Source organism: Vicugna pacos, chromosome 6, assembly GCF_048564905.1.
Source record: "Vicugna pacos chromosome 6, VicPac4, whole genome shotgun sequence".
Taxonomy (NCBI): domain Eukaryota; kingdom Metazoa; phylum Chordata; class Mammalia; order Artiodactyla; family Camelidae; genus Vicugna; species Vicugna pacos.
The window spans coordinates 57739680-58028037 of record NC_132992.1 but is presented as its reverse complement, the minus strand read 5'-3'; the positions used below and the strand labels follow the sequence as shown (position 1 = coordinate 58028037).

Here is a 288358-nt window from a genome sequence, read left to right as displayed (position 1 = left end):
GGAGAACCAGAAGACAGGTACTTGACAATATTCCTTTAATGCTTTTCCTATTCCTTGATGCATTGTCTTCTTGTGGAAGTATCAATATTGTGTGTAGACAAGGGGAAATGCATCATCCTCAAACTGTAATGAATCTAAAATGAAAGCAAGCCACACAGTTGGCCAACACTGCTTTAAAATTGCACATCAAGAACACTCCCAGTGACAAACACTTTCAAGGCAAACAAACCAAACAGAAATTAAAAAATCTCTGTGGGGTATAAATATGTAATTACACTCACACAGGGAGCATTTTATCAGGTAAACCATCCCACTTTGTTAATTGAAATGCTCCAGCACTGGGCTTTTTTGACAAAGCGCCTGCACATGTATGGGGCGGGTGCGGACGTGCTGCTTCACCGGCTCTTCCTGGCTGGGGCTAACTGCCTCAAAGCCGTCTCCCATGCAGCTGGGAGGTCAGTTCTTAAGCCTTGCTTTGGTTTGTTTGCTTCTGTTTCCATCTAGCTGACTGTCACCAGGATGCAAACTGGTTCGGAATTCTAAATATCTATCTGAAACACAGCTATGTTCAAAATCAAGACTAATATTTTACTTTTATATAGCTCGTTTGAAATACATAGATGAGTAATCCTCTATGGTAATTAAGAAATGTTAAGACAACCAAATAGAGAGTCTCCAGGAATATACGTTAGTGTGGGGAAGAATGTCAGGCTAGAATTCCTGCTCCTGTGAATTCAGGCCCCTCTCCAGCCAGATACGTGGCCATAAGCCATCAAGACATTGCCATTATCAAAAATAAATGTTGGTTTATGATTGCTGAAAATCCCTTACCACTCCAAAAAAGCCTATGATTCATTATCTAAGAGTACTGCCTTTTCTTGAGGGTTGTTTTGATTTTTTGAGAAGTTGGGTTATTAACTCAGTGACATCTTTAGGTGTTTAGTTTAGTTTTTCAAAAAAGCAGTTTAAGTGTTGGAAAAGTCCCCCAAATGAGGCTCCATCTCCCTCCTCTGGGTGTCTGGTGCTCTGGCCTTTCTTTAAGCCCCATTTTGGCCACTGCTGTGCCACAGGTGCCAGAGGCACTGCTGCAGATTTACTGGGCGACCTCAGTGCCCTCCCTGTGAACATGCTGCCAGGGTCATCTGCAAAGGGGGAGATGCAGGGTGGTGTCTGGGAGAGGCAGGAGTAGAAATCCAAGTCCCAACACCTCGTGCTTACAGTATAGGTAGAACCCTCTCTGGATTTTCCAGTTCCCAGATCTAATATATTAGCTTTCCAGGACTACTGTAACTAATCACCACAAGCTTGGTGGCATAAAATAACAAATATATTCTCTCACAGTCCTGGAAGCCAGAGGTCTGAAATCAAGGGCAGCACTTCCTTAAAAGGCTCTAGGGAGATTCTGTTCCTTGCCTTTTCCAGCTTCTGGTGGCTCTAGGCATCTTTCCTCTGGCTTACTATTCCCCAGCCCCCACTTACATTGCCTCCTCCTCTTCTGCCTCTCTGTATCTTCTCTTTCTTTTTTTTTTTTTTTTTTGTCTCTTATGAGGTCACTTGTCATCAGATTTAGGGTCCACCCTAGTAATCCAGGATCATCTCATCTCAAGATCTTTAACTTAATTACATCTGCACAGATCCTTTTTCCAAATAAGGTAACATTCATAGGTTCTGGGGATTTGGATGTGGGTGTATCTTTTTAGGGCCACCATTCAACCTACTATACATTAATCTCTGTCTCAAGATTTCTAAATCAATGGCATAGGAAGTCTGGGTCTAGTGATTAAACACATACATAAATGATTATCATATGACTCACCCCCAAATCACCTTAGCCTGTAATTTACTTATGAGGAACTGTTGGAAAGTGGCAGGAATAAGACATGAATGCATTTAAGATTTAATGAGGGTCAGAGGAGAGGACAGGCATTAAGTCTGGAACTGAGCACCTTATGATCTCTGCAAGGCACCATGGGTACCACAAAGATGTACAGAGATAACCCTACCCTTGAGCAACTCACAGTGCAACAGACGAAAAGGCAACAGAATGAGGGACATGGGAAAAAAGGAAGGTGAGATACAGTTCCTAATGAGATAGGCTAGTAATTAGGTTTTCCTCCAGCCCACAAATGTTTCTTCTGAAGCACGCTTTAGAAAAGCATCACTTTTCATGGGAGGTGAGTGAGGAGAGGGGCAACTAGAGCACATCTTCTCCCCTCTAAAGATGATCCAATCAGATCCTGTCACAAATGGAGTTCCCTGTGGAACCAAATCTGAAATGGAGATTAGCGTGCAGGATGTTTACTAGGAGTGCTCTTGGGATTAGCACCTGGGGAAGGGAAGGGCAAGGGTTGTACAGAGGGCAAAGCGGATCTGTGACACAGACTCACTCAAGGTCTCAGTTGACCTCCAGGGAGCTCTGGAGCGAGGGTGTTCCTTCAGAGTTGCCTCTGGATGGGGCAGGGCCTTTGAACTACACATCTGTACTGCCCATGTAAAGAAGCTCTCTTCAGCCAGGATATTCCCAGAGAGGTCTGACAACTAAGGACTACGTCCCAGCAACCAGGGAATTCAGTTCTGCAGTCCTGAAGGAGGACGTGGGCTGGCACGTCATGGCGTCCACTGCAGAAGTTTGCTCAGGCTTGCCAGCTCCAAGCTCCACGGCGCCATTCCACAAGCTTCACAAGTTTTTGAAGATGAATCTTACCCCCAAAGTTGGCCCTTTCCACATAAGTTCTTCTGTCTGGTTACATTCATAAGTTGTTACTGAAGAAGAGAGGAGGACCAGCGCTGTAGAACAGAGCTAAGACCAGACAAAGGGATCCAGGGAAAAGAAGCTTGAGAAGCTCTCGATTTCTCACTGCACACGTCTGAGGCAGTGCTGTCCCTGCTGTGCAAGGAGCAGGGCAGTGTGTCTGGGCGGCTCCACAGTTATAGGTTATTTTCTTTGTGTTTCTTTTTCTGTCTAGATAAATGGGCATACAATTGAGAAGTTCCCTCAATCCAGAGAGAAGGAGGAGAATTCTAATAAGCAGTCCTGTCTGTGTATCACAGTGTAGTGGGAAGAACATGGGGTGTGAGTTCAGGTGGACCACCCGTAAATGTTCATCCCTTTCATCCACCCTGTCTTAGCTCTGTTTTATGGGAGCCTAACTTCTGCTCCTCCAGGCTCCCAGCATAAGCTCTTGAAGTTTCCAGTTTTATACTTTGTAGAGTCTGCACTGTTTCAGGACAACCTATGTACTCCTTTGTCTGCCAGACTGCCTGGCTCTGCGTCCATATCCTCATCTCCTGGTGCTGCGGTTTATACACTGAGTGATCATAGGCAAATTAGCTCACCCCTCTGACCGAGCTCCTTCTTGGAAAATGGTGATACAATTGTTGTACTTTATACATTATATATACATACACACACATACATATAGTTACATTATATATTAATAGATGTTAATATATTGTTAGACACTTAGTACAATTCCTGGCTCAAAGTAAGTGCCCCACATTAGCAATCATTAATGTCAGTTTCACTTTCACAATCATCAGGTTGTCCTTGGGTATCATCCTCTGTGAGGCTGACAGTTGAGGTCCTTGTTCCCTCATCTTTTCACATTCTTTGTCATTACCTCTTCTCAGGCTAGCTTTTCCACCCTCCTTTGTAAAGAACCCTCAGCGTGTAGCCCTCTTCCCCACCTCTGCACTCCTGCAGGGCTTCTCCCCTGGATTCCAGAACTTATCTCCAGGGTTGTGTCATAAGTCATCATGCTGCACGTGCATTTTTGTTCTCTCCATGATCAAGGAACATGATCATTGTCAGGTTGGAAGGGAGATCAAATATTGGCCATGATGAACTGAAACCCATGATATGGAGATGACACTAAAGAACAGGTAGCCGTCTGCAGGAAAGCAAGTCTCCCAGCCTGGATGAATTATGTACAACAACAACAGCTCTGCTCTCTGTGTCATTCCCTTCCTTGCTTTTTCCATCAGAGCATCCCACCTCCTGGACAGAATTTTCCAGGGATTTTTTGTTGTTTCCCTCCTTCTCTTCTTTTCACTCAAGGTCCCTTTGTCCCCCAGCCCCCTCCCTTCTTTCCTCATTTCTTTCTTTCACAGATATTTATTGAGTGACTCCCATGTGCAGGGTACTGAAGACCTGTTGGTGAGCAGAACCAACTGGTGAGTAAGGCACTTAATAGTTCAACAGGGAAGACAAAAGTAGGCAACTGCAAAGATCTAGGACATGTGCTTTGAAAGGAGGTTTGGGAGGGCAAGGGAGTACATGGCTGGACACTTGTGGCTCCTCCCAGGTTTAGGAGGTTGTCTCAGAAACACCCTTTGGCCTGTACATAGAAAATGATGAAGGAGAAAAACTGGAGACACAGTGGGTGGAGATAAAGGGAACTTCTCCAGGACTCTTCCTGGCTTCTGTTTTCTTATTCCTGAGCTTCCTTCTACCACTTTCAACTGCTTGGTACCGGCCTTTGACTCATTCAATAAGTATCCATTAAATGACTGTTGTGTATCAGGTACTGCAGTAGGAGCAGAGAACAGACTGGTAAATAAGACAGAATCAGTTCCCTGACCTCATGTAGCTGCCAGTTCTATCCTAGGGACTTGAGTTTTGTGATTTATAGGACAGTATGCAAGCTCCAAACATTTCACAGGTATTAAGTGATTCAATCCATGTGCTAGCCCTATATGGTAAGTACCACTTTTGTCCTCCTTTTATAGGTTAGAAGACTGAGGCACAAAGGGGTCCCATCACTTGCTCAAGGTCTCATAACTAGCTTGAATCTGGACTCTGCCAGACACAAGCTACCTATAGCTTATGTGACCTTGGCCACGTTATTAGTTGTGTGACCTTGACCATGTTATTCAATCTTCACAACAATCTTATAAGGTAGGGATTATTATCACCCACATTTTATAGGGAGAAAACTGAGGTACAAAAAGATTAAGTTAGTCAAACCATCTAGAACACTTAGCTTGCTGCCTAGCAATGGCCACTATTACTGTGGTTATTGAGAAAAAAAGTTGGGGAAGTGGAGAGGTTATAGAAGTCTAGAGATGAGCAAATGTGGTTCCAAATTTTTATAATTGTATGACTCTACCACCGTATCCTGATGAGCTGACATAGGTCCTGGGTATGATTCTGTTACTTTTGGCTGAAAGAATTAGCCATGAATCATTTAAAAGATAGTGTTGAACACTTCTCCCTTTCTCACATAGCATTAGGTATGTTAGTTAGACATGGCTTGACAGCAGCATATAAAGGAAGACAATGTAGAGATTTTGACTGACAGTAGGCATCATATTTTAGTTTGCTCAGGCTGCCATCACAAAATACCACAGACTGAGTGGCTTAAATGACAGACGTTTATTTTCTCAAAGTTCTGGAGGCTGAAAGTCCGTAATCCAGGTGCCAGCAAACAGTTTCTGGTGAGACCTTTATTTCTGGCTTGCAAGTGGCTACCTTCTCATCCTCACATTGCCTTTCCTCTGTGGCATGGAGAGAGAGAGAGAGAAAGAAAGAGAGAGATTGAGAGTCTGTCTTCCTCTTCTCATAAAGACACCAATCCTATCACATTAGGGCCTAACCCCTGTGACCTCATTTAACATTAATTATCTCTTCGAATATGTCACATTGGGGGATGATGGCTTCAATATATGAATTTTGGAGGGACTTAATGCAGTCCATTGCATGCAACATTAGCCATCAGTGTGATGTGGCTGCAGAACACATCAGCCTATATATGACATTCATAGTGCCCCCAAACATTGTTTCATCTCATTTGGTTATGGGCACCTTGCTTTAAGATGGAAAATAAATGTTAGTAAGCATGTACTACATTTGATACTTTATATGGTCCTCATGACAACCTTTTAAGTTGTTGGTATTATGACTCCCACTTGAAAAAACAGATGAGCAATCTGTTACTCAAAATGACACTAGTTGTGGTACCAAGGCTGGCCAGCTAAAGGAGTTGGGGAAGCTAGGATTTGAACCTAAAAGAGAGCTATGGGGGTAAGGGTGTCTTGAAAAGAGAAACTATGAGAAAAGGTTGAAGATATTGCAGATGATTATCCTAGGAAAAGCGAATTTTAATAGGCTCTTTCAGTGTGATTCCAGTGCATAAATGAATTGATGGAAATTACAAGAAGAAGGTTTGGATTTAATATATGTAAAAAATATATATATTTTTTAGTGCTACAACTCTCCAAAAGAGGTTATTTTAGGAGCTGCTCACTATTGGAGGTGACCTAAAGTTAGAAGCTCTTGTTGTGGGAGGCAGGTGAATTGGAATGGGGAATGGGCTTATATGTTATCCATTATTCCAAGTTTGGTGAAATGTTCTTTTACTGTAGAACGAATTTCACAAGATCAGTTTTAGTATATGAAATTCTAAATACTTTAACCTTTGGGCAGTAGAGTGTTTCAAGAAATCTATCTGATGCATAATTGTTGCTAACTGATTTCTAAATGTTTTTATATGTGACAATGCAGTCAATGCAATAGGAATCTATTTGAATTAAGTTATTAGAATTAAAAAAACAAAACACATGAGAGCCATTTCTCTTTATGACAGCTGGCAACCATCTCCCAAGAATGCCCTTGTAATTACATTTAGAGTTGCTTATCTAGGGCACATCAAAGAATTAGATGCCAGTGGTCATTGCACTAATGAAATGCTTATCTTCTTCTGCTCATCATGCTGAAGAGCTTTTAGGAATGGCTGATATTTAGACTCTTCTTCCATTATTAATTAATTGAATGGGAATCAGGGCTCCCAAGCTCTATTAAATGAAGCAAGACTTAGATTAATTCTGTTTCCATACAATAAGTATGTTTGAAAGCTAACAATTTTCAATGTGATCATTAAATAGATTCAGGTTGGGATGCATCAAAGAATGGCACGCCTCCCTTCAGAGAAGCCTGTTTTGTAAATAGTAGAAGCAAAAAGTGCCTTGAGACCTTGTTTTCTTAGAGAACCTGAAATTAAACTTACATCATAGCCTTTACAATAATTATCTTCTATAAACCTGAAACGTATTTGAATTATTACAATTCTCCAGATACACTTACACTTCATATTCTAATTGTGAATGTGTTTAGGACTGACAGCTCTTGGTTAAAATCCATTGTGAAGCAAAATACTTTTGGCTGCTTTGGCTGTCCCACCCACCCAAATGTTTCTGGCAAATAAGCTCAATGAGCAAAAGCTAACATCCCCCCAAATCTCCTGGCCTATGGAAACTTCAGCCAAAACTTTATTTGTCTTTAGTATCCAAATAAACACTGGCTTTACTAAGAAAGATCACAGCAAGCTTTCCTAATTGGAGAGCATTGGCAAATAAAATATAATTTTCAACTGAAATGGAAGATGGTTGGAACACTAAAAGACACTTGGATGAAGCAAAACTTTTAATTATTCAAAGAAAATTTTGGCTTCACATGGCCTTTCAGTGTGTTTGGGACCTTGAGACCAACTTTTGCTTTCTTAGCTCTGCTTTATTATGTGTCAGAAAATTCCAGCCTCCTTTCTGAACCTGCATCTCAAGCCTCCTTTCCCTGCCCGTCAGCCCATTTCTTTATGTAAAAGAAAGCTTCAAACACCTTGTCTAGGAAAACACTGCATGGATTGCTCTGCATGGGAACTAATTATTTTAAGCCACATTTGTTTGTTGTGTTTTGCCTGCTGGGGTGAGCCTTGCTTTCCAAGCAAGTTGCCACAGGCCAGCTTTTGCTCGGAACTCAAATACGTGTTGGTTCCACCTTAAACTGAAGATTTAGTGAGGGGAACATGTTTGTGCATTTAGTGTTACCACCACAATGCAAACCACACATGATGTCAGAGTTTGACAGTTTTCTTTGAAGAAGCTAACCTTTGACTGAACTTAAAGGGAAAAATTTATACTCAATTGAGTAACTTGATGCTGACTAGCGTGGTGAGAATATCACTGACTTGTGAATAATTTGAGTGATGCTGGAGGGCTCTGTGTTTTACTTTCACAAACTCTCAGGTTGGGTCAAGTGTATAGGCTGATTACTGCCTGGTCAGGAGGCAGTGAAACCTGATATACACATACACCTGCAATTTGGTAGACTCCAGGCATAATCTTTACAAGCAAATTGCTTCTTCAGAACTGTTGTGTGAAATGGCTTTTATCTACCTTTCTTTTGGGATGTTGGGCTGAGTGAGAAATCCATAATTGTGGTGTTCTGTTTGGATAGCCTGTGGACCATGTCTATGAAGTAAGCAGTTGTGTTGTGACTTTTGAGGGGCTCTGAAACTTCCTTTGTGTTCCCAGTTCCCTGAAAACATATCCCTCGCTAATCCTGTGAGGGCCTGAAATATTTCAATTTACGACTTTCAAGATTGAAATGAATCTTCTGCCATGAGAAGCAGAAGGTCATGTACTGACACTGAGGAATCTCAGTGAAGGGATCTCCTCTATAACAGCTTCAGTCAGGTACCCAAATTTCTTATGCTGTTCTTATGATCTGAAAGAGGAATCATATCCAAGGAAGCCAACTATTCAGAGCAATTGTTGCTACTGTTCCCGAAGTTGCCCATGGCAGACATTATCAATCAATCTTGATCCTCTTTCCAGTTGCGCTAGACCCATTCTAAAAGGCTTTAGAATCCTTTCTAAGACAATTCTCTATGCAGCCACTAGCCATCCTTTGGTGTCAGGGAAGAGAAGAGACTCGTTTTCCATTCTGGTTTCATGACGAGTCCTTCTCCTACATCTGTTTTTCAGCCATGCATCCAGTAGGCCTAGAGAGAAGGTTCACAGGACATGTGGATTTCCCTTTCAGTATTTTTCTGACTAAAGTTTTGTTTCTTTTTTATATAGTCATTATCATAATATATATACCAATTTTCTGTTCTATTTTTATTTATTATAAAAAGTATATTTTAAAGTTATAAACACTCAGTACACATGATGTTAAATGGATGCATAATATTTCATTTAATTGGTATTATTATTTTTCATAACTATTTCCTTATGTTGAACGTTAGTTTCCTTCTGGTGCTTTGCTCTTATAAATAATATGTTATTTGACACAACATTGTAAAATGATTATAAATCAATAAAAAATGTTTAAAAAAATAAAATAAAATAAACAGCATTAGAAATAAAAAATAATAATATGTTATGAATATGACAGAATTAACTTTTACGTATAGAGATCTTGCCACATTTGGGATTATTTCCTTAGGTTCTCAAAAGTGGATTATTGGATCATGAGCATTTTAAGACATTTGATAGATTACCCAGCTGCTTTCCAGTGGACTATATCAATTTATACTCCCAAATACTATTTCACCTAACCCCTGCCAATTTTGCATATATTTTAAAATTTATAGGGAACACTGGTCATAGCATTTAAGTTCTTTTCCAGGATTCCTGGCATCTGCTTTGTGGTAATGTTTGCTCACTATTCTGCTGCCAAGCTCTGTCTTCTGCTCGGGAGCTGTTAAGGTTGCCCAGGTCCTTTGAGATATTTATAGCTCTACCCAAGTTCCCTAGGCATTGACCTGTGGAATTCCCCTGTTGCATTTGCCAGAGATTGTAGTTCTCTGGGCAGTATTTATAATTAACAGCTTGGTTCTCTGCTCCCAGCCTCCTCTGTTCAAACCCCTAATAGTGAAAACAACACCCACTCTGCTGTTACTGAGCACTAGTTTTGCACTGGGCATGAGTCTAAGCACTCCACATGTAACATCTCATTTAGTCCTCATTGCATCACACTGAGATGGGTGTTATCATTCCCACTTTACAAATGAGTGGCTGGTTGAAATTTATTGAGCTCGGTAACATCCTTAATAATACTCAAGTGCTGAGTAGCTGAGATTTGTTGTCTTTAAAAAAAACTATTATAGTACAGTCAGTTACAATGTGTCAATTTCTGGTGTACAGCATAATGTTTAAGTATACACATACATTAATATATTTGTTTTCATATTCTTTTTTATTATTGGTTACTATAAGATATTGAATGTAGTTCCTTGTTCTATACCGTATGGTATTTTTCTGTCTCTTTCTGGCTTGCTTCATTTAGAATGATGATCTCCAGTTCCATCCATGTTGCTGCAAATAGCATTATTTCATTCTTTTTTATGTCTGAGTAGTATTTTGTTGTATAAATATACCACAGCTTCTTTATCCAGTCATCTGTCAGTGGACATTTAGATTGTTTCCTTGTCTTGGCTATTGTGTATAGTGCTGCTATGAGCATTAGGGTGCATATATCTTTTCAAGTCTGAGTTCCCTCTGGATATATGCCCAGGAGTGGGATTGCTGGATCATATGGTAAGTCTATTTTTAGTGTTTTGAGGGATCTCCATACTGTTTTCGATAATGAGTAGCTGAGATTTGAGTGGAAGCTCTATCTTATTTCCCATTCTAAGTTTTTAACTATTCTGTATAGTGCCTCTAAGCCCCTGAGCTGCCATTTCTAGGCTCAGTCCATCCTTTAGCTCTAGAACCAGTCCAATTCTGAACTGAGGGAAATGAAGGAACTCTAGCCTAGCATCTGAAGTCACTCTTGCTGCCATATCATTTCTAATCTTACACTTGATTCACACTGAATGGACTTCTGCTCTGTGTTAGGCTGAAAAGACTTCAGTGGGACTAGGGCTAATGAGAACATTCATTAAAAGTGAGCCTTTGCAAACATGGAGAGAAAGTTCTCTCAGGGTAGTGACATATTTTAGATCTTCCTCCTGCTGAATAGTAAAATCTGACCTCACTTCAGCTTCTGTTTTGCCTTTTTCTTGTGACCAAATCTCTACTTTGTTTTCAATTCCAATGACAATGCTCTTGCCTCAGTTTCTCATGACTGATTCCTGGTCCTGATAAATTTCCCATTAGCTTAGTTTCTATAAGATTTGCAAAGGAACAATAAGTTCTGGCTATTGTGTATTGTCAGGAAAGGGGAGAATACAAGTATAAAAGAGGGTTTTGAAATAAGGGGTGCAATTTCACTGACGGGTATTTTTTACCCGTCACTCAGGACTCAGTATTATGTCAAGTACTTGTGGAGCTAGTCTGAGAGTTTTCTGGGATAGTTCCTTAACACCTGCATTTGAGGATGGCTTCTGAAATAAGATGGAGATGTCAGAACTTCCTTGACCTAGAAGAAGGGGCCAGGAGGCTCAAGGACATGAGGATTTTAGTATAGATTTGTGGCGTAACTGACAACCTATCAGCTGACTGTTATTGTAATATGTATAGACTCTGTATAATATATATGTATGTATATGTGTGTGCACTCACACACCTAATGAATGTAATGACCATGCTGTAAAGCATACATTCAAGGCCCTGGAGATTGCAAACATGCCTTCCATTTAAAGCAGTGTGTTACATTTATGCTGATTTAATCATTAACATTAGTAAGAGGCCAATTATACTGCTCAAGAGTAAGATGTTTTATGAGAAAATGACAAAAAGATACATGTAATCATTGCAATGCCAGTTTACCATCAGATAGGATGTGCAATAATCCCTTTAGCAAGCTTAAGCTTTTACATATTAATGGCAATACTGGAGAGCAGGAAGAGGCCTTTTACAGCATCGCTGAGGCCCTTATAATAAAGAAATTTTGCTGCCTTTGCTGCGTGTCCTGATTACTGGTATGTGCTGGGAGAATAATGCTGTTTCGTGGGCTCTTCCCTCCCCACTACTGGGGCCTGCAGTGGTTTTTTTTTAAAAGCAATGCTGTATAGCGATTAATAATGAGGAGGGGAAAAATTCATTTAGACGTTTGGCAACATATTTGTGGCACGCAGTATGAGTCTCATATAGAGTAGATTTGCCCTGCAGAGAAACGCTAGCAATGCTTTATTCTTAAACATACGATTAACCAGCTGCCAGAGACAATAGAACATTTAAAACTCCTATTCCAATGACTGTTACCATCTATAGGTCTCAGATCTACTAAAATGTATTTAAAAATGAACTGCAGGGCACCAAAGTGTGTTTCCTCAAGTGTAAAACAAAGGGTTTGGGTTAGATTATGGCCACAACGATCCCATTCTGGGCTGCAGTACTTCAAAATGTAAAGGCAAATAAAGCGGCCAAGAAAAGCAACCTGTTGAATTAGGGGAGTGAAGAAGAAATTAAAGAAAACAAATCAGTAATAAGTCCAAAGGAAAATGTCTTTCTTGGTTAAACAATTAAGGCTACTACTCTCATCCTTTCTGAGGATGCGCTGAGGAAAAATCTGAATATACTCATTCTTGGGTATGTGCTGGACAAAACAACCGCCTTTTCTTTTGAGCTTAAAAATGGTAGAGAAGACAACCCAAATGTCAATCAAGAGTGAGTGGGGTAACTGAATGTGGAAGGCTACTCAATAATGAGGAGTAAGGAGCAACACAGATAAATCTCACGAACGCAACACTGAGCAAAAGGAAGCCATGAAGGAATACCTACTTTACGATTCTGCTTGTTACAGTTCAGAAACGGGGACAGCTGGGCTCTGTTGTTCAGGATACAGACATAGGTGGTGGAGTTCTAGGGGAGAAATAAGGCAATGAGCCCCACGGTGCTCAGAATGGAGATTCCCTCTGGGGGCTGCTGGGAGGGGTTGTGATTGGGGAAGGAAGGGTCCACAGGCTGCCAGAGATCCCTGACGCTGCTTTCCCTGACCTGGATGGTGGGCACATGACTTTTGCTTCATGATGTCTGTGAAACTCTATAAATATATTTTATGCACTTTTCTATAGGTACATTGTTTTACCAAAGTACAAAATACAGAGGAAAATAGGCTTTAAAATATCCCATGCATTACCCAGAGCTATCTAATTTTAATATTAAAATACTAAATAAATAGGACCCTACAGATAAAAGTGGAGTCTCCCCTGTGTACTTTCTGGTCCCACGTTCCTATCCCTTCATTTGAAGCAACTACAACATGAACTTGGTGTGTATTCTTTCAGTCCTTGTTTTTATAATTTTCTATACATGTGTTTCCATAAATAACAAATTCCCATGTGTATTTTTGAAATTTACATTAATTCCTTGATGCATGTATTATTCTGCCAACTTGCTGTTTACACTTGACCTTGTTTGTGAGATCCATCTATGGGCAAATATGATGATAATGATGGTATCCAGCACACTGGGTTGTTATGAGGTTGAAATGAGTTAATATAAAAACATCTGGCATATTGTAAGGGCTATATGAGCTTACATAAATAATCTAGTTAATTTATTCATTGACTAATCTAATTAAATTTACCTGCCATAAAAAGTGCCATCATTTCTTCATCCATTTATTTACCTATTTCTCACTGATGGTCATTTAGGTTTTTCCAGTATTTAGAATTATAAACAAGGCTGTAATAAATAGCTATATTCCTGCCTTTAGAAAACATCTCTTTGGCATCCCCCCCAGACCTTTAGGGGCCTGTGTGTTTTCTCGTTATGATTGGTAAGAATGGGAATGAAGCTGCAGAAAAGAGCAAGGCATCACGTCTTTGGAATTCAAGGCAGTTATTAAAGCTTAGAGCTTTTCAGGATGAAACTCCGGAGCAGTTGGGGGCGGAGGGGAATCACTAACTACTGGCACTTAGTGTTAAATATTTTGCCCGCTTTATTTCATTGGTATAGATAGCAAATATTGTCTCCATTTTTTAGATGAGAAAACTGAGGCTTGACTGGTTAAAGGACATGGTTAAGATTACACAGTCTGTAAGGGGAGGAGCTGGCATTCAAAAGAAGTAATAAAAAATGGGAGGAATAATGGTCAGGGAAAATAGGTTAACAGTTTACCTCAGAAGTGGGAGTTAAAGAGGATAACTGGATGCACCCCAAAGACTGCTGTCTTGTAAAAACCCTATCACACTTCGGCCCAGGCCCAGGCAGGATTTCTCCTTCCAGATGACCATGCGCCTTGTTCTGCACCTTTGTCTCACTCTGCGCTTTGCAAAGGCCCAAATGGTGCTGGGTGCTTTTAAGTGGGTGGTGAGGGGAGAAGAACTGGGGTGGGAGAGTAGAAAGGGATATGCTACAGAGATGATTATTGAAAGTTGACAGCTGCCAAACACACTGTGTCCCTGGCAACACCTGTTGAGTCAGCCGCTGTGGTGGAGAGTCAGATGAAGAAAGACAGCTGCATACATGCCAACAGCAGCAGGACGCTGTGCTGGGCTCGTGCTCTGCCAGCAGAAGATGTGCCAAACTCGCTGGCCCAGTTTCAAATGGCTGGGTGTCGACTCAGTTTGCCAACAAATAAGCCCAGGGAATATATTTGCATGAACACTGCTCGGCCACCTCCCCCTGCTCCCACCTCCCCTGTCCCTCCCCCGCCGCACAGAACATAGTTCCTCTTTCCGGAATGTCATCTTCAGGCTGCTTTTCAGAACCTGTATTTCAGTGGAACATGAGGTAAGCCAGATGCTGTCCTGAATTGCCTCGAAGGAAGCCAGCATCAGCAGTTGAGAGCAAGACAAAAACTGCATTTCAGGTTTTTGGCAGTTGGCTAGAAAAATATGCTGTAATTTTAATTTTTTTGTGTGAAAAGAAAGAATAGATGGGGTTTTACATTTTATCTCATGCAAACATTATGCTCACCCAGACCCTTCCTTTATTTGAGCATCTTGAAATTTGGGGAATTCTCAGCTAAGCTAAAAGAGTTTCACCGTTGCAGTGGGTTGTAGGAAAGTTTGGTTCCGCCTACAAAATTGCTTCCTAAAATGGAGAAGTGTCAGATACGTCTAATTTCTTCTTATCTTTTCTCAAGACTCCAGGGATACCCTTGAGAAGTAAGAAGTCTCAGATCTGGATGAGGGGTTTTTTCTCTGCACAGACCACCTTTTGTGATTTAGAAAAAAAACATATATATATATATTTGATAGCACGTATCATTTCAGCCCCTTCATGCCAGCATGCAGGAGAGGTGGTGAGAGAGAAAGCCCTAAGGAAGAGAGAAGCTTTGTGGATTACTGTTTTTGATAGCCTTTCTCCCAGAGGTCTTAATGAGTAACTAGACCTCAAATGATAGAAATTACCCTATTCTTCATCTTTTTGACCTTCTAACATTGTGTGTGTGTGCACACACACCCACACCCACCTTTGTTTTTATTCAGGAGTTATTTATCACAAAAATTTCATAATTATTGTTTTGAATCTTAAGGTATTTGCAAAAAATTCTATTTTCAAATCTATTTCTAGTTTTTTAATAAATGTTCTATTTTTCCAATTATACTTTTAATACTATATGTCATTGAACAATTTTTTAAAATTTATTTTTTGTATATTTTTCTTGTTGTTGAAGTATAGTCAGTTTACAATGTGTTCATTTCTGGTATACAGCTAAATGCTTTAGTCATACATGAACATACATATATTCATTTTCATAGTCTTTGTCACCATAAGTTACTACAAGATACTGAATGTAGTTTCCTGTGCTATACAGTATGAACTTGTTTATCTACTTTAAATATATATATATATGTGTATATATATATGTATATATATATGTGTGTATATATATATATATATATAAGTTAGTATCTGCAAATCTCAAACTCCCAATTTATCCCTTTCCACCCCCTTTCCCCACTGGTAACCATAAATTTGTTTTCTATGTCTGTGAGTAACACTTCTTGATAAAAGTTTCACTTCATTTCAGTGTAGTGTTTGTGAAGGAAGATCATTAATCCTCTTGATTCCTTTCTCTCTTAACGATGATAAATCTTTCTGAATAACTTTCAGTTGAAATAATTAAGTAATGTCAGAAATTCCCAGTTAAGTAACATATTTTCAGTCAAAAAATTTGTCTTAGGAATATATCTCCCATGTATACTTACATACGTCCATAAAGGATATTGATTACAGATTTATTTCAAATAATAGCAAAAGAATTGGCAAACCCTTAAGGATCATCTATAGGGCATATCTCATTGATAGCATATCCATAAAGGAGCATTATTCAGCCATTCAGAAGCGTGAATTAGCTCCACCTACAAAGACATGGGCTAACCTTTAAGACATATCAGGGGCGAAAAGTGAGGTGTAGAATAATGTATGTTGTATGCTATCATTTGTGTAAGGATAGAAAAGAAATACACCCATATGCATAGATACGTTTATCTATACATAGACTATGTCTGGAGGATAAATAAGAAGGGCTGAACGGTGGTACTCTGGGAACGGGAGCCAGGTGATCTGACACTCAGATTTTACTGTGTATTGTTTCATGCTGTATGAATTTTTTTCTATTATTGTGTACATGTGCCACCTTTTCAAATGTATTTTAAAAAGAGCATTAATCAAATATTTATTTCTCACAAAGCTCTGAAGTTGAGTGCTAGGTATTTAATTTCTCAGTTCTTCTTGGTTTCAGTGTGTGGGTTTGATGTCTCACACCACTATTTGGGACCATTATTACAGATTGCTAACTTGATTAGTTGAATTCAAGTGTCTAGTGACTAATTAGAAAATGTGACTGAATGTAGTCAAAAGATCTATTATGAGTTTAAATTGAGACAAGGTTCTTTTTCTTCCTCAGCCACATAAATCAGCTCAGATGAATTATTGCTCACCATGAATGAAATAAGACTGCTTTTAAGGACTTAATTGCCATAATTCTGAAATAGCACTTGTAGCCCCAGTCCTTTGTATTGCATTTTGGTGCCTTCAGCATTATTCTTGTATATTCATATTCACATGATTCCATTTATAATAAATAATGGGAAGAACTAGTGAAAATTTTCATGGATCCAAGAATATACTTGAAATGTTCATCTACCTTCCCTTGAAAATGCTCTCTCTCTTGACAACATGTCAAAGAAATACATAGAGAAAGGAAATTTTTGCCTAAAATTCTGGTACTGCTCTTGAATGAAAGAATGTCAGACTTTAAATCAGAAGTGAGTTTGTTCTCCTTGGGAAATTTGAAGTCAGAACATCTGAGTTTCCGTCAAATTAACCTCCTGCATCTCCTCATCTCAATACAGTATAATATGAGTGACACAGTGCTCATCGTGTAGGATTAGTCAGAGAAGCAAATGAGCAGTGGGTCATGAAAGAACGCTTAGAAACTGGGATGTTCTAGTAGTTATTTTTATTGAATATCACATTCATTTTGGGTAAGAATAAAGTGGATTTTGTTTCAGAGTTCTTTGCTGAACCTGATTTTTGTACAGTGTTTGGAATGAACATTGTCAGCATATTCAAGTTATGTGCCTGCAATTTCCAAGGGCAGCCTCCCCAAAGAAGACTGACTCTACGGCAGCATCCAACCAGAGTGAGCCTACAGTGAGACACAAGGCCCACGTTTGGGGCAGGTAACTCTGAGACCATAGGACTCAGCCAATTCTCATGGGTTTAAGTGTACATGAGGGCAGAATCCTGGAAAGTGCAAACACATTTTATGAGATGACAACTTTACACTTACATAATCTTAAATTCATGCAAAGAATTTTGATTTGGACACTTTGAGTAAGATATAAATGGGGTTCATTGATTGTGTTTCTCAGAAATAAGAGAGCAAGCATTTTGACCCACTAAGTACTGCCCTTTAATTTCACTTGTTTTGAATGTTTTATTTGATAAACTCATTCCTTCTCTGTATTTCTCTTCATTGATAGGCAATATTTCCTGTTGAGAATTTGACTTCAGATGTAGTGATTTTAAGCTAGAAGACAGCACCTGGGTACTATACCTCACCTTTCAGAACAATGGTTTTAAAACATGTATGTTTTTAAAGAGACAGAACATTTTGTTCAAAGGAAATAGTAGATATCCAGTATTTTTTTTTTTTTTGTAAAAGGGCAAAGTAGAGCTGAAGTGAGAGAGAGAGAGAGAGAGAAAGGATATGGAGTCTAACTTGCTAAACTGCCCCTTCTCCAGTGCTCTCTTGCGACAATTTCCATTAGTGGCCGGTGAAATCAAATGAGTATTCTCATGATGTGGGATCCTTATGCTGAGGCTGAACTGTAATAATGAGTTAGATCATGTTCAGCTCTATATCTTGTACAGATATAAAAAAGAGCTGAGTGGAAGTTCAGGGACAGAATGGTTCCCCTGGGATTTCTCTTATGGCTGTCCGGTCATTATGAGTCATGCCAGGATTACAGAGTTTGGGATTTGAAGACATATATAATAGAAAATATAATAAAAGAAGTTGCAATGGCAGGCTCGAGAGACATGCTCACAGCAAAAAAAAAGGGATTGTTTGGTAAAATAGTTAATTTCTGAACTTCTGTGTACAAAGGTGAAGTGAAAGTCACTCTACATGGAAAAGCACTTTGGTATGTTCAGTTTCTCCTGGAGCTAAATACTCTCTTTTAGAGCCTATGTTTCAATTTTATCTGCATGTGATTGTATAATGACCTTCCTTGTTGGCTATGAGTCATTCAGCTCCTCACTTTGGCATAATATAACAGAATAGCTATTTATCCTAAAATGTATATTAAATTTTTTTTGTCCACACTCCTCTGCTCAAATAAATTCAGATAGGTATGGAATGAAAGGCAATTTACATATGGCATTGTTAGCCTCCAGCATCAAGGAAAAGCATTGAAATTTTTATTTCGCAAAGAGAAACCTATAGAACTATTGAAAGTCTTCTTGTTTGTTAAAGGAAAAGCAGAGTTCATTTCGTACCTCTGCTGATAGAGGACTATGTATGTCTTGGCATATTTAACGTGAAAAAGAGAGCCCATCAAGTGGCAACTTTTATTCAGTTTAGACAAGGTGTTGGGGATTATCTCTTAAAAGCTTTTCATCCTAGGAAGGCTTCCTACAAACTTGGTTCAAATATCTTCACTTACTAGTTATATCTTTATTCTAATCATTTTGTTCTTTGCATATCCTTAGAACTTTTGTGTTTAGTTATATTTTACATCTTATCTTTTTTTGCTTTTGTTAATATGTTGCTTCAAATTTTTAAGGTGTCTTATGTGTGCACATTTTCTCTCTACAACTAGACCACAAATTCCATGAAGGCAGGGACTTCTTCAGTGTCTTCAAAGAATATCAAGTCCAGTCTTCTGCACCAGATGATCTGTGTACAAGAAATGCATGTTCATTGCCACTTGACACCCTTTAACTTCTTAACGTGTGAACACTACCTAACTAACTCAGTTGGCTTACACTCAGGGAAGACAGACTAATTTACTAGTCTGGATAAGCAACATTCAATAGGAAGGTAAATCTGTTGCTACAAAAATAATATTAATTGCATATAAAAGCAAAATGTAAGTGATTTTTGTATTATCCATGCTCTGCGGTCCTTAGAAATCAATATCATCTGATTAAAATTATATTCATTATAAAGAAGCAATATTTTATTTTTTATCATTTTCTGCTTATTTTTACAGTTGGTTTACAATGTTGTGTTAATTTCTGGTGTACAGCATAGTGATTCATTTATACATATATGTATCCTTTTCATATTCTTTTCTTTTACAGGCTATTTTAAGGTATTGAATATTGTTCCCTGTGCCATACAGTAGGACCTTGTTGTTTATCTATTTTATATATAGTAGTTAGTATCTGCAAGTCCTGAAGTCTCAATTTATCCCTCCACCTCACCTCCCTTTCCCCTTTGGTAACCGTAAGTTTGTTTTCTATGTCTATGAGTCTGTTTCTGTTTTGTAGATAAGTTCATTTGTGTCATTTTTAAAAAAATTCCACATATAAGTGAGATCATATGGTATTTTTAAAGAAGTAACATTTTAAATAGAACCATGAAACACCCATGACTTCAGAACTGTTAAATGGTCTTGTCTCAGGACAGATTGTCTGGTTTGGTATACCTTTATGCATTTCTGTAAAGTACATTCATTATTCTTTTATTTGTATTCTGATAAATCCAGAGGGCTTTAAAGTGGCTAAGTGTGGTTTTAGAATAGGCATTATGCGTATGGTTATTTTCAATTCATGTTTTGGTATTGTTACATTTGGCTGTAATACATAAAAGAAGTTGTCCTTGGGTTTAAAATCAAGAAGAAGAATTCTACCTTCCTGTGTTGAAGTTTGTCAGACCTGTGGTCTTACTTAGCCTCCCTCTCAGCAGCAGGTACCAACAAGGACGTACAACGGACGGCACATTCAGATCTTAGTTTGCATCCTGGGCTACCCAGCTACGTACCCACGTAGCCTGAGAAAGTTTCCTAACATCTCTAATCCTCAACTTCCTCATCTATAAAATGACGATAATAGAGATCATGAGGATTAAATAAGATACTTTGTATTTTATTATGTCAAATATTTAGTACAGTTGCATGTATAGATTTGTGTAACCACCACCACAATCAATATGTAGAACTGTTCCATCACCCTTTATAGTCACACCCACTCTTCTTCTCCACCACCATTTCTAACCCATGACAACCTCTCCTCTCTTCTCCATCTCTATAATTTTGTCATGTTGAGAATTTTATGTAAATGGAATCATTTGTGAGCCTTGAGACTGACTTTTCTCTTTTGAAATGCCTTTGAGATCCAGTCAGGATGTTTTCTTCATTGTGCAGTGGTCGTTCATTGATTTTCTTCCTCCTGCTGCTGACAAATCCTGCTAATTTCCCTTTGGAGGATCACCCTGCCCCTATTCTCAGTTCCTTCACCATCATAAGCTCCTGGGGCTGTCACATAACCAAAACCTGTTCTCAGGTCACTCTCATTGTGATGGGGAAGGAGCAGTAATGGAGACAGGTATTATGCTCTCTGCAATACACTATATTAAGTCTTCCAGCCGTGACAGTACAGAGAAAGAGGGTGAGAATAACAAAATTCTAACGTGAAGTTTGGAAAGCCTTCTCAGAGGAGGGGTTTTTTTGGTTGAGTCTTGAAGGCTGAGTAATATTTTTCTAGCAGAGAAAGTAGAGAGGGTGCTGAAACACCATCATTGCCAGTGAAAGATTAAGAACATATACACCCATATGTTAAAAGATATAAAAATATGAAGATTATGCATACCATTATCTGAAAATACCACTGTGAGTGAGAACTCAAAGAACTTATGAACTAAGCATATATGCTGCTATTCAGTTTAGAAAGATAATTATTTAGCTAAGATTATCTGGTTTGATTAAAGGCTATTAACAAATAAAATTGTGTTTGGATTTGAGAAGTGTTCAAATTTCATGAAACATACATATTAAGAAGTTCAAATTCTTTTTAAAAAGATATCTTAGTAAAACTTGAAAGATGTATTTGAACAATTTGAAGTATAAAGTGAAGGATAATTGAATTTACCTATTTACAGGTCTTTTTTTCTGACCCGTTTGGTTTTTAGACATAGTCCATCCATCACACTTTCTCTCCATCAGCCTTGGTGTATAAATAGAAACTTTGCAGAGAAGGTTTACAGCAATCACTTGGCAAAATAGTAATAGAAAGCTCTCTGCATATTAACTGACATTCTTCTATTCAGTTGCTGAAGCGTTTATTTTGGATTGACCCACTCACCATTCAGCCTCCTCTTCGTGTGCTTTCCTACAGTGCTGAAGCTGGAGATCTGTAAACTACATTCCCTAGACCTCCTTGCAGCTAGAGGTGCAAATGTAATTTGATTTCACCAATTCGGTATGTTTACCAAAGACTGAATTAAGAAGAATTAACAGATTTACTGCTTTAGGCTGTTCCTAGAAACTCAGCCTAGAATCTCTCTTTGGCCATCCCATCCATCACATAGGCCATGCTGTACAGTGTAAGAAGTCCATTTCTGCCTCAGTCAACCCAAGTAGATTGTGTTCTCTGTAACTGAACCCTCACTATTAATGCCACCTTTGGTCAAAGTTTCTGGATTTGATTTTTTAAAATATAATAATCACTTAAGCATGAATTTATGTATTAAAATAGAATTTGGTGCTGAGCAACCCCCCCAAAATTTTTACTTTGAAATAAAGTACATTGCTTTTTTTCTTCGTTCAAAATGGAAATCGTTTTATAGCTTTATTTCTGATTATAAAATGAACTTGTACACATAAAAAGTATGTTAGGCAATAGTAAAAAGAATAAGAAAAACAGCAAATATTTTACAAATATTTTACCTGAGATAATCATCATTCTTTTTCTGTGCTTGGGCATACATAACACACATATTTTATAAAATCAATAACATGATAAAAATATTGCTCTGTAATATGCCTTTCACCTGATAGATTGTGAACATATTTTCATGTCAAATCTACATATTAATATCAAAAACTGATATTAAATTCTTAGTAGACATTGTCTGTGTTTCCCATATATATTTATAACCCACCCCCTATTTTGAATATCATTCACCAACATGAATGCCACCAACAGTGGTTGTAAATGGTCTGACAGTCTAATGAGGGAAAACCAGAATCTCACTTTGTTTGTTGTTTTCTTCCTCTCCTCGTTAAAAAAAAGAACAGAAAAAGCTATTTCTTTAGTTGCTTATATATTTTTTTCTTCTCCCTATTTTATATTTTTGGCATCTTTAATTCAGAATTATTATCCAGACATCTTCCTTATCATGATGTTAAACGTAGATATGGATTTAAAAACTGCCATTTTTCTTCAGGTGTTTTGAAATGTTGTTTCTGAAGCTGAAGCTGTCAGACGGCACGTGTCCTGTGCCCTCTGCCATTTCTGCAGCATCTGTGACAATGACCCTCTAGGATGTCGAGGGGCCAGTGTCACGGCTTTAAACATTCAGGCTCACGGAGGAGAGCCCCCTGGCACTGTATACGGTTTTGCGGTGTAAGTTATCAGAGCTTATTTGATTGTTACCTCTGGATTCACGGAGTCTCTCTTCAAACAGCCACAGGGCTCATTGCTATTATTAATCTGTCTCTGTTGCCAGACTCAGAGCTTCAGAGTAAGAAAATATTATCTGAGCAAATATTTAAGCAGAATTCTCTACACTGTTATGCTTCATTAGAGAACAGTTTTCATTTGGTTTGTTCTGGAGTAAAGAGAAATGCTCCAAATCAATACACTCTCCAGTTTTCCCAGCTTTTTTTTTTTTTTTTTTTTTTTTTTTTGCCTGTAGTAGGAAGGCAAGTGCTTCTTGGGAAGAAAGGTTTCTGATGATGAGCCCTCCTCTTTTGTCCATGCCCCACAGAATTTTGTCTGTGGCAGGAGAACACTATGACAGGAATGGACAAAACAAAGAATGTTTGTGTACACCCTGGTGCAAAGTGGTTACATGTGAGGGAGTGACACACTCCTACCAGTTGTGGAAACATATGTCTTGAATTGGCTCACTCAGCGTTCCGCCTCCTTCTTGTGTGCCTTCCTGTGCTGTAAAGTTTTCGAGTATTTGGCTTAGTTGGAAAGCATTAGCGTGTCATCTGTTCAGTATTCTAAGGTAACATGGTGCCTGCACTCTGACCCTTACACATTGTAAGGTCTTTCTTTCCTCTTCTGCTTCAGTTGTCCCCTCCTCACTCCTCGGTCGAACTTACATGCACCAGGGTAAAGTGACTGCAAGTGAAACAAAAAACTTAATATTAAAATTATTGATCTGGGTAACTAGTGTAGTTAAACAAACTAGTGTGATTTATTCAGAGAAGAACCCCTGAAAATCGATGTTCCGAAAGTATCTAATTACTGATATTTTGGAGGGTGTTGAGGAACGTGACTTTCTGGTGTGGTTCACGTTGGCTTAGGTGATTTTAGGAAATTTTCATGTTTTCTCTTCAAAGCTGTTGCTTGAAGAGCAGTGTCTTCCAGCGGGTGTTGTTTGTTAACTGCCTCTCAGTGTTGTTGATAGCAACTTTGTGGGTGGAAGAAATGTTGATGAGTTTTGGGGAGTCCTGGAATGGCAAACCTTTCAAACTCCTATTCGTTTCACCTCGGGTAAGGAAAATTCGGAGCCAGTAAGCCAGATTCCTTTTCCCCTAAGAACTTTCTCCCTTATGTTTTTATAACCATGCCCACTGACAAATGCCTATTGCAAGCTCCTTCCATCTTATTTTATATTAAAGCTTTGTGGAATGAAGGCCATGGAATCCTGTTCTCAGCTTCCAGAAAGGCTACACTCTCAGTGTCCGTGGGCAGATGAATCAGTTCTATTATTTAGTAACTTCAGTCAAATTTGTGGCATGTTTGTGTAACAAACTGCTTGAGAATATGATGGAGTTGGGTCATGTGGATGCTTTTTCAACATATATATTGAATAAAAAAACACAATTTATTATTTTGGATCACAGAATTGTATTTAGAATTATAGATAAAAATATCAAACTTTTATCTAATATTTTAAAATAGACATTTTATTATATTAAGAAAAAACATCTAGCTCTATCTTGTTATTTCTTTATCACAAAGAAGAGAGATGTGAAATCCGTATTTAAAAGGCTACAGAACATTGTGCATTTAAAGTACTCAGCAAGTTATTCCCTAAAGCACTCCATGTGATATGTAAATCTTTCGATCTTTCCCAAAATGCATGAATACTATAAAGAATAATGAGTACAAGCTTGGAAAATACAATATTGACTGTCAGTGTAGTGCACTTAGCCACAATTATTATTTGCACGGCTTTGGCAGCATAACTGGAGGGGATACTTCTGTGAATATGTTAAGTACATGCCAGTGTCTGCAAAAGAAGATTGAACTTTTTAAGAAGGCTTCTTTTTCCCTTTCCCCTTCCACTAGTTATTCTTTTTTCAAAACCAATTTTTCAAGATGGAAGGAATCTTTGGGAAAGTGTGGAATCAACTAGAGTTTAAAAGGAGAAGGCCTGCCACCCTGTTGTCATTAATTACCATATAGTGGATGAAATAACTTGGCTTTGGAAAGTATCACTGTATGATACCCTGCAGAAAGAATATTTAAGTCATAGTAAGCTGTTCTTTATAGAAATATTGATTTAAAACTTAGTTCAGCAGTTAAAATGGATTTTTTCCTTCAGTTTTCTTTAGAAATCACAGAATTTTTTGAACTTGTTCAATAGGACTAACTTGAAACAAATAGGCCACAATTTTTTTAATGTATCAGTTAAAAATTTTATATTTGGATTCACTTGGTTTCAGTCAAAGTAAGAGCAATTTTGTTACCGTGGCTTGTTTTGTTTATGATATCATAGGACCTGGTTAGATAATCCAGTCTGAAGAGTGCAGAGCTGCTAGCTACGGATAAATGGCTCACTGGCAGAGGCCATGGGCCACATGATTTGGGAGTAGTTGATGTACCAAGGGAAGAAAAATTGATTTCCATGATGAGATGTGTGATCTTAAGGTGTTAGTGTCTCAATCTATACAGGGACTTAAATGCATACAACTCTTCTTGGATGCATGGAACTCTATTTAGCTGTTTGGCTATATTAAACATTTTAAACTTCAGTTTTGAAGAGTATATGAATATTATGGTAGCTCACAGAGAAAAAAATGTGACAATGAGTATGTATATGTCCATGTATGACTTAAAAATTGTGCTGAACACTGGAATTTGACACAACATTGTAAAATGATTATAAATCAATAAAAAAAGTTAAAAAATAAAGTGAAAAAAATATATGAATAGATTTTGATTCTGAAATTTGTATGGAAATGCAAAGAAACTAGAATATCTAATAGGATGTTAAAACAAAGTACAAATTTGGAGGGCTTTGCTATCTGGCTTTATTACTTGTTATGAAGCTACAGTAATTGCAATGTGTGGTGTTGGCATACACAGAGATAAACTAGGCAATGGAACTGAATACAGAGCCCAAACTTACTGTTCGTTCGTTTGTTTGTTCTTTCTTTTCTTGCTTGCTTTCTTTCTTTCTTTCTTTCTTTCTTTCTTTCTTCCTTCCTTCCTTCCTTCCTTCCTTCCTTCCTTCCTTTTACTTCCTTCCTTCCTTCCTTCCCTTCTTTTTATTTTTTTAATTTTATTTTTGATAAAGTCACCAAAGTAATCCAATGAGGGAAGAAAGTCTTTTCAATAAATGGTGCTGGGACAACTGGATATCCATAAGGGAAAATTAAAAAAGAAACTTGATCTTACATCACATCACACAGAAAAATCAATTCAAGGTGGATCGTATACTTAAATGTAAGAGCTAGGACTCCAAAGATTTTTAGAGTATAGGATAATATTTTTGCAGTCTGAGGGTAGGCAAATGCTTCTTAGGACACAGAAAGCGCAAACGATATAAAGAAAAATCTGACAGATTAGATTTCACCAAATTTATAAATCTCCTCTTCAAAAGGCATCATTAAGAAAAGGAACCAGAAATCACAGATGAGAAAATATTTACAAAATACATATCTGAATCTGGGTGGTGGGTGTGTAGCTACTCACTGTTTAATCCTTTCAACTTTTCTGTATGTTTGAAAATTTTCATAGTAGAATGTTAAGGGAAAGTATATGAGTAGATTTCACGAGTGTAGACTACACTTTATTTTGTATTCATTTAATATTTAGGAGAAAGATTATGCAGATTGAGCTGTTTTCTCATTTATCTCATTCAGCTGATGAACATTTGAAGTATAATGACAAGTAAGACGGTCAGAAAAAACAATATAACCTAGTAAGTTTAAACGCATAGGAAAGGTTCAGCCCTCTAAGCCAATGATTTCAAACTTGGCCAACTGGATTGCATGAGGAAACTTATGAAAATATAGACCCCATGGCCGCACTCAGATTATGGCATGTCTGAGAGTGAGGACAGAATTTTGTTGTTCTAATAGCACCTGGATAATTCTGGTGCAGCTCAGGTGCTGGGAATCTGCTGTGGACAGAGGATCAAACAATGGGCATGTTTCACAGTGCATTTCGCTTGCATGTTCTGGGGGAAACAACTTCCAGGGTCCTGAAAATTCCAGAAGGGGCACGTCTGCTTCTTGGTCTGGCATCCTGAAAACTGCTAACACGGCACCCTGTAAAAATCAAGGTCCAGCACCACAAAGCATTTGAAAAGAAAAACCTTGAGAAATCTTCTTCCTTCATCCAACATTGAAGAACCGAGTGCTCAGAGAGGCCCCGAGACACCCAGTAAGTTCACAGACAAGCCAGGCCTGGGACCCAAGTCAGCACCTTCCAGGCAGTGCTCTCTTTGTGTCACTGGATTTTCAAAGTTCTCATTAAGGAGAAATTTTTTTATTTCACCCTTCTGTTCTTACAAAAGAAATATAGTGTTTTTAAATGCACCAAATATAAATACCTGCTCAGATTATCCCATTACATCCTAAATTTTTAACTTTTCAAAAATTGAGAAATAATAGGCATGTAACATTGTATTAGCTTCAGGTGTACAACATAATGATTCACTATTTGTGTATATACTGCGAAAAGATCACCACAATAAGCCTAGTTAACTCAAATTTTAACTTTTAAAGAAATGGCCAATCTGTCATTGGTGTATGTGGTTCAGTTATGAAATAATCCAGATGACTATTTTATGCTAGATCAAACCTCCACTTACTTACTTAGGGTCTCAGTTACGTCCTTTCTCTCTTTGGTCACCAGATTTTTGAGCCTTTCATGGATCATTCATTTCCTTCGGCATACAGACATTTCATCCATTAAAAAAAAAAACTCTCTCTCTTGTTCCCACTTTTCTGCTCTTCACAACAAAACTTCTTGAAAAAGTTGCCTATACTCATTATCATCAATTTCTCTCCTTTCCACCTCTTTGAACCCACTTTTCTTAGGCATTTTGCTCCCACCTGTCCACTAGGATCACTTCTAACTGGGTCACCAGTGACCTTCACATTGCTAGACCCATTGGTAAATCATCAGGGTTCGCCTCACTTGGCCAGTCCGTGGCATTAGATCTTATTGATCCACCTTCCTCACTGACTTCCAAGACTCTCCTGGTTTTTCAGTATCTCTCTAGCCCCTCTTCTTCTTAGTATGCTCTATTATTTCCTTATTATCTCTCAATTCCTACAACATCTTCATTTGTATGTCTAATAGACTCCTTAAACTTAATGTGGTTAAACTTGAAGGGTACTCATGCTGGGACCCTTCAAACTCATTTCTCCAGTCTCCTGTTAATGACAACCAGACCCTCCTGGTTGCTCAGGACTTCCTTGATTCTTTTCTTTCTCTTACACCACACATTTGATCTGTCAGCAAAGACAGCTCTACCCTAAAAAAAAAAAAAAAAAAATCTATCTAGGAGCCTATGGCTTCTCAGTAGCCTACTGCAGCCTAGTGCAAGTCATCAGCATCTCTTGCCTAGAGTATTGCACCAGCAATGACTGACCTCTCTGCCTCCACCCAATGCCCTGCCTCAGCCTGAGTGAGTCTATTAAAAGACAAAGTCAGCTCATGTTGTCCCTCCATGCAAAACCTTTCTATGGATCTCCCATCTCACTCAGAATAATGGCCGATATTCTTACAATTACCCGAAGCCCCCTGCCTTTTCTGACCCCTGTTCTCTCTCTGACCTCATCTCCTATTTCTCTCCCCCTTCTGCCCTAGCCACACTGGAGTTCTCACTGTTTCTTGAAAACACCAAGCCCTCATTAGCCTCAGGACCTTTGCACTTTCGTCTAATCTTCCTGGAATGTTCTCCCTGACCATTCACTGAATTTGCTCCTTCACCTCCTCTAAGTCTCTACTCAGTGTCATCTTCTTGGCCACATTACATAAAATATCAACACCCCCCACCCCCGACTATATTCTTTTCACTTGCTTATTTTTCTACTTAAAATGTATCAATATTTAATATACTTTTTATGTATTTAAGTTGCTTACTATCTGTCTTTCCAAGCAGAATTTAAGTTGCTTGAGAGCAGGAAGGGTTTTTTGTCTGTTTTGTTCACAAATTAATCCCCAACACCCAGAAAAGTGCCTGGCACATAGTAGGCACTTAACAAATTATTGGTGGATGAATAAATGATTTGGACTAGCTTCTGTTTACTGTGAATTTCCTCTGTCCCTGGTAGTAATTCCCTCAATGGCATTATTTAGTTTGTTTCCATTGGTTCCATTTTAAGGTTGAGCAAACTAAGACATAGGGAGGTTAAGCTATATTTCAAGGTCACACAGATACAAGTGGCAGAGTTGAGGCTCAGAAATAGGTCTGAGTCCAAAACGAGAGCTTCTAGCCATTACACACATATGCACCTCAAATAGTCTAAGAAAACTATAATTTCAAAGCTAGACATGAGCTGTATTTATATATAATTATCCTAGCCTTAAAAAATGTTATGATTAACACTTGTGGATGGTACATTCATTACCTTAGACTATCAAGTACTATGGCAAATGAAAAGAGTTTCCCCAAAAGCTAAGAGCAAATTTTCTCAATTCTTATTTCTACTGTTTGTCCTAGGCTTATGGGGGTAAAAAGATGAATGAGACTGATTCTGTCTTCATGTGAACTTATGGCACAATTACCCATTATTTCTTAGAAGTAACCCAAAAGGCTAATGGTGTAAAGGGTCCAGGGAATGGATCAAGGGAAAAGTTCCAAATGGGACTTTTTTTTTAAAACAAATGAGACTTTTAGTAAACAGCATTTATATACTTATAACTTCAATTATAAACCTGTTTTATAACTACATCTGCTCAAATGTGATAACTGATTTATTTGTGTTTCTTCCAGTGATTCTGCGTAACCTTAAAGGAACAGCTCTCCTGGTTCTCAGGCCTTTGGACTTGGACTGGAATTGCACCACTGGCTCTCCTGGGTCTCCGCCTTGCAGATGGCAGAGTGTGGGACTTCTTAGCCTCCATAATCAGGTGAGATAATTCCTATAATAAATCTCCTTTTATGCGTATGTACATATTTATATGTGTGTGTTTGTGTGTGTGTGTGTCTGTCTGTGTGTGTGTCTGTGTGTGTGTGTTTGTGTCTGTGTGTGTATGTGAGTGTGTGTGTGTGTTTGTATCCTATTGGTTTTGTTTCTCTGGAGAACCTGAACTAATATAACCACTTTGAGTGACCACATTTTCAGCAAACATGTTCGTTCATTCATTCATTCAGTAAACCTGCTTGAAACCCACTATGTGCCAAGTTCTGGAGTAGATCTGAGATACTAAGATGATTTAAAAATAATAATCCCAATGCTCAAGGCATTTACAGCTAATTAGGAGAAACAGAAAACTATGTAAACAAATAATTGCTCTACCATGAGATAACCACTGAGAAGACAGATGTGCAAAGCACCCAGGTGGTGCAAGGGAGGGTGTGATCTGCTCCGTCTAGAGGGATGCAGGCAGGACAGCCAAGAGGAGAGTGTGAGTTCGTTCCTAGTGTACAGAGCAGAGTGGGCATTCCTGGTGATGCTGACAACGTGGGCAAAGGCACCTACACTTGAGACACCAAGACAAGCAGCTCACCCTATCTGGAGCGAGGCTGGAAGCGGGAACTGCTTCCTGGGCAGTGATGAGAGATCAGTGGCCAGGAGGCGCATGCACTTTATTGAGAGCTTTGGGCTTTGCTCTGTTGGAAGCACCTCAGTTTTCTTAAGTGGAGGACCATGAGAGAGAACATTTCATATTAGAAAAATTAGCCTGTGGCAATGTGGAGTGGCCTGAAGCTGAGAAGCTGATGAACCAGGATCCAGGGAGTCCAGTTTGGAAACTTAACAAGGGACTTGATGTGTGGAGATGAGGGCAGACAAGCAGTAGTAAGCAGGACGGGACACAGTTGACACTTAAAAGGCAAGATTTAGCTGAGGAGGAGATTTAGAGTGGGGGCGGGGGGCTGATGGAGGAGGAGGAGTGAAGACTACCCCCTAGGCTTCTCGCATGGATGAGTAATGGTACGAACGATTCACTAAGAAGGAAATAGAGGGGAGGGATACTTTTGAAGGGAACTTTGAAAGCTGAGTCTTGCTTGTTTTGAGTTTGAGATTTCTAGGGGGGAAACAGCTGGAAATAACCAACTGACAGTTCTCTATGTAAGTCATAAGCATGAATAAAATCCCCCAGAGTGTGTGAATACATTAGTAAAAGAGTAAAGGTCAGAGTCCTTAGAAACACCCACATTTAAAACTCAGATAGATGGAAGGATGTGTAGAAAATGGTCTGATTCTGGAGAAGCCGATTAGAAATGAGCAACGCCGCGGAAACAGGGGAGGCCGTGCACCGGCCACGTCTGTCTTTGTGGCTGCAGCCTTGCTGTGTCTGCAGCCTCTTTCATTTATTTCTCTTTAAACTAGGAGCACAGAGAAAACTTAGATATTAAGCTTCAAGGCAGGGGCCACATGACTGGGGTTTAGCGTCTTGGTTTAGTTGCCACAGTCAAGTAATTTCTATTCTTTAAAATGTCGGGTCAAAACCCTGAAGCTGGGTCTCATAACGGGAACACCAGGTCAGCAGCATATGCTGGTCTTTTGAGTGTTTGTGAGTTTCTGTTTCAGGGATCCATTTGTGTATAGTTTTGCACCATGCAACATCCTGACCCTGACGTCAGAAAGGAAGAGAGACAATTTAAAGGATGCTTATATCAAATCATTTGAATATTTAAAAAGATAAAAAATGCATCTATTGCTGCAGCCTCAGGGCATGAGAAAGCCTTTGTGCTGATTCGTTTTGTTACTTAAGAAAAATGCCTCATTACTGCAGCAAATGCCACATCATAAGCTCTTTCTTGTGTTTGCAAGATGCAGAACCCTTTCTTGAAGAAATACAAAGAAATCTTGTGCATTTCTGTATATCACAATGTTTCCAGGAGTCAACTTTCTTTGAGACGATGTCTTCTTGTTTTGAATGACGGCCCATAATTACATCAACAAACAACACTATTCACTGTAGCAACAAAACAGATGGATACTCAGATACAGCCACTGGAAAATCAAAAAGACCAAGGTACGAGTTTCTCTGTGTTTTTGCTTTTTTTAAAATTTGAGTTTGTTTATTATTATAGTTGTTGTTATTATTATTATTATTATTTGTTGCTGTTGATGACTCTGATGCCATTTGAACCTGAATTTGGAAATCCTCAATAAAAGAGTAACTTTTAAAGGCCAAATTATTCTTCCTGGATAATTGACCCTGTTTTAATTTAGTCAATAATTACAATGTTATTTAGGAATAATTACTTTTTTCAGATTCAGGTTTGAATGAGCAAAGTTTGGAAAAAGACCAGATGTTGGAAAGTTGAGAGTAAGAGTTGTAATTTACACTTCATCGTTAAGGTTAGGAAGGAAAATATTCTGGATAAATTCATGTTTTGCTTATTCAAACACAACAATTAAGGAAAAGAGCTGCTTTCCTTGAGAGTAGTCATGCTTTGATCTAATCTCATCTTTTCGGATATATTCGAGAAGTTCAGCCCATTTGACAATGGTATTAGTTAGGATAGAGGTTAAGTTGCTTTAACAAAGCAACCTTGGATACAGTGGTTTAAAGAAGACAGTTCTAGGGAGGATATTCCATGGTGGCAGGAAATCAGGACCCACATAGTCAATCAGGAACCCATCTTGTTGCTTTGTCATCCCTTAGGGCATTGTGCTTGTCCGAATAATCAAAGCTGGCTTTGCTTAATGAAAGCATGAGCACAGTCACATCCATGTCCCAGCTTGTGGGGATAGGAAAGAGAGGTGCATCGGGACAAGTGGCTTGTCTTTAAAGCTGGAGGTCCCAAAAGTTGCACACATCCCATTGGCCTGAACTTAGTCACATAATCACACTCAGATGCAAGGGAGGCTGAAAATATAGTCTCTAGCTGGGCGTCCACATGCCTAGTTTAAATTCCAGTGCTGCGGAAAGAGGAGAGAATAGGTTTTGGTGGGCGATCAGGGGTTTTCTGGTCTCTGTGAGGCACTTGGACAGAAACATTATAATGCTGAGCTTGGATGCAGTAACTTCAAAAGGCAGGACTCATGGTTCAAACAATGGTTAATGTGTGCTAAAGATCATATTGCCGAATAAGGGAACTAGAATGCAGTCTATTCCAAATGGATATTTTTGGGAGAGGCAGTAATGCAGAAAGATAGTAAAAGGCCCAGAGCTTAAATAAACACATTTGAATAGGAGGCGATGTGTGGCAAGACAAATGAAAATCAGCTGATTTACCATGCCTCTATCCAAACGAAAATAAGGTCACCCCTGATTCTGAGAAGTTCGTACAGAAACGGAAAGAATTCTAATTAGGATTAAGAACATTATCTCTCTCCAAATGTCTGCAAGCGTACAATACTGTTCTGTCCATGGCTATACCTATAATTTTGCAATATGACTTTTTTAAAAGGAGGAGATAATTTGGTAAACTGATAACTAATTTAGATAGCGCTAATTGTATTGGGTGGAAGATGATTAGGAGAGTTATAAAAGAAACCTCAAGTGTGCTCTGCATGGGCTATTATTGAAAACATGAACATTGTGTAAAGCTGTTATCCCTTCCACAAAAGAGAGATGACTCCTGGATGTGTTTGTATTACACAACAGAATCAGAAGAGGAGGAGCCAGGGGTAGGGGTGGAGGCTTAGTGGTTATGCGAATTTTGGTATACTCTGGAATCCGTCTTTAATTCCCTTCTGTGAATGGTGTATGTGCACATGTACACACATGACCTAAGTGTACGACCACATCACTTGGCTTTATAATCACAAACTATACTTTGCAAGTGGATTACCAATACAAATTTACCTCCTTTTCAGTTAAATGCAAATGGCCTTGGATATGAAGGAAGCTCTTCTTATTTTAGCTGTGCACACGGTTTGCTGCCTCAAAACATTATGGGACTTAGACACCTCTTCCTGTGGAATGGTTGTTATCATTGAAACAGTTTCTGGAGGGTTAGTCAAATATTTGTTTCCAATTTTACATGAATATAGTGTGCTAATCTCCACAAGTATGGTGTCTACAGAGAAGCTGTTTAATGTTATTTGGAGCAACGATCCTTTTTTTTTCTTCGTGTCGTGATAGTCAACAGGGATGATGTAACTACCCCATGAGCCTTCAGTCAAGCAAAAGGCATGTCTTTTATGAAATGCAACAAACATCCTTCCACTTCCGAATCCAAGTCAAGCAACCCACTGGAGCTTGTTGCCTTCTGTCCTTTCCCTCCCCACCTGCTGGTCAAGTCTCCACTCTTCTGTGCCTTTCTTCGTGCCATGGGAAGATGAGCCTCATGGACCACATCTCCTGAGCTCCCTTGCTGGAGGACTTATCATTAGTTTTGCTCAATCTTTGGAGATTGAGGGGCGAGAGTAAAGGTTTGAGCAGTTTTTCCTGGCTCCCGCCTTCATTCCACACTGTATCGCAGGCACAGCTGGTTCTCTTTGTGTCCACAGCTCTCCCTGGGGGGCTCTTCTCTGCTCTTTCATCTCATTCTGTTCCAGTAGCCTGATTTCTTCTTCTCGTCCCGTCAGTTTAGAGGTGATAACAGCTTCCCACTATAGCTAGTGCCTGGGACCCCAAGATCTGTTGTTTATTCCCTCAACCCAGCCCACGCCTCCCTAAGTAATACTTTCCTTCAGGTTTCTTCATTTAATCCGCCCGAGGTGAATTCTGTTTCCTGCCACAACCATGACAGGGAAGGCAGCTGATAAACCTTTGTGTTGATATACATTCAACAGGTTCTGGAAAGAGTTATCTATGCCCACTCTGTCTAATTTCCTTTCTTTACTTTTCTCTTGAATTCATTCTAACACGTCAGTGCCCCCATCACTCTACCATATCTGCCCTTGTCAAAGTCACCAACAACGTTAAAAACAACCCAATGATCAAGTTCTTAGCCCTCATCTTAATACCTCAGCAGCACTGGGCTCAGCTGACCCATCTCCCCTCCTTGAAATCATTTATTCTGTTGGCTCACTGGACATCATGCTCTGCTGACTTTCCTAACACCTCATCAGCCAGTCTTTTTCAGCCCCTTTTGCTGGTTCCTCCTTGTGACGAGCCTGGATAGCTGCTTACCAAACATGCTTTCTGTTTTTCATGAGCACCTATTAGACTGCATTTCTGAATCTCACTGGCAATTTGAAGGGCCCATGAGTACCGCTTCTAAGTGTGGTTCCTCAAAGTTTGCCATGCACCATCCTCCGTGTTCCTTGCTTCCCCTTTGCATGATGCAGACACTCATCATGACCACAGAAACTGTGTGTCAAAGATTTAAGAGCCACAGAATTGAAGGAGAGTCACCTACCAATCAGGACACCCACTTTGGACTTTATGTGAGTGACAAATACACTTCTATTATGTTTGAATCATTATTCATTTCTGGTTTTGCTGGTTACAGCAAGTAGTCATATCCGGACTAATTTGCTCCTTATCGCCCATCCCCTCAAATCTGAATGCCCAGGGCTCAGTCCTTGAATCTCTTCTCTTTCTGCCCTCTTTCCTTTGTGACCTCACACTGTCTCATGTCTTTAAATATCGCCTCCAATTTTGTAAGCTTCGTTCTCCCGGTTGCTCAGATTAAAAAACATTCTTCAGTCCCACATCTGATCAGCCAATAAGTCCTCTTGGCTGTACCTTCAAAATATATCCAGTATCTTTCCCTGTCTCACCGTCTCCACGGGGATCACTCTGGTCAAAAATCTGCATTGGAAATATTACAATAGCCTCTTACTGGTCTTCCTGCTTCTGCGCTTGCCCTTTCCAGTCTGTCCTTATCCTAGATATTAAAATCAGTCAGAATAAAAGTCAGATCATGGCACTCCTGTGCTCAAAACCTTTACAACTTTGCACCCCACTCTGTGGAGTCTTTACAATGGCTTCTAAGACCCTGCAGGAGCAGCCTCTGTGACCTCTCTGATGTTATTTCCTATGGCTCTTTGTCTCAACATCCTTGCCATGCTGGCCTCCTCGCGGCTCCTCCCTGCAAATTCCCACCTCAGAGCCTCTTTTCTTCCTGTTCCCCCCTCCCCTAGATGGTCCCAGGGCCTCCACCTGTCACCCACCGCCTTGACTCAAATAAAATTTTGTCTGTGAAATTCCATGACCACCCATGTAAGTTGCAGCCCTCCCTCACACACTCACTTCTCTCATTTCCTTTTCTTTTTTCTTCATAGCAGTTATCCCCAACATGCATAAAATTTATTTGATTGCCTTGTTTCTTTGGTCTTCCCTCCATAGAATTTAGCTCAGTGCAGGGAGGGATTTTTGTTTGTTTTGTTTCCTGCTATATTTCAATACCTAGAACAGGGCCTGATATACATAGTAGTGCTCAAGAAATATTTGTGGAATGAATGCAAGCATTTTATGCTTTCTTTTTAAACCAAACAGGGAAAAACAAGTTGTTAAGTGCTTCTCAGAAAATAGATCATATGAAGAAGGAAGGAAGGAAGAAGGAAAGAAAAAAAATCTGTGGCTTCACACTCCAACCAAATACACTGTACCATTACCAGCCAGCATTTTCACAGCCCTCAGAATTGAATCCATCCCAATAACCACGCTGACAGGGCCATTCATAGAAAATTGGGGTCCTGAGACCAGCATCCCAAGAACTGTAGCAAGCAGGCACTTGGAGCCGGTGTTGTTAGAGTGATCATAACATGTAAACCAAGCGTGTCTTTATTTTATGTAATATTACTAATTGATAAATGATAAGTGGTTATCATTTTAATGTCTTAAATGTATTTATATTTCTCTTTGTAAAAAATATTATATACACAGAATACATAATTTGGAAAATGTAGAAAGGATAAAGGAAAAAAAGAATGCAAGAGAAAGGGAAAAGTTAGAGAGGAAGGAACACACAGATAGTCACAAAGACATACACAATTAACAGATTATCTCATGACCTACAATCTTTACATTAAAAAGTCATCTTTCAATGACTGGAATGAGTTAAATACATGAGCATGAACCTCAGTGCACATTAACACAAATCACTTACCAAACGCTGAACCAGAGCTGCTCTTATTTCTTGCTGCACACACTTGGCAATCAGTTCACATGATCATAATTATCCTGTCATCATCAGCATTTAACAACAGACCGGGCCACTCAGACATTATAAACAGCCCAATGTGCAGATTTGAGTTGCCCGTTTTCTCAATGTGAAATAACAAGCCCATTTATGTAGCAGTAATGAAACATTTCTTAGTGAAAAACCGTGAGAGATTAAAAATGGTTTTGGCCTTGCCTGTGAGTAATGATGTCACATGAAGCAGTGGGATAATTATTGTGAAGACTTAATTCCCGTGTCATCAGGTATTTATAGATATACAAAGCATTCTACTGATTAAACAGCATTCAAGGTGACTAAACATGAACTGTGATTGACAGTTTACAGCTCAGACAGACTAAAAAGATTAAATAACATTAGAAAGTGGCAGGTGACTTCTCTCCCCTCGGGGCATTTTGCCCTGTGAGAAAACGGCTGAGACTTCTAATAATATTGCTAACAAGTAAGTTCTGAACTGTTTGCTTGCAGCAGTCATATTCTGAGGAGGAATGCAAATCCTGTTATGCATCTTTTTCATCTTGGTGAGGTTGCAATGGCTATAAAAGTTAGATATAAGGTAAAGGGAAGTATAACTTCCCTTGAGACTTAAAATACCCTGAAACATGTCCAACTTCTAGGGGCAGATAATGTTTCAAAGCTGTTGGCCAAGATCAATTTGTTTTCTATCTGATACATTCTCTCTCAGAAATAGAGCCTAGATGATCCCAAATTCAGTTATTTAGAATTTCAGGTAACCAACATTACTTCTCTGTAAAATTTCCCCTGTAGCTGAACCTTCAGTTATATTACATGATTCCTAATTACATACCTGCACGTGCCTTCCCTCAGCCTCTCTCCTTTCTTCTTTCTAGAAGGTTCAGAGGAGTTTTGTTTTTTTACCATCTTCCCTTTAAGCCAGATAACACTACTTCCCAAAAATCATAATCATAAAATGTTACGTGCTTGTCATTCTTTGAACTTTATGAAATGTTTCTTTTTTCTCTTTTATCTCATGGGAATAACAGTACCTCTGGGTAGGGTTATCATGAGAGCTAGGTGAAAGTATGCATGTGAAGTGTTCGGCACAGTGCTGGCCCATAGCATTTGCCAAATAATTGTAAACCATTTAAATGAACTAATTTACTATATTTCATCCTTACAATAGCCTCATAAAGTGATAAAGTAAGCAGTATTTTTTTAATGAGTGCCTTTGAATCTAAGGCACAAAGGTTGAGTGGCTTTCCTAAAGTCAAGAGACTTTTGTGGGATCTGAATTAAAATTAGAATCCATACCTGCTGGTTTCCAACCTTAAGCATGTTTGTTGCCGAGGGCCTTCCAGACCACATCATTGCTCTGGAGAGAGACGGCCCTAGACTCCTCCATGTGTCACTCCTTAAGGCATCATAACTACCAGTAATGCTCCCCAGCTGTGCTCCCTTCAGCTCCTTTGGTCCCCACCCCATATCTCTTCTATTAAGACTGCATTTTGTCTTCATTAAGAACACAAGCTTTGCTTCCTGATGGAGCCGGGTTTGAATCCTGATTCCAGCTCTTAAAAGCTATGTATAAAATGGACAAAGGTTTATAAAGAAAGTGAGATATTGCCTGTGTAGTATGTGGCATATGGAAAGCACTCAGTAAATTATTTTCATTGTTATTATTATTATTACTAAACTCCAAGCACAGCTGTACCTTCCACCATAGCCACGCCTCCTTGGGCTCCAGACAGCCCAGCTCATAGCACAGAACTACACCAAAACTACTGCTGTCCCTGTCGATGAATACCTCCTTCTGACCACCCTGGGGTCTCTCCTGCTTGGGGTCCTGTGCACTCCTTCCTCTCCATGGGATGCTTTCAGTCTTGGCATCAAGCCACTCACCCTGGTGGTTTTCTTCATACACGGCTCCCTCCTCTTCCAATGGCACCACTTCCCACCCTGCATCCCTCCCTTTAGACTGTGCCTGTCCCTGCAAAGTCTTGGACTTACCATCCTCTTCAACTATGCCCTGCAAGGTCATGGTTTTATTTACCCCTCCATATTCACCACCTTGCATTCACCATCTCTGCTTCTAAAGCAATTAATGGTTTGTTTTCCCATATCATATTTTTTTTTCTCTAAAGGCTTGGTAGGAACAGTTGAAGGAATGTGATTAACGTTGTTGGCAGAAAGTGAAAGGGAAAATGCCTGAGCATCTCTTTAGCCGGCCTTTACAAACCTTCAGAGGTGAGGCATGGAACCTCCATGCAGTAGCAATATAAGGGAGCAATTCTTCCACCACCTCCTGTCTTAGCAATCTTTTAAAAGGTTAGCAAATTATGAATAAACAAGGCATCTCCAGCACTAGTGTCCCATTTGGCATCTCAGTAAAGTGGCAATAAACTCCAACTCATATAAATGCTCTGGCCCCACTAGGCACCAAAGAGCAAAAGAAGCTCAGGCATCCTGTCTGAATAACCACTTCTACTGCCACTATCTCAATTCACAGGAAATAGTTAATATAATTTGCTCTTTGCTGGGGGGAGGGTATAGCTCAGTGGTAGAGCACATGCTTAGCATGCACAAGGTCCTGGGTTCAATCCCCAGCACCTCCATTAAAAAATATTAATTTGCTCTTGGCAAATCAGATAGTGCTAAAATAAACCTCTAAAATCTCAAAAAAAAAAATCCTTCTATTCTTGTGGTCTCCTTCACACCCAAGTTCTGTGGTGTATCTCACTGTACAATTGTCACAGCTCTACCACGTGTCACTGATTAGGGTGTTGTGTTGGCCTCAGGCATTCCGAATACCTTGTTGCAAAGGCACAGATACAGCAAAACTATGACCATTGATGCAGAGTGGTTCTAACAAGGAAGAAGTTTGGGGTAAAGGGTGGGAATTCTGGAGCCTCTTTCTCCTTCTCCAATTTAGTGTCTGGAGAGACCCCAGGTATGGTATAGACACGGGTGTCAGTGCCCTTTTACATAGAAAATACTAAAATGAATTCCAAACAATGCTGGAAACAGCTGACCCTTTTAGCACAATGCTTAAATATGCTAGTGCTGAGCCAAGGCAGCATGTGCAGAGTAAATATTTTAATCCCTAATTAATCACTTTGGTTAGATTGGTAAAACACAAGTCTAATGAAAATAATTTGAAATTTCCTTCATGAATAATTGCCTTGTTCGGGGAATTGTGGGAAGAGTCAACTGACTGACCTTCCATTCTTACTCAGCTGTACTGTTCTGAGACTTAATTTGTGTCCTTCAACCTCTTCCAGTCACCATCATGAGATTAGAAATACCTTTCGTGCAGTTTAGCAGCAACTATGCAATATGACAGTTAAGTCGGCAGAGAGGTAAAGAGCCAAGCAACTAACTCCTTGCTTTCTCGCCGTGGAGCTGTACAGGACCCTGTAGAGGGGCGAGTGTCTTCGCAACCCTGCATTCCTTTATTAGGTTGTGAACATGATGGATTGCTCCAGGTTATTGAACTGTTCCTGCTCCTTTTTAATTAAAAACTTGAATAATAAGGTGCCCAGGGTTTGGGCATTTACAGAGGGGAGAGGAAGAATTTTCCAGCTCTGAGTGCTGATGAATGCTACCCTGATTAGCACTGTGCCACCAGATTTAATTACTTCTCTGAGTAAATCAAATCTTTCTTACAGGGCAATGTTCCCGGGTGTGCAGAGACCAAAGGTTAAGCCACCTTACTAGTTACCTGTTCAGACATGTTGGGACCTCTCAGATGTGGGTTGTGAGTGTGCTCTGTTCCATTCCTGTTCCATCCTGCTTGCCTGCCTGTTCCCCTGAACTTCCTCCCTGGTGCCCCTCAACCCCCTTCCAGCAATGAATGTATTGCTTATCTGGTTGGAATGTCACTGGGAGTGATGCCTGGCAATGTGCCACATGGCTGGTGCACTCTGGCTCACGTTGCAATCATTGCTAAAAATTGCCTGGTCCACCAGTCAGTTTGGCCAGTTTTGTGGACTGTCAAGGTCCACCTGGTGAACCATCTGCCACCTCCCCCTGGAGGTTCCTCCTCTCTTTTGTTTTCCAGTCTGGTCCTCCTCCTCTATCTTGCTCTTTTATTTGGAAGATGCAGATATTTGGGGGAATTTTGCTTTGCTTCTCATCATTCAGGAGGACGTGATGTTCTAGGGTTGCTGGGATAAATTTGGATAAGAGCACCTTAACTCTTTGTTGTCCTCTAGTCGCCTTGCACAATGGCCAATTAATGGCTTAAGAAGCTTGGTTATAAGGTAGAAAAATACCATTCAAATGGAGAAGAATGGAGTCAGGCAATTTGTAACCCAGGTGATAATTGAACAAAATTTTGGAGCAGATTTGGTGTCTCTATTCACAAATGGAATTAACCACATCCCATGCCAAAAGGGCCATGGAAGCCCTCCCATTTCACAGGGTCAGAGGCATAAAGAATTGGAAGTCAAACCATTGGCTTTTGATATATTTTTGTCCATTGTGGGTGTGTGGAGGGATCACTGTGCATCTCACAGAATGATTTATGGTTAAGCATGACTAGCTGAACATACTATTGTTCTAGCGATCATCTTTAAAAATAGGTCTAAAGGATTCCTCCCCAGAGATCCTACTGCCAGACCCATGAATCAGAGAGTTGCCAGCAACAAGTCTAATTCTGGGGAAGATGGCAGAGAGAGGACACTGGGCTGCAGAAGGCAAACACTGACTGCTTATCATTGTGCCCAAATTGGGTCCTGCGGCTGACATCTAAAGAGTGCTTGCCCCCCCTCACCAGGGAATGCGTGCTAGAGAGGAGCAGGAGTGACTGGTCACACTTCCAGCGCTCACCTCGGCAGGCAGCGGGACCAGCCGTCATTCCAGCCACACCCCCTGTGCAGGAAGGCGCTCTCCACAGAGCAGACCTGGAGCTGGTTTTGTAATTGTCTTCACTCTTGCTTCTCTTATTTTAATAAGTCAGGTCAGAACCCTCAAAGACCCCATGGTATGAATACAAAACTATCCTTTGGGGTTGTGTGACTCTGTATTTCTAGAGTCACTGGAGAGGACTTGAAGTCTAGAAATGCCCCCCCCGCCCCCAACTTAACCCTACAATGGAGTGTGTTCTAGCCATTACCTGAGAGCCTTTGTTTATAAGTGTTTCATTCATTCAGTGTTAACTAAGTACCAACACCCTGGGGACTGCCCTAATCAAATGTAGCCCCTACTCTATTTAAGTTTTTCTCAGCACTGAAATTTAATTCCATCTGCTTGCCTCTTCAGTTGTTTTAAGATCTATCATTGAGTGACTATTCATTTGACCACTCACACATTTCTGCCTTCCCTCCAGCATTGCTTACTTTAGTCTTAAAGCCCTCTAAATGACTGAACCTGGAAACACAGTGAAACTGAGATGACCTTGGACCACTTTGCAGAGAGGTGGATATGAATATGGATATATGAATAGATAGATAGATAGACGTAGAGATATCTTTTGTTGTGACCTGTTATGTGACACAGAAACATTCAGTTGGAAGAAATGTAAGAAGTTCTGTGAAAGGGTCTTTCTCTCATAGACATTCAGAGGTCTAAGTGACGTACTCGAGGTCACAGATAACTGTTTTAGAGTTGGGACTGGAAAACTGGCTTCTGAACCTTAGTCATCACTGTTTCCAACACACAGTGATCCTTCACCCATATAATTCAGTCTCTATGCCTTGATTCTTCCACTATCCAATCAGTAAGAAAAGGGTGAAATACCAAAAAGATTCAAACATTTTAATAATAATAATTATGATAATAATAATAATAAAGTATTATGAACCCTGCTGATTTCAGCATGCCCAAAATATATTCACGAAACATTGAAACTTTCACCTGCTTTTTCCTTAGGATAACTATTCCAGGCAATAGCCCAGAACTTGGCTGTCATCAGCACTAGAGAGACTGACGCCCTCCCTGTCCCTTCTCCTGCCCTGTTTTAATCACTTTGGTGGTGCTTCTTCATCACCCGAGTTTCTACATTAAGGCTGATTACCTGGCCCAGCACCAGAGCTGCCCCCTGGATGAGGTCAATTCTAGGTCTGAGTTTGGAAGCTAAGAGGTGAGTCCATCTTATTTTCCCTTCAGCCTTTCATAATGACAGTTCCAGATATTACATAGACCCTTTTTACTTTAATAAAGATGCCTAGTCTCCAGAAATCAGCTAATCAAAGCTGAAGCCAACTAGACTTGCTTTTTTGGGCAGACGTCTCATTCACAGAAGCTCCCTTTTCTTTGCTCCTGCCTTAAAGGCAGTTTCTTACTGATTTGTTGCTTGTTTTTTAATCACAGTGGCTAATACATTGTAACTGACTGTATTGCAATTAAAATATATATATATATATATACACACACACATATATATCCAGAGTTCCTAAAAGAATCACATACTGAAAACCTCAAATAGTTCAAGTCTGTGAAAGCAGGTGGCCTTTAACAAAGCAAAGCACACAGCCTGGGCACTTAAGGCACACACCTCCCTACTCTTCATTTTTGTGAGGCATTGTTAAAAGCCAGCTCCACTGGGGAGCTGAGCTCAGGGGGTGGGTATGCTATCAAGGTCACGGAAATTTAGAGTGTGATGGGGAATGGAGGCAGATCGGACGTCAGGCGGTTGGAGGGGAGGGAAGACTACTCCCAGAGTCTGTTTCCCTGGCTTTGTCAGCGCAGTGGAGAGTGGTCGAACTTAGCTGCTTTGTCCTCAGAGCTGCTGCTGGTGGAGCTGATCTCATTGGCTTTCAAATCCTGGGCCCATATGTGTCCCGTCTGGTCCACGACAGTGCCCTTGAGAGTATCATTTTATTTGGAGAGAGAGAGGGGGGAAAGCAGTGCCCTGTACCTGTCTCACCCTAAATGCAATTTGGACTTACGGGGAGGCAGGTTTGTGCTCAAGATGAATAAGAACATTGTAGCAGTTAGGGCAGATCAGTCAGCTGAGACGTACCGTGGGCTCTCTGGCATTGGAAGTAAGAGGCTTAAAGACCATCTTTCAAGGATTCGGAAATGGGGTACCTGTTTTGGATGGAAAGTTGGATAGGTGACTTTTAAGACTCATATAACTGAAAGGATTGTGGTTCCCTATCTTTAGTATCAGTCTATGTCATAGGTTTATGTATATTATTTAATTCCGTTTCCAGATTGGCTCATTAGTGTACCTGAAGGCCAGCTGCAAGGTAAGAATAGCCCACTGCTCCTAGGGTTGATTTCAGGGGCCTCAGGGAGTCTCCACTGATTACAAACAGACAGTTACAGCCTCACGCTTTTATTTAAGGCTGTGTCCCCTCGCCAAAGGCAAAAGCAGTGCATTAAGCATCACCCGTTATCTTGTCTGGCGCACTGAGGCCTCATGATTGCAGAGTTGGGTGTTTGAGAGAGCAAGCTTTGCGATGACGCTTCCTGGGTGGGAATCCCTGTGTGAATTTCAGTGAATCTCGTCTCGCCTATCAAAGGAGGGTAAGAATAATACCTATCTTATTGGGCTGCTGGGAGAATTAAATGACAATACATATCAAATCTTAGACCAGTGTCTGGAAGAAAGTAAGAGATCAGGAAATACCAGCTGTTATTTGCTCCTTGGTTTGAAGGGTTTGATCAGACTCTTTCTTGAGAGTCATTTTGGCTCTGTAGCTGAAGGGGAAGGAGGGATTTTTGCCTTAGGGACTGCGGTTCTTTGAAGGGCTGGAGATGGGGGCCAAGGGAGAGGAAGCTAATGAAAGCGGAAACACAGAGCGCAGGGGACAACACTTGTATTTTGAAGTGTTGCCCAAGAAAGTCTCATCCTGCCTGGTGTCCTGTTTCCATTTTGATGAGTAAACCCCAGGTAAAAAGTTTTGAGGATTCAGTTGCCTATCAGCTCATCAGACCTGAAGTGCATAGGAGACCCACCAGTTTCTGTCTTTCAGCTTTTCCCCTCTCAAGTAAAACATGTCCAGAGAGAATCAGAGTCCCTAAACAGAATCCGTCTACCATAAGGGCCTAATCTACTTCCTGGAAAAATGTCCGCGGATTTTAATTAAGTTCTTCTGAAGACCAGTGAACCTAGAGGGCTTCAGACAAAGGGGGAGAAGCAGCCTGCCAGGCAGTGCGCCTTTCTCCAGCCTCCCAGAGAAAGTAGGGTGAGCATTCCCAACTTTTGTCTTTCCCGTGACTGGGCCCAGCTTCCTCACAAAAGAAAGAACATTCACGTCACGACACGAAGGGAGTCTTTGAAGCCTCCTTCCGAGTGGGTTTTAACAGCCCCGGGACAGCTGCCTCACTGTTAGTAACTCCTCCCACCCGACCCCACCCCACCCTCTGCCTGTCTGTGGTTTAAAAATTAATTCAGAATACATGAGGTCAGCAAAACAAGGGCATTAGATGGTGTCCCCCAGAAATGGACTTCTTGTACTCCGAAAATGTTCTTAGAAGTGCATGTGAGTTTCTTTGCTCTCAAATTAAGGAGGATTAAAGCCGCCAGACAGTTGCTGCTCAGTTCCTTTGGATCATGTGGCCGGGACTGAAAGCCTTAAGTTGCTGGCATGAGCCTAAGTCAGTTGCCTGATCTCCAAATTAATTTTTGAATTAAATGATTGTCCCCCTCCCTTCTTTTGCTTCTAATTGAGACTTCCATTGAAAAATGCTTAGCAAACACATGGAAAAACCCAGAACAAAAGGCTGTTGTGAAATAATGAAATGGGGGTCATTTGAAACAGTTTTAGGTTAGTACTAAAGGTGCAAGTAAATCTTTCTTTTAATCACATTTTTATTAACTAGAAAAATATTTAAAAATAAATTATAAGCATGGTATATGGGTAGAACCTAAAGAATGGTTGGAAAGAGCTTAGATCATTTCATAGTTCACTTGAATGAGCTTCTTCCCAGCGACTCAGAACAAAGGCTTTAAGGCAGAATAGCTTCATGTTTAATTTTGAAATAACAATCGCCTTGTCTTATAGATCTCAAGCAATAGTTTAATGACCTGAACACTTGTAAATGTTTCTATAAGATAAAGTAGAGATAATTTTGAAATCCCCAAGAGAAAGAATCACATACTTGAGAAGAGTGAGGACAGATAAGTGTTTGAATAAGGAAGTGATATTCAGACAGTAAAGGTTTATTTGAAAAAAAAAGACAAATGTTAACTTCAAGGATGTGCAAAAATTTCAGTTCTGCTGAAGGCTTAGGTTCCAAATGTTTCATAAAAAAAATCTTCACACTGAAAAAAAATGCAGTACTGTGTAGTTAGGCATATTTCAAACATTTAAAAAGCCAACTGATCAATAAAAACAGTCTTAAAACCAATAATTATTGGCTGATAGTGAAATAAAAAGGTTGTGCAAATTTATTTAGACCACCCACCATTTAGTCATCAGACTCATGGCAAGACTCTGTATGTGTGAAGAGCACAGGGCTTCTCAGCTTTATCACCCTGAAGACCTTATGGATTGAGAAAAGGTGAAAAAAAAAACAGTTGTGAACAAATACTATTTCTTTTTCTATATATAATTGTCATATTTATTTTTATCATCATTATTACATTTCTGACAAATTTTCTCATGTTTATAAATTCATAGGTCCTTAGAAAAAAGACTACTTCTGGCTTAGGTGCTGGAAAGTTGTCCTCTGGCTCAAGGAATGGAAACGAAATTCTCAGAGATCTCAGGATACGGCTGTTATACCCGTGCCGGGTTAAGCCAGAGCAGCGTTATTAAAGGAGAATCAAGGGTGTGTGAGGGGAAGGGACAAGTCCTCGGAACAGCACTTAAAAACCAGAGCTACTAACTGGACCTGCCTCTTTCAAGATTTTTTAATCTTGAGTTTTAAAATGTTGACTACAGACCCCTCTGTGATTAACTTGTACCCAAACTCTAATAAGTCCTTTTATTTATTTTTAAATTTCTATTTATTATCATATTATTTTATTATTTTTTAGTGGTGAGGGAGGTAATTAGGTTTATTTATTTTTAATGGAGGTACTGGGGATTGAACCCATGGCCTCGTGCATGCTAAGCATGTGCTCTACCACTTGAGCTGTACCCTCCCCTCCAGTAGATCCTTAATGGCTTACTCTTCTTTGTCTTGCCATGTTGAAGTTCTCTCTTTGCTGGTCCAGCTGCAGGGATGATTCCTTACCTGCTCTCCCTGCTTGCAGGAGATGACACTAAAGAGAACCCGAGATGGATGAAGAGATGATGAGAGTAGCCAGTTGCTCTAAGTGAATTTGTTAGTGTTCTGACCTTCATTCATTCACTCAAAAAATATTTACTGCATACCTGGCACGGTTCTAGAGGCTGGGAGTACATTAGGGAACAAGCCAAGTGGGAAATTTGGCCTCCTGGAATTTACACTCTAGGGAGAGTTGGAAGAACAGACAATAAGGAAATAGCGATGTCAGAACGTGATAAGTGCTGCAGAGAAGAGTGAAGCAGAGATGGGGGATGGGGATGCTACAGAGAGGGATGGGGATTGCAGTTTGGAACAGGAAAGTCAGGAAAGGCTCACTGAGAAGTGACTCTTCAGCCAGGGAGTGTGCAGGGCATCCCTGGAGCCATCTGAGGCAGGAGATGTCCAGTCAGAAGGAACGACAAGTGCAGAGACCCTGCAGTGGGGTGTGCCTAGCGTGTCCTAGGAGTTAGCAAGAAAGAGAATCAGGATCTAAATGTGTCTCAGTGGACCAACGCAAACAAGATGGAATTTAACAGAAATGAGCAACGGCAGAGGGATGATAGATGAGGTTAGAGAAGTAAGAGGATTTGTAAGGGGTCTTACAAGTCATAGTGGGGACATTTTCAGTCCCCCTGAGAGAAAGAGCAAAGGAGATTGATCAACCACTATTGACTATTTAACCAAAAAAAAAGAAAAAAAAAAGAAGAAAATGAAAGAAAAGTGAAAAGAAATGAGAAATGTCTGATGTTTAGAAGGTGGAAGTAGTTGAATTCAGCAAATTATAGACCAAGAGCTGGCTTTTAACGTAAAGGATCAGATAGTACATATCTTGAGACAAAGTAGCTTGAGACAGAGGAGAATGACGGAATATTAAAAGGAAGTGCAGGTTACTGAAAGAAACTAGAATGAAGCAGTCAGAGAGAGAGGTAGGAATCAAATATTTCCATGTCTAAAAGGATACCAGGCCAGCAGTGGGTCTGTGGAACGGACACTTGGCTGGCACCTCTTTTTTGAATGGGCAGAGGGTGCCTATTCTCCCTCCTTGGAGGAATTGGAGGAGGATTCTCTACTATCTTACATATTCATATTAGGAAAATTGTCCTTACATCTATCCCCGAATTGTCTTGCTCTCGTGGAAGCCCTGAGGCAGTCACAGTTGACGTGGGAGCTCAATTTTGCAGGTATGCAATGGCTCAGGAATCAGACTTACTCTAATTCTAGGCACTGATTCCTTTTGTGACCCTGGATAACTCACTCTTTAATTGCCTCCACTTCCTCACCAAACAAACAAACAAACAAACAAACAAACAAACAAACAAACCCTGCCAAGGAGGTTCCGGTGCACATTCAGGAAATACTAGACTTCTAGAGCTTGATAAAGCTTCTTTATTTTAATTTTTTTGTATTTCATTTTCTTGCTTCTTAGTGTTTACATGTTTTGCAGAAAGCAGAAGCACCAACATCCTGGGATTCCTATGCAGATGTGATGAAAAGAAATGAATAAAACTACAACTTTATATAAAGAACAGCAGATTAAATAAAGAACTTGAGATTCCGAACAGGAGTTAGCACTCAGCCTCATTCAAAAGGCTGTCCCTCTCGTTTGACATGTGGTTTCTTGTTTTTAGTTTTACATGATGCAAAGTCAAAGGGTAAAATGAAGGTGGAGTCTCATGCAGAGACATAATTCTCAAAATGTTACGTGTAAAACCCAAAGGAAAAGGCAGGGAGCAAATTCCAGGTTTAGTGATAGGAGGAGTGTGCTAGGTCCTGGAATCCAGCTGAGAGATACACCCACAGCAAGGGCTGGGGAGGAAAGCTGTAATGAATGTTGGTTGTAAGTCTTTTTTGGTTGGTAAGGCATTTTTGTAAACTTGAATATGTAGTCTGCATTGTGCTCTAACAGAAACATTATGTGATTCTGAACCCCAGGCTGTGCTTTCTTTGCACTCTGATTCTTAGCTGTGGGATGCTTTGGGCTGGCCTGTTTACTTGGTGACGACTTCCTTCTCTTGCTTCTTCGGGAAGAAACTAAGAAATTGACTGACACCTTTTCTGCACACACAGAATCAACCTGTGGAACAAATAACTTAGAGTCAGGAATGACTGTTTCCCGACGTTACCTAATAATGCTTAACTCACTAGCACTCACACTGGGTATCTTGGCATGTTTATCACAGGCAGGTTAAAAGGAAAAAAAATTAATAATGCTTAACCTAACATTTTGTAGTATTTTGTTGGATTTAGGAAAACCATGGGTGTTGCTACTGTAACACACTGATCTCTTCTAATGTCTTATAGGTAATATGAATTATTACCAAATTTTCTTTGTGGTAGAGTTGTCATCCTTGACAAATTCTTAAATAATCAATGTAGTTCTATGATAAGAACACTCAGTTGGTATAGCATATGCCATTGTTAGATTTAAACATTTTATAACCAGAAGAGATCTTATGTAGTTTCTGTTACAGATAAGGAAACTGAGGCCCAGAGCGGTGAGGCGAGTCCCCTAAGTTTGCCAGTGAGAGTGAGACTTGGAGCTAGAATCCTGAGCTCCTTTCTAACAGGCCAGTGCCCTGTCCACTACACCAGCCCGAGGAAGCTCTGTGTCTCCATCTCCAGGGGCTCATGTGTATATATAAAATGCAGATGGGATGTTAACTGGACTACTGCGATGATCATTTTGCAATACATACAAATATCAAGTCACTGTATTGTATACTTGAAACTAATATAATGTTATATGTCAATTTTGCCTGAATAAAAAATGTTTAAATGCAGGTCAGAAATAGTATTATAATGCCATAGAAAACATTTCTATCAGCCCAGACTTTTGGACTTGTCTATAATCCTATTCTTGTGAGCAGGAAATGCATGTGAATTTGTGGACATCACCTATTTCATTGGTACTCACATGCCCTTGGTTGTAAACTGCATAATTGGGAAATTCTTGTGTATAAGTAGAAAGAAGATGGTATTTCTAAAACTTCTTTATAGTCAGTGTTCAATTCTCCTGGATCATTTTTTGGACTTGCAGTTGTGGCCATGCATGTTTTTTCACCCAGTGTTCTTTGTGCCATCGAGAACATCAGTGACGTGGTATTTCTGGAGAGTGCTCTATTACAGTCTTGGGACTTTTCCCCAAGCCGTGGATACCCATTCTGCAAGTTTTGATGCACAAATCCAGGTAAAGACAGTTGTGTCTCAGCTGCCACTTGGTGATAGCATGTTTAAGATACATTCTGATTTCAGAGATGTGAAAATGCTGAAAAAATTAAAGAAGACAAGAAAGGAAGAGCAGAAAGGAGAAGGAAGAGAGAAGATGGAAGGGGTCTTAGAATGGATGAAGTGTGGCATGTCACTTGGTGTTTGTTCCTAGCATTCCTTCTCTGTTTACTGTATAACTTTATATGTGTGTGCTTGGGAACTGCTGGCAGCCCTGGCCCTTTGAGGAAGGATATTTGCAAAACAAGAGAATTAACAAGGCCCACATTTAGTGGAAGGCAAATCTGAGAGACAGAGAAAGTTTGGATGACATTTGCCCCTGGATACAGCCATACCTGAAGCTAACATTGTACTTCTCATTTAAGTGAGCCAATCAAATACCTTTTAAAGCTTAAACTAGCTTGATGTGGCTTTCTTTTCCTAGCACTCTCAAAGAGTCTTGACTAATACATGGGGCAACCCAATGCATATTTTATAGACTTAAAAGAACATTTAATAGATTTAAAAATTTATAAAACAGAAAAAGGAAGAAAATTGAGTGCAATGTCAGACAATTTTCTTTATTTTGGTCCATGAACATGAATGAAAAAGAATATTGAGGAAACAGAAAAAGAAAGGACCAAGACAAATGACAAAGTTTATTAAATAAAGCTGAAGTTTTGAAATTTAGTCTGTATAGTATACTCAGAAACCAAAATTGTGTTTTCCAGTAGGATGAATCCAGGGCTCCTTCTGCATATGCTGCTGACATGGTGGGTTTAATTGTGTCTCTCTGTGCAACTGAGCATGGACAAAGCTCACAGTCTCCCACAGGATTCTCTCACTGCTACTTCCTGGGATGACACACCTCTGAAACCTATTTGTCATCCCTGGCTAATTCATAGGAAGGAGGGAGCTAATAAATGAAAGGTTGCATTTTTATTTCCCATTCCAATCACGGCACATGACTTAAGAGGAAAGATAAGAATTTAGTTCATCCCTTCCCTTCCACGGAAACTTACTATATGCCCTGCTGGGGTTGCTTGGGTAGGCATGTCTTGAAGGAAAGCTCAGGAGTGGTTGATGGTAATGTGTGTGTGTGATGGTAATGGCTACCACACCAATGTGTGATGGTAGCATGCATGCATGTGTGTGTCTGTGAATGAAGACAGAGGACATTTTTATGACATTGTTCTTTATTAGAAAGGAAGAAGACCATGAATAGTTGTGGTTCACAGTTTAAGATGCTCAGAACATGAAACAGAGGAATAAAAAGAAAATTCAATGAAGGTCATCCAAAGATACAAACTTCTAGTTTTAATATAAGTAAGTACCAGGGATATAATTACAACATAAAGACTATAATTACACTGCTGTTTGGTGTATTTGAGAGTTGTTGAGAGATTAAATCCTTAGAGTTCTTGTCATAAGGAAAAAAACTTTTTTGGGGAGGTATCTATATGAGATGATGGATGTTAACTAAACTTATTGTGGTAGTTATTTCACAATATATGTAAGTCAATTCATTAAATTTGCACAGTGCTGGCTGTCAACTGTATCTCAATAAATCTGGAAAAAAGAGATTTTAAGATATGTATTCATAAATAGAAAGTCAAAATTCTTCGGGCACATGGAAACAAACACAGGCCTATGGGATCAGAACCTACAGGCCCAGGGTATCTTTCTTGTAGAGTTTGGCAAAACTTGATTTTGTTGGTATTCTTTCTATAAAGATTCTACATTAATAGGTATATAAATTCATTGTAGTAATAAAGGCGGGGTAAATAATCATTCCCCTGGAGAAGTGTTCAGGTGTTTGTTTTGTTTTGTTGTTGTTCATATCTGCGATTGGAGGGAATACAAGGAAAGAGAGGAGATGGAAATGGTTCTAGAGGTCATGAGGGAAAAGCAGCCTTTCCTCCGGCCCTTCTGCCGCAGCCCCCCAAGATGGGGCCCAGAGAACAGCCAATTCAGTGCCGAGGAAAAGTTGAACGAACTTCTCTGAATACCCCACCACTGCTTGAATGAACCAAATGTGTCCCAAGCTGATAATAGAGAAACTCCCAGGTTCAGCTTTGAGAGGCCTCAGTTCTTGCCCCATTCACATAAAACAGTTTCTTTTTGCCGGAACACAGTTTCTTTCCTGAGAATGTTTTCAGGGGACATAAAGCACAGAAGGTGTATAATTCCACCGGGTGTCAAAGACGTGGAGCCGGGGTCCCTTCTAGTGGGTGGTAGGTAAGAATTACTAATCCAATCTGCTTGAGTTAACTCAAAACAAGGATTAGTGTAAAGTTCCAGAATATGTTAATCTTCCTTTATAGAAGTAAACTTCAGTGCGGCCACCAACCCCACGGTTTATAGTTCCCGGGAACAGTGAGCCAATTAAACTTGAGAGGAAGGAAAGCTCTTGCCCGAGTTTACTGATTGTTACCTAATACTTTGAGTTCCTTTGATTCTTGATTATTTGGCTGTGTGTCTCAGACGCAGGAAATAAAACATCATTTATTATTCATTAGAAAGTCCCTAAGTACAGTATACCTCCTAATTAAACACGTACTGTTGTGAGCTGGTATTTTTCATCCCCTTCCTTATTAAAGAGGCTGTTTAAAATGGCTTTTGTGTATAGCTGATAGTGCTTTGCCAAACATGTCCATCAATATTAATATACTTTTTTCAAAAACATATTTAGAGCTTACCTGATTAGTGAATGGAACAAATTGTAAGTTATTTGGATTCAGACCCACTTGGTAGAGATTTTCAAATAGACTCTTACTTTCAGATTTAAAACATCATATGAAAGACTAGAAAAATATCACCTCTTCTTCGCCCTTTCAATCTGGCACTGTTACTTGGGGAAAGTTTTTGCATCTAACCTAAAATTGTTGACATTGACTTAACTTTAAGAAGGTTTTGCTATCTGAAAACATTTTGAAATTACTTACTTTTACTTGTTTATTTGTGTGATTCATGATTGGCTTGTTTTATTGAAATACAGGATCAGGAATCAAAGTTGTAGAATATCAATTACTTTGATCATTTGTAGTCAGATATTTATGTAGGAACTACTCCAATAACTAAGCAACAACAACCAACACTTGTTAGACGCTTGCTAGGTACAAAGTACTATACGTATGTATTTCCTTACTTAAGTGATTTATACCAATTTAAAGTTTTAAAATTACTTTGGAATTTGAACTGCATAAAACTAATAGGAATGCACTCACATAACTTCTCAAGTGATTCTGAGTTACAGTATGTGTTAATAAACCTTTTATGACAATTTTTTAAAAAGGCTTAAAACTCTTAATTTCTTAATGAAATTTGGAAGTGGATGAATATGTTTTGGAATTCTATGCCTTTCAAAAGATATTTTCATTATGAATCTAAATTTAAGGTGTCAGATTGTTTAAAACTCATTGTATCGAAACTGTATTATTCAAGTTAAGTAATGACTTGACATCATTACCTGAATTTTATTTTCTGTAGCCAGGTTTCTTGTTTTGTTTTGATTTTCAGCATCAGAAAGTTAGAAAGATGAAAATGGAAAACTCCTTTAGGTTTAAAAAAATCTCGATTTCTCTTTTCTTGTCAGTGCTCGTGTGTGAGCTCCCCACACGTCGACCGCAGCGGTCTCCCACGAACAGGCTGACCTGAATGTGCGTAAAGAACGTGGGCTTTGTGGTTCAGACAGCCTAGCAATATTCTCGAGGAACTGCAAATTGTTTACATTTCAAGTAAGTGAAAGCGTGGGTGGTTTTTTTTTTAATTTTTGAATTTTATTTGCAGTATCAACATGCAAATTTATTTATTATAAATTGAATCTCATTGAAATGAAAATGAAAAGGCAATACTATTTCTTTAAGATGGTTCACTAACCCTGTTCACGCCGAGTCACTGACGCTCAGTAGGAGTTTGCCAACAGCAGTTCTGCTCAACCCTTGATGATTATGGAGGATTTAATTATAATTGAAAATGTAAAAAGAAAAAAAAAGACAAAATCTAATCCAAAAATCAATTTTGCATAGAATTTAATAACACATAAAAGCTCAGAATTCTGTAACTAACACATGAAAACTATCAGCACTAGGAAATAAGGCTTCCGTGCCCAGCATCAAGCCCACACCTGTGTGGGTGCTTCCTGACCTGGCTTCTTTCATCCACTTTTGGACAAAGGAATTGGCCTCACACTGAGGCATGGTAAATACGTTATGAAATAAAGGCGGGCATTATAAACAATAAAACCACGTGAGACAAAGGCAAAAACGGGGCTGCACACAGACACAGTTTCTTCCTCTCCTGCAAAGATCCCCCACATCTGCAGCCTCTAGTTTTTTGGTGCCTTGTCTTGGGCCTGCTGTGAGGTGTATGGGCATAGCCCTCTGTGGTCGCCTACAGAGGGAAAACAGCTCAGTGGTGGTTGAGCTCTGGGTCCTCTGTATCTGCCATCACACTGACAGAAAAAGCTCAGGGAAGAGTGAGTGAAGCATCCTTATTTGGCTTGAATACATGAAGGAAGGGCTCACGAGAGTGAGCCTGCACTCTGTGTTAGACCTGATATAAACCTCTTGATACGTTACAGTAAAAAGTTAGCAAATATTATTTCAAGTGTGGTGTGTGTTTCTATTTTCTTGATGCAATAATTCATGCTCCAAAAAAGTTGATTGCTTGGTTGTTTTTAAAAAATGAACAGTGATAAAATACGGAGGTTTATGAGATGGTGTCCACTTAACTCAAAGAAAAAAAATCCCTGCTAGAATCTGAAGGAAGGATGTCGAAATTGCAGGTGTGGCCTAAGTATCGAACCCAGTTTTCCCATTAGGATTTTGTGCTAGAAGAACAACTTGACTGTTCCCCAGCCAGGCCCCCCTCACTAGGTTCTACTGCAAATAAACAAACAGCCCCCCTCCCCAGTGTCCTGGCTGTCCCCAGGGGAGGGGGCCGGGGCCCATGTGCCTGGGCAGCTGACTCTGCACTTGGGGTAATACTAGTAATAATGTAACTGTATTATGGTGCTGGACTGACGGCAGCAGCAGATCATTTGCTTGAAAACATGACCTTTTAATTTAAACAAAAGGCTCGAAAAAATAAAAGTTGGTCTTAAATGCAGTTTAATCAGTCAGGCGAGAGATGTCTAATGAAGCTGCCAGACGGATTTGTAGCCAGGCTGTCACTTCGGCCATCATGTTTACAGCTCCGGGAGTGAGATTAGCTCCATGTGAAGGCACAAACTCGGTGAAAATTTCTTGTGTCTGGGATGGTTGTAAATTTTAAGAATCTGACAAATTATTTTGTTGCCGTGATGATGGTTTGGAAAACCTGACATGTAAGAATTTAGTTCCTTGAGACCTCCCTTCTTTCCACTAGACCTGGAGAGTATTTTATCTATGCACAAAGTAGCAACCTTTATAAAAAAAAAATATATATATATATATATATATACACACACACACACACATTATATATATACAGAGAGAGAGAATGTATATATATATACATTTATATATACCAAAACATTTGTAAATGGATTTTCACATTTTCTTTGTATGTTATTTCATCCAATACTTTGAAGGAAAAATTGCCATTTGGCCTGCTCTTCAGCTAAAAGTTCTTTCCACAGATTTTTTAATTGAGGAAAAGTCTCCCATGTTCAGCGTGATCATATCATGTCACAGTTATTAATTAGTTCGTCTACTATTTGAATTTTTATTGTATTGTGCCTTTTACTATCAGGGAAGACTTGAGTGTAAGTTTTAAAAAGTCCTTCCTCTGTTGGACGTATTTGCCAAGTACTGGGTATTTAGTGAAACTTGAGGAAGTCGGCATTCTACTGCACTGGCGTGCTTGCTTAGCACTGTGAGACGTGCCAAATCCTAATTCTCTTTTGCAACAAATCTTCACTGAGTGTTCAGCTGAACACATGCAATATAAACTTTTTTATTATTGTTTTTCAGTAATCTTTTTTTTCTAATGTAAAATTAAAGGAAAGGGAATTATCATTCTCTGAAAAAAATAGCGGTTGAGTTTTTTTTTTTTATTGTTGTATGTATTTGCTGAAAACGGCATGCAGTTGTGCATAAATACCAATATTATCCACTTTGTTTCCCGTTAATAATCTAGGGAAGCCTCAGCTTAATCTCTCACTCATTTCATGCCGAAAGCACAAATATATTGCTTTTGTTTTACTGCATGTTTCAATCCATCTGTTGGGAGCCTAGTAAGTCAATATTTATCACATTTATAAATTCTGAATCACTAGGGGAAAAAAAATCACGTGGGGGGAAAAACACACACATCATTCTTTCTTGACTGGTTTAAAGTTTTAAAGTGGTGTCTCCATGATGTTAATTTAGCTCTTTTGAACTAAAATAATGCCGCTTGCATGGTTTTTCATTAAAAAGATTTTTTTAACTCTATGTTTTTCAAAGTTTTTCATTTCCCCAAACCTCTCTATAATTACCTTGTCATGATTATCATTTTCCTTTCACTGTTGCCTTCTATGGAAGCCCCAGGAAAGAGTTCCTAAAAATTAAATTTCATGCTTGCATGTGTTTCTGTGATCTGCAACGTGTATGATCTCTGAGTGGAAAACTTCTCTAAAAATAAATGGATTACCCTTTTTACTACACTGTCTGATGTCTCTTCAACAGATAGCACTGCTTCCTGTGATCTCTAACCCACCACAATTGAACTGACAAGCGTTGAAATGGGAGCCTCACGGTGGCGCCCTCTACCTTTACCGGCCTCTTCTGCAGCAGGGAGCGGCTCACACGACAGAGCGCTGGTTCTCAAACTTGAAGGATGTCCGTACCCCTTTTAAAAGGGTTGGATCATCTTCACACACCCCACAATACACTTTGGGAAACCCTGACTTAAAAGTTAGGATCTTACTCTACATCAGTGTCTTTCACCTGAGAGTTAACAACTGCAAAGAAAAGTTCTGCCTTTATAACTGCGAAAAGGTTGATTCTTTAAACCTTTATTCTGTTATCGAAACAAAACAATTAAAAATATTTTCAGCATCCTAAAAGTCTCGGAATCCCCAAAACATGTCCATGGACCACCTTTTGAAAACCTTCTTTTCCTTTCGCAAGGACATGCGTCACTTGCTGGCAGAAGACAGGTGTTTGACCTTTTATAAACTGCTCTGTAAATATCATCACTGCTTAGTTGGCCAAAGACTAATGTGTTTCCACTAACAAAACTGTCTTTCCAGGGTTGCCGCGCCCTCGAATAATACTTGTTTTTCTACTGCACTTTCTATTGCTGATATGTTTTTAAAGGCAACTAAATTTGTCTAGGGGATTGCACTTTGAGGCAATGCAAGGAATTTTAATTAAGAACAAATGAGAAAGATAAAGCTCCTAATTAAAAAAAAAGTGACAAAGTAGCAGACCTCAAAAATAATAACCAAGTAGATTATCTAATATTTTATACTTTAGAGGTGAACTCTTTCTAAAACATATTTTAAAGCAAATGTTAAAAATAAGTATTGTTTATGGGCTAACAGCTCCTACATTAAATAATATCAACAAACAATAGTTGGCTTTTCTCTCCTCATAGCCATCAACAAACTAGACTTTCTTACAGCAGAATAAATGGTGTCTCTAAAGGACCTATTCTCTCAAAAATGGTGAATTCCAAGGGAATGATGAAGCGATGAAGATTGGCATCCTTGTAATCTAACTCATCTTTTCTTGTTTGTAAGAGAGGAAGGAGACAAACCAACCAATAGTTCTACTAATAAATGAGCTTTGAATCAAATTCTTTATCTAGAAAAATCAGGCTATATTGCTCAAAGGTACTAGGGTCTCCTTGGGTCCTTTACAGTTCTTTGAATTCTAACCAGCTTACAGCCTCAGGTGAGGCTAGCACTGTTGTCTATCTCTGAGCCAACTCACCCACCTCAAAAACAAACATATACTGTGACTCATGTGCCACTGTGGGAACATACCATGAAACCAATAGAAAGACAAATAATAAACATGTCATGCAATAAGCACATGCTATGATGCATCGCTTCAGATTTTCAATAGCTGAGCTTTATTACAATAACCACAACACGAACAGCTTTGGGAAGCAGAACAATAAGGTCAACATAGAGGCCAAAGGAATCCATCACTCAAATGGTCTTCTTTTCAAAACACAGCTATCTGTGTGCAGTTAGAATGAGGTACTTGGCACAGGAAGACTGTGCTTCCCTGTAACTTCAAAGATAAAAATCAAACTAGTAAGGCTGGGTTGAAACTTATTTTGATAGGTCATAGAAGTTTTGTAAGTAAATGTTTTGTTATTAATCCTAGGAAAGATCGCATTTTAATTACCTGGTATGTAGCCAGGCTGTATGTTCTAGATGACCTCAAGTCATCTGTCATAAAAGCCTAAAAGTTAGGAAAATGTGCATTTGCCAAGAGGCTCAATATGCCTCTTATGTAAGAATAAGTAGTGGTTCTTTTATTCAATTATTATTTGCTAGGCTTAAAATACTGTGTCAAAAATATTTTAAAGTTTTTATATAAATTGACAGCTATGTCCCCAGTTTGCCAAAGTAGTATCCTTAATTTTAAATATTCAGCAATTCTCAAAAAAATTAAGCCCTTAGTTATTTCTTTTAGTTTAAAAATACAATGCCATTGGGCTAGTATTATTTCATTAAACTGGAATGTGGCAGCTGAGGATAGATACTTTGTTTTGTTTTCCCATGTATCCTCAGCACCTGACATACAGTAGGTGCTCAATAAACAGTTGTCAAATGAATGAGTGAATTCTAAGCTAAGCTGACAAAAGGCGTACATTTTAGCTAGGTAATTATGTGAAGACAATAATTACAGTTATCATAATAAAAACAGCTTGCCTTTTGATGTTTGCATTCCCCTAAAGATGAACGGTTGGGAGTGGGGGTCCCTAGCCCTTTTTAATATTGTTGCATCGAACAGAAAAACTGATTCTTCTCTGCCTTGGAAAACTTTTTGCTTCTAAAAAGGATCTAATTGAAATGAATGCTCATCAGGGAAATGTCAATTTTTAAGTAAATTGTAAAAAATCCATTTAGTTTTTATGACTGTTGCTTTGGATCTTTCCCATGTTCTATATGGTTGCACATGAAATGAGAGCATGGTTCTACCTATGATGTATGGAAGTACAGTATGTACTCGATGTGGGAGAGTCTAGCTCGGATGTGCTGTGTTAGCTATGTAACATTAGCCTTTAGGTATATGTGGAAGTTTACTGGTAAAAAATAAAGCCTCTACTAGATTTCTAGAGAAGAGTCATCATAATTCTTTTAGAAATTCACTCTATTACAAAATCTAAGCACTCAGATATTTCTAATTTTTCATTTTTCTGTCAAGTAGAAAATCACATGTACTAGGGACAAAAGAATTATTCTCTGTGCTTAAACTATTTGACAGTGCAGTCCAGGCAGAGGAGAGATATTTCATCGACCAGTACTTTTAAGCATTCACTGTGCCCAGACCTGTACAAGGCTCTTTGGGAATTCAAAACAGAGGAAAAGAAAGGATCTGACTTAAGGAACCTGTAGTCAATTGAAGAAGTGAAGCACAGGTGCACGGTGTGTGCGCGTGCACACACACACACACACACACACAAATTAATAAGAGAATAATGAAAAACAACACGTGAATAATAATTGCAAGAGGGCAAGATTAAAAGCTTATATAGAAATTCATAAGTACAAAGTGCCTTCTGAGAGTGGGATTCGTCAGGAAAAGCCCTCTGAAGTAGTGGGATTTGAGTGGAGCTTGTTAAATGCAATACTTTTTGTTGCCTTTCATTCAACAAACATTTGTGAAGTAAGTGCTTCTGTGGGCTGGGTCCTGGGTTTGTTAACATCTGGGATGTCAGGATAAACGAGACAAGGTCGTATTCCCAAGGCTCACTGTTCATTTTGACCTTAGCTCGTGCTGTGTTCTGTATCTATAACATTAGGATTTTACTTGCCTATTTCTAGATCTAGGGACTGCTGTTGACTATCTGGTCACTGCAAAAGCAGGGAGAATAAAAAGGGTAATAATAAAACCTGTTATCTAAGATGTGTCATCAGAGCTAATGTAGAAAGGACACCCAAAAATTCTGTATCAAAAGGAGCACAATTGATATCTCCAGCCCACACGGACTTCTTAAAATCATCTAGCAGTTTGGCCTATTCTGGCAACAAGTATTCAGGTCAGCTGTTCGCTATTTTGCTTACAAAAGAGTTGCCATATTGAACTTTCAATTAGTGGGATTGTTACTAGAGAGACACAAATTTAACAGTTCCCTCCAAATCTCCACGAATGTTTTCAGTCTCTTAGACTTACGATATTGTGTTAAAATATTTTAAATGTTTTCATGAAGTTTTTTTAGCTTTTCTAATTGCTGTATTTTTAAAATGAACATTGACTCTGAAACTGGCCTCTCAGCCTTTGTGAATCCCAGGTTGTAGCTGCCACATTGTCTCTGAGCCCCTTTGTATGTATTTCTGGGCTCCTTGTCCCCCACACACTTCCTAGTTGCTGCCCGCTCACCCTTCTGGTCTTTGTGGTTGCATCCAAATGCTGCGATCTCCTAAACCCCTTTGCCTGGTTCTCCTGGTACATCTATCTTGTATTTCCAAAAACCCATGCTTTACTGTTGCACATCTCAAAATCAGTGCACCCAGTGTGAAATTACCATCTTCTCTGCCAGACATGCTTACTTCTCTGCTCAACCCAACTTTGTCAGTGTAATCCTTCCCAATCTCCCAGCAGCAGGGCACCACACTTTCCTGGTTTTCTTCCCCCTTTCCCAACACTTCTTTCTCAGTCTTTTTTGTGTATTCTCTTCTGCCCACTCACTCCCTGAACAGGAGTGCTCGCCAGGGTTCCGGCTTCTCCTCATCACCCTGCAGGGTCTCCCATAGTGAGCTTTCTTGAGAGTATACCTTCAGACAAGATCCTCAACCCAAAGTGCCCCAAATTGTATTCTTCGTTTGTCCTCAGTGCCATCCTCTCCTCACTCACCACATGCATCTCTACATTCAGCAATTGCAGACACATCCACCTGGCTGGCCGTGACTGAAGTCTGGGGCTCACCCTCGACTCCTTCCACACCCAGTCAATCCTGTTCTTTAGACCTCCTTCATGTCTCAGGAGTCCTTACCCTTATGGCCTTCTTTCAGGCCCTCATCAGTTCTCATCTGGATTTCCAAGACCCCATCTTTGTTAATACTCATAATAGTCCCATTTTCCAGAAGAAAAAACCGAAGCTCAATTAGATTAACTGGTGCTTGTGATGACAATCATTGGTGTCAGAATTTGAACCACAAATTATATTTGCTTGCTACTTGGAGTGTGGTCCAGAGAGCCACAACATCACATCACCTGAGACCTTGCTAGAAATGCTGGATCGCAGGGCTACCCCTGGCCCAGGGGATCAGAATCTGCATTTAACAGCACGCTCGGGTGAGCCACAGAAGCCCTGCTTGTGAAGCCCTCCCTGCTCCAGGCCAGCTGCTGAGAGTAACGTGTGGGTGCCGATAATTAAACCCAACACTTGCCTTCATGTCCCTGTTCTTTAATTCCCTCTCAAATGGACTCATCTGTAGTCTGAGGTGAGGCTTTTCTTTTAAGACAGAAGCATCTCTAACCAACGGCAGTGCCTCTATCTAACACAGCTCAAGAAGGCTTTGGGGACACATGAGAAGAGAAGTGGGGAGCTGGCGTCAGAGCTGCGTGACCCGGAGGACATCTGCTTGCACTAGGATGCCAGCTGCATGCCCAGCACAGTCTTCTACCTGTTCGACCAGGGAAAGGTAAGCAGGAAGGTGTTTCTGAGAGGCTAGCTCATGTGCAGGGAGAGCATAGTCCTTCCCGTGGGTTTCCTGCACTGCCTCATGGCTGAGCCACACTCATTTATAGTCATGAAAAACAGAGGTGGACAATAACTAAGGCTCAAGTGCACAGTCAGTAGATGTGATCACAAGACCCAAGAATTCCTAGCTCTTATTCCCTGGCTCTAGCAACGGGACCACACACGTGAAATCATCTTTTGTACTGATTATTGAGTCCCCCTTTACAAAAGCCTTGCCCTGGGAACCCTTGTCTCCGTTTCTGAGGCCGTGCACGTGGAGGAGACCGGGAGTGCCCCCTCTTCTGCTTGTGGCGGGGAGATCTGCTTTCTGTGTTTGCACTGACATCTGCAGCCTGGTTACTCTTCTCTGATGCCTTGGAACGATACCCAGAGACAGCTATTGTCTTACTGCTTATATAAGAAATTCCTTATCTCGGCTTTACAATTAACACGGAAGTGCTAAATGGCGGTATTGATGAGTGTGGGGAGAGAACCAGAAGTCTGGGGGAAATGTGAATGAGTTTCTTTTTTTTTAAAAGGCAGCCTCAGTGAAATTTATAGCACTGAATCCAATCCCATTAAAATGGGTTGTAAAAAATAAAGTTTCCATGCTGCTAAGAAGCTTTTATGTGGCAGTGGCATCTCGGCAGGCAGCGTATGTGTCTGTGATGCTTCAGTTCCAAATCAAGCTGGTGCAAGGGTAGCCCTCAGATCTGCTGTCTTCACTCCAGAGTCTTCCGAGAGAAACACCCGCCAACTCAATCTCTCTCTGACTAAGAGACACTGGAGCCCTCAGATGGGGAGGCAGGGAAAGTTTAATCAAGCACAGTTTCATAAATACCTGTGACTCATTGTTAAGCTCATGCTGCAGGAAACTGACAGCGGGAACAGACGATGCTGACCTAGTTTGCCAGAACAAAGATAGGATTTACTTTTTTGGTTGTTGTGGATTTCTCTTCTTTATTAAGGGAGAGGAATTTAATGAACATTCGTTCTTAAGGAAACCAAGGCAGATAAGGGAGGGTGGAGCCGGGCCTCCTTTGTCCTCTATCTTCCCTGCCTGGCCGGGCCACCGGGCCTCAGCCGCAACCTTCAAAACCCTTATCTGTCACTGAAGTGGCAGACTTCTTTAACCTCTGACCTAAATTGTGTTTGAACCTTCATCTTGAGGAAGCAAAGTTTTGAACATTAAGCCACTAAAGACTTCAAAAGCCCCTGGATTTATGTCCTGTTCTTTAGCAAGAATTCCAGTACCCTTGTCTTTGACCAGCAAGTAACGTGGAGGCTGCTCCTCCGGGGCTGGTGGGGATGCGCTTGGCGGAGAATAGGTCAGGAGGGGGATCTGCTTTCTGTGTTTGTTTGCTTGGTTTCCTATTTCTAGTGACAGAATAAGTGCGAAGGTAGTTTAAGTCTTTCACTTCTGCCCCCCTGAAAGAACCGATAGGCATTTTGAAAGGAAGTCACGTTAGCATTCTAGGGTCCAAATTTAGAAAGTCTGAAAGCTAAACTACCTGAAGTCTCTTTAGGACAGGTTGCGTTTGAAACAACAATGGCTATTTTAATGGGCTGCCCTCTCTATTCCCTACCAAATTCATGAGGGATTTGCACTTAACTGTGAGCACACCCAGATGAAGATACGCCTCAAAGAGGCAATCAGGAGGGCAAAGTCAGTCTGAGAGGATTAACAGCAGAATAAAACCCAGATTAAATCAAATAACCAAAGAAAAATTAGCAGAAGAACAAGAAAGATTTTAATGCTTGGAACAGGGAAATGCCGGCCTCAGTGCATTGAAAAAGGAGGGCTACCCAGCAGACTTCAATCAAAATCCAAAACTAACTCTGATTTACACTTGTAACTCTTCTGGCCTGCTCTTTAAAAAAATAATTTACATTAGTTTTATTTGCCCTGTCAGTTAAAGTAACCGAGGCTGCCAAAACACTGTCATTTCTTAGAACTGATTACTGCCCCCTTCCCATGGCTGTCATATGTGTCTCAAGTGCATTTGTCTTTGGAATGTTGCTCCTTTATTGCCTTTTGTGGGACCTGTCTTATGTTGGCATTTTTACTGTGGTAGACACACTGCTATATTACAGTAGGCCAAAGGTCATCTACACAGCCATCAAGTCTGAGAATGATTTTTTGGTTAATAAAACTAATTTTCTTAGCTGAGGGCTGCTTCCTGGGAGAAGGATTTATATCTGCCAGACCATATTTTCTAGAAAGTGATAGAATGCCAATCATTAGACTATAATTTACGATGTGCTGGTAGTTTGTCAAAAATCAAATTTTCCTTTTTTTAACATGTGGATTTTGAGTACAATAGGAAATCTGAGGTTACGTGTTAAGTGATATGATGAAGCAAATATGTGTTCTGGGAGAATGTGTAGCAAGTGTTATTTTCCTCCTGGCTCAGAAAGTACCTAGGTAGAGAGAACAGAGGTGAAGCACTGATTAAGGCCCAGGATTTGGAGCCACAGGGATGTGGAACAGAAAACTGCCTTAGCCATCTGCAGTGATCTTAGACCAGTTAATTAACTTCTTTCAGCCTCGGCTTTTTCATCTGTAAAATGGGCGTGACAATAGTGCCTACTGCCTAGATTTATTTAACGGATGAAACAGAATATGCACAAAACATGCTTGACTCTATAAATTATATCAGTCAGGCCATGCTGCTTATACCACCAAACAGCCACATATTCTCACAAGCTTAAAACTACTAAGTATTTCCAGTTTACGCTACATGCCCACTGTTGGTTGGCGAGGTGAGGGCTCTGCTCATGATAGTCATTCAGGGTCCAGGTGTTGGAACCACCATCTTAGACTCTGTTGGTCACATGCAGAGGGCAAAAGAGCACTGAGGGGTTCATGGCAGCAGTAAAAGACTGAGCCTAGAAGTGACACACACCTTATCAAACTCATTGGTCAGAGTCAGTCATATGACCTCACTAACTCACAAAGGGGCCAGGAAGGCATATGCTCAGGAGGCAGAGAGCTGGAAATATTGGGTGAACAGCACTGATGTTTTACATATGTATGTACATGTGTACAAAAAAGTATATATGCATTGTGTGTGTGTGTGTGTGTGTGTGTGTGTAGAGTACCCGATTCTCTCTTTCTACAGGTGAATCAGGGAGAGTTACTCCCTAAGATCAGTATCCAACTAAGGCACCATAATCACATCCTGGGTAACCAGACAAGCCGTAGGAGAGAGGGTCCACCCTCCTGAATGCCCCAGGCAATCTAAGGAAAGGAGTGGAGTCAAAAGGATACAATGCATATGGGCCCCTTTTCAAGGAAAGAGTTTCCCTAATTCTACAGGGAAGAAGCCCTTCCACCATTTCTACCAGATATTTGGAGAAACATTTTTATTTGAAACAATCTTTTCTCTTGGTAAGTCTATGCAGCACACATAAAATAGTTGGCAAGAAAGAGAAGGATTTATATGGGTGAACGTATCCATCCGCCAGAGTGCCCCCTATGGCGGCAGCTTTGGGTAGCAGGGCACGCAGCAGGAGTCAGCGGGCTGGGGCAAGACCCAGGCCTGGTGTGACACTGGGCAAGTCACTTGCGCTCTCAGAGCCTCTGCGTCCTCATGTGACGAGCAAGGATAAGACTTGCTCAGTGGGGGGTTAGGGACACAGCGCAGAGGAGCCACAGTGAGAACTTCGGAAGCACGCTGAGGGCCAGGGCACACGGCCGGCTCTCAAACGTCTTCCTCCCTCCCTCCCGTCATTCATTCCATCCGTCCCTCAGGAACCCCAGATCCTCTCTGCTCACTTCAGAAATAAATGTTCCTCTCGCTTCTGCTCATAACATTGTCTCAGAAGCAGAGTTTCCCAGAGTAACTCTGCCCTGGTTGGTGGTGATGTGCAGCGCGGTAACACCGAGGGCCTCCCGGCAGGCTCGGCAGCGCTCCTGGGCTCTTCCCGTGGGTCAGAGTTGCATTCCCGATGCAGCTGGTGGGGCAGAAGCCATCAGGGAGGCCCCAGCTAACTGACGAGGCTCCAATCTAAGCAGCCGCTGCACTGTGCTCCCCCGGGTCTGAGCCGTGGTGCCTCTCCCAGCACAGCCACTTCCCTCTGAGACCCAAGGGCTTCCTCAGTCTGGGCGCTTGGCAGAATGAGCCTTGGGCTGGGAGTCGGCAGGACCTGGTTTCTGGTCCTGCCTTGGCTGCTGAGTGACCTTGTTCAACCCACTTAACCTCTCTGGTCCTCAATTTCCTTTTGTGCAAAATGTGGGATCTGAATTCTGAGTGGTGGTTTTCAAACTTTCCCCCTCATTTTCAGAGCCAAGGGAAGGCCTGTATCCCCAAGGTAAAACAAGGAACAGCAGAGCTGCACCACACAGTCTCACTCTGCAAAGCTCCCTCAGCCCCAGTGTCCTGCCCATTGGCTTCTGGTGCCTCAAAGCCTCAGAACACTCCCCTATTTATGGAGAAACTTACAAACCTTTATTAGGATGTGAAAGGCTCGCACATTAATCCGTTGTCCCTTTTTAAGGAATCAATCAGCCCCCTCTCTAGAACTTGGGGAACAGAATACAGATATAAAATGTCAGGTTAGAGGGAAACAACTGTCCCAGCTGCTCCTTGGAGCCCTGGGTCTGGGGGAGGATGAGAACAGAGTCTCAATGTGTATCATGTAACTCTGGATCATGTCAAGAAGGCCTCAAAACCAGGGAGTTATGAGAGAGGAGGCCCTTGGTGATGAGGCCCCTGGTGATGTCCACCCACTACAACTTTGCCTGAAGCCAACCAGCCCTTCCCTCGCCTAGCCCTACAGCAGTTATTTTAGGTCCCCATATATAACTCATAATAAGGTAAGAAGGAAGCAAAAGAAACATTGCTGGATTTGTAGCAGGAAGCAGGGGGCATCAGTAAATACCAAATGTGGGGTCTTCTGAGCAGGAGCAGTTACCTCCAGTCTCCACTGCAAGGTGCCCTCTTTGGTGTCCTTAGGGAAGCAGCGGGTGGAGGGGCATGCCAATGGGAACCACATGGAACAGTGAACGTTCTGGAACCCTTCCTACAGACAGCCCTGTGCTGGGCAATTGGCACACGTTATAGTGAAACATTAGCGACCCTCTGAGCAGGGTAGGGGCTGTTACTCTTCCCTCAGCCTGACATCTCTAGATGAAAAAAAAATGTTAAAAATTATGAATTAAGAAAATTCACACAGAGCCAACACTGAAACCTCACATATGTCTAACTGTAGTTCCTGTACTATTTTTTTTTAAATCATTATCTTCTCTTCTTTCCTTTTCACCCTCTCTCCATCTTTCTAATTTAATCACTGCAAGGAAAAAAATAAGGAAAAGAGCATACAGAAACATATGGAATTTCTGTTTTATGACTAATTTGCCATATACACCTGCCCGTGTATCTTCCCTACTTAAACCCATCTTGGCTTTCTAATGCCTGCAGAGAAAAGTCTAGCCCCCATAAGTCTCATTTTCCAAGATCTTTACAGTTGGATGCCGCATCCTTTCCACTTATTTGATGGCCACCACATCACCAAGTGCAGCACCAGCTGGTTTTTGGTTTTTGTTTTGCTATTTCTCAAACATGGCACGTCCATCATGCTTCCGTGCATTTGCTCCTGCTGTTCCTTTTGCCTGGAATTCCCTTTCCTCACTCATTTGTTGATTCCACATATATTGAGCTTCTACTATGTGCCAGGCTCTGGGGCTGCAAAGGTGAATAAATCCAGGTCTCTAACCTTAATTGGCTTACAGTCTGGTGGGACACAGATCGATGGCAGATTTTAATACAGGGGGGTGGGGCACCTTACAGCGGCTCATCATGGTGGAGAGGTGACCGAGATTTTGAGGTTGGGGAGGGAGGTGCAGGGAATGATTTGTGTCAATGGGCTTCTCCAAGGAGGTGATGTGTTAGTTAGGACTTGAAGAATGGAGGAAGGAGGAGGATTTCCTAGATGTGCAGGAAGGAATGAGAGAAAAACAAATGAATATATGAAACTGATTTAAAACTTACAAAAGTGGAATAAGTGAGAACAGGTGGGAGGAATGACCGACGAGGCTGGGGGAGGCTTTGGGGTGACACAGAGGAGTTTAGACTTTTAACTTGAGAACGTGGAGAGCTACTGAAGGATTTCTCTACTTAAGTAGGGAAATAACATTATCATATTTGCAATTTTGATTAAATCAATTTGGGAAGAGTTTATGGAAAACATCCCAAACTTAAATATTTCCAAGACTTTGAACAAAGCTGGTCGAAGGTAAGAAAACACATAGGAAAATTCTTCACATCCTTAAAGAAATATATTTCCTCCCATTTTCTTGGGGACACATAACCCTATTAAATTCTTTCATTTTTTTCCATTTTTAATAGATACAGTAAATTAATTAAAGAAACACTTGACTTTTCTCTTAGCTATAAGAGCTATTTATTAATAGTAGATATTTGGACCAGTGGCAATGCTTTGACTTCTTGGCTGGGAGAGAACATGGGGTGGGAGCTGCAATGAACTTCTGTGAGCAGAGCAGGCCCCATCTAAAGGATGCAGTCCCCAGACATCTGCTTTTCCAAAGAAATCTTAAAGATTCAAATTTTAATGTAAAAATATACTGATTTTAAATACTGGCCAAAAAAAAAAAAAGCAAGCAGGTCAAACTAGGATTGCTAGATTTAGCAAATAAAAGTACAGAACACGTGGTTAAATTTGAGTTCCAGATTTAAAAATGAATAATTTTTAGTAAAAATATATCCTAAATATTGCATGAGACATGCCTGTATTAAAATATGATGTGCTGAAATCAAATTTAAGCGGTGTCAAACACACACATGAATCACATCAGGAATGCGAGCTTCCAGTTGGCGCCCTGCGGTCCAGGTCAGAGGTTCTAGACCACCTGGAGCAGCACCACCTTTTGCAGCAAATAGTTCATGTCATCATCTTTCTTGTGCTGAAAGAAAATTCACAGATGATACAATCTATCACATGTGACATATTTTTAAATTATCATGACGTCCTAATTATAAGATTAAGAAGAAATATAAAGAAAATTATTTCAATAGGCAATTGCATAGACAGCACTACCCTAGTTACTGGGTGGCAAGACATTTGAGAGCTGTGTGGGACATGTGGCTTCCCAGGTATCGCAGGGGACCAAGCTTCCCTGTGTGACTGCCCCACAATTTTTGTGACAACCAAAAATACTGTCCCCCCACCACGTTTCCAGAACGCCCCCTCGGTGGGTGCTATCGCCACCAGTCAGAGAAAGGACTGGCAGTAGGGGAGGGAAAGTCAGGGAAAAGCACGTGAAGTAGGGGGGGCCAGGTAGGAAGCTGTCGCTTTCATCTCAGGGATGAATGTCTGGGGAACCAGCAGGAAGTGGGAGAAAGAAAAGTCGGAGCTAAGTGGCACCATTCAGACAGGCAGGGCATATGGGGTAGGAGTTGATTTTGGAATGAATGGATTCCATTTACTGAGTTTCAGATTTCTGTGGGAGACCTAAGAGGAGCTGTCTTCCAAGTTGCGGAGTCTGTGAGTGTAGAAATCTATGAATGAGCAGCACATCGCCTATACGTTCTGGAGGTCGTGGGAGTGGGTGAGGCCCTTCACAGGGAGACTGCAGAGTAAGAGGTGATGTGGTCCAAGACACAGCCCTGGAGAACACAGCCTTTAGGAGATGTCCCGCCTCCATCATGGAAGTGTAATGGCATTTCCAGAAGGTGGGAAATCCAGGAGAAAATGGTACAATAGAGTGCGTGGGAGTTGAGGTAAGTGGGGCCAACTTTGCAGAGAAAAGACTAATTCTATAGAGAGAAATTCTACAGAGGGACAAACAAGAGGAGAGTTGAACAATATCCAATCATCAGATCCCTGGTGACCCAAGTGACTGCAGTATCAGTGCAGTGCTAGGTGTGGAAGGCTACTTAGAGCTGATGAGGAAATGCAGACAAGACATGCAGACCATTCTTTCAAGTGTCATGGTTATGAAGGAGTATGAGACCCTGCTCGGCTTTTAAGGCCCTCCTTATTCAAGGTCTCTGAAGTTTTCCTTACCTTCTGCATCCTTTAGGATGCTTTTGCTGGTAAATAATACAAAACTGAACTCAAACTGGCTTAAAATGTAAAATCCGTTGGTGACTTAGGTGACTGAAAAAAGTCCAGGGTGGACTTTAGGCATGGTTTGATCAGGGCTTTGGGTTCATTCTCTCAGTTCTTTCCTATGTGTGTTAGATTTGCCCTCAAATTGACTTCCCTATTTAATAAATATGTGTTGGGCACCTGCTGCATGCCAGGTACTGTCCTAGGCCCTTGGAATACTTCACTAAACAAAACTGATTAAATATCCCTGCCCTTTGGAGCACACATTCAAATGAGAGAAGACACACATTTGAAAAAAATGTTTGTGTATTATATATATATATATATATATATATATATATATACACACACACACATACAGACATTTATAAATGTATATATATATACACACGTAAATCATATAGCAAGTTAAATGATGAGATGATGAAGCCTATGGAAAAAGAGAAACATAGCACAGGGTAAAGAGGATTGGGAATGTAAGGGGCTGGGCTGGGCTGGGCTGTAGTTTTTATAAGGTGGTCAGAGAAGACTTCACCAAGAAAATGGCATTTGAGCAAAGATATGACACTAGGAGAGAGTGAGATGTGTGGACAGCTTGGGGAGGAGTGTTCCAGGCGGAAGAAACAACCAGCACAAAGGTCTGGAGCAGGAGCATTGTTCGCAAGTTTGAACAGCATCAGAGTGGCTGGAGTGGAATGAGCAGAGGACCAGCAGCCAGAGACTGGATCGTGGACATAACGGAGGACCAATGCAAGGGCTTTGGCTTTTCATCTGCAGGGCTTTGAGTCAAAGAGCAAATGATCCGACTCAACTTTAAGAGGATCTCTCCAGTTGCTGTGTTGAAAGTAGACTGAAAGGGAGCAAGAGTAGAATCTGGAAATCCAGTTAGGGACTCTTTGAATAACCCAGGCAAGAGATGATACTGGCCAGATCAGACAGCGGTGGAGGTAATGAGATACGGAGAGACTCTGGAAAGAGTTTGAATGTAGAGTAACAGAATTTCCTGACAGATTGGATGTGAGAGATGATAGAAGAGCCAAGAATGATTCCCAGATTTTCGCTGTAAGCCGTTATCTGAGATGGGGAAGACTATGGGTAGAGCAGGTATGGGGAGGAGGATCCAGGCTTGAGTTTTGGATGTGTCGAGTTTTAGAAAAAGTCCATCAACATCCAGGCGTCGATGTTGAGTAGGCAGAGGGATCTGAGTCTGCATTTGGGACTTGGGAGGAAGGAAGGAAGCAAGAGCAGGTAGAGAAGACCAAGGGTTGAGCCACTGGGGCCTCAACACCCAGAGGACTGGGAGAAGAGGGGAACCAGTGGCGGAGACTAAGGAGTCTCGTGATGGAAAGAAAGTGGGAGGAAGGGTGGACTCCGACAGGATCAGTTTCGGTTCCTTGTACCAGTCCCTACAGCCAATGAAAATAACAGAGTCCATTTTTCTGCTCGTTACTCACAAAGGGTCTCAGATTATGCTGAGTGGCTGACACTTGTGAAGACTCACCCCTGGAGCCGAAGTGGGGATTGATCACTTCCAATCCCACCCAAAGGGAAAATTGAATATTGGGAAGCAACCAGTAAAGTGAATCTATCATCTTTCCACACATCCTCCAGGGGGAATTAATCATTTCATCTCATGCACACTCAGAGCCTTCCCTTCAGATGGATAGTTTTATACTATTTTGTTACACAGTTGGCTATGTGTTTACCGATTTCTTCTCAGATTGTTAGCTCCTTGAAGAGAAACTCTTATTCATCTTTGAACCCCTGGGGCCTCGTCCCGGTGAATGTTTGTTGAAGTGAGTTAAATGCGAACGTGTGAAAGAGTGTAGATTTTTGGTCTTCCTGTGGAGTCTCCTGGCTCATCTGAAGCCTTAAAGTTAAAGAAAAAAATTTAAAAGCCTTAGAATCGTTTGATCCACCTGTTATATAAACACAGAGATATTCTCCTGGTGGAAAACTGCTTTCATGAAGTTATTTCCTAACAGTTGTGGCTGCACGATCATTTAGTTCTTCAGTAGCTTTGAGACAGAGAAATCTGAAAGATCTCTTTGGTAATTGAACACAAACACACAGCTGATGGTTGAGTGTTCATGAAAGGTGCCTAAAGGATTTGTAAGGACCTAAAAATTAATTATAAATATGTGTGCATATACATGCACATATGAACATACACACATATGTGAAATACATATATATAGTTTATGAGCAATTAAAACTCCAGTGATAATGTAATTGGCCAAAAGTCTAGTGCACCAAGAAAGTAAAACTCTTAGAAAGAATCCAAACAGATAGGCACATGCTCTGCTATTTAAGGCCTTTTCTATGTGCATATGGTTTTTTTTTGTTGGACATGATTTGTCTCAATCGGTACAGTGAAGTGTATTATTACAGAGTTCTAGTTTGTTCTGTGCTTGGCCACAAGTAAAGCACCCTAGATTTTCTTGAAACAGAATAGAAAAGCCAACATATTTTTCTGTCCAGTATATGAGAGAAAAAAATAGAATGCCAAATGTACAATGTAAACATCCAGAATATTATAAAGTATATTATATCCGTTAAGTCTGTCATCGACTATATCCTTTTTGGAAACATTTTCCATTGTTACCTCCTCCGATAGACATATTAGAATATAATTGTCCACATGGGTATTTTCAGAAATTTAAGCACTAATATAACTTATTTAAATTACAATAGATTCCGAAGGTTTATTTGTTTGCTTGTCTGATTTTAGAAGATGATGAGAGGACCACTGAAACAGTCCTTTTGAATATTTGAAAGCGTTTGAAACAACAAAATATTTGATCCTTATCAAATAAATTGTTAGCACTTAAAAATTCCTTTGGAAGGCAAATTCTTTAGTTCTCATAAAATGCATTGATGGTAAGGATGAAGACTTAAAGAAACACCAGCCACTGCCATGGAATCTGCCAGCTCAACCTGTGCAGGATGCTTGACAGTTCAACTGACAGATTTGCAATTACTAAGCAAGTCACCGATATTTTTAGGCTAGACTCTTTCCAGTGAAATAAAAAAGAGAGCACATCTGAGAAACCAGATAATATAATGAGTAAGACATTTAGTAAATAAGAGCAATTAAAAATCAAAACCAGCACACATCTGAAAAAACAGATAATAGAGCAGGTAAGACATTTGGTAAATATGACCAAATAATGACGCTGTAAAACTTCGACCTGAATCAGCTCTCCAGGATACAATTCTACATCAAGTGATTTCTCCCCTCTCTATGAGGTCTACCTAGATTTTCGAAAAACCAAGGTAAACTCCAGAGGTCACCAAGAAGTTGTTCTCTTGACTGGGGTGAGGCTAGGAATGGAATGAGTTGAGCGTATATGTCCTTTAAGGGGAGAGGGTTTGTGTTGGAGGAGATGTGACTTTCCCTAGCACAGCTCCCTCCTCCACTTCCGATGCGGGGTTGCCCAATAAAGCAGGAGTGGGAAAGCAGAGACTTTCCGTGGAGAGCGAGCAGGACAGGGGCAATGGGAGGCACGAGTTCTCCCATGAAGTATTCTCCCTGTTTGGGTGATGATGGCTTTATGTTGTTGTTATTCTCTGTTCACTTGCAGGGCTCTCAGATCTCTTTCCTTGTGCCCTTGAAAATGGCATTAAATGACCGTGTGCATGTGAGTTTGAGAAAGCGAATGCAATGTCCTATTAATCCATTGAGCTACTTCAACAACTTAAAAATGACCAGAGCGTGGTTGATGACCGCATTGGCCAGTTTGTGAAAGCTTTACAGAAGGGCCACGAAAGTCACCCCATTTAAGGGATCTTCCCTTCTGCGGTCACCCAAACCTCCTCTGCCCAACGACTCAGCAGCCTCCCAGTGGCCCATTGTAGCCACCCTTCCAGGGAACGGGGTCATTTCGGGTGGCGATTGCTGCCTTCTTCTCCCTCCAGGAAGCAACTTCTCTTCATAAGGATTCTTTTTCCCAGCAAGCAAAGATGACCTGGAAATTTGATAGTGCCAGAGTTACCAACTATACTTTCTCAAGAGAGAAATATTACCTTATAGAAACTAGCTTTTATCCCGCTGAGAAGCTGTACTATGCTGTAGGGATTGTCTCTTATTAGAGCCGTGAGAGCTGAAGGCAGCACGTAGGGCTATCTTCCTCACACCAAAAAGGCTGCTGGGATTGTGTATGACCCTGAAAGGAAACTGCAGTGTGACTGAGGGGGGAAATGGGGGGAGACAAAAATGTCAACATGAGCCAATACATTCCTCATGCAGAATGAGCTTGAATACTCTTAAACACACCAGGAGAAAAGTTCTCAAGGTTTAAAACTCCGAGGCGATGGTGGAGTTCTTGGCTAACTTCCTAGAGCATTACTAGGCATTATAAATGTCCTTTGAATCCATGCAGTTTCATAAGAACAAAAAAAATTGTGATGGGGATTTTAGTATTTAATCTTCAGGGGCTCTAAAGCCTTTATTTGCCATTTTCAATAAAAAAACAAACCTTTAACATGTAGAATAGGGCAGAGAGAATCAATTAAATAGTATTCATTGAGTACATACTGTGTGCCGGGGTCCCCGCCTTCATGACTCTTACATTCTAGTAGGAACAGGACAGGAACAGAGCAAGTGTGATGAGCTAAGTCATGCCTAACAAAAGTGTGAGGTTGGAACTGATAGTCTACCAACTCAGAGGGAACTAAGGGCATGTCCTTGTAGGATGTGGGCATCCAGTATGCTGGAGAGAATGCAACCTTAAAAATGCTCATGATTCCTTTTTTTTCCCCTACTAAGCTGCCCTTTGGACAGGAAGTTGGAGGACCCTTATTTCTTCTTAGGAAATCTGAAGGTTTCAGTCATTCTTTTTTTTTTTTTCCTTCAGTGGAGGAGGTAATTAGGTTTATATATGTAGTTATTTAATGGCAGTACTGGGGATTGAACCCAGGACCTTGTGCATGTACTCAACCACTGGGCATACCTTCCACCAAGTCTCAGTCATTCTTATCAACACCTTACAGAGAACGTGTTCTGTGTCTTACAGAGGTTGTTATGTTTTCTTTTTTGGCTTTCAGACATAGTTCTTCCCACAACATCTTCTCGCAGTCTGCTTTACTCTATGATTTTCCTTACCATTTTCGAAAACTTACGTATATGTTAAACTAAGAATTCCCAAATATCTCTTTGTCCTAGTCAGAGATGTAAGAGCTTAATTTTTAAAGAATAAAAATGTTCACATTTGCAAATTTGGACAATGACACCAACCTATCAGCAGAAACATTTTTTTCCTTCACCCGGAAGTCCACGCTAATAATCTTAGCATTTTATTTTTTAATTTTAATAATGGATATTTTCAAATATACACCAAAGTGAAGAGGTGGTCTATTGAACCCCAATGCATGCCTCATTTAAGCTTCAAAATTTTTGTCAATTTTATTTTATCAATATAGCTTCCTCCATCACACACAGGTATTTTTTTTTAAATTCTGGCGTATTTAAAATCAAATTTCAGACATTATATAATGTCACTCACCTCAGTATTCATATCTAACAGATAAGGATATTTTAAATATAACACACTATTTCCACAACTAACAAAATTAACAAAAACTCTTTGGTTTCATGTAACATGGCCCGTAATCTAAAAAACGACTTTTGTTTGTTCAAATCAGGATCCAAAAAAGGACCGTATATCATACTTAGTTACTATATTTCTCAAATTTTTTTTAATCTCTAGTGCATCCCTTCCCCTTTTATTCTTACCATTTAGTTTTGAAAGGACCAGGTTGTCTAACCTGTTGATTGCCCTGCTCTCTGAACTGAGCTACTAGCCTCCTCGTGGCTCAGCTTATTTGCCCATCGCCTGCCTTTCTGTAAACTGGTAGATCTATAAGCTTGACCAGATTTAGGCTCTTCCTCCTCTCCATCCCTTCTGTCCTCCCTCCCTCCTTCCCGTCTTTCCTTCTGGCGAGAAAACTCATGAGTGGTGCCCTGCACCTCCAGCTGCATCACATCACAAGACACTGCATGGCTAGTGATCCTTCTTTCTTGATGCTGAGGGTAATCTGAGGGCCCAGGTTCTGTCAGATTGATGCATCCATTATAAAGTTCCCATCAACTTTTCACCTAATCATTTGACATTCATTGATGACCTTCACATAGATCTATTAGTTTCTCATGAGTGAATTTCAATTACAATATTAAATTATATCAACCACAATTTTAATCTCAATGTCAGCAAACTTTTGTAATAGTAATATGCTAAATTGTACTGTATTGCATTTTTAAACTGTTTAAAATGATGATATATGTTCATTACAGAAAATATGAAGTATAAATTTAAAAATAAAAATCACACAAAATCTTTCAACCAAGAGACAATCATACTTATGGCTTGGTGTATTATTTTTTGATCCTTTTTTCAGACAGCATATTTAATCAAAGTTGGGACCACAGCATATTCTATTTTATAACTTATTTTTTGCTCTTATTAATCCATTTTGGACATCTTTTCATATTTAATAATGCAGATGAATATGTTTACATCTACTCCATGTGTAAATTTTCTTAACATATATTCTTATAAATGAAATCTTTAGCATACAACATATTAAAAAATAAAAGGTTTTTACATATATTTCGAAAACTCCAGCTAGAATTTTTCTACTTTTAATGATCATAAGTACTAATTTCCTTTCATCTTTGGTAACACTGAACATTATAATTTTTTAGATTTTTTGCTAATTTGATATAAAAACTATTATCTCCCCAGTGTATGTCTTTGATTAATTACTAGAGAGATTGAAAATTATTTATATGTCATTTTAAAAATATTTTTCTTCCACAAATTTTCTGTTTCTCTCTTCTGTCAATTCTCCTATTAGCATGTTTGTACTTTTCCTAATAAATTATACTGATGTCAGATTAATCATTTATCTGTAGTATTTTCAGATATATTTTCTCAGTTTTCCATTTTCTTTTTTGTTTGTAACTTTTTATATGTTCAGAAGTTAAAATTTATGTTGCCAAACTTATCTATTTTTTTTTCCTTTGTGATTTCTTCCATGGCTTTAATCTTTAGTAAATCCTCCTCTCGAGAGCTTTTTAAATATTTGCCCATATTTTCTTGAACAGCTTTTGTTTTTTGTTTTCATATTTTACCTTCAACCTCTTAAACTATCTTGAATTTATTTTGATTATAATGTGATGAAAGGCTCTAATTGAATTCCCTCTCCTACCCAAATTTTTAACCATTTCCCCCAACTCCATCGTTTGTTTGAATAGCCTACTCCTTCCCCATGTGCTTTTTTATGCATTAATTTCTGTTTCTGGATTCTACTTTCTATACTGTTGACCTGTCATAATTCTTGCAATAATAACACACTGTTTCAAATGTTGCAGCTTGTTGTATGTTTTGACATCTGAAGGACTTCCTTTTCATTATAGCTGCTTTCTTAGCTTTAATATCTAAATGCTGTCTGGCCCTAGTTTCCAGGCCTGTGTGTCTACGTGTCTATTCAACAGCTCCCCTCACATGTGCAGTAAACATCCATCCATTCAACAATATTTATTGAGCCCCCACTCTATTCCCGGCACTGTTTTAGAAACTTGGGATAAGTTGGTGAATCACACAGTGTCTGAGTCTCACGACAACTCTGTGAAGTGGCTCCAATGGTTATTTCCATTCTATATGTGAAGACAGTCATGCACAGAGGCACTGAGTGGCTTAGGTTCATGCAGCTGGTAAGTGGTGAATCTGGGAATCAAACTGAGGCTGCCTGGACCAGAAGCTGTGCCTGTAACCACTTTCTCCAATGCAACACGTGCAAAACAAAGCTCTTGATTTATCCAGCAAATCTACTTGCTAGACTTTCCCCGATACAAAATGACTATTGCATGAGTCAAAACCTAAGACTTGTTCATGACTTCTTTGTCCTGTCTCTTCATATTTAGTTTATTGGCAAGTGATAACAACTTTACCTGAAAAATGTATCCCTGATTCAACCACTTTGCACCAATTCTATTTCTAGTTCATTTTCTTCTCTTACTGTATTTTCTTGAGCCTCCAAAACAATTTTGGGTGAAAATGGTGATAGTTGTTTTCCTTATTTTAATAGGATTGTCTTTTAAGCTTTAGATTTTTATTCTTATAAGCAACATACTGTTGTATTTTGTTTTTCCACCAAATCTAATATTATGTAATCCAAGCAAATTGCCTAATGTAATGCCTGATACATTTTGGGTTCTCAGAAAAGTTAGCTACTATTATTAATAGAATCTAAGTTTATAGCTTCATTGTCAATTTCAACTGTATGCAGGCAGAGGGTACTTTTTTGCCTCACTAGCACCAAGGGTTAGATGCTTGATCTTTTATGAAAGTCTAATTAAACAGAACAAGAAAGTGATAAATGAAATCTCAACACACAATTGAGGGGTGAAACATGACTTGTTCACTGTCAGAGTCAGATTCTATAATGGGAATCAAGGTGCTGCTTTCAGTGTTTCTTTCTCTTGACCCAAGAATTTACTTGACTCCATTAGTTGCATTCTTGATTGATTTCCAATGAGGTGACCAACTTATAATAGGTTTTGAGTGAATTGAATAAAACTATGATGAAGAGCCTAGATATTATTTCTCTTTTGAATCCTATTTAGTAGCAGAAAGCATGTTTACTTGTCCACTGAGCAATGGATTTGACCACTAATTAAGAAGCAGCTCCAGGAATCTTATTTTGCAGAAACCTTCAGCATTTTGGTGGCATTAAGGCAAGCTCTTCTTTTCACTGGCTTTACAAGTCCTTCAGGTGAACCTTCCACCTGGAGTCCGCTTGAACACTCAGCAAGGCATTGGTGTGAAAGTACTAGCATGTAGTATGTGATCCAATTAAAATAATACCGAATAGAAACGGTAACATGAAGATTTCTCTATTATTCAAGCCTTCCCCCTCTCCCTGTCACTACTCACCCACACAAGCTTTCCAACATGGAATACAACTTTTGTGTCTGCATAGAAACATTACTTCTTTTAATCAACTAACAATCAAAGAAACTTCTTGTTGATTAGCTGAACATCTTTCCCCCTTTTCTCTCATCTTCTGCCCTTTGTCTCATATGTTTTTCTCTTCTGTCACAGGCACACAGGACTTGGACAGGCCTTTATCTATTCACACAAAAGAAAATTAAAAGAAAAAGAATGAGGAGGAGAAAGAATAAGGAAATGGGTAAGGGTAACGAGAAAAAAGGAGAAGAAGTGGGCAGGGGGTGGGGAGAAGAAAGCTTTATCATCAAGCTTATTATGCCCATAATGGTAAGTTTTTATTTAAGAGAACATGCTAAAATTTCAGAACTAGTTTATGCTCTGAATAACATAGCTTATTTGCCTTCTTGTTTATTTGTGTGTCTGTGACTTTAGATAGATAAAGGGAGGGAATGCCCACATAATGAAGGGCATTAAGAAGGACATGATTAAAGAGTCAGAGAGCAGTCTAGGCTTTTTTCCTCCTCTTGAAGAGTCGCAGCTTTTGCTAAGGACCTAAAGTTAAACACATTAGCTTTCTTCATGGGAACCTAAATAGAATCTTGGCTTTATTTTTTAATCTTAGAGCTTTAAAATAAGTGTAAAAAAGACTTATTTTCCCATTTCTGGGAAAATTATATTATCAAAATTTATTTGGAAAGACTCTCAAACTTTGTGCAATTTTAATGTAATGAATAGAAAATGAAATATAATTTTGGACTGCAACTGATTTTGACAAGGAATAAGATATATTTTACCCCATAATATGTGAGTGTTTTATTTCTGTTTCTTGTACTGATTAGTCTTTTTATTTTGAGGGAGTGCAATATTTAAAGGAATATGTGGATAAACTCTAGTCTCAAATTTTGTTTATATTTCATGAAAAAGTAAGTACAGGATTTAGAAATCCAGAGGGGAGAATGCCAGTAGCCAGGCTGTTTTTAATTCATATGCTTACTGATGTCATGCAGTTCCTCAGGTGTGGGGAAAGCTTAAAGTAAGCCAACATTAAGAACTAGATGTCGGTGTGCCAACAGTTGGGATTGGACTATGCACTACAGGAATATGTATTGTCTGGCATACCAGGAAATGCTTTGCTACTAGTGTCATGTTTAAGTGAGCAAAAACATTTATTTCAGCAAAAATTTAGATCAAGTTTCTGCAAACTTTTCTGTAAAAAGCAAAACAGTATGTACTTTAAACTTTGTAAGCCGTATAGACTCTTTTGCAACTACTCAGCTCTACTCAGGTGGAAAGGCAGCCATAGGCAATACATAAATAAATGAGCACAGTTGTGTTCCAATAAAACTTTATTTACAAAAATAGGAAGCAAACCAGATTTGGGCCATAGTTTGCTGATCCCTGGCTTAGACAATCATTTGTCAATAGCCAAAAATTGAAGAAGGCACTTTTTTTGGTAAATCCCCCTACCATGAAAATTTTAATAACCCTTATATCCATCTCTTCATCAACTTAATACTTTTAATTTTATGTTTATGAATATTTAGGCTTATTTTAGCAGCTGTGGAAAAATGTATTAGCTTTGGTATTGTGATGTTTAGAAATCTATATAAAAGTTTTACTCTGGCTCATCAGAAATTTTCCAATCAGGCAGCAATGCTCTTTTCTCCAAGGCTGAATTTCATCTCCATAGGACTCCATCTTTAAGTGTCTAAGTTTTATTAACTCCAACCTCTTCCTTTCATTTCCCCAGCCCTAGAAGAAGTGGTAGCTGCTTCCTGCTGTTGCTATGTCTATGAGAATACATAGTTGTCTTTTTTTTAAACTGTTTAGTTACCAAGTTAATTATTTTGTATAGCTAATGATTCTTTGAATTAAATTCTCTCTGTTCAAATACTAATGTGGTTTTTGTCTCCTGAGTGGACCCTGACTGATGTATATCCTGAAATGAAACTCAGTTCAGTCATTGGGAAATTATTAAATAATTCAGAACAACTTGGGTATGTGAATCCACTTTTTCAGCTGTAAATTTTGTGAAATCTAAAAACAGATCAAATATTTCCAATTAAATTAGTATCAAATTGAAATGTGCTGGAAGTATAAAAAGAATGTAAAATATCTCCTTTTTAATTTTTAATAGTGATTACATGTCAAAATAATAAACTTCTGCATATTTTAGTTTAAATAAAATATACTGTTAAATTGCTTTTACCTGTTTTTTACTTTTCTAAATGTGCCTATAGAAAATTCTCAGTTATATATTTGGCTCTTGTGATATTTCAGTTAGACAGTGCTGTTCTATGTTTTCTACATTTTTGTCATGTTTTCCATGAGGATGAGAGTCCAAGGGAGGGCAAAAGGACTGCCGGAAGACTGAGGGAGGACAAAAGGGAAATTTTAATTTTAATTTAAAAATGTACCTCAAGGTCACAATGCTTGAGCCTAGTTTTCAAGGATAAATTACATTTTAGCATATTGTAGAGGGTCTTCCAAATTGTCCTTTTGTGCAATAATTTAATTCTGTTCTATATTGTCTATAACATTTGGGCCATTGGCTAGAGTTTCTTTAAATATTTTTCAATTGAATACATTAATTTCTTCTGCAACAGGATTTGACTGTGTAAGGCTTTGGAAAGATATATTTTTTTGGTTCAACATTTTAAAAAAGTATATCCTGGTTTGGGAAAAAAAAAAAAGACAACTAGTCTTCATTTCATTTAAAACCAAACAGTTATATTGAACTTTTGATACAACAAACCCAAATGCATAAATGGCATAAGCGTTGTGACTGTGTTGGATTCATCAATATTCATTTAACAAGGGAAACAAATTAAAAGTTAAGAAGGAGAATTTCAATAGCTTTTGGACGTGGAAATCAGTGGTGGCAAACGTAATTGATTTAGAGCATCATGTGGTGGTGTTACCTCAGAAGCGGAGGGTTTGGCCCCGAAAATGGGGCTGTAACTGGAACTCAGCATTTTCCCCAGGAATTTGGGTATGAGATCTAGTCTTTGGGGGCTGAATATGAAACAAATAGGATTGAAGTGAACTCTGTCTTCAAGAAGTGTTAGTCCACAGCCCTTTGTTTTTTGGAGAACTGCTCCTTCTCTCTCCTATGTGGTTCTGGTGGCAGAGTTGCCGGATAAAATAAAACAGAATGCCCAGCTAAATTTGAATTTCAGAAAAACAATAAATAAATGGGCCAACGCTATCTGCCAGACTGTTGACCTACTTCTGGTTTCATTGGAGGGCATGTGACTGAGGACTGGCCAATCACAGTCTCCCTGCCCCACCCCGTTTACACTGATGTTGTTCCAAATAGGGCCAGTTAGAGCCTTTGCATGTGATTTGATATAAGGAGTCTGGGAGAGAGATGGTGTCTTTTCCTTTTGGGTTGTAAGCTACACGGATTTGAGCCATGGGTGGACAGCAGTCCTTTTTTCCTGACATTTGGAGAGAGCCTACTGTGGTAGGTAAAAAGAATGCTAAGTACAAAGAGCCAGGAGATGAAGACAGAGGGAAAGTGCTCTATTTTTCCTGTTTGGAGGTATGCTGGGTATTTTGTACCAAGGTTTGATAGTGATTAAGTGCTCTTCCCCTGCCAATATTAGATAACTCAAATTGCAAGTTCTTACTTTACAACACACATTAAATAAGGCCAGCATCTTGGCCACAGTGCCACTATAAACATATATTTTCTTTTATGTTTGACGTTATTTCAAGTTCTTGTGGGAAAGGTGGTGGTGTCTGGATGTGATACATCTCAGAACACTCATTTTTTGATAATAAATCTATGGTATTGCTGCCATGAACACTTTGAAAGCACAGACTGTGAGTTTTCCTTCCTTCAAAGAGTACTTATAAGAATGCAGTGTAAATGCGTATTTTTTCCTACTCCATTACCATTCCATTCATTTTCTAAGACTGTCCTGTCATTAAGCAGTACTTGCAAACATTAATTTATGAGCTTCTATTTCTAGGATCCTGAAGACACGATGCTACTCATGCTGCCCTCAGAGAAAGGAGTGGACCCCTAACTCCAGCTCAGATTCCAGAAGTGCACTGTGGCAAGGGCAAGACCGGCTGTTTAATCAGTGGAAAATGATGCAAAAAAATGTATTAAAAAATATATATATGGCTTAAGAATTTCAAGACGGCAACAGTAGAGTGGTAAACCAAGCTTGGGGTCCATGTAAATGTAAGGTCCTGAGTAATAGCCCAGGTCACAGACCCTGAAGCCAGCCTTACCTGAGAGTCATAGTTAATCTCTTGATGCCTTAAATTCCTTATCTTATACTGTGAGGCAATACTGGCTTTTTAGTGTAACAAATGAGTTATTTGTGAAATTTGTGACGCTCCAGACACATAGTGGATTCTAAACAGAGTAAGCTGCTGTCTGACTACATTGTATGTGGTAGCCAGGAGTGAGGTCTGGAGTCAACTGGACATGGCCTCAAAGCCTAGCTCTGCCAGTTTCTTGGGCCAATTACCTAATGTCTCTAAAGCTCCAGTTCCTCACCTATAAAGAGGAGAGAGTTAATGCATCTACTCCTGAAAGATTATTTTGAGGACTAGGTGAAACAACACATTTAAAGCATTTAGCACAATTCCTGGCACACACGGCCACTAAGTACTAGCCACTGCGGCTTTGAGCCAGGTGCCGTGCTAAATATTTCACATCTACCAGTGTATTTAATCCTTACAACACCTGGAAATTTAGATGTCATTACTTTTAGTCAGTTGAAGCTGGGGAGGTGAAGTCCCTTTCCACATTGTTACTATGTAGTGAGGCCATAATCGAGACCCTAGGTTTCTCCAATTCCAAAACCCCTGTGCAGACTGTCTTTAGTGGTACAGTTTTCCCTCTCCCCATTCACTCCCAAGTCCTGCTTACTGTCTGCCTGCCTTCCTGGAGCTGCCGGTGGTGAGGGAATGATGTGGCACACATAAGGAAGTTTTAAAAATTAATATACTTGAAATGCCAATGTAAGATTCCTCTCCATGTGTCTGTCTGTCTGAGTATCTGCCCATCTTGCTTATGAAAAGCAAAGAGGAGTGCTAGGCACAAAAGCAATGACAGATTTAATGAGACAGAACTCTTGAAGACTGTGTGAGATACAAAGATGTTTATCAAGCTCAGCCAGAGCTGGGTTTGCTTACCCCTAATTATATGTTCTTCATTTGGGTGCTTCTGAAACAATACTCTGAAGGGCCTTTTATGTTGCTTTTCTTTTCATTGAGTAATTACCATTTTTCTTTTGAATGGCTGCCGCTAGTTTCTTATGCAAGACTGAGGTAACACTAGTCACACCCACACCGAGCCTCAACACAAAAGCAGTAAAAATTGCAGTAAGGCTAGGATCAGTCTCTGCTTGTCCAGTCTTTGTTTTCTCAGGGTGTTGCTGTTTTATTTTGCTTTCGTCCTGGTGCTGGAGTTTGGCCTTAAATTCTAAGCCTGAGGAGAGTAAGGTGGAGGGGAAATGCTTTGGCTTTGCCGTCTCTATAAACCGGAAAATGAACTCTAAGGCTGCGTGGAAATACCTAGGTGATCAGTACTTTCTAGGACTTTTTCTAGATCAGGATTTTTTCTCTTGTTCTGAAACGAGTTAAAATATACGGTGATAGCATATACAGGAGAGTTAAAATAAACTTGCTGTTTGAATTGTCAATTAATTAACAGCAGGCCTTTTTATTAAACTAGGATTGGAGAGAGGCTTATGCCTAAATTTATCATTGCTAAATTAAATAGAATGATAAACTAAGCAAAGTCACTGTCATCTATTTCACTCTTTCCCTTGCAATGCTTCTCGCTTCCTTTCTCTCTTTTCTTCCCCCTATCGTCCTCCAAAGCATATATTCTGTGTGTTTAACAGGCACAGTTCAGAGAGTTTAGAAAAAGCTATGTTAGTAATAAAAACAGCTTTTGTTGAGTGCTTCTATGTGCTGGTCAGGTGCTAGATGCTTTATATTCACTAGCTCATTTAATTCTCCCAGTAAGCCTATGAGATACAGGCTACTATTATCCTACTACTGTTTTTGTCTAAGTCACACAACAGGTAGGTGCAAGAGTCATTATGCTGAACCAGTTTCCTTAAGGAGGGATGCCATACTCACCTCTACCGACCCCAGGATAAGTAGGTTACTGCACAGCTTCTCAGAGCCTTTAGTGTGCTGCCGTGCCGTGTGAATCTCCCAGATGAGACTAGAGTATCCTGTGGCTCCCTATTTATTTGTCTCCCTCTCATTTGGGGGGTGGGGGTGGAGGCTCTTGAGCAGTCAGAATTCTGCAGAACACATTTTGGGAAATATTAGCCAAGACATTTGTATTTTAATTAAGAACCTGGAAGACCAAAATGACTTCAGGAACAATTCTAATAGTATTTTAGAGACCTACAAAATAAGAAAAAGATGGGTGAATAGGACCTTTTAGTTGCCCTGGAAATGACATTTGGTACATGCTCAATAGTTCTTCTTACTTACAAGACTGGTTTTTTGAATGTTGTTTTTCTGTTAACAAAAATAATAAACATAACAAGGTTACTTTAAGGATGAGGTAAGTTGAATGGTAGAAAACATTTAAAAGATTTGAAAGTGAAAAATGATCAGTCACACAGTCATGAATTTCAACCAACTTGCTTAGTCCTTACTCTGTCAAACTCAGTGCTCCTCTGGGTCATCTACAGAGTTGAATTAAGATACCGAGCTTGTTCCCAAGCCCAGAAGGATGTGCTGTTCTCAAATCCCTTTTGTTTACAGGAAACGTAAACCCACTCAAACTAGTACAAATAAAGGGCGGCTTATTGTAAAGACCCAGTTCTCATAGAATCCAGGATAGGAAATAAAGCTGAGTTTTATTTAAAAATAAATAATTATTTAAAAATAAAAGTGGCACTTTAGCTCCTGGAAGGACCTCTGGAATGAAGTCTGTTCTCTCTCCCTTGGGGCTGCTGGATCTCTTGCCTTTATTTCTCTCTGGCATTTTCTCCAGAGCTTTTGCCTGCTCCTCCCTATTGATTGACTGACAGTGTCTATTCATCTCACATGTGGCAAAACACGGCCACCCCTCCCGTGTCTGCATGGCCTTCCAGTGCTGGCAGCTAATCTTTTCAGCCCTTGATTCCAATTCACAAAATTAAAAATTTGACCGACTCCCCTTACTTAGATGTCTTACCTCAGTCATGACTGTGGCCATAGGATGGGCTCATATAACTTGTGGCCCCTCCAAGCAGGGACCCTGCCATGAGAAGCAATGATAGATCTGTCTCCTACAAGTATTTAAAGAAACAGACAGTAAGACTGAGAGTTATTGAAGAGTAAGTCTAATTTTTCTCTCATTTCATTATATTTTTATGGGTCTTCATAGAAAATAGCATTTTAGTACATCTAGAGTACATTTTAAAAAACAGTGCATCTATTCTTTTCAAAGAAAGATAAGACTTGACAAAATTAGCAGTTACTTATCACTCTGGGACTTTTAAGGCACAGCCCTCACCCTCAATTCAGAGCTTGTTTAGGATATATATGTCTATTCTGTGGAGCTGAGTCCAATCCTTAACTAGACCACAGGTGAGTCTCTTTGGATTCCTCCTCTAAAAGCTCAGAAATCTAACGTATTGGAAGGAACCTCAGAAATATCAAACTGAATCACTCTTTTAAGATATACTTAAGGATAGTTGTATGACAAGGCATTTTCCAGAAGTTGTTGGTAAATGTTCAGGAAGTCATGAGGACTAGACATCCCAGGACTGCCTAAGGCTCCCAGGATGAGGGATGATAGCAGTCAACCTAAGCCTAGTTGTAACCAACTGGTCTACCCAATATTCTGGTGTGTTATGAAGAGAGTAAAGGCTGATTTAATTTTTGATACATTTTGGCTGTACTTCTTTTTCACTGATGTAATACAAATGATTATTAACAACAAGTTACTAGAGAAGTAGGCAGCATTTTACTGCTGGATAACATCTTTGATCCTAGTTCTTTTGTGGCCTTCAAAGGGTCACTCTGAAGTGGAAAATGGAAAATTAAATTTTAAAAATCAATTCCATTTACAATAATGTCCAAAACCAAAAACTACTTACAAATAAAATTATCAGAAGATATGTAAGACCTCTGCACTAAAAACTGCAGAATATTACTGAGAAAAAAATTTTAAGTCCTAAATAAATGGAAATATACCATTGTCATGAATTGAAAGCCTTAGTATTCTTAGGATGTCAGTTTATTAATATCCAAACTGATTAATAGACTGAAAACTGAAATACTAACCAAAATCCCAGTAGGCGATCACAGAAATTGGAGAGCTGATGTTAAAATGTACAACAAAATGCAAGTGTCTTGGAATAACCAAAGCAATTTTTTCTTTAAAGAACAAAATGAGAGGCTATCACTACCTTATTTCAACTTACTATAAAATTATAAAAATCAATTCAGCATAGTATTGATGAAAGGATACATGCATATATCAATAGAATAGGACAGAGAGTCAGAAATGGACCTATATATATATAGTTAATTGATGTTTCAACAAAGATGCCAGGAAAATTCAACAGAGAGAGGAAAAGTCCTTTTTAGCAAATGGTGCTGGAATAATTGGATATCTGTATGGGGGAAAAAAACACAGATTTTTATCTTATACCATACACTAAAATTAACTCAGAATGGGTCACAGACCTAAAAGGCAAAAACATAAATCTCCTGAAACAACATATGAAGAAAAAAAAAATCTTTGAAAACTTTGAACAGGCAAATATTTCTTAGCCACAAAAAGATACACTCCATAAAACAGAATTGATAAAGTGAACTTTGTCAAAAATCAAAAAGTTTTGTTCCAAATACACCATTAAATAAACAAAAAGGCAAGACACAGAATAGGGGAAAATATTCAATAGGTAGGTAAACAGAGATCGGTAGATAGATGATTGATAGATGAATGGATAGATAGATAGGAAGATAGATAGATAGAGCTGAGTAAAGATTGTACCCAGGATACATAAAGAACACTTGCAGGTCAACAAAACCAAAAAAAATTTTTTTAATGGGCAAAAAATTTGAACACTTCACAAAATAAGATACAAGAATGGTAAATAAGCATATCGCTTACCATAGAGAAATGCAAATTAAAACCACAAGGAGATACTGCTATGTGTTCATTAGAGCAGCTGAAATGAAAAAGATGGACAGTATCAAGTGCGGAGGAGGATGTGAGACAATGGGAACTCTCATACACCGCTGCCGGGGCTGTAAAGGAGTGCAATTCCTTTAGAAAACTTTTGGACAGTTTTTAAAAAGTAAACCACACACCTACCACATGACTGAGTGATTCTACTCGGTGTTTACCCAAAGGTAATGAAAACACATGTCCGCACAAAGACTTTTATGTGGATGCTCATTGCATCTTTATTCACAATAGCCACAAGCTAGAAATGATCCAAATATCCATTAACTGGGAAATGGATAAACAAAATGTGGTTCATCTAAACAGAGGAATCCTACATAGTGATAAAAAGAAATGAGCCACTGATGAGCACGACAAAGGTGGACGAATCTCAAAATTCTTATGCTAAGTCCAAAACGCCTGATCCAATAATGTTTATAATGAGTGACTCCATTTAAATAAAACTCTAGAAAATGCAAAGTGTGTTATAGTGACACAAACCACATCAGCAGTCCTCTCCAGTGGTTGCCCAGGGCCGAGGGTAGAAGGAGAGATCAAGTGTAAATGAAGAGCCACAAGGAGACACTTGAGGTGGATGGAAGTCATCTGTATCTTGCTTGGGCCGATGGGTTCACTATGTACATATGTCAAAAGTCATTGATTTGTACACTTTAAAAGAATGCAATGTATTTTCTGTCAGTTACTCCTCAATACTTTCAAAAAAAATAAATGAAAGTACTGTTTGATTCTTTTTCAACCTGTCATGATTTTTGATAGTCTTTTATTGTTGACTCCAACTTTCAATTTTTAAAACATTATATAACTTTATTTTGTACTCTATGTCTGATAAATTCTGATCATTTAGTCCTAGAAGATCTAAGGCCACTGATTGTATCCAGTGACTCTCACTTATAGAGGATTATTTTCTTGTGTCGGTGATTTTTGACTGGAAGTTTATATTTCATTCATCTTAATCCCTTGAAAACCTGGGGGGTCTAACCTGATGGTGCTTTACTCCAGACAGGATTAGGGTTTGCTTTTACAGGAAGCCACAGGTACTCTGAGCTCAGAGCACACCAGCTTCGTTCCAGGGTTCCCGGCTTAGCAGTGGGACTCAGGTCCAGCCACCTCCCTTGTCTCCTGCCCAGAGTTGAGCCTGCGGCAATCCTGCCAGTAGAGAAACCTCACATGATCTTTCTACCCAAAGGCTCCAGTTCCAACTCATGGATTTTTCCCATCTCCAACCCCCAGAGGTTTCCGTCACTCCCTACAAGCTCAGTTATAATATGTCAAGTATGGTACGCGTGGAATTCGTTGTTTTACAGCAAAAGGAGCCCTCAGTGGGTGGGTCTGTTACACTGCTGGAAGGGCACGGCATGTTTACACTTCTCTTTTAGAGTCTCAAAGAAAAGGGAAATAAGCCCTAAACAGTAATAGCCTTGCCTTTTAAGGGTTTTGAACTAAAAATTGGTGAGAAAATACGCATCATGTCCCGAAACCCAGGATCTTTCTCTATATCCGATTATGGACAGCCAAGCTAAGTGCTCCTTACAATAGCTAGCTATTTCGTGCCAAGGCTGAGGAGAGAAATGTTTGGGGCAAAGATAACAAGACAACTCTGTGGAGAGCATCAGAGAGAACCACCGGATGTAAAAACCTCGCGTATCATATCAAACGTAACCCAAATAACTTAGAAAGGGGACAACTATGGCCTTTCCCAATCATTAATACTCCTTTTTTTCCCCCTCTGAATTTTTACCCAGACTATATTTTATTTATCCTTAGGAATTAAGTTATAGTAATTTTAATTATTTGGATCTTGAATATTCACTCTATTTTGAATATAATCAACTACTTAAAATGACTAACTCCCCCACGGGGGTTTTTGAGGTTGATAGTGGTGGAGAACTGTGTCTAATTCAAGATTCCAGTTTCCGTCTCTCTTTACATAAGAAATTGTGTAAAAAGTTCATTGAGTGTTTTAATTAGCATGCAAGCTGAGTCTTAAATCCAAAGGAGAACCTAATACTACTTTTAATTGCATCCAACACAAGGTGATAAAAGAACACAATTTTGGAATAGTACAGGGTAAAAGACTTTTATTATTCTTATTTGCAGTAATAATGTAGTCATTTATTAGAAACCCATCGTGTGCCAGGAGCCAAAGGAACATTTTCTTTTTTCTGATGAACATGCTGCCACAGTGGAGGATTGTAGCAGTTTATTGTTCTGGTTTATGATCTTGGTCTGAATTCAGAATAAAGCGGCAACCTGCCAGCTTCAGACCGTCATATACTTTCTTTGTAACCTGCATGGGTCGCAGTGATGTAAGTTCATTTTTTTTCTTAGTTTTAAGTATGTAACTAACCTGCTCAAAAACATTGATTAGGTTAGCCAATCAGGACACAGAAATTAAGGGAATGCCTCGTCCTGCTCTGTTTTACTGAATGAACTTGACGGAATCGCTTGGAGACCGAATTCTTCCTGGTTACAGTATGCATCACTTACAAATATTGTCTGGTGGGTCTCCTTGGCTGGGGAAGCGGGGGTGGTAATGACGAGAGCCACAGCCCAATCCCAGCAAGCCTCCTCGGGCTTTGCACTAAACTTTGGGACGTGACAGGACCCGGCAAAAATGGAAATACCTCCCCTGACATTTTTGCTCATGTTTTCTAAATTCACTTTCAGATAAGGGCAGTGAGTTTGCTAGAGTGGGAAGTGCTGACAGACAAAGTGTCGTCTCCTACAAAATTCTTCCTGGCACTCTAATTATCCTTTCCTTCTCTACTTCAGTATCACATGTAGCCATGTGTAGAATCATAAAATAATTATGCAGTGTACAAGCTTTCTGGGAGCATGTACCACTGTTTCCCTAATTCTTTATCTCTCCCATTGATCGTGGCGTGTGTGCATTGATCCAAGTCGGCCATCTGGTTAGGCAAGATAAGCGTGCTAGTGTCTTTGCATTGCACTGTCACTAGGGGAGGGGGCACATTTTGGCTGTAGGGAATTACGGGGGCAGGATTAGCCCTCTTCCTATGAGGAAACTGAATTTTAAATGCAGTGTTGCAGCTGCATGGACCATGTTGCTAACTTCTGTTTTTGCTATGAACTGGGTAGATTTTTCCTTCTTGTTCATATTGTCTCCAAAGGTATAGCAATGCCTTATATTAAATGGGGGTGGGGGGCAGGGTTGAGAGAAGATTCATTTTTAGCACATGTTAGACTTGTAAGTAACTGATAAATTACAGGACTTCTAAATGGTAAAACTGCTTTCAAATGACCACAAAAGGCTGCTGGATAAGAACCATTTTAAACCAAGACTCGGGGTTCCCCCACCCCAGCCCACAAACAAAATGATTTTAGAAAGGGAAGAAATATTTGTACCAGTCTTCGCAAAAGAAAAATACAAAGGAAACTGGGGGGAAAAAAAAAGATGCGTGAATCATAGCAGAAGGAATTGCTGCTTGAAGCCCAGAACCGGGCTTTGGGATATCCTTTCCATTTGTTTATCTCTCTCTTTCACGTACCGAAATTAATGTTTGCCTCAAGTTTATGACCACTGGGATTGACTGAATTTGCTACTTAATTCAAAGAGACTTTTTTCCAGCCCTGTTGGCCACTGTTGTTTTTAAAATTTGATTGCCGCCATTGTTGTCTCATAGTCTGCAAATGTGTGGAAGACTCAAAAGCTTTTCCTCTAAAATTGAACAATTCTGTCAAAAAAGATTAGTTCTATTTTGTCTGCTGGGTGCTGACTATTCATGAATGTAAAGAGAGAGGGCTTGGGTGTCATACTAAGTTGCTAAGGTGGCTGGATTTCGGCTATTGACTTAAGGATACCAAACTGCAGTCCACAAAAGAGCAGCCAGAAGGAGAGGGGAGAGCTGGCCTGCCATGTGTTTGAGCTATACCTTCTTTAGCTGCCCATTTATTTCTTTTGTTGCCAGAACTTTTATTGTCATACAGTTGAAAAAAATGTTAGACACAAGCTTCAGGCAGCACCAAGCAGAAAAAGGGATTAGCATATCACTAGGATCATCTTACACTGAACCAAATTCTTTTCAGGATGTATAATTAGCGAATACAGTCCTTTGGGGGGGGGGCGGGGCGGGGGAAGCCTATGGACGGAAAAAATGAGCTCAGATCTTTGGCTAGAATATTAGAGGAAATAAAAGACAGTTGCCAATTTCAGAGAGATGTATACATATTAACCGTTTCTTTGCAGAACCTTTGCAATTCCCTCAAGAAATTACTGGTTGAATGGGAAAACTTACTATGAATTCCTGTCATTGTCTCAGGTTTTCCGAGAGTGAAATACTGTGTAGTTGAATACACGTTCAAAATTTTACAACAATGAAATCAGATTCAGGATTCAATGAACATAGGAGAACTTTTCTGAACAGAGGCAACTAAAAGGAAATATGTGATTTCTCACACGATGACATTTTTACTCTGCGAAAGGTACTTTGTAGTTAAAAATGTAATTGGGAAACTGAAGGCAGTAAAATGTACATTCTGGGTCTCTTAGTGAATAATTCTGTGGGCTTGCTGAAAGCTGTCTACAATTTCCCTTACAATTCGTGGGTGTTCAGTGTTTATCTGAGAGTAAGAAAATGGACGTCTGGGGTCACTTCCCTTTTATATTCTTCTCTCTTAGAGTTGTGCATGTAAGCAGTTTATATTTTACAGGGAAAGGAAGATCTGCCTAACTTACTCAGATTTCACTGGGTGGATATCTATATTTCCACATATGCAGGGTTTTAGAGAAGCACATATGGAATGGAGGGGGTAAAGAACCTTTTTTCCCAAAAGGATATTTTTAAGAATTAACAGAATATTCAATAAAAGGAAAAATGCTCATCTCCATGTATCTGTTTAAATTTCTTGAACTAGCCGATGTTTTGTTTAACAGATGAGATGTTATGTTGATTTGTGTGCTTCTGGATCCTTAGTTTTGAATTGTTAAATACATCATATTTCCTGTGGATTGGATCACTCTGTCCCACTCCCCTTCTCCAAGTAAAATACCTGCAAAATTATACCCCCAGCCTTGATTCTGGTTCAACTTTATTCCATATTTTCTGAGGACATGCTTAATTTATCCTTGTGGTCATAATTTTTTTAAATTGGCTCCTTTTAACTATTAAGAAAGGCAGTGGACACGTGTGTCCATAGAGAGCAGTTATATCAAGTTCCTCAACCCTTAAGATCCTGGGGGAAGCGTTTCTCTGAGTTCTTCCTTAGAATTAGAGAACTCAGCCCTGGCTCTTTATTTTCGTATTTCTTTTGGCTTGGAATTTTTGGTCAAATGTCTCTCTCTTGTCTAGAAATAAACCATGGACTGATATAGTACAGAAGACTCAATTGTGTTGTCTTCATTTAAAGCAAATCATTTTAGTTTGCTTGGGTTCTGTCTCCATGGAGGACTGTGTGTGGAATTAGCAGCATGACAAGGAAGAAAGAACAAAAATAAAATTGCTGTAAAAAATTGTGAATTAGAGATATCATTCTTCAATCATTTTCTTCACTTATCATGATGATACTTAAAAAAAGCCATTTTTTGCTATTTCAGTATTTGTAATTTTTCATAATTTGTAATATCTGTATTTTTCTCTGCCATTTACTTGTGATCAGAAATGTCAGTGCCTACAAGAAACTAGTGGTGATACAGTTGCTCATAATTTAAGACAGTCTTAAGTCACTAACACTTTGGTGATTTTCTAAAGACACGATTTAATCAAATTTGTGATATGTTGTCCCCAAATCACTTGCGATTTAATTATGCACAGAAATTTTTTTGGTCTTCTACCTGCTTAGAGCACAGCACCTAGGTTCTTCTCGTGCACACACACATTTCGACCCACACAGACTGGAGATTTAAACGTCTTTTCATGAGACCAGCCCTCAGAAACATGGCTCTTGGTCATCCAGACAATAAGAGAATGATGCTTAAATCTAAATTTCCATTTGTTCAAGTCAGAGAAATACAATGTCAAACGAACACAGAACACCTACTGCTGGGTAACCTAAAAGTGCATTCAAGGGCTATTTTCTTAAGGACTTGAGAGCAAAGGCATTGAGGTGTGAAGGGCTTCATGTAGAGCAACATTTGGGTTACTCTGGACGCTGGAGTGGCAAGATGTCAGCAGAGGGCAGGGCAAGGGTGTGACCCCCAGTTACAGCTCAGCACAGGACAGAGATTCACAAAGGTCCTAAAGTGAAGGGAAAGGGAGGTGCTGCAAACTTTCTATTTTAGGTTTTGTGAACACCAAAAACAAAGAAACAACCAGAATATCTTTCTAAATATCAGGTTTGAGCTTTAAAAAAAAAAGTAATTTGTGATTCATCAAAATATATTGATTGCAGATTGACACAACAATGTAGACTGACTATACTTCAAGAAAAAAAGAAAAAGAAAGAAAAAAGAAAAAATATATATTGATTGCTAATCTTAACAGGATCTTTAATAATTTTAGCTCATCAATGTATCACTAGCAATGTGATATTTTTATATAGACTATTGCATATTCTGCCTTGTGTACATAGTGTTATGTTATTAACCTACTTGACCTTTCTATGACATATCAATAATGCCCCTTCTAAAGTTTAACTTCCTGAATGGCAGGAGCCATTTAATATAACATGTCATCAAGTCAGCACCACATATCCATTAAATACCATTAGCTAAATAATTTTGGATCACTATGATTAGAAGGCTTTCAAAGACACAGATAAGATTCTCCAGAATATGGGTATGTTGGGTATATAACTCTAGCCTAACAAATCTTATGCCTTCTAGTAGAAAAGACCGAAGAGTCTTAACATTTTAAACTTACAACAATGCCATGCTTCCCATTTTTAAAATATTTGCTCATTTTAATGTATATAACAAAGATATTTTAAATTGCTTTTGAACCTAGATGCAATATAAATTATTTTTTATTTTTTAAGTGGATCATTTACTCTATGTGACTAACTCAAATGGCTTTTTGACACTGTATATATGTACATAGCTATTAAGAGGAGACTTTCCACTCTTACAAGTAGAAATTGTTACGATAAAGTTAAGAACATGCATATTTTTTATGGTGAAAAGAGCATAGTTCCCTATGAGGCATAGCTCTAAAGGCAGGTGTTATAGTTTATATTAAAAAAAAATAAGGATATTATCATGAGCCATTTGTATCCAACATGTTCTTGTATGTTTTACTGATTGATCTAGAATCTGAAAACAAGAGGCTATTTCATTTTAATGGCTAGTATTTGCTGAGCCTAACCAAGGTCTAGGCACTGTTCTGAGGGCTTTACAATGACCTTATAACTCTAGGAAATGACATTATTGTTATATCATTTTTATAGATGAAGAAACTGAGGTTCAGGGAGGTCGAGTAACATGCTCAAGATCATGCAGCCGGTAAGTGGTGAAGCTGGATTCAAAACCAGGTAATCTGACTCAAATTTGTCTTGACCACACTACACTCGTCTACCACACATTCAACAGAATTGAAATTATCAAGTTATCTCTAGGCTTACAGGGTTACTCCAGTGGGAAGCATCTGCCCAGGGAAACAGAGGAGGATACATGTCAAGTCTACAGGACCAGCAACAGACAACAATTGTCATAAGATCCTAAACTCCAGGTTGGGAGTTGTAATCTAGACCCCTAGATGCATAGGAGGTAAGACTTGGAGAGAAGTTCATAGTTCACTAAGGCTAACACTTCTGTTCTACAAATGAGGGAACTGAGGCCCAAATAGGTGAAATGACTTACACTGTCAGAGACAAAACTGGAACAGGAATTCCCAATCCTGGATTATACGGTGTCTATTTTCAGTTTTTAAAGGAATCTCCATACTGTTTTACATAGTGGTTGCACCAAATTACATTCCCACCAACAGTGTAGGAAGGTTTCCTTTCCTCTACACCCTCTCCAGCATTTATCATTTGTGAACTTTTGAATGATGGCCATTCTGACTGGTATGAGGTGACATCTCATTGTAGTCTTGATTTGCCTTTCTCTGATAATTAGCAATGTTAAGCATCTTTTCATGTGCTTATTGTTCCATGTCTTCATTGGAGAAATATCTTTTTAGGTCTTCTGTCCATTTTTTTTTTGATTGGGTTTTTTGGGGTTTTTTGTTATTGAGTTATATGAGCTGTTTGTATATTCTGAAAATTAAGCCTTTATCAGTCATATTTTTTCCAAATATTTGCTCCTGTATAATCCAGCAATCCCACTCCTGGGCATCTATCCAGAGAAAACTCCAATTCGAAAAGATACATGCCCACCAGTATTCATAGCAGCACTATTTACAATAGCTAACACATGGAAGCAACCTAAATGTCCATCAACAGATGACTGGATAAAGAAGATGTGGTGTATATATACAATGGAATACTACTCAGCCAAAAAAAAGAATGAAATAATGCTACATGCAGCAATGTGGATGAACCTAGAGAATATCATACTAAATGAAGAAAGTCAGACCGAGAAAGACAAATGTCGTAAGATACCACATATATGTGGAATCTAAAAAAAGGACATAAATGTACTTAGTTACAAAACACAAACAGACTCACAGACATGGAAAACAAACTTATGGTTACCGAAGGGAAGTGGAGGGGAGGAGTAAATTGGGAGTTTGGGATTTGCAGATACTAACTACTACACATACAATAAACAACAAGGTCCTACTGTATCGCCCAGGGAATGATACTCTATATCTTGTGATAACCTATAATGAAAAAGAATATGAAAAGGAATGTATCTATAACTGAATCACTATGCTGTACACCAGAAACTAACACAACATTGTAAACAGACTATACTTCATCAACAAGAAAAAAATGTAAGAAAGAAAGTTAAAAAAACAAAAACAAAAACTCCCAGTCCTCTTAAGTCCCAAACCAGGGCTCTTCCCAGTATTCAGAGTCAATAAACTACTCCAGGATTCTTTGGGAAAAGAGCAAAATGGACCAAAAGATATATATGAAGATGATGCCTGCTCCTGCTGGAAAGCATAGGAATTACTGAAATGTCCTAAAGTTGTGAAAGGATGCGTCTATAGGATTGAACAGCTAACAGTTGATATGAACAGTAAAGAAAAAAGACTTCAAATTCAGTTTTAAGGCAATAGTGAAATTGAGAAGGGAGACAAGGACAGGAAATAAATGTTTAAATATGAGCATACTTGGAATTAGAAATTGGATCCCCAAGTGAAGATGCCTTATTGACATGAAGGAGCCTCGGAATGGAAAGGGAGAAGAGATCTGGATCAGAGTCGCAGAGCTGAAAGTCAACAGGACACAAGAACTGGCTGGCATCAGGAGGTCCAACAAATCTTTGCGCGCGTGCACATGCGCGCGCACACACACACACACACAGCATGGGTCTTCGCCTTTTTTTCTTTTTTTTACTCCTTGCCAAAAGACATCTTGTAGGGAAGGGAAATATCACCTTGGTTTTAAGTGAGGTTCTCACTCACACTCATAGAAGTAAATTTGGTCTGGAAAAATCTTCATAACCCTCTCACTAGAATAGATGAATTAATGGTACACAGCATGACAAAGCAGAAAGCAGAACTTTGGAGACAAATCATATGTTTTCTTTTTCCATTTTATAAGTTATCACCACTTTTCAAGGTCATGTTTTTGGGTTAATGATTGCTGCAGGATATTTATTTAAGCACTGTTCTGGAATTCACAGAACCTTTAACTCTAAATCTGCTGCCACTAAATTAGATCTTGTTCAAATAAAGAAGGTTAATTGCAGTACACATTTGTTCCTCATGTTGTCTGTTTTAATTATTACAAAGCTTGTCAAGACAAACAATGGTGCACCATTTTTCACAAAAGATATACCTGAATTATAAAATGCTTAGATCAGGCCTGCACCCATGTGTACATGGCTTCCTAGCCCAACTGTTCCCATGTTAGTTTAGTGACGAAAGTTAGCATTTGCAGAGAAGGAAAGTGAGTTGGTCACCAAAGAAGGAGTTCTGTTTTCACTATTGGGAGAATGTAGTCTTAATTAGGTAAACAAAGAGGTTTTTCATTACATTGTAAACACATTTCACAAAAAGACTCATTTAAGTTTCTTTTTACAGAAACTGGAAAATATTAAGGAAGTTAATTGGAGAACACTCAGATGACAATTAACGAACAGGCACAATTATCTTCTGACTAGTGTGTGGCTTACGGATGTTTTTATCTTTTATGTATGGCGCTGTCTTAAAATGTGGGGAATGCCAACACAAGTAGAGGCAGGCACAGTATTAAACGACACATTTCTCTATTTATATTTAAATAGCCATCTGCATGAAATTATGCACAAATCAAGGAATAATTCCTACCAGAAATTACTGTTTAGAAAATTTTTTTAAAAATCTGAGACATGGTGTACTTTTCATATTAAATTGCCCATTTCCAGAACATCACATACATTTGCACAATGTAAAGATGCCGCCGTGCGAGCCAATACAAATTGCTCACAATGTTAATGAAGATGGATGGGGAAGGCTGAAAACATTCATTTACACGCAAGTGAGGGGGAGAGAACAGCAGTGTTCACAATCTCTACCTTAATTTTTTTGCCCTGATAATATCCAATCGAATGATGGTAACTTTAATAATAGAGCTCTTAGAAAGGTTTTGTGATAAATTCTCATTTTCAGTCTTGAATATGGCCTATTTTTTCCCATTTGGAGTGAAAATTGTGTGTGTGAAGTTCGGAGGCGTACTGCTAAGCTAGGAAAAGGAATCTTACTCTTTGAAGAATGACGAACAGGGTTAACTGACTATACAATTTAAATAACTTTTAAAATTGAAAAGAAGACAAATGCTTCCTTATCCTGGAATGACTGTCTTTACAACTGAAGCTTCCTCACCCCCAGCCCAGATAAACAATCCACCCTTCTCAAAACTCCTTGGCCAAGGGGCACCACTGTTTGAGTCTATGAAGAGCAGGATGTGCTGTAAGGATAGGAAACCTTTTCTAGGACTACAGTATCAGGACATCCCTCAGCCTGTCACTGCCCATCACCCTTTGCCTAAACTATAAGAGGTTGGGGAATGGACATACGTGGAGTATCAGGAGGGGTAGGGGGTACCCCTTACCAGTCAGTGAAGGACAAGCTGGGGATGGTTTGAGACTCAGTGGGACTCCATCTCCAATGTCCCCACCAACTCCCTCCCACCACTCCATATGTACTGTCCTTCCTCAGTCATCCAGGACTCCTTGATCTCTCTGGCCTGCTATTAGACAGTCTTTTGCTTTGAAGGTAGTATCTACATCTTGCAACATACCTCAGGAAAGTGAAGTAAAGGCACAGAGATAAATAGAAAAAACAGAAATAAAGTCACTCAATCAAATATATTAAAAGACTGCCATTCCTCAGAGTCTGAGAGAATTCCTCCTTGAGTTCTCCTTTTTCAGGAACCCATATTTGCTAACTTGTTTGTTTATTTGTTCAATAAATACTTACTGAGGTCAATTCTGTGCTAGACACTGGGAACACCACTGTGGACAAGAGAAGAGCAAGCCATGACATCCCAAAGCTGACAGACCAGTGAGTGATACGTGGTATTAAAGGTGAACATACAAGGGACTTGCACCCAGACTGAGGAGCACGCCCTGGAGGAACGAATATCCAAGCTGAGATGTGACTGATCGAGTACCTACTTTGTGTAAGATTCCATACTACACCCTGAGGGGTGAAAACGCTATGAGTTAGTCTCAACAGCTGTTAGGAAGGGTGCAAATGATAACAAGCAGATACAACAAATGCTGCCAAGAAGGAACAAGAAGCACTCAGGGCAAGGGATCAATTCCAATTTGGAGGAGAGAGAAAACTTTGTGAACAAAATGGCATTTAAGGTTAAGACTGGACATGAATTCAGAAGTAGAATTAAAAGCCAGGAAGTCCAGGCAAAGGAATTTGAGCAAGGCTGCAGAGGTGAGAAATCCTGAGATACGTCTGAGGGACAGAAGTGGTTGTGCTTGGCTGGACTGTGGGAAGAGCAAGAGGGTACGTGCCCAAGGATGTGGGAGAAACAGACCATGCCCTTTGGAGCGTAGGCTGAGGGAGGCACTGGCCTCTGAGTGGTGGCTTCCCAGCCTGGCACCTCTGGAAGGGGAATGAGGTATGTTTGCCCAGGGAACCCATGGGGCTTCAGCCCCTCTATCCCTATAACTGAGGAACAGTGAGGGGTAGGACCGCTCCGGTACCTCACAAATCCTCTGCCAATGAACCAAATTTCTTCATGCAGCTCTGAGGCATGTGCTTAATAAGATCTCATTGCAGAAGGGCTTGAACATGAATTGGGCACCTACTCTGTTCCAGCCTCTGTACAGAGATGAAGAGATACACATAGACCCAGCTCTGGCAGTGCTGATGTTCAGTGAGGGGATATCCGTGACCTGTAAGGAGTTATTTATATAACACAATACAGAAATTTCTTAAAGGAGGTTCTGACAAGGTGTAAAGGGAGCATGAAGGAAGGTGTCTGTGAATAGAATGATGGGTGGAAGTGGGAGTTAAGAACAGGGGGTAACATAGTGCCTGAGGCTTGAAGGTTGAAGAAAAGTTTTTTTGAGTCTACTAGGGTTTTCTTGACACAGGAAGCAATATATCATGAAGGTTTTCCAGAGTAGAGTACCCTCGCTCACTAAGTATATACCTACCTACCTACCTACATACATACATACATAATGTATACATACATACATAGCACTGTCTGGCTATTATAGAGTGTGTGGAGAAGTGATACTGAACTAAAGATCAGGAGCCAAACTTAAATATCCTTATACATTAGAACATTTGGAGTTTAGGCAACAAGAGCCATTGAAAATTCTTGAGCAGGGTGTAATATGATAGAAGGACAAGATGAAGGTGGGGAGGTCAGCAATTATGGTAATCCACCACCTAGTCTAGTTCCTCCAGGGGCCATGTTTTATCAACTTGATAAACTGTATATGGTACCCATTCAGTAAATAGTTGATGAATTGAGTCGAATGCACCTGTGTAGTTGGTACATCAAGACGGAGAGGAGGGGAGAGATGAAAAAGCTATTCAGAAATATAAGGGACAGGAATTTGGATGTAAATGTGAGTAAGACAAATGAGAGTGGAAAGTCTAAGATTATCCCCAGGTGTTCAGCTTTAGATGCTTGGTGGGGCCACCACAAGATAGAGACTGGAGGAAGAGAAAGAAATTTCTCGGGGAAGAGTTCAATCATGAACATGTTGCATTTGAGTGGGCAAGTGGTATAGGATTGTGAGTCCAGAAGACAATCTAGTGTGAGGTCTAGATTTGGAAGTCTCTAGTTTATAGTGTTGGTTGAAGGCACGGGAGTAATCAAAATTGTCCACTTGGTGGGTAAAGTCCAAACAGTGTAGAGAGAGAACCCTGGATAACACTAATGTTTAATGGCAGGTTTCTGAAAAGGAGCAGCCTGGTCTTAGAGTTGAAGTCTGTAGGGACTGAAGACAACTATAACTATGAAGATAAGTTACGGTTCCAGCCGTAAGACTCAGGTCAAAGGACATCCACAGACCTATCGCAATAGTGTTATCTGGATAAGACCACAGACCTTAGAATGTTACGTACTTTCTAAAAATTGAAAAGATGAAATATGGAAATATTTTAGCCACATTTCATAGATTTATAGGCTCCTTTAAGTTATGAGTTAGGATTGTGCTTACTTTTGGTCCCGCTAAACTCCAGCCATACCAAGAGGCTTATAGTTTCCAAATACTACACAGTATCTCTGGGCTTTTGCATATCCTGGGATGCCCCTCTCCTCATCACATCCTGCATCCCTAAAGCTCTCCGGTCTTATTTGCTTAGGGGTTGCCATTTGCCCTTCCATGCCCATCTAAATTGCCCTCTCCTTTGAGCAGCCCTTTATCCCTAATCCCCAGCCTGCCCACTCCTGGATGACTTAGGTGCCTCTCCTCTGGGTTTCCCCTCTGGCCAAAGCACCTTAACACTTTAGGTAGAAATAATTGATTGTTGTGGTCTGCTTCCCCTCCCAGACTATGGCTAGGAAAATGTATTTTGCCATACCTACATCCCCAGCTCTCAGTACATACAATACACAATGTCTCACATAGAGTAGGCATTTGCTCAATACTGTTGAATGGTTAAAGAAATATATCACTATCTCCCCTTCCTTGCTCTCTTTCTGCCTCTTAATTTGTATGCTTTTTAATTTGATGGAGATTGAGAAGGGAGTTTCAAAATTCTCTACGAGCTATGTCAACTTCTCCATTTACAGCCTTTCTCCTTACCCCCTTTGTTTACAAGTCCACCCTCAGCCTGCCAGAGTACCACACTCCTAATGCAACCCCGCTCTATTCAGCAGTCCTAGACAGCATGTATGAGAGAGTCTAAATATCATGTGTGTGATATTTCAGGGGGATGTGGTAGGTGCAGGGAAAGAACTAGTGTCTATTGTTTGCCAAGCAGGAGATCTGAGCTCACATTCAAAGGATCACTAGGTGAGAAAGCCTCCAAAGTGGAGCCTGGATCCCTTGGGGAATCTCTTTAATCCTGGAATCATATGAAGATCCTGAGGCAAAGAATACTCTCCTTTGTTGTTGTTTGTAAGTCGTGGGTGGGCAATGGGGGTGGGGGAGAGAGAGCAAAAGGATGGGGAAGAAGCAGCAAGTTGTGGGCTATTTCTTGTAGCGTAAGTGATAAACAGAGAAATACTAACTGGGGAGATTACAGGAGGGGGCATATCTACTGATGAAAACACCCAAGACAGCCTTCAAAATGAAGTTAGCTATTTAAAGAGAAGAACTAACCACTTCTGGTGAATATGCTTTGACGACCCTTGTGGAACAACTTCTGTTGGTGAGGAGGTCCATTCATACACACTATTGTGTTGCTCTCCAGGCACAACAGACAATACTAGAGGTCAGGAAATCCCTGCTCTTACCCAAAGGACGTGTCCCACCGGAGACTGGGTGGGGTCCTCCAGAGAGAAATCCAGTGGGGACAAACACCATTTTCCAGTTTTTATCAAAGCATGCTTTTCTAAAAAATAATAATGAGTGGCTTATCTTCATGATCATGTGGGCCCTCAGTGGCCAATCAGACGACACTGAAGTTAGCAGGACAAATCTAACCAGCACGGAAGAGGGCAGGGGAGAGAGATGCATTTTAAATAGAAGGAGAGCCGCAGAAAGGAGGCAACTCTGGCCTGGACCAGTTTCACAGCATCTGAAGACAAAATGGCTTGAGGCTTAGGCATTGTTTAAAAGCCATTCCTCAAATTCCTTGTTTACTGTCAGCACAGTGAGTTGTGGACTCTGTGACTTTAGCTATTAATGGGACTAAACACTTATGCCAACAGATTAAGCCTTGCTGAAACATTAAGAAAATTGGCCCAAACAGAGTTTGGATGGATTGTTTAGTGGCTGTTTCTTTTTTTCAGGAGGGAGGGTGACTGTCCCAGGACAATGGCTTTTTGATACCTGTGAAACAGTAGCAGTTGGTGAGGGCCACTGGGTAGATCTTCTGCTAAGGGAAAGAGATTGTTAAAACAGCAAACATTTAATTTTAATCGTTTGGACTGACTACACAAGATATAAATGAGATTTTCTAAAACTAAAACTGACAAATACTTTGAGGCCCACCAAAAGTCTTAGAAAGGTTCTTTTCTGAGTTACAATCAATTTCTAGGAGAAATGGGGAAAAAAAATCACTATTTCTTTCATTGCAAATGAATTCTTTAGGCAGCTGGATGATATCGAAGGTGGGAAAACTTTTCTTTGTTACTCCTGAACCTTTTAAGATTTTTCAAACCTATTTCTTGTCATGGAGAAGAGGAGCAGTGCTTGCACAGTAAATGTATTAAACTTCAAAAACAGTTTTTCAAGTCTTTCAGACACCATAACCCTCTTCATGTAAATTCATATCTTTATTTGACATGTCTTCTTAAGCAAGGATTTTTTTTAAAGGTGGCTTTTATAAATCTTCTTCCAAGAAAGAAGTGAGAACAATTAAATGTTCCATCTTGATTCCAGGCCTTAAACTTACAGTATGGAAGGGACTTTATATTCAGAATTAGAACATTGTTCTATTCTTGTTGTAATCAGAAAAATATATATTAGAATCTTTCAGATTAAGACTTTAGGGGTCAAGATCAAATGGAAAGGTGATTTCGAATTTGGAAACAAAAAGTTTATACTCTGTAGCAGTTATTCTTTGTGTATGTATATCATGAAAAATACACTATTCGCATTTGTTTTCGAGGAAGAAGTAGACTGAATGATGAAAGACTATGTTATATATCTCTCTAACCCTTCCTTACATTTTTTTCCATGGCCAAGGTGCTTATTCCATATTTATTATCATGAGTCACAAATTTCCTTTTGCTAGTAACTTTTTCAATAGGCCCTAAAAGAGAGAAAATAAGGGGGGAAGGGAGGAAGGAAGAGAGGAAGGGAAAGAGAAGGGAAAGAAAAGGGAAGAGAAAAGAGGAGAGAGAAAGGAATCTTCAGTGCTTTCTCTAAATACTAATATTCAGAGAGGTGCTGAGATTTCTGTGATTCCAATGTCTTTGGAAACTTCAAACTTGACTTTGATTAACCATGCTAATAACCAGGGTGCTTCTTTTTAGTTTTACTCCTAATGTCACTTACCAGAGCTGTAAAGACATGCTCATAATATTTGCTTTTCATCTAAATCAAGAAGGCAATGCTAAGCAAAAAAAAAAAAAGTATTTAGCTGTGCATATAGGATTGAAGCGATGATAATCAGGGACCCTGGTAATTGAAGCTTTTGGGGAGGGGATGAGAACCTTTCTTCTGGATCCTTCAGTCTGTTTAATAGGATAAAATTAGCTTGAGTGGTTTGGTGTTTGAAGAGGATATGATGTAATTGGAAGTGCCTCCTGGGTTTGCTGCTGGACAAAGCAATCAGGTGGAGACACGGGAGGGCACGAGAAGCTCTGAAGCACGGATCTCGGCTTCCGCCATCCTAATTAGCCTAAATTAGCCATGCCAGTTTTCTGCTTGCTTTTGAATTTCCCTGCTAATGCTTCTTTCAGGGCTGAAAGAAAAGAAATATGAAATGCCCACCAAGTTCCTATATAACAGACGAATCACTGGGTCTAAAACTGGAGGCTCAGGTTCTATCGTTAAGGCCTTAAAAAATGAGCCACTTACAGGGAATACAAACGGGCTTTGGGCACAAACCGTAGAGACTGGTGGACGCTGCCTCTTGTTCTGTGCAATGAGGAAGTTTACAAAGCATCTGTAAGAAATAGATTATTTTGAGAATTTTCCACACATCACCTGACAGCGCTCACATTGACTGTTTACCTTATGGTGAACTAGGTAGGCCTTTTCACAGCAGATTCGTTTCTTCTCAGATTGAATTTCAAAGTCCGGGAGGGCCAGAAGCATGTGTGTGTGTGTGTGTGTGTGTGTGTGTGTGTGTGTGTGTGAGCTACTGTCATTTAAAATTTTTCACTTCTGACCCCAATTAGTCAACTTTGTGCAAAAAGCTTTGCAGCACATTCAAAGTAGTTTGTACACATCTATTTTAATTAAAGTGGGAGTTGGGTAGAAATAAGTAATATATCGATCTTAAAGTCACGGATTTTAATTTTGCCAATGAATGAATAAAACAAAATATAATGGTACAAATGCTAAAATGCCATTAGTTTTTTTTTTCCTTTTTTGGTAAACCCTGAACATCTAAAGCCAAATGTTCAAAATGAGTGTTAGAAACACAGACATGCATACACAGACACACGAACCATGTGCTTTATTTATTTAATTTGCTATATCAAATGCATACTGAGCCCTGCAGTGTGGAAGGCTCTGTGCTAGGCCCTGCAGGGATGCCTAACACCTCATTGGTATCTGTCAATATTTCTCTGTAGAAAATGGCTAATAAAAGCATTTTCAAAAATTTCAGAGAAAGGCTAGAGAAAGCAGAGGTTGCGTGGATTCAGGTTTTGGAGGGCCTGAAACATATACAATTTGGGACCTTCTTTAGGAAAAAGAATACGCAGTTACAAAGAATTGCTCCCTCTTCCCTCCACTTTTGGAAGGCACCACTGTGGGTTGGGAGTTCTAAAGCTCCACCTTCATTAGCTTCCAGACAAATCTGATCCAGTTAGGACAGCAGCCTTTAGATGTGTCCTCTGTCCTCTTTTCATGCTTAGGAGCCCATCCAATTCCTTCCTCTGCTTCCTTTACAGAAACTCTTTTGACCGTTTCTTAAAGCTCTCTGTGAGCTCTTCAGAGACACAGCTTCATGATTTCAAAATATTAACATTATGCAACTTGGCTTAGTAACTCAGAGAGTGACCAGGAACAACTGGGGACTGCACCGTAGTCGTGGTTTCGTTTGTGTCTGCATCATTAGCAAACAGATCATACGAAACTGGGTGGTGCCCAGGTGGGCAGCTATGATAGATGCGGTGGTGTGCTCTGCAATTCTCCACGGTTCAATGCTGCCCACACTTCCTGTTTGCTGGAGCTCCTCAGGCATTTCTAGGACCCCTTCATCCAGGGACAGGCTCTCAGTATAGGGAATGGAATCACTGAAAGCTTTCAGTTGTGAAATTGTGTGTTTATAAAATGCACAGAAGCCACGTGTTGAGTTAAGATCACATATTGTTCTGAAATACTCAGTAATTTTCAGGCTTCAGTTTAAGAGATGAAATTTTGTTCTCCACATGGTTAAAAAGGAAAAGTTGGGCAGTGCCATGACTTTCTTATCAACCCAATTTGACTCAGTAGTTAGCAGTTTAGGACTCAGGTTTCTGTGACATAACTCCCCCAACCCCCCAGTGCAATATTTTTACTCTATTTGCCCTTGATACAAAGCAACCTTAGCATTGCGCAGCTTGAAAAGGGGGAAGTGTGCAGTTTTTCACACAGGCTTTGTGAAAATTATTAATTGATTCACTTTGAATTCCAATTCTAATTACTGAGGTTGATATACATCTTTTACAACACATCTTTTCATTGACTGTGTTTGGTCTGCACTTTTAGAAGTCCTAAGATAACTGTGCCCATTGCTTCAAGGCTACCAGCAGGATTTTTCTCATGTCTGAAACAAATAACTAGTTCCTAGTTATGTGGTTCATGTGCTATTGTTTAAACATTGATCTTAGGACAAACAAGTTCACAGCAATAGACCATCCGTTCATTCAATTATTCAACAGAATGTCTACATGTGACAGGTACAGTTTTGAAGGTGAAAATATAGAAGTGAACATACTGGAAGAGGTCCTGCCTTCCTGGATTTCTAGACTAGTAAACCAAGGGAAGAAAACAAAAATTGAAAATACCATTGCATGTAATGTTAAAGGCTATGAAAAAAGATCAAGTAAAATCACAACGAGCTACAACTTCACACCTTGTAGGATGTAGTATAATTTTTAAAAGCTGGAAAAGAACAGGTGTTAGTGAGGATATGGAGAAATACATTGCTGGTGAGAATATAAAATGGTGCAGCTGCTATAGAAAAGTTTGGTGGTTTCCCAAAGAGTTAGACACAGAATTAGCATATGACCCAGCAATTCCACACCTAGGTTTCTATCCCAAAGAATAGAAAGCAGGGACTTGAATAGATAATTGTACATCAATGTTCATAGCAACATTATTCACAATATCCCAAAGATGGAAACAACTCAAATCAGATGAATGGATAAACAAAATATTGTATATATATACAATGGAATATTATTCAGCCATAAAAAGAATTACATTTTGATATATTCTACAACATGAATGGACCTAAAAACATTATGCTTAGTGAAATAAGCCAGACACAGAGGGGCAAATATTATATGGTTCCATTTATATGAGGTACCTAGAATAGGCAGATTCATAGAGACAGGAGGTAAAATAGAGGTAACCAGGGGCTGGGAGGAAAGAAGGATAGAAAGAGTTATTATCTAATGGGTAAAAGTTTATGCTGGGGATGATAAAAAAAAAAAAGTTCTGGGAATAGACAGCCATGCTGGCTGTACAACACTGTGATTGTATTTAATGCCATCAAACTGTACACTTAGGAATAGCTAAATGGTCGATATCATGCTGTGTATATTTTACCACAATTTTAAAAAATGATCAGAGAGCTGTGGTAGAGGATGACTGGGGATGGGGGTGGAGGAGCACTTGCTAAGACACTAAGAAGGAGCAAGCTTTTGAGGAAGCAAGGAGGTGAGTATGCCTGGAGCAGAATGCAGGAGGGGACCTGTTGCCAGGAGTGGACTGACCAAGAAGCCAGTAAAATATACACTTCAGGACTCTTCAGTTGGAACGGTCCCTTCAAGGATGCAGTACCTAATTTTATATTTTCGATTTTTAATTCTTCTTAAAGAAGGAACTTTAAATTGTATTAATTTCAGACTCTGCAAAACCTGGAGTGACTCTTGGAGATGAATGATATAAAAATGAGACACAAACATTAACATTAGAAGATGCAGGGTGTCATCATTTATACATTGTTGCTTGAGAAATTAAACTGATATGTTCATTCATATACTCACTCATTATGTTATTCATTCACTTACGTAAGAAACATTTATGAGGCTCCTAACATGCCTACCTGTTGCCAAGCTGCAGGGAAGATGCAAAGAATATGTCCACAGCCCTCAGGTTCAAGATCTAGTGGAGAAAAAAAACACATCAAAGCAATTACAATATAAGGTTTAAAAACATTTCTAAATATTGAGTGTGTCTCATTACCCCACTGGGTTGTAGGTTCTTGGAAAACAGAACATTATATTTTGTAGTTACAAGGAACTTAAAAGATCATTAAGTGAAATCTCTCAATTTACATCCAATAAATTCAGGTTCAGGTGTACTGGGTAAGTTGTCTAAGGCCAAGGAAATACTGCATTTAAGACCCGAGACTAGAAGGCAGCTGTGCCTGACCGCCAGGGCTGGTCTTGTCCCACTCCCTATTCCACACTGCCACTCTTCCTTGGGTTCCTCCCAGGCCTCCTTTGTCCCTTTCATTATGTAAGTGTCTGAATCTAGTGTTCCAAACATGATGCGCACTGATGAAATGGGAACTTGATGCTAATGGGCATGTGCACCTACCATGACAACTCCAGAGTGTCCACCTGGAGGGCCTTTAGGAGTGCAGTCTGCAACTGCTTAGCAGCCACACTGCTCTGACTTGGACAAAATGTTAATTTTGTGTGGCTTGGAGGAGACTGCTATGATAAGTTGGAAACTCCCAAAGCCCCCTGATCTTGTTGCCAATGTCGGACATACAACAGCATCGCTGGCCCGTGTGTTAGCTGACTACTGGGTTTCTCGAACTCTTGGTTTTTTCATGACTAATGTGGATATGGTCATGAGAATTTTGTGGGAAAATATAAGGTAAGCTCTTAGCACAGTGCTAGGCACACAGTAAGTGCACAATCAATGTTAGGTTTTGTCATTAGTGTCATTATCATTAACACTGAAAAATCCTTATGAGTTTCTAAAAGGTGTTTGTATTAGAGTCAATTTTCTAAACCTGAGTTTGAGACTTAACTTCTCTAAAATTTAAGAGGTATATAAAAACTGAAATATCATGCCAACTAATTAAGAAAACTTACAAATAAATATTGACCACTACCCTACTGTCACTACCATTTAAAATCCACTCAAAATCATCATCTCCATTAGAGAGTAACCCCAAAAGTAGAGTAATTGAAAGCCACATTCTTTGGCCCTCCTTGTATAAACTGCTTTTTGCCCCAGGCTGTTTTCAAGGCTGAAACTTTGACTGAAGTGTATAGACAAGAGGCAGTATAATCAAGAAGGCTTGAAAATGATTAAGGTTTTACAGTTAAGATCAGAACTTGAAGCCGTTTGCACTTCACTCTTTAACACTGACAAACTGGTTCATTTCTTTTTATGTGAACAGTTATAACACTGCTCCCTCAGCTAATATAAACTTTTACTCAATGAAAACCAAATATTTCTTGTCATACATGTATTTTTCTACTGAGAAGTATTAGATTTAGGTATATAGAAGTTATAAGATGGTGAACTTTATGGGACCATAGGAAATGCTTGGCTTTATTTCTTTTTGAAAGGGGGAAGGTTACACTGAATCATATTACCTTCCTCCTGTTCATACAAGTCCGCTCTAAAATTTAAGAGGCTTGCTCCTGTGTTTGTGTTTGCCCCTGGAGTACAGGTGAAACTTGAGAAGCATCTCTCTCTCTATGCACTGGAGGAAAAGTCAGTAGAAATATTAACCTGCATCGCTCCACATCTTCACTGGGTTTGAGGAGACAATTACAGGCACTATGCAAAGCTATCTGACATATCTGTAGCTTTTCTTCTCTAAATATTTTCAGATTTTTCCTTTATTCATTTAAAACCTGGGGCTCTATTTGCAGGACAGCATCAATCTGGATAAATCTCTTTTGCAAAAGTTACAGGTGTCATTTTTTTAAAACATAAGATTAAGGTATGAGTTACCAGAACAATTACCAAATTTATATGACCGAAGCTTATCCAAGCTTATTAAGTAAGTAATTGAGTAAAACCAGCCAATAAATGACAATCAGGAGGCAGAAAGAGCAAGGTATTGAAACTCAAACTTCTTTTTGGTGAATTTCATTTTCATTGTTTTAGGTCATTTACAGCAAATTTGGAATTTGCTTCCACAGGTGACATGTAACTTAGAGTCAGTGGAGGTTCCCAACACATAAGATATAAATTCATGGTGATCTCTTTTACATCATTCTGTTTCATATTCTTTACAGCATTTATCATCATCTCATTCCTCTTGGTTTATTTGTTGGTTGGTTATTTGGTTGGTTTGCAGTCTGTTTCCTCACATTAGAAAGGAAGCACCATGAAAAACAAGCGCCTTGCCTATCTTCCTCGCCCTTACGGTCCCGTGAGAGCCTGGCTCACCGTGGGCGTTCCACAAATGTTTGCTGACAGATTCACTGCCTGTGCTCAGTAGAGCTGTGCGTCTCAAATTATGCTCAAGAGGACCAGAGCTTGGGGATTCTAGGGGTGGAGCGAGATTTGTTTCTTTGCTACAGTTGAAGAGTGAAGCTCTTCCTGCTTCTCCATTTCCAGAAAAACAAGAGAGTTAATATATAAAGTTCCACAATTTAAAAGTTTCTCCTTAAATTTTTTATGCCTTATGTCTTTGCTACCTCTTACCTCTTGGCAATCAACATAGTGATAAATAGCAAGCCAATATTTTCAGAGGAATCTGGGAACAGACAATAGCACTAAATTCAACAGTTTCTTAACATATTCATATGCATATTTTGCCACAGTTAAAAAATGGTTAAAAAATATACATACATAGAACTTTTTTAAAAGCTCGGAAGATGGATAATGGTGATAGTTGCATAGCAATATGAAAGTACTTAATGACACTGAACTATACACTTAAAAATGGTAAATTTTGTTATGATATTTTACAATTGAAAAATAGTTAAAAAATACATAGCCAGTGACTAGTGAGTACTTGAAATGTGGCTAGTGCAACTGAGGGACTGAATTTTTTCTTTAATTTATTTTGAATTGACTTATATTTAAATGTAAAGAGTCACATGTGCCTACTGGCTACTGTATTGGACAGTCTAGGGCTAAATGCCTGGATCAATTCAGGTAAATAATGCCATTTGGGAGCTAGTTCTTAAAGTTATCATTCGGATGGGTTTTTCCTTTGTTTTCTGACATTTTATTGTGAAACTGTGAAACACAAAAGTAGGGGGAATAGTATAACGAATATCAATACGCTCATCACCTGGATTTAACAGTTGTTAATATGTTACTCTATTTGCCACAGTGATACTTGAGATCCAGTTACTCTAATGAGTCGGGACCAAAGCTATGGAACTGAGAAGGGCTTGGTCATACACACATCTCTCTGGAGTCAAAAACAATTCCATTAGCACTGCCCTTCCCTACTATTAGAAGTTATATTTCCCCCCATAGTTTCTAGGGTAATTGTGCCAGGAATGCCAATACTGTAATGACTGTTATGTGATTATGATAACATTTATGACTCCTAAGTTGTCTCAGGTTTGAGCTAGGATTGCATTGCTCTTAGATTGTGACTTTTTGTGATACTCATGTATTAATAGTAAAAAGTCACCAGCCACTGAGTGTGTGACACCTGCAATGAGACATAGGTGTCACCCAACAAGTATAGTCAAGATGACAGGTTAACTGGTTTTTAAAATTTTATATGCACTTTAAACATTTTTTCTAAAAATTTTTATATTCACTTTTAATTGGGCTGGGAGGATGGCTATGAAATATGATACCTGTAAGCCACTCTGACCACTGCTTTACCTCATGAGGGTGTTGTGTTTGTATGGGTGATCATCAAGAACAGTGGGCTTCTGGCTTTGCCCTCCTCTTTGGAGGCTATTCATTGTTGGCATGGTGAGAAAGCTGGCTAATCACAAGTCACAATTTGCCACACTAAAATGGGGCAGAAATAAAACAATATTCCAACAAGGCATCTAAAAACTGCAACTCAGAACCACAGGAAAACACACAACTTAACCCAAGTATCTACAGTGAGTCCCGATGTTTTTTATATGGTGACTATGATCCCACTGAGAGAAGGCAGATATAGTAAAATAGACAAACATAGGGGCCCTGGCATGAAACATCTTAGTTTCAAATCCTGGCTTTGCTACATACTGACTGGGGGTCTTGGCCAAGTTACAAAAATTTTTATACCTCAGTTTTCTCATCTGTAAAGTGGAATTGATAGTAGAATTAAATGAGATACTAAGCATAGTGTGTTGCACATATTATATGTTCAGTGTTAAATTACGCAGCAAAATATGACAATATTCACATTTAAAGATTATAGTTCTTAAGGTATGGAAGCAACCTAAGTGTACAACAGATGAATGGACAAAGAAGATGTAGTGCATATATACAATAGAATACTACTCAGCCATAAAAAGAATGAAATTTTACTATTTGCAGCAACATGGATGGCCTTGGAGGGAATTATGCTAAGTGAAATAAGTCAGACAGAGAAAGACAAATACTATATGATATCACTTATATGTGGAATCTAAAAAATACAACAAACTAGCTAATAAAACAAAAAAGAAGCAGATTCACAGATACAGAGAACAAATTAGTGGTTACCAGTGGGGACAGGAAAGTGGGGAGGAGCAATATAGGGGTAGTGGGGAAAAAAAGGGTTATTATGGCATTATATTAAATCATGTGTGAGAAACTTTTGAAAATTGTAAAGCACTATAGAATTTAAAGAGTCTTTCCATCAATAAAAAAATTTAAATAAAATGTCAATATACAAAAAAAAAATGAGATACAAAAAGATAATAGCACTTTGAGAAAAATAACAAATAAGGGCAGTTGAGATTGTTTTTATAACTGCAGTCCTCATGGTCTAAGGAAGCATACATTCCAGAAGGCTGCATGTAAGAAGGAACAAGGAAGGGACAAAAGACATTTGTCAACTGTCTCTACAGTTTTCTAGAAGTTACCACATAGTACGTAATTCTGAAATTCAAAAAAATCTGAAAAACAAAACTTTTTAATATATTTTCAAGAAAAACACATTTCAAGCTAAAACCTGACCTGAATTGACTTGGGACCATGATCTTTATCTATCCCACTTAGAGTAAATCTTAGGCTTTGCAGCAGTTGATGGTGAAGTGCTGCCCTGACTCCAATGGAGATATTCCATAATAAGAAGTACATACTTCATTTCACCTTCAAAATCTGGAAAAATCTGAATTCCAAACCATATCTGGCCCCAAGAATTCAGATTAAGGAATTCTGGACCTCTACTCTGTTTATATTCCATTGGCCAGAACTTAATTATGGGTCCACTATTAACTACAAGGTCACTTGGGAAATGTAGCCTTTATTTTGGGCAGCCCAACAAAAAAATTCTATTACTGTGGAATAAGAAAGATTAGGTATCAGCACCCAGCCAGCAGTCTCTGATGCAATCTCATTTTTTTCCCCCTAAAGCTTTATCCTAAAGCACCCCCACTCAGAACGTCCTGAATAGGATCAGAATAAATAAGAATTGTCCTTTTGGTTTTCTTTAAGTAGCCAGGACTGACTTCAGATGACCCAGTTCTGGCTTCAAAAACTCCAGACATGGCTGGCTACCCATATTCCTATGGAATGCTACCTTGACTTCTTAGACAAATCCACATTTCATAATTCCTCCTTTGTAGAACTACTTCAATCTCACAGATGTTTGTTTCCCTGTCTTCTGGTAAATTCAGGACTAGACTTTTGGTTCTAACTGGCCAGAGCCTCTATGAGTTGGGACCCTCATGACACAGGAGTGAAGGGGGCAGGGCACAATCATGAAGAGAATGTCACAGCAATTGAAGATAGGACATAAACTGGTTAGAATCAACTATGCCCAAGATGGCAGATAATTTGCCTTCCAGTAGACCTTGAGCCTCATTATATACTCATTGCAAAATATTAGCATGCTAAATGACACACCCAGAGGCGCCATGACAGTTCTGAGGCTGGCTATAAAAGGCCAAAAAGTAGGTGATGGCCCAATTCCTAGAAATCCCCACCCTTTCCCCAAAATAGTTGGAAAAAACCTGCCACTTGTTAGCATATGATATTACCAAGCCCATAAAAAATGAATCACCCTTGCACCCTGGGGCCACTCTCACTTTCCTAGAGGACCTCATGCTCTGGGGCAGCCTCACTTGCCTTCTGAGACGGCCTGTACTCTGTCTATGGGGTGTGTGATACCTTCCTGAATAAATCTAATTCCACTTTACTATGGCTCACTCTTGAATTCTTCACTGGGCAAAGCCAAGGACCCTCACTGGACGGGATGCATCTCAGGGACTCGCTGGAGACGTGGGACATGACCAACCTCTTGTGCCCCATTTTCCTGTGACACTCACATGGACTAACTGCCAAGGTCTCTCCACCCTTATCTGGCAGAAGAGGTGGGACATCTCCATAAGAATGTTCAAGAAACAACTTGCAAAAACGAATATCCAGATTCAAACATTATCTGTTTGAATTCATCAAACTCTATCAAATGCAAATTCTACTTCTCTCAAAAAAAATTATTCAAATTCAACTCTGGCACAGAGATAGCATTGTGTTCTAGGAACCATGGAGAATAAACGATGAGCAATTTTCTCTGCTTACTGCAATTGGACACAAAAGGAGGAATTTTCGGTGAGTGTTGAAAGAAAAAAAAACAACTTAAAATTAATTTTATTTTCAACTCAGAGGCTGAAAAACATATTTTAAGAAAATGGATGTGGATAGTATTTGGTAATAACGCAAACCTTGTCATTGGCAAAATCTAATTTTTCCTCTAGTACAAATGAAATGCAAGATGAGTAAGAAAGAGCTAGTCACAAACAATAACAAAAAAAGATTCAGCTTCTGGCTTGGGTGCAGTAAACTATAAAGAGATCAATGTTTTATAGTTGTATGAGAGGCTTCTGGAATCCTACTTTATGTTATACATTCCTCGTCAATACATTCCTATAAGAATGTGCTTTTGAATGTCCAATAGTTAAATCATCATATGAAGATGCCAAACATTAAGTATTTCATGGGTTCTTTTTTAACTTTTTAAATGGCAGTTTGTACAACTGTTCCAGGTAAGTTTAAATAGATAAGTGTTCTGGGGAGTGTCAGTATTATTCACCCTAAAAGCTAAGTGTAACATAAATGGAAAAATAGACTGTACTTTGGGCATTTCATACATTTTAATGACCAGGTACTATTGATTGCTGTGCTTTTTTGCAAGTAAGGGAAAATTCACACATGGAGTTGTGTATTTCCTTGTAATGGAAAGTTATTTTGATCACACCTTACAAGTGATCCATACTGATATTAAGTTTACAGTCTTGGGAGGAGGAGGAAAGAGTGAACTTAATTTGAATTTAGAAAGTCTCTAAATGATAATTGAATCATAAGTCTGGATTATAATTCTAGGAGCAACACTTGACTTGGTCAAAATCACTGTTATGAAGAGATGCAATTTTTACACAGTACTTCACATTGATTAAGTAATGTGTGAAAATGGAAAAAAAAGTATTTGAATCTTAATCACTGTCATTTGCATGAAATAAAAGTCTGTGTCAGGGGAATGCACATTATAATAACTCCTGGGTGTTTTGGTTGCATCAGTGAGCAAAGAAGTTGTATGCATTTTTTTTTGTGCTGATATACAAGAATTCCTTTTATATTTATTGTATCTTTGATTATACAAAAATTCAGCAATATAGGATTTTGGCTGGTGAGAGACGGCAACTGATTAACTACCTTAACAATGGTTGTAATTAAAACAGATGTTTGATAATGCATGCACCCAAATTAAACTGGGAACATTCAAAGAGAGAAAAGAGAAAGAGGAATTTGATATGAACCTCATTCTCAGTCAGGCTTTCCACTATACGGAAAGGCAGCAAATGGGAAATGAACTTCACACAAATTCTTGCAGTTTCTTCTAAATATTTCCCCCCTGCTACTAAACACTTGGGAAGCTTAAAATGCAGTAAACTGAGGGTCTTGCTCATGTGTTCCCTCTCCCCGCAATTATACCTGCGACTGGGCTGCAAATCTATGGATTCTACTTTTCTGCACTGGTGCATATTAATACTTCTAACTTCACTGCCCTCATCAGAGTCCTCAGAGTTCAAAGTGCTTCCAGATCTGGAGCTGGACTCTCTCCTGCCTTCTTCAGACTCTGAATAATTGATATTATCTTTTAATAACCTGAAATCTCCTGCTCGGGTTGACATGCATTCCTACAATGTTGAGTTAATTCTTTCCCCTCTTATTTCTATTGTCTCCTTCTAGTCTGAGGACAATGTGACGTGGGACTAGAGATTTCAGCTTCTGAAACTTCACCTCTGTTTTGTGGAAGAGAAGGAGAACACTAAACAAAACAAGAGTTTTGAGTCCTGAAGATGTAGAAAATTCCAAAAGACAGTAATAATTGTTTGCAAAATATATAATTCTGCTTGTTCAATCAAGGTCAGAGAAAGAAAGTTGCTAGGAAAATCTCTGCCAGATATGGACCGTGTTAAGAGATGGGATGGTAATGGATGCAGCAGTCATCATTAAAACTGAGTAACAGTAAAAATAAATGTAATAACATTAATAATGGTAAATACATACATACATATATATATATTTCACTAACCTGAGTAAAAAATACAAAAATAGTGAAAAAGAGATATCATTACAGTGATAACAGAAGACGGTTGTGAGCTCATCTCACCTTTATAGGAGAAACAAACATTCCTATCAGATTATGGCATCCATAAAATTTCAAATAAACGTGCTAAGTAAGACAAGTGAAGTTATTCTACACTCAAAAATTAACAACCCTCCAAAACACAAGCTTCCTTCTTGACAGTGGCATTCTTTCAGCCTCCCTGTCTAGGAGTTTCCTTTGATTGCTCCTCTTTACCGTATGGTAGATCGCAGACACTCCACAGTCTCGACTGAAAGAAACCATCCCTCTTTCCAATCTCGCAAAACCCACTTCTTCCTTTAAATAGACACTTTTAAAGAAGCACTCCTTCCTTCATAAACCCTCTACCATCAGCCTAGTCAGGCCCTTGCACTTTCAAAGATAATCTCCCCCTTCTCTTCACCTCTCCGGAATCTGTCTGCTCTCCAGGGCTAATTCAGATTCCATGTACTACAGCGTTTCTATGATCACTCCAGGCCACAGAGGTTTCTTCCTTCTCTGTGCTCCTGTTGCATCAAGGGACCACATTCCCAAGTTCAGCACATAATTGTTCTTTATATTAGTTTGTAGTATTCTTCCCTCCCTAGTTGTAAGCTCCTCCACAATGGAAATAATATCTTATCTTCCCTTCTTTCTTCCCACCTTCCTTCCTTCTTTTCTTCAACAAATATGTAGCATTTAGTACCTACACTGTGCCAAGCAGAGCAATTCCTGGGTTTCTCCCACTGCATTGCAGCATTTACCACATAGTAAAGTAGGCATGAATTACATGTGCATACTGTTTGAAGAAATTTATTCAACAGCTCTGTCACCCTGGATGATTTAACTTAACTCATCTGCTCCTTCTTCCCAGCATATATTAACCCATCCTTTTTTTTTCTTTTTAAACCAATTCTTTTTGACAAAAGAATAACTTTCAGTCTCACCACTCAGCCTATTTGGTACTTGCTGATAGAGGGAAGCAGGTTTACACCAGAACAACAAAATCCTCTCCACGAAACCTGTTTCGATACCCGGTTCCACTAAACTTCGTGTATACTGCTGCTCAAATTCCTTGACTTCCTGTGCCATCATGTCCTTTCTAGGAAAGAAAGATAATAACATATTCTATGCCACCCCCAACACTCCCTAGGGTGAGGGTTAATAGGATAATGGCTGTAAAACACTTTAAGCTCATCCAAAGAAAGGTGTCACACTGTATAAAAATGTCAGGAGTTATTATGCAACTAATCAGATTCAAAGTACAGGTTGTAAACGGACCTGTGGAGTGTTGAAATGAAGCCTCAAGGAGGTGTGCTAATGCTCAACTTGCCCCACAGACCCAGGCAGTGCTTCCGGAAATTTCTCTGATATAAATTAACTTCAGAAAATACATTTCAAATCTATTTTTTTTTTAAAGAGGAAGAGGATTATGCCTGCAGAACAAAGATGAACTCATACAGCCAGAATTCAGCTCCCTGATGCTGGTTAGCCTAAATTCATGTAGAGTGAGAGAAGTTCCACAGCAGAAAAGGAATAGGGTTTTGGCTAACCCTCCCTCCACACCAGAGGTTCAAATATATCAGTATGTACATAGAAAGCATTTCCTTCTTAGTAACAAATTATCATTTTGCAAATGAAATTTATGAAATTTTTACAACATGAAATAACTTCGAGAAACTATTTCTCATCCAGTATAATCTCTCTGTCTTGCATATGTTGGATATCTCTTGCACATGTCTTTGTACTGGGCCACCAAGACAGTGCAGACTCATAGAACAGTTCTGATGTTTGCATGTTTCCAGTGTTCAGACTTCTAGATGAACAACTGCTACTGTTACAAAAGATGGTGACAAAGAAGGCTGAGAGAAAGCATTAAACTCCAACATACGATACGAAGATTGACAGAAGGCCAAGCTTACATGCTATAACAATAAATGTCAATGGTATGAACACCTAAAAAAAAATCTAAAGAATAAAGCAAACCCCACACAATATTTATGATCTTGTACTAATGAATTTGAAAATCTGGGTAACATGGATCATTTCCTAAAAATATATAAATCTACTGTAGACTTTATTTTCTTAAAAAGAGATAGAAAACCTATAGAGCTACCATAAAATGGTTAAAAACTACTGTGCAAGGGCCAGGACCAGATGGCTCCCCATGCACTGGTGGGGTTGTTAAGTCATTTAATTGTATCAGATTTTAAGGAAAGAATTATTCTCACAAAGCTGGCACCACAATGATACCAAAGGATCACAAAAATGGCATAGAAAAGAAAACTATAGACTAATCTCATTGTGAATTAGACACAAAATATGAAATAAAATATTAGCATGTTTTACTATATAAATAGTAGAATAAAATAAGAATATATTGAAATCAATTGAGGGTAGTTCCAGACTTCTGGAGGCAGCTCAATAATACAAAATCTACTGAGAGCTTATCATATAAATAAATCAGAGAATTAAAACCACAGAATTAGTTCAATATTTTCCCCACCCCCAAAATGGCTTTTTAAAAGTTCTTAATATTGTGATAATAGAACAAAACTTTTTAAGCCATATATTTAAAAAGATACCTCCTACAAATCTTGTGCATCACAAACTGACAGCCAGCATAACACTTAAAGGAGAAAATCTAGAAGTAGTCTCATTAAAGCCAGGAACCAGACAAGGGTACTTGTTGTCACCACGATTATTTAATGATTGTCCTTGAAGTACCCACCAATGTAATTAGATGAGAAAATGAGACGAGAAGCATAAATATTGGGCAGGAAGAGGTATAAGAATCATTATTTGCAGATTATAAAGATTATAGTCTTGAAAAAAAACCAAGTGAATCAACTGAAAAACTATTAGAAACATGAGAGAATTCAGTAGATTGTCTGGTTTAAAATACAAATATACAAATGTAATAACTTTCTTACTTGCCTGCAATAACTAGTTAGAAAGTATAACAGATTAAGTAGTTTCCCATTCATAAAAGGAGAAATAACAAGAAATGCCTACATGCTTTGTATTAAGGAAATTAATAAAACTTTACAGAAGGACATTGTAAACATGGAAAAAAAAAGAATAGTTTTAAATGTTATTATAGACTAAACTAAGCCATAAGTACAATAACAAAAACAATCAGATTCTAGCAGATCTTTTTTTGAGAAACTTGATAAAAGTAATTCTAAAATTTATTTCTAAATTAATATGAAAATAACCAAGACAGAGCTGAAAATAAGAATGATTATAAAATTAATTTTATTATATATTGATAATTTTATTTATAATATATTACATAATATATAAATTTATAACACATTAATAATTTTAATTTTAAATTAGAAACTAAAAGAATGTGGTACTGGTTCAGCAATAGATCAAAGAAACAGAATAGAAAATCCAGAAATTAATCCAAATTTACAAGGAAAGTAACATATAATATGAGAAAGATAATTTTCTCCTGATAGGCAAAAAGATGAATTGTTCAACAGATTATATTGAGGCATCTGGCTCAGGCTAAATACCAAGGTGTCATTTTGATTGTTCTCTTTCCTTCACTAGCATCCTCTCCATCCACTATGAGTCTTTCTGGCTCTACCTTCAAAACATACCTGAATCCGGTAACTTTTCACCAGCTCTACAGCTACCAGCATCCTCATCTCTTACCCAGATTTCAATAGCTCCCTAATGGATCTTCTGGTTTCTCTCTGGCCCTCCAACAATCTTCTCTACACTGTAGTCAGCGTGGTCTTTTAAAAATGTAAATCAAATGACGTCATTCCCTTCCTCAAGACCTTGAATAGCTTCCCATCAAAGGTAGGAAAAATCTCAACTCCTTCCTTTTGGTAGACATCCCCTGTATGCCTGGCCCCTGCCTGGTTCTCCAACCTCCTCACCCCGCCTCACTCACTCTACTCTAGGCACACTAGCCTTCTAGAACACACTAAAATTTTCCCCACCCCAGATGTTTGCCTTTTCCCCCCTCTCTGCCAGAGTGACTCTTCTCCCAGATCTTCAGATGGCTCACCCTCCACATTTTTCAAGTTTGCCCGCACAAATACCCACTCCATAAAGCCTCAGCATCCTACCTAACACACTCCCTTCCCATAACCCTCTGCTTTATCTTCACTGCATTTATCACTCCCCAAAATTGTTACACGAGATAGCTTTGTTTATCACCTGTCTCCTGCTGCATAACAGGCTCCCGGAGGGCAGAGATTTTGTTCACCACTGTAACCCCAGTGCATAGCACAGTGCCTGGAGCATGGAAGCTGCTTAATAAGTATTTGTCAAATCAATGAATTGCAGAGGGAACAGAGAAAAGTGGATGGAACTGGGTTATTTAGCAGGTAGACTCGATAGGGCTTTGAGACTTACTCAGTAGACGAAATCAGTGAGGGACTTAGGATGATTCTAAGTGTCTGCCCAGGGAATTGAAGAGATACTGCACCATTTGCATGTCAAGAAAGTGAGGATGAGAAGATGGATTACATGTTGAGTTCAGTTTAGGGTCTGAGGTGTTTACGAGACATTCATATAGGATCTCCAGAGGGCAACTGGTAATACTGGTTCACAGTTCAGGAAATCAGAAATAGTTTAGGGTCCATCATTTTTTAAAAATGTATTGAACTTTTTTAAGAGAAAAAAAGGAGAGAAAGGAAAGGTCTGCAAAGAGCAACAACAAAAACTGGGTGAAGATATCGCCAAGCATGTAATTCTCAAGTTACTTTCACTATTTTGACATAGTGGCAGATTTTATTCTCTCATGGATAGCTGAAATAACCCACCAACAGTAAATAAGATTAATTCTCCTAACTATGAATAGACCAGTGAAATGTATCTCAAGAAACAGATGAGTTTATGCCACATGTTAGAACTCTAAATGATAAAGGATATAGTTCAGCTGAGCATCTATTGAATAACTAATTAATGCTGTTTTTCTCTCTTTCCGTGGTAAATATAAGGCATCCACTGAGGGTCGATCACCCTGCAAGTACCTGAGGTAGATGCAAACTAGCAACTACGAGCCCTGCTCTTCATGAACCTGACTGTCCAGTGGGGGAGATGGGTTAAGGTGTTATTTTGACCATTTTGCCTGTTTATTCATTAGAGGTATTTTAGATGGCTAATTCTTTACCAATTTGATGAGGCATGGTCTGGGAAGCACAGTTTTAGTAAAACACCCCAGTTGCTCTTTGGAAAGGAGAATTATCTCAGGAGACATATGTACTCACCTCTAGGTTTGAGACCAAAACAGCTGCTTCTTCAGTCCTATGTCAGCCTCTCGATGGGAGCCCAGACATTCTGCTCACCAGATTATGCTCACACAGGTAATACTCTGTAGAAAAAATTTTAAATACAGAAAAATCTTTTAAAATTTATCTGAATACATTCAGAGGTCATTGTTATTAACATTTTAGCAAATACCCTTCCAGGCAATCACACCCACAAGTATAATACATTTACAGCATGATCAAAACTTACATATTGTTTTTTTCCTTAACAATATAGCATAAGCATCACCCTGTGTCACTAAACATACATTTACATTATTGTTTTAAATGGCCTATATCATTCAATTGACAGATGTCCCAAAATTTATTGAGCTACTCCTCTATTATTGGGTACTTAAAATACTTTATATGATTTACTATTAGATTTGCTGTGGTAAATTTCCTCTTACACTGAGATTTGCCCACTTATACAAATATATTTTCAGAAGGAATTCTTAGGTATGAAAGTGTAGGTTAAAGAAGATATATATATATATATATATATTTTTAAGGGAGAATTGGCAGAACTTACTCTGCATCACAAGGAAAGAGAAAAATCCCTTTTAACATTTGCATTTAGCTTATTTCATCCCAGAGAAGGGGAACCTGATCCATCGATGCTATCTAGATTAGTATTTTACAACAGAACTTTCAGTGATGATGGAAATGTTCCTTATAGGTGCTGTCCAGTATGGTAGATAGTAGCCACGCATGTTTATTGAGCACTTGCAGTGTGGTCAGTGTAACTAAGGAACTGAATTTTTAGTTTTATTTAGTACTAATTAATTCAAATTTATATAGTTACCATATTGGACAACACAAGTCTAAGTAATATACCCCATAGATGTTTTCCTCTATATTCCCTTCAAATTATACAGACATAATTTAAAGAACCTACAATTTGTTTTCACACACATTTTTATGATCTTATCCAATCTTAAGTGCTTGATCATCAGTTTCTATTGACTGAGCTAAAACCTGAAAAAAAAATGATCAAGACTCTTCTACTTTTATTAATCCCAATATTATAACATTAATAGGTAACCCATTTTGACCAGTTGCAAACATCATATAAATTATGTTTTATAATTGCATGTTTTAATTATGTTGGAATATTGCTCCTCTGCCTAATTCATTTGAAATCAATTGCTGTGGTAACTACATATCATGTGCTTGACCATAATAACTACAGGAGAAATGATTAATTTCAAAAGGATTCAGAAGGAAGGCCATGACCTAAATAAACCAGTAATAAATTTGACTGTTTTCTAGCCTAAGAACTCTAGTTGTCATCAAACCACAGGTATTTAGCAGGCATCTCAAGGTCAACTTAAGGGAAATTGCAGTGGCGATATTAAAATTGGAAATAAATTTTAATTTTTTTCTATCTCAAAAAAAAGAGGAAGGAGATACACATCTTAAAGCTTTTGCTCTGTATTGCCACAGTACCATTGTACTGAGTTCTTGACCACTCTTCCTGATCTTGGTTCCATTGGGTACCTTTGTGGGCTTTACCCTAGTTTCTCTGAGAATGGTATAATTCACCTAAAAACAATAGGTATGGATGCATCTTAGGGTAACCAATGAATGCCTGGAAGTTAATCAGCAAAGGTTCTCTTGTTAAATATCTCTTAGGAAATGCAAGGATAACGTCAGTATCAACCTTCCTGGTTGTCTGTTTTTTTCTCCTAGAGACCTAGAAATTTCTCTTTTCAATTCTCCAGTGTTCCATCTCCTACTTAAAGAACTAAACATTGTTTAACCAGAGTACTGTATTTCTCCATCTAACTCTAAATTCCAGTGACTGCTAACTACTCTGCTATCTTCCACATCATTCCATCATTGCTACTCCCACTGCTAATCCAGTGAACCCTTATCTGCTTAGCATGGGCTTCAAAAACCACTTGGAGGTGGCTTTGCCCAAAGAAGGCTGTTCCCCCAAATCAAAACATTCTCATCAGAGCAAAAACCTCAGCAAGTCTCCAAAAATCCCTGAAGACTAAAGACAGCAGTTAAGGCAGAAAGAAGGTAAAAGGATCTCAGATGGTGACAGCCTGTAAGATAGAAATCCAAGAACAAATCTTTCCTATCCCTTGTAGTTTAAAAAATATGCTGCATCTAAAGTGCCTGTATCATTCACTGCGATTGTTCTATCAACAATAATAATAACTAATATTTATTTTGTGTCTACTTTGAGCTAGGCATTATTCTAAGCATTTTAATAAAATGACTCTTTATCTTCACTTAAAAAAAACCAAAAAACCTTACTATTATTGTTCCCAGGAAGGAAACAAGACATACATAGTTTAATTTTCCCAAGAATCCACACCTAGTGAAAGTTACAGAGCTGGACTGAAAATGAAGGTCCCAACACAACCCTTGGAGCCACTTGCCAAAAAAAAAAAAGGTAACAAAATTTCAAATCATATTTGTATAGTTTGGCTGAAGTATTTAGGAAAGAGGCAAGATCAATACTTTATCTATTTGAAGTAATTAAATAAGTATTTTTTCATTTATTCAAAAGCATTTAAGGACCACATATTAAGTTGGAAATATCATGCCTAATATTGTAAGAAATGCAAAAGGGAACTCATTTAAATCATTTAACAGGTTTCTGTGGGGCAATTTTTATCTTCCTTGCACTCTGCTGGCCTCAGGGGATACATCTGTGGTCTTCTCCCTTGAAAAGTTTACAGAGAAGCCCAAGGACAAGTAAGTATCGTAGGGTATGTAGTGGTCCCACAAGGGGACAGTTTATAATTCCACATTAAGAAATAAGATTATTGAGTGGATTGTAGTAACTGTCATGGGAAGGGGGAGATAAGTGCTATTATTCAAAGAAGGGTGAGATGACTTATACAGACTTCAGTATGAATAGTTCATACCAGGTCAGATCTGGGGCTCCAAAGTGGAATGATCAATGAGTATTCTATCTCTTCAAGGGACAGTCATATTTTGGGAGCTAATGAAACAAATGAGAATGATCTTGGATCTGGAAAGGCATGTATTGAATGTAGTGGGCTAGTCTTGCAGTAGTAGTGTGCAGAATGGACTCAGTGGAAGGCTAGAGGTTGAGGGGACCCAGGGTGACAAGCCAGACATGAGCCAGAGATGGGGAATGTGGCAGCAGGGATGAGAGGGAACGGGAGATGAAAAGAACATTGAGAAAGAAGATGTAACACTTCTCGGAGAAACACAGTGGGAAAGCAGAGAGTTTGGAACCAGCCAGAATCAGATGTGCTTCCTAGTCACATGACCTTGGGCAAGCTCCTCAGCTTCCTCTGCTTTTTGTCTATAAAATGAGTATAATAATCACAGGTACTATGTTCATAAGGATTCAGTGAGGCTATAGTAGTTACATTTATTATTGATAACACTTCTCAAACCTCTGTCACCCTCTGTCTCCTCACTCCTTCTCTTCTTGTCAAAGCTCAAGAAATCCTTGGGGAAAAAGCCATAAATAAGGAATCTGTAAACAGATAAAGGTGGTCTGATTTCCCATGAATTGGGTTTGATGAGCACCCAAAAAATATCACTTTCCTTCTCCTCATAAATTTGGAACCAACTTGAAATAGATAAAATACTAAAGCAGACGAAAACCAAAATGTCACCTTTGTCACTGGCAAAGCTGATACTAGAGAATGTGGCTTTTTTACCTGCTCATGATGCTTTCTAGTGCTGAACATGGAGACGAACAGACCTCTACCCACCCCACCCCTGCCCACAGGCACAGCCTGCGCTGGATGGTCAGAGGCCTTCCACTTGGGACAGGCCTCCTGTCACAGGTACTGCAGAGAGAAGGATGGGAGCGTTCTGCATCTGGCCACTCACTACTAAAAGAAGAGGAGAGGAAAGGAAGGAGGTGGGTTTCACAGACTCACTACCAACCACCACTCTGCTTCCCGGAGTGAGAGCACTGCAGACCGAGAGGGTTACAGCTGTGCGGGCCCCTCTGTGTAGAAGGAAACAGCAGCTTTGTTTAGGGAAGACTGCCTTCTATTGGCATCAACCCCATCCTGCTTGCTCTTTCATCTTCTTTTCCTCTGCCTCTCACCTTCTCACTTGGCTCTCGGTACCTCATTCACAGTAAGGCAGAACTGCCTTCTTCCCCAGGGGGTTGGACCCTTAACAGGAATTCAGATCCCTTAAATGAGAGGAATGAAGGTCCTGCAGGGAGTCTGGATGGTAATTGGTGCAGTCAATAAATCCTTTGCAGGGCTCCTGAGAACAGTGCTACCTTGGTGGTAAACTGTTGGCCAATGCTTCCAAGATATTTCACTTTGTCAACCCGGGGCCCAGGATATAGAGTATTTGTCTTTCCTGAACAACTTTTCTATATGCAGAGCTCTCACTTTTCGGGAGCTACGTGACTCTGCTGGGGCTAGCTCTCCCAGAAGCATGTATTTTGCCCAATGATAATATAGCTGGACAACTTCAGAAGGAAAATGAGACATGTGGTTCAACCAACCAAGTGCCTCAGTTTACACCATTACCTGCTGCCCACCTGGTTTTTTCTAATCCCCCTCAAGCAGCTGTCGTGGGGGAGGAAAGCCCTAGTCTTGGACCAGGTCTGGCTCTACCTCTTTCTAGCTGCAGGAACTTAGACACATGATAAGTTCTCTGAGTCTCCATTTCCTCATTAAAAAAATGGGGCTTTACAACCAAGATGTCCTTCAATGGGTGAATGGAGAAACACACTGTTGTATTTCCACACAATGGAATAGTACTCTGTGACAGAGATAATGGACCCATCAAGCTTTGTAAAGACATGGAGGAACCTGAGATGCACAATCACCAAGTGAAAGAAGCTAGTCTGAAAAGGTTTCATATGGTATGATTCCAACTATATGACATTCTGGAAAAGGCAAAACTTATAGAGACAGTTTAAAAAAAAATCAGTTGACAGAGAGAAGGGGAACAGAGAGGGATGAATGAGTGGAGCACAGGGAATTTTTTTAGGGCAGTAAACTATTCTGTATGATACTGCATTAGTAGCTACATGACACTACAAATTAGTCAAGACTTGCAGAACCATGTAACACAAAGAGTGAGCCCTAATACAAATGGACTTTAGCTCATAATTGCGCTTCATATCCACTCATCAATTGTAACCAAGGTATCACACTAATGCAAGATATTAATAATAAGAGAAACTGGGGGGAGGGGTATATATAGGAATTGTGTACTATCTGCACAATTTTTCTGTACAGAAAAAATTTCTCTAATAAACAAAGTCTATTAAATTTTTATAATAGGGCTTTAACATCTACCTCCCAGTGTTGTCAAGAGGACCAAAGATGATGCTCCTGAGAATGCCTGGCACCTAGCAACTCAGCTGTAGTGTCAGCCTGCCAAATGTCCACGGCCCTAGCTGTCCCCCCTTCTCTTTCCTAATTGCTTAGTGGGGGTTACTTTCCCCTTAGTGATCACAACTGGAAGTCTTCACTTTCAGTACCTGGACATCATGATCAGTTCCCCCATAAATCTAGCTGCTTTCCAAAATGCTCATGAAGTTGCTTTTTCCCATTAGGTCAATCTTATCCTGTCTTTTTTTATTAAGCAGCAGGTCTTCTGACCTTAGCAATTCTCATGGCAGCTGCAGTGTAGTGGTGCAGAGCATGGATGCTGGAGCCAGGCTGCCTGCACTTACATTCCAGCTCCACCATCTACTGAGGTGAGGGACCAGGTGAGCTTGTGCAGGGTGTCAGACCTTTCTCTGCTTCTGCTTCCTCATCAGTCAATTAGTGATAAAAATCTGTTAATTAGAGTGATAAAAATAATACATCCTGCACATGTGTTTTGGAAACAATTAAATGAGATGACCTGCAAAGCAACCAAAGCAGTGACTAACATGTAGTAAAAAAAAAAAATTAATGTTATTTTCCTAAATGAGCATTTTACACGTTAAAAGTTTTTTCTTTACGTCCATTGTCCTCTCCATATGGCTTTCCCCACAGTGAGACCTGTGCTTTTGGGAAACAGAAGGTGTGTTCTTCCATCTACTTCCTGAGTAAATCTTGGAATTCTGTCAAGCACAGTGAAGAAGTCTGTATGTGAGTTTTTCAGATCCATGTTGGACTGACCCGATGGCCAGTCCCCTCTTTGGATAAGATCTGGATGAGAAAAACATGAGAACAACCTGGAACTCTAGAACTCCTAGTGTAACTAATAAATGATTGTCCATCTCTGCTAAAATAAAGTACATGTATATTTAACTGGTAATTACATGTTGAATGTATACATAGGGAATGGCCATCCCCTGGCCAGTTCTGCATTTTCAGCATCTTGTTTGGCAATGCAACATGCTTCTGCCCGTCTACATTTTGGAAATGTGCACTGTTTCTCCCCAGGAAGGAAACAAAGATCTTTCAGATGGACAGTGGGATCACTTCTCCCTATCCCCCTTCCCTCTCCGAACTTTGTCTGCAGCCCCTGAGTCCCCCAAATCAAATAGAACTGCCATCCTCAAGAAGTGAGCTACATGAGAAAATACGAGCCCATTCTATTTACATTCAGCACGTCTAGATCAGCAGCTTCATCTGGGACTTAGACCCACGATGCTGGTGATGCAGACAGCCAGATATTTAGTCACATCAAAGCAATTTGCTAATTGCAGATGCTTCCTTTCTGTTTAATGTTTCATGTGCAAGATTAGGTGGTTGATTTAACTGGTTCATAGTGCCTGTTTTATCTCATTAGCTATCTTTAAAGGAAATCAAATCATGTTCTATATAGACAGGGGACATTAATTATCTGGAAAACATAATAGCATAACCTGTATATGAGTGTGAGTATGAAAGAGACGATTTAAATCACTGTTAATTCTCTAGCTTATGAGAACTCGTATAGAGATAAATGTTAACCTACAACAGGGTCTCATATATGAATTAGGTATCTGTGCATGTCAATTATAATATAAGCACTTAACATATCATTATCAATTAAATATGCACAAGCTTTACTTTAGCAGAGATAATCATTTATAAGTTAAACTAGGAGTTCTAGAGCTCCAGGTTATTCTCATGTTTTCCTCATCTCTTTTACCTGTAGTACATTTTCAGCCATAATTCTAGTAAAATGTGCAGATAGCTTTAACTTTGCTCTGACTATCTTTTGCTCCAACTATGTTCCTGGTCTAAGCTTTATTTTCACAGACTCTAACCAACCTTTAATTTAGTCTTCGTATGCAGTTAAAACATTTCAACCTGAGACAAAGCAGCATTATCATATTTGAGAGAAAAAAAGTCATAAAATTTCCAGAGGAAAAAGAATCCACAAAATCTGTACTTTAAACCTTCCTCTGGTAGAAGTGGAAGTGGAGTCTGTGCATGTGTGGGGAAGGGGGTATGTGAGAACTATCTGTACTTTCTGTTCAACATTGCTGTGAACCTAAAACTGTTCTAAAAAAAATTCTAGTTAAAAAAAATTCTCTGTGATATTAGTATCAAAAAACAAATGTACTCAGTGTAGCAAACCAGGGTTTGCATAGGTTTAGCCTGTAATAAGGACTAATGCTTGTACTATTTATACTGCCATGCCACCAGCGTATAGATATCACGATAGCCAATCACGACTCCTTAGGGGATGTTTATCATGTCATTGAGCTTTGAATTCACAGAGCTTTACCAAGCACATCAGCCACTGAGGATTATCGAGGAAGGAATTCTTCATTTAAATGCTCCCCACTATTTTACGTGATAGAGTATAGCAATCTTTATATCATATTGATTTTTTTTTTAGTCTCTGAAAATAAATGAAGACAAGTACAGACAAGAGCTCCATGAGACTCTGCTCTCCTGCTCTCCCTGTAAGTCTCTCACTCCTTTCACCAGAAGAGTGAGTTATTTCTGCAAACTCTCAGGACCTGGTGATCAGATCCCAGGGCTTGAATGTGGATGCGAGGGGACCACTCATGTTTCCCAGTCTTTATCTCAGCAGTGGGCTCAGCACTATATGGGCATTAGCGATGCTGTGGTCCGCCTGAATAGACTTTGTCTACTTTGGTTCATGTTTGTGCCACAAGGATGAAGGCAGGTTACACAGATAATGATATTTTAAATCTGTTGAATAATAGTTAAATAAGCAAGAAACACTAGTATAAAATTTTAAATGTTTATATCTTATAATACATTTTCTTCATGCAACTAAACATAGCTCCTTTTCAGAGATCAAGGTACCCTCGGAAATCACTATTTGATAGGGCCAAGATGCTGATCCTTAGATGGTATAAAGCAATAGAAAATAAATGATGCTCCAAACCATTTACTTATAGAACATATTGAAGTAAAAAAATTATAACTAGTAATATTGTTTTCAATCAGAAAAAAATCAGCTTCCCAGAGTGCACAGGTAATGGCTACACTATAGAGTTGTCTTTTTAACGGAATTTTACCCAAGGAACCGAGCATTCGTTCCCATGAACAACTTCCAAGCAATCACAGATCATTAATCACCTTTTGCTCAGACCGCACATAATGTAACTATTCCCATATAATGTAACTAACTATGCTTGGACTTGGCAGAGCAGATTTTGAAGACCCTAACCTCTTTTAAGAGGAAAATCATTTCTTAAACGCACTGCAGCTCCGTAACTCTCCCAGCCATTTTCTGCACCACAATTTTTCTCATTTTGCTTCCTTTGTGTTCCATTCAAGGTTTTCCTGCACTGAGACAATCTTTTACATTTTTTTCTTCTTCTGCCTGCATCAAAGTTAGGACTTTGTTAGGGATGCTTTGCTATCGGCATCTGTTACCTCTTTTTCTTAGGGGCTAAGGAGGAGGCTGCTGTGTGGCTGAAAAAGACTCTCATTCAGTTTGGAATTGCCTCCCTTTGCTTTCCTGTCACACTGTCAAGCTCAATCAGAACGCAATGAAAGTGATACAGAGGCGAGGCTTTGCTGGCGAGACTTAGAACAAAGACAGCTCCATAGCCTAGTACAGATTTCACATCCAATTTAACTCTTTGGAAAAGGATTTCAGGAAATACATAGTCAAGAGTTGAAAAAATGGAGTTGGGTCTACTATAAAGGCTAAAAGTATTATCCTGGCTTAGATAAGCTACAAAGATAGGTTGATACTATTTTCTAGCATAAACCACATTAGCCGGCATTACACATTGAGCTTTCTTTACTCGTTAAGTTGCAAGGAGATTTGAGAGGAATTTAGCAGCTACATAAAATGACTCTTTCATGATTCTAGCTTTACCAGTCATTTTAGTTGTACAAGGTGCATGAATAGCAAGGACCTAAATCATGTTGTTTAACAAATCTGGTATTAGAGGGTTAGTCTCAGTTTACTTATTAAGAATTTAGTTGAGTAAAGGATTTTAGGACTCAGTTCTTTGTGTAGATGACAATGAACAGGCCAATACTTGTATTTTTGGGGGGGAAACATACGTCAGCTACACGTTTTGAACTGTGCTGTTGGGCCCATAACTAATGTTTTGCATTCAGTGTATTTTTCCACGGGGAACTAACTGTAAAGAAGAAAACTCACTGAGAAGGACATAGGTCAATGGTGACCTCAGTGGCCTCTACCATGACTTCCTTTCTGAAGCCTACTTTCCACTTGTTCTTTATCTTCAAAGAGACTTGGTTTAATTCTCTGAATTTTTCAAATTTAGGTCATGACAAGAAAGAAGTGTTGTTCGATTAGTGATCTGATCTTAAAGAATGATGGCCTTCATTTTTTTCTCAGTGGATTTGAAGCATGCTGAAAACTGGTTTACACAACGCACACCAGTGGTGAATCTCAAATATTCTATACAGCAGCAGTGATGCTAATAATGCAACAGTGAGGAGGATCTCCTGTAGTTTAAATGAACTCTTTTTATCAACTATTCTTTAAAACTGTTATGGTCACAGATATCACTGTCAAAATGCCAATGTTTGTTATTCAGGCAAAAACAGGTATTTTTTGCTTGTTTATGTACTTTTATCTCATTGAAAATAGAAAATATTTAAATAAGTTCATATAAACTTATATATACCTGTTTATATATACTCAGAGAGAGAGGGAGAGTTTGAAATTATTTTATAGACACAATTGCACTTAAGAGGAGAACATTTCAAATAACTGGTACCACATCATCATATTAAAGGAGATATCTCTTTGGAAAATTTTCCATGAACGAGGGATGATTAGAAGCAAGCATATGATAGACACCAACATTTCATCTCTGCGTGCAATTATGATACAAATTAGAAATGCTATTATGCTGGTGCTCCATAATTAAGTAAGCAATTAAAAACAAAACTAGTTCATTAACAAATTGTCATAGCTAGGCCGACAAGTGCCCAATGAGGTCACAGTCACGGCAGTTGCACATGATGACTAAGTTTTCCTGAAAGCAAAATTCCCAACCAACAGCAATGGCTCCATTTCTAATTCATGTGTTATATAAATAGCGATATGTGGTGGAAAAACTGAAATAAATATTGTAGACAAGTGTGGGGAAGAGGAGAGCTCTTTGTGGTAAGCTACCTGTGCCATTTGTTAGAGTATAGTTAGAACGTTACAGTATAGTTGGAGTATAAAATGAAACGTTAGGTTTATTCAAAAATGAAAATAAAATCTCCTTTGATACTTGATATCACTGTGGTTTTTCTCATAAGTCTCTGGCCAGTTGGCTCATTCAATCTCTTTGCTGTTGGGGAACCTATGATTCTATCTTAAGATGGTGAAGATGGTGACTAGAAATTAGCAGTTACTAGTGAAAGCCATGAGATCCAGATATTTGTTTCTATTTTTTAAGTGGCCATCAGTTAATAAGTATTTGCATTAAAAATTTTTTTTTCCCATTATTTCCAATAAAACCAGATAGTGTCACAGGAAAAATTATATCAACAATGAACACGTTTAATAAATAAGAATGGAAAAAAAAGTAAAATGGTTAATCCCTGTACTAATTATTTGTCCCATTTTTGTTAATACAAATTAAATGTTTCACTTGGTTAATGACAAGTGTGATCAAACAGTTCATAAACTGATGGATTGACTTTGAAATGAATTCAGGGGAAAAAAATGACATGATGTGGAGCTGGCAAAGGGCCGCCTCTAGTGGGAACAGATGCCCAACAAATTTGGCGAGTAGTTTTGTTCTCTTCTATCTGTTGCAGTTCACAATCCTAATGAATGTTATGTTTAAATAACATGAATAAAGATAAAGTGAAAATGAATTCAACTCCAGTTTGAGCAGCAGAATAAAAATGAGCAAACTGTATTATCTTCTGCCACCTAATCTGGGTTGAATTTCCTCTGTATCTTTTTTGTTTGTTGAAGAATCCTTTTCTTGAGTCTCCTTGGCCATTGACAAGGTCTTTTGAGATGAATATGAAAAGATAGATTTAAAGGTTAAGGCCAGGGTCAGATGGTTGCAGATGTTTTGTGAGAGATTGTTCGGTTCAGTTTGTGGTACTTCTCCTGACTAAGGTATTTCAAACAGGCAGACTCATGGCCAGCAACTGTCAATGAATGTTGTTTGTCTCACAATTGATCCACGCAAACACAAACACGCAGTAGAAGGAGTGTTTGTTTTTTCTTAGGCGGATAATTTTCTCCCTGCCCAAAGACTTTGTCGGAAGCCAGAGAAGAAGATGGTATTTTTATTTCTAGAAAGTAGGATATTTTAGATTTGGCTCTTCAGATGATCGTCTGAGACCATTTTTCAGGGGACAAAAACAGCACCATGTGACAGAAATTGATTAAACTGTAAAAGGTTGTAAATTTTTTGAAGAGGAAGAGAGAGGAAGTAGAGCTTGGACATAAAAAAACAAATGATAAATGAACTAATCTCTTATCTCTTGAGTTCAAATTCTAATTAACAGACAATGTGAAAATAAAGCGACAGGAATTCATGGAGGTCATGCCAATTGCCATTGGGATATTGCATTACTTGATTGATTTAGATCAAACTGTCTCCCCAGGAGGAAGGTTAGAATAAATAGATACAAATATATATAATGTGTATCTATAAAATGCATGTGTGCAAGGATTTTTATTTACTATTTTCTCAAGTTTATAAACATGATTAAAACTTCTCCCTGGGCCATTTCCCAAGCCTCCCTTGAACGTTTTAACATTACATATGAGCACTGAGATCTGACAGTTGATTGACTAAGGCCAATGGGATGGTTCCTTTCTACAACGTGCAATTCAGAACCTACAAGTTTGGGATAGTTCCATTCTTAGATCTTGTAAAGAAGGCTTTTAGTTCAAGTATATTTTGGAAATTCTATTTAAAAAAAATTCTAGGCTCTTGAAAGATACAAAAAAAATTAAAACTATGAATTTTTCGGTCAATGTACTGATACGAAGCTTTTATAGCTCTTACTTTCCTACCATCTATTCAACATCAGTCACTCTTTACATTTACATTCTTCTGAATATTATACTGTCTAGTGCTACTGGGAAGACCGTGTTTATTATTCTGACTTGATTCTTTGTGAAATAGGTGCTTGATAAGGATTATTTTTTAAAAGACCAAAAGCCCCTCAAGTGATTACCCTCTCAAATTTCTTGTAAAGGAGAACAGATAGTGATCCTCATCATCACTGAAGGCAAATCTAGAATTTTCCAGTGTTTTAAACACTTGCATATCCACAATATAATCAAAGGATATTTTTGGTTTTTGGGGTTTTTATAGCTAATGTGAAAAACTAGGTTTTTTTTTCTTCCTGAGGCCTGTTGCCTCTGTTGAACATTTAGTCACATTTCAAAAAACAGTGAATTTTCTGGTAACTCCTATATATTTGAATCATTTGAGAATGCTGTAGGTTTGCAAAAATTAGGAATAAAAATCATTCTTATGTTTCTTCCTATAATAACGAAAGCATTTGGAAATATAAATAGGAATGTAATTTTCAAATCTACTTCATGCTATCAACACACGCATAAAAGGTATGGAACGTTGTCTTTATAAGGATTCATGTACGTGAGTTTCACTATTTCAGATTGTAAAGTGAAATCATTATCTTTTTACCCAATATTTTCCATTTTGCAACCTTATCCAACTAAACCATTTCACCATAGGACTCAAAGTATTTAAGATTTGAGTGTTATCTGTACAACCTTCCTGAATAAGTGGAATGATATTTGAAATGTATATTTCACTTTTTGGTTTTTGGCTCTCCTGAAGGCAAAAGAAAGAAACATTCAAGGAGCCAAAAAGAGGACCCCACAATAAGAACAACAAAACCTATGTAAAAGTTATGGTTTTTGCAAGTGCTGGTTTAAAAAGCTTTATTTAAAGCTGCTTTGAAATATTTTTGTGATAAACAGAAATCTATATAATTTATTCATATCACAATTTCCTAAAGCACGTTTACGAGGTTTTTTTCTCCTAATGCACACTCTGCCATCATTCTGTTTTTATATATGTTCACTTAAAAAGATTCACCAAACATAAATAAGAACAATCACAGAATTACAGAGTAGGATTACTTCTGGGGAAAAAATTATCAGCAGTTGCATTCTCCTCAGCTATCCTTTTGACTTCATCATTAAGAAAAGTATTCAGGATGTCTAGTGGGTGAAGAGAGCAGAAGTGTGTTTTCATTTTGATATGATAGCTGCATTCAAGTTATTCTCCTCTTTACAATAGATTTTACCTAGCTTTATCTTCATAGGAAGCTGCTTTCAGTTGAAAAGCAGAAGTGAATGGAAGTGTCATGACATAGGATTAACAGTACAACCGGTTAGTAAATCAAATGTTTGAGGTGAAGAAAGTAGAATGTGACATGCATCAGCAGGATAGACTGGCAGGATTTTATGGAGACAAGTGAAAAGAAAAATTTGAATCTTTGGTCGATGCTCCTGATATCTGTCCTATTTTGAAAGCACGTGGTCCATTTAACAAGTCAGTCACTGTAATGAATCTGAGTACAGAGAGGCATTCCCAGCAGTGTTAGTTCATGTTGACGTGATAACCATAGAAGAAACCAGCCCAACTTCTGTTCCCCACTAATTAAAAAAAAAAGAAAAAGAAAAAGAAAAGAAAAAGAAAAATGTTCCTGAGGCTGAAAACCTGTCCAGCATGGTTCACTTTTGAGATGCTAAACCTCACTCTGGGTTCACGTCATAACATTCACATTATTCACTAAAGAATTAACTTATTGTTAAAAAAAATCTTTATACTGCCATTTACATAGATTTTATAAAGTACTCAGCGTTAAGATTTTAAAATTTTGAGAGTGTTCGCCTAATGTTTTAAACAGATGTAAGCAATCCATTTGAAACACTTAAAAATGCACATTTAAGCACATCCACGGATTTCTTTCCTCCTTCTGGTAAGTAACCACACAAATATGTAAAAACTTAAATTGAAATTGGTAATGCTTAAAGATTATCTGCGTAGCTTGGGAGATTATCTAAAAGGTTAATTTAAAGGCTTAATAAGAGATACTTCATGTCATCCTCAGTGTCTTCACATGGAAGATTTAAAAAATTCCACTACTTTGGCATGTACTTCATAATTCCGTATTTTTCAGTCTCTGTTTTTTTTTCACAGCAAGTTTCCCTAAGAATAGGGTTAAACCTGCTACGTGCCTAATTTTTACTTAAAACTGTTTTTTTTTTTAAAAAGCATAATTCACATACCAAAGAATCCCATTAAATACTCACACTTTAATATATGTTCCTCAGAAACAAATGTACAGTTAGATAACACATAAAGAATTATGAATGACTAATTATATTTTGCATATTTACAGCAAAGACAATTAGCAAATAGCTTTTATATGCAAAATAAATGAAAAAGTAATTAAGACGCACTAACTAGAGCAGCAATATCAAGCCTGTTGTCTTGTGATTCATTCCTAACAAACATAATAATTATGCATTCATTGTCATATAATTAAAACAGCTCTGTCCTTTAGAAAAATGGTTATTTACTGTATAATAACATGAAGAGTGGCAGAAGTTCCTCATAATGGTGAGCACGATAATTAAATATTTCTTCTTAGGAAATGCTCACCCAGTTTAGTTTATTATCATCAACTTCTACCAGCAAGCAGCTGTCCCTCAGGAATGCCAAGTGCTCTCTCTCCAGTCTGGGAAAGTTATTTTCCACTTTGTTGGCAAGCCCTTGTCTTTGCCTTGCTGTTGAATTGAGCAGGGATGCATGTAAGCCACTTTTCACCTGTCTAAGGCAGTGCCCGTGGAGGCCATCCTGAGCTCCAGAGGGCTTCAGGAAACAGCTCCTAGGCCTGTCTCTGCGGCTATGTCTGCGTTTGGTGATACTAGTGTGTTATGACTGTTTCTCTGCCAGAATATAGTCTCTTTTTGAAGATGTTACAGGACTTTTACTTTTTAACCACTAAGATAGACCTAAATGTTAACATGAGACTTCAGGCAATGTATTAGTTAATTAATTAACATCCGGTATTTACCATGTCAGATAAACCACCTGCATTTTAGAAATGCAGTGTTAATTTTCAAAATGGTTAAGGTATTTGGTGCTCAGTCTTATTAATGTGATGGAGACTATCCTCTGTATCCTCCACGGATAGACTGTGGGAGCCATTTTGTTTCTCCAAAGCTGAGAACATCTTTATGTTTATGCTCACCGGGTATGTCACTGTTGTTCACCTGTCACATCAGCACAGCACCCAGGTAATGCGATCAGAGATATACATTATTTTGTGACTATTTGGTGTGTTATTTTTATATATTGATGCTATTTATCATGAATATATAGTCAACAAAATTAACTTATTTTATATAATAAAATCATGTCTCCAGTAGGAGTGAAGCGTACAGAGGTATTTGGGAAGAGCAGTATCTTTTATTATCAGTTACTTTTTTTCAGAAAATAGAATAGCAACTTTAAAAATTATTGCTTATAACATCTTCAATATTAGAGATAGATAAATCTTAAGCAGGAAAAATGTATTGATTTATTAATAATTTTTTCTTATTTAAAATGGCCTTTTTATTATCCTTATGACATCATTTTGATAATATTAAATATAAACATCAAGCTCAGAGAGTAAGAAAATAAATGGTTTTGGTTAGGTTTTGTGATTTGACTTTATTAAATATTTGCAGCTAATTATTTTAGCAATTACTGAGCTACCAGTCATTTTTTTATTGAGTTCAGGACACAGGTAGCAAACAGTAAGCGTAATATCTTGTTTTGTTTAATTTAAATAAAAAGCCCTAACTTTATTTTGAACACTTTACCCTGAGCTATTTAGATATTTCTAAATATGCTACACCATAAGCTCATTTGGCACATGACTAAATGGATATGGACCAAGGAGAGCCTAGAGAGGGAATATATGCTCCTTGTGCCCGTGTTACATTTCGGAGAACTTAACCATCGCGTAGAATGCTGAAAAGAAAGAGCTGCCACAAAGTGAAACTGGTTAAGTGTGTTATTAGAGCTCCTGTATACCACCAACAGAATTTGGGACTAGAAAGAAAATAGAATTTGAAATCATAGCAGGGCATTATGAGAGTTGCTTTACCAGTAAAAGGTAGAAAAGAAAAACAATATAGTCCCATCTTAAACTCTAATGCAAAAACAGTGCAGGATTACGCATTACTTGGTACCAGAGGCACCAAGAAAAGTAAAAAATACATATATTTGAGATTTTATAGTTGATCTTTTAAGGCATCCCAGTAATCCCCAAATAATTCTAAGTAGCCATTATAGGGGAAAAAATCATATCTTTCTTCCTCCTTACATTTGTTTTTGGTTTGGTATTGGTTTTAAATTTTTGCTACTTGGACTGTGGAAGAGGCAAGGAACACCATAATTTTTTTCAATTCTTAGTGCTTATTAAAGATGTTCGTGTAACTATATATACATATGTACTTAATCTAACTTAAATTACTCTTACAATATATTGGTAATCTTCCATCTGGAAGGTTTAAAGAATAGTGGGGTTATTCACCATTAGAATAGGAGTATCAGTTTACGTATCTGCCATGACAGATAGTAAAAATGATCAAACATTACATTACTGTGGAAGGGAAGATCCTGGGGGACACTACTTTGTGTCAGTGTTCTACACGGTACATGAGATGCGGCAGCTGATAGACAGGCACACTGAATGAATACTTCCATCGTACATTCAATGGACACGCACCAAGCATCTTTGCCTCTTTTCAAAATAGTGTTGAAGGAGAACTCTCCTTCTGTCTCCCTTTTGGTCATCCTCAACCCACTTCTTGCTTCCCTCCACGATATATAGTCTCAGTTCCCACACGTCTTAGAAAAATATACACAACCCCAGCGGTATGTGTTGTCATGTGTATGATGTATATCCAGTAGAAGCTCAATCATAGTCATTGAATGGCCAAAAAAGGAATGAATAAATAACATAAATATTAATAGCATGTGCTCATGGACAGGTGGAAGCATATCTTTTCAGCAAATGTAAGTATCTTTGCTCTGTCTCATCTTTTGGCCTGTGTGAAATCTGTGATGTAGCCATCTATGTCATGGCAGTTTGAACCTCCATGTGCTAAGTCTCTCTAGGTGGGTATTTTGGAAAATAAATACTCTGTATTTAGGGATAGAAAAATTATCAAAAGGGGAGACTGGAAAAATAATTGTTTCTGCCACAGATACTGACCTTCCATTTGAAATTCCCTTTTGGCTCCTGGGCCAGTCCCTGCTATGACTGTTGACTTAAAGTGTTCCATGTTCTCCCAGATGGCTCATGTAGAGCTGCACTATGCCCTTTGAATCACCATCACTCCCTTATGTGCAGTTAGAACAGTTGTGCTACAAAAAACTTTACTAAGAAGGGCTCAAACGAAATGGAACTTCTTCAAATTGATGGCCTTATGATAAAATTTTCTTTATAAAGAACTTCCTAGATACTTTATTAAATTTAATATAAAAATATTTGTAAGTCTAATATTTACTCATAAGTCTAATAACCTAGAGCAAAAAGAAAGATTTTTATAAGGCTGGTATTCAAAAGCAGAAGAGAAAGATCTTAGGTACAGACAATGAAGATCATCTCAAAATACACTTTCCATCTCACATAAGGCTTAATAAAATGGGTGATGTTCAAGAACATAAAAACATACTGTTTTTATTGCCTGCAACCTTCATTTCTGACTATTGGTTTTCATTGGCTTAATGGCTCTCCTAAGGAATAAATATGAGCAGGTGCAAAGAAAGTAAAAGGAAATCTATTTATAGACTCCAAATGACCCCATGTGATAGAAAATTGGGCCTAGAATCAAACTGGCCTAGAATGTTTGAATGTAAGACAGGTGAGTCCAAGAGATTATATATAAAGTTTTCACGGCTCTCTTTGCCCAATAAATCAGCAAGCATTTTCTGAACTCCCCACTTCTGTGCCTTAAGATCCTCCTGAAACTTTGGTTTAATTTGAAAAACAGCATAGTCAAGTAAATCCTAGAAGCGTTGCATAAATATAAACAAAAAAATATCAAGCTAGAATGCCATGGTGAAATCCAGGGTTAATATGTAGAAACTGAACACAGACCTTTTCATTTTTTTTTTTAATGTTATACGTGTGTTTGTTGGTTTTAGCGGGACAGGATCATGATAATCCGTCTCAAACACAATTGGTGAATAACACATAGGGAAGACAGGTGAGTTTGCCTTTTCTACTGCACATGCTATGGGCCTGTCAAGACAATACCGGCTCCATGCTGAGTACTCGAAAACCCCTTAAATGCGTAGGTTTTGGGATCGGCACTCCCTATTCCTCACTTATGTGCCAGATGCAGGGAGCATGCCCAAAAGAACCTGAGTCTTACCCCGTTGCCCACAAATGAGGCTTGTTTTTCATCATGAGGAAGTAACCCATCAGGACTATTTCAGGCAGGGGAAAGGGCAGTGATGAGGCACGAGGTGTTTGTGGGAAGCGCTGCGAGGATGTTCGAGGAAACCCCTTTCCTACCCACCAAAGGCCCCCCAATGTAGGATGAATCAAATTCCACCAGCTTTAATCTGCCTGTATTATATTTGGATAATAATTCTGAAATGCACATTGATGCTGAAGAAGTCGCTTCTTCAAAACTTTAAGGCAACAATTAAGTATTCCATTGTCATGGCTCAATTAAATGGTTTGGCCTGAGAAAATTGGGGATTGTAAAGTGAGGATGGAATGTGCTTTGATCCTCTTTCCAGGGTTATTGTTTCATTAATAAATGAACATGTCATTTGTCTCACCAGAGGGAGCTCATGCCCTCCAGGCTTTTTTCCCTTTTTTGTTCAGGTTTTATAAAGATGAATTTCCAGTGCTCTGAAATACCGTGGATTAGTAGTTAAGCCTGACAGCACTTCGGGGAGTAGCGAGCTTAAAGTGCCTCACACAGGTCTCCAAAGCACTTGTTTACTAATAGAGGGAATCAGGACCGTCTGCAGCTGCTGATATCGCATTACCATTTGGAAAGACAGTAGCTGAGATAACAAATCACACAGTTTTAATAATTACTCCTGCATTCCCGTTTTTTGTTTCCTGCATAACTGTAAAGGCTGGATTTCTTCCAAATAAACAGATAAAAACAGTATGGAACTTTTATCTTTTAATGATAATGACAACACATCATGTTTCACTAAAAGTTTCCTGCTGAATTTTTTCTGATTTCTAGAGTTTCAATAAAATGTAATTATACTTTATAATTCCACTCTTTTAATCTTCACTTCAAAAACTATTCACAGTGAGCAAGTTTGCCAGGCACCCAGAGTAGGGGACAATCCGCCTGGACTCACCCATGTGGACTCACTCCTGCATTCTGTCTTGGGGTAAACCTGTCATTGAAACTGCATCCTGTACATTGAGCTGCTTTGCATTCAAATTAATAGCTAGTTTAATTTGAATGTAAAATAGCTCCATTTATGCCATCATTAAAAAAAAAGAAGAAGTACGGCATTTGGCAATGAATGGATGTTTAAGATATGATACATTTGCAACATATTTTTAATCCTAAATTGAACCTATATTAGGATGGGGACATTTCAATATCAATAGACAAGTCATAAAAGAAGCCCTTTTAAAAATCTGCATAGTAAATATGTGCTTTAGGGGTCAAAACTACTCCATTGTACAGATACAGTACAGGGTTTAGTTCATATGGTTGGTGCTGGGCATTTTCCGGCAAATCTGTGTATTGTTACATTTCTATAGTCCAAGAATGGCAATTGATTTTTAAAACGCATGCTGCAACTTTATTTGCTCAGTAATTACATGGACTTTATTTGGAGGTCAGTGAAAGAACAACTAAATAGGAAAATGAAGTCTTCCTCCCTTGTGCAATGAAACCATAAAAGTTGGCAGACAGAAAGGAATGCTAAACTTTTTCCCAGAGCTCTGAGTTTGGTTTCCACTGGTCCATGTTCCATTGGGTGATTAGAGAAAGCGTTTTTAAAGCCTTACTTCAGAATGATCTTAATTGGTGCAAGGTTGAGCCCTTTCTAGGAGGGGAGGGAAAAGGTTGAATAGCCTTTTCAAGTCACATGAAAGTTTCTAGGATGAATGTACGATAATTAGATTAATAAGTAGCTTAATTTATCACAGCTGAGGATTTCAACAGCCACACATTAGAGCAAGAAAAAAAGATTAGTGTGATTCTAGCTTGTAAAAAAAAAATTGTACTGAAACTTGATTAACCTTAAACACAAAGTGCCTTTCTTCCTCAGTCTAAATGTCTGCAGGAGGGAGGGTGTGTGGAGTGGGGAAGTGGGAGAGAGGACCTGAAATAATCAGAAAAGTCCTAACTTATTCCTTTCTGTCTCCTAGTTAATGAGCAGTATCAGGATTGCTTGAACCAACTTTTCCCTTTACTGTTTCTTATCCTTAAAATAATGGGTTGGGCATAAGCCTGTAAAATCTTAAATTATGTTGCCCACCCACATCATAGAGATGTCTTTTCTGATGTGCAATTTGTTATAAGCAGATTCTCCTGTCTCTGTTGAAGAAAAAAGAAGTAATGAGGTTGGGAGAAGAATGGGATTTGGAGGAGATCATAATTCTGGTTAATATGTGGTGGGAACATTGAGGCTTAGATTGTTAGATATTTCCAAGAGTTACCTCAAGGCTTTAAAGCCTAAATTTAGTCCCATTATACGTTACCCAAAACAAAGGGCAGCAATAAGTTATGATAAGCAGTATTCCCTGCTAAAACATGCTATCTCACTTCATCAATAAAGACAATTATTATGAAAGCAAGAATAATTGATTTAAAGAAGGTTAAAAAATCAGACAGGAACTGACAAACACACACACACACACACACAAACTGCATCAAATCAGATTATTAGCCATTGAGTAGTTTTTTTCTCCATCTCCTCCACCTATGTACAATAAAGTGTTTTGACAAAAAGTGGAATCTGCTGGACCATCTGATGGTCATATCCAACAGGGGTGGGCTAACATCAGATTTGATTAACCTTCAACTTCCTGACTCCTGTCTAGCTACAAACGAAACTTTGTTGCTCTGTGGAACAAAGCCTTGGGCATCAGCGTCGGATTCGCAGTGGAAGACCCTGGAGTGTGAATCTATGGTACCTGTCAACACTCAACAGTCTTGGTGATTGGAAGGCCAGCTAATGCGAGCCCAGCAGTGGACTGGTGCACGGGGCAGTGCCCCTCTGGCTGTGTGAGAAGGTGTGTAGCTGGATGGGGGCAGACAGTGGTGACACCTTCCAGCTGGAAGGGAAAAATACAAAGCTAATACAACCCCGAGGACAGTGCTACCTCTACCACAGCCAAAACCGCTGTGCCTTTGTCCTCCGTCTCTGAAGCTTACACAGAGGAGTTCTGAAAGAGGTGCAGGTGTGGTCCCAGCTAAATGTTGGAAAGTTACCTGTGGCCCAGCCTGATCAACAAGGGCAACACCAAGGGTGTTCACACACCACCCTGTGTGAGAAGTTCAGTGATGGGCGCCAGAGCCTCAGGTGAGTCCACTCCCACTGCGAGAGTCTTCTCTTCTGCCAGGATGAAAGAGAAGCTTTAAATTTTTTCTTAAATCATGTAATGAAAAACGACATCACATTATTTCAAAATATTGACATTTAAAACATTAATGTAATTATGGACTCTGAATAAACTTGGAAAACTAAGGCACAGTTAAGCCAGCAGCCAGAACCTGAAAGTGTGCTTTTATCTAAAATGGATATCTCATTACTGGTTAACATTATTTGGTTAGGAGGAGATATGACCTCTAATTTGCCTTTAAATGATTAATTTGGTGTTTAAATAAGTGTCTTTTATTTAATAATGTTTTCTTCAACCAATTCACTTATGTCAATAAACTCTTTGTTTAACCTTCTTAAAGGAAACATTTTCTCTGCTCAGAGGCAATTAATGAGCTATCAAATAAATAGTTACAGGAAAATGAACTAAAATTAAGGGCTGCCCAGGATAGCAAATGGGCTTTAATCTATGGAGTGGGGACAGTATATTACTGTCCACTACACCATTGGAAGTGTATCTGTGTAGTCATCCTCCCACCCATCTCCTTTCTGTCAGAGTTCATAGCACAAAACAACTCACATGGTAGAACTCGCCAACTTGGGAACATCCCATACAAACCGAGAGGCATTTTCCCTTGGGTGCTGGTTAAGTTTGGTACAAACAATTCTACATCTTCAACACTGTCATTTTTAATGGAATATTAAGGGAAAAATTTAAATGTATGCCCAACTAATATACATGCTAAAATCAATAATATCAATATTAATTTCAACCAGAGTGGCAAATAGTATCTTTTGCAGTCTTGGGGACATAAAAATGTATCATGGATAACTTAGTTTATCATTTTCCAGCAACTTATTTTAAAACATAGTTTTTCTAGATAGTTATCTCTGGGTTTAAAATGCATTTTGCTTTTTGGGTTGTTAATAGAGTAAAAAGCTGTCAAATTTTGTTTAGTTTTCTACAGAATGTATAAGCAATTTTTTCAAAAAACTTGACCCGTAGTAATAATCATTAACATTCTTTAAAAATTCAGTTTTTTCTAATAGGAGTAAATAAGTCACCAAAAATCTCTCATTCTCAGAAGAGAAGCACACTGAGTGTGGCAGAGTCTATGGGCCCTCTCCTAGTAATTACACTTCCTTTTTCCATAGTTCTAGATTTTTGCCCCAGGGCACACAGCCAACAAAAATACAGATGACGTCTACAATCCTCCTTCTAACTGCTGGCTGCAGCCATAAGACTCGGTTCTGGCCAAGCTGAGGCAAGTGAAAGAGGTGTGGGCAACGTCCTGGTTACGTCCCTAAAGGGTACATCTTCCTTTTCCTCTTTCCCTCTTCAAATCAAAGTAAAAAGAGCCTTTAACAGCTTCCTGGAATGGAGTTGCCATCTCAGCTCAACTTCTGTGTGAGAGAGAAATAGGCCTCTTTCTTGTTTAAAGCTCTGTGTTTTCAGCTAAACCTACATGCTAATACATTGACTAAAACTAGACATGAAACAAATGCAAACTTACGTACTGCCTGTGCCACATTAAACTAACCAATGTCTCTCCTTCTCTTCTCTCTCTCTGTCTCTGCTCTTTAAATTACTCTTCCCTAAAATATACTTTTGAATGAGAGTCCTTCAAAACCTTTTGGATGGCTCCCCACTGCCTTCTGAATTCAGGACAGTCCTCCACTATACATTCAACACTCCAAGCTTCTTCCAGCCTCCGATACTCATATGTTTTCTATGCACATCTCCCTACCTTCTCTGGTCATACTAAAGAGTCACACTGTGGGGGCCACGCCTGTCCTTCCTCTCTGCCAGTGCAAGTCTTACCCACCATGTTATTAAAAATGCAAAAGAGCTATATAAAAAAACTGAGGGCTTGGGAGTCCGAAGGGCCCTGCTGGAAGCCATGGGGTCCTCCTGTGACACCCTGTGACTTTCCCTCATAGCACTTCTCTCAACTTGTTATTGCACATTTGATCACTATCTGTGTCCCCTACTAGACCACAAGCTCCACATGGTTGGGATGATGTCTCTTTGTCTCACCATTTTATCCCTAGGAGTAGCACAGTGCCTGGCAACTGATAGATAATAAACACGTGTTGAGTGAATGGATAAACATCTCTGAATCTGTTTTTTTTAATCTATCAGATGAGGATAATAAATCTAATTCACAGAGTTGTTGCTAGAAATAAATGAGAAATAAAATGAGGTAATATGTGTCAAATGACTGGCCTGTAGCACATGCTCCATAAATGAGAAGCAATATTGTACAGTGAGTCACAGCATGAACTTTGGAGTTAGACCTACCTGGGTATTGCTTTAGCCAGGTACTTGTTGTATGACATTGGACAAGTTATTTATCTTTTCTAGTCTTTCATTTCTTCCTCTGTAAAGCTGATATGAAGTTTACTTGGTATTATTGCTGAATGTATTCAATTTGATCACCTATGTGCTTACCACAATATGTGTTACCTAATAGGCATTCATGAATGGTATCTATTGTTACCTATCACTCATCTAATTGTTCATTTATTTGTCCAACAGATTTTTTATTGACAGCGTACTATATACCAGGCACTGGGCTTTGTGCTGGGAATACAGCGGGGAATAAATCAGAGTGGACATGAGGCCCACCTCATGAAATCTACAGCATGGTGAAACAGACCATTAAATAAATAAACATGCCAGTACATATATAAGTATCGGCTGTGAGTAACTGCTACGGAAGAAAAGGACAGGGTGCTCTGAGAAAGACCCTGGATTTCCAGAAGTAGCTATTCTTCAGGAGCCAGCTCACAAGCAGCTCCATGAAACCTGTCCTTGTCCCTCCCCATTACCCCCAATTATATGGTCTTTCTTCTTCATTTAAACCATGTATCACATCATACTTTTATTATGACATTTGCTTTACTCTTTTACTTGTTTATTTTTACTCATAAGAATAGCTAATGATGACAGCTGATGACAGATGTTCTTATGGGTCTAATTTAAGCCCCTGTCTAATCTTGCTGTCTGGACTAAGAACCTCTGGAAGGTAAGGTCTATGTCTTACCTGCCTCTGTAGAACATATAGATCTGGCAGGGTTTCTGACACAAATTAAGGGCCCCAGGAATGTTTGTGGACTAGAAATAGATTGTAGTATCTCCTTTGACTTCTGAATATGAAAAATTCATCCTAATTCAAATGACTTTCTCTAATCTTTACATGTTAGGCTGTTTCTTTAGTTAGCGAATTGTCATACATCAATTTCTTTAACATATTATAAATGATGAATAAATCAAATGTTTTAGATGAGGCTTGATCCAATGCCTCAAGGACATCCAAAAGACCTGGGTTCTTTCCATCTCTGTGTGTCAGCTTTATCCTACGACTGGCTCCGTTCCTAGTCTCAAGATGGCTGCTCACAGCTTCTGGGGCCATATGCTTTCTTTTTGTGTCACAGAGAGCAACTCTGTTTCAGCATTCCCAGAAAACCCCCTATAATCACTGTGTGGTATGCTCGGTTCACACATCAGAACTTTGCTTCAATCACTGCCGTCAAGAGGATGGGATGTGATGATTGGCTTGGTCCATTCTACCCTTGATTGGGAGGCAGTGGGTCAGCTTCCACAAAATTATATGGATCCCAAAAGGAAACTGGAGACTGTGGGAAGAGGGAAGGGTGAAACGGATGCTGGCAAATCATCTAACACGTGCGGACTATATAAGGCCTTGCTCAGCCTTGGTCTGTGAAGCCTGCCTATTCAGGAGGATAGGACCATTCATTCATCTCAGAAAGAGGAAAAAGACAAAGCATGGACTTTTTCTCTCTCTATTCTGAAAATGGCATCATACTCTGGGGGAAAAAGTGAGCTTTGCTTTTGTATTGGCTTTGTTTAGAGAAAGTGCTATAGTCTAATATAGTCAGTACTTTTAAATAAAATTATTCCTAATCTAAATTTTTTAAATCATTATGAACAAGTGAAGGCCAGGTAACAATGTATACTGTCTTAAGTTATTAAATTTCCTAGTAGAAAGGTTGACATTTTGCCTCATTTTCAAGGAAAAATAACTTGAGAGAACTTTAGACAGAAGCCCCTTCATTTGTCTCCACTTATTTTTGGATCAAGTAAAAGCTGCTGGAGAATCCACTGGATATTGCCTGTTATCTTTTTCTCATTTTTTGTCCTCTCCCTCAGTCTCTCCCCCATCCTTACCCACCACCCCCACTCCCTCCCTCCACACTTTTTCTTCTTTCTTTTTCTGTCCTTTCTCTCTATGTCCTCTCCCTCCACCCTCTTTCATTTTTCCTTCCCTCCTTGGAATTCTCTTTACTCTCTGTCTTCTCTCTTTTTTCTCTCTCCAAATGAGTCCCAGTAGATGGATTAGTTTAGTAGGAGAAACCCAGTTCTCTTTTTCTCCCCAATATCATGGAAACAAGCATGCAAGTGATGGCAGTGATTTAGGGCTGTCTTGGAGGAGAGCTCCTCCCACATCTCTGTGGCCTCCAAACTGCATCAGAGGACAAAGCCCCAGCCATCCGGTAAGAAATGACGCTGGTTTCACCAAAATTGTTCTGCATTAGCCATTAAAAGAGAGAAACTTTAATCTGTTTAATTGTGAGTAATATGGTCTAACTCTTATCTCCCCAATTCTCACACTACCCTTGAGAGCTAAGAAGGCAGCCTGGTTTTCTGAGCCCCATTTCAGTGTTTTGAAGGAACAGTAAGTACAGGCATGAACAGTGTAATAGAATGACAGATTTTTCAGGCCTAGGATATTATTATCTTTACTTTGAGCTGATTTTTCAACTTAGACATTCCTCAGAGTAACATGAAATCTCTTTTCCAGATAACTTTATCCATTAACCATTAGCATTATCAAGAAGGACAGCTCACAAGTAAGAGACGATGATATTAAAGTAAACTGTAGTGACTTCTGCTTATAAAATAAAAGCATTCTGCTTTGGGATAAGCCTAAGGTAAATATAGTCATCAAATACTAAGTTCATTATATATATTTTTTAGAGAAATTGATACCACAAAAAGATTTTATATACAATTTTTAAAATAACTATTTGTAGTTACCAAAATATCTTTGGGAGATAACTTTGAGAATAATAATATGAAAGTTCTTTCAAGATATATAACATGAAAGTTTTGGCCAACATTTTCTAAATAGAGACACATTTTCTAAATTGAGATTACAATTACTAATGATAAAAAAAAAATTCTGTCCTTAGATAATTTAATATCTAGAGCTTGCTTACAAAAGACGGAAGACCAATAAAACTTTGTAATGCTTTTATATCTAATTTTAATAGTTGTTCTCACAATGACAAATATACTGTTTTCTGGTTATGAAAGATTTGCATATAGCCATCATTTAATTTCCTTCAAAGTTCCTTGTGGTTCGGCACAGCCATTGTGGTTATGAACAGTTGTATTAAAGGAAGGATCAATATTGGACTTTAGTCACCATTCAACAAACATGTATTAAGTTCCTGCTCACTTGACAGCATACTCTATATCTGGCACTGGCCTACCTAGTTCCCATCCCTGTGGATCTCACAGCCTCATGAGGAAATAGACATTTATTTAAATAATTAAATTACATATTGCAGGTATGTGCAGTGCACAAGGGGAATATAAGAAGGGAATTAGGCTCTGTGATGGAGTCTGGAAGACTTCATTGAGGAGGTAGCTTTGAGATGGAACTTGAAGAATAAGAACAGAGGCAGTAAGGAAGGTGGCTGTTTCAGTCACGGGAATATCGCATGCCAAGACATGGAGGTATGGTATGATTTAGCCTGCTTAAGAAAACGTAAGTGGTTTATTACTGCCGGATCATAAAAAATGAGAGTAGTACAGAAGATGAGGTGTGATTAGGGCTCTATAGACAAATCAGAAAATTCATTTTATGCCATGCAAAAAAAAATGTCTTTAAAATGTAGCTTTTATTCCATAGACCATAGAGGTTAATTGAAGAATTTCAAGTAACTTGATTAGCTTTTTATTTAGAAAATGTTTATTTTAAAGTGGGAGGGGATACATCTAGAAGTAGAAAAAAACAATCGTTAAGTACTGCAGTAGTCCAGGCAATGGGTACTGGAGACCTGAACCATAAGAAAGGTACTGAGGTTGGGAAAGAAAAGAAAGAGAAAATATGCATTTAGGAAATAGAATCAACAGTAGCTATTGATTGATTAGATGTGAGCAGAAGGGAAAGAGAAAAATCCTTAAATAAAAACTTCTAAATAGCTCTCAGGATTTCTTTGATAATTAGTGATAATTAAACATTTTTTCATGTGGCTATGGGCCATTTGTATTACAGATGGACTTTTGTAAGATATCCTTTTCAAACAGTGTGGTACAACAGAAATACAGAAATAACCTAAATGTCTATCAACAGATGACTGGATAAAGAAGTTGTGGTATATTTATACAATGGAATACTACTCAGCCATAAAAACGACAACAATGCCATTTGCAGCAACATGGATGTCCATGGAGAATGTCATTCTAAGTGAAGTAAGCCAGAAAGAAAAAGAAAAATACACTCATATGTAAAATCTAAAAAAAACCCCAAAAAAACAGAAGAAGAAGACAAACAAACTTAAATATAAAACAGAAACAGACTCAGAGACATAGAATACAAACTTGTGGTTGTCAGAGGGAAAGAGGGTGGGAAGGGGCAAACTGGGAGTTTGAGATTTGTAGATACTGACAGGTATATATAGAATAGATGAACAAGTTTATACTGTACAGCACAGGGAAATATATACAAGATCTTGTAGTAGCTCACGGTGAAAAAGAATATGAAAATGAATATATGTAGACTCATGTATGACTGAAAAATTGTGCTGTACCCCAGAAATTGACACAACATTGTAAACTGACTATAACTCAATTAAAAAATAAAAAATTTTTAAAAGGAAATATAATGTAAGTCAAAAATAAGAGCCACATATATAATTTTATATTTTCTAGCAGCCACATTACAAAATAAATAAATAAATAAATAGTAGAATAAAAACCTAATTACCTCCCCCTATAAAAAAAGAGAGAGAGAGAGAGTAAGTACTGTTTAAGTAGCTATTGATGAAAATGTGGTTGTTTCTAATAGTTTGCTAGTATTCTTAAAGTTTATTGTTTCTCATTTTTAATAGACCATTTTCAACTTTTATTGAAGTTTAATAGGTATATCCACATGATAAGTACACAGCTTGATGAAATCTGTACAACTGAACACACCTAGGTCGGGAAATAGGACATCACCAGTACCTTAGAAGCTCTTCCCACACTGCCACCCCCACAGGATAGTCACCAGTCAAGTTTGTAACGCCACAGATTAGTTTTGTTTATTTTTGTATTTTACATAAATGGAATCATACAACTGGAAAAGGAAGAAAGAAAACTGGTAACTGTATGAAAGAGTACACACAGAAGTTGAGGATCTAGATGACTTTTCCCGCCTGATCCTCCTTGGACTGGGACTTTTGTGCACAGCAGTTTGAAGACTACTGACTTAAGTTACAGAGTATCCACTTAAGATGATCTCAGTATGATTATCACAATAGAAAATTAACATTTAAAACTTTCCTCAGAGAATTCTGTAAAGAAATTAAATATTTATTTGGGTTATGAGGAGAAATTATAAATATTAAATATTAAATAATTTTTAAGTATAAATATGCCAGTCATAAAGTTCTAAGTGCTATGGATACAGGAAACTGAGGAAGACACAGCTGTGAAGACAGAGTTTATTTATAAAGATGTAACATATATTCAAATAATTATAGTATAAGATGGTTTGCAACAAGTTCCTGAAAAAAATGAGTCAGATTTTAAGTTTAGATAATTTTATTATCAAAGTGATAATTTTCTCAGATAGACATATATATTAGTTATCTTTTAAAAGGAGAACTAATTGACTAACATAACTTAAAGATCAAAGGTTGTCTCTGTCAAGCATCAGGTATGAATGGATCTTAAAACATAGATTATCCTTTTGAAAAGTTAAGGAGCTGAAAGAAAGGCTAAGATAAACGTATTGCTTCAGGATATAGAGTACTCAGGGGGAAAAAATTGTGGAGAGATAGTCTTGAACATGTTTTAAAACCAGGGAAATTTGAAGAGCAATTTGACTATATCTACATAGATAAACTTTAAAGGTTACTTCCTGCAACCCAGCAATTCCAACTCTAGGTCCGCACTCCTGTTAAAATCTCACACAGACACAAGAAGACACACAGGCACAGCACACTTCACTGTGCGTTGCTTTATTGCACTTTGTGGATGCTGAGTTTTTAACAAATTGAAGGCTTGTGGCAACCCTGCATTGAGCAAGACTATTGATGTCATTTTTCCAACAGCATCTGCTCAGTTTGTGTCTCTGTGTCACATTTGGTAATTCTTGCAGTATTTCAAACATTTTTGTTATCATTATATTTGTTATGGTGATCTGTCATCAGTGATTTTTTTGATGTTCCGATTGTAATTTTTTTGGGGTGACAGGAACCACACCCACATAAGACAGCAAACTTAATAAAAACTGTGTGTTCTGACTGCTCCACCCACTGGCCATTTCCTCCTCCTCTCTCCCTCTCCACCGGACTCCCTATACCCTGAGACAAAACAATATTGAAATTAGGCCAACTAATAACCCTATAATGATAAACAACAAGTTTATACTGTATAGCACAGGAAACTATATTCAATATCTTGTAGTAGCTTATGGTGAAAAGGAATATGAAAATGAATATATGTGTGTTCCTGTATGACTGAAGTATTGTGCTGACACATTGTAAACTGACTATACTTCAATAAAAATATATTTTTAAAAGAATAACCCTATAATGGCTTTTAAGTGTTCAGGTGAAAGCAAAAGTCACATATCTCACTTAAATCAAAAGCTAGAAATGATTAAGCTTAGTCAGAAAGACATGTTGAAAGCCAAGAAAGGCCAAAAGCTAGGCCTCTTGTACCAGTTAGCCAAGTTGTGAATGCAAAAGCAACATTCTTGGAAGAAATCAAAAGTGCTACTCCAGTGAACACATGAATGATAAGAAAGTGAAACAGCCTTATTGCTATATGGAGAAAGTTCGAGTGATCCGGATAAAAGATCAAACCAGCCACCACATTCCCTGAAATCAAAGCCGAATCCAGAGCAAGGCCTGACTCTCTTCAATTCTATGAAGGCTGAGAGAGGTGAGGAAGGTGCAGAAGAAAAGTTTGAAACTAAGAGGGGTTCATTCATGAGGTTTCGGGAAAGAAGCCATCTCCATAACATCAAAGTGAGAGATAAAGCAACAAGTGCTGATGTAGAAGCTGCAGCCAGTTATCCAGAAGCTCTAGCTCAGATCATTAATAAAGGTGACTACATTAAACAACAGATTTTCAGTGTACATGAAACACCTTATATTAGAAGAAGATGCCATCTAAGACTTTCACAGCTAGAGAGGAGAAGTCAGTGCCTGCCTTCAAGCTTCAAAGGATAGGCCGACTCGCTTGTTAGGGGCTAATCAGCTGGTGACTCTAAGTTGAAGCCAGTACTCACTTACTATTCCAAAATCCTAGGGCCCTTATGAATTATGCTAAATTAATCCTACCCATGCTCTATAAATGGAAAAACAAAGCCTGGATGACAGAATATTACACCATGACTTACTGAATATTTTAAGACCACTGTGGAGATCTACTGCTCAGAAAACTAGATTCCTTTCAAAATAGTACTGCTCACTGACAGGGCACTTGGTCACCCAAGAGCTCTGATGGAGATGGACAGTAATATTAATGTTGTTTTCATGCCTGATAACACAGCATCCATTCTGCAGCCCAGAGATCAAGAAGTAATTTTGAGTTTCAAGTTTTATTATTTAGGAAATACATTTTGTAAGTCTATAGCTGCATTAAGAATGTTCTTAATGATTCCTTTGAGAGATCTGGGCAATGTAAATGGAAAATCTTCTGGAAAGGATTCACCATTCTAGATTCCATTAAGAAAATTTGTGATTCATGGAAAGAAGTTAAAATATCAATATTAACAGAAGTTTGGAAGAAGTTGATTCTAACCCTCATGGATGACTTTGAGGTACCCATGACTTCAGTGGAGGAAGTCACTGCAGATATGGTGGAGATAGAGAAACAGAATTAGATGTGGACTCTGATAAGAATGACCAATAGGCACATGAAAAAATACTCAGTATCACTAATTATCAGAGAAGTGCATATCAAAACTACAATGAGGTATCATCTCACACCAGTCAGAATGACCATCACTCAAAAGTCCACAACTGATAAATGCTGGAGAGGGTGTGGAGAAAAGGGAACCCTCCTACACTGTTGATGAGAATGCAGTTTGGTGCAGCCATTGTGGAAAACAGTATGGAGATTCCTCAAAAGACTAGGAATAGAGTTACCGTATGACCCAGTAATCCCACTCCTGGGCATATATCCAGAAGGAACCATAATTGAAAAAGACACCAGCACCCCAATGCTCATAGCAGCACTATTTACAATAGCCAAGTCATGGAAACAGCCTAAATGTCTATCGACAGATGACTGGATAAAGAACTTGTGATATATTTATACAATGAAATACTATTCGGCCATAAAAAATGACAGCATAATGCCATTTGTAGCAACATGGATGTCCATGGAGAATGTCACTGTAAGTGAAGTAAGCCAGAAAGAGAAAGAAAAATTCCATATGATATCATATGTGGACTAAAAAAAAAAAGAAGAAGAATAGACTCATGGATAGAGAATACAGACTTGTGGTTACCAGGGGGGTAGAGGGTGGGAAGGGATAGACTGGGATTTCAAAATTGTAGAATAGATAAACAAGATTACACTGTATAGCACAGGGAAATATACACAAAATGTTATGATAAATCACAGAGAAAAAAATGTGACAATGAATGTATATATGTCCATGAATGACTGAAAAATTGTGCTGAACACTGGAATTTGACACAACATTGTAAAATGATTATAAATCAATAAAAAATGTTAAAAAAAAAGAAAAAATTAGATTATGGAAAGTACTTCAACTCTTAATTGGAACATGCCTACATGCTGAAATTATTAAGTCCATTAACTCTTACTATTCTTTCAAAATAAATGGCTATTAAATGGCAAAAAAAAAAAGAAGAAGAAGAAGAACATAAATGAACTTAAATATAAAACAGAAACAGACTAACAGACATAGCGAATATAAACTTGTGGTTGCCGGGGTTGGGGGGGGGCAGACTTGGAGTTCGAAATTTGTAGATACTGACAGGTATATATAGAATAGGTAAGCAAGTTTATACTGTTAGCACAGAGAAATAGATTCAATATCTTGTAGTAGCTCATGGTGATAAAGACTATGAAAATGAATATATGTATATTCATGTATGACTGAAAAATTGTGCTGTACACCAGAAATTGATGCAACATTGTAAACTGAATATAACTCAATAAAATTTAAAAAAAGTGGGCTCTGAAGATATGACTGAATTGCTGCAATCTCATAAGACTTGAATGAATGAAGAGCTGCTGCTTTTTTTTTTTAGGTAGTATTTTTTGTTGTTGGAGCTGTTGCTGTTTAATTGAAGTATAGTTGATTTATAATGTTTGTTAGTTTCTGGTGTACAGCATGGTAAAGGAGCTGCTTCCTATGGATGAGTAATGACAATGTTTTCTTGAGATGGAAACTACTCCTGGTGAAGGTATTATGAAGATTGTTGAAATGACAACAAAGGATTTAGAATATTATACAAACTTAGTTGATAAAGCAGTAGCAGAGTATGACAGGATTGACTCCAATTTTGAAAGAAGGTCTACTGTGGGTAAAATGCTATCAAACAGCATTGCATGCTACAGAGAAATCATTTGTGATGGGAAGAGTCAATCGATGTGGCAAATTTCACTGTTGTTTTATTTTAAGAAACTGCCCCAGCCACCCCAACCTTCATCAACCACCACCCTGATCAGTCAGCAGCCATCAACATCGAAGTAAGACCTTCCACCAGCAAAAACACTACGACTCACTGAAGGCTTAGTTGATAGTTAGCATTTTTTAACAATCAGGTATTTTCAAATTAAAGTATGAACATTGCTTTTTTACACATCATGCAATTGCACACTTAATAGACTACAGTACAGTGTAAACATAACTTTTATATGCACTGAGAAAACAAAAGATTTGTGACTCGCCTTATTTCAATATTTGCTTGATTATGGGGATCCGGAACCAAACCTGAAATATCTCCAAGTTGTGCCTGCACAAGGATGTCCCACAACATTGTTTGTAGTAAGAAGCATGAAATTTAGAAACCAGTAGGGGAATGAATAAATAAAATGTGACGTGGGATTTTCATACAGTTGATCACTTTATGCAGAGTATCATAGCAGTTTAATGAACTATATTAAACTCACTTAGTAAATATCTATTGAATGCCTCCTTTATGTCAAATACTGTTCTAGGTTCTGAGGATTCAGTGATGAGCAAGCCAAAAACCATGCCCTTAGGGAGCTTACAACTATATCCACGTGTACCAGCACAGACACAGCAAGAAACATCTTATGGAGGGAAACACATAGGCTGTGAAATAAAAAATACGTAAATTCTTCAATCATGCATTAACAATATTTCTTATGTGTGCACATATGTCAATGTATACTTTAATGATCTTAAAGAACACATGCAAAAATCATAATAGGATTGCTTCTGGGAAGGGAAAGAAAATGATCAACTGAGGATGTAAGTCAAAGGGAACTTCAACATTATGTGTAACTTCTCTTTTTATTAGAAAAAAAGATAAGCCAATGTATCATAATATCAACAATAGTGATTTCTGGTTATTGGAAAAATCCATAGCTGTTATATTAATTTCTGTACTTTACTTTTTACTTTCTTGCAACTAAAGAAATTATGACAAGATAATTTAGAGTTTTAAAGAACAGAAGGTACAATTTATAGAGAAAAGTCCTTAGAGGAGTTGAGTTCAATCTAAAAATAAGAGGAATGCCTCTTCCTCTGAGACAGAAGAGCAGAAGCAGCAATGAATGAAGAAAAATAAAGAAGACTGAGGAAAGAAATAGTTGAAGGAGATTTACAGATGGCCTTGAACTTCTCAGTAAAGCAGAGGCCAGAACATCTTCTGAGGTCAAGGGGAAGGAAGATCAGGCAGTGAGTTCCCAAAATATGAAAAAAGTTTTTAAACAACCCATGTAGGAAACTCCTTAGTGAATCTCCAAGAGATTGATAAAAGGAGTATAGAGCCGTACTAAGAACCAGGTGATAGCATGAATTTAAAGTGAACTGATCAGAATGGTTTCATGTCTTTCTCTAGAAAAAATTAGCAGCCTAGGAAAAAAGAGAGAAATTAATTGACATTGAGGAATAAAATTTAGAGAATGATTTTGTGGATACCTGGTAAAAATGTAAGGGGGGAATGAAGTATGCTAGAATGATAATTAAAGCATCCTTTAAAGCTCTCACCTCACGGGTCAGACCGGACAGAGGTAAAAATGGATCTGGAAGAAGCTTTGGCTTTCTTGGATTTGGGCTTGGCAAGAGCAGTGAACAGACACCAACTATTCTGTCCCTGAGTCATGACAGATTACTAATTGATCTTGGCAACCTTTCTTACCACACCTAGACACGAGCCCAGAACCCTCCTCAATTCAGTATTCCAGGGATCAAGTCCCAATTGCCTAGAGTGGACACACAGTGTGAGACCAACTGGACATGCCTGCACCAGGCAGCAAGCTTTCTGGAGCCATTAAGCATGTCCTCTTTGAATCTCCAAAGGCTATATCTGACACAGAATGAGCTTTTACTCGATAAATAATTGTAGAAAGAAGGAAGGGAGGGAGAAAAGGAGGGAGAGGATAAAAAACAAAGAACAAGTTCAGGAGAAATGAAAGAAAAGAGAAAGTAAAAGAAGGTCAGGTTGGGATCAGGTTGGGGTTCAAAACTGGTGACCTTTAAGGTGCAACTGTTTCAAGTAGTAAAAAATAGCTAAAGGTCTGACTCTTGTAATGAATTAAAAAACAAACAAACAAACAAATAAACAAACATAGTTGTTAAATACTTACTCTAAATTTTCTCCTATGAAATCTTACTCCTCTCCTGCAAACAGTTTCTCTTATAAGGTGGCTTATGAAAGGTGATATAGAATTGCTAAAAGTTAACTTTAGGCAGAGTAGTCTTAAATAAACTTGTTCCATCTAAACATTTAAAAATCAAGAGTTCAGCATGTTTTGTTTTGTCAACATACTACGCATTTTATGAGGAAAAAATGCTTTCTGTCACATTGCTACAGAACCATAGAATTTTTAATTGACAAAAGTAGGGGATTTTTGCGTTAATGTTTTCCATAATTAGCATGGAAAACTTTAGCTAGAATCAGGTACAATATGGAATACAGAGGAAATACTTCTCATTCTTCTGATCCTTAATTTAAAGAGAAAATTGAGGATACCTAGTTGCCTGAATTTTTCACCATTAAAAATTCTGTAATGAATCATGGCTGCAAATGTTTTTAACAATGCTTTCTTACCATTCACCTTAAAATAAAATTAATTAACCGCTTTTCTCTCCAGATCATGACTCAAATTAGTCTAATGTGGTTGTCTCCTAACTAGGTGTTTCATGGGAAGATTGGATGTTTTCCTTTGTTTTTTGTCCAAACTGCCTATACTGAACTGTCATGGGGCAAAACAAGCCAACAAGCTTCTTATAAGCTCCCTCACCTGTAGCAGGACCATAGCTTTGTTTATAGATACCAACTCAACAAGACTTGAGTGTGGCGGTAAATCTTTAGGAAACATGTGTAAAGTATTTAAAATAAAGGTATCTTCATGGTATGTACATACAATGGAATATTATTCAGCCTTTATAAAGGAAGGAAATTCTGACACTTGCAACAACAGGGGTGAACCTTGAAGACATTATGCTAAGTAAAATAAACTAGACACAAAAGGCCACATAATGTATAATTCCACTTATATGAGATACTTAGAGTAGTCGAATTCCTAGAGAAAGAAAGTAGAATGGTGGTTGCCAGGGGCTGGGGAGAAGGGAATAGGGAGCTATTGTTTAATAAACACAGTTTTAGTTTGGGAAGATGAAAAAGTTCTAAAGATGGATCGTGATGATTCACAAATCAATGCAATATGAATGTATTAATGCCACCGAATTATACACCTAAAAATGGTTAAAATGGTAAGCTTTATGTTATACATATATTTAGCATAATAAAAATAAAATAAAGATATCTTCAACTATATTTTCAAAAGCAAAAGAAACTGTGGCTGATTTTGATTCAATGTAATAAAAAGTAACTAGAAAATTTTTTCTCCATGAAAACATTGTTAACCTCAAAATAAATACATTTATTTTAAATGGTCATTATCATCTTGGCCAAAAATTCTTTTTATAAAAGAAACCAGACAGGACATTTAACAAGAAAATGTCATTTGAGTATGAGAGAAAAAGGAAAAACGATGGCATATACCCCACATCTTCAATAATGTTTCCTTCTATGGCCTCAGAAGCTTTGCAGGAACAGATTGAAATCAGATAGGAGCTATGTCATCTTTGGTTTGAGAAGACCTTTTAATTTTATCAACAATTTAAAATGTTCATTTTGGCCAGCAGGAAAAATCCAAAGTAGAAACATTGAAGAGGAGAATTTTTTAATGTGAAGATGGTTAAAATGTATCAGTTCAACATATTCAGTCAAGGCTACAAAAGTGAATTATATTAATGTGTTTGTGACCCCAAACTATTTTCTTGGCCTAAAATTATTCAAAATGTAAAAAGGTTCCACAGGAATGTCAAAGATTACATAGGAAATTGGGAACTGCTCAACCTCCCACTCCACTTGCCACCCGCACAATAAAATAAAATAAAATCCGAGCCCCTGGCTGCACAGTGCCCTCAGTTGCTTTGTTACCCTGGGAAAAGCAGAGCGTCAATAAAAATTATCCTGTAATGAGCAATCCATCTGGCTGCACCTAAAAATGGAATAAAAACGCCACCCTTGACTTTTCCATGGTAGTAAATTAAAGCCTAATGTATAGTTCTAATTGCTAACATTTTCTCTCTAATTATGGTTCAGTTTGGCTAGGATTTCCGACAATCCCCTTGTTCCCCTAAAGCAAACACCAGAGAATGTTCTAACCCCACCAGTGGCATTTATTAATAACCCCCTTGACAGATGAAAAAAAATCATTATTCTATATTAGAGAGGAAAAGATTTTCCCAGCAAAAGCTAATTGATAAAAAAAAAAAATTCACACACTATATAGGAATTAATTTTAGAGAGGGGAAAAATAGAATAGTGTCAAATAAAAACAGACTTATGCATAGTATAATGCTTCCTGGGCATTGTGTGGGGTACCAGCTAGGGGGAAAAACCCTGATAAATATATGAAAACTATCCATGCATTCTTATATACTGGGATGAAGAGATGAGAGGAAGAGAGCTCTCTTGTGAAGGATTCTTACTTTGTGCCTCCATGAAAGAGATGAGATATGATAAGCTGGTTTCTATGGATGGCAAATGCAAACACATACAAAAAAATTGTTGGAAATGTTTCCACATTCTTCTGTTTAATCTCTTTTATTCTAATTTTTATAAAGGCATTATTCCTTTCAAACTAATGTACAAATACATGCTAAATACAAATCAGTATTTATCTATAGGTCTAGTTCTCATCAAACAGTACACAGCTTTCTGAGCAACAATTAATAATTTCAAAATACTAAACAAAAATAAGATATTTCTGATATACTGAGAGGAGGCATGGTAGAAAAAAGAAATATGCTGAAAAAAATTTTTTGTAAGCTACACTCCAGAGTTTGCCAGTAGTAAATAGAAATACAACTTTATAAAGCGAAGCAGTGGTGGACCCCAGCAGATGGGTAGGGAGTTGGGGGAAGAAGCAGAGAAAGCAATGGCCCCTGGTACAAACACAAAGGCACTGTCTACAGAGAACAGAAACCCAAATTAAAACCACCTAAAATCCAATCTGCCTTTTAGCATTATCAAGCACTGACTATTTAAATGACATCAGAAATAAAATATTTCCCTCTGCAAAAATACTGTTTGTTCAAGTTCTAAAAAATTTATGTGGTTACTGTTAAATTTTGCTAAAGTACGTGTACACTTCAAGTTAGCGTATTTTTAGTACTAGGCTTTACAAATATATTCTACACAAAAGTTAATTTGGAAAACTGCCAGATGTACTGTCCTGGACCCACACAAACTCAGCTACACACATTCGTTACTGCAACAGACAAATATGTAGACATAATATTTCCCCTTTTGTCAAAAAATACATGATTGTATTTTAAAACTATTAATCCATTTTTTTCATTTTGTACTGTAATCTGTATTTTATTTATAATTATTTTCCCTTTACTTGCAAAACTATAAATACAAAGTGCTATAAAAGAAAATATTCAGTGTCTGCATTTCTTTTCTGGATATTATTATTCATTCCATTCTGTGATTCTTATAGCAAATAATTTTGTTGTATAAGGCATGGGAAGTGTTAAAAAAATGATCTACTCCAAGGAGGTATCAAATATACTGTGTGCTCTACTGAAGCAAAGAAAATAAATTATATTATCTGAATGATTGGAGGATAAAGTCTTCTGCTTAATCAAATAATTGAGCTAAACCGTTTTCTAGTAGATGGTCAGTTATTATAAAATGATAATTAAAAGCAAAAATCAAATAAAACTGGATTACGTACAAATGAATCATTCTTTGATAATTAAAAAAGTCACTGACTCAAAATTGTCATTGTGATCAATGATAACATCAATTATCATTGTTGTATACGTATGTAGAAATGCTCATTAGTGGAAGCACAGGGTAATACAGTGATTGGTAATAAAACACAAAGAAGTTAAAATGAATGCTTATGGTGAATGACATTTAATTCACACTCCCATCTCTCAAAGAATATAAAAGTCATCTGCAGTTTTCAATCTCAAATAAAATTTCTATGGGCCTGAAGTATAATTTCAAAGAGAACTTTAATTTAAATAAAAAGAGCTGTCACATTTATCATTATCCACACTGAGATATACATGTTTCAGTGAACTAAATAATATTTTAAACTTTAGTATTACAAAAGACTTGGTCCCTCCAAACCAGCTGATTAGATCAGTTCTTTGCTACTCAACTCTTCATTGATCCATGCCATGGTGAAGATTCCTGAAATACTTATAGGCAAGTCTATGAGGCAAAATAATTGCAACATGAAATTTCAGACTACCTGATGGAAAGATATTGGTGCTCTGCCATTCAGAGCCCTTTAAATTTACTTTTCAGTTGTTGCTGAAAAACAGTTACTACAAGTCAAGTGTGGGCTGCAGATCTTGGTCAGGTTTTCATATGAAGGGCTTCTATTTTTCTACTCCAACAGCCTGAGGCACAAATAGGCACCTACAGGTTCATTTGGGCATCAATGGAATGGCAGAAAGCTCAATATTCATGCTGAAGCTCCATTAGCTACACAAAATCTGACATCCTGTCAACACATTGACCCAAATTTGTATATGCAAAGCTTTGCCTTGGCAACCTCCACAGCTATCTAAGGGGATCTCCTCTAAAAGGAAGCCTGCCCTTTGGGGGAGGAGATGCTTCCTTAAAACCTAGTCTTTATCAGTTTTCTCACTTTAAGGGACACTCTTTGCATTTCATCAAGAATTAAAAATGTGAATGAACTGTCACTCGCAGTTTTCCATAAATTGTACCACATGGTTTTTACTGCAACTTGTGCCTGCTGTGGAGAAAAAACCTAAGCCAAACTTAAAATAATCATTCAGTGATTAATAACTGAGCATCAACTATGTCGGGCCCCAAAGTAAGCACTGTGGCTCTAGGAAAAAGTCCACGGTAGGTACCCATGAAGACAAGTTCCTGAGAATAAACATATACACCTAGCTGGTGAGATTACATGTATGTATGCATACAAAATGAAATTATCATGAAAAGTCTACATGTGATAAATTCCAGGTGAGTGGTATAGAAAATAAGTGCTAGACACATTTAGAAAGAAAGAAATCTCTGTAGATTAGGGGAGCAGATGAGCAAGACTGCTTGTCCTAAAATGAGTATTGGAGTAAACTGAACATTAAACTGGCCAGTGCACCATATGAACTATGAAAGCTTTTGAGTTGGACAATAGCAGTACCTCCTTACTATGTCAAGGTATAATATCTTTCTATTCAATGGTAATATTTCAGCATCAAATTATACTCAGTTCCTAGTCCCCTATGATTTCCAAGTTGCTTTCAATTACTTTTCAGATCTCCTGTTATGGAACTCACTGTCCTGCATTTTCCACTCTAATTGTGAATGGTTACTCCACCATCTTACCTTGACACAAAGATGCCAAGGGAATAAATTTTTTGCCTTCTACAAGCGGAGGATGCCTCTTTGTCCATCACTCTGGTGGGCACCCTGGTGGACAAAGGTGGGCATGTTCCCAAATCACTTCTTATTCTACCCCCATCACTATCGCACAGCTTCACACTTGTGAAGTCTGTGCCACTTTGACTGCCATTCGTTCCAATTATCTCTCCATCCCATCCCCTGCCAAACCTTAGTGACTCAGGGAGCCTATTCATTTCTTCAACCTCAGTGACTTTTATTGCTATTCCTTTTTTTTTCCCCTTCATGCAATGATTCCTAATTGTCAGAATCATGTTTATAATTTTTATTATCCTGTCAAGAAAAGACAATTTGGAGCCATTTGCCATCACCAATTATAGGAGTAAGTATCTAAGAGGACAGGGAGAGATAAGTTGAGTATAACAGTATCAAACGTATGATCTCCAAGCACATCTTTTCTGATGTCTGAAACAAATACATACCATAGAGCATTCCTGAACAAATGATTGTGCAATGCTTGTGAAAGTTACTAGTGAAAATTTTGTTATTGTCATATCCTTCTAAGGTGAAAGCTTGGGGACAGTCCCCTCTCCCAAATTTAAAACTCCTGTGTAATTTTTTTTAGTAACAACTTAGTAACTACTAAGACAGAATTAGTGAATATTAAAATAAAATTATTAATTGCTGCTACAAATACAATGGTTTTATTAGTGACTACTAAAATAGAATTTCTTTTCTGTATGTCTAAAGCCATGCATTGATTGAGGTCTCTGGCCACATTTAAGCTGCAGCACAGTGCATGGCAGGAGCAGGGGCTGGGAGAGAGATGGAGGTTGGACTCAGAACATCTAATTCCCAGGATCACTAATGGCACTGTGATTTTTGACAAATCACTGAATTTCTCAGTTTTCCCATCTGTAAAGTAAGGATAATGATACTATTAGCTCAGGATCAATGAATGTTATCAAAGGAGGAAATATGTGAAAATAGTTCATACATTTTAGAAGCACATAGCAAATGCTAGTTGTTATTACTTCACAATGCTTAACTGAATAAAATGTAGCATTAGTGGCTAAGACTGTGGTCTCCGGACCAGACTGCCTGGATTTAAGTCCCACCTTCCTCACTTACTAGATATAAAAGTCCTTTAACTTTTTCAAGCCTCAGATTCCTCCTCTCTAAAGAGGGATAGCACCTATTTATAGTGTGTTGTGAGGCTTAAATAAGTCATACAAAGAACTTGTAACACCTTCTGGAAAATCGTGAAATACTAATAAATGTTTGTTCATTCAATCATTTATTTTTTTAAATTTTTTGTCTTATTTTATTTGGGGGGGGAGGTAATTAGGTATACTTATTTATTTTTAGAAGGGTTACTAGGGATTGAACTGAGGACCTTGTGTATGCTAAGCATGCGCTCTACCAGTTGAGCTATACCCTCCCCTCATTCATTCATTTATTCAACAAATGTTATTGATTGCATACTGTATGCCAGACTTATTCTAGGACTAGGACTACAGTTCAGAATACAGAATCAGAAAAGTTCTCATTCTCATGTGACATATGTCTTAGTTGGGATACATGATCTTAACCAAAAGGCCAAGAAGCGATTATCTTAGTTGGGGTAGACAGGATTTTATTATTATTACAAATAATAAAATACATGAGAAATACACTTGGAGGTAATATATGCTATGATAAAAGGGACAATATAAAAATAAAAAACAAAAAATAGGACAATATGTAACAGAATGACGCAGGATCTCTGCTATTATTAACCAGAAGCTGAGTTATTAATACCACTACCATTACTGCCACAATTCCTTAAATCTGCACTTCTTTCTTATGCATGCACTCCAATTTGGCTTAGAGAGATGCAAACACTTTTAAAGCAATTTCTGTCTCAGTGACACTTAAGAACAATAATATCACCAAATAACACTGGAAATCCAAGCATCATATGATAAAGTAACAGTTTGTAGACACAGAAATGGACAAAGAATTTAACTTTAACCACCTAGGATTTTGAAAGTCAATCTTATATATATCGGACTCTAATGTTTTTCAAGTCAACACATGTTTATTAAGCATTTACTACATGAAAGTCTCTCTCTACAGGAGCCATTAAATGATAGAAGAAAATAATTCCTGTTGTCAAGAACTTAATAGTCAAGTTGGGGGAGAAAAGATAGTAATATATCTAAAGACAAATAACCTAAAAGATTTAAATAATATTTCAAAATAACAATAAAAATCACTAATTACCAAACAAATTATTTGAACAGGTTAGTTCAAAAGGAAGTTCAAAAGACAGAATAACATTTAACTTGGTTAGGCAGGAAAGTTGACATTTGAAAAACTGGGGAGAAGAGAGTATTTTTAGGTGGAGAGAATAGTTTAAACAAATGTGTGTTGACAGTTGAGTGCAAACACATTCCAAGTAGAGTAAGTAAAACAATTTGCCTATCAAAGAATTGAGAAGAAGGGGTAGAAATGTGGCTATAAGACAGATGGTATCAGAACCTAAAGAAAAAGAATATAAATGCAGTCTGAGAAAAAACTGGATCCAGCAAACATCTGCACCTCGGGAATGCTTATTTTGTCTATCTATAATGAAAATTTTAAAAGGAAGCAAAAAGGAAAAGCAAGTAAAGAGGAAGGGAAGGAAAGGAAAAATATATTAGGAAATTATCATACATCATAAGGTAGAAGACTGTGTTGCCGTGAAATGATCATTATGCAGATTTTGCAGAAACCTTGGGTAATGCTTGTAATGTACACATCAAAAACTGCAGTCTGTGGTTCTCTTCTACCAATAAGAACTAGGTCTGTATGCATGTTAATGAAGACACTATTTACAAAGGCCACTAACAGAGTAAAGGGAAACTAACAAGGGATGGTGAGGCACCACTGGGCTAGCATCAGTGAAAAGCCAAAACCACCCTGGACTTGAAGGGGCAAGGGGAGGGACTGAGTATGGGAACCTGGGAAGAACTGCAGTGTAGGAGGGGCTCAGCAACAGAAGCTGTGCCTTAGGTGGAGCAGGCAGCAGGGAAGGTGCCACGACAGTAAATATCCTGTCTTCTCCCTGATCTTCTGCTAATGCCTCCTACTGACTGTCCCCAAAGAGAAGCCACCCAGCAAGGAAGCTTGAAAAATGTAATCCATAGAGCTCAGCCTCCACCTCCCACCTAGGCATGCAGTGAATAAAATGGAGAAAAATGAAGTTAATATGGAAGGGCAAATACATGTGTGTGTACATAAAGTTCTATGTTGTTTTGGGGGTGGAATAGAGGAATTGGGGGGTGGATAATATGAAGGTAAGAAAATCAATTAGCAAGAGACTACAGCAGGGCCACATTACGACATTCATGTGCCCCAGGCACCATTGTCTTTGTGGGACTATTCCTCTATTTTAAGAAAAAATGTTTAAAATTCTGTTTTACAATTGCATCAGTATAAAGACAAATGCAATCCAGGATGGATTATGTCAATTTTTTCCCTTCTGATTTTAAAAGAAATTGAAATATTTTCATGGATGCCTATGTTTCATGGCCCTAGGCATATGCCCACTGGGGCTAGTGGAGAAGTGGGTCCTGGACTGCAGAAGACCAGATGCGAAATGATAAGATCCCACCCAAAGAGTGGAATTAAATGGTATATATATATATATCATGTGGGGTTCTGATAGAAAACAGGAAGGACACAAGATAATTCATGGAGCGCTCACTCACGAAGGAACTATTTGTAATCTGGGAGTGGGATGGGGGTAGGATAGGGGCACCTACCAAGTTCTTGCAGTAATCTAGGGCTAGGAATAACACAGAGCCCCTGCCATGCGCGGGCCTGAAGGGAGTAGGAGAGTGGCTGTTACCAGAGTCTGTTGTGAGGAGAAGGCATCCATAGAAGGAATAGTGACTTTGACTTGAGGGATGAAGTCAGCATTGGGTAACCTTGCAGGGTTGAACTTAGGACTATAAATATGCCATCACCCTTGCCTCTCCATTACCTGAGCCCAACCAGAAGCCAAGGGCATGGGAACCACACATGTTCATTTCTCAGGGAAGCAAGCTTTTGGAAGTGGATGTGCAGGACCAGTTGGAAGCTATGTGACACACGTGGCCTCTCTAGCATGGGGTTAGGCTAGCTTTAGCAGTGGGTCTTGGCATCAGAATCACCTGTTAGATGTGACTGCTAGTCCTTTCCCTAGAGTTTCTGATTCAGTAGGTCTGCAGTGTGGTCTAAGAATTTGCCTTCCTAACAAGTTCCCAGGTGATGCTAATACTGTTGGTCTGAAGAGCACATTTTGAGAACCACTGTCCAGAGTGTTCTCCATGGACCCTTCTGCCCTAAATATTTATGATTTGATCACTGTATCCACAAACATCTAGAACAGTTAATCCCTGAACAACATGAGGTTTGAATTGCATAGTGGGTAGACTTATATGCGGATTTTTAAAATAAATACTACAGTACTACAAGATCTACAACTGGTTGAATCCCAGGATGTAGAACCATGGATAGGGAGGAACTACATATACGGAGGGTGGATCACAAGGTGGATATACTTGGATTTTTCACTGTGGAGGGCCAGTGCCTCTAACTCCTGTGTTGTTCAAAGGTTAACTGTAGTTGGTACTGAATAAATATATGATGAATTAATAAATTACTAATTAACCTAAATAAAACCATAACTACAGCAAATTCTCCTTGACTCAATTTAATCATCTATAAGATACTCAACAATCTCAACAATCTGTGACGTCCACTGAGGTGGCAGCCAAAGGAACACAACGAACATAATAGACCTGAGATTTTGGCAGATATCTTCTAAGTAGGGGCTCTGGGGCCACTTCAGGTCTTCCCACATGTCACAGATGCCTATTTGTCTTGCTAACATGATGGTTCAAATGTTTTCTTCAGTGTGAACAGCATAGTGAACAACTCCATCATCAGTGTTTCCATAGCATATTACATATAATTATTCATCCATCAAATACTAAGTTACAGAGTTGAGGACCATTTCCAATGCTAGCCCCTGCAAAAACAAAGACACACAACTTCAGCCCTCAGAGCTCACAGTCTAATGGGGAAAACAGACATGTACACAGAAAAACCGCAGTGAGTATTATCTTAGAAGTACATTGTGGTAAATACAGAAGTACAAATGGTCGGCCAGGAGCTGGAAGGGGGAGGGACGCAACACTACCTAGGAAAACTGCAGAAGTGAGTGTTTGGTTGGGTATTAAAGGTATTAGAGGGTTTTCAGATCTATAAGTGGAAGAAGAGCATCCAGACTGAAAGTCTATCTTGTGTAAACATGCAGTGTTTGAAAATTAGAGAGAGTTGAGTGTGTATTATTGCCTAGGAAATCCTGCAGAGTAGATGGAGACTGACAAGGTATAAAACTAGAGAGGAAGATTATATAGGGACCCAGGTTGTACACAGTCCCTGAATGACAGCCTCAGAAGAGCTAACTCACTAGTATTCTCCTCCAGGAGCTTTCTATAACCCCCAAGGGGGGATGAACCACCCCTGCCCCAGGCTCCTATAGCACACTCAATGGGACTTACTTCATGAGACTGAAATTATCTGTTCATGTGTTCAACTTTCCTACTAGACCATAAGCTCATCAAAGGCAGACGCACTTTTTCACTTTTGTAGTAGCACATGGTCCGGCATATGGTGAGCAATGAATAAATGTTTGACGAACTGAGGGAGCCTGAGGAGGTCTTTCTACTGTAGGATGGTAGTGAGGGGGTTGCCTGGCTGGTGCATTCAGCCAGGACAGGTGCTGGGATTTTGTTCTCCACCTCTCTTTCTTCTCTTCTACCATTCCACCATGCATCTGGGATCCTACTTGCCTTCTTGAAGGCTTTGAGTATCCCAAGATTTTGGAAGAGGGAGTTTGTCCTCAGGAAATAAACTGAAAGGAATAGCTGTTGTTCTTCCATTTCTTTGGGATTTTGACGTATCAAAAATTACAAACCAGAAAATCTAAGTGCTTCTGTGGTGGGGAGCAGAGAGGTAGGAGAATATTGAAGACCTGAGTAATACAGAGTTTGAGTGATATATAAGATTTTTGAAGCTAAAAAAAAAAAAAGGGAGGAAAACCATTCCCAGTCCCGGGTTAATGCAATCATCCATTTTCTCTGCTCTTCATCCTGGGTTATTATGGGATGCTAAAAACATGCATAATTGTGCTGATTCCTCATTGTAGCTCTACATGTAGAAAGATGCCTGGCACATTTAAACACCAGTTTTTTTTATCTTTGCATTTTTTTTTAAATTGAAGTATAGTCAGTTTACAATGTTACATCAATTTCTGGTGTACAGCATAATGTTTCAGTCACACATATACATATTCGTTTTCATATTCTTTTTCATTATAGGTTACTATAAGATATTGAATATACCTCCCTGTGCTATACAGAAAAAACTTGTGGTTTATCTATTTTATATATAGTAGTTAGTATCTGCAAATCTCGAACTCTCAATTTATCCATTCCCACTGCCTTTCCCCCAAGTAACCATAAATTTGTTTTCTTATGCATGTGATTCTGTTTCTGTTTCATAAATAAGTTCATCTGTTTTTTTTTTTTTTTAAGAGTGATCATATGGTATTTTGCTTTCTCTTTCTGGATTACTTCATTTAGAATGACAGTCTCCAGTTCCATCTATGTTGCTGCAAATGGCAGTATTTTATTCTTTTTTATGGATAAGTAGTATCCCATTGTATAAATATACCACAGCTTCTTTACCCAGTCATCTGTCTATGGACATTTAGGTTGCTTCCATGCATTGGCTATTGTAAATAGTGCTGCTACGAACATTGAAGTGCATGTATCTTTTCAAATTAGAGTTCCTTCCAGATATATGCCCGGGTGTGGGATTGCTGGATCAAACGGTAAGTCTATTTTTATTTTTATGAGGAACCTCCATACTATTTTCCATAATGGCTGCACCAAATTACATTCCCACCAGCAGTGCAGGAGGGTTCTCTTTTCTCCACACCCTCTCCAGCATTTATTGTCTGTGGACTTCTGAATGATGGCCTTTCTGAATGGTGTGAGGTGATACCTCATTGTAGTTTTGATTTGCATTTCTCTGATAATTAGCAATACTGAGCATTTTTTCATGTGCCTCTTGGCCATTTGTATGTCTTCATTGGAGAATTGCTTATTTAGGTCTTCTGCCATTTTTGGATTAGGTTGTTTGGTTTTTTTGTTGTTATTAAGTTATATGAGCTTAAACACCACTTTTAAATGTGAATTGGTTAGTTATAAATCAGCCCAACTCATCTCTCTTCTCCTCACCTACTAAGGACAAGACCCATTTAAGCTCTTTCCTAAGAAAGGTAAGCCATCTCATATATAAAATCAATATAAACAATAAGTGTACATTTTATCTTTTTTTTAGAACTGAATATAACCACATCAACAATGTGCACAAAGTGTTTTAAAAAGCTGAGCTCTCTGAATTCACTTCTGTATAAGTCGTTTAATACTTGTACTCTGCTCGACTATGTTTATATGGGCCATTCATTGCACAAGGGCATCTGGCTGAGGGGACAACTGGGGGCTCAGATCCAGCCCAGATTCTGTACAGCCATGTGCCTATGAACCACACGCACCCAGAAGTCAGCTTTTTTGGTACACACAGCAGTTTATATGGCCTAGCATTGGCGCTCAGCTTACTCTCCCTTTCTTCCTTCCTATGCCCTATTCTCTTATGAAAAAAATGGGCTGAAATCTCAATGATGATACTACCAACACTGTTTTCCTCACTTTTCTGGTACGCTAGTTTCCCTAGAAAATAGTTCTAAGGTAAAAGTCATGATCTAAGGCTTTATTGAGAGGTATAATCCCAGGGCACTGAAAGAGAAGAAAAAGGAGAAGTGAGTCAGAGAAGAAAGAAAAGCAGATGAAACATGGTAAACAGTGAGCTGACCACAGAATCATAAGAAAACCCACGAGTCAATTAATGTTAGAAGAATCTTCCAGGCAGCCTGTGTGGAACTCCCTGCTATTCCCTCTCATGGGTTGAAGTTGGCTCTAAGGGACCAATATATTCTTGAATACTTTACCAGCTCCAGTGGCCATCAGCCAGAAAAGCCAGATCCCCTACTCCAAGATGTGGTGATTTATCTGGGTCTAAAAGTGATGTGAGAAGCCAGAGCCTCTGTGGGTGCAGCAGGGTCAGGTCTGGGCACTGAAGCTGCCATGGCTCCTGCTGGACCAGATGTGGGGGAGGCCAGGCCACAACTGAGGAAATTGTAGAAGGTCTGGCAGTTTGAGAAGATGAGGCAATGGTGACAACAATGGTGGTGGCCAGGTTCCTTAGTAAGTAAGCAGAGGAGGGCCCAGGAAACACAGGCCAGGCAGTTCTAGGGAGGCCCATGAACTGGGTTCAAAACACCTAGAGTCAATGACTATTGCTACAAAAAAAAAAAAAAGAACTAAAATCTTATCCCTTCTCAATGTTTGTTGACATGAAAATAGAGAAAAATTCATGTTTTTGATGATTCAATTCCATAAGAAAAGTTACTCAAGGTAGAAATTTTCATGTTTACATGCACAAGATATCAGTGATGATAAGGATAATGGGTATAGATATGCTGCAGCAGTATGTCCATAGACAATAAAATTGGTTTGTTATGTTCATCCTTTGGGAAATGGAAATAGCTTTGTTTTATAGAATGACAGTCACTGTATTGGGATTTACATGTAGTTGAAATTTATCTGATAACTTAGAACCAGTTTATTTCTAAAATATTATGTGAAGGGAGTTTGTCACATAACGTAATAACTAAAAAACAATAGTTTCCCCAACTCACACGTACATAAAATGGTATCATGTAGAAGTGATGGATATGTTAATTAGCTTGACTGTGATGATCTTTTCACATTGTATATGGGTATCAAACTGTATACCTTAAATATGTACAATCTTCATATGTCAATGATATCTCAATAAAACTGTTTAAATAATACAAATAAAATTTTAAAATTAAAAAACAAGTGTTATATAAAATAGATAAACAAGGTCCTACTGTATAGCACAAAGAACTATATTCAATATCTTGTAATAACCTATAATGAAACAGAATATGAAAAAGAATGTGTACTTATATATGTATAATTGAATCACTATGCTGTATACCAGACACTAACACAAAATTGTAAATCAAGTATATTTCAATTTTTTAAAAATGGTGTTGAATAGACACAGTCTATGTATATATTTCAACATAGGTTAGGATAGGATAGTTAGGATGATGCTTTGTCTACGTGTTATAGCCATGCCTTCCTCAAACAAGATACAAATTTCTTTCTTTTTCCTGTAAAAGTCAAGGTGCAAGCAATTCAAGGCTGGTATGGCAGGTCCTTGGTCATCTGTAACTTGAACTCTTTTCACTTTTCACTCTGCCCACTTTTGCGGCTAGTGACTGCATGGTCCAAGAAGGCAACTCTGCCATCACAACACCTTCTTAGCAATGGTGGGGGGAAGACAAGAAGGGGCACCCTCTTCCTTTAATATCACCTTTTAGAAGTTGAGCACATCATTCTTTTCATAGCCCATTGTCCTAAACCTAGTCATATAGCCACATGTAGTTTTAAGAGAGATGAGGAAACTACTTTTTTCCTGGATAGTCTTGTATCCAGATGAAAATATAGAGCTACTACCATAGAAGAGATCTCACAGGACAATTAGCCTTTGTGCCACAGCATTAGTTTCTTAAAGATCACTCAAAGATCCCAAGAGTAAACTATCAAATTATAACTACCAAATGTGTATCTCATAAAACTCATTTTGCTCACTGATTAAGAAGGGAAAAGCAGTGTTTTAAGTGTCTGCTTTATAATCAGCATTGTCCTGAAGGGTTGTATATAAACACGAATGACTAAACAAACATGAGTAACTAAGACAAATTCAAGGTAGCATATAATCCATTTTACATGGGTGTTACCATGGTAAGAGTTGATGGAGTAGGAACAGTTACCATGGTAAGATAGGACAGAGTAGCAATATGTAACAGTTGGTTATATAGACACCTGTTCTTCAACCTCAAGAAACCCTCCATTCTCCTAACTCTTCTTATATTGTTCTTATACCGGATCCCTGATGCCTAGGTCTTTCCCATCCTTCAAAAGAAAGGCTCAAATGTCATCTCCTAGGAATGAAACTACCACATTAAAAGAAAATACTTTCTAGGAACTGTCTAGTTCCTTGCAGGCAGGGACCTTGTTTGTCTTGTTCATCAGTGTGTCCTGGAGACCTAGAATAGTGCTTGGCACATGGCAAGAATTCATTAATATTTGTTGAATGAATGAATAGGTATATGAGTGAAGGAGTTCCCCTAGAGAAAAATCCCATTGCAATGCAGATGAGTCTGACCGCAAGAATATTGTTTCCAATTCCAACTAGCCTCTCAGTGGTAATCCTTTTTATCCATCTTCAGTCACAATCCTCTTCTAGTCCTCTCAGCAGCAATTCCAAACCATTTTTCCTCCTTGAATCCCCCAGACTAAAAAATACACACATACAGACACAGATACAGACACATACATACAGATACAGACACACACACACACACACCACACACACACACACACACACACACAAAGAAGCCAACAGTCTGGACCCATTCTGGACCATTCAAATATAGCCCTATCCACAGCCATTTCCCAACTTAGACATAAACAAACAAAACTGCCCTCACCCACTCCAGTCTTCAAGCTACTGCCTCTTTCCGTCCCTCACTACCAAGCTTCTCAAAGTAGCCGAGAGTCAATATCTCTCCTTCCTTACCTCCCACGAACTCCTTGCCCAAGGAGACTGTGTTCTGACTCTAGCCTTCTGCACCAAGCAAACAAACATCACTGAGGCACTAGTGTTTCCAAATTCCTATAATCTTACTAGACCTCTTGAGTATTAGTCATTGTCTTCCCTTGACTTCATGACCACTCTCCCCTTGATCTTCTTTTCCTCTGACTTTTTCTTTTCAGCCTCCTTTGCTGACTCTTCTGTCTCCCCAATCATACTGGTATTACCCAAGGTCTTGTTCTCTGCCCTCTTCTGTTCTTATTCTACATTAAATAAATGGAAATAGAATCCCATCCACTTCCATATTTTAGCAACCATACGTATTCTGACAACTCCTAAATATCTGTAGTATGTGAGTTTCAGACATATCTATGTATCAGTCTATCTAGAAAAAGAGATATATTTAACTAATTCACATTTGCACCTGGATATCCTACAGCACTTCAAACTCAACATGTCCTAAATTAAACTTATTATGTTTGTCTATGTGTTATAGCCATGCCTTCCTCATACCATGGCTATAACACATAGACAAACATAATAAGTTTAATTTAGGACATGTTGATATAAATTTATCTTTTATCTGACCCCCAGTCTATGTTCTTTCTTCTTTATTTCTATTTTGACTAATTATCTCACCATCTAACCAGGTGCCCAAACCAGAAAGCTTGAAATCTTCTGTCCTGCACTGGCTGTGTCCTCTTATTCTTATATGCCAGTCTCCCACTCCATTAACAGATTATCAGTCCCTTAAAGTAGGATGTATCCTATTTACTTTTGCATATCCAGGGATAGTAAAGTTACCAAAAGGGGTGGGGGCGGAGAGAGATTACATCCTTTTGATGATCAGTTCTTAAAGATAGTCATTCATTCAAAAATACTTATTTAACACTTAAATATATGAGAAACATTCATGATTTACGTATCACCTCTTTTGTAAATGAATATTCTTCGTCTTAATGACTGTAGCAACTATTTGTAACAGTCTGTAGAAATCCAAACTCAGATCCTTCCAACTTAATACTAACAAACACTATTACTATTTTACAGTAAGGTTAGAGACACAGCCAGCAACCAGAAACTATTCACAGCAAAAATTCTGACTTTACAGCTTACGCATTGTATTGTTTAATTAGAAAGGAGATCTTGAAATACCTGATCCTGCAAAGTACTTCTGTCCACAAAGTGGGCAAAAGGAGGGATTTCTCATTTTGTTCACCAACCCGTAATTTGGTAGGAGGGGCTTGGGCTATTTTAATAATTATTGTAAATTAAATATTTCAACAACTTGAAGTGAGCCCTTAAAAGAATGAAAAAATATGCATAGCTCCCCTCTGCTAAAACTGCAGTGGATGATAGAATTCCTACTGTCTAATCTATAAAAATAAAACCCGAGTTTTCAGCTAATTCTGTTTTCTCAAACACAAAAAACAGTGCCACCCCAGTTAGATGCTGTAACATGCACGTTGACTTCCACTCGCAGCTGTGGCAATTAGAAAGTGTACTTAATGGAGTGTCATGTTAATTGTTTTCAGAGTTAAGCAATTTCTCCATTTAATTGTCAATTGATTAACCTATTGAAATGTTAAGTGACTCAGTTTCCTTCCAGAGTAAACAGTAGCAGCATATGGTGGCTTCATCAGCCGAAGGCAGCACTCATTTGCTTGCATTCAGTGTGCTGGTATTTTTCTACACCTCCCTGAGCTTTTAATTAGATGAGGCAACGTTACACGTATTTGTCTGCTGGAAAGGTTATCAGTGCCATGGCTGACCTGCAGAGGCAAGGTTGAGTCTAGCAGCTTTAATAGAAACGGTTTTCAGCTATGACTGTTGTACTTGATTGCATTGTGATGGTAATTAACTCAAGGCTGCTTTCCTCAGCGTGTGTGTGTGTGTGTGTGTGTGTGTGTGTGTGTCTTCCTGTAGCTCTATGCCATGAGATGTTTCCTCTGTCATATATATGCACTTATTAAGCACTCATTGGATTCTAATAAGCATGCAAATAGTCAAGACTTTCTTTAGGCTAATACCACACTACTCAGATTGTGGTGCCTTTAAACGCGCGCAATGTTTGTTCCCCGCAGCACATTTTGCAGAGAAAAAGCAGCTCCTTTTGGTGGAATTCTGCTCCTTTATTTTCATGGTGTCTCATTCCAGCGGGTCTTTACCACTATAAAGTAAAAATGATTTTGTATTTTTCAATTTAAGCATGTATGAGGCCACAGGCTTGAAGGAGAGACAGATTTGGAAACGTTTTTCCAATGTTCCTCTTAAAGACTGCTGTGTTTTAATGACCAAATTAATATAAGGTCCTGGTGGTGAGCTATTAATTCAGTCTTCTCATCTCTTGCAGGCTGTCTGGGTGCGTGTTGCTTGCGTGTGTGTTTTTACTGTACCACGCTATTGTTTAATTACGAGCCAATCCACAACTGAGCCCGCATTATCATCCTTGATAATGTTGGTAGCAGGCAACTGAGACAAAATGATTACAAACCTATGTTGTGTTCAATGGTTCTTTAGAGGATTTCTCTCTTAATAGTTCTGGCTCATTCATGTTTGATTCAGCACATTTGTTCTTTAAAAAAGGCATATCTTAGAAGAGTTTCAGGGTGGGTTAATAACTCAGCTGAAAATGGCTGCTTGCATTGTAAAAGCTTCTTCCTGCAGTTGCTTGGGGCTTTCTTCAGTTTTGCCGCTCTGCAGCTTCGGCCCAGTTGGTAAACAGCTTAAGTCCAGACATCTTTTCATTCTCCGAGCAGCGGATTGAAATAAAAATGCATATAAGTGGCGACTGACTGGCGCGGGCCTAACAATAGCCTGTAACATTATGCAAGGGTATTTACATAGGAATAAGGCCTTACTGAAGGAGATGGGGCAATTAATGGTGTGGGCCACACATATAAGGAAAGTTTGTCCAATCCTTTCCTCAATAAAGATCTTTTGTAAAGTGCTATGGAAACTCATGGAGGCCCCAAAGAGATTAAGGGGAGGACTTTTCTGGAACTTTAAAAACATATACATATTTTTTAAACTTTCAATTTACTTGCATATATTTATGTAAATTTAAAGTTTCAAAAAGCCAAATTATATTAAATAAATGCACAGAAAAGAACGTGAAATCTTTGTTTTGTTTCCATTATTTTGGGTAGTTTCTCCAACCCTGTAAAAGAAGGCAGTGACACATTTTTTCAGTTCTCCTCCCGTCCTTTACTTTTTTCTTGTGTGTGTGTGTGTGTGATGTGTATTGAGTAGAAAATTGTTCTGACATAAACAAGTTCCTTAGTTCTCTTGTTTCTCTGTGTGTTCGAAATTGAAGCATCATCTTTAAAATATTTGAAAAGTTTTGCCTTACTTCTTATTTCAAGTAATGTGTAAACAAAGGGAAGAAACACTGCCCAGTGGCCAGGCTTAAAGGGAAAATCCTCAAGATTTTCAGGAGTGTCAGGCGGTTTGGCAGGCACAATGAACATGAACCGCCACAAAAACTGGGAGCAACCTGAAAGAAAATGCAAGGGGTGTGTCATAGGAGGATGTGAAAACCTTAATTCCAACCTCGCCCCTTTCAAGGCTATATGTCATAAGAGAATACATATCTTGTCGGTCCAGATAAAAATTAAAAAGTCAAATGCTTAAATTATTTTCATCCCAATACTGTCCCAATATATTGTCATTGATTTTTCTTTTTTTTTTTTGGAAGTGGGAAGTCCTCCACACCCCCACCCCTACCCCACTACCCCAGCAGTAAAAGACAAATCTAGGGTAGCTCTGTCACATGTTTTCCTTCTTATCAGAGGCTCACCATCTGCTTCTGCCCTTGGCCAGCTAGCATTACTGTTGTTACTACTTTGGACCAGAATACTTTTCATAAAGTATCACCAGCATTCTAAAAATTCGAGACAGAAAAATAACACAAGACCTCTTTGCAGGTTTTATGATCACTTAAAGCATTTACTATCTACTCTAAGCAAAGTACTTCAGTTTCTTTTTTCCTATTTATTTGTTTGTTTCTTAATGTTTTATCTCATTCAAATGACATTTTCTAAGAAAGCAGAACTTTGGCAGGGAGTGCTTAAGCTCTGTCCGCACTTACTAGTCAATCTGTTCCTGCTTCCAAAGTTGCTTTTTTATTCCATTTTCTCATTTCTAGTTGGTTCATAAAATTCATGTCCGTATAGGATGAGTGAAATAAAATCTTAATATGATAACACATAAGCTTTGGGTGTCTGTGTGTGTGTGGCATACAGAGAAAGTGATTTCAGCTGCAGCCCTGTCAAGCAGGCAGAAATCAATGCCTCATTCAGGACTATTGATCAGTACTAAATTAATTAGACTCCAAGGCTTATGGCAGTTGATAAGGCAACTTGTTAATTTAGTCAATGATAGTGTTTTCCCTAAAGCAGCAAATACCCTCTTCTTTAGAAAAGGCATTTCTAATACTTGCTGCTAGTTCTTTTTTTTTTTTTTTAATATTATTCATCATTTTTTTTTTTCTGGGAAGGGGGTCTTTAGTGGTACGAGGGTTGGGGGCAGAGATCAACAGGCAAAAGAGTGCTGTAAAAATGTATATGCAGGGGAGTCAGTCTGGAATATTCAGTAACCCACTGCCATCTCTGGTCCCAGCCTAATGTAATTTCAGGATGAAAAGAGTGCAGCCAGATTATAACTCAGGACCCGGATTTCCTGTGGAACTTGGGCCATGTAAGGCCACTCCAACCCCACAAGGATGTTCATTTGGAAGGGGGCTACTTCCTAAACCTGCATTTAGAATTGACTGATACAGATCGCTTTTACTTTTCATTTAAACCTGCAACAGTGATGGTCATAGTCAATAACAAAGCCTTGGGCCCTGTCGGTTACACAAACTGTGAATGGAATGAAGGTATCCCAGAATGCCCTGAACATGGGGCAGTACGTCCTGCTGGCTTGGAAGGACAAAAGGACAAAGCCGGGAGTGTACGGGTCCCACCAACAGCTCTTGGAGGCAACAGCCTGCTATCAGCAGCACTCCAACCCTCTGAGAATGCTAATAAGCTAGTGAAGAGCTCAGCTTTCTTGCCATAATTCTATAGTGTGGTTGAGGACCCCATAGTGCTCCCTAAATAAAGACAACTAATTGAGAATTTTTTGCACATTTTGCCCAGGGGACTTGTTGTTCATTCGATTCTTTGGGGAGAATGTACCCCCACTGACAAGAGGAACTGATTGTTTTGGCAGCCTCATGTTACTCTTCCCCAGGTCTAAGACTGACTTTCGAAGTATGACAAAAATGTTTAATTTTGATTTTTTTTAATTATGCTGCTGGGAATTATTTTCAATCTCAAAGAATAGGCGTTCCAATGTTCATCTAAAAAAAATTCCTGGCAGAGTTTTTTGAATTAAAGGCCTGTTTTTTCTTTTTCTTTTTTTTTTTCTCTTAAATTGTATTTTCTGTGGTGAGGCCTACATTTTTGTGTCTGCAGGTGACACGTTGATTGAAACTAAAATTAATAAATCAGCTGAAAAGCTCACACCTACAGCTCACAGCAGGGCCTGGAAAACACGTTTATAAAGGGAGCTTTATGCCCTCATATAAAGAAGGAATAAATTACAGAAGCACTTGTTGCCCTGGGACTTGATTTTTCTTTGCAATCTGGTATCTTATTTTTGGAGGCTTATTGTTAATCAACAGGTTCCTGGTTGCTTTAGCAGGTGACTTTGCTATTAATCTCTTACTTGACCATTATAGCATATTAATGAGGAGGCTTCTAGATGTGGCTCTATCTTCTGACCAGGGAGCTAGTTTAAAAGCTGCACTTTTTCCTCAATGGCTTGCAGTCAGCCACGTTGAGGACCAAATGCAAAGTAGCATTTTCTACAGCTTGTGTAGTATTAAGGAGTGTTTTACTAACATATGTGTCTTACTGTGCTTTTCTTCTCTCCCACACTTATGCCTTCACCATGGAGGGCAATTATAGAACTTACTGGTCTCTGTTCATTTTTTTTAACAAAATAAAATTATATATAAATAACAAAATGATATCCTTTCTTATTAATGTGCACCCTCCTTTTAATTAAACAATGTCAATGTACTTTGGAGGTGTGTTCGGAATTAAAATGTATGATTTGGGAAGGCAAGAGGTTCAACATTTCTCCCCAGAAATGGATTAATAAATGTCATTACAAGTGCAGGAATTTAACCATCACATTTCCCTTTAAAGTCTGAGGTAATTGGAAATGTTTAAGCTTGACAAAAGAAGGGAGTAAATATACCTATGGGGATAGTTTAGAAATATAAAGAAGAACTGAGGATTTAAGTCTTAAATTTGTGATTACAAGGATTTCCAAAGCACATAATGGTGCAAAACAGCCCAGACAACCCCACGTATGGGAAGAACTGCTTTGTCGCAATCTGCAGATATTTCAAAGGACATCCTCAGGTACAGCATTATTCTTATTATTGTTCATTTCCTTTCAAATCTTCAGGACAATCTGGTCCACACCTCAAGGGTGCATGCTGTCTTTTTTCTAAACCTAAGAAATGTCAAGCTTGTACTTTTCTTATTTTTAGCTTTTTTAAATTAAGGGTTTGGGTCAATTGAAACACATTTGATGTCATTGTCTACCTCATTCTTTCAGACTAAGTCCTGAGGTGTCTCCGTTATGTAGGTTAAGGTCAACACCAACATCTGTTTCAGTAAGGTATTTTCTGATAATGTTTTAGAGGAGAAGGTGAGTTGAGATATTAGTAGAAAGGATGAAAGCTAATCACAGGAATATATGAGAGTGAACATTAACAGAGCCATCAGGTTTGACATTATCTATGAAATGTTCGTCTATAAAAATGCATACTGACAAGGAAGTCATCCGACATATTCTACTGCTGTACTAGTAGGCTACTCCCATGGATGGGAGACACTTGGAAATAGTGCTATCATCGTCAAATTGTTACACAAGTCACACCTGCTGACCGTTTTATAGGGAGCAGGGGAACTTCATCTGCTCCAGATCAATTCTGCTTCCTGGAATCTGGATCCTCATTCTAGATTTTTTTGTTCAGGTCAATAAGCTAGGGAGAACTTTGGTAAGGATGGCCCCCACTTACCTCCAACAACCACAAAAATTAAAACAAAAACAGTTCACTCTGGCTTGTTTATCTTCTAAAACTAAAGAAGAAAAGAAATCTGTTCTACACTAGACAAAAATCTCAGACTTCAGCGACCCAAAATCAACGGCCTTAGGTTCTCACATATGAAGGAGTAGTTGTGTGAGGTGGGTTGAGGGTGGGGGGCAGGGAGGGTAGGAGGGTTCTTGTAAGTGAGGAATAGAAGGAAAAGGAGAAAATAAAACTAATAGGAAAAGATACGAAGTAAGTGGCTGGTGTATTCTAGGATGGTCAGGATAATGTTAATATCTGTAGTACAAATTTCTAGAGAACCAAGTTCCATACATGTCCCAAAGTGCTGTAGGCTGTGGCTGGTCTAGCATGTGTTTATAAAGAAGGACAGTTACTATTAAAGAACTTTCCCCTCCCCCAGTCCTCCCTCAAATACTTCCAGCCAGGGGAGTTTCAGCCCTTTTTGTTTTTTTTTTAAATATTGCAAGATCAGACACATTTCTGCAATGCATATGCAGATTTCACCTCTAGTTACTTTCTCTAATGAGCATTCACTTAATCAATTTGACAGTAGCCTTTATCCCTCCTCCCCTTTTTTCCCCTTCACTTCCACTAAGAAAGTTTTCAGGGAAAAAAAGTGTTAACAGATTCAAGGGGGCACCAGCAATGTGAAATGGTAGCTGGCCAAAATGGGGTGGATTGTGGGGCTTTTCAATGGACCTACTTTCCTACCCACTCCACCCCCCCCACCCTGTCCAGTTCCTGAAAACAGGAAGCAGGTCTGCCAGTCTCATAAGAAAGCATGAATTTTAATAGCCAACAGGAAATTATCTTCCTTTTCTCTTCAAGAATTGAAAACAATTAATCGTTCTTCAACAAAACATTTAAGCATAGTACTTTCTCATAGATTCATGCCCCCGTTCTGCCCAAAGCACTTTTAAAAATGTTTATGCAAGAAACAATCTTGCTATGAAACAAGAGAAACCAATCCACGTTGGTACTATCCTATCAAATTTCCCAACAGGGCACCTTTATCTCATGACCAGTCTTGACCTTGTTCAGTTACCTCTCTGACCTGGGAGCGGGCAGTGTAGGGGCAAAGGCCTGGTGGGATTCAATCTAATGTTGTTCAGTCTTCCCAGGGAATGCATAATGAGACCCAAATCCCAGGAATTCTCAATCATTCTCAACCTCAACCTGAAACTGCTACTGAGAGAAGGATATAACATATGACAACATACAGCCTAGCTGCTGGGATGTAGCAGGTCCTCAAAAGGGGGGGGGGTAATTCCAGCCCCTCTCTTGCCTGCAGGCAGCTGAAGATTTCAGCCCTGGTGCAGCATCCGAGAAGCCTGCTTTACCTCTCATTTGGCCGTTTTCTCCTTCCAATTCCCTCTCCCTCCCTCCAGCAGAATCAGGTCCTTAATCTTGGCCGGTTTTGTAACTCACCCACTTGGCTCCCTTTCACTTTGCCAGGGCCAGAAAAATCACACTAAAGAGAGGAGTGGGGAGGGGGAAGGTAGCCCACCAACCCCTCCCCTCCCCTGTTCTCTGCTTGGTAGATCTAGCTTTGCCTCTCCTGCTAACCCACAGTACCTTTCTCCCCGCACCCGTCCATTAAGTCCTAATAACAGCCAACTGTTCATCTTTTACATTCAAATTGAATAGGATTGTTCTGGTCTCTATCTAGAGGATATGACTTGGGCTTGTTAGGTCACCGACAAACCTTCCTTCTCCTGACCTTTTTGATTAAAGGTGGGAATCTATACAAGCAGCTGCCCACCTTCTCTAACTTGAGTGCCGGTTCTACTCGGCAGGCTGAATCTGTTCTAACCAAGGGGAGCTTCCAGCTAGGAGTCCTCCGAGGTCCGGGAGTGAGTCACACTTTAGAGTTTGCAGCCTGGCTTCAACCAGGGTATCTTGAATTCTAAGGGCTGCACTGACATTTTCAAGAGTCAGTCGACAGCTGAAGAGTCTGCATTATGTCTGAACTCTGCTTCTCTCGTTAAAAAAGCAGAATGGCAGTCTCCATCCCAAGACCTATTGAACCAGAATCTGCATTTTAACAAGATCCCCAGGTGATTCATATGCACATTGCTCTAATCACTGAGGATCTTTGAGAAGGTGGGGGACATAGAGTACCCTTGTGGGTTCCTTCTGTTCGTTTTCTGACTTCTAATCACAATCCCTAGTGAGTCAGGGAGGATGTGGAGTTTGGGTTCGCAGGGAAAGAGAAACAGTGGGAATCAGCAGTTATTATTCCATAATTGCTAACCTGATTTTCTAATATGCTGACTTACAAAATCATTTTGGCACATCCACAATTGGAGATAATTTGGACTTTTACCTAACTCTCCTCCTTCTTTCTCCAATAGCTAGCTGACTGTGCCACCAGCCTGGTGCAGAACTGCAGTGAACCAGGGCAGTAAGTGGAAAAGAGCAAGACCCCAAGGGCAAAGACCAGGATTTACAAAGCTGGTTCTGCTAAAAAGAATGCCTGCGACCTTTGGCAGGTGGTTTAACATTTCTTAGGCTCCAGATGCTGCTCTGTGAAAGGGAGATGATAACTCAAAGGGTTGTTGGGTTGATAAAAGAGGTAAAAAATATATTTTTTAAAAAGCCTGCTACAACGTGGGAGGTTGGTAAATGGGGTTGTAGGGGATGGGGGCTTCCTCCTGGGCTCTCCTGGCAAGGGCTCTGAAGAGCTAGTCAGCAAACAAGGAACTTGGCTGTCTCACCCCAAAAGCAAAGGTCGTCCAACTTGGAAATGAGGTATTTGGAGGTGGGTGAGAATCATGCTCCTTGGCTTGGGGATTATAAATAGTCCCCACTTCCTAAACACGATGTGATTGTGACATTTGGCAAGTGCTGTAGCCTTCCTGAACCATGCACCCCGCTCTGTGAAATGGAGATTATAATGCCTAATAGGATTGTTGAGGTTGGTGAAAGAGGTGGCTTTTACATCCATTATCTCATTGAATCATACCAATGACAGTGAAATGGGCCTTATTTAGTCCCATTTTATAGCTGAAGACACTGAGGTTCAGAGATGTCAAGTAATTAATTTGGTGTCAGGCACCTGGTAAGTGAGAGGCAGGTTTTAAGCCTGGATCTCTCTAATCCAAAACTTATGTCCTTTCCATTGTACTTCCTACACCTTAGGAAGACTGATAAGTAAAAAGGAAAGCAGATGATGGTAAATACTTTCATATTTCTGATCTTTAATAACACTTCAGTTCACATTCCAGGAAGGGCAGTGATTTTCAAACTTCTTAATTCATCTTTTTTAATCTGCCAAAAAATCAGCAACTAGTCATGAGAGGAGAAATTTCCCCCCTACAGGGTGTCAATCTTGGCAGATAATAAAGCAATTCTTTCACCTCTGAAGGATTATCAAGTTGGATGTCCCAGACCTGAGAAGCAGCAAGATTTGGTTCTTTACTCTGCCTCTGAATAGTCAGAGCTTCAGGCTGCAGGGAGAGACAGTCTCCATCAAAGGTTGCCGGAAGCAGATGGTGCTCAGAATTATGGGGATGTTATGAACCAAGGTGAACTGACTCCAGAGTTACACTCTCATTCATGAGAAGGTGAGTCTCCCTAATTCAGAAAGAAGGGGCTTGAGGAATGATGAAAAGTCAAAGTGCATTGCTTGGGAACCAATTGAGGAAGAGAGAGGCAGAGAAAATAGGTGAGGAAAGGGAAGTTTAAAAAAGGTGGTACAAAGAGCAACGAGGGCTTGGTGCCCTTAAAAAAGCACAGACCATCAAAGTCAGGCTGTGATGCTGAACCAGAACTGCAAATTTGCTCCAGCAGCTTTTGATCTGGGCAGGTGGAAAATATATTTCCTGGGCAGTCTGTTAAACACTAGGAGGGTAGCTGTGGCACGTGAAAATGCTTGTGTCTACAAATGAGGTGCTCACACACAGAAAACTTCTTGACACCCTCAAATGGAGTTAGACTTGATAATGAATGCACTTCTCTTTGCATTAGGGGCAGCCTCGTGGGTAGAGTGACCTTCGCTCTTCAGAAACTCAGCCTCTATCCTAGAATTCAGAAGTAGGGATGTGCCTATAGAATAATGTCAAATTAAGAACAGTCTTCAAAATACGTAAGGATCATTATTTGTTTTGAATTAGTGTTATCAAAGTGCCATGTTTTACATAAAATGCAAGAGAAGTATTTTAATTTGATTTACCTATAATATAACGGTAAGATGAGCATTTTAGGGACATTTGTTTTAAAAAAATATTTGCTAAGGTAAGCAACTTCCTTCTCCCTTGCATAGGACTTTTCTTTTAACCATGTATTTCTTGCTCAACAAAAGTGACAGGGAGTCAGATATCTGCTTTCTTAGTAAAAGTAGATATAATTTGAGTGATTAATGAAACCAAGATAGTTTTCCAGTTCAAATAGTCTGAAATTCTAATGTCTGATATTTATAATGAAATATGATCATTCTCTTATTTTTATAGGCAAAAGAAATTCAAACATCCTTTCCTAGTAAAATTCTAAGCATAGCACTATCTCTGCTCCAGGTGAATCAGCAAAGATTCTTAACTCTTCAGGAACAATTTCCAGAAAAGACCAGTCTCTTGGAAGCTGAACCCTGAAAATAAGAACACCTCAAATATTTGTTTCCATATTGTGTGTTGGTGGTGGTGGTGTTTTTCCCCCTCTTCGATTTTCTTTCTCTGAGCCTCTGTCCTTGTCCCAAGAAGCCCACTGGACCGGTGACTCTCTAATCTGTCTGCATCTTGGTTTTATTAGGTGGAGGGCACCAAGTGATAATGTACACACCCCCCCTCGTTTTTTTAAAAAACATGGACAGGTTTGTTTTTCTAACTGTCAGCAATGTTTTGGCTATTTTGAGAATGTAGGACAGGGTTAAGGATTAGTACCAGCATTCTCTTTCTGTGTATCAGAGCCGCTTAGCAGTAATTAATCAGGACATTAGGTTTTGTGCTCTTGGTTCAGGTCATTTGCCTATGAGCTGCTCGAGCCTTTTACAAAGGCATACTGCATATGTTTCTGGGTACCTTTTTGAGAGAAGATTTAAATTGGCCAGATGAATAATACTTTGTTACAAGTGTTTTGCCCTAGGCAAAAAGGTTTTCTTCATATTATCATAGCCTGAAGCTGCAATCTGAAAGCTTGATGTGACTGGTGTTAGACTGTCACATGGCAATGATGTAAGAACAGGCCTCTCTGTGTCAGACAAATCTGGATTTAGGGGAATTATAGCAGATGTTGCAAAATGGCAACAGTTTAGCAAGTTCCTTTTATCCCACTGTTGGGAGGCAGGACTACTAAGTGTACCAGACAGAAAAGAATGTTTTCTTTGATCCTTTACACTCTAGGGTAGGGACTTCCCCAGTTAGAGAACATCGTTAATGATATAGTTATACAGTCACTGATGGATCAGAATACAGAATTAAGGGCTGGCTTTTTTTTTTTTTAAGTGTTTTGATTGAGCTTGGTATTTGTGGTCATTTACATTACATTGTAAGCTTCAGAAACCTTCTAAGGTTTTATTCTTAGTAAAGAAGCCTAATTCAGTGGAAGAAACTGAAGAACAATAACAAAAAGTAACCTGCAAAAAATTTTTTAATTTTGGCAACCCTAACCACTCAAAGCTATTATGTAAAGCTAAATTTATGAATTCCAAGCGGAAAAAAGGAAATATAGTAGTTATTTTAATTTTCACATTCTATTAAGTATTAATGAGTATGTTCACTCATGTCGAATAACAAGGTATACTGCATTGTCAGTGTTCATGCAAGTCTTAGTTTCTTAAAAGGAAAGCTGTTTTCAAAAGCTTTGGATTCTTCTGATCTAGAGTCTTTCCTATTCCATTCTAATAAAATTAATTCATACACATGATCAAGGTGAGTAGGCAGATGACAGTGACGTGGGGACAAAAACCAACACAAAAGCCATTTCCTGATAGAAGTGATGCCAGGTTTGATTTCTGGGAACTGAGTTTAGCTGTGGTTTATGTGCATTTCCAGGACTATCTCTGAGTCTCTAGAACCTTCTTTTGGAAATGTAATGTTAAATATCACTACAGCACTTTATAACATACCTGCAGAAGTCAGCGAGTGCATGCAGGACAACAAGAAATTATTTCCCACTAGGTAAAGATTTCCAATGACTATTAAAACCTACATGCATAATGAATTTACCCTCTTTATGCAAATACTTATTGATCATTTTCATTGGAGCATTAGACAGTGAAATGTGTGCAAACATTTAGACAATTTCTTTCAAAGGCTTCTATCTTTATGAAGGGTATTTTAAAAATTTTTAAGTATTTTTATTTGCAAATTGTGATCACTGCTGGAAGCTCTCCCAAATAATTAGTGTATCCTAATTTTTCAGACAATTTTCAATTAAAACAAAGAAAAAATGAATGCAAGATGTGTTAAAAGAGCATCAATATAGGTAGCTATATTTTGTAGATATTTTTAAAGATATCAAAGGTGAAGACAATCACAAAAGCAGACTGATAGAAGACTGTCAAGAATTCTGCATCATTCTTTATAAAACACTGTCTATAGTTATGTTTGATTATCTTTGTGCATTTCACCTATTTTACCACCATTTGACCTAGAGAAAGCATTTGCTTACACAGCATAAAGAGAGAGGGAATGTTGAGGAAGATACTGGGTTTATCGTTTGAATAATAGGTATTATATAGACATGGACTATAATTACACATATTGCTGTCCCTTTAATAAGATAAACACATGTTCTCAAGATAAATGTGCTGTAAATCAATATAAAATGTACATTTAAAAATTCCAAAATCATATTTTATTTAAATATAAGACTCAGCACATTCATCCTACTGAGATCTTTGAAAATGGGAACTTCCTTAAAAGCAGCTTAGCTCTAACTTTGACTTAAGATTATATGATAAAATGCACATGTTTATTGAACATCACTCATCCAAACCGCTGACTGAATCCTTTCCTATGATTTAAGTTAACCTCTTAATCATCCAAAGCTAGATCAGTAACACATTTTATATTTGGTTACAAAGACGATCATAATGATTGGGTTAAGTACGGCACAACATTTATTGGTATTTCTGTAGACAGTTGAAGGGGGAAAAATGAAAGTGGCTTTGTGAAACCTGCTTTGTTGAAGAGCCGGAGGCACTGCTAAAAATATTTCTAATAAAAGGTTTTTGTCTTTGCTTTTCTTTTTCTCCCAAAATTTCTGTCCCAGATATCTCAAGATGGAGAAAACACGTATCTTTTTCAGAAATCCCAACACAACTCTCAAATATCCTGGCACCAGACAGTAATTCTCACACACACGTAGCTCAGCCTAAGAACAATTTGGAAGAGTCTGCAGCACGGTAGTAGCATCTGTTGTTTCACCGTTCAATAATTCACAGTTAGCCAAAGTAGGAAATGCAAACAATCCTTTTTCATATTTGCATACTTGGAATTTGGCTTTTTGATTCATGATTGTTCCCATTAGCTTTGAAAATTCACGTTTCTGTCTAGTTGCATGTTTTGCTTGAGTGAGCTCAAATTATGCTCTTGACTCAAATATTATTACAAGTGTAAATACTTTGGAGGTATAAGTGTCTGCCACTGATTTGGGGGTGTTTGTTTTATTGATTTTCATCTGGCGAGTTTAAAATATAAGCAAACTTTTCATGGAGGGTTTGGGGCATTTGTTTGAACACTCCTGGAGTAATTGGAAATGCAACAATTGTTTAAAAAGTGGCATTGTCCATGAAAAGATTTAGTGAGGGATGAAGAAATTTCTTGAACCTAAAGACCTAATCTGGTGATCCAATTCTCCCCACTGTGTCCATTCCCGTGAAACTCCATTTACTTGCCCCTATCCATCACCAGCTCCCCACATCCTACCTAGCCAATCCTCTAGGTTTCCCACATTGTCTCCTCTTTTGTCTTTTCCGTCTAAACAGAAGAACAACAGATAGGGTTCTGAAGGGCAGGGAGCATCAGGAGCTGCAGGAGAATGGCTGAGATGAGGGTCAGAGTCCTGCCCCTACTGCCAACAGTTACTAGGGTTTGTGCTGCCCGGCTGAACAGTGTTCAAAGGCTTTGCTGGGCTTTGTTCCACTGTGTAGGGATTAGGCCTGGCGGTCTGAGAATTTGCCTTCTAATTAAAAAGGATAAAAGATAGAAGTAGCATTAGACTAAAACAGAGCAGTGATACTTCACAGGCTGATTTTTTTTTTTTAAGTCACAAGACAACGCTAGAAAGTTGTCAGGATATTTTATTTCTTTAGTATTCCACTCAAATTTAAAAAAAAAAAAAAGAAAGAAGGAAAGAAAGAAAACTTTGGAAACTCTTCCCAGCTGTTGTGCATGGTATATGTAAGTCTAATTGCATCTAAAATATCCACTGTTTACAGTGAGACTGCTATGGTGGGGGATTTGCAGTCAGCACTGGAGGATGAAGGCTGCTTCCTGAGCCACCTTCCTCTTTTGAAAATGCTGGCAAGAAATTAACTCTACCAAAAGTGAATTCTGCTTTTCACTCCACCCAGTGTGCCTTGCTCTCAAGCCTTCCAGTGCCTACCCTACCTATTCTCTTTTTGAGGGCCAGTCATTCCTTTCATCTCCTTGCAGCCATAGACACTATCTTAACCAGGTGTGAAATGCAATTAAGAAATAATTCTGACCTCACAGTCTTTTTTTTTTTCTTAATAGCAATTGAATGGAGGGCAATTTTTAAACTTTCACATCAGTACTGTTAATGTTTTGTGGCAGTAAGTGTGATTCTGTGCCTACATTTTGTTAGGAAGGAAGCCATCCACAGATCGCAGGGCAGACTGGCAGCATCCGAACAGATGATGCACCGTCTTGCACGCACTTGCCTGCCCTCCAGTGCGGCCCCTCTTGCCGTGTATAAAGAACTATATGCTGACAGGAGAAGCGCAACTGACACTTGTTGAATTTAACCAGCGGCTGGGAGCGATTTGCCAAGTACTCCAGAGACTGGTTCTACCCCTTCTATCACAGGAAGGAATTTGAGGTGAGAATTTCTGTTAGAAATGCTGATGAGATTATATAAGTTAGTTGAGGTTGGGGGGGGGGGTTTGTTTGTTTGTTTTTTGTTTTTTAGCAGGGGAAAGGGAGGCAAGAGTTTTGAGGAGGACTTGAGAGCTTTCAAAGCCACTGAGCTCAGATTGCATACAAGTATAAAGGAATGCTCCCGCGTTCCCACAGAGCTCGTGTTACGTCATGAAGTCAAAAGACTGAATTTCTTATTTTCCACTTTTCTTATTTTTTTTTCAATTTGCCCAGAATAAAGAAATAAAGCTTCTTTAGTGAAGGGATGTTTTTTAAGTATGAGATTATAATGAGACTAACCTCTATATTTCACATAAATATGCTTATGTTCACTCCTTTGGAAAAATCCATATTTTTTTTGCTTACTGTTACTGAATTAAGCAAATTACCAATGGACCACATCAGGCATAACTGCAGGCGTGGAAACCAGGGGAAGGACACAGAACCATCTCACCACCTAGCATACAATTAGGGGGGCTAAGTCTATGACTAATGTGCATATTGTTTTCATCATGAGACAGAATTCAGTATTTCTAATTTCCTAAAGTTTAACTTTAACATCCAAATGGAATTCATATGTCAGTGGCTATATTTTAAAAAATTAATGCATTACATTATGCACCTTTACAAAATATTTAAGAAACAATGCTTGTGAAATAATCCATATAGATTTTCATCATCAGCTTTGTATAAAAGAATAAAAAGGTTCTCCCCAGTTCTGAGTTCAGGGACAGCCATGGTAATTTATGTTAAATTTCAGTCCCTTCTTTTATTTTTGTCTTTTTGAGATGACCATTCCCCCTGCTGACTTTCTAAATGTAGCAAAGCTGGGTCTGCTAGTTCTACTCTAAAGAAAACAAAGATAATAATCTGATTTAGACATTGAAGAACATCAGTATGAATGACAATAGTCGTGGGTAACAGTGAGTCACCATTTCTCTTTCCAGTCCCAGCTTCTCTTTAGCATTTAGACTATGTCAGCCAGTAGTATAAAGCCAAACCATTTTAATATTTTGGCTTCTATTTTTTACCAGCTTCTGAGTAATATATTGTACAAGAAAGAGGTCTTTGTTGTGTTTATAATACATGTATAACCTGGTGGGAAGTGGAATAAAAAATGTATATTATTTGTATAACTTGAACTAAAGAACGTAGTGCATTATTGGGTTTGAATGTCTTAAATTTAAGTGAGCTGGCTTAAGAGTAATATTACTCTATTACTGTTCTGTAATTCATATAATGAAATCATACAGCTAAAAAAAATTTAAGGTTTTAACAATGGTAAGTGGGACCTAATTTTTGAACTCCTTTTTAATGAAAACAGTAATTTATAAACTGGCACACGTGTGCCCCTTTTCGTTTGCTGACAATAAAAGTCTGCAGCATTTGTATCCTTTCATCTGCTCTCCCCTCCGTGCACGGGCGAGAAGCCCATTTATTCTCATGGTGCAGGCAGTAAGCACTAACACCTCCCGGAGCATCGAGGGCTCTGCTTCCCGGACACAACCATTGGAATGTCTGGAACCCCGTGCAGCTTTCTGAGAAGTGACAACCACCCCACACCAACCTGTGTTTCCTCAAGTCTACCATGTGAGCTGTTTGGGCAGTTGCATCAGACTGAACCTCCAATGCTCTCACACTTTGAACCATACACAGAAAATGAGAACCGACTTCACCTTACATGGGTGGTACTAGTCATCTTTCAGGCTTACGGATGAGGGATTTTTCCTTTAGTAGAGACATAAACCCATGGCAATGCACCCTCCTTCACCCGGGAAATGTTCCTTTGCTTTTAAAATAGCTGAAGTTACTTAATATTTGCATATAGGAAACAGAATCTTAAATGCTTCTAATGATATCACTACAGAAGTTCATGTTGTTTGCCTGAGTGTTCTAACTTACAGCTAAAGAGAAATTATTCTTATCTATCTATATTTGGAAGTAAGGGATATAGTGTAAAACCAGATGTTGGAATGCTTCCTTCTTGGTAGGCCAAATAAATAAGATTATTATATATAAACTATTTTACTCTGAAATTACTAAAATATTTCTTGAAAGGACCTAGGAATGAATAAATTAGTATACTGATAGAGTGAAAAATAAAGGAAGTGATCAAATATACAGAAGCAAAGAGAAATTATTTAAAATAAGATAATACACATTTGGGATATACACTTATATCTATTGTCAAATAAATTCAAATGTCAAATACAAATAAATGACATTGTCTTTTATTAATTTGATTTGATTTAAAAAATTTTAAAACTGCTTATATGAGGCAGGAAAGTTTTTTACTTGGTGTACTTTATCCTATAGTTGAATGGAGTGGGTCTTCTTCCTGAGAATACGACACTGCAGGCATAATTGTAACAATAGTTAACTCTGTCATCTAAATGACTAGATTGAGAATGTAATAACTATTTTTGTCTTAATTTTAAAAATCAAGATCTGAAACAGATCAGCTCACTTGGAATCGTCCTTTCAAAAATCTTAAAATGGTCACACTAGCTCTAAAAATCGCATCCTAAAGATCCTTCCAGTAGACTTTCTGCTTTTTGTCTCTGGAAGGAGAGGGGTGGGGGAGGAGAGAATTTAGAGAGGAGGTATTGGCTTGAAAAATAGACTTGGATGAGTTGCAAGCTCTGGAAACAGATTTCTTTATCTGCAAGCCAGTTTGGAGTGCATTCCCAGACCGCTATTCTGAGCCACCTCGTCCAGTTGAGAAGATTGCCATTTCTAGGATGGCATATGAGCTGAATGCTTTTTCACTTCCATGTCTCTGGACATTTTTCAGCCTTAGGTCTCTTCTAGGCAGGAAAATTCCACTTTTGCCAATCTGTATTTTGGAGATATGGACTACCATCTACCTGTGTGGGGCTGAGATCATAAAACTCCTTTCACTGGCAGTACAATCTGGATGGGAACCAAGGTCATAAGGTAATAGCCAGTGCTTTATCCTCTAAGCCAAGCCCTTGATAAGGGGTGCTCTTTGATGTTGAGAATGATAGTTGGCTTTTTCAGAACTTATATCCAAAACAGTAATACATAATGCATTTGCTTCCATCGTCCAGCTGCTGATACATGGTTGAAGGTTAATTTAAAGATTACTTAATTATAGGAGCTACTTTAAATCAATCAAATGTTTCAGAAAGCAAAAATTGTCCTCCACTAACAAAAAATAAAAATTGCAAGTAAACATACATACAATTTTCAACTTCTTCCCAACGATTCATTACATTTCTTTTTTTAATATAAGCCAGCAGCTAGCTGGTTGAATCCCTCACTAATGGTGCCTCTTTCTCCATGTCTTCATAGTGGTTAAATTATTTACAGTATACAGTGCCCCTCTACAAAGTGTAAAGACTTCTATTATGCATAGAATAAGCATATCTACTATGTTGGTGATAAATAGCTTCTACCTGGTACCTAACTGCAATGAAAAGCTGTTCATTTTTTAACATCCTTTGGTTCTGAAAATTGTGTCTCTTCTCTGCTCACCTGAGCAATACAAATGTGGAGCACATAATACAGGTTGTTAGACACTTTACCAGGGCAAACGCTATGCACAGTACTCTTGACTTCTACAGTTTTTCCTTGATAAAAATCATTGCTTCAGCTGGATATCCTAGTAACCTAATTCTTCCTTGTTTCTCCTATGACATCTGGTTTTGTTGAGCCTCACACTGACTGAATTTCAGAAAATGTTAGAAAGAAAACTAACATAAAAATGGGGAAGAAGGAACAAAGAAACAGAGATCTGAAGGCTAAAGTTAATAGTAAGTGGTAAGTTACATCACAATGGATGCCAGATTTATACCAAAATCAGAGGCTAGAAAAAAAAAAAAAACTAGTTTCCTCTTTAAAAAAGAGCTACATCATTTAACTTTCTTCCAATTTTTTCATTATTAAAAAAAAATGCTGTGAAAATGTATTAGGTTTTATTGTCCTCTAAAAATCCAATGTGTTTCTGATCTACCCTGTTTGTAAATAGATATTAATAGAACTAATAAAAACAGTAACTACCCTTTATGAGTGCTTGCTGTGGCAAACTAATTTAATCCTCAAATTATTCCCATTTTACTAAGCAGAAAACTAAGGCACAGAGAGGTTAAGTACCTTGCTCAAGGTCACAAAGCTAGAGTTGGAGCAACTATAACTTGAACCTAGTATTTGGCTTGAAAGACTGCCCTTTTAAACACTATGCTATAAGCAACCAAACACCATCCTATGAAAAGGAAGGTCCTAGGACATCACATGCTTTGTGTTTATTAAATAGGATGTTTACAAGCATAGACTGTAGAGCTTGACTGCCTGAGTTTAAGTCTTTTACTAGTTACATCATGTGGGCAACTTATTTAACCTTTCTGTGACAGTTTCCTCATCTGAAAAATGGGAACGATAATAGTCACTCTGTCACAGTGGTATTGGCAGGATTAGATGAGCTGGTCTGTAAACCTCAGAACAGCACCTGGTTTGATAAGGTCAACATTCAACAAGTGTCTTGTTTTCTTTTGTTGGTGTTAAGTATGCCAGTGTTGATTTTCTTAAGCTTTACTCATGCACTTTTCTGTGGCACTGATGCCCCATTCAGTTTACTCTGCCAGCACATGTCAGGATATGTGTCTGCTGTCACCATAGAGCCCAGTGAGCAAAGAGCTCCTCTGCTAGCCATCGGAAAGGAATGCCAGGGTCTTCTTTCCTTTATCAGAGCTCTTAACAAAAATTATATTTACATATTATATACAAAACATATATTAACTATATTATGCATTGAAATATGTTATAGATTATATATATTTAATATATTAATATAATACATTTATTTCCTAGGAAAAACAAAGTGAGTTCAAGAAAGTATTGATTATAACTTAGTACACTTTTGGGGGATGGTATAGCTCAGTGGTAGAGCACGTGGTTAGCATGCACGAGGTCCTGGGTTCAATCCCTAGTACCTCCATTAAATAAATGAATAAAACCTGATTACGGCCGCCCCCTCAAAAAAAACACTTAGTACACTTTTAAAATCAAAGTGCGAAACTCAAAAGCATTTTAAAATTAGCTTGGAAATTTTAAAAAATATGGACGTATGCTATCAACATCATTAGGTACAAAATCAAACTCTCACAACTTATAAAGTGGAATATTCGATAATTTGTTAACATGCTTAGCACCAGTGTACACGGCCAGTACAGTACCTGCATACACTCTCTGGACTTCACTACACGTTTCTGACTGTGATGGTAATGGCTCCTCTGAAGAGGTTAAAAGCATATTGAGAGCAGTGATCGATGCAACTGTGTTTATATGTTGTAATTTTCTCAAATATGAGGATACACCTTAATCAGAAATGCATTCACTGGATTCTAAGATAAAGTACACTTGTACACTAATAAATATTGCTTATTGTCTTTGTCTATAACCTGATGATGATTTTTTAGCATAGCACACATAGATTATCTTAATATTCCTATCCTAAATAACAATGTGTTCATTAAAAACCTTTTAGAAATTTGAGAAAATTTTCAAAAATTCTTTTCCTAAATTGCTGTTTATTTAAATTGGCCATATTTTTATTTCAGTGTTTTTTTGGCCACATTGAAGTCATGACCAGTTTCCCTGGGAAGTCAACAGAAGTTTGGCAGGTGCATACTCTCTGCAGGGCAGAGAGCAAGAGGAGAGGTAAGCTTAGAAGGTAATTGTACAATTTTGGACACCTTTGGGCAGCTTTAATCACTCAGACCTAAAATAGTACTCAGGGAAAGATGGAAGTTGGGAGAATTTTGAATTGGGAGTTGGCTGATTTGGTAGTTCTGTTCTGGCTAAAATCTAGAAACAGGGGGAGAGAACCTCTACTGTTAAAGTAAACAGGGATCCATGCACTGAGCAGACCTCACCTGAGAGTGGGGCACGCCCACCACCACTGCCATGACCCACCGACACCAAATTTCTCCAAGGGGCTCCACAGGCCTTTACACAGCAATGGCCAAGTCCATGAAGAACAATCTGACATGTGGACTAAGGAAAAACTGAAGCATGAGGTGGATTTTCTTTCTTTTTTTTAACATTTCTTTGTTTTGATCGTATTGTTCATGTTCTTTATCAAACGCCTTTCTCCAATTTCCTCAGCCCAGTGGTTCAAAAATTTGCATGAAGTAGAGATATATCACTACATATGAACCATGAAATGTATTTGAAAATAAATGTTTTAATTAAAATTGACATTTCTGAGCCTACTGCTGAGGGCAGCTGCTTTTTCTCTAAAATTACTTTGTCCATCTCCATAGGGGCCCAATATAAGAGGAGTTTCCATCCCACTTTAATACTAATTTAATATCAAAAGAACAGCGTTACTCTGTACACACACATTTTCTTCTTTGGGTTGTTTAAACCAGTTCTAAAAGACTGCAAACGGATTTTGTGTTCTCATAAAGCATTCACCACTTTTGCCTATTTTCCTCAAATGTATGCATTGAACAAGATGGCCATCCACGACAGGTGGGATAGAAGCTCTCTCATTCAGGGTTTATGGACAGAGTGGGTCAAGGAGTAGACATCTGCGCCTGCATTTACCCCATCCCCTCAACCTTGCTGGAGCTGGCACTGCTGGGGAGGTGTGTGTCATCAACTTAGCACCAGATGTTTGGGGGGCAACCATCGCTCCCAGACTGGACTGAGCACTTACTACCTGGTAGGCATCGTTCATTCAGCCAACAAATACAGCAGTATTCCAGTCCTCACTAGTCCTTACATTCTAGTGGGAGGAAGCAGAAAATAAACTAAATTATATAGCATATTAGCATGTGAGGGTTGTGATGGGGAAACACGAAGCATGGGGGAGACTGCGATCTGGGAGTCAGAGTGTTCACTATTCAGAAAAGAGTGGTGGCATATGAGTGAAGACGCAAAGAGGTGAGGAAGCAAGACTCGCTGGGGTTCTGGAGAAGAGTGCTTTGGGCAGAAGGAAAGCGAGTGCCCTGAGGCAGGATCGTGCTTTGGTGAGTTTGAGGAGGCAGCAAGGTGGCTGGGTGGCTGGGGCAAGGAGAATAGAACGAGGCGATCAGGTCGGGAACGAAAGGCATGGTAAGAACTTTGGCTTTACTTGGAGCCCTTGTTGGGTTTCCTCTTAGTGGGCTGACATGATTTAACCTATTTTTGAAAAGGATGACTCATATTTAAAGAACAGATCACAGCCCTTTCTAAACACCTATATCGTTGAGTATCACAACACCTCCCTAAAAGGGTGTTAGTAGTTTTATCTCCCTTTTATGGATGAGTTAACTAAAGCACAAGGTCGAGTGACTTGCCCAAGTTTACAGCTAGAAAGTAGGAGAGATGGGTTTTCAAACCCAAGCTTCCTGGCTACAAGCCCTGGCTTCTCTCTGCTCTTCTCTCCTGCCTCTTGGCAAATAGAACCAAAAGTGACACATCCGGCCACAGGAGGAGCTTGATTTTAATTGAGCAGCTGGACAAATGCATATCCAGATGTAACTTAATATTGTGCTAAGAATAAAGATTAAATATGTCATCAGCTCCCATATTTCAGTAACCACCTAAAAACCAATGACTTAAGTCTCTTTCTCTAACCTAGATCTCTCACTGCATCTCCTGAATTAAACCATCTAATTCAGTTCAGTGAGTGAACACACTTGATTAATAGCCTTTCATGTACTTGGATCAACACTAAGCAGTTGCATTATTTTTGCCCTTAAGGAATTTATATCATAGATTACAGAGAAGCTGACATATAAGCATTGTTCAGTTTAATGTGTCTCCCAAGCATCTCCACCTGGAGGTCTTGTAGACACGTCACAGCAACATGAATCTTCCCAAATCAAAGAATCTTCCTGACCTGATCCCCACCTTTTGTATTTCATATGTTGGATAATGATACTCCCTCATGCAGAATTTTTGGATTCATCCTTGACATCACCTGTTCTCTCATTCCCCACCTCCTGGCCAGGGTCCTGTGAGCTCTGCCTCCTACGGATTTTCAGGATGACCTTCCTCGTCTTCATCCCCTTTCCTATCTTCCCTCTTGCAGGGCATCACCTGCTTTAAGCAGAGCAGAGGGCGGCAAATAGTTTCTAGAAAGGGCCAGATGGTAAATATTAAGGCTTCACAGGCCTCTGTCACATGTTATTCATACATTCTTTAAAAATGTAAAAATCATTCTTGGCTCCTGGGCTGAATTTGACCATGAGATAACAGCAACAGCCCCTAGTAGGTCCATCTATTTTCCAGGCGTTCTAAGCTGTCCTTCCACACCAACCTCCCCCAGCCCATCTATCCGTATTAAATGTTTTAAAGCCCTCAAGGCTTTGTTTCTTTCCTTTTCATTTAAACCATTACAAAAGAATCTCATATCACTCTCCTCCTTTAATATCTTCAATATGCCTTTGTTATCTGCAGAATAAAATACAGACTCCTTATGTACAAAAATGCCTTATACACTCTACAAAAATGCCCCATCTCCCATTACTCCACCCTCCACACACTGTGAGGGAGCCACAAAGAACTCACCATTCTGAGATACTCTATGGTTCCCTGAAGCCTTACTATCTTTGCACATGCTGTTCCTTCTGCCTGGAATGCCTTTCCTTCCTTTTTCTTCTTCTTTCTTTTTAAAACAACTCTCCATTGGTTTACCCCTCATGGTACCTTGATTTGCATTTACTCTTCAAGGTCCAATTAAAAAGTCTATAAAGTATTCCAGGTCCGTTTTTTGCCACTGTCCACTCCAGATGGAAGTAGTTGTCACTGTGCTCCCACAGAGATCTGCACACTCCCTGATATAGTGGTTTTTGGCACAAGCAAGGTTGACTGGGTTCAAATTCAGCTCTGCCACTGACCACCTATGGGCCGATGGGTTAAGTTCTTCGTTGGTTTCCTCTTGGGAAATTAGAGACTGTGTGATGATTAAAATAGTTAATATGTGTTACATCCTTAAGATTCTCTGACACATCCTCAAGACTCAAAGGCTAGCTATTATTATCTCAGCTAAAGCATTGAGTATGAGGTCTGATAAATAATTAATTAAGAATCTGTCTCCCATTAGATTAAGTTGCTTGAGGGCAGAAACTAGGTTTTCTTCATCTTTGCTCAAGGCCTAGAACAGTTTATGTTGAATAAATGTTTGCTAAATGAATGAATGACCCAAAGTAATTGATATTTGAAACCAAGTATGGTTATTCACAAGGCTCCCCTGAAAACAGAAAGCACTTTCTGCCTCCCCTGGGGCTTCTGGTAGCAGTAGAGAGGAGGGATGTCCTTCCTTGGGAGCAGAAATGCCGAAGACCACAGCGATGGAGACTGTGAGTTCTTGAATGGTCAGCCTGAGTTTATAACCCTGTTCCACCACTTATTAGATTTGCAGCCTCGAGCATATTAGTTAACCTCTCTGTGCCTCATTTTCCACCTGTATAAGTGAGAATAATAAAAGTGTTAACCTTATAGGGTTTTTTGAGATGAAATAACTTATGTATTTAAAGCACCTAAAACAGCTTCTGTGTATAGAGTACACACTCAGTAAGTATCAGCCATCATTATGAATATCAATATCATTGTCCTTTTAGGGTTTAGGACTGTGTCAGGACAGAGCCATGCTTCCAACCCTGGATGCACTCACCACATACTTCATTTTTTGAGGTCATCACCTTGCACCCCAGGCATGGGTGAAATATGGATATTCTTCATAGGGATATTAGATAAGCCACTATTTGCCTGCCATGCATGAGAGAGATACATTCAGATACTGTAGGCTGCAAGGAACAGAGGTCTCTGGTTAAACTGACCTAAACAATGAGGAAATTACCACTGCACAGGCTAAGAAGGTCAGAGTTAGGTAGTACTGCTGCTGATTAAATTACTGACACAACAGCATCATCAAGTACCCAGATTCTTTTCATCCTCATCTCTGCCGTCTCAGCGTGGCTGCTGGACATCAGGCCAAGACTTTCATGCTTGCAAGATGCCTGCAGTAACTAGAATCTGGGAGTCATATTCAGATATAATAACGTTCGGTGGATGAGTAGATATGTCTCTTCTTTTGCAGAGACCCCAAGTAGACCTCCTTTCACAATCTTAATGGTTAGATTTGAATCACATGCACACCCCTTAACTAAAGACTGTCAATGGGATCACCATGATTGATTTACACAAATCAGGATTTATCCTAAAATTAGGAATAGGGGTATATTCTGGAACAAGACCAAGGTTCTATGGGCAAGGAATAAAGGGAGAGTGGCTGTTGGGTAGGCAAACAGCAGGGTTTGCAACAGAATTTTGGATATTTTTATATTTCAGTACCACTTGTCACAGTGGTTTATTTTGGAAGGAGCAGAGCAGAAGACAGTCACATTTGGACTAATTAAAGATTTTCAGCAGGGTTGTGAACTCTCCATTTTGTGTTTTATATACATATATTTTTAAATATTAACACTTCTGATATTCTGGTTTTAAAATTCTGAGTATTGCAGGCAATGATTTAATTCTCAGGTGTAACTGGTATACAATTGACAAAGGGCTTTCCCTAGGAACCTGGAGGGGGGGACCTTTATTTGAAACAACTATCTTTATGTCCATGAAAACAGAAGTCAGCCTTGTACAGGGATTCACATCTGAGAGTGCTTCATCTCACTTTGAAACATAACAGAGGATCCTAAAGAGAAGAGTGCTTGGACCATCTACCAGGCTCAAACATTCACCTCAATTATATCTGTCACTGTCCCTGCTTCACCTAAAATTAGGTGAGAGCCTTCAATAAACATCAGATTTCTGAAAGGGCACCAATGCTAGCCACTGTCATTTAGAGAACTGGAATTTACAACTGGGATCAATGAGGGCAGTGTTCCTTACATTTCAGAAATTTATCTTCTGCTCAATATGGTCATTTTGTACACTTTTGGCTAGCACCAAGAAGAATGAAGAATTCATAATGAATTCATTAGTCATAAGGAAATCTTGTACTGTTATTTTTGGCCAACTCAAGTTTATACAGGCCCAGAAAAAAAGATCATAGACACTAAAACTTTAAAACATCCACTCTAGATAAATTTAAAGAGCAGTTTCTATTATAAATGTTATCTATACTTTGAAGGAAGAGAATCCTTATAATTTTGAAGTGAAAGAGGCTTTAAGATCATTCACTGAATTTCTGGCATTTTATAGATGAGGAGACTAATTCTCAGAGCAAGTGATGGATGGGTCTAAATTCCCACAGCTCAGGAGCTGCAGAATTGGAATTAAGATCCAATTAAGATCCACAGATCCCCTGTGACAGATTACAGGCAGCCACAAACTTTTTTTATTCTTGCCCTTGAAATATGGAGTCTAATTCTCTACCCATTGAACCTGGCCTGAACTTACTGACCTGCTTGACTGACAGGATGTAACTAAAGTGATGTTCTGGGGCTTAGGAGGCTAGGTCAGAAGGCTTGCAGCTTCTGCATGGTCCCTTTGGAATGTTTGCTCTAGGAGAAGCCAGCAGTAAGAAGTAGGACTCCCCTGCTCCCTGCCCCCCCAACACTGCCATGTCATGAAAAAATCCAAGCCAGCCAGTGTAAAGCCAGCATTAAGAAAAGGAAGGCCACCCAGCCCTCAGCCATTCCAGATACCCCCCAGCCCAGATCCCCAATATAGGAGGGAAGAAGCCTTCAGATGACTCTAGCCCCAGCCACCATTTGACTGCAACCACATAGGAGACCCCAAGCTAGGACCATCTAGTTAAGGCCAGCTAATCCACTCAACTGTGTGAGGTAATAATAAAATTTGTTGTTAGCCACTAAATTTGGGGGTGGTTTTTTGTGCAGTGATAGATAACTAGGGCATCCTCTGACTTCATACCTTTACCCACACCACTAAATACATAAAACAGGAAATTAAAATTCTAGATGGAACAAAGATTCTTCAGGCTGTTGAGCTACATCCTTGCTCTGCTCACATATTCTGTAAAACTAAGCATCATTTGTAGTTCATTTAATAGATAAACAAGATTATGCTGTATAGCACAGGGAAACATGTACAAGATCTTGTGGTAGCTCACAGTGAAAAACAATGCGACAATGAATATATGTATGTTCACATATAACTGAAAAATTGTGCTCTACACAGGAAATTGACACAACATTGTAAATTGACTATAAATCAATAAAAAAAAAGTTTAAAAAAATACTCCTTGTAATAGCCAAGACATGGAAGCAACCTAAATGTCCATCGACAGAAGATAGGATGAAGAAGCTGTGGTATATTTATACAATGGAATACTACTCAGCCATAAAAAATAATAAAATAATGTCATTTGCAGCCACATGGATAGACCTAGAAATTATTATACTAAGTGAAATAAGTCAGACAGAGAAAGACAAATATCATATGATATCACTTATATGTGGAATCTTAAACAAAGGACACAAATGAACTTATCTACAAAACAGAGATTCACAAACACAGAGAACAAACTTATGGTTACCAAAGGGGAAAAGCTGAGGGGAGGAGGGGAATAAAGTAGGTTTGGGATTAGCAGATACAAGCAACTATATATAAAATAGATAAACTAGATTCTACTATATAGCATAGGGAACTATATTCAAGAGATTGTAATAACCTAAAATGAAAAAGAATATAAACATATATGTAAAACTGAATCACTATGCTGTACACCAGAAACTAACACAACATTGTAAATCAACTATACTTCAATAAAAGAATTAAATTAAATATAATCCTTAAAATGCTTTAACAGTCCACATCACATAACAAAAGTCATCTTTATTATTTATGTGACAGTAAAACTTAGGAATTAAGACATGTTCAGGGAATCAGGGCAAGATATTTCCAGATTCTACAGGATTTACACCAATATTCATAAATGACTGCACGCAGCTTGGAAGAAAGAGATGGTCCACAATAGTTTTAAAGGCCTTTTCAAGGATTATTGAGATTCAAATATATTCTTCAATATTAAACTATTGCACAGCTGATATCATTTGAAGGCATATTGGGAAATGTTTGATTTTACTCCACAAAATTCTCTTGGGAAGAAACAAGTTTATTACCACTTAGGAATCTATGATTCCTTATCACTGAAAATCAAGACATTGATTCTATCACAGCAGCCTTCCATGGGAAGCTGTCCACAAATATCTCAAAGATTTATAGCTTACAGAGGGGCAATTTGTCCCCTATGGATATAACTACTGTATCAATTCACTTATACCTTTTAAGAATTTTGGAAACATTTTGCTAAGTGAAACAAGCCAGACAGAAAAGAAAAAATTGTATGACTCCACTTATATGAGGTTCCTAGAGTAGCTGAATTCAGGGACAGAAAGTAGGATGTTGGTTACCAGGTGTTGGGCGTTGAGGGGGAGAATGGAAAGTTACTCTTTAATGGGTAGAGTTTTAGTTTGGGATGATGAAAAAATTCTGGAGATGGATGACTGTGCTGGTTTCATAATATTGTGAATGTACTTTATACCACTGAATTGTACACCTAAAATGGTTAAAATGATATATTTTGTTATGTATGTTTTACCATAATAAAAAAAAATCTTTTACTTTAAGGAAAAAAATACAAATAAAAGGAATTGGGGTATTTTATCAGTCAGCCTCCCAGCAGGAAACAGATGGCACACTCAAATTAGGACAATTTGAGGAGAGTTTAATAAAAGGGACTTTATTCACAAAGGTTTGGGCAGAGCATAAGGGGATCACAAGGGAGAGAGGAAAACCCCAGGGCTAGGATGGAAGGAGCAGGTAACCGGAAGCCAAAGAAAGAGAAAGCTGTGTGGAGAGAGTCTTTGAGAGAAATAAGACTTTCAATGGAGGGAGCCAACCTGTAAGAAACCTGCAGGAAGGACCTGGGAGGAGTGCATGGATAGTGGACAGGAAGGGTGGAGGAAGATAGCCAAAACAGTGTCCTGTTTGGTGTGGGGTCCTCAAAGCAGTAACACATGCCCATTAGCCATAACAAATACACAACTACCAAGTCTACCCTCTCTGCGTCCCATGGCATAGTACCAGCTAGGCCAAAACATTTACTTTATGAAAACACAGGGAAACAAAAAGGAAGCACACATGAACTTGGATATTTTTTCTCAAGAGACATGGCTTCCTCTCTATGGCTCAAAGGTGTGATCGTGTTGCAGCTCCCTGTGAGCCTGCACCGTCTCTGCACCACTTCCCAGGGGCTGACACCCTCACTCTTCGGAGACTGAAACCTAACAGAATGAGGCCCAGGAGGAGAGATAAAACAGTTACCAGTCCTTTTCTACTCTGCCTACAGCCAGCCCTACATGTTCAGGCTTCCAACGCAAGGACCCATCTCTTTCCTGCCCATCCCCTTCAAGGGGTGTAGACTTTTCCCATAGACTCAGCAAAAAGAAGATCTCAGAATGTATAGCAATAAACCCCTTATATTTTGGGTTCTGCTGACTTCCAGTTCTTGTTTTGTAGAGGAGTTTTCAACAGGAATAATTTTGACTTAGCAAAGGGGTGTTCTGAGAAATCCTCTTTATTCTTTGCAGTATAGGTGTGAAAAGGGTTAATATAACCACATTGGTAGACACTCACATGTCATGATCTGAGGGTCACGATTTTTGCCTGACGCTCACCCTCTCCTGCCTGCCTCAACCCAGCTGTCCCTCCTACTTGACTTAAAAACCTCATTCCATTAACATCAATCCTCCAGGTTAGACCACTACGGCCGGGTCACAGTCTCTAGAAGATCACTGCTGCTATGCACATATGTTACCTGGCAGGAGAAGAAGGGCCCTGATTAGGAGGTAGGGGAAGGACAGCCATCTTCTGTAGGCCTCTTTCATTAGCACTTTAGCATGAATGAGCTTATCAGATTAGCTAATTGTCACCTGGACACTTTGGACAGTGCAGAGATACTGGTGAGGCACATTTCCACAGAAAGCAGGGGGAAAAGCACAGTGATGCCTAGTCCCAGAAGAAGCTTGGAGCACCCTGGAAGGATAGAGCACAGTGAGGAAAGAAAAACGAGGTGCTGCAGAGGACAGAAGAGCTGAGAGAGAAGGCTCTGCATGAGAAGGTGCTAAAGATGAACTTACCCCTTTTCAAGTTTTTCATGGGAGCCTCCCTATTCCCTGCTTGAGAAATGGCAGATGTACTGAACAGCTCAAAAGCAAGCAGATAACTTGATTTCTCTTTCCTGAAATAGCACCATGGGCAATAACATACTCTGGTAAGATGTAAAACTAGATAACCTGCACCCTCCCCCTACAAACACCTTAAAAAGTTACATGAAGTACACAAATATTTTCAATGCCTACATCAACATCCAAGAAAGAGAGAGAGAGTACAGGCCTTTGTCACACAGAGGCTTGGCTTTTAATGCCCAAATAGGAACAGACAAGACCTTGGGCGAGGATGAAGCTGGGAATTAAAACTAAAACCCTGGCATAAAACCAGGACTCTAATCTTCAGTGAAAGGAGGACTAGAAAAAAGAAATCTACCCAATGACACTGAGAGATAATAAGGAGATTTTTTGAATCTTTTTCAGCTCTAGGTGGGAAAATAACTTCCTCTAGAATTCATACCACAAGGTCAGGGAACCCTAAAATATAGGAACAAACATAAAAGGTGGCTCCAGCTTTTGAGATGGCCCTCAATGATCCAGTGACATCACTTAGCTACTGGACAAAAGCACCTGCTGAGGAGATGCATCTCAACTCAGGCCACATAGGTTTCCTATAGATAGAGTCTCATTGAGATGAACTCACAGTCAAAGCTCATCATAAATAATCCTATATTGTCAAGTCAAGCAGACACAAGAGAAACACCAAAACCAAAAACCCACGGCATTTGACTCCCACAAAATTCAGATAATAGAACTGGCAGTGATATAAGTATATTTTAAATTATATAAGAAAGAGCTGAAATCACAAATATAGGGTACCATGTAAAAAGTATAGGTAAAGTTGAGGGGAAAAAAAAAGTTGGAATGAAATTTTCACTTTTTTAAAAAAAAATTCAATGAATTTGTTAAATAGTACACTAGACCCAGATGAAGTGAGAATCAGTGAGCTAGAAGAATAAATCTGAGGAAACTCTCAGAAAGAAGCATTTATAGATAAATGTTAGGCCTTCTCATGATCTTCTCATATTTCCCACCTTTTTATTGTTAAGAATTCCAGAAGGATAGACAAGAGAAAATGAGGAAGATGCAATATTTGAACAGAGAATGGCTGAGAATTTTCAAAATTATTAAAAGATATGAATCCTCAAATTCAAGAACCATAATGAGTCCCAAGTAGGATAGGTAAAAATAAATCTATATCTGAACATATTGTAAAGAAAATGTAAAACACCGGCGAGAGAGAGGGAGAGAAACAAGAGATAGAGACAGAGACAGAGAGATCCTAAAAGTCTTGACGTAGAATAGACAGGTTACCTTAAAAAAATTGATAGAATACTCGGTAGCAACAATGGAGACAAGAAGAAAATGGAATAGTGCCTCTATAGTAATAAGGTAAAATAGCCATCACCCTAGAATTCTATATTATAACTAAACTATAATTTGGGAATATAAGCAAAATTAAAAGATTTTCAGATAAAGGCTATAAGGGTTTACCACTCATAGATTCTTACTGAAAGAAATTTCCAGGGATAGACTTCAGGAAAAGAAAAGGAATATCAATTCAGAAGGAAAAGATGCAAGAAACAAAGGAGAACAAATAAACTGCTAACTATGCATGGGCAAATCAAAACAAACATTGACTGTTAAACACACATACACATATGCACACATACATGCAATAAAAGCAACAACAATAATAAAACAGCTAGGTTTTCACCTTGAAAGTGTCCTAAGATCCCTACATTGTTCCAGATGTGGTAGTGATATTAATTAATTTCAGACTTTGTTAAATCAAGTATGCTTGTTAAAATTTTTAAGGTAATTATGATCACTAGCCTTCAAGATGGCCACAATAAGCCTCACCTCCTTTGAATTCATGTCTTTGTGTAGTCCCTTCCCAACCGGTCTAATTGGTGACTCATAAATATGGTGAAAGACATGGTATGTGACACCCAGGGTTAGGTCATAAAAGACATTAGCTTCTGCTTTACTCTCTCTTGGATCACTTTCTCTGGTGAAAATCAGTCACCATGTTGTGAGGACACTCAATCAACAGTAGAGAGTGGTCCATGAGGCAAGGAACTGAGGCCTCCCACTAACAGCCAAAACCAACTTACCAGACACATGAGTAAGTCATTTTGCAAGGAGATCCACCAGCCCCAATCAAGCCTTCAAATGACTGCAGCCCCAGCTAAAAGTTGACTGTATCCTCACAAAAGACCCCAAGCCAGAACCACCTGGTAAGCCACTCTTTAATTCCTGAGCCACCAAAATCATGAGGAACTAAATGTTTATGTTGTTTTAAGTGGTCTAGTTTTAGGATAATTTGTTACATAGCAATATATAACTAATACAATAACTATGAAAAGAGTAAAATTAGGTCATATAACTTTTAAACCATTAGAGTAAAGAAGATTGTTGTTAAATCACTCAATCCCATTAGAAAACTAGAAGGGAGGGAGGATGTGGAAGGAGGACCAGAGAAAGCAAGCACAAAATAATACGTAATGTAAATAGGTCAAACTTGTCTCTTCAAACAGTAATCCCAGATGAGATTTTAAAGAAGAATGCAGCTAAATGTTATTTTTCAAACATAACAGAAAGCCATAAAAGTTAAAAATGAAAGATAAGGAAAGATATATCAAACAAATAATAACTAAAAGAAAACTGGTATATGTACATTAATGTTATATAAAATAGATCTTAAGCAAAAGGAATAAAGGAAATCAAAAAGAGATAGTAGAAGGAAAAAATTACCAGGAAGCTATAACAAATATAAATTGTATCCAGAAATGTAGCCTCCAAATAAAGCAAAAATTTACAGAATAGCAAGAAGAATTCGATCAATCCACAATCATAGAAGGAGATTTAAACACGCATCTTCTTTTAAAAAAATTTTTGGGGGAGGGGGAAGATAGAGGTAATTAGGTTTATTTATTTACTTACTTTTTTTTGTTTTAAGAGGAGGTCCTGGGGATTGAACTCAGGACCTCATGCATGATAAGCATGCCCTCTACCACTTTGAGCTATACCTTCCCCCCTAAACACTCATCTTTCTATAATTATCAAGCAAAATAAAAATTCAGAAAGATCATTTATGATTTGAGTGGCATCATAAATAACTTGATTTAATAAACATGTAGAGAATTGTGCCCCAGTAATTAAAGAACATGCTTTCTTTACAAATCTATATGGAACATTTACACAAATTGACTTATGTATTAGGCCACAAAACAAATACCAACTAATCAATATCTCACTGATCATGTTCTGTGACCACAATGAAATAACATTGAAAAATAATACCAGAAAAATTCCCTGGGATTTCTAAATTTAAAAGCATACTTTGTGGTAATCCATGAGTTAAAGAAGAAATCACAATGGAATTAGAATGTGTTTAGAACTGAATCATAATTAAAAAAAAAAAAACTTCTGTAATGCACTAAAGTATCCTTAATAAAGAGCAGAAACTAAGAAATTTGCAATAAAAAGTAGAATATCAAGAAAAATAAAAGCTGTTTTTTGAAAAGACATACAAGACAAACATCTCTGCTTAAGTAAAACTAAGAAGTCATAAATAAATAATAACCTAATAAGAAAGTGAGCATAAGTACAGATAAAAAAGAGATTTTATAAATCATGAGAGAATACTCTGAGTAGTTTCATGCCAACAAATTTGGAAACATAAATAAAATGGAATTTTTATTTTAAAAACAAAACCTATCAAAGCTAATGCATGAATAAATAGAAAACTAAAGACAATAATATTTTAAAAAATTGGATGAGTTCAGAAAAATCTATCCACAACAAGTAAACAAAAATACCAGGCTCAGACAGACACTTTTACAAAATCATATTAAGCCTTCAAAATATAGATAAACTCTATCTTATACAAACTGATCTGAAAAAGAGAAAGAGGAGAAACTCCCCAAACTTACTTTTAGAAGCTAGTATTTCCTTCAATTTTGACACCAAAAGCAGACAAGAGTAATATAGAAAGAAAAATAGAAGTTAAAGGAGAAAAAAAGGTAATGACTATCTTATTAGATGTACGAAAAGTATTTAATAAAATTCAACCCCCTATCATTTAATTGCAAAGCAAAATAAACAAAACCAGAAACTCTTAACAAAGTAGGAAGATAAGCAAACTTAACCTCATAAACCTACAGCAGACACCATATTCAACTGTGAAACATTATAAGCGTTCCTTTTACAATTAGAAGTAATACAAAGATGCTCACCATCATTCTTTCTATTTGACATTGTAAAGATGGCTATAGTTAGCACAGTAAGACAAGAAGAGGAAAATGAAAGCTATAAGAATTGGAAAGTAAGAAATTAAGCTGTCATTATTCAAAGACAGTAAGATTTGTTTTAATAAAAACCTGAGACAAATATAAAAGTTCAACAAGGTTGCTAAATATAGATCAATATACCCAAACCAATTGCATTTCTATACAAAAACAACTATTGAAAATGTCATTTAAAGTTTTCCATTTACAATAGCCTTACGAACTATAAAACTTATGCAACAGAAAACAAAAAATTCCCCCCAAATATAAGACTTTATTAAATAGCATAATAGAACTCAAACAAAGATAGGTATATCAATAATAGGTGAAAAGACTCAGGATCGTAAAGATAGCTACAGAGTAAAGACCCAATACAGTAAAGATCTCTCCAAATTAACCTAAAAATTATACACAGTATCAGTCAAAATCTCAACATGATTCTTCACAGACTGTGACAACCCCTATCATATGAGAGAGTAGAAAACTGAGGAAGAGGTGGCAGGGATGAAAAGAGGAGGCTTACTCCTAGCAAAGCAGCATTAGAGCAGCAACATAGACAATAGGACAAATCAGAGAGCCCAGAACCAGATTCTCATCTAAATAGGTGCTTGATATATAACAGAGGTGACATTACAAATCCATTGGGAAAGAATGTATCATTCAATCAATAGCACTAGGACAACTGAAATTCATATGAAAAAAATATAAAATTGGATCCTATCCCTTATCCCATACCATAACAAAAATTAATTCCAGAAGGACTACAAAGCTAAATGTAAAAAAAACCCAAAAAACTGTAAAACTTTTAGAAGAAAACATAGGAGAATATCTTTATTGTAAAGAAGGGTATCTTAAACAAAACATGAAAAGCACAAACTTCAAAAGAAAATATGAATAGATTTTAGACTTTGAATTTAAATATTTGATACAATGTTAATAAACAATATAAAATACAAGACACAGATTAGAAGGAAATATTTTCAAATGATTGAACAGTGGATGTGCATCCAAGCCATATAAAAAAAAAAACTTCTAAAAACAAGTGAGAAAAAAATTTAAGGCAAAAATTATGAATAAGTAACTGAAAAAGCAAGAAGCTTGTATGGCAAATATATGAAAAATATGCTGAACTTAACAATTAGTGAAATATAAGTTATATCAACGAGATACTATTTCACACTCATCAGACTAGCAAACACTACTGTCTGATAATACCAAGTGTTTTTAAAGATGGGGCAATCACTATAGATTTCTAATAGAAGTATAAATTAGCACTATTACTCTGAAAATCAATTTCAAAACCTAGGACACTTAAGGTTTCTACATTTTCCAGCCAGTAATTATAATTTTAGGTGTCTTCTCTAAAAAAGTTTTTGAACTTGTATACATAGACACACCCATTACTACACTGTTTGTATTAGAGAAAAATGTGCAAACATTCTAAATGTCCTTTGGCATAGAAATGGATGCATTTGTTCAAGGAAATCCTATATAGAAGCTAAAATGAATATATTAGATCTGCATATATTAACAGGAATAAATCTTAGAAACATGATGTAAGTGAAAATAGCAAACTCAAAAGGATATGTATAGAATTCCTCTTTTTTAAGCACATGAAACAACAGTTTATGTATCTATACATGTATTATAAAAGTAGTTTATGTATCCATACATGTATTGTGAAAGCATCCAAGAAAATGGCATGAATTCAGGGTAGTTGTTACCCCTGAGAAAAGAGGAAAGTGAAGAAGGGATGGAGATGGATCTTAAACATATTTTCTTTAAGAAATAAAAAATTATTTTAAAAATAGAACTCTAAATCAAGTGATGATAATAATAGTAATATACATTTAATGTTGATGAGAGAGAGAGATTTGATAGATTGTTTTCTGATCTTTTGGTGGTATATAAAAAAAATGTCATCATTAACAAATTTAAAGAGGAATTCAGAGATGTGAGATTGTGATTGCTTTTTATCATTTATCTTACCTGTTTTCTAACTCACTACAATTGTTAAGCATTGCTTTTGTAATAAGAAAAGAATATGAAAAATGTACAGATAACTCTTGACAATCTCTCAGGCCACCTCAATCCTACATATGGACATTCTGAATCAATCATTTAAAATGGGTTTCTAAAGTTTAGTAAACTAGTTGCCAAGTAAGCATTCACTACAAGACTAGGTTTTGGCTCAAAGTATTGGGTCATTTCAGTCATCTTAGTCACCAGTGCAGCACCTGCACCACTGATCTGAACATAGCTGTCAGTCTCATTCATTGCTGATGGCTAACTGATCAGATCTGTTACACACAAATATGTGAGAGTTTTCTGATTGCATCAATGGTTTCATTTCCCTTTACTTATTTATGTGTGTGTAGTAATGTATGTACGTGTATTCCTTCTTATATATATACATGCAATTTGCTTAACCCCATGAAATGCCTTGAAGAGATGAGGAGCTGAGGTGATTCTGGAGTTGGGGAAATTCTGGGAGTTAAATGAAGCAGAGATTCTTTTACTTCTGAGTCATTGTTTTGCCTCCAAACAGAAGATGTCAACAGTTGCCCAGTGACCTCCATGAAATGTTTGTGGTCTTGTGTCAGTTCCTAACAACGAGTTGTCCACATAATAGAAGTACTTTACTTATTGTATATACTCCTTTGATGTCTGTCAAGTTTTTTATGTTTCCTTTTCTTTTTATCTGGTTTCTCACTGTTGATACTGCCCTGTTATTGTCTTCCTAGACTGAAAGCACCATGTTCACTTAACTAACTTGGCATGGCAACCACTACAGTTCTGATGAGCATGTGGGTGCCTCATGAGCTGTTTTTACGGTGCTGCTATTGATGAGACCAAAATTGTGCTGACAACAGTGCCTTAAAATGATTATCCGATCCATCTATTCATACCATAATATGGGGACTCTGGTGTCCAATGCCCAGGCATAGAGTTGCTAGAATTAGCATATAAAACTACAAGATGGATGAACAATTTTTTTTCGGTATAAGCATGCCCCAGTCATTGCTTGGGACATATTTATACTTGAAAAATTACTTGTTGTTTATCTGAAACTAAAATTTAACTAGAAATACAGTATTTTATCCAGCAGTCCTATCCAGACATCCTTCTTAAGGTCTCCAAAACATTCGGCAGAGTAATCACCCACAATCAGGGAGTGGAGGACTTTCTCAAAAGAAACTCTAGCATATTCGTTTGGATGGGAAACAAAGAATATAACTACAAGTTTAAATCTGCTTCACGATTGTATAGGTGCTTATCTCAGTGCACAAAGTTCATGGTTAAATCACTGTGAGCTCTCTTTGGACAAAATAAAGAAGCTTGAATGTCCAGTGGCTATGTTCTGAGTCACTGAAACTCTCCATCCTCCCTGCAGTGGTCACCAGCATGAGTGACCACTGAGTACTCAGTACTCACTAAATGGCAGAACTAGAGCACATCCAAGGGAATATGAAGTAATGGAAGAAAATGCATCCAGAAGTTATCTTCCAAAAGAATTTTCAACCCCACACCACCTCTTGTCTCCTCTTCCACTACCACCCATCTCTGCTTCTAAAGCATTCAGATTTAGGGTGGTCTCCAGGAAAGTTGTGCTTTGAGGGGTAGACAAATATGACAAAACATCAGGACAGAAAAAAACTACAAAATTCTCCTAGTTTCCTAGTTTAAATCAATCCAAGGAAAGAGAAAGGAACCTAATGCTGGTTACTGGAGTAGCAGTGGATTGTGAGGAGAACTTTGAACACACCTGTAGTGGGATACATACTCAGGCAACCTGGGGGAAACTCCTTTTATAACAGAGCATCCTAACTACTGACATGAAGAATGTTCAGACTTAGTTACTTGCTGCTTAAATCACTGGCAAGAATATCCCAAGAACTGGTTTCTGTGGAGTCTTCTGTGCCTCTAGATTCCCTCCTACCCCAGGTCTAAACCTTCAAACTCCCTCATGAAATAAACTAGGTTGCTCTCCTCACACTATCACTACATCCTAGCCAGTGCCTGGCACACAATAAGCAGTCAAAGCTATTTATTAATGGATAAAGAAAGAAAATTTCAGTCAGCCATCTGAAAAATATTTAATTTTTGATTTTAAGAATCTGTTAATTCTTACTTTGTAGATGGCCTTATTCCTTTGATAACTTCATAAGTTTAAAAAGCTAGAGTTCTAATCTGTTCTTAGGAACAATGATCAGTACATACATGTAAACTAAAAAAATGTGCAGTATACTGTATATATGTATTTACATGTAATATAATGTGTATGTGCAGTCGAACTGTAATAATTCTACCTAATAAAACTGAAAAAGGGAAAAAAGACCTGATAATTTTAGGATATAGGCCAATAGCTGGGGGCTATAGCATTGCCATTTTTTAAAAAATTTGTACTTTTTCTTAGGATTAATAGCAAAACAGAGTTTTATTTTCAAATTAAATAAATTAAAAAGTAAGAAAAGATAGTGTGAAGCAATCTATATATGTTTTGGCTTTTAAGTGTTTGCCTTATGCTATGTGATCTAAAAGACTCAAATACAACGTTTTTAAAATAAAATTTATTTTTGCTATGTGTGTTTCAGCAAATGAGTGGTTAGATATTTGAGCTTATAGTTGCTAAAGGAATAAATCATAAAGTTACCTGACATCACTGGGTCCTGAGGCTTACTTTATAACATGGAATCTTGTACTATAGCAAGACTACTAAAATAGATCTAAGGTGATTATTCTGGTAACATACTGACAAGCACATTTACTCAAACGAACCAATTGTTTTACTTTTTTTTACTAGGAAACACTCTTGAAGAGAGGATTTTGACAAGTTGTGGTATGTCTGAGTTTAACTGTATGTCTGCCCTTAAATATATACATACCTTCAGGAAGGAAAGAAGCCATGACTATAAGCCTGAATGGGCGTTGAATCTTTTCCTGTCTGATAGTGTAGCAAATTAAATATAAACCATCCAACAATTACTCCTTTCCTAAAATTAATTTGATAATTTATTTCCAGGAAATAAAGAATATAGACCGAGAGTCATGCATTTCTGGGTTTGTGCTGTGCAACTGTGCATTAGGGGAGCTTCCCTTGCAGGTCATGTATACCTCTGTGACTATCCTTAGTGAACACTCAAACTTGATGCCAACATATCCAGTTGAAAACTGAAACCCACAAGTCATGTTTGTGCATTATATCTGACCATTGCAAAGATAATTGACTAAAACTTTTCACTTTTCATTGAAATAACTGTTACGCAGACATCACCATGTATCACAACAGAAAGAAATGCACAGCACATGTGTTTTGCCCTGACAGAGCCACAGCCAAACTGAAATCCGAGCCTCTACAGTAAACGTTAGCAGAAAAACTTCAGTAACATACCACTGCCTCCTCCTGTCCATTTTCTGGCAAAACATGAAGGCTGAAGACACCAACAACAATTAAACTTTAAACTTCTTCTCTGCTTAATAACAAATTCTCTCCATCCCTGTCTAGGGAGAAACAATCTTCCTGCTTATTCCTATTGTCATGTCCTCTCCTCTCGTAGGAACCTTGGCTGCATTCCCATTTCTGGGTAATTGTATTGATCTTGAGTTAAGATGCCTAGGTAATATAAAACTTGGCATAAGAGATGCTGATGAATCCACATTTTGAAATCTGGCATAAAAATTCTAACATTTTTAGAGGGTAAATAACTTTATAATGGTGCACCAATAGACCCTGAGATTTCTAATAGTCTGCGTATAGCATTGCTCCTGTAGACTTGGGACTTGAGGGTAAGAATAGGATTTAGGAGTAACATTGCAGATTTCTCCTAGAAAGATCTTATCTGCAGGTCTTGTTCTTCAGTGGCTTCAATGCTTCCTATTGCTCTTAGAATACAGTCCCAACCCTTCCCCTGGCCTTCAAGGCCAATAAAACTCTCTAATCTCAATTCATATCATCCTCCCAGCCCCCATTGCTAGGGCACTATGCTAAAGACACATCGAACAGAACAAGAACAGGGCTCTGTGCTGCTTTATCCACTTTCTGAAATGCTTTTCCCAGCTCTGTCCATGACTCTGGCTCTTTATCATCCTTCAGATGTCAGTTTACACACCACCTCCTCAGAGAGGCTGTCGCCGACCGCTCTACCTGCAGTAGCTCTCCTAGAGATTCTCCCCAGGCCCCTGCAGCTCTCTTACCACAGAGTCCTCCACATCGTCTTTGTAGCACTTATCACAATCAGTAATTATCACCCAACTATAAACTCTGAGCTGTCACCACTGTATCTCTGGTGCCTAGTAGAGCGCCTGGCACACAGATGGTACCTGTTATTTGTCAAATTAATTACTGACTGTGTGAGTGAATGATTAAGCTAGTAATACGCATTACCCTCCTTTTTTCTTTTTTATTCTTATGTATAGCACCATACAACATGTTAGCTAAGAGTAACTGAATACAATACTATTTTTGAGAAATTTTAATAATAAAGAAGAATACTAAGAGGCACATGTTTAGCTTTTTTGGGTTTTTTTTTTTTTTTTTTTTTTGGTTTGGGGAGGTAATTAGGTTTATTTATTTATTTATACTTTTTGAAGGATGTATTGGGGATTGAACCCAGGACCTCATGCATGCAAGGCACACGCTCTACCATTGAGCTATACCCTCCCTCCTAAGAGGCAGATGTTTAGAAACATTCCTAGACATGTGCCAAAATAAGTCTCTCCCTCTCTCTCCCCAACACCCCATGGTCTCTAAGTTATATACGATGTTGGTGATTAACATCTCAGCCCCCAGTTCTTCAACTTAAAGCCTTTTCCTCGACTCTTACTCAATTTCATGTGTTGATGTACAACATGAATCAGGAAGGAACTGGTCCACAGTTACATGATCCCCAAGGACAATCTTTCAGGGACCACAATGACAAACAAACCTAGAGTATAAAGCATCACTTTTATATTTGGAAGAAGTATGTTAGAGAAAAAAGACATTAGAGTCAAATAGGGATTCTAGTTATTTTGCCACTATGGAAATAATAGGAAGTCAGTTCACTACTCTGTGCTCCAATTTTCTCATCTATAAAATTGAAGTAATTTTCCTATCTTGCCTTACTTCACAGTTAGGAAAGGATCCATCAAGGTGACTATGTAAAAGCACTCAGCAAAATATTATGTATTATGTATTAAAAGAGAAGCACTATTTTCTAATTTGCTAGAAAAGGAAGGATAAACAACAGTCATATCTGGGGAGCAATGGGTATAGTGACAATATTTTCAAGATCCAAATCTGGACATATCTTTTGGCTTATGATTTGACACATGGTCTGAGCACATGACAGAATATTTGAAATCAAAATGTCCTGAAAAACCCAGGACATGTGGTTGCCATGGCAATGAGGAGCCATAGGGAGGCTGTGGGCAATGAAAAGACAGGGTCGAGTTGGCAAGCATGGAAAACTATTTTGCCAGTGATGTACAGGACAGTTTGGAATCAATTGATGTGGAAGACTGAAAAGGCAAGAAGAAAGAAATGTTACTAATCTGAGTGTGAAGTGTAAGCAGCAATCTTGAGTCGTCATCATTTTGGAAAATTTTCCTCATTCTGAGAAATCCAAGGTAGTCTCTGGTTCATATGAATGTGGAGCAGGAAGAGGTGTTTTAAATAAGAATTTTGTGGGAGTGGACCTAGCCCCCATTGTGACCCTATGTCTACTCTCAATTTCCCAAGGGCACCTCTAAACTAAGAATTATCACACGGTTGCCCAGTTCTCCAGACCAAGTGAGATTCAGAAATGCCGCCGTGTAGACCCAAATCTGCCTCCATCTGGATGGAAAATTCAGGGAACTCTTCAACTTTTCGATTCTGCTCTTCATGGACTGCATTCTGCCTCCATCTTTATCCACACAAAATCAAAGCAGTCCTCTCCTTTCTGCAATTGCTCAGGAAATACTGTTTGTGACTTACACAACCCTGGTGTCATATGAATTCTACTGGTAATTTTTAAGACAGAAACTTAGATTTTTTTATGGACAGTAAAAGGAAGGTGCAGAAAAATCACAAGAAATAGCAATGATTGGACTCAGAAGGGGAGGGCTTATAAAAAGCCCAATCTCCTTTAGCATTTTGCAGATGATTATTAAAATTAATAAATCTGATATTTCTAAGGGGCAAGCATAGTTTCATGGGGCAGATTTTCTCCCATTCAGCTCTATTATTCCTTTCCAGTCCCTGAAGATTCCAAGACCTCTAAATTCCATCCAGTGCCTATCACATGCTATTGAGTTGGCATGTTTGCAAATTGCATGCAGTGAGATCCTTCCATACCAACAGCCCTGTCTCAGATTCCCCAGCATCGCAGCCAAACTAGTATTGCATGCACATTTTCTTCATCTTTTCATTGAGTTCAATGTGGCAGCAGCACATTCCTTAGCACAGGCTCCAGTCGGCATGGTAACTAGTTAGGGACTGCAAGCTGCCTTCTTGCAAATTCCTGTTTCTTTCTGAGAGTGCTTTTTTTGGGGGGAAGGGGCAGGAGGGGATGGTGGTGGAGGAAGTAGTGAAAAGGAGGTGGAGAAAGAATTGATTGGGTTGGGCTGGGGGAGGGGGGATGGGCAGAAGAATGACTTAAACGTGCTTTTTAAAAGAGTTATCTGGTCCACCCATGGTGTTGGTGCTAAATTGCCTGGGCAGAAAAAAAGTCCTAATTGGGGTGGGGAGGCAGTGACAAAGCAACGCTTGTTCAAGCCTCGGAATCTGCACTGCTGATAGTGCAGGTACCTCAGGGCAGTTGGGAGTGATTGCTGTGTTGACTTTGCCTAATTGTAGGGGAGGAGTTATGTGAGCTGTGCCGGGCAGTGTTACACCCAGTGGGGTGGTGGACAAAAACTGGTATAACCACGCAGGGCGAAACAAACTGACTGACAAAGCTTTCGGCATATTATTAAAAATCTGGCAAAATGTTCATCTCTTGACAAAAATGTAGAGAGACTAGTAATGCATAACTTTATCCCATGTTGGATTTTAAAATGGCTAATGCCAAGTTGTCTGTCAAGATTAATAGGGCATTGCTTCTTCTTATAGAACAAAAAAAATTTCTCATACATTTTATTCATTTATTCATTGCTAAAAAATCATGTATCTGCTAAAAATTTCATTTAGGAAACAGGTTTGGAGGTGGTTAACCTTGATTTTAAAGTGCTGTGAATTAAAATTTTCTCATGTTTGTTATAATAAAAAACATACCTTCATTAAATTGTAAAGCATTTTGTTCTTTGAGACTAGATTAAAACTCTGCATCCGAGCTTACATTAAGAGAGTCATTAAAACTCCAATTATTGATTATATCTTTATATGAGTTTGGGTTTGGGACTTTTTTTTTAAACTTCTTTTATATCAAGAAAATGTTAAATGGTTAATTGACTGTTGAGTAGATAGTCTGCATCTTCATAGGAATTAATCAATAAATTGACTTTCGAACTCTTCTACTTTGCTATTTCATGTGTTAATTGAACTGTTTCTCCTTTGCTCTCCTCAAAGCTTTAGGTATGCTTTTCTATACAAACTACTTTTTGTTTTAAATTTTATACACATAGGGCAACTTTCTGTTATGGAATCTTGAGTGCATTACATGAGTATTCAGACCTCAAAAAGGAAGTTGTAAATAATACTCTTCCTTGTCATATGCATATGGTGCTTGTGGGTACTGTTTCTCTTCTTATTTTTCACATTCTAAAGCTTTGTAATTAAATGGAAATGAAAAAAAGACTCACTGAACATGTTTTTAAAAAATCCTTAACAATATATTTTAATTCCTAGTTTGCTCTGTTGAACAATAAACTTTATTGTTTATAAATTTAAAATTGTTAACTTAAAAAAAAAATCCCAAATGGCATCTCTCAGAAAACTCATGTTTTTCCTAATTCTGATTTTTCAAGGCCTTCAAATAAACTAGAAATCAGTGAGGCTGGTGGGGAAACTTTGCTCTTAAGCCCTAATAAATAATTTGGTTTAGTGATTTTTCTCTTCTTTTACCTCTTACAGCACCTCTCTACAGTGGAGTCTATAAGCTCTGTTTGAAAACTAAGACACTTGAAGCATAAACACTGGTGTGCTTCCAGGTAAAAGGAAAACGTACAAATGTTCCTTAACTGCTGAAGGAGCAAACATGTAAATAAGAGATGGGCTGATTCCCTACTGTTCATGTTTGCTCACTGCGAACATTTGGTTCACTTGGCTTGGTTCATTATTTCAGCTGGGAAAGTCACTATATGAATTAATAGCAGATTTCCCAGCTGAAAATAAATGTTTACCAGTTTAAGGGGCTGGGTTTTTTGGCAAAGACCTGGCTTTTTGTCTGACGGGCTCCTTTTTTGGCGTGCACATCCCTGAGGTGTGTAATTAAAGTAAGGGAATTTGCACATAGTGCTTTAGGGCTTTAATGAATAGAAAACACAGGATATTTCAGCAATTTGGTGCCTAATGTCAGAGTGTGCATTTCCTGTGTGAGATATCACAATAATAGGGCTCTGTGATAGTAAAAGCGCCTGCAATGCCAGGCAAAGAAAAAGAGGAGTGACAGCATTTGTTCCTAAATTCCAATACAAAATACATAAAAAAGAGCAATTTACATTTAAAACAGACGGACTTTGAACTTGAACATACCCTCAGAATAAATGGCTATTAAATCAGCCCCACTTTGCTGAATATTGAAATTCCCTTTAGGACAAAGATCTTGGCTGTTGATATCAGGTTACATTACAAAATTGAATACACAGTATCAAACGGTTTTAATCATAACCATTCTCGCCTTGCTGTTGAAATTTCTGAGCAGCTCAAAATCTGGAAAAATATTTTTAAACCTCAGGAATATTGAGGGGAAGAGTAGAAAGAACAAATTAACATTGATGGGCACTTGCTTTATGCCAGATACTTTACACAATATCAAATTTAATATTTTACAAGTACCATGCAAAAAAGCATTAGTTTTCTTTTATTTTTGTCAGAAAAATTAAAAAGGTCAAAGAAATTAGGTAAGTTGCCCAAGATCCCATTGATAGTAATCTTTTAGCACCAGGATATGAAAGAGGACACTGCCCAGTGTAGAGGAATCACTCAGTACCTACTGTTATCATTACTGTCAGAATCCAAAACCCAAGCTCTTTGCTATTATTGGTTTTTTATGTCCTACATAAAACGTACTCTAAAGAGGGATGAAAACTTTGTTCCCGCCTCATCCCCAGTCCCTGATCATTCTTGTGAATAAGGTTTACATTCAATTTGCAAAAAACACCCCAGACCTCTTGTTCCATTCTCTGCATAACAGTGCAGAAGGAGCAGGCTTGTGCTTCCTGGGTCAGGGGGAAGGTATCTCAATCTGAGGGCAAATGGTATTTTTAATACAGGACCAGAGCATCCATGACAAGGAACAAGTTCCCCAAAGAAGCATGGATGAAGGGGATATTTTCATCACAGAAAGTGCCCACATCACCACAGAATAGGGGGACACAGGCTTAATCTCGCTGGGCCTCAGTTCTAATGTCTGTAAAATGAACGATTGCTCTGGATGATCTGAAAGACCCAATTCTGTTAAAAATTCAAACTACTAAGTAATCCTTGGCTGAGACCAAAGTGCAGGGCACAGAAAACTGATACAATCCATAAACATGAGAACTCCTGAAAGATAAGTCTCAGGTAATCACCCATCTTGTGGTCACTACACAAAGACATCTGCCAGCATTTTTATAGCCACATTTCCTAATGAAATAATTGCCAGTTTTCTCTCACATATTTCCTATAATGACATTTCTTGATATCATCCATAAACTAAAGTCTAAGGTAAAACAATACCTTTAAAAGGCTTTTCTTCTCCTGACTTTCCCCCTTATCTTGGCCTCTCTCTCTCTGGCCTTCCTCTTATCCTCCAAATCCTTTGAAGACTCATTGACAGACCACACACCTGGCATGGGGCACTATCCTAATTCCTGGTAAAGAAGAAAAAGAAAGTGGGGCGTGTGTACATGTCATTCGGGGTCTATACACCTCCTTCTACAGCCCTAGGAACATAAAACTCAAGCGACCTGCAGCCTGCTACCCCACGCCAGTCATCTTCCTCCTTGAGGAAGAGCCAACACTCTCTTCCTTTCTCTTGGCAACAACCACTGATGCTGGCAGTTCCCTAGCAGTAACTGCCCCATCAGAGAAGCTCAATCCCCAAGAAAAAACTGAAGATGTTATTATCTCCATTAACATTCAAAGAAATGCGAACTTCAAGAGTTTGTGAGATTTGTTAGGGTAAAGGCCAGAAATGCCACTGGAGCACATATTTTTTAAAATTCATTGAGACTTACAATCTGTTGATCCTACCACCTAGTCACTGCCTTCAACCTCTTGTGTCCTCATCCCTCCTTATCCTGCTTAAATTCCATGATCCATCATCATTATTATTCTCTTGCAAGCACCCTAATTGTCTTTGCTCCTGTCTCACCGCATTGTACTGGTAAATTCTCACCCCCGATTAAATCCAACTTTCTGTCTTTTCCGGGCCAGCATCCCTGCAACAAAATATGCTAGAAGAAAAACCACAACCATGATGGCTAATCTCATTTTAAATTCCTGGTCATTATTACCTCCTGTGGACCAATAATGCTGCCCAGCTATCATTCCTTGTCCTCGTCTGCTCCCTCTCCCATTCTCCTCAACTCCTGCCTCCTCTCTCCTCAGTCCTCCATAACCTGCTCACTCATCATCATTCACATGCTTCCTTTTTCACCAAGAAATAAAAACATTCAGAAAGATCAACACGTTGCACCACCACATCTCCCTACCTACCAGCACCAGAGTCCGCATGTCCTGTCTTTCTTCCTGTGACTCTGTATAGATTACTGGTGCTCCCAGCCAAGGCCAGTCCCCACGCTTGTGCACTAGATCCCATGGTGTCTTAATGCCACAAAGATACTTCTCTAGCATTTCTCCCTCTCTCTTCTGCATCAAAAATTTACCTCCTTTTCCCTGGACCATTGCCACACATACAAACATGTGCTTGCTTCTTTTATTAAAAATAAATACAAAAATCTTTTGACACCACAGCTCCCTCCAGCTACTACTTCATTTTCTCTGTACCTCTTGACGACAAAACTCCTCAAGGTTGTTTATATTCTCTGGTAATTTCTCTCTTCCCATTCTCTCCTGAACCCAATTCAATCACCCACCCACTTCACCCTCAACCCTGCAAACATCAATACTGCTCCTGTTAAGGTCACTAAGGAACTCCACTTTGGCAAATCCATCAGTCAGTTTTCAGGCCTCATCCAACTGGTACTTTAAGGGTTTTATGCAGCTAATGACATTCTCCCTGTTGAAACACTTCTAATTTGCCTTCCACAACACAATGGTCCAGGGAGTTTCTTCCCACTTCTTCAGATACTTCTTTGTCAGTTTCCTCTGCTGGTGCCTCTCCATCCCCTGCCTTAAGAGTTGGAGTGCCTCAGGCCTTAGGGTTCTGACCTTTGCTTTTCTCCAACTACATTCAATTCCTAAAGGATCTCATCAGTTACACTGCTTTCAGTACCACCTCTACTCTGTTGTCCAGATTTATATCTCCTGCCTGAGTGTCTCTTACCTTGCGCCTTTATTGTGAAAGGAAGATCTAGGTTCCATCTTGCTCCCCAGTTATGTTAAGTGGGTTTCTCTTTTATTTCCCGAGTATCACACTTCCCTAAGGCCTGAGCCCCTACATTGTTCTTGGTTCCCAGCAAAGAGCTCTGAATCTGATACCTGCTAACAGACCTTCCTGCCTACCTGCCTGGGTTTCTGAATGTCTTGTGAGGATGAGGAGGAGGGCTTGTAGCTGTTGTACATAGCCCAGTGATGTCAAGTGTTGTGGGTTGTCAACAGCCGCATTTCCTTGAGGAAAATGCAGCAGGCAAAGTCATCACTTGTGAAAATACTGTGGTCTAGACCAAACCATATCCTTAGTATTGCAAATCAGAAACTTCCATTTTTAGAAAGTAAATTAATCTTTCTAAGGCAGATTACCTAACCTCTCATTAGTCTGATATACCAAACCAGGGTACCATTTTATTAATTTACATTGAGAAATAACTGCTGTAGGAACCAGAATACTTAAAACCACAGGAGCATCACATTCTCTCCCTACTGTCAAGAAGTTTGAAGAGTCATATCATGTTCCAAAGCTAGCATACTGTTTTACAATAAGAAATGTCTCGGTGAACAAAATTCTTGAAGATCATATGATCGGTGCACTCTTTCTCTGCAGACTTGCACAGGAAGCAAAAAAATAATCAGGTTTTAGAAAAATGGTAGCTAATCTCATTGCAGCCAGACTAAATTTTTTCAAAGCACACATTTGACAAGGTCACTCTTTTAAAACCAGATATTGTCCTCTGGAGAAGACAAGATCCTCAACCTCCTAGCCCTACATGGTCTGACGACTTCAGACCCTGTCTTCAGTGTAAGACCCCCGGTTCGGAGTGTGCACTCTGCAACCATACTTCCATGGTTCCCGTGTGCTGGCGAGCTCAGGTGATCCACTTATGGTTTCCTCTTCAGTAAAACAGAAATAAAGACACTGCGTATTTCACAGGATTGTGATGAAAGTTAGAAGAATAAACTGCTTTCAACAAGGTCTGGCACCTACTAAGTACTCAATAAACATTGTTTATTATATACAACCACTCTAGGTTCCAGCCACATGGGACTTCCTTCCATCCCTCAAATAGGCTGCAAGCCAAGATCTTTCCAGCCTGGAGCGCAGAGAAAATGCTGCCCCTGTATGAAGTACTCTCCTTATACATCCTTCCACTGTTTACTTACTACGTGTCCTTTGCTTCTCAGGGACAGTCCTCAGTCTTCAGTTCCCTTCCAGACTGCATCTGCCTGGAGAGGTGACCTCCACACCCAGCACTTTCTCCCAAAACTTGACATATACCTGACGTTACTGGCGTTCTGTACCGATTTGTTTGAGTACGCATTTAGTCGATGCTTACCCCAGTCTGAAAAGACTGGCTGGTGGCTGGGTCTTCCAAGGCCAAAGCTTGGATTGGCACTGCTAACTGTTGCCTCAGGGGTTCTCTTTTTCCCACCTCCCAGGGCTGACCAACCCCCTTCTGACTAACACATTCTTTCTTTGCAGGTGTTAATGCATCTGCTTAGGTTTCTTAGGGCCCCTCTGGGGCATAAGAAAATTTTGCATATCTATGCTCTATTTTAGTCCACGTTTTTTGCTCTCAGGAGGCATCTTATTTCCCTCCTTTCCAAATTCAGGCAGGGGTAGGGTTCAAGAGGGTTATCTCTTTGTCTCTCTCTATTACGGACAATACACCTGGACCAGGATTCTGTCTACCAGTAGGGATGCCCTGGTGTTTGGTATTGGATACAATTGTATGCTCACCTTCCCGCAGGAGCACTGAACGTCTCCTAAAGCCTGAGCTGGGTCTGCCCAGCCCCCACAGGCCTCTCCCAGTCTATTCACCTTCCTGGCAGGGTTCTTAGAGCCCAGCAGATATGCTCAATGGGGGATATACTAGGAAGCTATACAACTTCACTTAATTAATGGAGGTGGGTGTCAAGTGTGTTTTTCGATAAATGAAGAACACAGCACCGCTCTGGGGATTAATTACTCTGTCTTAAATGGAAATACTGAAATCGACCCAAGGACCAGAGTAATAAACACAGAAAGTTGTTCTTACCACCACATATTTGTACTATACAATGAGACAAATGCAGATCTTCAAGTGAGGAGTAGGCAAAAGTGACTACAGTTGTAAAGATTTCACCTAGTTCTTGTAAAGCCTCTGTCAGAAAGACTCAATTCTACATTAGCAAAAATAATTGGTCTACAATACATCCTGAAAACCTAGAATCTGAAAAGCATTGCTCTGGGTTTTCGTACTAATTCCACGATATTGAGATCTGGTTTAGGCCAGAGATGTATATGAAAATGCTATAAGAAAAGGCCTGGTCCAATCCTATGCAGAATTTAGCAGAAGGTAAGAAAGAACATAAAACTCAGGTTGAAGAAAGCCTCTCCCTGGGGTATTTCTCATCCTTTATTTTTACCCCCGATCCAAGACTTGTGGTTAACTCAGATAAGCACTTGACCTTTGTGGGTGCTTATCCAAAGTCAACCTTCCCGTGTCTGAGGGTCACCTGTAACTCATTAATCTCAGTCCATTATTGTTTTGCAGGAATGTCTGTTCCATTTAAGATATAAAACTCCTATACAGATAACATGGTAGGTTAATGCACTCACCTTTCATTCCCTGATTGCTGGGTTCACACCGAACTCAATTCTGTTGTGAGTAAGGATTACGTTTTGATATGTTCCCTGTCCCCAGGAGCCATTTGTCTACAGGTCTTCACATCCTAAAAGGATGTTGCAGGCATCAGCATACTCATTGGGGCCCTATACAGAAGATTCCAGGGAACAGAATGGCCCAGAGGTTACTGGGTCAGGATTGGAGAGGAAAGAACTATTTAGGGAATCTTGCTGAGTGCATGCTTCTGAGGGCGCTATCAGTCTTTTCCACTCAACTCTTAAGATGAAAACAAGGCCATTATCCCTTTTCATAAAATTATGAATTGCTTTATATAGAATCTAGTACTGATGTGCTGTACTTCCTTCCCTACAGCAAGAAAGGTGCTAGCAGGCGGTCAGGAAAAAGGCACAAGCTCCACTTTACTGAACATCATACTTTTCAAGCATCCTCTTGTTTATGATTTAACTTAATTCCCTCTTTCATTAGCAAATGCAAATCGATGCCCATCATCTGCAGCAAAAACTGAGATGTAAATCTAGAGGAAAATAACATGCCCCTTGAATTCCAACCAGTTAAAGTAAAAGGGAGTGGCCGAGGAGTGAAGATGCTGCAGCCCAAACCACCTCACTTAATTAATTTCGGCCAATGCCTGCTGCTGGCCGCGCTGCCACCGCCTCGATTACCCTCGGTGCTAACAAGGGAAAGCGGCACACAAAGGCTTTCATTTTATAGCATGAAAAGGAAAAATGTACTGTCGATACATATTACTTGTCAATGTAAATGCTTTCAGGAGCCCTTCACTGTTTCTTTTCATGCTCTTCGAGCCTAAGAACCATTTAGAGAAGCCCCGCTGTTCTAGCACCCTAAGGACATGTAAGAGGATGCGCGGGCAGCTGAGAAACAGAGCTTCTATTTATGTGGAGCAAGGCAAGCCTAGATCTTCGACTAACAATAAGCAGAATATCTTAATCACAACATTCTGAAGTCATGCCGGGTCGAGTGCTTAATGTTTGCCCACTCGCTTTTCTTTCTTTTCAAAAAATACAACTTGGGAAAAACTGATACACACGGTTGGCTCTTATTTTAGGATCCTCTGTTATCTTCCCATTGGGAGGCTGAGAGAGAGCTGGCACCTAAATATCGGTCCAAATCCCCACACCAGGAGTGGTCTAGAATTTCTAGAAAGGAGGTGCAAGGATGGCAGTCTTTTGGGAAAGGGAGCTAGAGAACTGCCCTTGAAACTACATTTGCATAGTACACAGGCTGCTTAGAGTCCATGCCCACTGCAGGTGGACCTGTAAGGCTGATGGAAATATGGAAAGGCTCCTCACTTTGTATTCGAGCAACCGTGGCTCTCAATGCTCATTCCTCACGCTTTTATGAGACTTTATTACGAGTTCTAAGGCATTGTCTTCAACAGAGACAATACACTAGAATCAAGTTGTTAGTAGTGTAGGAAATGAGGGTGTTTATCTGCCTAGGAAGTCCTGACACAACAGGTGCTCAAAAATATTTGAAATGTAAAGAATTTATGATTTTATGGAAGCTACTAAAGTAAAAGCCTGGAAACGAAGCCACCAACAGAATAATTGATTTCTGTTTTTAGGTTTAAGTTAATCATCAAAAATATTTAAAACAACCCCCTTCCTCTGATTGGAGCAATAAAATGAATATAGAGAATATTTTTTGGTAATATGCAACAACTCTTGGTAGAGATTTCCTGCTATCTTCCAATATTTCTACAATTCTATTCTCCCATCTTCTTGTAAGAATAGAACTCCTAATTTCAGTTGGATACATGGTTTCTCCAATAAAGATTATATTTCTCAACTCCCACACCCTCTGCAGCTAGCTGTAGATACTAAGTTCTGACCAATGGGATGTGAATAAAAGTAACCTAAATGACTTCCAGATCAAGCACTTAAAAGGCAAGGAGTGTGGCCTTTTTCTCTTGCTTTTCCCCTTATCATTGTGTGGGATACTAACATGATGGCAGGAGCTGGAGCAGCCATCTTAGACTGTGAGTTGAAAGCTGTGTGTTGAGGACAATAGAGCAAAAGATAGAAGCAGCCTGTACTTCTGACACCATCAAGCCTCCCTTTGAGCCTTAGACTGCCTACACACAAACTATTACTTGACAGAGAGACTTCTATCTCGTCCAAACCATTGTTTTCTGGAATGCCTGTTACTTTAGCCAAATCTGTATTTAAACAAATACTAACACCATGCTACATTAGGGAAGAAAGCTGAGAGGAAAACTATTCATTTGAAACAAAAACAAGCAGAGCAGAATCATTTATTGAGATGTTAATTGATTCTTATAATTTCTTTCTTCTAGTTCAACTACTACTTTTCAGAATGAGTTTATATTGCTGTTGACTCATGAAGCAAATGTTGGTTCTGATTTCTAAAGCAGTGATAGTAGCCAATGACACTACTAGCAAGTGTGAAATCCAGTCTCCTGCCTGTTTCTTAATGGCCTGAGAACTAAAAATGTTATTTTTTTATTTTTTAACACCTTTATTGTGGTATAGTTCCTGTATAGTAAACTACACATATTTCAGATGTACACTTTGATGAATTCTGATAGATGTATACACCAATGAAACCACTACCGCTAGGCCAAGCAGAAACTCACCTTCTCCATCTTGCTCCAGCCTTCCTTCTAGCTTATTTCTTTGCAATCTGATTCATGAGTGATGCAAACATGGAAAATTCCTGGAGCTCATTCATGCCCTGAAGAACTTACTTATTATTTCTGCTCCTGGACCCCTATAGTGTCTCTGCTCCAGTCCATGCCAGTGTTGGTTTCTTTGCCCTATCATTTGATTTTATGCAGAACTCCATACCCATCCAGTGAACACTTTCATAAAATTAGTCACTGCTGGTTTCCATTGTTTGCAACCAAAGACAGGGATAGAAGCAGCGATCATTCTGTCTTCCAAATCCTCAAAATACTTTACCTACACATTTCTTAGGGCCCCTAACATTTTCTACCTTGTATAACAATTATCTATGTCACTGTTTTATTTGTTGTACACAATGTCAGTTCTCAAATTCTACATAGGAGGCAATCAGGGGCCGTAGGAGGAAAGTATATGGGACTGATCATGAATCCTTATTGGAATAATAACTGCTTTCTTTTTATTTAGACTATTTTTTTTAAATCCATAAAGGAGCAATGTTTTCTAAAGATGCTTTTATTCATAATTTATTTAATAAAAAAGCATCCATTTTCCTTTTCAGAGAATACTTATTTTAGGGAAAGAAGGCATTGGAGATTACAGTGGAGTGAAATTCTTCATCCCCTTCCAAGGCTCTTTTGGGTGCAGATGCTGATTTTAAAAGACTGTGAGCCATTTGTAACCTCTGTGGTCCCTAGCATAGTTCCTTACACACCCAATACAGTTGTTGAACCAATCAATCAATGGTCACAGTACCATCTTGCATCATTTTTCTTTTGCCTCTTTTCCAATGAGAATTCAAGGTGTATGTTTTCCCATTGGAATTTATCTGGCTTACTAATTTTTCTTTGAACAAATAATCAGTGAATACCCACCACTATAATGGACATTGTTCTAAGTGCTAGGAATACATCAGTGATCAAGTAAGGATTCTGCCACCACAGAGCTTGCATTCTAGTGGGACATATGCCTACTCAGAGATAATCACCATACAGTCATTTACTTCCTAAATTATTCTAAGTGTAGAACCAAAGATGTTCATCATTCTCGTGTCATTTTGTGTTTCTGCCTCTTCTTTACTTTCGCCTCCAGCTATAGCACGGTTTATTTTTAAAACCTACAATGAATCCAGGGCTTTCTCTTGTTGGCACTATTGTTTTTATTTTTCTTATTACTTGTTTTCTGTGCCTTACTTCTCCTGAACAAATCTTCAAAAATAACAACACATTATTACTGAAACTTTTGTCCAAAGTTTCTAAAGCTTAGACACATTAGTCACATACGGCCAATATCTATAAGTCATAGAGCTACAGAATCTTAATAACATAAAATTAAGAGAGAAAACTTCCACTGAACTAGCATTTAATTAATTTTGCTTTTTAAACTCAGAAATCAGGCACCCCTAATGTATCACTAGCATCCAATGGAAACTGAAGTCCTATAGTGAAATTGAGCTAAAAGTTAATACGTTTTTCTGTTTCTGACAGATCTACATCTTTTGTAGCTTATGGAAAGGAAGTAGAATGGAAGTAAAAGAAGAAGCTTGCCCACAATTCCATGAGTGTCATCATTACTTGAAGTAATAGCAAAATGGGAAAAACCATGACTATCTTATTGTTATATTATAGAAATATATACACCCCTGGAAGGTAATATACACATACACAATTCAGCAAATATTCATTAAGGGCCTACTATGCGTCACACCCTCTGCTAGGCTGGGAGGGTGCTAGACTGTGGCAAAGGCTATTGGCTGTTCAACAGAATCTACACTCCCTTTCCTTAGGCACAGTGCTATCTCCATTTGCAGTTAGGTAGCCCTGTGCCTGAGTGCCAGCCAGTAGAACAGGAACAGAGTCCTGTATACCACTTCCAGGCCTCACCCAAACTGCCCTCCTACTCTCACTCCTCTGCACTCTTCCTTCCAGTAGCTGTGATGGAGAGAACCATGGTGATTATAGAAGCCACAATCTGAAGGTGGCAAAGCTTCTGTCAGCTTGGTGCCCTGAACAAGTGCATAAAGGAGAGCCTCTGATCAATCTGTTCATCCTACCACAGCTCTGATGTGAGCAAGAAATAAACTTCCATTGTGTCAAGCCATTACTTATCCAGATGTATTCATCCCTGCAGCCTTGCCTACCTTAACCATACACAGAATCAGACATGAGTTGTGAAATAGTAATTATTTAAAATTTTCTATTTCAGCTCGTTAAATATTAGCAATTCAAAAGGCTGAAATCATATGATCAAGTCAACATTTTTCCTTTTCTTTCTCCCTTTTTTCTTATTAAAATTTTTAGGGCTTATCCAACAATCTAAAAAGTAGGCCATCTCTGTTTCTTACTTATTGATAAAGATGGTAATAAGTAACAAAAAATCTAGTTAATTTTACTATTTATTAATTGTAATCTCTTGAGGTTCAGAAGACATTTTTTAAATGCTTAGGTAACTCCAAATTATGCTTCTCAACTGAAATTCCAAGTCTCATCCTTCATCCCAAAGTAGATTTTTTACATATATGTACAAACTTTCAAATGAAAAACAGTTTTTTTCCCCTACAAATTGGAATACTACAGTCATGTCAACTATATTCAAAACATTTGCTTTTAGTTTTTGAAAGCATCTGCAATAATCATTATGGGGGAAAAATTAAATGTGCTACTTTAATTTCATAATCTGCAGTAAAAACTTGCTTAGAATATTACATATACAATTAGAAGCTGAATGCTGGCAGAGACAGCTAAATGTTAATTTCTAGGTATATTTAACAGGGAGAGGATCTTTAAAACAAGAAAAGAATTTCACAGATTGGAAGAAATACTCAGAACTAAAAGTAGCATGTGCATAATTCCATTCCTAGCACACATGTTTAAAATATTGTTTTATCCATGTATTTCAGACTTCCTTCACCTCTTTTATATCTCAGTCTGTCTTAGAGTGTATGGGTTAAGGTTTTCATCATAGATAATCTTTTGTTCAAGTGAAAAAAATTGGTCCTATCTCAGCCACAAGATTCTGAAAACCCCCTCATCACCAACTCCGTCTTCAGGTCAGCGGGGTGCCGTCAGCCTTAACAACCATTTTCTATTTCTTTCTAAATATACACACAAGAATTTGGTGCATAGAGCACCTCACCCACAACTGGATTGCAATGGGTATTCCCAGATCTTAGAGACACCTGAAAGACTCAGCTCTCCCGTCTCATTCTCACAGCCGCGGGAATTGTTAAACTGAAAGCCGACAAGACGAGAAATCCAGTTGTGTAAAGGTAATTAACTCTACAAGGAGGCCTGCTTGCTTTAAAGTTAAAATTACCACACACACCCATCATCATCTGACAATATTAATCTTATCTGATTTTCAGTTTCTATAAGCCATAAAATCAGTGTGAATTTAGATCTCTATTTATGTCCAATGACAGATTAAAAATGCAGTGTTTAAAAGCCAGTAAATAGAAATTTACCCTCATAATTAATAAGGCATTGGGGTTAAAGCTACCCTAGGCTGGGGGGAAAAGCCACACTCTTTGTTGAGTAAATGCAGCATGAGGGGAGGGTGCACACCCCAATACTCTCTTCTCTAAAATGAATGTCACTCAGATTACAAATTAAAATAATAACCTACTCCACACAGGTAGATAATTTTTCTCGCAGCTATACTTCTCACTTGGTGTTTATGGGAAGCACTCCAGAATAACTTAATATGATTTTAATGGCAATGGAAAAAGAAGTTCGAGCTCTCAAAGAAAAGAACAAAGGGAAACATGCAAGTGGCACTGAGGCTGACCACAGGTAGACACACCTGGGCCCTGGACAGACAGAAGCCCTGCATCTTCATGGGTTGCCTTCACATGTTGCCTTTCAAAGGTGATGCAAGACATGATTTCCCCCTTTATATTTAGAGCTATTGAAACAACTGCTCATCTGGGACTCACAAGGAATTAAAGTGAGGAAAAGTTAAGAAGTACTTATAAGGAGTATGCATTAAAAATCTGAAGGACTACTTAATGTACTGTAATGGTAACTACATCTCTGCAAGGGATTGCTCCAAGAGATGCCATCACCCCAAGCAACCTTACTGTAAAAATATTTAATTCAAGTATGCATTCATTTGTTAATTTATTCCAGCACTTATTCGGTGGATATGGACTGTGCTCTAGCTCTGCACTGGGCTCTGTGCTAGGAGCTGAGATTACTTCAGTAAACAAGACAGGCCAGATTGCTGCCTTCACAGTGGGTCTGCACTATGATTAGATTTTGAAAATCAGTAGAAATGACCACCTTATACCCTCTTTCAAAGTATCATAGAAATTTATAACACCTCTTGATTTTAATTACTTATTTCATTCATTTGGTCAACAAATATTTAGTGAGTACCTGTTGTGGATTCCTTAGGGTATATTTTGGGAGAATATACTTCATTTAGTTCTTGTCTCAACTAGGCGAGGTTCGGTCTGAGCCAAACTTTTAGTCGTTGGCTTTTGGATCTGGGTTACTCCAAAAAAAACTCTATTTGTAATGCCAGTGCCTGGCGCATGGTAGATGCTCCAAATATGGTTTTTGAATGAATTTTTTTTTAATGAGTGAACACACTTCAGGAATTATACATTCTGGACCATTTCCTTTTGGAACCCCAAGTATCACTCACTTTGGCATTTTGTCTATTTTGTGGTTAACCAGTTCACTATTTCATGGGAATAGCAAGTGAAAGTGAAAGCTTCCTAGGGCCAGACAGCCTATCTTCGATGTCTTCTACTGTCCAAAAACTTTGCGGAGTACAAGACATATAATCAGTAAGAATACGGAAAATTTTTATACATGGAAATTCTCACATTCTCACAGACAGTCCCTGGCACTTTCATTACAGCACCCACCTATTCTGTGCTTCAGCCAGTTGGACACAGTCTCCCAATTATTCTTATTTCCATACCTTTGTTGCCTCTGTTGTCCTCCAACTTGACTACCCTCACATTACTGTCCTGACAGATCCTAACCCATTCTTAAAGGCCCAACCATGGATGTATTCCTTGTCTTTCTTGGAGTCTTCCCTGAGCTATACTATACCTCCTAAGAGAGATTTATTGTCATCCACATGTCATTTATCTTGTGACATCACTTGTACGGTTGCCTTATTTTATGGTTAACTTTCTTTGCATGTCAGTCTCAAGGTCACATGCTGAGAATGCTGCTTGCCCCTAGAATCATCCTCCACCCTTCTCTGCTCTGTTCTGTATACTGGGATGCCGACCTTCTTGGAAGATGTCAATGCAGTGGGCTCCCTCGTTCTCTGGTTTTCTGGTTTTGGGTTAAGTTTAACCAGTGACCGTCAACAGCAGAGAAATGAGAAAGTGGGAAGAGAGTGTGTGGTGCTTGTTGTTCAATGCCCTCCCTGCTGGGATGTGGGATGTGGCATGTCAGCATTCTTCTCCTGCAGGCCACGGCTCCTGTCAGGTGGCTCTCTCCTATGGCTGTAGCCACAACAACCACAGCTACAGTTTGCCCTGAGTTCCAGTAATAGCTCCTTCCTTCTGTCCCTTCAGGTTTAGGGGTGGCAATGGCTCCCCAATGTTGCCAATCCCATGGTGTTTCACCGTCCCTCACGGGTTCCCTATTCCTGACAGCACATTTATAAATAGTCCCTTCATTAACCTCTCCTCAGTCACCATGCTTCAGTGCACCATCTATTCCTTGCCAGGACCCTGACTGATAGAGGCAGCAACTGTGGCTTTTGCCTCTATGAATTCGCATGGATTATACCTCTATACAGACCCCACAGCTTCTAGCTCACTATAGGTGTTTAGTGAGCATTTACTGAAGGAATAAAACCCAGCATGAACTACCATTCCTAAATTAACATTTTATGATTCACAGAAGAAAAAAAAACTATGAACTATGCTTTCTCAATCAATAAGAAGATTCACCTTCAGCTAGCATTTATACATGACTATAGTGCTCACCATTTATTTTGTTTTCATAGTGTTTCAGGCTTCCATTGAATTTGCATTCATAATGTTAATTAACCTGTATTAAATATAGTTCATTTATTTAAATCTGCTTATTCTTCAGGAGAAAAATTAGTTGGGCTAGGTGAATTGAGATTTCCATTTTTTCCTTCCTTTTCTCTTTCCACTTATTTTTGTAGGAGTTTCTTTACTGATGATCCAGTCATACCAGGTTCTGCCCCTCTCCCCTCCCAGGCTTTTTTCTAAACATGTTTTTGCATATGACAATCTGATGGCAAAAATCAAATTCATCTGATAAACAGACAAGCTGTCAACCTCTTCAGAAAGTCCCAGTTTTTTCATGAGCTTATCTACTCCCTGCTCTACTGAATGTCCAAGGGGCCACCTGACATGTACCTACAACACATGGGTGAGAAAAGAAGTGTGTTAGCTCTATGAAGTGGAGATTAAAAGATAGGTTGACACAGATAACCTTAAGAACAGGTTAGATGACGCCCTGAGCAGTGATCTTTCTAAAGGGCAGAGGCTGGCACCTCTCATGAGTTCTCTCAGATAGATGTAGCCTTTTCTTCCTTCTTCAGTGGTCTTCCTTAATAAACACTTATGTTCTCCTGTATTGTCTTTTAGAGGATGGCCTATGACCATGAAATACGTGCTCCTTGAACCATGTTTGTTTGAGTAGCACCAATATCTGATTAGTATCCTGTTAGCATAACTACTATTGTTCACCAAGAATGTTGCAGTTAGTGAATTTCTAGCTAATAGAGTCCATGAATAACGACTGTTTGATAGTTTGCTAGGTCAATGAGCAGCAACAGAGTTGACTGCGGTGGGTATGCCAGGGTCCTAATGTTCCAAACCTTAGTAGTGGTATAGCCAGATTGAGAGTTACAACCATCAACCTTTAGGGATTAAAAAAAAAAAGGCAGAATCGTGTCAGCCAAATGATTCATCATTTTAGTTGCTGAAGAATCAAACCTATGAGGGTGATTTTAGCATCTGTTGTTTTCATTCCTAAAAATTCAGAGAGAAAAAGAAAAAAAAAACACTATCGCATATTAACTCCAAATTTTTATTTTAGAAGAGAAAAAAAAGATTCATGATTAGTTAGTGGCAAAGAACTACATATTGACTCTCTTCTGATAATGTATCTAATACCATCTCTGCTTTTTCCCAAGATGAAATTGTGGGGTAAAGCTGGATGGGTTTTCAAAAGGTAAATAGAACAAGGGGTTTAATCCTCTCTAGCTTCTGACCTTTATTGCATTTTGAGTGTATTTGGAGTTCAGATAGTACTAGCCTACCCACCCTCTAGAGATAATAAGTAAATAATCAAATGACCCAAATAAGATTTACCCCCAGAAATAAGGGGGTGGGAGGCAGTGAGCAATAAGAAGCGGTGGCACTGGTGGTACAGTTGAGCTTTAACATCATGGCTTTCTTCATGGGTAGAGAGCTGACCTTTTTTTCCCCCCAAGATGCTCATTTCTTCTTTACACTTATACAAATGACAGCGACCTATAATTCCTACAGTCATTTTTAAGAATTAAAAAAAAAATTTGAAACCATTTCTTCATGACAAGTAAAATGGTTTTAAAAGCTAAGCAAAATAGGTAAAGAAACACATTACAATCCAAGCAACCAGAAACAGCTCAGGTTGACATCAGAAATGGGGAAGTATCCAGACAATTCTGCAGCACTGAAGGAAGTCTTTGAGTTGAATAATTGAATTAGAGATGGCTAGCATAGCTTTATGAAAGCAATACCTCATGTACCTTACTAGTTGGAGTGCTTTAGAGGGCATTTACTGCCATAGAAAGAAAATGGAACACAATGGATGTCATATAATTGTTTAAAAGCCATTGGATGTTGTTAACAATGAAGATTATTGGCTAAGACCACATCTATTGTGTAAGATAAAATAGCTTGTTGGATTAAAAAAAATTGTTCAAAACCTGCAAAAAGTGAGTGAATGTTAATGGTAATTTTCTTTAACTGAAAAGAGGTTATCAGTAAGGGTGAAATAATAGCTCTGAAAGGAAATGACAAATTGGAAGAATACACACAATTCAACCTCATTACATTCGACTATTGTGGTATCTTCTCTGACGCCACATAGTAAACTTCCAGGTATTTTTAACCCTATTATGTTTACTGTCTCATAATAACTTCCCTTCCCGAAGAAGAGATGGAAAGAAAGGGGCATGTTTAACAGAATTCTATTCAGTGTGTTGACTGTGATTAGTGGAGCACAAATCCTTGACTTTTTCAACTTTATGTAAAAATTAGAAACACGTATTTTCATTTATCTGTAGAAACAACATAGCCAAAAAACAATGCTATTTTACCTATATTATTATTTTGCTGTGTATATACAAACTGGGCTTATAGCAAATTATTATCACGTGTGTATATACAAAAAGGTAGGAAATTTGACATTGCTAAAAATCTGATTAATCATGCCTATCAAAATGACTCTGCATATAGAATTAGTTCCTCTTAGGAAGTTTACACAAATCAGAATAAACAAAACTTTGTTGTATCCAACTCAACCATAAACATATGAGTAGAATCTCCAAATCCCTTTCTCTCATATCCTGAGGGGAGTATTTTTAGGATATATAAATCAGGCATGAGGAGTTTGTTCTGTTTTGATGGCTTATGGTAGAAGTTATATTTCTGCAATCTGTCCTAAGCAACTTTTAAAGAAAGAATAAAATAAAAATATAATCAGGGTAGATTCTATACCAGGTAAGTAAGTAAAAGTGCTTTAAATTAGAATCTGACTTTAAGTCTATGTCATAGTTTAAATTAGATTTTTAAAAATCAAAAACCTTGTGAGACACTATGAAGTCTTTAAAATTATGGGAAATTGGTATTTATATTGACATGCACATGTGCATGTCTTATTATCTTAAAAACGACAGCTGTTGTAATAATAAGAAATTGTATAAAATTAGTTTGGACACAACGGGTCCAATTTAGCCACATGGATCTTTTAAGAATATCTTCAGTAAAGTACTTTATTTATTATGGATAATCACTTTCCATTTTTCCAAATATAATCCATTGTGTTTTTTGCCGGATATAAACTCATTGAGCAATTACATTAGAGAATGGACTTCAGTGGCATAGTCTGTTGTTGAATAAGTTCAGAGTGGTTTCATTGTGGTGGTTACAGGAATCTATACATATGTTAAAAAATTTCACAGAACTGTATACCAAAAAAGGTCAGTTTTACCATATGGCAATTCAGACAATAAAGTTAACTTCCAAAAAGGAGTTCAGAAGGGAGTGGGGGTTATAGCTCAGTGGTGCTTGGCGTGCACGAGGTCCTGGTTCAATATCCAGAGCCTCCATGAAAGGGGAGAAAAAAGAGTTCAGAATGTTTGTGCTAGCCTCAGAAGGATAAAATGTAACTGACGGCATGTAATAACAGTTTATAACTAAATTGTAAATAATGCTAAGACTATAAGGAACAAGGAAAGATATTCTAAAATAGTACCAAAAATATGCAAGAACTTTGTAATCTGGGACTGTAAGCTTTCTTAAGAGAGAATTTCAAGGCTGGTAAATCTTTTCACAACATGAACTTCTTAAATCCTCAAAACAAGAGAAGACCCTCCTGGAATTTACTAGTTGGGAGTAAATATTTCCCTCAGCTATTAATAAAAATAATTTAAAAATTATGTTTGCATCATAGTCTAAGAACTGGAAGGAAACTTAAGGAATCATTTGATTACCTTCAGGCAGGTGTAAATAAAACTATTTAACCAAAGCTTTCAAATCTCTTCTCAGAGATCTTCAAACACGGAGATTCCACAATGGCCACTAGTAAACACAGTGCTGTGTTTTACCATTGGGTTGGTGATTTGCGTCTGTGTGTTCAGCTATAAGAGCGCCTGTGTTAAGTTCTTTCATCACGTCTGATCTTATAAAGAAGGCATGGTGGAGAGCTTCCTTCAAAATCCCTCTTCTAGAAATTATCTATGCTTTACATTAATTGGGTCATCCCTTTAGACATTCTTCTTTAAGTTCAGTGAACTTACCCTTTAACTGTGCGCCATGTTCATGGGAGAAGCGTCCGTGAGACACTTCTACCATGACAGCACTTTCCTTTCAGGTGGGGTTCTACACTTCCTTTGTATTTTAAAGAACAGTGTCGAAAGTAGTAAACCCTCAAAGGGTTGCGTGCTTCCTGGGCCATGTATGCTCTGTTCCACTTTTTTCTTTTTTCTTTCTTAAACAACCTGAGAAGAAGTTGGATATTGTATACACAAACCACATACAAATGGGCATCATGTAAGTGTAAAACTCCAATAGAGAAGTAAGCACATAGTTCCTTAGTTCGTTTTTTAGTTAAGTGCAGGTAAGAATATGACAAGAACTAGCCTTAAGGACATATAAATGATGGAAAGGAAAGAAAAACTCCTTTAGGTAGTACCATTCCCTTTCTAGCCATGCTGGGTGGATGTATAGGCCTCTTCCTCTACAGTAGCAGAACATAATAAAATGAGAGTTATAACTGACAATCATAGAAACTTACAGATACCTACAGATTTAAATGAGCAACCCATTCTGACAATTTGCAAGTATAAACAGGAAAAGAAGTAACTAGAGATGTAGAAATAGTTGATGAATTCACTCAACATTAAACTCCAAACTCCAAGTTTGAAACACCCAGAGACTGGGATATCCCTGTAATTCATAAGTCAGCCCTGATTCAAAGCAGTGGTCAGGCTGGCATGAGCGAATAACTTTAGATCTGTTCAGGACAGGACCTGGAGAGGCCCAGCAGAGACCCATCATCTGTTGATAAGGTTGGTAACCCCAAAACAGAATTAGGACAAATAATTCTGTAGTCTTAACTGTCAAAAGGGTCCATCCAGTCTTTTTTTTTTTTCTTTTTTTAGTAAACTTCTTTTGGGGGGGGGTTGGGGGAGGTAACTACGTTTGTTTTTATTTAGTTACCATTATTATTTTTTTAATGGAGGTACTAGGGATTGAACCCAGGACATCGTGCATGCTAAGCATGAGCTCTACCACTTGAGCTATACCTTACCCCCCATCCATTCTTTATTGTGGAAAACATTCATACTTCAGTTGCATCTTTATATTATTTTTCACTATTTGACATATTATTTATCCTACAGTTACATTTCATTTCTCCTCAAATGATTGTTTTGCAAACTTTAGAAAACCCTGCATCATGTTCTATTTCACTTGACTGAACTTGGCGGACACAAGAGGGTGGGCTTCTCCAAAATCCTGTTGCTCAGAATATGTAAAAAAAATAACAATAATAATCAGTACACCACACAGATGTGTTACTGTTTGAATGTGCCACCTGCTACACACCCAGGAATGAAACCCACTTTGCTAAGAAGGAAAGAAGTTCTGCTCTAGAAACTATTCATTGAAGCACTTGCTTTACATCGAGGGGAGTTCCATAAAATAAAACTGCCATGATCACCACATAAGACAAAACTTGTGTTAGCTAGAGGGCTAGTCCCTGTTTTAAAATCCTAGAAAAGATAAACCCTGAAGATTACAGACCATTTCCACTTTCTCCACTGCTTCCCTGACAAGAGGTACTGTGGGTCTGAGGAGAACACCAAAGACTAATGTCTTAAATAAAACAGAAGTCTTGTCTTGTGTAACTGCCCAAATGCTAATACAAACTCATTGTTGTTCAATCTGTTATTTAAAGGCTGTGCTTTATCTATTAACTTTGATTTGGCCTTTTTGCTTCTTTAATTTTTCCACACTGGACTGTCCTGGCAAACCTCCCTGCCTTTCTGTCTGGGTTTCATTCTCTGACAGGGGCTCTGTGCCTGGGTCTCTCTGCCAGACCCACCAGGCCCACTAGTAACTAACTACCATCTTAGACTTGTCCAGTGGTGGTATATTCACCCATAGAGTTAACAGAGACAAAACTGAACAACAACTTACCATAAACATCTGAGTTAAGAAAAAATTATTAGGAGACAAGCCCTACATAAGGTTAGATAAAAACAGAAAAAACTTGGTCCAACAAGTTTCTCTATGCAACCATGCCTTCTGTTTAGTATAACTGAATACATTACTTCCCCCCAAAACTCCCAGAAACCTTAAAAAATTCATACTCAAAAATAGTGAGATAAACTAATATTGAGAACAATTATGAAAATGACTAAAAAGGTCACTTTTCATCTGCTGCACAGGAGAGATAATACCATGAAAATTTAACCATAATGAAATATTTTGTCAAACAGTATTTGTTACTGTATTAAGAGATTAATGCCCATGTGAACAACTCTGAGTTTACAAAAACTAAACACTTAAGGTGGTAGGGTTAAGGATTCATTTTCTTCTTTATAGTTCTATGTATTTTCCAAAATTTTAGGAAAGAATTTTTGGAAATAGAAGAAAGATTTAAAACTAAAAATTATTTAACATAGTTTTTCCTGCTGAATTAGCATCCTGTTCATGAGACTTGAGCATAATAACTCAAAATCGCTATTGATTCATCAAGATGTGGCTAGCTGTGTCTTTAAATAATAATTGAAGTAAAGATGAGAAACAAATTTCTTTTAATTTTTCACCTGCATTAGTGATACTATGTGGCTATTTATATTTTGGTAATCATCAAAAAATTTTAAATGTCAGCATTAGTAAATATGTTATCTATTTTTCTACACCAGAATTCCTCAGCCTTGGCACCTACTGACATTTTAGGACAGACAATTCTTTGTTGTTGGGGGCTGCCCTCTGCATTACAGGATGTTTAACAGCATTTCTGGTCTCTACCCACTAAATAACATTTATGACAACCAAAAATTTCACCAGACACTGCCAAATGTCCCCAGAGGGGGGCTAGAAATCACCCCTGGTTGAGAACCACTGCTCCATAGTAAGTTATTACTTTCCAAATATTTTGATTATCTCTTTAACCGTTACCTATTACCATGGATGCATTAATCATGCCATGATTCACATTGATCACAATGATTAAAGAAATCACAGATTTACCCTGGCACTCAGGGTTATTATCAGGCTATTAAACAAAGCCTGGAATATTAAAGGAAAAAAATTCCCATTATCAGAAAAATTAAAGATTACACAAAAATAGCAAAGATTTTGGTTGTACACTGAAATCAAGTTCTATTCATTTGTTGAAGTGGTCTGAATGACTCAAAAACATACAGCAGCTACTATTCACCCAGCTACAGCACAGCAGATGTTAAAACACACTTTGCAAAGGAAGGATGTTGTTTCATAGGACAATGCTGTTGATATTTAAGAAGAGATGTTAGTGACTCACCAGATAGTCAGGCATGATTTTTTTTCCCTTAAATGTAACCTATCCCTCTTCTTATTGCTTTTTACTTAAACAAATGTTCAGTGGCACCCACAATCAAAATTCTGTTGCAAAACTATACTAAAATTAAATATCTTACTTTCATTTCATGTAAATAAATTATAAATAATCATGATTAATAACATAAATAATGACTACTACCTGCATCATCATTCTTCTAGATTGTAGTGATTTTTGTTTCATCACTATGAATGGTGGATGAGCTTTTGTCTCTTCTAAATGTCCCAATCCTCATGGGATAATTAAATATGTCTCAAAAGCAAAATAAAGTTCAAGAGGATTTTTTTCCCCAGATATGCATACTTAATTTGTACTATTATCCTACAATCTTCTTTTTAAATTTTCAAAAATAACATATGAATTTTAAAACTTGTTTAATTTAAAATGACTCTTTAAAAAAAAAAAGAAAACACTGTAGTGGGATGCCGGGATTGCATTCATCCCAGCATGCCCCACCACTGTTCTTTGGATGGCAATCACAGGACCCAGACATCAAGCTGTGGAGGAGATTCTTCCAAGCAACAGCATCTGGCTCTTTGGCAAACTGAACAGGCAGTTGCCCTGGTGGCTTTGGAGTTGCCTCTGGGTCTGTCACAGGGTAAGGCTGTTGATGGAGTGTCTGGATTCTCATCTCCTTTGCGTTTCATCATCTTTCTTATATACCTTTTTTGGCATCAAAAGACCCATGAACTTCCATGAAGCAAATACTACCCTCCTTACATCTAATGAATTTCTACATAAACCCTGCTGTACTTCAAGAAGTATCCCTTTCCACTGCCCACATCTCTTACGAAAGTGTAAAAATAGGCAAGCATTCTGGCATCAGCAACACTAGCATTCTATTTCATACCCCACCTGCAGAGAGAGTCAGAAATTAAATGTTCTATTTTCAGCCCTGGATATTTTAGGTCTGCTTTTGCACCTTCTTCACTTGCAACACATTCCTTGCCAGTTAAATTTAATAAAGTCATATTTATAATATGAATAGCTACCTAATCTCGTGGAAACTTTTTTTCATTCTCAAGATTTCAATCTAAGCTGGCAAGGTGGTATAAGGACTATAGGGGCTTAGTTTGAAGAATTTATGACACTTTAAAATCATGAGTGCAGGCCCTGGAACAAACAAACACCTTGAACACAAGAATCGGCAGCTCTAGAACAAAGGGGCTCTCATATCCTCTTAGCTGTAAAGGAAATTAAAAAGGCCAAATTTGGAAAGTAAAGAATGTGTTTTTGGATGTTTCTGGGATTTTTTTTTTAAAGTCTAAATACTTGGTACCAAAGGCATTAATGAGTATGGCCTCTCTACAGACCACAGGCTACGCATGGATGCCATGACTCTCAAATCATACTCAAAAGATAAAATAACTACTGGTGAAGGGATGGCTCAAAGACGCTAGGGGGTCCAGACAGACATAGAGCAATAAGATTGCTTTATAAGAGGCATCATTTAATTCCTTCTGTTAGAGTTTATACCAGAAAAAGAGGTCTTATACACTGGCCACTTTTATGGAAACTCAGTTCTAATCTACCATTTGATCACATTCAATAACTCTATCAATGAGCAATGGAAAAATTCAAGGTAACATCTGTTTTATGGATTGGGAGGAAATTAAAAAGAAGAGGGAGAGAGTCTTTATAGGAAAAACTATTTGAGTCTAAGTTGTTACTTTGGAAATCCCAAATTCAAAGGAAAATAAAATCCATCAACTTTGAGGACTGATAAGTAGTTGAAGCTAAAATGGCCAAAACCAAACAAATAAATATACAATAACTATGCTTTGCCCAGAAAGAGCAACTCAGATAGTAATAGATATTTACAATTATTTTGAATACTTTTTGTTGCATTCTTTTAGAAATAAAATTAAAATGTAACGATGCCACACACATATAGTCTCTATTATCTTTTAGATATTGGCTAAAAGAATAGAGTTAAATCTCAAGCTTGTGTTTATTCCTATCTAAAAAAGTATTTTCTACTGGAGAGCATATAATCTATCTAAATATATATAAAATGTACAGTCAGTTGCCTTCTGATTTTATTTTTTAGAAGCAAATCACATTTGAACATTAAGAGCCATCCACTTTTGTCAGTTAATGCAAACAACTCCTACAGCTTTCCCTAGGAACACTGCTGTGGATGATCGACATAAGTACTTACAACTTTGAGCAACTGACAAATCTCTCCATCCTTAATTTTTGTCCCCAGTAATCTTCTACACTCTAGGAACTAGAAGAATCAAGATGACTTCAGCCCTCAAATTTGGGATGGTGAATTTTCCAGAAGATAGTGGATAATGTAAACTTTTAGATCAAATGATTATTATAGCTATTTGCTTCTGCTTTAAATGAGAAAAAAATGAACTCAGATTCAGGTCTTAAGCATGAATCTCTAGACATAAATCCTGACAATTGCATAATACATAGTAGGTCCCCAAATATGTTTGTTGAGTAAATACGTGAATGAATGAATGTTAGTTCATATTACAATAAACTTTAAAAAAAATACTTGTGCTCTAGAGACTTCGAGGATTGATAATCACACATCTCTAGAGAAATCAGAGATTTCAATGGAAAATTTTACACATGTAAAATATTTATCCATCCTGCCATGTGTGAACAAACTCGATATATCAAATTGATCCAAATGTGCAGTTAGATTTAAGACTATATAGCCGAACACTGAACTTATTTACAAAACAGAAACAGACTCATAGACATAGAAAACACCTTATGGTTACCAAAGGAGAAAGGGGGAGGCAGGAATAAATTAGGAGTTTGAGATTAGTAGAGACAAACTACTATAGATAAAATAAATAAATAACACATTCCTACTGTATAGCATATGGAACTATATTCAATAGCTTGTAATAACCTATAATGAAAAAGAATATAAAAAAAGACTATATATGTATAACTGAATCACTATGTTGTACACCAGAAACTATCACAACATTGTAAATCAACTATACTTAAATTAAAAAAAAACTGTACAGTCTAATGTAAAATGTTTTTTGCTTTTACTGGAATGTCTTTATTAGGGCTCTAAAGTTGACTGAGATTGTACCTACCCAATGTCAACTACCAGGACATTTGAAAATATTTCTTAATGATAATGGAATTGTTTGGTTTCCCTCCAAGTGTTTTATCATAAACACAGGCTTACTTGAGGTGACTAATTCCTTGGTGAATATCTGGAGTCTACAGAATGTCTCTTTGTTAGAAAAAACCTTCATCCAGGCTTTTGCTACTTCTGTTTTTTACTGAAACAGTAGGAAAAGGTGGGGATAAATTTAGGGCCATGATTCTATATAGATGCTCAATAACTATAAACCATGCCTGTCTCTTCTGTGTTTTTTTGACCTATTTTGTGCAACAAATACAAGAGAGCTCAACCAGAAGGAAACTGCTGTTCATGACCCAGAACATACTATCTACTTTTGGTGTGGTCTGTATCTCTTAAGTAGTGACCCTGTCATATTCAGGAGCTAAGTATTAGATGCAATTATATCTTTCACTTTTTGCTTGTTCATTAGTTAAATAAGCTGCCAGGAAACTGTCATTTAGGCTAAAAGCTACTGTCTGTTGCTGAACTAGCTTAAGTGGTATTCAGTACATGATTAGGAAAGTCATTATTGAGTTGCCATCAAAAGTCACACACACACTAATAAAGATGCCTCCAGCATTCATAAGTTAAATGCAAAGAAACAGATCCATAAATACAAGTTAGTCTGTTGTTACTCTTATGTTGTTGGGCAAGTATAACATCTAAGGTTCAAGCTCTCCCAAGAGGAGAACCACTTCTTACTGGTCTCGGTGACCTGGTCTCTACCTTGACACTCAGCTGACACACATGGCCTCACCACCAGCAGAAACCAAGGCTTGTCTGATAAACAGTAACTGGAGTACTTCAACTTTTGCAGTCTGAAAAAGGCAGTCCAAAGGAATAGGAAAATCTCTAAAAACATCATATAGAATGAAGCGCAGGAGAGATTCTTAGATCATGACAAGTAAATGATAGCTGGCTCCCATCAAAGGAAGGTTACAATGCTCTAGAGGTCTACATCTTCTGAGGGAGGGACAGGAGGAGCCTGGGGTCTCAGAGAAAACTCCAGGTCTGCTTGTCTTCAGAGGCACTGAGAGGCTCCCTAACCCGAGGGCAGAATCACAAAAATGGCAAGTCTGTAGATGAATAGATGGAAACAGGAGGGGAAGTGGGGTATGATTGATTGAGGGCTAACAAGGCTGGCCCAGGCACACTGAGAGCTACAGACAGAAGTGTGCATTTGTGGGAGGAACTTTCCTGTGAGGCCATCTCTCAAGGGAAGGACATATATCCACTTGGGCCTTGGAGGATGGGTCCCTTTCTTCTCAGGATGCGTGTGTGAGTGTCCTCGGTGCAGCATTGCACGTCTGACTACCTGCCTCTTTCTTCCCTACCAGGTACTTCCCAAGGGCGAAAACTCTAGCAGTGTATCTTTCCCTGGTGCCTTGTGTGGCAGGCCAATACGAGAAGCCCTCAAAACTCGCCGAAGGAGCGCGTCACGCCCACCCTCAAAGCTTTGGTGAAGGGAGGAGACCTCCCGGGGTTCGAGTGCGCCTGTTAGCCTGGCCCACATTGAGGAAGAGAGTGATACTGATAGAGGGGTGTCCCCTCCCCCAGTTGCCTGAGCTTCAGGATCTGAGACGGCGCTGGGAATGAGACAGGGGCAGAGTGGGTTCCGAGGACTGTTGGACCCCAAGCAGCAGGCGCCAAGTCCCTCGCGGGTGCCAAAGCACCTTGTAAAACCCCCAGATGAGATCTTCCCCAACCTGTATGCGCCCCCGGGGCTTGGCGAGCTCGAGGGCCGACCTCACCCTCAGGTCCCCGCGACCCGGAGCCTCAGGCTCCGCTGGCCGCAGGGCCATGCCTGGCCCTAGGCGCCGCCGCTCGTTCCGCGCCCAGGCTAGGGAGTCCAGAGTCACCCCTTCTTGCGCTTGATCCGGCAGCTCGCTGCCTGGGGTTCGAGGAGGCCTGCGTAGGGCCCGAGTTGACCGCGCCTCGCCGGGGAAAGGAAAAGCCCAGAGGTGACCGCCTCCTCTTCTCCATGGCCCAGCCAGGAGTCGGGGCGTGCTCGAACCTAGGAAAGGTTGGGATCCCCCCATCAGCACACACGCGCACACACACAGAGACGCGCGCGCGCACACACACACGATTTGCTTTCCTGGCCCGAGCTGGAGAGGGGGCGCTTTGGCAAACTTGGTCAATCCGCCAGATAACCATTTGCGCCCAGACGGCCCTTCCACCCCTGACTCTAAATTTTAAAAGATTTTTTTCCCCACGACTTTTCCGTCAATGAATCAAAGCAGAACCCAGTTTCCGAGGCAGCCCCGTCCCTTTGGGTAAACTCTCAAAATGCACCAGGTGGCCTTGGGGCTCCAAACCCTCCTGCTCTTGGGGGCCTCAGTCGCCCTCCCCCGGCTCCACGCGCAGGCGGAAGGGCGTCAGGTTTGCGCGCAGACACCCACAGCCGGGGCGCCTCTAGCCGGGGCGCGCTGCCCCGCACCGCGCGACCCGCGGGAAGGGGCGCCTGGCCCCGCGCCGCACTTGCCCAAAACTAGCCTGCCTGATCACAGCCGGCCTTGGCGCTTGCACATTAAGAAACCCAAATTAAGGAGTGGGTGCACTGGGAAAGGAGGGAGCCAGGGGAGTTTGCACCCTGTATCTCAGGTATGAGCACTTTTCGCTGACATTGATGCAACTGCATTAGAGTTAATGGCAGCAGCCTGCTTCTCATTATTAATTGTCTTTGTGTTTGGATAAAGTATGTAATCTTCTTCTCAACCACACCATTAAAATAGGTTGCCTTTTCAATTAAGAACTGTCGTGAGCACAGCAGTCAATTTTCCTAATGAAGATGCAGTATATTTTCACATTTTTTAAAATAAAGGAAAAGCCCGGGTTTTCATTAGACGCGATTACGGAGAAATGCAAGAGAGTTTCCCTAAAATTATGCGGCCATGCAGTGCATTAAACGCCAGGCTTTTAAATAAATTGAAATTTCTGCAGATAAAAGGAAAGCATGAGTATCAAATATGTTCAAACCCGCTCTATTCAGATTTCAAAACGCAAATACGGTGAGTTCATTTTTTTTCAAATGCACTTAACAGATATAACAATAAAAACAAGTCAGTGACTCTGCAAATATGCCTATAAACTTTTTGGGGGGATCCCTTCTAGTTTAGAGATAATTTGCAGATCTTAAACTAAAGCAGTGATGTTTGTTGAAAATGCACTATGTACATTTAGATAATGCAGTCTTTGAACAAATACCTCAGCTTGATCTTTAACAGGCAAAAAATGTCTGGGCTGGGCACCTACAATTAGTTTTTGTTTATCTGTTTTCTTCCTTGCTTTCATTTTTCTTCTTTAAAAAGAACAAATTGAAAGCTAGTAACTCTAGGAGAGCTGCTTAAAATTCTATGTCTTTGTGATAAGCAACTTTTGAATTATTGTAAAAAAAATAATAAAATCACAAAATTCTAATGTTGAAGTTAAAAGATTGTTCAGAAATGTTCATTCCTGGATATGAAAGTGGAAAGTTTGCATCCATGAACAAAAATGAAAAGTGTTACTCATTTTCTAATCTTGGGAATTTGGGAGCCTGTAGTGAAAAGGATCTGTCAAGATCTATGTTTTCTTTGTTAAAAAAAAAATTTAAGTTACTATCTTTTGCATATGAAATACTATTTTAGACAAACAATTCCTCTTTTTTTTTTCCCTCTCCCCTTTCAGTGTGAATACTCTCATAGGAGCCACATTACAGAATAGTGTTTGAGAAAAAAAAATGTCAAATTCTTTTAAACAGAAGAAAAAAGTTCCCAACAACAGCCAGACTTTTTTTTTTTTCTTTGTAAGGCAACATCAGTTGGTTATTTTGCAGACATTATCTTTTCCAGGTTTTAGGTGTTATGTCTTTTTAAAATTGAACCCTTTTTAATCAACCAGCCCCTTAAAATGATCTGCAAAGAGTGGGAAATTAGATTTTCGATTAAAACCTTATCCCATCTCGAAGGATTACTTTATATTGATTCTTAAATATGGCAACAATTGATGGGCTCTAATTAAAAATCCAAAGGAAAAGTCTGTCGTGCCCATATAAAAGAAGCTTTTCATATACGGGAAATAAAGCTTGTAAAAGGTTACAAATAAAAGATTAGAGATTTATCCAAACTAGTTTAAAGCTTCACTGTGGTTTTCTTTTCTTCTTTTTTTCCTTTCTTACAAAACCATTCCTGGGCCTTTTTTCCCCTAGTTTTAAATGAAGTTTGCAAACAGGCAAGATATTGGACTGTAATGGTTGTTTTATATAAGCTATGTAAGCTCAAGACTGCTGCCTGCAGTAGAATTGATTTCAAGGAAACTTCAGGACCAAGTGATGAAAATTATATAAACTGACAGCTACCACCCTTCAACAATCCATACACATCCCCGTCCACACTCTTCTAACACACACTGTAACCCACACTTACACCCCTCACATTGCTGTCTGTCTCTCACAATCACACATGCCCTTCCTATCCCCCACCCTAACCTTGCTCTACACACACACTTGGTCCCCACACGCTCAGGGACAGACGCATAGCTCCCAGCTCACACTCAGCTCATAAATGTCTCTCAGCCCCACATCTCGCACTTGTCACACAATCTTAATCCGTTTCATTCCGGAACAACATGGTCCTCTTTTCCTCTTTTTTTTTTTTTTTTGCATTTGGAATTTGCCTCCGACTCTTTTATCAGGACAGCACAATCCTATCTTTGAAGTCGTTTCTTTCCCCCTTACCCTCTTTTCTAAGGCAACAGCAATGCAAGGAATAAGCGACTCAGGCTTAATTCATAAGTGATCTGTTGCCTTCCACTTCCCCCTAATTCTGCCTGCATCACCAATCTTTAACTCTAGTTAAAAAATTAATTAAAGTTAATCTTGTCAAAGTTTTTAATAAAGACGTATTTTAAAACCTAATGAAAAATGACTTCTTTCTAAATATCATGGCAGTTCTAAGGCAAGATGTGGTCCCCCACTGTCCACTGAATCGCTGAAAAGATTGGAAATTAATCTTCATATTTCTGAAGTGAGTGTTCAGGGAGTCTAACTGGCTCCTTTCCCCCTGAGAGGCTATGTTCTCACGGAATATGGGTTTTGTTCTTCTTCTTCTTTTTTAATTAGCTTGAAAGAACCCTGAGATCTCTCTCCTTTCTCCTCCCACTCCTCCACTCCCCCCAACACCACCACACTTAATAAACTTGGAGGAAAGTTTGGAATATTTTTAACTGGCCTGGCATATGGGGTGGAGAATGTAAGCCCAGCTAGCACCAGACATGAGTCTAGATTTCAAAATGTGAATATCAGCCATATTTTGGAAACTGCATGCAAGCTCTGATGAATAATCTGATTCCCCGTGTATCAGTTTTCTCAATTTAGCTTCTGAATGGATGCTTACATCTCATATTCATACCAAGATAATTGTACTCATGCCAATTAAAAACCATCCTCTTGTTAATGAAAATTACTTAAAAACATAAAGCATGATTCACAGAAAAAATGTAAAGATAACAGCCACAGGGGGAAAAATAGTTAAACATGAACAGAGAAAAGGAAACGACCACATAATAAGTATATTGGAAGTTCAAGGACTTACAGAAAATCAAGTTAGACTTTTCATCCAAGGAGTCTTTTTCTCCCACCAAGCGTCTAAGGTTTTCAGTACAACAGCCCAGCCCCCCTACCCCCCAAGCCAGTGGCTTGTCCTGACCTAGAGTGGGGTTTGTGGGGACTGTACCTGAGCCCGGCTGTCTGCAATTTCCAAATTGACAAGAAGAGACTGGAAGATAAAGAGCATGTTCTTACAGGTGAAGAGCAATTTTGCAACTTTTCCAGGAAACACCAGGAGAAAGCTTGCTCGCTACCAACTGCTGCAGAGTCTGAGCAGAATTCCTCTAGAAAGAAAAAGAAAGTCTTTTTTCCCCCCTGTCTGCCTCTCTCTGTCTAGTTCTCTTTCTCCTCTGTCTCTCTCTCTCTCTCTCTCTCTCTCCTCTCTCTCTCTCAGATCCAATCTTTTAAGAGCTTCAGCACATTGCTAAGCTAAAGGGAAATTCTCTTTGATAAAGCGGTGTTTCCAGCTTCTGGGTTTTAAAACCTAAATCTATATTCAAATCTGGCTGAAGGTGTGTTCTGGGATTTATGAAAGCCTCTTAAAGGGGTAAATTTACCAAACCGTGACAAAATCATCACAATCTTACTTTAGACATCTGAAGTGGATGAGAATTTTAAAGAGACCCTTGTTTATTTAACACTGTCCATTTCCATCTCGTGGTTTATTGGTCCCGCATTTCTGCGAAGTTATTAGACAAGAGGGCAAAGGAGAAGCAGGAGTTGTCTGCTCCGGGCCGCTGGAAAGGGAAAAGCCCTCCCACGCCCCCAAGGCGCCGAAATGTGCCCCAGTCGAACGGAACGGGGGACTTTTCGGGGGATTCAGCTGCCCCTGCCACGAGCGGACATCGGGTTGGAGGGGTTTCCCACGGCTCTGGACCTCACAACAGATCTTCCAGTCTAAAAATTTTCACTTTGTGGAGATCACAAGCCTGCGTTCTGATATTTCTTAACCCCACCCCGCCCCCACTGTCCCTAAGGCCTCCCTCCGGCCCTTCCCCTCCGCCAGACCCACAACGACCATTTTTCGCTTTCGTTCCTTGATGCTTTAAACATCAATGTGATCAAATTGGGAAAAACACTTTTTTCTTCGGGTAGGAAGGGGGCTCTGGCTCAGGACATCCGAGTGGATTTGACCTTCCTTCACCAAAAGCACGGTGACTCCGACCCAGCGATCCCTACCTGTGCCGCAGGAGCCAGACCGCCTGGGGCATTTGTCGCCCACCCACCCCCCGCCACTAAAGGCCTCAAGGCAATTGCCAGGAGTTTTAGTACAGTGGGGGCGGGGTGAGAAAAAAGGTCCGTACTCACCCTCCCCCCAGCCCGGGCCCCCAGAAAGTCACGACTCCTGGGAACGCGACAGCCAACGGGTCTCTTCGGGCTGGAGCGGTCGCGGAGGGCCTGGGAGGAGCTGGGGAGACCCCGGGCAGCTCGAGAGCTCGTGGGGACCCGGGGCCCAAAGCGCTAGAGACACCTGCGAGGCTGGCTGCGGCCCCCGACTGCCCTGCCCTAGGCCGAGCCGGAGCCGGAGCCGGAGCCCAGCCGGGCTGCGGAGCGCTGGCTGCCTCGTGCGCACTCCCGTAATTCGTTAATTGCTGTAAATCCCAAGGACGGCCACATTTGATTACACATACAGTATAAGAACCGACAACAAAGCGACGAATTAATTACCAACTTCATTAACATAGGTCCCCAAATTAAAAGCAGCGAGATGTTTCTTTGGGCCCACTTGCCGTGGTGGCGTGGTTGGAGAGGGGAGGGTGTTTAGGAAGAGATTTTATATTTCTTTTCCGGCTTTGGGAGTTGTGAGGCAGGAACTGTCTTCTGTTCGCCACCCCCACTCCCACCCCGCCATTCACACACCTTCAGCCAGTCCACTTGTACCCCCACCCCCACCCCGCCCAATCCATTTCTGCTTTTCTGGGGACTCAAATCTGTCTGCAAGCGGTCGGGTCCCGCTCTCCGTGCCAGGCGTTAAAACTGGGCTGTGTGTGTTCTCTCCGGCTCGGCCCGCGGGTGCCGACACTTTCCAGCCCCCGGCTCCCAGCCCCAGGCTCGAGTCGCGCGGGCTTAGTTAGATCCAGGTCCAGCCGGGGCTGGCGCTGGGGTGGCGTTAGTTTTAACGCAGAGACTCTGTTTCCAGCGCGGGCCTCCCGAGTTCGCTCCCTCCCCGGGTATCCTCCCGACCTCACTCTCACACCCCCTAGTCCTGACCTGGCTCCCTCTGTCTCCTCAAACTGGCCCTGGGGTTAAATTTTCGGGTTCGGGTTCTTTGCAGGCTGCCCTGGGCTTCTTAAAACTCTAAGAACTCAGAGAAAACCAGGAGCCCGCGTCTCGCACTTCGGGGGCCGGGGGATATTTGTAGGGGCGTAATGAGCGGGAAAAGACCGAGTTTTTGCAAATAGTTTGTTCTTGGACTTGTGTACCTGCATCTCTCTTGCCACAACGCCTACGCCTCACTCCCAGGCCTCCTTTCTTTACCCTTCCCGAGTCCCCTCAGCATTGTCTGACCCTGTCTGAGGCAGCATAGTCGTATTTTTAAGTTTCGGTCTCACTAGCTTTCTGCGTCTGTTCTACACACTTACTGCTAGCGTGGAATGCGATAACCCAGTTATCCCGCACTCTCACCCTTCTCCAACCTTGACTTAAATATTTTCATCTTCCCATTTTAGGGTGTACGGGTTTTCTTTCTCCCCTTCCCTAAAACAAAAGCAAAAACAAAAAGAGGAGGAGGAGAGAGGAAAGAAAGAAGAGTTCAGAAGGTAAGGAGAGGCCTCCTTGTCCATTAGTTTAATTATACAATAAGTTCACATGCTCTGGCCCATAATGTATATTTTAAGCAGAGCCCAGTGCCTTTCAAGAACATTCTGGTAATGTCGGAGGCCTGGATTTGTTGCCTGCTCGTCCCCCCGTGCAGCAGCGGCCTGTTTTCCTCCCCCTGTTGTGTGTTTTTATTATTTTCCCTCTGGCTTAGATGTGTCAATCATTCTCTCCCTGCCATTGGTTGGAGAGTTTGCGTCAAAAAGTTGCCAGAGAGGCGCTTTCTCAGCAAATCTCCCTGAGAGCGGAACCGACCTCAGCTCCAACTCAGCCTCCACTGTTATTAAAAATAAAAATCGCTAGAGAAGCCCTCCTCACGTCTACTTTGTACGTATCGTAGAGGGGCCCACGCGCGTTTCAAACTCGAGCGATTTTCCTCATTTTCTATTCTTTAGAAAAATTTTTTTCGTTGTCTTTGACTTTTTAATGGAAGAGTGAAGGCTGCAAGGTTTCTAATTCAATACTCTTGATTTATTTTAGGATAGCTGGCTATTTGGAATTTTGAAGGATAATTTGATTTTTTTCTAACCTCCCATGTGGCTGTAAGGTAAGTGTCCGTCTGTCTTGTCTATCTGTTTATATCCATATCTATGTGTCTCTCTGCCTGCCATCACCCCAGTACCTCCCATAGACCGACCGATGCACCTCTGCGAACGTGGAGGTATTCTAAAGGCTGATTTTTTTTCTCTTGCAAATTTTTGAGGTGTAATAACGAACACTGTGGAAAATTCATTATCTAGCGATGAGGTCGAGAGTGGCAGAAAGGGAAGGAGAGCTCTCCTGGGGTCGTTGCTTCTGCAAAACGTCGTGGAAATCTGCGAGTCTAATGTCGGGTGTTTTGGAGGGGTTTTGTTTGTGGTTTTATGTCAACGCCCATTCTGGGCTTCTCCCCGCGATCTTTGCGTTTTGGCTATCAGCTGTGGTTGGGGTCATTTGGATTGATCCCAAGGACGCTTTCAGAGACTGAGACAAAAAAAAATGCAGATGTAGCTAGATAGATGGATGAATGATGATGATGTTGATGATGATAATGATGTTAGTAGTAGTAGTAGAAGTAGTAACAACAACAACAACAACAACAACAACAACAACAACGGTTCATCCCAGGGCCCGCGCGCCCCGAAGCCCGGCTCGCCCGCGAATCGAGGGCGCAGGCGGCCGCCGCTCGAACCCCAGCCTGCCCCCAGTGAACTTAAGAGGAAACAGAAGCGGATAACCTAGGAGGTGGGGAGCGCCGGCATCTCGTCCGCGAGAGCTAGCTGCTTGTTCCTTTCGGCCCCCTCTCCCCCAGCCAAGAGCAGCTCACCAAGGTTCTTGGCCTCTTCCGGAGGGCCTCCAAATCTCTTTTTCTTTTTGATCATCACTCTCCCCCACCCCCACTTCCCGGGGTCGGAGGCGGGAACCCTGGGAGTGCCATAACCCTCCCATGGTTGTTGAGTGTTGTGGTCCCAGACCGAGAAAGCATAGAAGAGTCGTTTTACAACGTGACTGCCGGGGATGGTTCCCAGCCGCCCCACGCAGCCCTCCGCTCGCACCTAGGGCGGGCAGAAGTGGAGGTGACTGGCCTCTGCTCCGCCCGAGGCCGCGAGAAGCTGGGGACAGGAATCCTTGGGTGGGAAGGCGGTCCCCGGTTTGTTCTCGGACCGGGGCAGCGGCCGGGCCTGCCTGCGCGCTCTCGCGCTTCGCTCCCAGGCTGGGGGACATCGGGGCGTCGCGGGCCGGATCGTCTCCAAACTCCATCTGCCCGGGGAGAACCAACAGAAGGTCTCAGCCAGCACCCGGCCTCGGCGAGGTGCCGCGCCGCAAACTCCGAAGAAATCTTCGTGTTGTTGCGTTCAAGGGACTCGAGATCACAGTCCGGTTTCAGGACACATTTTATGAAACCCAAATCCCCGTCAGAATATGCCGAGTTGGCGTCTTCCTCCTTTACCTACAGAAGTGGGGTGCCGGGACAGAAGGCCGAGCTGCGTTGCCCTTGGAGTGGTGGATTGCTTGGGGAGGGGACAGGGAGGTCACCCTTGGAAATTCTCCCTCCATCCCAAAGCTTCGGGGTCAGGATTTCTCCTACTCGTCTCGGGACTTTTCCCGTCACCAAAGTTATTAGCACAAGAGAGGAGTTGGAGAGGAAACTCCTCCCCTCAAAGGCAGGTAGACACCAAGACTTCTGCTCTCAGTGCTAACACCAGGGCTTTCTCCTTTTCATAATTAATAGTCAAGGCCAACCCTTTTGGCACGTTTCTACCTCCCTTCCTCGCGAGTGGCAGCGTTGTTTGATTCCCTGAGGCCAGAAACTTTCACTCGAGTTCGCCGGAGGGAGGCCCGCGCAGGCTGTTTTCCGCGCTGCCCATCTATCTCCTTTTTCTCTCTCTTCTTCCTCTTCGCTGTCTTCCGAGCCGCAGATCGGTCGCCAGTCCGCGTAGTTTTGTTTCCTTTCCATCATGCAGAAAATTAATCAGCCCGGACGAGAAGCAGAGCTGAGCACGACGGCCTGTAATTAAGGGACGTGTGCCCTTCGGATTATCTCGTTAGTTTATCAAGAAAACATTTATTATAATTAATTCTCGGACGAGGTAATTATTATTGAGCGAGGACACAGCAACTGGTAGATGAGCTCCTTGGAAGATAAAAAAAAAAAAAAGCCAAGGGGGAGGGGGGAGGGGGAGCGACAGATTGCACGAATTGACCGTTAGATATAAGGCGGCGCGGCCCGGGGCGGGCAGTGGAGCGGGACCTCGGGCGCCGGGGGCTGCGAAGCTGAGCGGCTGCGGGGCAGGGACGCCGGACCGAGTCACTCGCGCCCGGAGGTGAGGGTGCCGAGCGTCTTCGGAGACTCGCCGCGCGACCGCCGCCCGCTCCTTCTAGGTAGGAGTTCTCCAGGGGCCACCCCATGAGCAGTCGTTTTGAGGCTTATATTTTGGAAAAGGGATTCCTTTTTCCCCTTCTGGGCGCTGCTTAGAGAGGAAGCGAGAAAGGCGTTACGGCAGGGCTTCGGAAGTTGGATGGAAGGGTCCAAGGCCTCTTTGGAAAGCGCATACCTTGGCTAGCTGTCGAGAATACATTGTAGTTTTGTTTGGGTTTTCCCCCCTTTCTTTCTTTCTTTTTAAAGATGTATCCCGTAGTAAATATGAAAACAGTCTATGCCGGGAAATTTGGCCTTTTCGATGGTAGGGCAAAGGAGTTCCAAGAAGGATCTCTGTCATGGGTGATTTCTGCCTGTAACTGCTTTTTATGTTGGAATGTGCTACTTTAATATATGATGTGTCAGTCATTTCTAATTGGGTGAGAGCTCTACATGTAAGAACACTTACATATTTCTCATGTGTACATCCAATATGATTTGTTTCTACAGCAGTTCAGAACTTTCCAACATAGTAAGATCCTACGAAAAAAAAAACCCCTCTAGCTTAGAGGCTATTAAAACTAATATATGACTATATTTTAAAGCAATATTATTTCTACAGCCTCTGAATAACTGTGTCTTGAAAAGAAGAGAAAACATTAAATCTTTGCTGTAGGAGTGACTAAATTAGTTTCACTAATGAGATAATACAAACTCCTACAAGGGCATTTATGAAATTACATTAAATTAGATCTGAGGGTGGGAAAGCATAATTTTTGTGCCATGAATTTAAATCAGGAAGAAGTTGCAGTAACTGAGTTCCATTTGTAGAACTTTTTGTCTTGATCTCTTAAGCAATGTAAATATGAAAACTCAGTTGTTAAAACTCCGTAGGACCTTTGTAAAAGTAAGAGGGAACTTCTCCTAATCTTGTATCCGCCATTTTGAAGCAATCTCTCATAGTGTCAAAGCTGCAAAGTAGAGACCATGCAGGATAAGTGCTATCTTTTAGAAAAATAGAAGCCAGAATCGCATGTAGCCAGCCTATAAGCACTGATATTGGATCCCTTTGCTTGGGGGAGTGAGAAATATTCATCTGAATAAAGTAAATAACTTTTCTTTTTCTTCCTTTCTTTTCCCTCTCTGAGCTCTTTTCTTATAGGATTTTAGGAAACTTAAAAGGTAGGGAGAAATTCTATTAGTTTCACAACTTTGGGTGTTTGTGTTTCTACTTTCTTCAAAACTGAAATGTGCAAAAAGGAGCTAGAGTTAACAGGAAGCTCTGCTGTAGCTGCTGAGGGCCCAAATGTCTGAAAATTTGCCTCCTGCAGGATCAGCAGCATCCACACATCAAACTCAACATGGAAGCGGCTTGCACAACAAATGCGCACCCTTTCTACTTGCAAATATGGGAGCCTGTCATTATCTGATTGGTGGGATTCTAACTTTACTTCAGAATTTCCAGCAAACCCTGTGCCAAACTTGAAGACTTTTTTCAGCACTATGTTTAAATATTTGATGGGTGTCGATTAAAAGTTAAATACTTGTTTGTTTAGCTTTAGTTCTTTAGACACATATAATCAAGGTTCTCCAAAACCCTAATAATTCTGCTACTTACCTCGAAATCTAATTACCCAGACTACTAATTAGGTGAAAATGATTACTGGAAATGAGTTCAAATGTGAAATAATAGTGGTTGAGCAGTTTTCTCAAGTTTGTCGTTTAGCAAGTTGGTATTTTAGATGTTAAATGCACTGACATTTTAGGTTCGCAGCAGTTGAAAGTGGTAAAAAGCTAAGATAATTAAAATCTGCCTTGGAAAGGCAACAGTCTGGGGAGAGGTAGATTTCTTGAATTGTTTCTTTGTTTCTCACCAATGGGCTTTGTTATCAGCATTATTTATTTAGCCAAAGAGTTCTTTGTCTCTGCAAATGGCCCCAATCAAGTTTTGTTTGAGACAATTAGCTAGTGCCAGCCAAGGAGTCCTATGCAAATGTAGGGATAGGAATGCAATGTGTGCATTTGGAGGCGTGGGGTTTTGTTCTGGGGGGAAGGCAGATTGTAATTGCTTTCCTTGGGTCTTTCTTTCTTTTCTTTTCTTTTTTTTTTAAGTTTAGGCTGGGGGTGGGGAAGACAGGTTTATCTGGTCTCTCTCCATCTCCTCTAGTTCCAGCGCAGCTGGGGAGGAGGGGGTGGGAGGAGGCTCTGCAAGTCCTTTAAAAGTCTCTGCCCTGCATTGCTTGGGGTCTTTTAAATTAGTGGTGGAACGTGGAAGAGCTGCATCCTCCGAAGCAGTAAACCAGCACCTCTGTTTGTTTGTTTGCTTTGCCTTAGTTCCACCACTCGGAACCCACCAAGGACCTTGAATCTGTCCATCCCGGGCGAAGTGAGACCTTCCGGCTGGGTCCCCCGGATTTGGGCCGACTTTGCGCCTCCAAACAACCTTAGCATGATGTCTTATCTTAAGCAACCGCCTTATGCAGTCAATGGGCTGAGTCTGACCACTTCGGGCATGGACTTGCTGCACCCCTCGGTGGGCTACCCGGGTAAGTGAGCCCCGCGGCACTCCTGGCCTACCTTTCTCGACACTCACTTCTCGGGGATGTGACACCCTTTCCCCCAGAGCACCAGGATTGGACGTCATGTCGCCCTCACCCCAGCTCCAGGCAAAGTCCCCACTGGGTTTTCCTTCCGAGAAGCAGCTCAAAGCACCAGGGCATTTACCGGCCGAGGAGAGGGTGCTGGGGAAAGGGGGTAGGTGGATCTACAATGCTTCCAGAACATCACATCTTTCTATTCTTAATTGGAGTGAATAGGAGACACATATTGGAGTGGGGCAAGGAAGGTTACTGCCCTTGTCATTTGGGCGAGAGGCCCCTGCCCATATCTCGAGGTTCAATTCTTCAGTAGTGCTCTCTTGGCAAAGCCAGGTTTCTCCCAGCAAATTCTCCCTGCCACGCCTGGGACTTCCCCTCTGACCTCCAGGCCCTACTCCTCTAATCCCTAGAGGTGTGATTTACCCCAAGTGCGAGTGCTTTCCTTTCTGATCAGATCTGTTTTTCAAAACCCTGGTAGAAGGATAAGTATAAAATATGCCCCCATTTTAAAGATGGAGGAACAAAGGCCTTTGGAGTCCTAAAAGCCTGGATCTCAGGTAGGATTGAGATTTGCCCTATCAATTCAAGCTGCTGGTCCTCGAGAATTCTTTGACTTCACGGAATGGAGTTTTTGTGTTGCAGTTTAGGTGTTGAGTTTTGGAGAGTTCTTGTTTTTTGTCTCGCTTTTATTTCATTTGGTTTGTTAGCTTTCAAAGGAACGCTCTACAACCGCCCGCGGAGTGGGTGGGGGCTCCCCTGGGAAGGCAGTGTCTTTGGGAGAAGTCGAGGTCGGGGGAGGTGGTGTGGGGACCACATGGGTAGGCTCCGGGTAGTACGGATGCGAGACCAGGGGAGTGTGGTGGTGTGGGGGTGGGGAGAGTCGGACACCCACAGAGACCCCTATGACTGAGAAACTGCTCCCCCACCCTAAAGGGCCCTGGGCTTCTTGTCCCGCAGCCACCCCTCGGAAACAGCGGCGGGAGAGGACGACGTTCACCCGGGCCCAGCTAGATGTGCTGGAAGCACTGTTTGCTAAGACCCGTTACCCAGACATCTTCATGCGGGAGGAGGTGGCGCTGAAAATCAACTTGCCCGAGTCCAGGGTGCAGGTAGGGCAGATGTAGACTGAATCATCCTTCCTGACTGTGCCCCTCCTCCCCCAGCATGGTGTTTGTGGAGGATCCAGGAGAGTCCCAGGTCTTGGAGAGGACCAAAGGAAGGCTTGAAACTAAACACTTCATCAGAAGCCAGTAAACTCTTCTCTCAAGGCCCCGAGTGTCTGATTTCTCCTTGTGCCCCTTTTTGTCCCTCCAGTCCCACCTAATCCTATAAGCAAGAGTCTCCCAGCCCAGGTTGCAAGGTAAGACTGGTGATTTAGCTGTGGTGATAATGCACAGCCCTAGAATCCTTGAAACCCTGGTGGACAGAAACTCCACCTTGGTAGATTTCAAGTATAGTCACATAGTATTTTACTATTTCCCTTCTCCTATTGGAAATCCCACCCCCCGCCCCAATCTTATTTATTTTGAGGGGCAAAAGAAGCATAGCTCCTGGATAGCCCCAGTATTTTTACAGATGAAGGAACAGAGAAGTAAATGACTTGCTCAAGGTCACATGTCAGTTTGGTGGTAGAAGAAATTACACAATAAGAGTATTTTCTTTGACTTCTTAGAGATTGAACAGAATTTGCTAGATCTGAGCCATTTACCAGATAAAATATCAATATAATACCCTGTGATACCTTCCCCCACTTCCCTTAGTCCCCCTTAACTTGACCTTAAGCTGGAGAGGAAAGTAAACTCCAACTTTCTGGAATGCAAGCCTATATAGAGTTCTCTGAAATGTTTAGCACCTAAACTACATATACACCTGGACTCCCCTTCAGCTAGGACACATCAGCATAAGCTACAAATCAAAAAGAGGCTTGATCAAAGCAGGATAGAAGTTTTAGCATTTGTAAGGCTTAAATTGTTTACTGAACAAAAATAAATGGCCCTGAATGATTGATAGTTTGTGCTCAGCTTTGGTGGCACCATTTTTACCACAGTTAAGACACCCATGTGGAGAGCTCATTCAAGAGGACAACTAAGCAGTTTTGCCCAGAAAATGTTGGTAGTTTCTCTAACAAGCCCTCACACACCAAACACAGCGCCATCATTGCAGAACACGAAAAAGGCTGGTAAAGAGAATTTCAAAGTTACACCCGGAGGCAAAGTTGACAAGCCAACACACCTGATACAGGAAACAACCTGTGCATTACCCTAATGGCATAGCTTCAGTCTCAGACTTGACACTAGGAGAGAAATCTGTCCTTGAGCTCAAAGCAGAATACGTACAAGTAACTCCACTTACCATAAAGAAGGTTTTGGCAAATAGTAGCTTTCAGACCTTCTTCCTCAACAGGATCACTTCTCCTGGAAGCTTTCTTTTGTGAGTCTAGGAGAGACAAAAAGTAGAGTGATGGAACAAACTTACATATTAACATTTGCTCCCTAAAGGATGGACTGTAAACTGCTTGAATTTAGGCTGTTCTTGTTGGCATATAACAACAGAAGTGTTTTCCCTCACTTCTCTTGTTTCTTCCCAAAAGACAGATACATTCTATTCCATTGTGACAAGTGTTCCAAAATGCAGCTGAGTGTATGTGTATGTGTGTATTTGAGGTGAAGTAAGAGGAAAGTGAAGTAGAGAATTTTTAGCCATATGATTTGGATGATTATCTTAAAATTTTATTGTTCTGAGCTGGGAATAAAGCAGGGTCAAGTGCTTTTAGATAGAGCCTCCCTGTCTTATACTTCCAAGAGCATCTGTGAGAGTTTTCAGTGGCAGGAGAGATTGTCTGTCTAGCTCACCTGCCCATCTAGGACAGATTTATAATCTGGGAGCCACTCTTTTCCTTAAGGAGCTGTTGAAACCATGTTAAAGAAATTTCTTTCCCTTCAAGGTATGGTTTAAGAATCGAAGAGCTAAGTGCCGCCAACAGCAGCAGCAACAGCAGAATGGAGGTCAAAACAAAGTGAGACCTGCCAAAAAGAAGACATCTCCTGCTCGGGAAGTGAGTTCAGAGAGTGGAACAAGTGGCCAATTCACTCCCCCCTCTAGCACCTCAGTCCCAGCCATTTCCAGCAGCAGTGCTCCTGTGTCTATCTGGAGCCCAGCTTCCATCTCCCCACTGTCAGATCCCTTGTCCACCTCCTCTTCCTGCATGCAGAGGTCCTATCCCATGACCTATACTCAGGCTTCAGGTTATAGTCAAGGATATGCTGGCTCAACTTCCTACTTTGGGGGCATGGACTGTGGATCTTATTTGACCCCTATGCATCACCAGCTTCCTGGACCAGGGACCACACTCAGTCCCATGGGTACCAATGCAGTCACCAGCCATCTCAATCAGTCCCCAGCTTCTCTTTCCACCCAGGGATATGGAGCTTCAAGCTTGGGTTTTAACTCAACCACTGATTGCTTGGATTATAAGGACCAAACTGCCTCCTGGAAGCTTAACTTCAATGCTGACTGCTTGGATTATAAAGATCAGACATCCTCGTGGAAATTCCAGGTTTTGTGAAGACCTGTAGAACCTCTTTTTGTGGGTGATTTTTAAATATACTGGGCTGGACATTCCAGTTTTAGCCAGGCATTGGTTGAAAAAGTTAGATGGTATGATGCTCAGACTCATCTTCTGATCAATGTCCCAGGAGGCATAGAAGGAAAAACGAATGGCCTTAGAGGGGCCTACCAACCAGCAACCCGAAATGGACAAACCAATCTACTTAAGATCCCGTCATAGTTTTAGATCATTGGTTTTCCTGATCTGCAAAGTGATCAAAAGCATTCTAGCCATGTGCAACCAAACACCACCAAAAACAAACAAAACTAAATTGTGAGGGAAAGGAGGGAAGGACATAGCCTTCTGAAGCAGAGGTGTTCCAGTATTTTAGCCAATCCTTGGTTGAATCTTAGGAATGGACAGTGTCTCAAGCTCACTCACGTTTCATGACCAACTGGTAGTTGGCACTGAAAAACTTTTCAGGGCTGTGTGAATTGTGCGACTGATTGTCCTAGATGCACTACTTTATTTAAAACATAATGTTGATAAGGAGTCAATATGTAGTTTAAGAGACAATCAGTGTGTGTCTTATATAAATGGTACATCTGTGGTTTTTAATCTGTGCTAGACTTCAAAACTGTGATCTCCTGTTATTGTATGCAACCTTGAACTCCACCTCTGCAGGGGTTCTTCTGTGATTAAATAGGTTATAATTATAAGTAAATTCAGAGCAACTGAGTACTTATCTAAAGATTACCTTTGGCTGGAGGTGAGCTGCACTGAAACTTTACAACAAAATGTCTCTGGACAAGGAGAGTGAGAGAAGAGAAGCAAAAGGACGCTAATTCATCTGTAATTTACTGTTGGGTAAGCCTAGCAGTAAAGAGACATTGGTCAATTGCTCCGACCCTGATGAATTTATAAACTGAGATCATTGATGTTTATGCTTGCAGATGTTAACTGGAAAAGTTATATATGCATAAACCTTTTCTTCCTGGATTTGGCAGATATGTATAATTATATTAAAATGGTTCTAGCACAACATTGGGTCCAGTTTAATTTTATACCACTGTCTATGAATGAGAAGCCCACTCCTTCCTGAAACATGTTTTTCTTGGGTCAGAGAGAGAATTAGCATACTTTATTTAAAAAAAATTTTTTTTGTCTAATCTATGAGTGTACTAGATATGATTGACCATATGTAAACTTTTTGTGACTTTCATCAGGACTGTCCTGACATTGAGTATAGACAAGCTAACAATTGAAAGTTCTCCTTGCTTTTCCCTCTCTGCCATATACCCTAAGGATTTCTTAGGCACCGTACTAGTATGTTTTAACATAGACCAATGTTTTTAAGCAAGCAGGGATAAGCTGCAGTACCTCAGAGAAAATGAGAATGTCAAGAATTCCTTGTTTCTGTTCTCTTATTTAAGGGGATTTTTTTTTTAACTTCCAAAAAAAATCTGAAGTAAACATGAGAGTGAATGTAATCAGAATCTGAAAGCAATTCAGGCAGAAATGATTTCTGAACAAAAGAGTTTCAGAAAAGTTTTAAAACCTATAATTTCAGTAGTTGAACATAAGGCACCTTTTTTTTTTTTTAAGTGCTGAGACGGAAAAAAAAAAAGTCCTTTCTCAGTTGTACCTGTATTTTGTAAACCAATCATCAGAAAAGACAAATGGGCCAATGATTTGGTGCTCCTCAGGTAAAAGCAATCTTTAATTTAATTTTAAACTACTTATGCTCTTACATTTGACCAAAATTAAGTGACTCTTGATTGTAACTTATAAAATGAATGTTAGCAGTTGCAACCATTTTGTTTTCTGGCTAATTTTCCCATCTCTGACTGCTCCTGCTCTTTTGAACCCTACATGATCTTGTCTAATAATTGTTTTTGTTTTGCTGCTAAAGGTAATGGAATAGTTGACACCCACTGATTGAGGCAAAACTTGACGGCAAGGTTGCCCACTACCTACTGATAATCTTCACCCTACTGTAGTTTACAGTGGGGTGAAACTGGGGCTTGAGACAAAACCTTGCTTTTATAGTTTACCAGATACTGGGTCTTATTCTCCCAGCTTTTCTCGTGCACAGTAAAGTAGATCCAAAATAATTTCTCATACTGCCTTCAGTTTTCAGGATGCCCCACAAAGGGTCAGGAAAGATCACCCTCTCTTGAAAAACAATAATGACGACAAACATCGGACTACTCAGCAAATAACGCTGTTAGGTTTTCCCCCTGGTACTTTAAAAAAGGCGGACTTAAGAAACAAGCGCTGAGCCCCCTCTGAAACTAATTTTTCCATCACCTTTGCACAACTTCGTTTAACAGACCACGGAGTTAAATCCCTTTGAATTGACGGCGAAGTAGAAATGAATTCCCCCTGACTGCAGGCAACGGAGGGAGGGGAAGGGAGGCGGGGAGCTAGCGCAGGCTCACACGTCCAGAGGGTTCCGGTCACCGCGCCTAACCCAGGCCTTAAGCCCAATAAGGACGATACTTGGTACTGAAATGACGCCACCCCCTACAGGCGTCAGGAGCTACTTCAACTGCATATTGGCGACCAACAAAGACTTGAACGTTGATGTAATCTTCGTTCGGAGGGGTGCAGGCGAGGGTAGGGTAGTTTGCCTTACAAAGATCTGTTGTCCCAAACCTTTATCTTTCCCACAAAGATTCTGGGCCCTTTGTATTTCAACTCAGAAGAATTTCTCTTCCCTTCAAGATAAGAAGAGAAATCCAATCAAGTCAATTAGGTTCCGGCTTTCGAAACCTCCGAGTTTTCGACAATGGCCAACTCCTCTCCCACTCTTTTCCCTCTAATCTCACCTTTCCTGTGGCTGTCCCCACCCTCAGCCCCGGAGGCCCGGGCGGGGCCGCGAGGACGCGGCGCTGAGGTGCGGGCCCAGGCGCGGCTCGTGCTCCCGCCGAATCCGTGGAGACTTTTCAGAGCTGTGCTTTGTAAATCTCGACTGTCTACTCGGAGTTCCGGGAAAAGCACTCCCATCTCCGCCCCCGAGGAGCCCGACCTGGGGCCGAAGCCCAAGTGCCTCTCCAGGCTGGCGCCGCCGGTTGGGCCCCACTCGGCCCGCAGAGCTGGGCAGGGGCGGCCTTGAGGCGCTGGTCCTCCGGCTTCCCCTCCCTCTGGTCAGACTCCAGCTCTAGACGGAACCTCGGCCGAGCCGCGGCCCACCTCACGGCCCGGCCCTCAGGCCTCTCGGGCTCCGGGCGCGTGTGCGTGGCCCGGCCGGGAGGCGAAGGAAGCCGGGACCTAAGGGGACGATGACGAGCTGGGCCTGCCCGGAGAGGGGGCCGGGGAGGTGAAAGCGGGCCTGGCGGGGCCCGCTGCCTCTCGCTGTCCTCGTCTCCCAGGAGGAAGCGCCGCAGACGGCTCGATCTCCTACTGGCGGCGAAGGGCGAGGCCGCCGCCGCCACAGCGGGGACTCCCGCCGTGCCTTTGGCCTCCGGTGCCCCGCGCGGAATTGGCGCCGACACAGGGGTCCAGTTGGACCCGCCTCGGGCCCCACGGATCCTCCAGGAAAGCGAGGGGCTTCGGCAAGTGGGTCTAGGGGACTTGTGTTCGGTGTTCCGCGCTCCCTGGGGGTCCTCGGCTCTGAGCTGAGGCTTTCAGCGGGGAGCCTGGGGACTCTCAGTTACCCTTAGCTCATTCCTTGTCTCCGACGCCTCTAGATTTCCGTTTTTAAACCGAGTGCCCAGCCTTTCCTTTTCTGACCCTGCGCAGCACTCAACCGCCCTGAAGGCCAGAGGCCGGTCCTGGAGCCGGGAACCGTGCCTCTGGCGTCGGGGGCCGCGCTGGGCAGCTGGTTCCGGTTACCTGCAGGGCCGGGCCGCAGTGCTGCGCCCGCCTCCACTTAACCAGAAGCGGGCGCTCGGGCGGCCAACGTCGGCGCGCTCACCACAGGTTTGAACCCGCATCCAAAACCCGGCGAAAACCCCGCTGTTGTTCACCGGACACAGCTGTAACCCAAAACCTGGTGGCCAGTATAAGGCGGTGGTTTTAGCATACAGAGACGTGTTTTAATCATGCAAAATAGAAACACAAAGGAATCGGCGGAAGACAAGCGCATCCCACACAAATGGAAGCTGAAGTCGTAGAAAACAACCAAAATGCGAAGATGCAGGGTCGGGGTCAGCCACGACCTCAGCCTGCTTCACGCCTTTCTTCCAAACCTTTAGGTAGAACAGCTCTCTCTCCCTCTGGTACCACAAAAGGGCCCACTCCCCAGTCACGCATCTGCATGCCCAGATCTGCGACCAGTGCCTTCAACACCTCTTTTTCTCTCAACGGCCAGAGCCCTGTAAGCGCAGCATGCCCTGATAAAACCTGATCCCCCTAGTCGCCCCATTTCCGCCCTTGGGCTAGCATGATACAAAAGACGGGGAGCCCCTGGGACTTTACGCTGGGACGGAGAGAGCAAAACCCCAAACAAAACCTACCCCGATGTTTTTCAGTATTAGGCTCTGAAACTGCACAGATTATGGGATTTGTCTCGGACAGAATTAACATTACATGTGAAACCGTAGTGCTCCAGTGTATTGAGACACATTGTATAGGATTGCTTGGAGCACCTCTTCCAAACTGCCTGTTAATAGCAACACGAGGCCTTAAAATAATAAGTGGGTTTTTGGGTTTAACCTGATTAAAACGAACTTTGGACACTGTAAAGGGCAGTTTCTCTGGTGGAAGCAGTTCGAAGGAAAGGGAACTCAACACGGGGACTGGAGGAAGCTTCTGCATGCGGAAGTGGCTGGAGAGAAGCAAGCAGGCATGCGTTTGAAAGGCCTTCTACTATGCAGCAGTCCCCACAAGCAAGGGAGGCGCCCCCAGTTCTAAAGAGAATCAGCCAGACTTCCTCTCTTTGCAAGCGGTGTGTTTTATATTTAAAAACCAACCCGCGGTCAACAGCAAACAAACAGTAAGCAAATTCAAATAAAGGAGCCCTACCAAGTCCAACTCATTTGGTCAAAGATAACTGCAGGTGCCAGAGTGGTCAGACCATTACTAGGGGGAGGGTCAGCTTCGAATTTTGTTTTTCTCCTAGAGGGAAAGTCTCACAGCATGAAGTCTATGACTCATTTTTACTCCTTAATCTCCCCCACCCCTTTACCTTCAATTCTTAGTGGAAGGCAACATATATTTGTGGGGAAAAACAACAAAGAAAAAAAAATCTCACAGCAAATATAATGGTAAGTGGCCAAAGTCTGAATTGACTTCTGTTTCAGCACCACAAGGGAAAAAAAGGGAAAAAAAAAAAAAGCTGTCCAAGAATCAGGTGGAATCCTCTGCCACCCTCTCTGGTGTCCTTGCCTTAGTTCACCTACTTTGGAGGTGGGAAAGGGGTCTTTTGGATGAAAGGTTTCTTAGACCACTTGACATCACTAGACGACATTTCTAGTGGAGGGCTTCTTTAGAAACAAGATGCCAGTTTCTAGCAGCTATATTATTGCCTTTTTCTTTCCCTCCCTTGAACTAACCACGGTGGGACCAGCAAATGCCACAGGAGCGGCAGTTACTGCACCCTGCCGGTCTGCTTTCCCTCCAACGCAGGTTCCCGAGGTAAAGGCCAGAAAGTGCCCCCTTAGAGACAGCTTTTGGGTGAAGTCTCTCTCTTAGGCCTTGCCCCCAATCTCCCAACTAGAATCTCCAGAAGCCTTAGGCTATGCTGAAACCCGAAAATCACTCACAGCAGCTAACAGTTGTTAAAATCTGTTCCTAGAACCAATAGTCACATTTTAGGCTCATGGGCCATTAATAAAAATCGCCTTAACATTCAAATGGCTCTAAAATGCGTTGATAGAGGATTACTCAGGCCTAATGGACTTCGTGTGTGATAACATGGCCCCTGAGTAGCGAGGTTCTGGAGTGGGTGTCCGACCACAGCTACCTGATTATCAGCTTACAGCGAAACCTCTTTTTAGTGGCGATGCTCTTAAAAGGCGTTCTTCCGATAGCAGAGCGGGAGACTTCTGTGTTCTTCATTTAACCGGATTTAACTACTACAGTGTTCTGGAAAGGGGAGGGGAAAACTTGCCTGCAGGCGTAAGGTCACCTCCAGACGTAAGAGGGGCGGGTCGCCAGCCACCGCCCCTCCCCTCTGCTTTTAATGGAGCGATGCCCGAAAGGCGGTGGCTAAGGCAGATCGAGGACCTGCAGGGGATGCCGGGGTAATATGAAGCCTGGGGTTTCCTGGTGGGACTTCCGAGCCGCTCGGCCTTGAATCGCCTCGGAGCAGAGCCTCTGAAGAGGCTGCTTGGCTTGTCTCGAGAAGGCCTGCCTTGTCCGGAACACTCACCGGGCTCTCCAGCTGCCCGCAGGGAAGACTTCCGGCCAGGTTGCTCACAGTCGACGGCGCTAAGGAAGCCCTGGCAGCTGCCGCGGCGCCAGGGAGGGAGTGGGTTCCTGGGTTTCAATGAAAAATGTGGGAAGTGCACCGTGTTCCCTTTCTCCACCCCCACCTTTCACCCAGCAAACTAAGCGGAAGACTCCGAAAGCTGGCCTTGGGTAGAGGCAAAGTACACCTGGGCATCGCCCCAGGGACCTCCCCTGCCTGCTAAGCGTCCCCAAGCCAAAGTAATTTGGAGACTCCGGAGAGAGTACCAGGGGCAGTGGAGAGTTTACTGGAGTGGCTGAGAGGCAGCTTACCGACCAGCTGCGCAGGACATCGGAAATCACGATCCCCCAACCATGCTGCCTTTGGGCCCTAGTCCCGGAAGTGGGTTCCGAACTCACTGCGCTCGGGGCCGCAAGCTGCGCGGCCGCCAGGTCCCCTGCGGAGCGGCAGACTGTGGGTCGCGCCCACCTAGCAGAGGCGAAGCTGGGTCTACAGGGCACTGTGTGTCCTCGCGTAAGCCAGGGAGGCCCGGGAGCCTCTAGTCCTCGTGTTTCTCCTTCTCCAACCGCATCTATGGTCTTTACGAGGATCTGATGAGGGTGTGAGTGTAATGACGCCGGGAGGCAACTATTCCCCTTGGTCGAGGGCGACGTGGGCGCTCTTCTCGCCACATGCTCTGACCGCAGCCCTAAGCTGGGCCGCCTCTGAAGTCCAAACTTCCTCCCTCAAGCTTCTTGGTGAAAGACGCGGGAACTGAAACAGGCTTCTCCTTAGAGCTCGCGACCTGGCGTGACTCTTGCCTCCCACGCCGGGCCTGGGTTAGAATCCCGGAACCAAGTGTGCCGGGTCCGAAATGCATAGCCGGCACTGTCCCGGGGTCCTCGCGGAAGTGCACCCACCCGGGCCCCAGAGGGCTTGGGCGGCGGGCTGATAGCGGCTTCCGGTTGCAACTCGAGGCCTTGCCAGCTGGCCCGTGGAGGGGCAAGTTACTCCGTGCCAGGGTATGTTTTGACTAGTGACGACGAATTGGTCTAAAGTGAATTTTGAGTTAAAGTTTTGAACACTAACGGTGCACGTGTAAAGCTTTCCCCTGAGTTCTTCTTGGCCACTAATCTAAGCAAATATGAAAACTTACGTTTGGTAGGAAATTTTCAGTCATTCTTATTGCTATGGAAGTGGTAAACTTGGTTGTTTTTTTTTTTTTTTGTCTTTATGGGAGGCAGATATTTTGGGCAATTATATATATTTATATGTGTAATTATATATATGACCTATATGTCTAAAATGAAATTAGGTAATTTTCAAAAGAAGAATCATTTTTAAATTTTAAAGTGATCCAAGTCTCTAAAATTCATTTTTCAATACTCCTTCTTACTGATTAAATTGATTCTATTTTTAATTTTAGTCTGAGTTGGCCACTTGAAGCTTTAGAAGACTACCAAGAGTTCAAGTCTATTTGTTAATTATCTTTAACCAAAATCACAGCCTTGTTTGGTCTTAAAATTAATCACACTCTAAGGCCCTCTGACTCTGAGATGGAGGGGAAATGGAAAACGTGATACAAACATGTATTCACCATTTTCAAGGACAAATAATTAGTTTAATTAAACTAATAATCTTGATTTCTGCCCATTTTAAGAGGGTGCATTGCTTTCTGTCCTTTTTTTTTCTTTTCTTCATATGCACTGATAAAGATGTGGAATATGTAATACATACTTTTACTAGAAGTTGCCTGAGTTGATATCTTTTTCAGAAATTCATAACCCCTGGTTCAGGTATCCTTTTGGGGGGGTGGTCCATGGATAGATTTTAGAAGATGGGTGAATTTTCTCAATCATAGGGAATTTTCTTTGATATGTGTATTAAGTTATTTTTTTCTGGGCAGAAGATCCATAGCTTTCACTAAATTAGCAAAATTAAGAGCCATTGGTTTTTATGATGCATAGGTTGTGAATGAAGGGCGAACATGGAGATGGAAAGTCTATTTGTAGGTCTTGGTAACAATTGGACAAGATGGCAGCCCTGTAAAATTTAAATCCACCCTTAAGTTTTAGAAGCCTTGAATTTTCTTTAAACAAAATAATCTTACAAGTCCCCTTTATTTCTAAATTTTACCTGGTTATGCCTATTTGAATTATTGCTTATGGGTCTGTTTATGTATAACACATTCTAAGTTGTTAAATGAAGTAGACAAGATTTATCTTAATAGTATAAATGCATGAAATGTCAAGTAGAAAATTTAAGCAAATATTTTAATGATTCAAACCCAAAAGCTTCTTTAATCAAAACAAAATAATAATAACAATAAAAACAAAATATTACCTGGCCCTAATTAAATATTTCAGAACATTTAATATGAATTGGTTCTGTCTCTTTCTCTCTCTGCACATACAAAAATATGTGTGCACATACCCACCATGCCTAGATTCCCAAATTTTTCTGCTGAAAAGTTTTTCATTTTCCTTAGAGCTCGATGATTGTCAAAAGTGGATGAAACAGTAGATAAGGGAGGTGGGACCTTCTGACTGAGTCAGAAGGAGGGCATGACTATACCATCCAGGAGAGGAATTCAAGATCAGATGGAATAATCACCTGTAGGGGAACCAGGATAGAATTTAAATTAAATATTTAGAGGCCTTTCGTCTAGAATAGCAGACCTTGCCCATTCCCCCCACTCACAACTCCCCAGCTTACTTCCAACCTTGTCTGAGAGGATATCTTCCATTAATGCAGGAAGAACTATAATCTATGGTTTATTTAGCATTTGATCTTTGCACAGAGGCTTCCATTTAGAGTAACCATTGCAGCTAAGATTTGGATCTGGTCCCTCAAATAGCCTGAACCGGGCGACCTCAGGCAAGTAGACGCAAGATACTAGCAATTTATTTCATATCAGCTCCCAAGCCATCACCAAATGATAACAACCCCTGGACACCGTTAATCTCTGCTTGACTCAAACTGGTGACCGCAAGGTGAAAGGCAGGGCGTTATCTCTGAGCAATTCGTGTGGCCTTCCACAGATTGCCAGTTGGGCCAGTACAATTGAAGCCTCTTCTCCAGTGGTTACTTTAAAAAATTCATATCCAAAGTCTTTGGTCTTTGTTGGACTGGAAGGTAGGAGGGCTTTATCAAGGAAAATGCCCAAGGGCCAAGATGTGGGAGCTTAGAATCCAATAAAAATTAGAAAGGTTGAAAAGGTAACTGTGTGTTCCCTGCCCAATAAACTTTGAACATCACTGTAACTATGACTAGAAAAAGCCTTTGGAAATGAATGTTTTTGCCAAACAGTAGAGGGAAAATGCACCTTAAATAAAAGGCAAAATCCTATCTAGAATTGGTTTTATTGTTTTGAAAATGGCTTTATCTTTGCCACCTGTAAGATGAGTACAGCTCACCATATACTCATTTGGTATCAGTTAAGTCCTAGAAGGGACAGAGGAAAGTGGGGGTTGGGCAGGGAACAGTGGAGAATAAAGGAAAGGGGTGTACTGAAAAGTAAAAGCTGTCCTGTGTGTTGGTGTCCAGAGGGAAACCAGGCTAAGTGACCTGCAGGGAAACTACTATTATTCTAATTTTTCAAATATGTAGAGGGAAAAGTTTTAGCCTCATATCCCAGCGTACTCAGCTCTAGCCTGAAGTCATAGAAACCTGACATTACTACTTGGTGGAATTATTCTGCCTCTGCTACTCCAATATCCAAGTTGTAATGATTCTATTTGATTTTGCTAGATGGTTCTAGAGAGAATTGACAAATTAAAAAAAAAAGTGGGGAGGTTTCAAAAATACTGCAGCTATTTTAATAATGGTTTTTAAGATCCATGTGTTGGAACTGGGTCATTGATGGTAAACGTAAAACCAAATTGTTTTAGGTATTTTTAGCCAAAAGTTCCTCTGGATAGGATCAAAGATCAGTTTGATGTATGCAGAATTTCATTTGTCAGCAAACAATGTCACAGAAACATCTCACTATGTTGTTCCATAACTTCATTCCTAGACTATCTGTTTGCTACCCTGGCTTTTTAAATAACTAGTATTTGCAAACCCTACTCCATTGTTTGGTATCTTCTTCCCCAAACGATATGCTAAATAAACCCAAGCTATAATTACTAATCATAGGATGGGTGCATTGTATACAATTGGCAAAGAGACAACCCTTATGATAAAAAGTCACTGATTGATAAAGTGGTGCATTTTCTAACAGGCAATTGTCTAAGTGATTGTGGGGCAACAGGACATGGGATAAACCATGAAGTCTTGTTACTGTTAAGATTGCCCTTGGCTTTAGTGTATTGCTGATATGATGTTCAGAAAGCATAAAGACAGTCACAGTATTTGCCTGGTTAGACAAGAGGCAAACCCTCACGTTTAGAATATTTGCAGGGGATTACAATTTCAGGACTATCTTTCTTTAGTATTTGTCAGCTCCATGAGAGGGTCTAAATAGAGCCCACAACCTTAAAGGGGAAGAGACTAGGTCTTGGTTTTCTTGATTAGTGTTGCCACTTCTTCAGGATGATGATGGTGAAAATGGAATCAGTCCCCCACATTGAAATGATTTGTATATGTCTTAAACCAGTAAGCAGAGCATTGGACTAGGAGATTTACTCAGCCTTTCAAAGATCTATCCAGACTGACAAATTTACTACTTGCCAGAGGTCAGTTTTTATTGCAGGTCTTGAACATTTACAGTTTGTGTCTTTCATTGATAACTTGAGTGGATTTGGTGCCAAGGGACATCTGTGTCTTCCCTTGTGGACATGCACTTTGTGCTCATCTTGCTTATCTTTTCTGAATATTCTGAGCTTTTCCTGAGCTCTGGTTAACTTTACCCCAACTTCATATACAAATTGTGTTGGTTTTTGCCTATATCTCTTGCTCTTCTAACATTGTGGAAACCCTCACACAATGTTATTTAATAAGGAGATATAATTTCCAGGTACCTTAGAAAATGTAAGTCAGTACATGTTTTTCATTATTTGAGAAATTAGCCTCTAGTTTCACCAGGGGAGTAGTTACGGATAGCAGTGAAGCATTCAGGCTTTAGAGTTGGTTGTTTGGGTTTGAATCCAAGCTCCTTTATCATGATATTTGTAGATATTTGTCCTTTTGAAGGGTATTTAACCCCTTTTTGCTTTAGTGTCATCATCTGTAAAACAGGAAAAATAGTAGTTTCTATTTCCCCAATTGTTGTGGATATTGAAGTACTTAGCTTAGTAAGTAATCAATCCATGTTCTCTTTTATTATAATCAACATTATTGTCACTGTTATTGTAGTCAGTTAACTGTCCAGCAAAACTGAGTCAGTCAAAAGCCTTGATGAACTAATGTTGACTGTACTCATTCTACTAAAAGGATAGGAACACAGATGTTAATAGGAAGAATACAAGAGTGATGATATAATATTTTTTAATATGTATCAAACTACACATGTTGCATAACTGCATGGTTAAATTCACTTTGTATTGTGTTTGCCTTTGTCACAAAGAGTGTATTTTTTTGTTCAACAGTTATAGAAATGATAAGGATTTTGAAATCTACAAATATTTGGAAAGGAAGTAAGAACAAAGACAAATTTGACAGGGAGGGGTCAAGGTGTAACAAGACAAACCACCCTACTATCTTTAAATCATACCTCTAGTCCTCTCCATGTAAGAGTTAAAATATTTATCCATCACTGCAAGTAGTTTTCTCCTAGCTCCAAGCACTGTGAATACTAACCTGCTCTCACTTTAGTTAAGAATCATACTGGAAGGGGAGGGTATAGCTCAAGCAGTAGAGGGCATGTTTAGCATCCATAGAGGTCCTGGGTTCAATCCACAGTACCTCCTGCAAAAATAAATAAACAAATAAACCTGATTATCTCCCCTTGCCAAAAAAAAAAAAAAATGATACTGGCATCTTTATTCTCACATAATGTAAGCTAGTTCATTCTGTGGGTGATATTTATTGCCCCCTCCCCATCTCTAAAAACACTGTCAAAATATGTTTTTAGTTTCCTTTTAAATGTGGCTCAAACAGGGCTGCCAGTGCACTTAACGTTCTCCCCTACCCCAAACATTGGCATTTAACAAGAAGAATGAGGTAAAGTAATTTAGTAATAAAGTAATGAAGACCTTGTAAATTAGGCTCTTGGTTAAAAAAAGAAGTAAGAGAGTAATTGGGAATGAAAAAGGCTTTATGCAAATCAACTAGTATGGATGATGGCAGAAGGAGAAGAGAACAGGGTAATGAATTTGTTCAAATGAATTTACTGAAGATGGCAGTTTAGCTCTCTAAGAAATTACAGGGAAAACAAGTAAGTGGCTAGAGGGGTTGATAAGTCAAAAAGCCTGAATAGGCAAAATGGACCATATTTGCAAAGAGCGAAGTTTTAGTCATCAGTTTCCAGAGTGCTTCAGCACACAGATCTGTGCAAGCAATTTGTTTAAGGTTGTAAAATCAAAACGTGTCTCCGAGGACATAGACAAGGAGGCAAGACCTTTGTGATGTCTGCAGTGGAGCAAGGACCTGACAACCACCTGCAAGTGTCTGAAAAGGCATCACCGATCAGGCAGGCAAAGGAATTATCCAGGGTTGTCCAACGGGCCAATTTGGAGTAAAGATGGAAACAAGAAATCTGTCAATGATGACCTCTCACAAGCTATGGAAAAGTTCTTCCAGGGAAGTGGCACAGTCTCCAATTTGGAACATTTAAAGCTAGAGAAGGAAGAACTGAAGCCTTGGATACTGTCCAGCATTAGTGGACGGCTGGATTCACTGCTAAATGACCGGTTAGGTGTGTTTTCATCTATGATGTATCTTAGCTATGTACTTATTAAATACCGATCTTATTTTTCAGTTCTTTTGACAATTCTGACACTAATATTATTATTGCCAAAGGGATTTCTGTAGGTTCATATAGATTTTCACTTTTTCCACGGGGAAATGTAATTATTTAATGAGTATTTGCCTTGAAGACACTTCAGCTTCAGCCTCCTCAAGAGATTCAAAGAATGACCAAGCCCACTGTGGCTTCTCATGCCTGCCATAAATTTCTCCAAACAGCAGACACCAACTGCATTACTAACAGGTACATGAATAATAAAATCGTAATGTTTTTATGGTTTCAGAGACATTAAAATGGCTGTTAGAATGGCTATAGGAAAGGATTCTCAGGTGTCAAACTTACGCAAAATTAAGTTTCCACTTAAACTTTCATTAGGATTTAGGAAAACTAGAACAATTATAAAGATGTATCTATTCATTCAGTGATTATTTGAGGGTCTTCTCTGTACCAGACATTCTCCTGAGTTTGGGACATACAAGGTTTCAGCTCCCATGGAGCTCACAGTCATGTCTATGGGAGAACACACTGATAGGTGGTGATTGCAGGAGACAGAAACTTCCAAGTCAAAAGGAAAACACGGGTGGGTTTAAAGATGTATGGAAACTTAAAAGTGACATTAGAAGCTTAGTGTTTGTAAGCACTCTCCTTAATGGAAATACATTTTTCCCCCAAAACATTCTAATAGAATTCAGATGTTCTAATGAGCGGAAGTACAGTTTGTGATGCTCCATTCTCAAGTCCCTCTGGGTGACCTGGGCGTGTGGAGGGAGATTGGAGTGCTTGAGCTGCTTCTCGCTGAGAACATACATGGGTCCCAGGGTCTGTGGCTGCTGAAGCTCCATATGGTGTCCTGTGTCCTGGCCTTGTTGTGTGACAGTTGCTGCTAACAAGCTTGGCTTTGGCTTGAATGTCTTTGAAACTTCCCCCTTCCTCACCCCCTCCAATTGCCTCAATCAAACTGACTCCTTAAAAAACCAGGGCTGTTAAAGAAATGGCCACAGTGTCACTGGAATAGGCAAAGGCAATTACTTAGTGTTTTCTATAGACATATTTATTGTAAATTAAAGAAAGGTCTTTTTGGAAAAGACAGTCCATTAAGAGAGCACTTAATGTCTAATTACATGCGGTTGGAAATGCCAAAAGTAGCAGTCCAGCCAAATGGCATCAAAATCTAAGACAGGCACAGTGACTGGTGCAGAATTTCCTTTTGAGTTCCAGGTACAAAAATTCAAATCCGAAGTGGTGTATTCTCACACTGTGGGGCTATCATAATACTTAATTATTACTGTCCTTGTAGTGTAATATGATCTTGGAAAATGTCACACAAGAATTCCTCCAAATTGTTTGTTTCATTACTCTTCCTCCTCCTCCTCAGTTTCTATTTCTTGGCTCTGTTCTTTTCTGTAGTTGCCTTTCTCTCTCTCTTTCCTCCCTCCAAATGGCATTGTGAGGTTGAATTCACCAGGTGTGCAAACTTCCTCCCGCATCTGACACTTCTTTGGCAGTAAGTACAGGTAGCCCAGCAGGTATTGTCAGGGTCAAGTTAAAAAATAACAAAACCTGCCAATGCAGATTTCCTTCTCATGGTGCCTGGCATCAATGGGCTCTCAAAAGAACTGCTGTGGCTTTCATATTTCCCTTTTTACATCTGGCATGAACTTGGCAGTCCATCCACAGCTCACTTCCTTTCTCTGCCTCTGTCTTTGTCAGGGCTAGAGGATGGCCAGCGTTTCCCCTGCTCCGAAGGCAGGGAGGGTAGGGGCAGGAGCAGAGTAGTGGACAGTGTTTTTCTATTTAGAAAAAGCTAATTGGGACAAGTACTGTTGTTAGATCTCAATTTAAACCTCAGTGGTCACAGTTACGTCCTGATTCATTGGAAGTGAACTGACTTGGTAAAATATTGGAGATGTTTGAGCTCTGTGGTGATCTTTTTAAATATAAAACAAGAAGGAAATGTGGTCCTGTAAGTAATGAGTCCTATACCAGGCAAGTGCCAAAGTCTTACTTGCCAGCTAAACTTAGAAACTTGTTGATTGTGAAATAGTACCAGGGTAATTTTGTTTGTTTTTTATTTATTTTTCATGGTGTAGTAATAATGCTAGTAAGAAAAAATAAAGTGAACATGCATGTGTTAAAAACCAGATACACTGCCAGCATTAGAAAGCTTTGTCTACAGTACGTGTGACTCCCACAGCTCTATCTGAGAGGGAGTGCCCCGTCTGTTCCCAGAATTTCTCAGGGTGCTGCGATCTGCAGTTCCTGAACCTCATCAACAGCCAATGCTCCCGACACACCTAACACATCATTTATATGACAATGAAATGTATTGTTCATGTGGAGTTTCAAAATGGCTTTCTACACACACGTTCATGTAGTCTTTAACAACAAGTGGGATTATATTTTCATCATATTCTTTAATGTGCGAGTCTTTATTTCTTCTGTGTTCACTATGGGGCTAGCCTTTTTCACAGTTGACTCCAGTGGAGAAATTCCTGAAGGAGATGTGTTTATGTATGTGTGTGAGTGGTGGTGGTAGTTTACTTAGAAATTGTTAAGTTTGTAGTTAAGCTCTAATTCTCCCTATTTTCCTACTCTTCCTGGGTCAGGTAGAAAGATAACATTCACACAGGCTGAGCTGCTATGGGGCTCCTTCTGATACTTTTCTGCTGTAAAACAGGTGGAATTGTAGATGCTCCCAAGACATCATTCTGTTGCCTACATCAGCAGTAAAGAAGGAACTACGGGTGGACATTAGGATGCAGTATTGATCAAGAAGGGGAGTTTTCCTGCAGATAATCTTTCATTTTACAGGAACAGATAGGCATTCTACTAAAAAATAAAATAGTTAATTTATTTGTAATAATCACTAATACTTAATAGTATTAAGTGCCACAAATTTATTGTGCCATTTAATTTATATCAGACATCTAACAAACTACTTGTAATATAAATGGAGAGAGAAGTAAGTGTATTAAAGAACCTTTTATTATTTTCTCCTTCTACAAAGATAGCTCTTCTATATACAAAATATTATGTATGTTTAAACATTCTGGGCATGGGGCAAGTGACTGCAATATCAGGAGAAAACTGCTCCTCAAGTGAATGGCTGATACGATGGTGCTCTTAGCCCACAGTAACTATCCACTCCTGTCTCTTCACAGAGCACAGCCATGAAACTAAGAATGTGTATATGTATGTATAACACACACACACACACACACACCCTTTTTTGTTAATTTTTCATGTGTCTCTGTCATCTCACTATGTAGGATAAAAATTTCAGGAGATTTTACTTTAAACTTATTTTTTTATCCCCTCAGTACCTAGCCTAGGACTTGGAGTATGGCAGGTGCTTAATACAAAGAAATTGCTGATAGGTAGTGATGATTTAAGCAACTGAAAGCAAGGCCAGAGGGCATTTATCTGTCTGCTTTGTACCCTCTCTCCCTTGACAGAGCCCTTGCTTTGGTCTCTTATCTAGTCCTCCTGCTCCCCATCTTCCAATCTGTTTGTTCATGTTGCTATTAGACTTACTTTCTAGAAACCAGATCTATAACACATACAGGCCACGGGATAAAAGCTTAACATCTTAGCTTGGCATTTAAGGTTCTACAACAGTGCTTTTCAGATTTTTGTGTGCATACAAATCACCTGGGGATTTTGCTAATGCAGATTCTGATCTGGTAGGTCTGGGAGGGAGGCCTAAGAATGTGCATTTTTAAATAATCTCCCAGGTGATACAGTTGTTGCTGATCCTGGGACCTTATTTTGAGTAGCAAGTCTCTACAACACTTACCCCAGCCCAGGTGCTAAAGGCCTTTTTAGCTTTCTCTCAGTTCAGTCCCCACCCATACCCTGCATTCTAGCAAAACTGTTGTTCTTGACATTCCCTGGCAATTTTCTGACTTGTGCTTGGATTCATGTCATACCTGCTAAGCCATTACTCATGCTTCTAGAGAGCTCAGATATCACCATCTTTGTGAGGCCTTCCAGCTCAGCCGCCCTCCTCCTTGGCCAGCTAATCCTTCCGTCTACCAAGTTCTCACAGCACCTTGCTAGCACTGATGTTTAGCACAAGTTACCATAATTGTTTGTTAACATGATTGTCTCTCCAGCTAGACCATGAGCTACACAGGGCAGGGGGCCAGGCCCTAACTATCTTACAGCCTCAGCACCAAGTATACAGCACAGCACACACAGCAGTTCCCTAATAAATATTCGTTGAATTAAACTGAACTGGATTTCTTACTATCACATTTTTTCAGAAGACTTTTAATAATGAAAATTTTGAGACAAAAATATATCTTGACAGAATTGTGGGGGAAGTCACAAAGGATCATTGTCGCTATAATAGTAAAATAATATTATCAGCTATGATAATTATAATTATTATTAATGATAGCTATTATTTATCTATTAAATACTTACTATGTACCAGGCATTGTGCTAATCACTTACATGTAAAATTTCATTTAAATTTCACAACCTGTATTTTAGATAAGGGCATAGACACATAGGTTAGCGGCTGTGTCCAATGCTGCAGCCCCAGGAAATTATAGAGTTCAGATTTGAGACCTGAGTCTCAGATCCAGCCTGTGCTCTTAGCCATTTTTTCTGATGCTGGTAGACTAGTCTTGCTCTAGGGCTCTGCTAAGTGTATTTTCCTGCCTAGGGTATTCACCAATTATATGTACTCTAAATGCAGCAGGGTCTCCCTCTAGGGTAGGGACCCTAATCCCTTTCTGTACTTGGACTCCTTTGGCAGTCATGATGCTTATAGACTCCTCTGAATAATATTTTTGAATGCATGAGAAATACATAAATTTACAAAGGAAACCAATTTTACTGAAGTACAGTTATCAAAATTAAAAAACCCAAAGCTGTGATATAGTAATATGTGCCTGTTTTATTAATGCCTTAAATAACATCTAGCCATAGGTCTAATAGTGACTTTAATTTTGAAGTATCGATAGGGCCTAAACAATATTTTGAGATATCTGCAACTGAAATATGATGAAAAGATCTGTGATCTCTGTCTATTCAAGACAAAATCACAGGTATTGTTTCAGATACTGTAGTTTGTTGCCTATACAATGGAAGAAAATGCTAATTTTCAGTAAGAGGTTAGTGCAATTAAAGATGTAATTTTTTTCTTCCCATCATGAACCTCCAGAATTCTGTGCACAGACACCTTGGATTTGTATGTGTGGGGACTGGTCCTGGGAACTTCAGGTTAAGACCCCATGTTCTAGGGAAAAGGGATGTTCTACCTTTTTGAAGAGGTTGGGGTGCTCTTACATAGAAGTCAGTCCGGTGTAAAAAATTGTCATGTGCATAGAAATGCCACAAAGTCAGTGCCAAGAGGTATGCAGGCACATACTAGAGGGGAGGGGAAGGAGGAGAAACTTGGCAGTGTTTGAGCCCAGCAACAGGGTAGGAAGCTTTTCCTTTGAGGGGTGAACCCAGGAATTTCAGAGGAGGATGCAGAAAGCATAGTTGCAGGAAAACTTAAAGTGCACATGAATATGTTAGGAATTGGGAGAATTCTGTAGCTGTCCTCAGGACAGACACATTGTGGTGGTCCTGTACTGAGGAGCACAAAGGGTCCTGTGCCTGGAGGCACATGTGATGGTGAAGTGGTGTCCCCATCTTCCTTGTTTCATACACTGATGAATGGCAAGGGCCATCAAGTCCACTAACCTCCACCTACTTTGATTCAAATGATAGTGTAAACCCAAACCTAGTGTATGTCTTTGTTGACTTTGAGGAGATAGGCAAGCCAAAGTTTGGAGGCACAGATGGTATTTTGATCACTCTAAACTGAAAATTTGTCATTTCAATGGCATTACATGCCTCCATTTGGCATTCAAGTATACTCAGATCTGATCCCTTTTTTCCTGTTAGGACTTTTTCTCCCTTTTCTCATGTACTTTATATTTTTGGCAATTGAACCTATCAAAATTCTTTGCCCACTCCCACTTTATTCTCTGCAAATTCCAACAAGCCTATTCATTCTTTGAGGCTCAATTCAAATTCTGCCTCTTCTGTGAAGACTGTCCTGGGACTACTTCTGTCTGTCACACTGGAAGCAATCTCTTTCTTTCTGGAACTCCTGTAGCACTTTATTTATATTTCTTTTATGATACATAACTTCATTGTTACTATAAATAATAACAGTTGTGACCTTTGAAGAAAAAATCAGAAAAGTGCCCAATTATGGGAGGGAAAGCAGATAGTAAAAAACAATGTTTTGGGCCCTGGATAGTTAGTTCTATACCAAGATACAGAACATGAGTAATAATGTGAACTTGGAGTATTCACTGAGAGTTAAATATAATTGTACAGGTATCACACAAATGGTATAATAGGATTATGAATAGAGTGCTGCAAGTAAAAATATAAATTTTTGGTTAAGAGATTTAAAACTTTCCATTAGAAGTGGAGAGGAAGTTTAAGAAGATACACAGTATATACCAGTTTGGAATGACATGATCGGAGCCCTCCTTATGAAGATTACTGTGGTGGCAGCTGAAGGATGGATTAGAGCAGGGAGAAATTTAAGGCAGAAAGACCAGGTGGCAGCCATTTAAATTGTCCAAGTGAGATATAATAAATATCCACTTAGGATTTCAAGATTTCATGTCTAGGTGCCTGGGAGTATGACGATGTTTTTAAAAAGAGTATGTAGTCAAAGGATTTGGGGGGTAGTTTTAGGATAAGAATGGTTTGTGTTCTAAAAGCTCTTGGGGTACAGGAAAAGTGAGGGCCTTCCAGCCAAGGATTAAACATTAGATCCAACTGTAGACTGAATTAATACAAATACAATGTCCCAGTCATAACTTCAGAATTGTAACCAGGTCTGGGTTCACGCTTTGTGAAATACTTTGATAAATATGGTGACTTGCAAGTTCTCTCATTCGAAGAACATTGGAAGAAACTGGGAATATTTAAATCTGAAGAGCTAAATAGGGAGGATATAATCACTGTCTTCAAATATGTGAGACAAAGAAAAAGTAAAGAGGGAATTAATTACATTTTGGAGTGAAAGGTGGTGGGGTGCTGGTAAATGGGGTTATAAGGAGAAAAAGTTTGGCTCATCCAAAGAAATCATTTAATAACAGTGAGAGCCACCAAATAGTGGGAGGAACTTTCCTGCAGAGCAGTGAGCGCTTCATCTGTGAACTAGTAAAGCAGAAACAGGATGAAACTTTGGTTATATGTTTTGTAGAAAGAATTTCTATAGCCTATGGAAGGGAGGTTGAATTACAGGATGTTTAAGATATCTTGCTACTCTAAAATCCTCAGCTTCTGTTCTCCAAGGAAACCTTTCTTATTTCCTCCTCCTTGGTGGGTGTGAGCCCTCTTCTCTATGCTCATGAAGCACCCTGGGGCTACCCCTGTCATACTGGTATCACCCATTGTCTAAATAGTTTGTCTGTCTTCCTCATCAGACCGCAATGTCTTTAAGACTGGGAATTGTCTTTTATCTACACATGTCCGTTGTTTAGGGCAGTGTTCAGAGTGTTAGCATTCAGTAAATGATTGTCAATGAATAAATAAGTGAATGGAGGGGATTTAGGTTTGACTGCTATAAATGTAGGGTAAGGAGAGGGAAAGCTGGGAGATTCCAGTTTGCAAAGTTACCTTCATGGGAAAGTCTCATTCTCATAAATCATATTATTTCTTTCCCTCTTATTCTCTAGTGCAGACTCAGTTATCAGAAACTTGAGTAAGTTTGATCTTAATGGAATGAAATCATCTTATCTGAAAAGTCAGAACGTGCTTTCAGAGTAACAGGAAATTAAGAGAATTCAAACTTGCACTTGATTTTTAATGTAATTAATGAAAATTTAAAAGCATGAGAACACCAGTGGCTATTAAAAGTTCAATAGCTAGAAACATATCAAGGTGCATATGGTAAAGAACAGTATAGAGTCAGCTTACACAGCTTGTGAACAGGAGAGCATCATGTGATCACACTCACATTCTTGGGAATCATCTGACATGAAAGATGGTTATCCCAAAAGATCCAGTTTCTCACCTAGCCTTTGATATTATTTGCACACAGACTATAATGCCAACAGTTGTCAGTCTGTATTAACGCAGACTGTTGCTTAATTTGACATGAAATATATTGTTTCATTAGGTGGGGAGTGGTCTAAACACAGCTATTGCCTGGAGTGCATGGAGATGTTCCTTCTTGCTAGTTTGCCTTCAAAACTATGTAAGAGCTGCAAATCAGCTCCTAAAATATGTCCTCTGTGCAGCCATCGTCTGGCTTTGGAATTTGTAAAGCTACATTCTCTTTTTAGATTTATGCTTGAGCCAATGAAATATTGTGTTTGTTTACAGAGGAAAGAGAAACGAAAGTCTTCTGGATGGGGTGAGGAGTGTTGGGTGGCAGACTACCGCTGTCCCCCTGACCACCAAGCAGCTTTGGACACTTCCTGGTACCTAGCACACATTCAGTTCAGGGTGCTAAGTGTTGTCTTAGAGATTACATGACTGCAAAGAGAATTGTTACATCAGAGTTGGGTAGTTGTGACTGTAATGGGAGTGATTATAAAAGGAAGTAAATGAGGTACCTACTGCAAATGTAAAGACTTCTTATTTTAACATAATGGTTGTAACCATGACTGAGAGTGAAGATAGACAGATCCTGACATTGACATTAACTCTGTTTCACCAGCCTGAATGGAAACATATTCAGCTGTCATTTGATTTTCATCAATAATAAAAGAAAAATCTTAACGTGTCTAAAATCTCCTACTATATTTGCATTCTCAGTGTTGACATTACAGATGGACCAATCTGCTCATTCCTATAATTTACCTTAAATTGCCCTATCCTAAGAGATTGAAGAAAGGATTTCTGTGAAACACAGGACTATGTATGTGTGTCTGTGCTTCTGTGTGTGTGGTGCATGTATGTGTGTACATGTTTATGTGTGTGTTTATGTTTGAGGGATGCTGTTAACCATAAGAGACATCATCTTAAAAGCTCAAATTTCAGTATGCTAAAGGTTAGGTAAACTGGAATGTCAATACTGTAGTAGAAACTAAAGACTTAGCACACCTGTACTTAGTAGTTTCCACCTGAATATCCAAAACAAGAAGTGCATGTTGAACATACTTACAAATCTCTTTCTACTCATATCTTTTTAAAAATATATTTTATTTATTTGTTATTGTATTATTTATTTTATTTTGGTGGGGGTGGGGGGGGTAATTAGGTTTATTTGTTTTTGGAGGAGGTACTGGGGATTGAACCCAGGACCTTTTGCATGCTAAGCACACATTCTACCACTTGAGCTATACCCTCCCCCTTCCACTCATATCTTTATTCCCTCTTCATCCTCAATCCTATTTACTTTGCATCAAAGTGTATATAATGGTGAAAGGAAGAGCTCGATCTAGTAAAGGACTTTTTTTCCCTTCATGCATGTTGTCTTTAAGGAGTTTAGAAAGCAGGGGTAAAATTTCTTATTGGCTATCGGTATGGGCAATTCGTGAACTGATAATGGTGAATTGTAAGAAAAGATTTAATTCATAAGGCCAAAAGATTAAAGCACAGTAGGCTTCTTTCTCAGACAAAATTCCCAAGACAATCACTGACATCCAGGTTTGACCTCTAATTAATTTTAAGTTCATTGAAAATTTGGCCTGAGAGAATGCCAGAGAGGGGCCCCAAAGGTTGGTTATCACTCAGCTGCATGTGGACCTGAGGAAACTGAGGCTGCTGGCTTTACCCATGAGGAAAGAGTGCAGTTGAGAGTAGACAGAAGCCCATTTAAGAGTGTTCCAGTAAGTGTTTTCGCTAGACACTTGTAGCTTTCTTGCTTTGTCCTACAGGTCTAAGATAAGCACACTGCAGATCAGCCAGAGGGCTTAAAGAGCCACCATGAACATCCTTTGTGAGTAAGGATATTGTAGAAATGACCAGCTCAAGCATAGCTCACTGTGAAGTATCATAATTTAAAAAACTTGTTGGCAGAGGTTTTAAGTCAACACTCAAGAATTTAGAAGTGATGAAAAAGAAAAGTTACCCTGATGATCCCCAAAGCAGAGATAACCAGAAGGAACGATGATGATGAAGGTTACTTTGCTGGCATTCACGCTGATATTCAAGAGCCCTGGAAGGGGATTAGAACTCTACACTAGATGGTCACAGTCCTAATCTCAAGAGTTGATGCAAGCTCCACCCGTGGCAAATTCTCTAAAACAGCAGAGGACAGGAAGGAAAAAGCAAAGACACCTGTTGGTAATTTTCCCCAAGCAACATTTTTGTCTTTCAAAGGACCAAAGCTAAACCGAACTCTAGAGTTAAGGTTTCCCTTATTGGAAACAGTGCAGGTCAGTAGCACCTTTAAACACCTCCCTGTTTTTCAAGCAGCCGAGGGAGGTGAAACCTGCAGAGAGCATGGCGAGGGCGGCACTAGGAAGGCCCTGCAGAGGTGCTTCATTAACCCGATTAAGCAGGTGGAGGGAGAGGGCCTCACTGATAATTTACACCTTGCTAATGAAGCGTGTGACTCTTAATCTCCTCCAAACAAGATACACTCATGAAACTCTGGTGCAAGGAAAGGGGAAATTAATTAGGTGAAAAAACTATGAGATTATAGCAGAGGGATTCCTGCAAGGCAACAGTAACCTGGGTGGTTATTCATTTTAGCCTTTCTGAAATTAATGGCTGAGCTGTCAAGTAAACAAGTTGTGGTAACTTTTGGGCTTAGTAGAAGTTCAAAAGCAGTACATCATTATGTGCGTGATTGAATGTTTCTTGTGATGTCTTAGAAAATCACTGTGATGGAAATGGTTGCTCTGATCTCTCGTGAGTAATTTTAATAGATTTTACTGCAGTACAGCTGTTTATAGTAAGATTATATACAGAAGATCCACTTATATATTGCCTATAATTTAAAAATGCCACCTTGCAAATTAACTCTTACATTTAGTGCACAATGTGAGGGAGTTTTGTGTCCTTAAGAGAACATTTTATTTGATATTTATTTTATTTTCCAGCTTTATTGAAGTATAATTTACGTATAACATTTTGTAAGTTCAAGGTGTACAACTGGTGTTGATTTGGTACACTTACACATTGAGAAATGATTACCACCCTAGCATTAGCCAACACCTGCATCATTCTAAATGCAAATAAGTGGTGGATTATAGAAGAGCTGGACTAGAGGCAGGGAGATGAATTAGAAGTGCATCACTAAAGTTCAGCTAAGAGGAGATGGGTCCTGACCTCTTCTTGGGTTCTGTGGCACAAATCCACTTGGCTTTTGTTTTGGTTTGGTTTTGGGTTTTCCCCTCTGCAGTTGCTGACAGTTGTAATTTCTCTGCTTTGCTGCCTGGCCATCTGCTTTCCATCTTCCAAACTCTCGTGGACGTCTTGGCACTAGCTTCTCATTGATATTGATGATTCCTGGGACTCTCTTTCAGTCACTTTGAGCTGCTTGGAAGGAAAATGTTTCCTAAGACTCAGTGGTTTCATGGAAAAGAAACGAAGTCAAACTGGTTTAAGCTAAAGTGGGATGGCTATTTCAGAATCCAAGAATTTTCTTTCAGACTCAAGGGCATGGATGCAGGAGGCATCTTGAACCTGAAGTGTAAAACGCCTGGGTCTTCTGTGTTTCTTTTCCAGGTATTTTTTACTTAATTCCTTTCTGACTTGCTTTCTCTCTGACCAGCTCTCTCTACCTCTGTGGTCCATGTGGTGGAATATGGTATATATGCTATTATTCCAAGTACCAGTGGGATTTAGCTTGCTGCCTCTCTGACCCAGTTCCAAAATCTGAGGAAGGAATTAAATAGCTTGAGACAGGTGACTCCCTCATCCAATCAACAAAGATCCTGCCGCAGGAGGTGTAGGCCATGTTACCATGTTGATAGGCAGGATAGGAGAATGGTTTCCAGAAATAAGGGAATCATGGCGAGCCAGGCAGACACGTCAAAATGTGTCAGTTACAACAGAGAGCAAAGAGTCAATTCTTTACTCACCAAATTTCTTTACACTTCCATTTCTCCAACTTTTTTTGGAAGGCATGGGAGGCATGGGAAGCATTCACGGAAATTTGGCATTTGGAAAGTTGCTCCCGCTGCAGTTGGAGACTGGGCCCAGTGCTCAGGCAGCCACAGCAGGGAATGGATTGTCTAGGTCTCTGGCACCCACCGTGCCACTGTCTTCGGAGAGGAGCAACCTGCTCTC

At 39.3% G+C, this 288358-nt stretch overlaps 1 protein-coding gene and 2 long non-coding RNA genes across 5 annotated transcripts; 1 reads left to right on the top strand and 2 right to left on the bottom strand.

The window, feature by feature from the left end:
- Nucleotides 1-72844: 72844 nt before the first annotated feature.
- On the bottom strand, nucleotides 72845-86218 carry LOC140696937 (uncharacterized). 2 transcript variants are annotated; one of them, XR_012073636.1, is made up of 3 exons: nucleotides 86090-86218; nucleotides 85033-85202; nucleotides 72845-73938 (listed from the first exon to the last, which is right to left on the bottom strand). It is a non-coding gene; the product is annotated as an uncharacterized lncRNA (long non-coding RNA). The 2 variants fall into 2 exon arrangements; XR_012073635.1 differs by lacking the exon at nucleotides 72845-73938 and adding an exon at nucleotides 78911-79101.
- A 19034-nt stretch (nucleotides 86219-105252) lies between these two features.
- Nucleotides 105253-261882, bottom strand: LOC140696936 (uncharacterized). The gene is made up of 5 exons (XR_012073634.1): nucleotides 261770-261882; nucleotides 144336-144459; nucleotides 122502-122605; nucleotides 108658-108716; nucleotides 105253-105339 (listed from the first exon to the last, which is right to left on the bottom strand). It is a non-coding gene; the product is annotated as an uncharacterized lncRNA (long non-coding RNA).
- On the top strand, nucleotides 259069-264006 carry OTX2 (orthodenticle homeobox 2). Of its 2 annotated transcripts, none has more exons than XM_006199742.3 (3): nucleotides 259069-259366; nucleotides 260375-260526; nucleotides 262362-264006. In XM_006199742.3, exons 1-3 carry the CDS (start codon nucleotides 259270-259272, stop codon nucleotides 262980-262982), a joined length of 870 nt encoding a protein of 289 aa, XP_006199804.1. In that variant the 5' UTR covers nucleotides 259069-259269; the 3' UTR covers nucleotides 262983-264006. The 2 variants fall into 2 exon arrangements, with proteins under 2 accessions (XP_006199804.1, XP_006199803.1); XM_006199741.3 differs by having other exon boundaries at nucleotides 259184-259366; nucleotides 260351-260526.
- The last annotated feature ends 24352 nt before the right edge of the window (nucleotides 264007-288358 follow it).

Excerpts from the sequence above, each read along its gene's own strand:
- OTX2 (XM_006199741.3), top strand. The coding sequence starts at position 259,270 with ATGATGTCTTATCTTAAGCAACCGCCTTATGCAGTCAATGGGCTGAGT. Across the intron at positions 259,367-260,350 it reads CCCCTCGGTGGGCTACCCGG|GGCCCTGGGCTTCTTGTCCC; the intron begins GTAAGTGAGCCC and ends CCCACCCTAAAG. Across the intron at positions 260,527-262,361 it reads TGCCCGAGTCCAGGGTGCAG|GTATGGTTTAAGAATCGAAG; the intron begins GTAGGGCAGATG and ends TTTCCCTTCAAG.